At 36.8% G+C, this 288,358-nt stretch overlaps 4 protein-coding genes across 18 annotated transcripts; 3 read left to right on the plus strand and 1 right to left on the minus strand.

Moving 5' to 3' along the window:
- Positions 1 to 21,160: 21,160 nt before the first annotated feature.
- VPS50 (VPS50 subunit of EARP/GARPII complex) lies at positions 21,161 to 149,037 on the minus strand. Of its 3 annotated transcripts, none has more exons than XM_024249845.3 (28): positions 148,849 to 149,037; positions 142,970 to 143,038; positions 130,183 to 130,305; positions 129,027 to 129,098; positions 126,389 to 126,442; positions 125,483 to 125,553; positions 124,671 to 124,788; positions 124,554 to 124,589; positions 123,314 to 123,396; positions 108,940 to 108,982; positions 107,482 to 107,580; positions 103,921 to 104,061; positions 82,050 to 82,182; positions 79,247 to 79,338; positions 77,041 to 77,135; positions 76,630 to 76,728; positions 70,348 to 70,438; positions 67,896 to 68,072; positions 64,955 to 65,073; positions 62,607 to 62,713; positions 49,014 to 49,135; positions 40,152 to 40,232; positions 32,817 to 32,965; positions 31,629 to 31,725; positions 30,403 to 30,561; positions 26,668 to 26,789; positions 24,366 to 24,555; positions 21,161 to 22,118 (listed from the first exon to the last, which is right to left on the minus strand). In XM_024249845.3, the coding sequence occupies exons 1-28, from the start codon at positions 148,879 to 148,881 to the stop codon at positions 21,999 to 22,001; spliced, it is 2,895 nt and encodes a 964-aa protein (XP_024105613.2). In that variant the 5' UTR covers positions 148,882 to 149,037; the 3' UTR covers positions 21,161 to 21,998. The 3 variants fall into 3 exon arrangements, with proteins under 3 accessions (XP_024105613.2, XP_054415453.1, XP_063582151.1); XM_054559478.2 differs by lacking the exon at positions 148,849 to 149,037 and adding an exon at positions 136,843 to 136,870 and having other exon boundaries at positions 142,970 to 143,006; XM_063726081.1 differs by lacking the exon at positions 148,849 to 149,037 and having other exon boundaries at positions 142,954 to 142,974.
- On the plus strand, positions 149,030 to 192,231 carry HEPACAM2 (HEPACAM family member 2). 6 transcript variants are annotated; one of them, XM_054559480.1, is made up of 10 exons: positions 149,030 to 149,136; positions 161,944 to 162,294; positions 164,976 to 165,260; positions 171,773 to 172,069; positions 183,102 to 183,227; positions 183,316 to 183,340; positions 183,435 to 183,472; positions 184,824 to 184,897; positions 188,375 to 188,484; positions 191,475 to 192,231. In XM_054559480.1, exons 2-10 carry the CDS (start codon positions 162,090 to 162,092, stop codon positions 191,476 to 191,478), a joined length of 1,164 nt encoding a protein of 387 aa, XP_054415455.1. In that variant the 5' UTR covers positions 149,030 to 149,136; positions 161,944 to 162,089; the 3' UTR covers positions 191,479 to 192,231. The 6 variants fall into 6 exon arrangements, with proteins under 6 accessions (XP_054415455.1, XP_024105615.1, XP_009241288.1 ...); XM_024249847.2 differs by having other exon boundaries at positions 149,100 to 149,239; XM_009243013.3 differs by lacking the exons at positions 149,030 to 149,136; positions 191,475 to 192,231 and adding exons at positions 154,803 to 155,028; positions 155,441 to 155,507 and having other exon boundaries at positions 161,942 to 162,294; positions 188,375 to 188,488.
- A 40,077-nt stretch (positions 192,232 to 232,308) lies between these two features.
- On the plus strand, positions 232,309 to 249,757 carry SAMD9L (sterile alpha motif domain containing 9 like). 7 transcript variants are annotated; one of them, XM_024250186.3, is made up of 6 exons: positions 232,309 to 232,526; positions 233,579 to 233,842; positions 234,694 to 234,825; positions 235,203 to 235,350; positions 235,903 to 236,004; positions 244,669 to 249,757. In XM_024250186.3, the coding sequence occupies exon 6, from the start codon at positions 244,689 to 244,691 to the stop codon at positions 249,441 to 249,443; it is 4,755 nt and encodes a 1,584-aa protein (XP_024105954.2). In that variant the 5' UTR covers positions 232,309 to 232,526; positions 233,579 to 233,842; positions 234,694 to 234,825; positions 235,203 to 235,350; positions 235,903 to 236,004; positions 244,669 to 244,688; the 3' UTR covers positions 249,444 to 249,757. The 7 variants fall into 7 exon arrangements, with proteins under 7 accessions (XP_024105954.2, XP_054415456.1, XP_024105957.2 ...); XM_054559481.2 differs by having other exon boundaries at positions 232,312 to 232,526; positions 234,694 to 234,954; XM_024250189.3 differs by having other exon boundaries at positions 232,312 to 232,526; positions 233,579 to 233,677.
- A 12,876-nt stretch (positions 249,758 to 262,633) lies between these two features.
- SAMD9 (sterile alpha motif domain containing 9) lies at positions 262,634 to 281,124 on the plus strand. 2 transcript variants are annotated; one of them, XM_002818211.6, is made up of 2 exons: positions 262,634 to 262,777; positions 274,537 to 281,124. In XM_002818211.6, exon 2 carries the CDS (start codon positions 274,545 to 274,547, stop codon positions 279,213 to 279,215), a length of 4,671 nt encoding a protein of 1,556 aa, XP_002818257.3. In that variant the 5' UTR covers positions 262,634 to 262,777; positions 274,537 to 274,544; the 3' UTR covers positions 279,216 to 281,124. The 2 variants fall into 2 exon arrangements, with proteins under 2 accessions (XP_002818257.3, XP_054415458.1); XM_054559483.2 differs by lacking the exon at positions 262,634 to 262,777 and adding an exon at positions 265,720 to 265,837.
- Positions 281,125 to 288,358: the final 7,234 nt, after the last annotated feature.

The following is a 288,358-nucleotide window of genomic DNA, read 5'->3' on the forward strand; positions in this document are numbered from 1 at the left end:
TCATGGTTCATAGTCCTAGTTTATTATGTTGCTTTTTTCTCTTGTAGGTGGTAGTGATTCAAAGAATAAGATAAAATATAAATGTGACTTTCCTCCCTTTTAGATTCTTACTAGTAAAGGAGAAAAACTATTCCAGATTTTTAAAAGGCTGAATCATTTGAAAACTTTGTAAATATTTAGGATTCAGTAAAACTTAATTTGAGTCTATATACTTATCTTTGTAAGTTTTGACATTGCACTTCCCTTTTTTTATTTTTGTAAGTTTATTTGCTTTTTAATTGACACAATTATTGTACATATTTTTGAGGTAAAATGTGTTGTTGCCATACATGTATACATTGTATAATGACCAAATAAGGTTATTTAGTATATCTGTCACATGATTTATCATCTCTTTGTGGTAAGAACTTTCAGAATCCTCTCTTCTAGTTATTCTAGTTATAACAGTATTGTCAACCCTACTGTGCTATAGAACAGCAGAAATTATTTCCCCTATCTAACTGTAATTTTGTACCTATTGTGTAATCCATCCCTATCCTCCTTCCCACTACCGTCCCCAGCCTCTGGTAACTACTTTTCCACTTCTGTAATATCTTTTTAAGATTCCACAAATGAATGACATCATGTGATATGGTTTGGCTCTGTGTTCCCATCCAAATCTCTTCTTGAATTATACTCTCATAATTCCCACATATTGTGGGACGGACCCAGTGGGAGATAATTGAATCATGGGGGCAGTTTCCCCCATACTCTTCTCATGGTAATGAATAAGTCTCACTAGATCTGATGGTTTTATCAGGGGTTTCCACTTTTGTATCTTCCCCATTCTTTTTGCCTGCTGTCAACCATGTAAGATGTGACTTTCTCCTCCTCGCTTTCTGCCATGGTTGTGAGGCTTCCCCAGCCATATGGAACTGTAAAGTCCATTATAAACCTCTTTCTTTTATAAATTGCCCAGTCTCAGGTATGTCTTTATCAGCAGTGTGAAAATGGACTAATACAGTAAATTGGTACCAGTAGAGTGGGTTGTTGCTGAAAAGATACCTGAAAATGTGGAAACGACTTTGGAACTGGGTAACAGGCAGAGGTTGGAACAGTTTAGAGGGCTCAGAAGAATACAGGAAAATGTGGGAAAGTGTGGAACTCCCTAGAGACTTGTTGAATGGCTTTGCCCAAAATGCTGATAATGATATGGACAATGAAATCCAGGCTGAGGTGGTCTCAGATGGAGATGGGGAACTTATTGGGAACTGGAGTAAATGTGAATCTTGTTATGTTTTAGCAAAGAGACAGGTGGCATTTTGCCCCTGACCTAGAGATTTATGGAACTTTGAACTTGAGAGAGATGATTTAGGGTATCTGGTGGAAGAAATTTCGAAGCAGCAAAACATTCAGGAGGTGACTCAAGTACTGTTAAAGGCATTCAGTTTTAAAATGAAAATAGTGCATAAAAGTTGGAAAAATTTGCAGCCTGACAATGCAATAGAAAAGAAAATCTCATTTTCTGAGAAGAAATTCAAGCTGGCTGCAGAAATTTGCATAAGTAATAAGGAGCTGAATGTTAATCCCCAAGACAATAGGGAAAATGTCTCCAGGGTATGTCAGAGGTCTTTGTGGCAGCCCCTCCCATCTCAGGCCTGGAGGCCTAGGAGGAAAAAGTGGTTTCATGGGCTGGCCCCAGGGTCCCTGAGCTGTGTGCAGCCTAGGGACTTTGTGCTTTGTGTCCCAGCCGCTCTAGCCATGGCTGAAAGGAGCCAACATAGAGCTCAGGCCGTGGCTTCAGATGGTGCAAGCCCCAAGCCTTGGCAGCTTCCACATAGTGTTGAGCCTGTGGGTGCACAAAAGTCAAGAACTGAGGTTTGGGAACCTCCACCTAGATTTTAGATGTGTGGAAATGCCTGGATGCCCAGGCAGAAGTTTACTGCAGCAGCAGGGATCTCATGGAGAACCTCTGCTAGGGCAGTGCAGAAGGGAAATGTGAGGTCAGAGCCCCTACACAGAGTCCCTACTGGGGCACCACCTGGTGGAGCTGTGAGAAGAGGGCCACCATCTCCCAGACCCCAGAACAGTAGATCCACCAACAGCTCGCATCGTGCACCTGAAAAAGCGGCAGACACTCAACACCAGCCCATGAAAGCAGCCAGGAGGGAGGCTGTACCCTGCAGAGCCACAGGGGTGGAGCTGCCCAAGACCATGGGAACCTACCTCTTGCATCAGCATGACCTGGATGTGAGACACAGAGTCAAAGGAGATCATCTTGGAGCTTTAAGATTTGACCACCCCACTGGATTTCAGACTTGCATGGGCCCTGTGGCCCCTTTGTTTTCTCAAATTTCTCTCATTTGTAATGGTTGTATCTACCCAATATCTGTATCCCCATTGTATCTAGGAAATAATTAGCTTGCTTTTGATTTTTTAATAGGCTTATAGGCAGAAGGGACTTGCCTTGTCTCAGATGAGACTTTGGACTGTGGACTATTGAGTTAATGCTGGAATGAGTTAAGACTTTTGGGGGAACTGTTGGGAAGGCATGGTTGGTGTTGAAATGTGAAAACATGAGATTTCACAGAGGCCAGGGGTGGAATGACATGGTTTGGCTGTGCCCCCACCCAAATCTCATCTTGAATTGTACTCCCATAATTCCCATGTGTTGTGGGAGGTACCTGATTGGAGATATTTGAATCATGGAGGTGGTTGCCCCCATATGTTCTAATAGTAGTGAATAAGTCTCACAAGATCTGATGGTTTTTTTTAGGGGTTTCCACTTTTGTGTCTTCCTCATTCTCTTTCTTTTTTTTTATTTTATTATTATTATACTTTAAATTTTAGGGTACATGTGCACAATGTGCAGGTTAGTTACATATGTATACATGTGCCATGTTGGTGTGCTGCACCCATTAACTCGTCATTTAGCATTAGGTATATCTCCTAATGCTATCCCTCCCCCCTCCCCCCACCCCACAACCGTCCCCAGAGTGTGATGTTCCCCTTCCTGTGTCCATGTGTTCTCATTGTTCAGTTCCCACCTATGAGTGACAACATGCAGTGTTTGGTTTATTATCCTTGTGAGAGTTTACTGAGAATGATGATTTCCAATTTCATCCATGTCCCTACAAAGGACATGAACTCATCATTTTTTATGGCTGCATAGTATTCCATGGTGTATATGTGCCACATTTTCTTAATCCAATCTGTCATTGTTGGACATTTGGGTTGGTTCCAAGTCTTTGCTATTGTGAATAGTGCCACAATAAACATACATGTGCATGTGTCTTTATAGCAGCATGATTTATAGTCCTTTGGGTATATACCCAGTAATGGGATGGCTGGGTCAAATGGTATTTCTAGTTCTAGATCCCTGAGGAATCGCCACACTGTCTTCCACAAAGGTTGAACTAGTTTACAGTCCCACCAAGTGTAAAAGTGTTCCTATTTCTCCACATCCTCTCCAGCACCTGTTGTTTCCTGACTTTTTAATGATTGCCATTCTAACTGGTGTGAGATGGTATCTCATTGTGGTTTTGATTTGCATTTCTCTGATGGCCAGTGATGGTGAGCATTTTTTCATGTGTTTCTTGGCTGCATAAATGTCTTCTTTTGAGAAGTGTCTGTTCATGTCCTTTGCCTACTTTTTGATGGGGTTGTTTGTTTTTTTCTTGTAAATTTGTTGGGGTTCATTGTAGATTCTGGATATTAGCCTTTTGTCAGATGAGTAGGTTGCGAAAATTTTCTCCCATTTTGTAGGTTGCCTGTTCACTCTGATGGTAGTTTCCTTTGCTGTGCAGAAGCACAACTAGTTTAATTAGATCCCATTTGTCAATTTTGGCTTTTGTTGCCATTGCTTTTGGTGTTTTAGACATGAAGTCCTTGCCCATGCATGTCCGGAATGGTAATGCCTAGGTTTTCTTCTAGGGTTTTTATGGTTTTAGGTCTAATGTTTAAGTCTTTAATCCATCTTGAATTAATTTTTGTATAAGGTATAAGGAAGGGGTCCAGTTTCAGCTTTCTATATATGGCTAGCCAGTTTTCCCAGCACCATTTATTACATAGGGAATCCTTTCCCCATTTCTTGTTTTTCTCAGGTTTGTCAAAGATCAGATAGTTGTAGATATGCAGCGTTATTTCTGAGGGCTCTGTTCTGTTCCATTGTTCTATATCTGTTTTGGTACCAGTACCATGCTGTTCTGGTTACTGTAGCCTTGTAGTATAGTTTGAAGTCAGGTAGTGTGATGCCTCCAGCTTTGTTCTTTTGGCTTAGGATTGACTTGGCGATGTGGGCTCTTTTTTGGTTCCATATGAACTTTAAAGTAATTTTTTCCAATTCTGTGAAGAAAGTCATTGGTAGCTTGATGGGGATGGCGTTGAGTCTATAAATTACCTTGGGCAATATGGCCATTTTCACAATATTGATTCTTCCTACCCATGAGCATGGAATGTTCTTCCATTTGTTTGTATCCTCTTTTATTTCATTGAGCAGTGGTTTGTACTTCTCCTTGAAGAGTTCCTTCACATCCCTTGTAAGTTGGATTCCTAGGTATTTTATTCTCTTTGAAGCAATTGTGAATGGGAGTTCACTCATGATTTGGCTCCCTGTTTGTTATTGGTGTATAAGAATGCTTGTGATTTTTGTACATTGATTTTGTATCCTGAGACTTTGCTGAAGTTGCTTATCAGCTAAAGGAGATTTTGGGCTGAGACAATGGGGTTTTCTAGACATACAATCATGTCATCTGCAGTGTCTTCCTCATTCTCTTTTTGCCTGTTGCCATCCATGTAAGACATGACCTGCTCCTCCTTGCCTTCCACCATGATTGTGAGGCTTCCCCAGCCACGTGGAATGGTAAGTCCATTATAAGTCTCTTTCATTTGTAAATTGCCCAGTCTCAGGTATTTCTTTAACAGCAGCATGAAAATAGACTAATGCATCATGTAATATTTATCTTTCTGTGCCTGGCTTATTCAACCTAACATAATGTCCTCTAGGTCCATCTATGTTGCTGCAAATGATAGGATTTCATTCTTTTTAAATGGCTGAATAGTATTCCATTGTGTATATAAACCACATTTTATTTATTCATTGATCTGCTGATGGGCACTTAGTTTGATTCTCTATGTTGGCTATTGTGAATAGTGCTGCAATAATAATGGGAGTGCAAATATCTCTTCAACATACTGATTTTGTTGTCTTTAGATAAATATAGGCATACCCCAGAGATATTGTGGGTGCAATTTCATAACATCACAATAAAGCAAATATTGCAATAAAGTGAGTCACAAAAATGTTTTGGATTCCCAGTGCATATAAAGGTTATATTTACACTGCACTGTAGTCTTTTAAATGTGTAATAGCATTATGTCTAAAAAATGTACATGCCTTAATTTAAAATACTTTATTGCTGGAAAATACTAATGATGATCCAAGCCTTAAGCAAGTCATAATCTTTTTGCTGGTGAAGGGTCTTGGCTTGATGTTGATGGCTGCTGACTAATCAGAATAGTGATTGCTGAAGGTTGGGTTGCCTTTTATAGCATGTACATTTTTATATACCATTTCTTAAAATAAGACAACAATAAAAGTGTGCCACATCACACTTTCACAAAAGATTTCTCTGTAGAAATGCGATGCTATTTGGTAGCATTTTACCACAGTGGAACTTCTTTCAAGACTGGAGTCAATCTTCTCAAATGCTGATGCCACTTTATCAAGTTAGTTGATGTAATATTCTAAGTCCTTTGCTGTCATTTTAACAATGTTCAAAGCATCTTCCCCAGCGTTAGATTTCATCTCAATAAACCATTTTCTTTGCTCATCCATAAGAAGCAACTCTTCATCTGTTCAAGTTTTATTGTGAGATTGCAGCAACTCAGTCACGTTTTTAGGCATCACTTCTAATTCTAGTTCTCTTGCTGTTTTCACCATCTCTGCAGTGACTTCCTCCACTGAAGTCTTGAACACCTCAAAGTCATCCCTGATGGTTGAAATCAACTTCTTCTATACTCTTGTCAATTATATTTTCAACTTCTTTCATGATTCATGAATGTTTTAATGGCATCTACAAATGGTAGAATCCTTTTTAGAAGGTTTTCAATTTACTTTGCTCAGCCCTAAGAGAAATCATTATCTGTGGCAGCTATAGCCTTATGAAATTTTTTCTTTCACTTATAATGGAAATAGGTCTATTTGGCTTACAGTTCTACAGACTGTTAAAAAAAAAAAAAAAGAAAGAAAAAAAAAGCATGGTGCCAGCATCTGTTTCTGGTGAGGGCCTCAATAAGCTTCCACTCATGGCAGAAGGCAAAGGGGGAGCAGCTATATCACATGGTAAGAAAGTGGGCAAGAGAGAGGTGGGAGTGCCAGGCTTCTTAAAAAAAAAAAAACCAAATCACATGTGAACTCATTACCATGGGCAGGGCACCAAGCCATTCATGGGGGATCTGCCCCCATGACCCAAAACTTCTCACCAGGCCCCACGTCCAACATTGAGGATTACCTTTCAACATGAGATTTTGAGGGAACAAACATCCAAACTGTATTATTCCACTCCTGGATCCCAAAAACTCATGCTCTTCTCACATTGCAAAATACAATTGTACCTTCCCAATAGTCTCCCAGTTTTAACCATCTCCAAGATGGTTTAAAAAGTGTTTAAACCAGTTTCCAACAAGTGAGCTTTTAAAGACAAAGTACTTACCAAGTTATCAAGCACTGACAAATCTCAGTCCCTGGTTGTGCACTAATTATAATTTGACTTAGAATTTTATTATTGAAACACACTTAACTCTCAGGGACAAAACTGCAGTTAGTTTGCTTGCAACAAGACTTGTCTCAAAGATTAATGACTCAGCAGTGGTAACTGCTGGACCTCAGCTCAAATAGATTTTAAAATAACCATCCCATTATCTAAAGAAATACATACCAGGCAGTAGATTTGTTTAGTCAGTGATGTTAGGGCAAGAGAAAATGTGTGTGTGTGTTTGTGTGTGTGCATGCATGCACGCATGTGTGGACATATGAGCTTAGAGATGAAAATATTAGGTTTTTGTATTTATAAATATCCAAACTACAAAGAATTCTTCTAAAAGAAATGAGAGTACTCTCCCAACAATCTTATTAATAAGATATTGATCAATGGCAGGGTTATTTCCCTATTAATGCCTCTGTTGTTTTTCTGAGTATTTCTGTCTTCTTTGCATCTCAGTAGCATTCAAGTGTCACTTTTGCTCCTTCAACCCTCAAACAAGCTGAAAAGGAGTCTAAGAAACTGCTGATCTAAGCGTAAACTAAAACGTGCCCACTTGCAGATCACTTCCTGTATGGGTAAAGGAATGGAGTAGAAGGGACTCAGTGCTGGGCTGCCTTGAGTGTGGATGTTTGTAATACCTGTGGGCTCCCTACCTTTCAGCAATTCCAAACTTAAGCCCCCTGAACACAGGATGGGAGAGCTGTATACCTTGTATGGGGAGAAGAATAAAGGGAAAACTTTCCCCACAACTGAAGTAGAAGTGAACATAACAGTTGGAATTTCCTTAGGAGCTTGTGTGGTAGCACAAACAGTACCATTGTCCCATGAATTTCTTAGAAGTCAGAAGAGTGTCTCTTAGGTGGTTTATCAAAAGAATGCATGAAGAGGCTTTAAAGCATTCACCTATACATGGAATAACCATTGATTCTTACTTCTCTAAAGCAGATCACATTACTCACTACTAGCAATAGGCCCTGATTTGAAATCTGCAGGCACTAAAAATTGAAGGAGTCCCACTTAAGACCGGCATACATTCCGCAGTATGCTAACTAACCCTTTGGGAAGGAGTGAAATACACAGCCACGGAATTGATAGTGGGATGCAATTCTGGCAGACTAGTGACATGAAGAAATGTGATGAGGTCCATCAGTGGCCATACCTGGATCACATGGCTGCTGGAAGCAGTGACGGGAAGAGCACTGGATTCAAGATCTGGTTCTACCCCTTGCACTGTGGTTTTGGGAAAATTGCCTAATACTCTTGAGCCCCAGTCACCTCCTCCACAAATCAAGGTTAATAATAATGACTACCATTTACTGAACTATATACAAAACACTGTTCTGAGAATTTTTTCATTCTTTTATTCTTACAACAGCCCTAGGAAGTAGATACTATGATTATTCCCATCTTGGAGAAAAGGAAATGGCACAGAAGGGTAACTGGAGACTAGGCAAGGAAACAAATGAACTCAATAGAGCCCCAGCCATCAACTCATGTCAGGCTTGTGGTAAGTCTGACATGGAAACAAACAGGAGAGGAATGTTACATTAACTCTATCTAGAATAAGACATGTCTTTCCTAAATTAAACAGAAATTATTTGCTTCGGAATACTTCTAGGGTAATAGATAAATGCACAGGCTATGGAATCATGGTAGATTGTTGGCTGAGTCAAATCCACCTCCTTCACTTACTAACACTGAGTTACACGGAAATTAAATGGATTATATAATTTCCTCATTTGTAGAGAGTAGGAGTAATAATAATGCTAGCTACCATACAGATTTGTTAGAATTAAATGTATAAAGGTAAATCATTTAAGGCATGCTTGGTGAATGTTATACACTAAGTTCATTGTGACTAATTGTTCAGTGCTGACTTGAGTGTTGTGGGAGACACATAAATGTGGTGGATAGCCCCTTGCACAGGAGACAAGCCAAGGTAACATATCCAAGATAACATAGCATGAAGAGCTTGGAATTTGGTATAAGTGGTAGGCTGGGGAATTGATGCTGCTGGCAGTAAGCCATCACTGAGAAGATTCCTGGGTGAATGTGGGTAGAGAAACGGAGGCCATTAAAGAGGTAGTGGCAGCAAAGGACTGCTGGGAGGAGCCGGCAGATGGCATCCATACAGAGGGGACAGGTCATGGGAGCAAGCTTGCTTTGTAGGCAGTAAATTGGACACATATTCTTTTGAGAAAGGATAGATCTTTGAAAGTTCTTAGAAAGTGTAGTTCTTAGAATTTGCTTTATAAGGAACATACAAAAAAAAATTGTGCCTTGTGCCTGTTTTTAAGTCACTTTTCCAACCATCTCCTCCCCCAGTAATTCTGACTGCTGAATTCAATCATCCTGATGTATTCTATTAGGAAAAGAATTATAATAGCCTTTTTTGTGTTCAGCTTTGTGGAAATTTCAGAATAACTTCGCTTAATAACTCCATTTTTTCATTTTAAAAGCTAAAAGAGATGTTCTTGAACACCTCCTGTTCAGAGTCCAGCTGTGGCTTTGTAATAGAAACAGGTGCCTCTACAAATCCTTCCATATTTGCAAAGACAAAGTTGCACATTAACCAATTCTGTCATATGTTTTAGCACTTCTTAGATTTGGGGGACTCTCAGCAAAGTGAAATTTTACAAGCTGATTCACATACAATAGCCATCTGGATGGCTAGCTTCCCTTACCAAATCATGAACTGGCTTCTCTCTCCACCTGATTCAATTAACTGCTAAGAAAATCAAAGACCAAATCACTGTAAGATACATTGCATTATTCTTGCAGTTCCACTTGTCTCACTGCTCATGAATCATGCACCAATTAAAAATCTCCTGGGAGAATCTTTGTTAATCGACTCAAGTCAGTGTGAAGGAGATGCAACATGCTTGCTGGCCTGTTCAAACACCAGTCACTCAGAGGCTCCTACAGGAAAGGTAATAATGCTCTGTGTCTAAGATTTATCTTGAAGAATAGTAACAATTATTAAGTGGATAAAAGATAAATAATTTTCTAAAACCTAAAACAAGGACTTCTCATCAGTCTGTTTGGAATAGCTACACTGTAGTTTTTATTAATTAGGGGAAAGTTACAGGTGAACTTCTCTGGATCACTTTCATTCTGTGTGTGTGTGTGTGTGTGTGTGTGTGAACAAGTAAGTGCAAGGCAATGGTTCCCAAACTTTAGTGTGCATCATTGCTTGTTTAAATGCCCATCACTGAGCTTCATCCCAAGTTTCTGATTCTGCATGTCTAGGGGCAGCGTGGGGTGACCCGAGAATCTGCCTGTCTGACAAGTTCCCAGGTAATGAATGCTGAGGCTACTGGGAACCACATTTTTAGAACCAGGGGTCTAGGGCAGTCTAATACAACAAGGCAAGTGTCAACTTACACAGCCTGCAAATGTTAAAAAAAAAAAAAAAGAAAAGAAAACAAGGAATTGAGGTAAGTTTTACTTCTTTTTTTTTTTTTTTGCTCAACTTTAAACTTTATTTTTATTATTATTATTATACTTTAGGTTTTATGGTACATGTGCACAATGTGCAGGTTAGTTACATACGTATACATGTGCCATGCTGGTGCGCTGCACCCACCAACTCGTGATCTAGCATTAGGTATATCTCCCAATGCTATCCCTCCCCCCTCCCCCCACCCCACAACAGTCCCCAGAGTGTTCCCCTTCCTGTGTCCACGTGTTCTCATTGTTCAGTTCCCACCTATGAGTGAGAATATGCGGTGTTTGGTTTTTTGTTCTTGTGATAGTTTACTGAGAATGATGATTTCCAATTTCATCCATGTCCCTACAAAGGACATGAACTCATCATTTTTTATGGCTGCATAGTATTCCATGGTGTATATGGGCCACATTTTCTTAATCCAGTCTATCATTGTTGGACATTTGGGTTGGTTCCAAGTCTTTGCTATTGTGAATAATGCCACAATAAACATAGGTGTGCATATGTCTTTATAGCACCATGATTTATAGTCCTTTGGATATATACCCAGTAATAGGATGGCTGGGTCAAATGGAATTTCTAGTTCTAGATCCCTGAGGAATCGCCACACTGTCTTCCACAAGGGTTGAACTAGTTTACAGTCCTACCAACAGTGTAAAAGTGTTCATATTTCTCCACATCCTCTCCAGCACCTGTTGTTTCCTGACTTTTTAATGATTGCCATTCTAACTGGTGTGAGATGGTATCTCATTGTGGTTTTAATTTGCATTTCTCTAATGGCCAGTGATGGTGAGCATTTTTCCATGTGTTTTTTGGCTGCATAAATGTCTTCTTTTGAGAAGTGTCTGTTCATATCCTTTGCCCACTTTTTGATGGGGTTGTTTGTTTTTTTCTTGTAAATTTGTTTGAGTTCATTGTAGATTCTGGATATTAGCCCTCTGTCAGATGAGTAGGTTGTGAAAATTTTCTCCCATTTTGTAGGTTGCCTGTTCACTCTGATGGTAGTTTCTTTTGCTGTGCAGAAGCTCTTTAGTTTAATTAGATCCCATTTGTCAATTTTGGCTTTTGTTGCCATTGCTTTTGGTGTTTTAGACATGAAGTCCTTGCCCATGCCTATGTCCTGAATGGTAATGCCTAGGTTTTCTTCTAGGGTTTTTATGGTTTTAGGTCTAACGTTTAAGTCTTTAATCCATCTTGAATTAATTTTTGTATAAGGTGTAAGGAAGGGATCCAGTTTCAGCTTTCTCCACATGGCTAGCCAGTTTTCCCAGCACCATTTATTACATAGGGAATCCTTTCCCCATTGCTTGTTTTTCTCAGGTTTGTCAAAGATCAGATAGTTGTAGATATGTGGCGTTATTTCTGAGGGCTCTGTTCTGTTCCATTGATCTATATCTCTGTTTTGGTACCAGTACCATGCTATTTTGGTTACTGTAGCCTTGTAGTATAGTTTGAAGTCAGGTAGTGTGATGCCTCCAGCTTTGTTCTTTTGGCTTAGGATTGACTTGGTGATGCGGGCTCTTTTTTGGTTCCATATGAACTTTAAAGTAGTTTTTTCCAATTCTGTGAAGAAAGTCCTTGGTAGCTTGATGGGGATGGCATTAAATCTGTAAATTACCTTGGGCAGTATGGCCATTTTCACCATATTGATTCTTCCTACCCATGAGCATGGAATGTTCTTCCATTTGTTTGTATCCTCTTTTATTTCATTGAGCAGTGGTTTGTACTTCTCCTTGAAGAGGTCCTTCACATCCCTTGTAAGTTGGATTCCTAGGTATTTTATTCTCTTTGAAGCAATTGTGAATGGGAGTTCACTCATGATTTGGCTGTTTGTCTGTTATTGGTGTATAAGAATGCTTCTGATTTTTGTACATTGATTTTGTATCCTGAGACTTTGCTGAAGTTGCTTATCCGCTTAAGGAGATTTTGGGCTGAGACAATGGGGTTTTCTAGATATACTATCATGTCGTCTGCAAACAGGGACAATTTGACTTCCTCTTTTCCTACTTGAATACCCTTGATTTCCTTCTCCTGCCTAATTGCCCTGGCCAGAACTTCCAACACTATGTTGAATAGAAGTGGTGAGAGAGGGCATCCCTGTCTTGTGCCAGTTTTCAAAGGGAATGCTTCCAGTTTTTGCCCATTCAGTATGATATTGGCTGTGGGTTTGTCATAAATAGCTCTTATTATTTTGAGATACATCCCATCAATACCTAATTTATTGAGAGTTTTTAGCATGAAGGGTTGTTGAATTTTGTCAAAGGCCTTTTCTGCATCTATTGAGATAATCATGTGGTTTTTGTCTTTGGTTCTGTTTATATGATGGATTACATTTATTGATTTGCGTATATTGAACCAGCCTTGCATCCCAGGGATGAAGCCCACTTGATCATGGTGGATAAGCTTTTTGATGTGCTGCTGGATTCTGTTTGCCAGTATTTTATTGAGGATTTTTGCATCAATGTTCATCAAGGATATTGGTCTAAAATTTTTTTTTGGTTGTGTCTCTGCCCAGCTTTGGTATCAGGATGATGCTGGCCTCATAAAATGAGTTAGGGAGGATTCCCTCTTTTTCTATTGATTTGGAATAGTTTCAGAAGGAATGGTACCAGTTCCTCCTTGTACCTCTGGTAGAATTTGGCTGTGAACCCACCTGGTCCTGGACTTTTTTTGGTTGGTAAGCTACTGATTATTGCCACAATTTCAGTTCCTGTTATTGGTCTATTCAGAGATTCAACTTCTTCCTGGTTTAGTCTTGGGAGGGTGTATGTGTCGAGGAATTTATCCATTTCTTCTAGATTTTCTAGTTTATTCGTGTAGAGGTATTTGTAGTATTTTCTGATGGTAGTTTGTATTTCTGTGGGATCGGTGGTGATATCCCCTTTATCATTTTTTATTGCATCTATTTGATTCTTCTCTCTTTTTTTCTTTATTAATCTTGCTAGCGGTCTATCAATTTTGTTGATCCTTTCAAAAAACCAGCTCCTGGATTCATTAATTTTTTGAAGGGTTTTTTGTGTCTCTATTTCCTTCAGTTCTGCTCTGATTTTAGTTATTTCTTGCCTTCTGCTAGCTTTTGAATGTGTTTGTCTTGCTTTTCTAGTTCTTTTAATTGTGATGTTAGGGTGTCAATTTTGGATCTTTGCTGCTTTCTCTTGTGGGCATTTAGTGCTATAAATTTCCCTCTACACACTGCTTTGAATGCATCCCAGAGATTCTGGTATGTTGTGTCTTGGTTCTCGTTGGTTTCAAAGAACAACTTTATTTCTGCCTTCATTTCGTTATGTACCCAGTAGTCATTCAGGAGCAGGTTGTTCAGTTTCCATGTAGTTGAGCGGTTTTGAGTGAGATTCTTAATCCTGAGTTCTAGCTTGATTGCACTGTGATCTGAGAGATAGTTTGTTATAATTTCTGTTCTTTTACATTTACTGAGGAGAGCTTTACTTCCAAGTATGTGGTCAATTTTGGAATAGTTGTGGTGTGGTGCTGAAAAAAATGCATATTCTGTTGATTCTGGGTGGAGAGTTCTGTAGATGTCTATTAGGTCCGCTTGGTGCAGAGCTGAGTTCAATTCCTGGGTATCCTTGTTGACTTTCTGTCTCGTTGATCTGTCTAATGTTGACAGTGGGGTGTTAAAGTCTCCCATTATTAATGTGTGGGAGTCTAAGTCTCTTTGTAGGTCACTCAGGACTTGCTTTATGAATCTGGGTGCTCCTGTATTGGGTGCATATATATTTAGGATAGTTAGCTCTTCTTGTTGAATTAATCCCTTTACCATTATGTAACGGCCTTCTTTGTCTCTTTTGATCTTTGTTGGTTTAAAGTCTGTTTTATCAGAGACTAGGATTGCAACTCCTGCCTTTTTTTTGTTTTCCATTTGCTTGGTAGATCTTCCTCCATCCTTTTATTTTGAGCCTATGTGTGTCTCTGCACGTGAGATGGGTTTCCTGACTACAGCACACTGATGGGTCTTGAGTCTTTATCCAATTTGCCAGTCTGTGTCTTTTAATTGGAGCATTTAGTCCATTTACATTTAAAGTTAATATTGTTATGTGTGAATTTGATCCTGTCATTATGATGTTAGCTAGTTATTTTGCTCGTTAGTTGATGCAGTCTCTTCCTAGTCTCGATGGTCTTTACATTTTGGCATGATTTTGCAGCGGCTGGTACCGGTCGTGCCTTTCCATGTTTAGCACTTCCTTCAGGAGCTCTTTTAGGGCAGGCCTGGTGGTGACAAAATCTCTCAGCATTTGCTTGTCTGTAAAGTATTTTATTTCTCCTTCACTTATGAAGCTTAGTTTGGCTGGATATGAAATTCTGGGTTGAAAATTCTTTTCTTTAAGAATGTCGAATATTGGCCCCCACTCTCTTCTGGCTTGTAGGGTTTCTGCCGAGAGATCTGCTGTTAGTCTGATGGGCCTCCCTTTGAGGGTAACCCGACCTTTCTCTCTGGCTGCCCTTAACATTTTTTCCTTCATTTCAACTTTGGTGAATCTGACAATTATGTGTCTTGGAGTTGCTCTTCTCGAGGAGTATCTTTGTGGCGTTCTCTGTATTTCCTGAATCTGAATGTTGGCCTGCCCTGCTACATTGGGGAAGTTCTCCTGGATAATATCCTGCAGAGTGTTTTCCAACTTGTTTCCATTCTCCCCGTCACTTTCAGGTACACCAATCAGACGTAGATTTGGTCTTTTCACATAGTCCCACATTTCTTGGAGGCTTTGCTCGTTTCTTTTTATTCTTTTTTCTCTAAACTTCCCTTCTCACTTCATTTCATTCATTTCATCTTCCATGGCTGATACCCTTTCTTCCATTTGATCGCATTGGCTCCTGAGGCTTATGCATTCTTCATGTAGTTCTCGAGCCTTGGTTTTCAGCTCCATCAGCTCCTTTAAGCACTTCTCTGTATTGGTTATTCTAGTTATACATTCTTCTAAATTTTTTTCAAAGTTTTCAACTTCTTTGCCTTTGGTTTGAATATCCTCCCATAGCTCGGAGTAATTTGATCGTCTGAAGCCTTCTTCTCTCAGCTCGTCAAAGTCATTCTCCGTCCAGGTTTGTTCTGTTGCTGGTGAGGAACTGCGTTCCTTTGGAGGAGGAGAGGTGCTCTGCTTTTTAGAGTTTCCAGTTTTTCTGCTCTGTTTTTTCCCCATCTTTGTGGTTTTATCTACTTTTGGTCTTTGATGATGGTGATGTACAGATGGGTTTTTGGTGTGGATGTCCTTTCTGTTAGTTTTCCTTCTAACAGACAGGACCCTCAGCTGCAGGTCTGTTGGAGTACCCGGCCAGCCGTGTGAGGTGTCAGTCTGCCCCTGCTGGGGGGTGCCTCCCAGTTAGGCTGCTCGGGGGTCAGGGGGTCAGGGACCCACTTGAGGAGGCAGTCTGCCGGTTCTCAGATCTCCAGCTGCATGCTGGGAGAACCACTGCTCTCTTCAAAGCTGTCAGACAGGGATGTTTAAGTCTGCAGAGGTTACTGCTGTCTTTTTGTTTGTCTGTGCCCTGCCCCCAGAGGTGAAGCTTACAGAGGCAGGCAGGCCTCCTTGAGCTGTGGTGGGCTCCACCCAGTTCAAGCTTCCAGGCTGCTTTGTTTACCTAAGTGAGCCTGGGCAATGGCAGGCACCCCTCCCCCAGCCTCGCTGCCACCTTGCTGTTTGATCTCAGACTGCTGTGCTAGCAATCAGCAAGACTCTGTGGGCGTAGGAGCCTCTGAGCCAGGTGCGGGCTATAATCTCCTGGTGCACCGTTTCCTAAGCCCGTCGGAAAAGCACAGTATTCGGGTGGGAGTGGCCCGATTTTCCAGGTGCCGTCTGTCACCCCTGGAAAGGGAACTCCCTGACCCCTTGTGCTTCCCGAATGAGGCAATGCCTTGCCCCTGCTTTGGCTGGCGCAGGGTGCGCTCACCCACTGACCTGCGCCCACTGTCTGGCATTCCCTAGTGAGATGAACACGGTTCCTCAGATGGAAATGCAGAAATCACCCGTTTTCTGCGTCGCTCATGCTGGGAGCTGTAGACCAGAGCTGTTCCTATTCTGCCATCTTGGCTCCTCCCCCAGTTTTGCTTCTTTATAAACTAATATTTTAGCTTCAAATGCCAATGCACATCTCTCTTCAACAATCACTGAGTAATTAATCTTTCAACAATATTGAAAAGTCAATATTATATGTTTGATCCAGGACAGAGAGCTTTGGAGTGTAAGGAGTGTATATGTGACAGTGCTGCCCCAAAGGAACTCACCAACTCTTTCAGTTTAGGCAAAATTCTAGTTCAAAGGGCCTGAGTACTTGCATTTCATCCATCTTAGCTGAGATTCTGTGCCAGGTGCTGTCAAGAATGCACAGCAGAACACACAGATGAAGTTCTGGGTCTCTCTTCTCTACAGACTCTCTTCTTCCCCTCAACTAATAGGCCAGCAAGAGTGATTAGTTCATTTGGATGCAGTTTAAAATTATAATTCAAGTACTTGTAGGTACAGCCTGGCCCACACTGTCCACTTCTCAAAATGTTGGTCACTTGTTATTGAATAACATTTGCTGCTTTACTTGCGTGTTTCCTGCTTGAAGACGTCTACGTTTGCAGCTCCTCCTCTGCCTCTTGTGCCTCTTTCTCCCTCCCTTTTATAGGCCAAACATGCTACCCTTTCTGATCCTCAAACATGCTCTTCCCTCAGCCTCCTCACTCAACTCCTACTCATCCTGTCTCCATTTGAATGTCTTCCTCGTGGGAGTCTTTCTTGAACCCTACCCCAGCATTTTCCTTTGGAATACTCACCAATATGTAATGAAATGTTTGTCTTACATCTATTTATTCTGCTAGATTTCAGCTCCTTGAGGGCACACGTCACTGTCCTGTCCACTAAAGCATTCTTAATGCCCAGCCAGTGCCTGGTGGAGGAAGACACTCCAGGACAACATGACCCTGGAACTCACTCAGTCCCCCAGATGACAAGTTGCATCAGAGTGTATCTTCTGACAAGAGTGATGGCTTCCCAATTAAAGGAGTTACAATGTCCAAAGGTCCCGGTAGCTCCCTAGGTGGCAAGATGTTCTCATATTTGCTCTAGAAAACTGTCCCTCCAGCACAGTATCCTGATCCTGTCTCATCTTTCATGGAAACAATGGCAAGGGGATGGGGGAGTAGTGCCTTTTTAAATTTTTTTACTGTCCCATGCTTTTAAGTTTTCTGCCTCCTAAAGAAATCTTGGTTTTACGTTATATTCTGATGACTCCCACATTGACATCTATAGCTCTGACCTCTTCTCTGAACTTGACTTGCATGCAGCTACCCTCTTCTACACGTCCAACAATTTATCTCCAAGTATCTCAAACTTCCCTGTCCAAAACTGTTTTCTTGATCTTGTTCACAAACCCAGTCTTCCCAAAGACGACTTCTTCCTCCAGAAAGTCTTTAAGCACACTCTTTTCTCAAATATCAATCATTTTGTTTCTACCTTCAACATATGTCGAGCGTCTGACCACCCCTCACCATATCCCACAATGCTACTGCAATCCTAGCCTCACATGGTTTACCGAATTTGTTTACTACCTTGTTTCCTTTGCTTTTTGTCCCTCTCTAGCCCTTTCTCAAATATACAGAGTGGTTTTGGTAAACCCTAAGTCACAAATCAGGTCATCACTTGGTTCACAGCCCTTCAAATGCTTCCATCTGAAGGTGAAATCCAAAATCCTTCCCTGTATGTGTCCCCTCCTGCCACGTCCTCTCTGCTTTTACTTTCTTCTGCTTACTATGACATCCACACTGCCTTCCTCACTGTTCTCTGACAGCGGCCTCCACCCTGGGGCCTTTGTACTTGACATTCTCTCAGCCTGCAACACTCACTCAGACATCTGCATGGCAAGCCTCTTCCCTTCCTCCCAAGGGAGGCCTTCTGTCACCATCCTTGTTAAAGTTACACTACCATCGTGACCACCACTACTCCCTATCGATTTTTCTCCACAACATCTCTCCTTGGGAAGGATAAGTTTCATGGAAAGGATAGCATTTTGCGTGGGTGCTTAAAGGTGGGATTGTGATTAGGAAAGCAGGGATAACAGAAGTAAGGGAAGGCAGATAGCCGGTAGCCAACAAAAATGGTCTCCCAGTGGTTACCTGATGGTGTCACTACACTTTAGTGTAGGTTCTAGTACTGAGTGGTGTCAAAATGGAAACCCTGACTGCAAAGTCTTTTCTTTTTGGGTGAAGATTAGCATGCTTGTTATTTGGTGTAGCTGGATTAAAATGCCCACATTGTGGAAATGCCTTTTCTTTAAAGCAGAAATCCTTTTGGTACCTAGGATTGGGAAGGAACAGAGTAAAACAAAAACTACTGATGAAGAAAATCCCTTTCCTGGATGGAAAGGCAAAGCTTGGTGTGAAAAAATACCTACAGGGCAAATTTGGAAATCCTCAGCAGGGCCAAGTCTTCTCAGTCTTGGGATCAAAAAGTGATGTCTAAATTAACTTATAAAAATGGTTCTTTATCAAAAACAGACCAAAAAGAGTTCTATATTAATCATATCAATAAAGTACTGAAATTCCAGAGGGATCCTTCTAATTGAAGGAGAATATTTAGCTGTGGTTTTGTTTTCATATTGAAAAAATGATCTAAGTATACTTAGCAATATTCAAAAAGGATATGTCAATCAAGAAAAGCACATCAAAGCAAATGAATTATTTTTCTCCATTCATTTTGAAACAGCTAACAGTTCTCTTGTATAAATCTGACAGTTTTGTCCTTGTGAGAGCTGTGCTGCTTAAACTTTTTCATGGCCTTTACAAATCTGTGGATGATAGGAATTGAGCAAATATTTTCCACAGTAAGAAAAAATCTGTAGAAAGCTGCACCAGTCTTAACATTTACAAAGATTACACCAGACTATTAATAATTCTCTTGTCATTAATCATTGTCAGAAGCTAAATATCATTTTGTTAACCACTAATCCGAATCAAAATTATTCCAAAGAGAAATATATATATATTTTATATATATATATACATGTATATATGGAAATCCCCCCCCACCCTGTACTTCTATGTGCTTTGAGCACAACTTGTATTCATCAATTCATCTTCAGATCCATTTTTTTATTACAAAAGACAACTATGCTTACAAGGTGAATTGAATTACAAGCCTTTTACTACTTTTCGGTGAGTTAAGAAAAAGCTATTTAATCTAACAAAGTTTCACTTTAGCACTCAGCTAAATAGAAATTTCGAAAAGAAATTTTATTTAAAGATATGATAAAATACCATATGGCCCTGGTTTCAAGAGAAATTCATTTAATAAGTTGTGTAAATGAGTTTATTAGTTAAAGTGAACTTACAAGATCTCTGTTGGTTTTATAAACCAAAGCAAACTAGTTCATTTGAATTGCTATGTGCCCCCCTAGCATTTTTAAATGCAAGACAATGTATTTGTAGAAATAATCATTCTTTCTCAGGGAATGCTAATTTACCATGCTCCCATGGTAAATTCTACAGGAAACTTTCATGGAAAATGTCAAAGTTAAGGAAAGTTTAGACTCAAAAATAATAAATTTTTGGTAATGATAGTTTTTGCAACATGTATAATTCCATTTACATTCTCAGCTTTTCAATTCTATTTATCTTAAAATTAGTTTCATAAAATGTTACATGGTTATAATTTAATATTACTGTATAAAGTATTTGAGAAATGTCTGGTAACTCTCTTGTGATGAGGTAATTTCATGACTCAAATCTGCTACTGTTTTGATGCTAGCTAGCACTTACTAAGCTACCTTTTAATGCAAAAAAAAAAAAAGAAAAACAAAACCAAAAACCAAAGAAACCTTTTTCAAAAAGCATTAAAAAGATCCACCATTTCATTTTGAAGATGCAGAAAGCAACATAAGGGTAGGTTAAAAGGTCTGTCAGATTGCATGGTGGAGTCTCTAACAAGATAGATAAGTAATTCTTTTGTATCAATTCCTATTACCTTGAAAACACTGGGCTCTCCCAGGCAGGTAATTCCTGTTCATATTATCTAGGGCCAACTAAAGAAGAAATTGAAGGAAACCAACTATAAAATCCATGTAGAAGAGAAAAATAAGCAGCTCTTCATCAACTGAAAATTAAAAGATTGATTAGCTCTTTATGTGCCCAGCTAAATATGCCATTTTAAACTCAAGGACCAAGCTTATCTCATGTTTGTTTTCTTCAAGTGGCTGCATATAAATAATGGCTACAGGCAGAATCTACTTCACAAGTGTATAATCTAGCCACAACCAAATCATAATGGCACCAAACTCATACCTTTTTACAAGAGGAAAGTTTTAAATTGACAGTAAATGAACTGTGACGTGAGAGGATGAAAAGAAAACACTCAGCATACAGACACACACAAACATATTCTGAAAGTGCTTCACATTACACTGTGCATTTACAGACATCGCAGGGACTGATGGACACAGAGTAGCAATTGTTTCCTTATCACCTCCATGCTTGATCACATGCCATCCTGTGCCATCCATTATATCACCTTAGGTCCCAGAAGACTCACAAGACCCAAGGCCTGTTTCTCACATGATTCCTTAGGATTCCGTGAGCTGCTGATGTTACAGGTCATGCATGGCAATCATTGGACCAATGCCACACAAGCTTAGATGTCCTCCACTCTCCAGTCAGAAAGAACACACACAAAATTCCTTATCAGACAGTTGGCAAGAGTACATGGAAAATGGATTTTCATGTCACATACATTAGGAGAAGATCCCTGCCTTCAGGGCAAAGTTTAGAGGAACAGCACATACTTACTGAAGACTAAGTGGATTCCAGAGTTGATCATTGGCTAGACTGATACTATTTTACATTTGTGTTACAAAAGGTGGATATTTAAGAAGAGTGAACATATGACCGTACATTTATGAGTGACTAGCAGACAACTGTTTCCTGAGTCACTCAACCTGGGTTTTACTGTCCTAAGACAAAATCTGAATTTAAAGAGACCAAAACTTTCAACAAAAAACCCACATATTTTTATAAAGAAAGATAAAGTCTCATAATCATGATTCTGTATGCTACTCAGGCATTGAAAAGGTACAGTCAATGAAATTACTTTTCACCATTGGTTTCAGGATACAAAACAATTAAAATTAGAACACGCTAAAAGCTGCACTATAGTTCATGACATCTGCATGCCACACAAAAAATCAAAATGTAGTATCACATAGGCTGATCATACTAGAGTATATTTATTAAATTCATCATTTATGATCACTTTGTTATAACTAAATTAACCCTGACATAAACTTTGACATTTTAAAAACAGAGAACATACTGATTTTTCAACTATTTTACTTACATGTGTTTTTTAATTCTCATGCAGTGCTCATAATTAGGAGATACTACATATTCACCCTCACATTATGCTTATTAAGAACCAAGCTCAGAGGGTAGAAAAATGCCAACTTCATTTTCCATAAACTTCCCATACATATATTAAGCCACTGTTCTTCTAATTATATACTTATGGTACATTCTTCCGTAAAATGTATAACTGTAGTCACATTCTTCCGTAAAATGTATAACTGTAGTCACATAACCATTGTTATGACAAGGCAACAATATCATTTCAGATTACAACAAATGAGACCAAAAGTTGAAGAGACCACAGCATATAAAAGTCATGAGAACACCATACACATTTCAATATGTTCCACTTTCCAGTCAAAAAAAAACATGCACAAAGTTTTCTTAGCAGATAGTTGTCAGAAGTGCATTAAAAAACTGGCTTTCAGGTCATATATGTTGAGTGAGGATCAATGCCATTGAGGAAAAAGAGCTGTGTTCATTATCTTTTAGGTCTGTCTATATCATCTATAGCTGCTAGAAGTTTTTGTCTTGCTTTCTTATTGATATGGGATCCCAGGCAAACATTCACCAGATTGGTCAGCTGCTTCGTTGAATATTCCTGCTCAAAGAAGAAAGGTCCAAATTTAGTACCCTAAAAGGAATGCATCTGATCAGTGCAACGAAAGAACAGGTGGATATTCAGGTGCAATGGATAGTTACTGAGCATTATAAATCAGTGAAAAACAGTGGAAATTACAGTTGGGACATGGAAGGCAGTTTGTTTACTGAGCTGTAATAGGAGGGAATAAGAATACTATAGTACACATTTGAAACAGTAAGCACTAGAATCTGTTTTAATATGGCAAAGCAATCTGACATGCGTATGCTTCTTACCGCTTTGATGATCACACACTTTACACTTGTTTCTGTAATAGTCTTTGTTATTGAGTCATCAAAATATACTGACATTTCAAATTTTTTAAATGCTACTGATGAAGTATTTTTCTGGCCCTCTACATTTTGTAAACACTTTAGTTAAAAAAAAAAAATCTCCAACAACAGAACAACAACTCTTCTAAGATACAACAAATGAATAAGGTAACAAGGATCACAAAGTCAGGGAGCTGCACATAAAATTAAGACTACAAGTATCTTTTGCAATCCAAATCCATCTGGTTCCTGAATTTTAGATACGGAATTGGTAGGATGAGAATAAACAGGGATTCATCAGAAATTTCTGCAGACTGACTTGGTACTGGAGGTTGAATAGCAAGAGTTCAGATAGGGAAAGACAGCTGTGTACTATTATCTAATAAGAAAAGAAAATGTGTCTTTATTGAAGGTAACCACTAAATATAGTACAATTTCAAAATAGGAGAAAGAATTGATTTTAAAAACTTGGCAAACTGCTCAGCTTGTGTATCTGATCTCTGAGAGCACTTGTCCCCACCTGGTAAGTAATCTCATTTAACCACTCAGCACTCAGTGAGGATCCATTGTCAGTGATCACTGGACTCATCATTGTGGGAAGTTTCCGTCAAAGACAGAAAAGAGTCCCTGCTGCTGCTGGGGAAATGTCACTGAATTACAAATATCAATCAGTTAAAGTTCTTTCAAAGTACTAAGCTAAAAAAAAAAATCAGTCCACTATATTAAAAGAGGAAATCCAAAAAATGGGCATCATTCTTGCATCAAATAACGTATATTTAGAGCTGTGCCTTTCCTCCTCGGCTACTTTGTACTCTTTCCCAAAACCCTTTCCTCAGTACCAACCCAGAAGTGTTTACAGCTTACTTTACTAAATGGATTCTAGCAATATTAAGCAGTCTATCTGCATCTAGGTTTAACATTTTGGTTATCAAATGTCCGTGGAGCTAAACGTGGTGAAGTTTTTCTCAATCTGGCTTTCCTGGCCAAACTCATTAAAAATAACACATACATTCCTACTTTGCTTCTAAAGATCCGACACTGACTAAGAGTGGGGACGTTCACACAAGATTCACACCAATGTGAATGTTCTAGGCTAATGCATTTTATCTCTTTACAGTGTTAAGGCCAGAAAGGATGAGTCTGAGCAGGTATATACAAATAATTCTTTATTTTCTTACCCAAATACTTGACTTAGCTTTTACCCATGACATTCATAGGTTAAGAAAATGTAAATCCTAGAGTTATTAAAGCAATGAGGATGTGGTGATGATTTTAACACATGCCATATACAGAAAAGCTTCCCATACCAACCTCACTGAGTTGAACTGTGTCAAAAATTCGGCGTCCTACGTAACAATAGTATTTTTCTTTATCTATATAGTCATACAAAAGAAAGATAATCAAATCTATATTAAAGGTAAAATCTAATGTAAGATGCAAGTTAAGTTTAGCCATTTAAATATTAATGTCTTCAATCATCACTAATACGTGTCAGTGTGTAGGATGTTACCATTTCATCGTTGAGGAGTACAAGAAGGTTTGTATGAGAAGGTTTAAGTTACATAATCGATTATGGCTTATGAATCATTTCATTGTTTCTGTATTCAATCTGTCTCAGTATTTATCAACTTCAGCCTTTTCCTATAACACAGTTGCAGGAAAAACACAGCTAATGTCTTGGCTTTGGCTGTATTTCTAGATCATTACAGTAACAGTTCACAAAGGGCTGAAAAAGATTTGATGAGTCAAAGGGCACTGCTTAGATACAGTGCCCTTAGTCTGAATATGGCAAAGAATTGACCTAAGTAGTTTGTATTAAAAAAGCAAATGTTTCTTTATATTTCACTCTCATGATTTTGAGTTAAATAACACACCCAACAAGAACAGCACAAAGAAAAAGGAATAAAAACTTAATTAACTATTTTCCAGCTCTCACCCTGTGCTCTTTGATCCAGCGTTCCATGTCATTCTCAGTTAAGTAATAAGCTTTAATATAAGTTTCCACAAATTCTTTATCAGGAATGGGTCTAATATCTGTTAGTTTTTCAAGTTTCATTAAAAACTGTTGAAAATCCAATTGCATCAGGGCACGACCCTCATTACTGCACTTCTTGACATTGGCATATCTAAGATGCAAAACAATAAAAAAAATACATTATAGGATAATTAGAAACAAAAAACTGTCAGGTATTTGAAGTTTTCTCTAACCTATATTTGGACAGATTCCCCAGAAACGAGAGGGTTATAGGAAATAGAGAACATAAGCCTTGAGTCAGAAAGACTGGGTTGTGTTTGTGCCCTGTCATTTTACCTATGCGGGCCTCAGTTTTCTCATTTGCAAAGAGATCCAATGAGTTCAAGGCTCTTTGTTGTGCTACAGACCACGGATCTCTGTATTCAATCAACATAATTGTCTGTAAGAAAGTTAAACTGGTATTCCAGTTAATCTGGCTGCCAAGAGTTACTTTATAAAACTAAGCTTTGAATACTTCAAAGTAATCCTAGTTTTATAAAACTGTTCAATATTCAATGTAATGCAAAAGAAACAAATGAATTCTCCCACAAACATTCTGAAAACATAAAGAAATGTGTAAGCATGTAAGCATAGAAAGTATATACATATTTTTCATGATAAAAAGTTTATAGACCTATTCTGACATTCTACACTACTGAAACAGTGTGTTTTAAGGTGGACTAGTAATAAAGACAAATATACTAACCCTAACAATACAACACTTTATTACTCATTAAGTCAATGTTTCATTTCTTCAATCAATCATACAGAATATGGAAAATCCAACTGTGGGAATGAGGTACTTAACCTTAAGGAAAGTTGCAAGAAAATAAAAGCTTATTTTATTTAAAGTGACCAAGCTTTTTTTTTTTTTTTTAAAAAAAGAGTATTTTATACAGAAGTATTACATATATTATTCACATTTCTACTTAATTAAACAAATTTATTTAAAATACTCTTCATTCGTGATTTTTGACACAGCCTTTTTATAATTTATAGCACTGCTGGTTTCAATACAGAATGCCACGACTGTTGTCAGCTTGTCACTGTCATCTTCCCACTTTCTAATACATTCTTTTGTATGACAAATGAGAACAAAAGAAAAATCAGACAAATGATAGTGTGAAAATTCAACTGATGTGCAATTCTAGAGCACTGTACAGGGTCTTTGAAATAGCTGTTTGCTTCTCAGGGATATTTCAGATGTATTACTGATCCTTATTTGTATCCTAGATGTTATGGGCAGAGTAAGCATGGTCTCTGAGTAAGTGGGAAAATTACTATTAATAGATCCATAACTTCAACACATTAAAGATTTATAGAGTTTACAATGATATGATGGTGATTATTATTAATGATGATATAAGGGTTATGAGGGCTGATTTTACCATCAGAAATCAGGAGTACAACCAGGCACGGTGGCTCACGCCTGTAATCCCAGTACTTTGGGAGGCTGAGGTGGGTGGATTAACTTGAGGCCAGGAGATCAAGAACAGCTTGGCCAACATGGTGAAACCCCATCTCTACTAAAAATACAAAAAGTTAGCGGGCATGGTGGCACACACCTGTAGTTTCAGCTGCTCAGGAGGCTGAGGCACAAGAATTGCTTGAGCCCAGGAGGCGGAGGCTGCAGTGAGCCCAGATTGCACCACTGCACTCCAGCCTGGGCAACAAAACAAGACTCTCTCAAATAAAACAAAAAAAAGAAGAAAAGAAAAAAAGAAATCAGGGGTACATACGCCTTTAAAAACTGTGTGAACTTAGATAAGTTACCTAACCTCTTTAAGCCTCGGTTTTCTGAGACTAGGTTTTCTCATTGATAAAATAGAATCATACTACCTACCAAAGAGAGTTTATTTCAGGTTTGGCGATATAATCCTGTGAAATGTTTGGTTCAGTAAATAACACATAGTTAATGCTCAAAAAATGTTAGGTATAACAATCATCATCATAATTTTATTATTAAGTAATGTTAGTTTAACTTTCAGATAACCATTAGATTCTGCATTCCTCAGTCATCTACTAGCTGGTTCTATGCCACTAGCAACAAAAGAAAGCAGAGACAGAGACAGACACAGGGGGGTCTAAGGTTTCTTCTCTAATTATATCCCAAACTTGTCTGCTAGTTATTATTTCTACTTATTCTCTCCAACCATTAATACCGTATGTTATTCATATATTACAATTTGTCATTAAAGAAACAATGCTTTCATGAAAAACTTACCCTTCTACGATAGTTCGATTAGCCAATCGTATACAATGTTCCCAAAGTATATTAGACACAGGCAAGGGTATGCGAACTCTCTTAGAAACTTCATTTAGCCTCCTGTTAAACTGCTCAAATTCCTAAGAAGACAAATAGTAGCCGTTTGTGAATATCATTAAAATGCCACAATGCTTTCCCATAAAAATGGTTTAAATAAAAAAGATTTAGAAAGACTCAGAATCAAACCAAGTAAAATCAAAAAAGATAATGCCAAAGATAATTTGGACTTAGTATGAAGGCCTTAAAAACATATATGCACTAGTTTGAATAGATTATGTTATAGTACAGAGTACACTACATTTTATCGCAAAAGGAGTAAGTGTCATTAACTGATTAAACAATGTTAACAATGTCCAATGTCTCAAAATTTTCTATGGTTGTCAGTACGGATTAATAGAGCTGAACGACCTAATTTGGCTTTAAAAATATCTTCAAGAAACCCAGTTTTAAAAACATGGTTTGACATGCGTTCAGTTCAGAACTATTTGTGATTTGTATCTATACTCTTCAGAGTGCAATCTAATAAATTATCATTTTTCCTAAACACTTTTTAAAAGTAAATAATTATATGGGTTGTGGATGCCTTATCTAAAATGCTTGGGGCCAGAAGCATTTTTGGACTCTAGATTTTTTCCAGTTTTGGAATATTTGCATTATACCTACTGGTTGAGAATCCCAAATCTGAAAATCTCAAACCAGAATTCTGAAATGCTCCATAATGTACCAGTTCCTTTGAGTGTCATGCTGGCACTCAAGAAGTTTTAGATTCTGGATTATTTCAAATATTGGATTTTTGAATTTGGGATGTTCAACCTGTATACCAAATGATTAAAAAATCATACTCTAGCTGCAAATTTTTAGTACAACGGAAACAATAAAATATAGTTTCTATTACCTATAGAAAAACTGAATATTTTTATTGTCTTTCATGACATGATCATACTAAAAATATAAATACATATACCTGATTTAGACAACTCCAATAATTAGACGGAAACAGCAGAAGGTTTAGCCTTCAATGGATGTGTTTTTGGTCTCTTTGGACTATTACTATTTAAATATACTCGTTTACAGAAGTAAATGCTGTTGACTGTTCCCTGGCAATATATTTCAAATATAAGAAGACTTAAAATGACATTTTTCTTTAGTTACCTGAATAGAGAAGCTACACAATGTTTAACAAGACTGACATGTGTTCAACTTTTCTAATAACACACAGGAGAAAAAAAAATCTAATCTGATCACCACTCAGGCTATCATATAATGACAACTGTGTTATCCTCTGCTCTTTTGCTACTTCCTAAATCACAATTTTTCTTGCTATTTTTAACAATTCATTGCTTTTAATTATTAAAAAGAAATGGATTGTCAATTCACAAAATTTACCTTTGAAAATCAAAACTATATAAATAATTGCTCTTTATCTGTTGTTTCATTTCATGGATCTAGGAGAGTAGTAGTATTTGTTACTGTATTTATTTATGCATTTCTTAAACTGCTTTGGATTTCAAGATTCATAATTCAATATTTTTCATCAATATTTTATTTAAAAGATAAAGCTATATGTATAAAATGCTTTCTGTACAAAATAACATTCTACTTATTGCTAAATTAAATGCTCAAAAATACTTGTTATAAAATGAATCATACAAACATTTCATTTTGCTTATGATTCTTTTGGGGCAACATAAGCAGACTGTTTAGATTTAGATGCTTAGACTTAAAAAAGTAATAGAAAGAACAAAACTTATCACAGATAATTAACCTTTATGCTTAAAGAAGGCCTTAAGCTGCTAAAAATTGGGCTCAGGTTAATAATCTGAGTAACACGAGTTCTTTCTTATAACTGGAATAACAAATAACTGAAACAAGCAGCCTCCTCATAGCATGTGTATTTGTTGAGCACAGAAGTCTTTTTTTCTTGCACCCCTATAAGGATCATGGTTAGTATGTTCTATGGTCTGAATGTTGTATCCTCCTTAAATTCATATGTTGAAATCCTAATCCCAGGGTAATGGTGTTGGGAGGTGGGGCTTTTTAAAAGTGATTAGGTCATGAGGGCCAAGCTCTCACCAAGGGAATTAACACACTTATAAAAGAGCCCCAGAGAGCTGCCTTGCCTTTTTTACCATGTTAGGGTACAGCAAGGTGACATCTGTGAGAAATCAAACCTTCACTAGACACCAAATCTGCCTGAGCCTTGATCTTGATCTTGAACTTCTCAGCCTCCAGAACTGTGAGAAATAACTGCTCTGCTTATAAGCCACCTAGTCTGTGGAACTTTGTTGTAGTATCCTAAAGGACTAAGACAGCATGTCATAAAAAATAGAACCATTTTTTCAAAAACAGAATTGTTAAAAAAAAAAAAAAAAGGTATCATTATTTATAAATTACATTCATCTTTTACATTACAAATGAAAATACGCAACTGAAATCTCCGGGGTGCTCTAGAAACCAAGTTATTTCTTTGATTATCTTTCAAGGTCAATGGTCTCTGAATTCCAGAGTGGCAAATATAGAGCACCCTTGGTGTCATTCCCCGCTAAGATCTCTATGGAAACTCCTAGCAATTGCTTACTGATGTTGGCACAATTAGTCCCGGAGTCTGGAAACAGCCTCACAGTCTTCAACCTAGGCCTCCAAAGGGGACTATAAATTGCTGAGAGTTGGGTGACTGAAGGAACTCCATTACCATCTCCATTTTAAATCTATGGCTCTGTTCATTGGTTCTCAGCTGTCCTAGGCTCTTATTTATTGACTTGGTCTAAGCAGGTAAGAATGATTGTGTAAATGAGATTGAAATAAGGAGGTTAAGAAGGGACAATTTTCTTTTCATTTACAAAAATGAAAACAAATTTTTCCTGAAAGTTACTTTCATTTTCTCAGATGCTCTTTCCACACCTTATTTCCTTACTTTCCTCAGCCCTCATCTCCAGTCTCACCTTATCAGGGTCCTTCTCTGAGCATGACAAATACATGGTCTTCCTCTTCCACCCACATCCTGTCATTCTCTCTCTCTTCAGATGATTTTGGGTTTTTTTTTCACAGCATTATTCATCATCTGACATTATATCTCAATTTATCTGTTTACTGCTATCTCTGCCCTGGCATGTAAATTCCTTGAGGGCACATAAGTTCCTGAATTCACAGCTATACTGCCAGCACTTCTATCAGCGTGTGACACATGTCAGGTGATCTACAGAGATCTATTCATGCATCAATGAAAAAAAACCACAATTCTTTCCAGGAGACGTATAAACACAGGTCATTGGCTCCAAAGAGGTGTTTGTATGACACACTGCAAAAGTAGTGTGATTTTTACCCCGAATAATCAGAGGCATGGTCTCTTGCTAATGAATATTATGCTAAACTACAGAAATAATTTCTAATTAAACAGAAATATCTTCGTATCATTATAGTGATGGCTACTGAGATTACATAATATGAAACTCAGCCACGACATACAACAACTCAAAATGGGAAATTAGTGAACAAAGCTAAAAAAATCTATGACGTATTCTTAGAGCTAATAGAAGACAAATTCAGAAAGTAAGCCTATTTCAATTCAGGGGCTTTAATACCACAATGCTAGAAATGTAATAACTATAATCTTACTATTTTAGGCCACTGCAATAAAGGAACACTTCTCTTAGTAGATTGATCTTTAGCAAAGGTGCTTCCCAGAACACTTGCCTTTAATAGTGCATCTACATATATATTGTGCTGTGACATAATTTCTTTTACATCCCATTTCACATTAGCCATGAGGAGCAGCATCTGTTCATAATCAAGGGCTTTACCAGCTACAATCCAGTATATTGGTTTGCGTAGTTCACTGGCGGTTGAGACTGTCTGAAATAAATTTCACAGAAATGAAAACAATTATTTTCTAAAAGTATCATATTGATAAACAATACTTGCCCCTGTTTCCAGTATATATCATATCTGAAAATAAAACATTATATATTTGGAGATTTAAATTATGAAAATAATTTGAATATTTGAGTGAAGGCAAATGCCTTCACTCAAAACATAATTTTGAGACATTCAATAAACTTGAAGCCATTGACACTGCAACTGTAAAAGAACTAGAGATCTTCATGGAGCCTAGCAATTACTTCTCAAATTCTTCCACTTCTGTCCATTTCCACTCCCACTACATGATGTCAGGATTCCACCATCTCTCCCCTGTAATACTGCAGCAGCCTTCAAATTAGTTTCCCTGTCTCTAGGACTGCCGTCTACAGTCCTTTCTCCACAATGCCCCCAGAAAACTCTAAAACACAAACCCAACCATGCCACTCACCTGTTTCAAACCCTCCAGGAGCTTCCATGCCCTCCAAATAAAGTCCAACTCCTGAAGCAGGGTGCTTTACATGCCGGTGGCTCCTGCTGATTGCCCCAGCCATCTTTCTCATCCCCAGACTTCCTCCCTACTCCAATGAGCTTTCCTCAGCTGTTTGCATGCACCATGCTCTTTCTCACCTGCAGGTCTTCACACATGCCATTCCCTTTGTCTAGAATCCATCCCTCATTCACCCTCTCTACCCTGCTGGTCCAGTTTAAACATTACTTCCTCTAGATAGCCTTTCTAGATGACCTTCTCCCACCCAGAGCCTCTCCCCTTCTCCAGTCTGGGTTAAACACCCTCATGGCACTTTCCCCTTACCACAGTACTTACCATGCTTTATTTTAACGGTTTTCACTGATGCTCTCTCTCTCTCACTAGTCTAAGAGTTACATGAGGTGCTCAATAGTATGTATGTAATGTAGGAATTCATGAGTGAATAAATGAATATTTTATCTGGCTCTCCTGGGGTTTCAAGACTGACTTCCAGTTAAAAAAACAAACAATCTAAATAATCTGTGACAGTCCTATTTTCCTCACAGTTGAAATGACATACAAGACCATGTCTGACCTGAGAATAGAACTGCTGAAGAAAGGGCTTTTTGACTGCAGGCATCACAGCATCCAGATGTGGCTGAAGGAACTCAAACTGTTCAGCCAAGAATACCCTAAAGGGAATAAACAACCCACTGTGTAAACAAATTGTGTAGGATTTAGAGCCTGTCATGCTTTCGTATAAGTATTTTTTAACATTTCTGAGCAAAACTTTAACAATAAAAATTACTTTCCACTTTAGTGGACGACCCTGTACTACCACTTGACATGTTCATTTATAATCTACACAATAAATAATGCTGAGTTTATGACTGAATGGAAGTTGAGGTGAAAGAAGAACAACTTCAAAGGAGCCAAGCAGCTTACAATGAGGTGTAGAGTCATGTGCTTCAAATGTAAGATGTGAGCCCAGAGTAGCAGGTTGAAAAAAGAACACAAGGGTATTTTTTTAAAGGATTTCTTTTAAAGATCTCATTCAGTTATATACAACAGACTCTTGAAATCTCAGATTCAATATCTGACACTTTTCAGAAGTAACCCCAACATTCCTAATAGGCAGCAGACTGTAACTTGGCTGAGTATCACAGATGAATGACTGACAGGTGCCAGAGGCTGGGTACAGGAATGGGAGTCAGTGGGCTGGTGAAGGAGCCTGGACTACTGCCTGCAGATGCACTGCATCCAGGCACTGTCTTTTTCTGCTTTTTCTTACTAATGCAAAAACTCTTACGTTATATTGGACTACATTTTATAGAAATGCCAAAGAAGTTATATGCATTAATTGTATTACTAACTTTGGGGATTTATAAAGCTCAGGAAGCATTCTTATTGATGTCAAGGGTCACCTATACTTAACACTAAATTGACAATGCAACTACAGCTTCCCCTAGGATCATAAGTCATCAATAGGAAAATATTAAGCATAGTATAATGCTTTTTAAAGTTGTACTTAAAACATGGATCATGTTGTTAAAGACTGAAAATTAAAAAATTTCCTTCTTTCCATTTCTATAACTGAAAAACCAACCATGCAGTTTAAAAAAATCAATTGGTAATCTGTGTTAGAATATACTTCTCAGAAACATATAAGTGATATTTAGAAGTGGCAGATGTATGCAGCTAACTAGAAGTCTAATTAAACAATGCTTCTTTTATAAACTTGCTTAAATATTTAATGGCAACGCAACTGTTTTGAACAACTTACAAGGATTCCGTGGCTACCACTCTTTCTGCCAACCCATACAACGTATCCCCAGATGTCAAAACCACTAGGTGACTGAGGTGTGGACTTGGCACCTTCTCTTTTCTTTCTTCTGCTGCTGTGAGTGTGGCAGTAGGATCAGCTGAAACTTCCTGAAAATACAATACATACACAACCTGGAATAACAAATCTAACAGTAATAAACCACGTGATTTTGAAAAAACTAGAATTAAAATACTCTTGGGGCATATGTTAATTACATTTAGGTTCAGTTCTTTTTATCCTGCTTTCATGTTTGTAACTATTGGAACCTTCTTTTTAATCCTAAGTGAGAATAAGCCTACATGATATCATCCAACTCTACATGCTGCCATCTGTGCATGACCTAAAGTCTGTCAACACAAGGACTCTTTATGAATTGACAGATGTTTCATAGTGACAACAGTGAGATGGCCCTCAAGAACTTGTAAATGAGAGAAATATGATTACCCCTTGAGAACCACACTGATAAATCCAAAATTATGGTTTGATTAACCATCTCACACCCAAATTTTAATGAAGGTTACCTTGGTATATAATCTCAAGAAGGCAGGACTAGAATGAAGTTATAAACTAGAACAGAGCCAACTGTATTGTATATGTCTGGGGACAGACTACTGATAAGAAGGAAGATGGTCAATGTGAACAAAGGAAAGGGATACCCAGGAAGCAGGGTGTGCCGGGCTCTTCAGCACTGTTCAGGAGAGAACCACTGATTCAGTTACACAGCCGTCTAGTCAACAGGAGTGATGCAGTCTAATTTGTGGTCGGGAAAACTTCATCAGACTTCAAATTTCTCAGTTTTACTTTCATCTGATGATATACTCACTAGAAATCTTCTCATTACTAATTTACCTTTCTAGGTATTCTGATGCCAGGCAAGGAATGCCTTGGATATGAGTTATGTACATTCTTGGACTTCATATAAACATATCCTATATTATAAACAAACAGGTTGGCAAAGGAAGAGTTTCAAAGATACACTTACTCAACTTCTCCTCAATACATAGCAAGGGACTCATTTTTTACTAAGCTCTTAGCAAACAGTTAAAAAAACAAAAACACATTTCAACTCACAGGCACACTGGCCACCTTTTTTTGCCAGGAGGGTGGGAATATCTTGAGATCATGGGTAAAGATGCACAAGGCTGGCTACTTGGAGTAGCTGACAGAGTACCAGAAGACTGCCAGCTCAAGAGTTACCAATCACTCCAAATATTTCAATATTTAACTTAATATAAACTTATTTTGGTGAATAAGTTTCCCTTTGTACAGCGAACATGAAAGAAGGCTGTTTAGAATACTGGCATCATCATAACAGTTATTTGAATAGTTGCTGCATTACACCTCAGAGAAAGAGACTTTTAATTATTGTTTTCTGGGGCACGAAGGAGAGAGGTCAAGGTAGTGACACTGCAGGAATCTTAACATCACTGATGACAGTATAAACCAGAGTCACTTCACTGTGAAGGCCATTAAGAACTTTTATAACCAAATATATTTCTAATAACAATGAGCTTGAATTACAAATGGTCATTATACTTTAAGTATAGAGTTTTGCAGTACTGACATGGCAATGAATTCCATTCATTACATTTTTAAAAAAATTCCATAAGATAAATTTACAACAAGAAAAAAAAATAGAATAAAAGCTATGTAAGGTAAGCAATAGCTCATAGTACAAAAATGCTAATATGTTTTTTAAAGTTAACCTGAATACAAGTTAACCCCTGCCCCCACTCAAAGTTTTAAAATGTTGATTGAATCATAGAATGACAGAGTTAGAAGAGACGCTAAACATTATATAATACAACCCCTGCAGTTTATGTACTACTTTCAGTATGGAAAACACTCCATGGTTATCTCTATTATGGAGTTTCAAGGTGAGAACATATGAGTAGGCAGATAGCAAAACTAAATGTTTAAATGCAAATAAAATAGCTTTAAAAAACCCCCAAAGAAAATTTAGCACCAAAATTGGATGTAAACGCATCTAATAGTGTACAAAATATAAAGCTAGATTACTTTTTAAAGCAACTTGATAGTAACAAATCTCCAATTATTTTCCATATGAATAAATGAGACATCAAATGCATATGTATAATTTACTCCTATAAATTTAGCAAAATGCAAATAAAAATTATAAAACTTTTCAAGTTAGAAAGTGGTGTAATTCTTTAGTTCTGTTTTTTTTTTTTTTTTTATTTCCTACCTTCTCCTAAAGACAGTGTCTCTTTTCAATCTCTAATTACTCAATTAGCATTTAAAAGTTAGTTTGGGAATAACTGTGCTTCCTCTAGGGAGAAGCAGGATCATGGATCCATGCAAGTTAGTTAATGTCATATCTCCATCATTCATTTCCCTCTAAAAAGGAAATAACCCTACTCCAGCAGAAAAAAAAAAAGAATAAAAATTCACAAAATTAAATACTGTTTGGCACCAATTGGTTGTCTATGCTATTTAATTCTAGTAGTTATTGATAAGAAACAAGTAAGGAACCTTACAGTCATTCATGACTCCCCTTCTTCCTCACCTTCCACATCCAATCAATCACTAAAACATGCCTAAACAGACACCTCTCTTGTTTGTTCCTTCCCGACGTTACTATTTAAACAGGTCACAGGCTCCTTAGCAGTCTTGACTGGACTATTCTAAAAGCCCATGAATAGAGAGCTCTGTCTCTAGCTTCTCCTATTTCTATGCCAGTTTCCACACAGTTAACTGAATGATTTTTCTACAATACTGATGTCAACTTTTCTCAAATAGAGATGTGATCATAACACTCCCTGGTTTTAAAGCCTCAATCCAACCCTTCCAGGAAAAAGTCTAAACATGTTACCATGCTATTATCTGTTTACAACTGACTCTAGCCTAAAACATTGTTCCCCAAAATATCTTCCCCCTACTAGAAAATAAACTCTACATATGGGTAGGGAGTTTCGTCTGGCTTCCCCACCTTCCCCTACAATTGTATCCTTAATTCCTAGAACAGTGCTTGGCACCATATATACTGTTCAATAGACAGATACTAAATACACATTTGTTCAATATGGGTGGCTCACTCTCCTATTTCCTTTAGGGATCTTCTTCAATATTCCTTTCCAGAGGGATCTTCTCTAACTGCCCAAATAAAATTACACCCTTTCTCTCTCTGTCCTTCTCACCTAAGTTCTTCATTGTTCGCAACACAATCTGATGTTAAATTAGATCTTCATTTATTCCTTAACTGCCTCCCCCACTCCAGGGACCATCAGTCTACCACAAAGTACCTAGGCATGCAATATGTATTGTTGAATGAATTAGTAATAAAGATAGCTATCCAACTATCTTGTATCTCATCCTGTACCCTCATCACATAGCTCGTTTTCTGTCTGCTTCCAATACCTCTTAGAGTGCTCTCAATTTTCTTCTTAGTTCGGAGTTGTAAATACCTATTTCAGAACAAGTCAAAGAATGGTGAGGAGACCTAAAACTCTGAAACATGAAAAACGAATAAAGGAACTGGGAGAAGAAATGACTCACTTGGGCAAAATGGGTGGCTACTCAAAGTGGTCCAAAAGAGGCAGAAATAGAAATAACAGAAAATAGTTCAAGAGAGAAGCATATATGGTTACATCACAACAAAGCACATTCTATCAGGCAGACTTAAGGCAAGCAGGGCTGCTTTAGGTGGTTATGAGTTCCCAAAAAAAACATCCCTGGAGATGTTCAAGCAGAAGCTGACAGTTACTAGGTATGTATGAATGCTGTACAGGTTAAATGAGCACAGATAAGTTTCCTTTTATGAGTAAAAACTTGGAAGATTATACACCAATAGTATAACAAAACTCTTTCTAAGCATCAAACACTTCTGCTTTTAAAATATTGTATAATTAAGCTAAATCTGATATGAATTTTCTGACAATATTGTACAATCTCAAACTCAAAATAGCTAGCTCAAGGATCCCCACGAATACCACACACTTATAATAGCAGTTACTTTTAAATTTCATTCTTTCGGATTAGATATCATATACACAATATAAAACTAAAAGTTTCTTTGAATTTAGGTACTAACTAGTTAATTAGGGATAGAACAGGGAGGTGGCTCTAGAAAATAATGGAAGGCAAGGAGAGGGTATATCTATAGTCCGAGAGAATACAGTTATCTTTCATATGACAAGAGGAGCCAAAAGCATTTACCTAACTACCTCCTTAGTGCCTCCAACACAAATGCACTGAGTTCCCTTCTACTCAGGGAGCTCTTTCACAAAAGCATTCTTTAGAAGATCACTGGAATTGTTGCCCCCACTTCAAAAGGCTTTCATTAAAATACCTTCCTTTGTTCCCAGTTGTATGCCTGGCATTTGAGGCATAAAATTTATGATAATTATTTGCTTAAAGACTAAAGTTCTGTGTTTATATTTAGGAAAATACGCTTGAAGAGAGCAAGAGAGTCACGAAAATGTCAAGCTGACATAAATAAATGGTACGTGCTTACTGCACACTTAAATAAAAAGCTCCTAAACTGGCTGTTTCAGTTTACAGAAGTACAATAAGTAAAGGATATAACCCTTTAAAGACTGAAAAATGAAACCTTAACCACCTTTATTTTCACAGTGAGAGTCATATTTTTTAGCCTTTCCTACCACCAATGTACTGCTACAAAGAGAATTCATATTTATGATTTTTTCTGGACAAATTTAAAATACTTTTTATTATCAAAGATTTAAAGTTGGCTAAAGGCCCGGGTGCAGTGGCTCATGCCTGTAATCCCCGCACTTTGGGAGGCTGAGGCAAGAGGATCACCTGAGGTCAGGAGTTCAAGACCAGCCTGGCCAACATGGCGAACCCGTCTCTACTAAAAATACAAAAACTAGCCAGGCGTGGTGGTGACAGCCTGTAATTCCAGCTACTCGGGAGGCTGAGGCAGGAGCATTGCTTGAACCTGGGAGGTGGAGGTTGCAGTGAGACAAGATCTTACCACTGCACTCCAGCCTGGGTGACAGAGTGAGACTGTCTCATAAGCAAATAAATAAATAAGTTGGCTAAAGGTCTTAAAGCAAACAATTTAGTTAGCATAACCAAATGGATAACTAAAAATTCAACTTTCTGCTGTCACTATCGCGTATACCAGCTTCCTTTCTTACTTTTCCTATTAGACAACTTTTCTTAAACTTTTATTTGATGTGACAGATTTTCTTAGTTTACATTGAATTTACATGATAAATTATTTCAGGTGGCACTTTTAAGACCACAATGATTCTATTTTGCCTTTTACAGCTTAAAGAGAAGTAAAACTTAGAATATCTATATGGAGAAAATAAAATTACCAAAAAAGTATTTATTAAGATTTTAACTGACATGCAAGAGAAATATAAGGAAAAATATTACTTCCATCTAGTTGGTTTCAGATTGATTAAGCTATAAATTATTTTAGTAGCCAAAGAATGTATTGAGCAGCAAGAGATCAATTAATGTACTCTGCCAATGTAAATGCAAATTAATGAAGGGAAGAAAATACATACCAGCTTAAAAAATCCTGAGATCAAGCAAGTTCTAGTAAATGACAAATATATTTTCTAAAATAACAAACCAATGTTTATCAGTATGAGTAATAATTCATTATACACTATGCGGTAAAAGCTGAGGCAGAAATCCATATCTTAAGGGTCAAATCTAGAACTGGAGTTTGATGATCACAAGACAGTAGCTAGCAGGGATGACACAGAAATGCCAGGGTGAATGGCCCTAGTGGTAAAATTTGGCCCATCAATCTTGGGACTTTCAGTAAGAACTAAGAAAAACTTTAGCTGTGGACTAAGAACTTGAGAATAAGATTTGATGCTCAAGGTTATACTTAAGTATCAAGAAGAATCAAAATTGAAACACAGAAAACTGCAAGTGGGGCTGAGACCAATGGATTTTACAAAACAAAGACTAAAAAAAGAAAAGAGAGAAACAAAAAGGGGGGTCAAATAAGGAGCCTTGACTCTGAAATTGAAGATCAAGGATTAAACAAGTATCAAAACCAAAAAAACAAGCTAAGTTATGCCAAGAAACAAGAAACTCAGGGACTGGAGTATATTCATCTACTCTATGAACATTTACTGAAGCAATGCTATGTGCCAAGGTAAGTGATATGACTATATTTTTAAAAATGAAGGATCTCCAAATGTTAAGAGAGAAGGATATCAGTTATTTCTTCTGCCCAAACAGCGCTCACCTGAGATATCAGTACATGCCTCACTCACATTATTTACATCTCTGCTCAAGATCCCCATCTTATCACTGCTTCAGTTTCATCTTAGTACTCACGAGTATCTGACACTATGTTACACATTTGTTTGTCTCTCTGCTCCAAAAAAATACAAGTTCGAAGAGAGGAATTATCTCTTCTGTGGACTGATGAATTCCCAGCTCTATAACAATGCTATAACAATTGTTGCAACAGTATTTCTTAAAAGAATTAATAATCATGGCTTTATAAAAAGCTTCAATAACAGAGGTATGCACATAATATAGAGCTTATGAAAAAGGAGGAAAATGATTGCTTGTTTGTGTTAGGTTGAAGGAATAAAGGAAAAGTCAGAGAAGCCTGGGGTTAAAGTAGATGTGGACAAACGTCTGAACAACATAAATTTCTGGCTACAGTGACCAACCACAAGAAAAAAAGTTTTTCTCATTTTAAATGCTTACGTTAGCTGAAACAGTACAGGAGGTCAACCCTGTGTTGCTATCTAACCTATCTTCTTAAAACATGTATTTCATCCTGTGACAACAGTCAAGAACCAGGCTCCCTACTACACAGCAAACTAAACCCAAACTTTCTCCTTGAATTTCAAAGCCGTTTATAAAGTGTCCCAAACACTCTCTGCAACCTAACTCTGCAGCATATACCAGTGTCCCAATCATAAGATCTGTCAAACTTCGGGCTGCACCCACCTCAAGGCCCTTGCTCACCCTGTGTACCTTAATTCAGAGACTTTTCTCTTTCCCATTAATCCTATGCCTGGTCTTTGAAGCCTAGCACAAGTGTCACTTCTTCCTTTAGTCCTCCTCTGATATTAGTTTTTCACATAAACCTTTCTCTTCTTTGAACTTGTGCTAGACATATGCTCAATATCATATTCTTTTATGTATACTAGTTTCTCTCTGATCAGACTATAAGCAACCTCTGTTTTACTTCCTATATGCACTCATTTAATTCTGAAGACTCAGCTACTCAATACATACAGACACACATTTATATGAAATTGATTGAATAGCTAATTTCCATTTTATATAATCCAAAAGAATTTATTCCAATTGGTTACTTACTAGATCAATAAGGCTTTCTTGTATTCTGTTTAGAGTTGTTCTTAGTCTGCTACTACTAAGGCCGAGTCCTGTTGATTCCAACTGAAAAAGAAAAAGGCTTGTTATATCATTCTAAAGATCATCTTGCAAATGTTACATCTTCAAATTAACCAAGGTATTTGATGAGTTTTCACTCAGATACTTAGCCTTCAGAGGGTTTCCAAATTGCATTCACAAATTCTAGCACATCAAGCAAAGGAGTCAAATCTCAAGGGAACCAAAGAAACATTTACCTGTGTGCATTTACAGGACACACTAACATCTGTCAATCTTAAGAATTATCAGGAGAGAGTTCTCCAGAACTTCTTTCTCACGAGTCATTATTTTTAGTTGCAAAACTTGATATTTTAGATAAACATATTACACTCTGTTGTATGTAAGGTATGCTGTGCTGTGTTCATGTGGCAGCATAACAACATAAAGTTATTTATATTTTTTTCTTATTTATACAAATTGGCGATAGCTTAACTCCTCATTCAAAAATCAATACAATTTTCTATTAGGCATGGTAAACATTTCACAGTATAGATAGAAATCTATTCACTACAACAAAGCCAAAGCATTTATAAAAACCTTCACACAAGAGCATAAATGAGAAGGGTAAGAATAAGACATGAAAAGCCAGTTAGTCAGCTCCTTGTGTGATGATTCCATTGATGAAAATAAATTTAATTTAGAGGTAATCATACATAATTAAAGGCATTTGGAAAAATGTTACAATGTTCTCTATGAGCCAATAAATTTAAAACATTATTAAGAGTAAGCTATAAAATGTATGTCATTAACACAGTCATAGAAATTATGTATGTATGACTATGTGACTATACACACACACAAGCATACATGAACATTTATTATTCCTCTTCCTCTCCCATTTGAGATACAAGAATGAGAAATTATTTACACGTGTCAGAGTCTTAATGTGAAAATAGTTGTGCCATAACACTGTGCAATAAAACATGAACTTTTATATGCTAATTTTATAATATTTAATACATTTTATTTTCTCCAGGTTTTATAAACTTCATTAATCCATTTTTCTTCTATTTTCATTAAGGTATTATTTATGTATAAATTACATTCAGTCCTTTTAAGTATACAGTTTGATGAATTTGGTAATAGCATACAATCTCACAACCAGCACCATAATAAAGATAGAGTTCCCTCCCCCTTAAAAATGTCCTCATACCCTTTGCCCTTATCCGCTTATCCCCTTATCCCCTTCCCTCACCCTTAACCCCTGACCTGCTTTCTCTCACTGTAGTTTTTGCCTTTTCTAAAATTTCATATAAATGGAATCACATAGTACATAATCTTTTGTGTTTGATGTGTTTTACTCAGAATGCTTTTGAGATTCATCCGTGTTGAGTCTGGTGGTATTTTGTAGTGTTTTATTGCTTTACTGTATTTAGTAGTATGGATACAGTACAATGTCTTTACTTGTTCAGTTTACTGATTCGGTCAATTAACATTTGGGTTCCAGTTTCGGGCTATTTAAATAATGTCACCATGAACATTCATGTGTGTGTCCTTGTCTGGACATATATTATTTTCACTTCTCTTGGGTAAATAACTAGAAATCGATTTTCTAATTCATATACTAAATATGTTTTTAACCTTATAAGGTACTTCCACATTGTTTTCTAAAGTAGCTGTACTGTTTTCATTTCTACACACAATGTATGTGAATTCTATTTGTTCCATGTCATGGACTAAATGTGTTTTCCCTCAAAATGCATGTTGACACCCTAACCCCTAATGTGATAGCATTTGGAGATGGGGCTTTTGGGCGATAAAATCAGCTTTAGCTGAGGTCATGAGGGTGGGTCCCTGGTATGATGGGATTAGTGCCATTATAAGAAGAGACACTAGAGAGCTTACTATCTCCTTCCACATGATCAAAGGAAAGGCCATGTGAAGACACAGGCAGAAAGCAACCATCTGCTAGCCAGAAAGGGTGCCCCCATCAGAAAATGAATTGGCCACCACCTTGATCTTGGACTTTCTAGCCTCCAGAACTGTGAGAAATAAATTTCTGTTCTTTAGCAGCCGAGTCTACGCTATTTTGCTATGGAAGTTCGAGCAGACTAAAAGACTCCACAAACTTGCCAATTCTTAATACTGTCAGTCCTTTTAACTAGCCATTCTAGTGGTTGCACAGAAGTATTGCAATGTGCTTTTAACATGCACTTGTCTGATGACAGTGATGTCAAACATCTTCTCATGTGCTAATTAGCCATTCTCATACCTTCTTTTGCAGTGCAGATACCTGATAAAATCTCTTCCCATTTTTTAAGTGGGTTGTTTTCTTATTGAGGAGTTGTAAGAGTTGTTTACACTTTGTGTAAACATGCCCTTTTTCAGTATGGTTTGCAAAATTTTCTCCTGGTCTGACTTGCCTTTTCGTATTTCTGCCTCTTTAGCAAATGTTGTTAACCATGAGGAAGCCCATTTTATCAATATTTTCTTTTATGCTTCATGCTTCTTGTGTCTTTTCAAAGAAGCATATGCCTAACCCAAATGTCACAAAGATTTTCTCCCAGTTTTTTCTAGAAGTTTCATAGTTTTGGAACTTCTTTAGGTCTTACAAACAATGGTTATTTATATTCTTGTGTATGGTATGAAGGGGTTGAGGCTTTTTTTTTCTTTTCATACTTATAGCCAAGTGTGCCCACACCACTTGCTAAAAAAACTATTTTCTCTAATGAACTGCCTTAGTGGTCTTTTCAAAAATCAATTGATCATGTAAGTGTGTCTATTTCTGTTGCACTGATCTACCGTTAGGCCAGTACTACACTTTATCAATTACTGTAGCTCTGGAGTAAGCCTTCGTGAAATCAGGTATAAAAATCCTCTAACTCTGGTCTTCAAAAATGTTTTGGCCATTATGAATCTTTTGCTTTTTGTATCAATTTTAAAATAAACTTCTAAATTTCTTCAAAAAAAAAAAAACGTTGTTACAGTTTTGATTGGGATTGTACTGAACCTATAGATTTGGGGAAGACTGCCACCTTTACAATATTGAGTTTTCTAATATATGCACATGGTGTATCTCATTATTTATTTACATGGTCTTTAATTCCATTTATAATGCTTTAATATTTTCAGTGTACAAACCTATCAAGTTATCTGTTACATTTCTAAAAAATTTTGATGTTATTGTAAGTAAAGCTTTTAAAAATTTTTATTTTCAAACTGTATACTGACTTTATATTCTAGGAGTTTGCTAAATGTACTTGTTAGTTCTAGAAGCTTATTTGTGGATTCCTTAGGGTTTGCCATGTCATCTGCAATTAAGGACAACCTAACTTCTTTTCCAATCCATATGCCTTATATTTCTTTTTTTTTTTTCTTTTCTTTTATTATTATTATTATTATACTTTAGGTTTTATGGTACATGTGCGCAATGTGCAGGTAAGTTACATATGTATACATGTGCCATGCTGGTGCGCTGCACCCACCAACTCGTCATCTAGCATTAGGTATATCTCCCAATGCTATCCCTCCCCCCTCCCCCCACCCCACAACAGTCCCCGAAGTGTGATGTTCCCCTTCCTGTGTCCTTGTGTTCTCATTGTTCAATTCCCACCTATGAGTGAGAATATGCGGTGTTTGGTTTTTTGTTCTTGCGATAGTTTACTGAGAATGATGATTTCCAATTTCATCCATGTCCCTACAAAGGACATGAACTCATCATTTTTTATGGCTGCATAGTATTCCATGGTGTATATGTGCCACATTTTCTTAATCCAGTCTATCATTGTTGGACATTTGGGTTGGTTCCAAGTCTTTGCTATTGTGAATAATGCGGCAATAAACATACGTGTGCATGTGTCTTTATAGCAGCATGATTTATAGTCCTTTGGGTATATACCCAGTAATGGGATGGCTGGGTCGAATGGAATTTCTAGTTCTGGATCCCTGAGGAATCGCCACACTGACTTCCACAAGGGTTGAACTAGTTTACAGTCCCACCAACAGTGTAAAAGTGTTCCTATTTCTCCACATCCTCTCCAGCACCTGTTGTTTCCTGACTTTTTAATGATTGCCATTCTAACTGGTGTGAGATGGTATCTCATTGTGGTTTTGATTTGCATTTCTCTGATGTATGCCTTATATTTCTTATGACAAAGGCTAGGATCTCCAGCACAATTGTTTGGGTTTTTTTTTTTTTTTTTTTTTTTTTTGAGACAGGGTCTCGCTCTGTTGCCCAGTTGCCCAGCTGCCCAGGCTGGAGTGCAGTGGCGCAATCACAGCTCACTGCAGCCTCGACCTCCAGGGCTCAAGCGACCCTCCTGCCTCAGAATCCCGAGTAACTGGGACTACAGGAACAAGCCACCATACTTGGCTAATTTTTGTATTTTTAGTAGAGACTGGGTTTCACCATATTTTCCAGTCTGGTCTCAAACTTCTGGGCTCAAGCGACCCTTCCACCTCAGCCTCCCAAAGTGCTGGGATTACAAGTCTGAACCATCATGCCCAGGCTATTTTTTGGATTTAAAGTATGTCTTTTTGTTTTTTAGTGTGACTTTGTTTTTAATCCATTCTGACAATATCTGCCATTTGAGAGTTTAGTCCATTCTCATCTAATGTAATGATTAGTTGAGTTTGCACCTACTGTTATATTTTATCTCTGTTTTCCCTCCTTGGTTCTTCCTTTCCTGCCTTTTGTAATTATATATTTTTAGATTTCTACTTTAATATTCCTGTTGGCTAAAAGTTAAAGTTATTTGTATTATGTTTCATGGTTGTCCTATGGATTACAATACTCATCACTGCTTTACTAATATACAGAAATCTTGCAATCTTATACATCCATAACCCCCCACATACTTTGTTACAGTTTTATTATGTAATACATCTACATATATTATGAACTCCAGGAAGACTATGCTATGATTTCAGTGTTAAACAGCTCTATGGTTTATAAAGAAAGTGGAAAAAGAAAAAAATTATCTTTTGAATTTCCACAGGTAGATTCCATTACCAACACTGTTTACTCTTTTCTGAGGATCTAGGTTTTCATGTGTTATCATTCCCCTTCAGTTTGAATAACTTCCTTTAGGAATTCTTGTATGTCCCTTGTGACAAATTCTCTTAGTATTTTTGTTCTTTTTACCTAAAAGTATCTTAATTTCACTTTCATTCTCGAATGACGTTTTTACTGGATATAAAATTCTGATTAGACATTATTTATTTTTCCTTTGTACCTTCAAGGTGTTAACTCTCTTCTCGCCCCCACAGCTCTTTAATGGGAAGTCAGCTGTTAATCAGATTATTGGTCCCTTTTATATAATACATCTACTATGGTTTTCAAGAAAAAGTTTCATCATAGGTACTCTGCTGTACATTTCTTTATGCTTCCTCTTCTTGCTGTTCATCTAGCATCTTGTGTCTGCAAAATTTTGGCCAATGTTTTTTCAAATATTTTTTCTGACCCATTCTCTCTCTCTTCTTCTCCATCTATTATTCCAATTACATGTATGTTTTACCATGTGATATAATCAAACATGTTTGTGAGACTTTTTTCCTTTTAATCCTTTTTTACGCTCTTCACTTTGTATAATTTTGATTTATCTTTAAGTTCACATATTCTTTCTTCTGTCATGTCCATTTGGCTATTAAGTATATTGAGTAAATTTTTCGTTGTTTTTTTGAAATTGTATTTTTCATTTCTAGGATTTCCCTTTGGTTTTTTATTACTGTCACTACCAGAATTTACTATTTCTCTGCTGAGATGTTCATGCATTTAAAATATATTTTGTTTTAATTCATTGAAGACAGGGATAAAAGCCCATTTAAAATCCTTATCCCTTGGTTCCAATATCTTAGAGTTAAACTAGATTGATTTGGTGCTGTGTCTGTTAGGTAAAGTTGGATTACATCACCGATTTCATTCTGGAGATTCTGGATACTAGTCATTTTTCTCCCATAAATACCATTTCCTTTGTTTTCAGTACGTAAGTTTCTTGGCTGGGCTTTAACTATAAACTGTCTCTTGTGCAGCAGCTTTGGTCTCCATTTATATTTTTTTTCTTTCACTGGGCTGCAGTCAGTTTGTTCCATATAATCATGGATCATGGAATCACATATCTCACACTCCGAGATATAGGTGGACTGAATTTGGAAATCCCCTCTCTGGATTTTTTTCTTCTGAGCTTCCTCCACTATTTTCAGTGTTTCCAGTTTTCTAGCTCCACTTTTCTGATTCTCCAGTCCATAAAAACTTCACATTTTCCTGTGCTTGTCCCCCGCCGTGGGCCGCATGGACTGCACTTAGAACTAAACTAAAAGCCACAGGGATAAAGTTTATTTTCATAGCTCCCCTTTCTCCCATCTGCAGACTAGCATGGACCCCCCACCAGAGTCTATTTGCTGCTTCTGTTTACTCTCCAGTGTCTTCAAATAGTTGCCTTTTCTATAGTATTCAGATTTTATAGTTGTTTTCTGCAGGAAATCTTATCTAGAAAGGTTTTAGTCTGTCATACCTGGAATTGGAAGTTAATTCATTTTTTAAATATATAGATACCTATTTATAGGCTCTCTACAAAGAAACCATTTTACTAATGAAAGGTAACCTTAAATGAGGCTTAAATGACAAACTGTTGTCAAGTAAGAACCTTCATAAGATTTACTGGGATGGCAAATAATTAGATCAATCCATACGCCATGAGTGTCTGCTATGTGTTTACTACTGTTTTAAGTAAGTTACAGAATGGTCTTCACAAAAAAATGTGAACCAGAAAGACCAAAGAAAACATAATTTAAGAGGTAAACAATGGAAAGCTGGGGACAAGGCAAGATAAAGCAATACTATGAGTAACATTATTATAATAGAATCCAATGGATCAGATATAAAATAGAGCATGAGGTAGTAGGTTATAACCAGTTCAGTAAATAGCAGGAGTTTATGGAGGAAATAGTATTCATAGGAGGAATCCTTTGAACTAATGTATATGCTGTGTCCCCAACCAATGATTTCTAGAAGCCAGAACCCCTGAGAAAAAGATGCTTATTTTTCCACAAGAAGCATCCATCTAAATTCTCTCACACAAGTCCCTTTCTTCTGACAGAGAAGCAGATACCACCACATAACCTGTTCTTCCCATTCTACACATTACCTGATTCCCCCTCCCCGGTACCACTAACATTCAACAGCTAATGGGGTAAATTTGGAGTATTTATTTATTTTTATGAGTATGAAAAGTTCTATGATTTCTAATGGGCCTGAAAAGCTTAGTCTCTTCGGAAATTAAAAACTACCACTTCAATATTATACACATGCATGTGCTTATTTGTGCTATTTATTTATAGATTTCCTTTGTTTCAGTATAATTAAATAGCTCTTACTGAGTCTTACAGAATTGAAAATGGTTTAAATATAAAATATCAGATTAGTATGTTCATAACAAACCTTAAATCATATATGCAATATATTTTACAATAGGTACCTAACTATACTTTGCTAAATTTCTGGGGTACTAGTAAATGCCATTCTGAAAAAATTCTGTGTCAGTATATAATCAGCTGGGAAATCATGCCCAAAACCATTTGGTTCCCTAAAGTTTCAGAAAGATCTTATTTTAACATATCTTATCAATAATGTGGTCTGGAACTGTTCTGTCCCATATGATAGTAGTCACATGTGGCTATTTATATTTAAAGATAAATTAACTAAAATTGGATACAATTAAGAATACAGTTCCTAAGTCATTAGTCATACATATATATTCCAAGCGCTCAACAGCCATGTGTGGCTAGTGGTTACCATACCAGACATTGCTAATACAGAACGTTTCCACTATTGTGAAATTTCTTAGACAGGATTGGTCTAGAGTCATGGCCCAAAAGACAAAGTAAGGTTCACCTACAAGACTAAAATATTCTGACAATTAGCTAAAACTCTACAATGTCTTCCTCAATTAATATTTATTTAGTGAGTTTCCAAATTCAGGGTGATGAATTAATACATACTTTATAGTATATAAATTCTGCAGCAACATTTTGTCACTGGTCATATTAGCATTCTTTCTAAGAAATATTTTTCAGAATTAAGAACCCAGGAAATTCAGGTCCTATATAAAATGATTATGTCCTTTGACATACTTGTGATCACAGCAAGGATGTAAATATTTATATAATGAATGTAGTTATACATTGAAATTTACATTTTTAAAAAGATATGAAACATAAGTAGTATTATAATATATTCATAGGACTCAATGGAATGTTTTTACACAGAAAACTGTCAAATGTCTATGCAAACCACATAATTAATTTTAAAGTATCAAATTAGTTACCTGCCTAATATTGTGTTATTTTCTGTGAGCAGCAGAAAAAAATATACTCAATAAGAGCTTTGGAAACACAAAAAGGAGGTGCAGAAAAACATTAATTCTATGGCAGGTAGATGGCTCAGTTGAGATTTTCAATTATTTTAATATTTTTCTATATCTTTTAAATGTACTAGTGACTGCTAAGGTTGTTAGCCAACATTTAAAATGTCTCATTTACTGTTTTGTATTTTACATGGAGCCAGATTTAAATAAAGCAACCTGTACATTTTTCATTGCCAAAATATGTCAAGGTTAGAAACAGATGTTGCACTTTTTCTGCCAAAAATTTGAATGTGTTTATCATACCAAAGCTTAAAATTAATATAAAAGTAAGGCAATAAGGCAGACAGAAGGCTGATATCAATAATTTTGTTTTTGATGCATAATCCCCAAAATGTTATTTGTGTATCTTCTACAGAGAGAATGAAAAACATTTATAAAATAAATTTTAAAAGAAAGATTTTTTCCCCTCTAAAGGTGGACTTACTGAATCATTCCGACCAAAAAAGGTATATATTGCATACAAGTAATAATCAAATAGTTGAGACATGAAATGAATAACATCAAAGGCAATTGGCTTAAGAATGTTCATCATCTGCATATATTTTCCTGAAAAGAAAAAAGAATCAAAAATTAAGTAGAACAAAATTAACATCTGTTAGTCTATAATTAAAAAAAGACAATAAAATTACTAAAATATTTAAATATAATGAAATATTGCACTCCTTCACAGTAGCCATGTCTCAAGTACTCATTAGTTTCATGTGGCTAATGGCTATTGTATGGGACAGCACAGATTATGAACAGTTCTATCATATTGGAAAGTCATACTGGAGAGTACTAATATGAATAATACAATGATATTTTCCTCTTACTACATTTTACTGTTTCCCAAATTTTTATGGAACTCTTACACTCTTCTACAACTGACACTGTACAAACAAACAACATCGGTTCTCTTTTCTAGGAGTCTCCATTTAAAATAATTTCTTTGAAAATGTGTAAGTTTAATAGAGTAAAATACAATATATTTAAGAAAATATTTATTTTTCATAAGCTTATACATATATAGCAAAAGTAGAAAAGCAAGAGGAAAAATGATACATGCAAGATACTGCCCATTCCCCTGAATCCTAGCCCTGTGAAATCTTGGGTCAGAGGCCAAGAACATTTCTTTATCACTGTATCATTCAAGAGCTCAATATCCACAGGGTGAAAAGAACATATCTTTCTCATTCTTTCTTTTGGAAGATGCCAAAATCCCATTCCTTTTCCTCTAAATATATAATCAGATATACTCACAGAAAAAAAAAAAAAAAAACCACAATGAATTAAACTTCCGCATTTACAAACTTCCTAATGTATTGGAAGGGTTCAAGAGAGATGGGAAGAATCAAATAACAAATAACTACAAGTTCCCAGTTCCGTTTCTCTTTTATGGGAAATAATAGGAAAAGAAGCATATCTATTAAAAATGCTCTATACTTTCTTCTGCAGAAGATCTTAAAACAGGCCATTTGCTTAATTTCCAAATAAGCCAATAATTCAGGTGCTGGCTCTATTTCACGTTAACTGCTATAATTTTAAATTGGTACTATTAAAGACATCATGATCAAGAGAAAACACATTTACTGCAGTACAAGAAATGACAAATGTACTCCAATGGAAATGTCTACTATCAAAACCATTTCTTTAAGAACTCAGTACGTCTTTCTTAATTTACGTGAGAATGATTTTAAATAATAGACGGTCAAGAAGAGAAACACAAATACAAATATACATCAAAACACAGTAAAAACTACTCAACTCAGACTTTATTCTTATTCCTATTTTAAAATTCTTCTGTTTCACAATCATCCTTTGCAATTATTTCCGGACTTTTTTTGAAAAATCACATTTGAAAAATATTTTAAGTATACTGCTCCTAAAACACTCTGGATCATTATGCAGGTATTTCCTCAGCTACAAAACACACAGTTACTTAAGCGACAAATTGTTAACATATAAAATAATGCAACACTGTGAAGAAAAAATAATACATTACTCAGTTAAAAAAAACAAAGATGAATAAGTAGAATGAGGTAGAATGCAAATAAGTAGGCTGGCATGCATCTAGAACACGAGGTCCTCTCCATTCCCGATAAGATTAACCATTGTTTATATACCTAATCTTGAAAAAGGATATAAAAATGAATTATTAATAGGTAAAGGCGATTTTAAATGTGTATTCAGAAGAAAAAAATAGCTGTTCCTCACCACCATGAAAAGAAAATTCAAACATAAGGATATTAATTTATTCATTCAACAAACACGTTTTGAAGGCTTACTGTATTCTTGGCCTTGTATTAAGGAACAAGGACTTACACAGAATTCCGGCTGTTGGACCTTAAAAGTCATACATGGAAGACAATAATCAATAATCAGATCATCAGTATATTACAGAGTATAAGAATGAGGACTCTGTCTTTCCATTTCAAGAGGACAGAACAGGCAGTCAGCAGACATTTGGAGGCTTGAGGAGGCTTATATGCCTCCTCAGATCTTACTGAATTAAAAGAGAACATTACAATGAATTAATTCCTTATCTATGAAGAGAAGAGGGTGAGAAGGCGAGGCTGGTAGGTTTGAGCACAAGAAAATGAAAAATGTCAAAACATTTCCAGACCACAGGTTGGCAAACTTTTCCTGTAAAGGACCCAAGAGTAGATAGTTTAGGCTTTGCATACCGCACAGTCTCTGTGGCAACTATTCGGCTCTGCTGTCTTTTGTTTCAACTGCTCAACTATGCCACTGTAGCACAAAAGCAGCTACAGACAGACAATATGTAAACAAATGAGCATGAGTGTGCCAATAAAACTTTACTTACAAAAAACAAGCAGCCAGCAGCTCAAAACATTTGACATCTCAAAACGTCTGTTCTAGATGACTGACAGTAGATGGGAACAGGTTGATGGAAAAACATAAAGAAGCCAATAAAACCATAAGAGGGCCAAAAACGAGGTGGAAGCTATTCACTTGGACAGTAACTACTTAGAATCAAGCTGGAGCAGCAGGAGTGAGAAACGGGGCTGAAAAAGGATCAAGCTACAGGTTCACATATGGGACAAACTGTATCAGTCTGCATTCCCCACCACCACCACTATTCCCCTCTCCTCTCCAGCAGTTAGAGGTGTAGGCTGCTAGAATTTACCCATAAAACAAAATAGAAACCCTTAGGGTTCCTCTCTAAAAGAAATGATAAGCTGGGAGTGGTGGTTCATGCCTGTAATCCCAGCACTTTGGGAGGCCGAGGCGGGCGGATCACGAGGTCAGGAGATAGAGACCATCCTCGCTAACACGGTGAAACCCCGTCTCTACTAAAAATAAATATAAAAAATTAGCCGGGCGTGGTGGCGGGCGCCTGTAGTCCCAGCTATGTGGGAGGCTGAGGCAGGAGAATGGTGTGAACCCGGGAGGCGAAGCTTGCAGTGAGCGGAGATGTGCCACTGTACTCCAGCCTAGGCGACGGAGCGAGACTCCGTCTAAAAAAAAAAAGAAAAGAAATGATAAACTGAAAAAAAAAGACGGGGAGGCAAACGAACTTAAAAAAAAAAAAATTGAAAAACTAAGGCTTCTACCTTATTCTGGGATTTAGAGGATCTGTCCCCATAAAGACTGCCAGTAAATCTACCCAAGCCCTTTCCTATTTCACACAAAGTTCCGAGTCCGAATTTCCACTGAAGAGAAAGAGCCAGCTCGAACATAGTTCTAATTACTCACAAGAAACCCACAAAGAACAAAGCTGGAGGCATCACACTACCTGACTTCAAACTATACTACAAGGCTACAGTAACCAAAACAGCATGGTACTGGTACCAAAACAGAGATATAGATCAATGGAACAGAACAGAGCCGTCAGAAATAATGCCACATATCTACAACTATCTGATCTTTGACAAACCTGACAAAAACAAGAAATGGGGAAAGGATTCCCTATTTAATAAGTGGTGCTGGGAAAACTGGCTAGCCATATGCAGAAAGCTGAAACTGGATCCCTTCCTTACATCTTACACAAAAATCAATTCAAGATGGATTAAAGACTTAAATTTTAGACCTAAAACCATAAAAACCCTAGAAGAAAACCTAGGCATTACCATTCAGGACATAGGCATGGGCAAGGACTTCATGTCTAAAACACCAAAAGCAATGGCAACAAAAGCCAAAATTGACAAATGGGATCTCATTAAACTAAAGAGCTTCTGCACAGCAAAGGAAACTACCATCAGAGTGAACAGGCAACCTACAAAATGGGAGAAAATTTTTGCAACCTACTCATCTGACAAAGGGCTAATATCCAGAATCTACAATGAACTCCAACAAATTTACAAGAAAAAAACAAACAACCCCATCAAAAAGTGGGCAAAGGACATGAACAGACACTTCTCAAAAGAAGACATTTATGCAGCCAAAAAACACATGAAAAAATGCTCACCATCACTGGCCATCAGAGAAATGCAAATCAAAACCACAATGAGATACCATCTCACACCAGTTAGAATGGCAATCATTAAAAAGTCAGGAAACAACAGGTGCTGGAGAGGATGTGGAGAAATAGGAACACTTTTACACTGTTGGTGGGACTGTAAACTAGTTCAACCCTTGTGGAAGTCAGTGTGGCGATTCCTCAGGGATCTAGAACTAGAAATTCCATTTGACCCAGCCATCCCATTACTGGGTATATACCCAAAGGACTATAAATCATGCTGCTATAAAGACACATGCACACGTATGTTTATTGCAGCATTATTCACAATAGCAAAGACTTGGAACCAACCCAAATGTCCAACAATGATAGACTGGATTAACAAAATGTGGCACATATACACCATGGAATACTATGCAGCCATAAAAAATGAGTTCATGTCCTTTGTAGGGACATGGATGAAATTGGAAATCATCATTCTCAGTAAACTATCGCAAGAACAAAAAACCAAACACCGCATATTCTCACTCATAGGTGGGAATTGAACAATGAGAACACAAGGACACAGGAAGGGGAACATCACACTTCGGGGACTGTTGTGGGGTGGGGGGAGGGGGGAGGGATAGCATTGGGAGATATACCTAATGCTAGATGACGAGTTGGTGGGTGCAGCACACCAGCATGGCACATGTATACATATGTAACTTACCTGCACGTTGCGCACATGTACCATAGAGCCTAAAGTATAATAATAATAATAATAATAAAAGAAAAAAAAAAAAAGAAACCCACAATGGCTTGTAAGCCTTCTATTTTAAATCTAAATAGATAATCAAAAATCACCAGGCACACAGAGAAAACTCAGAGTGTGAAAATGAAAAGTTGATCCCAAAGGAAACAGATAATTCAAGCTAAAAAGAGAAATATAATAATTATGTGGAACTCAATAATAAAAGATTATCCAAAAAAGAGAATATAAAAGACTTCTTAAAGGTAAAAATATAATATTTAAAATAAAAAGTTAAATTAAGTCTCCTAAAAGGTACAGCAAAAGACAATACTGTGGGAAATATTTGAGAAAATAGATATAAAGGACCAATTTGAGTAAGGGAGGAAATTGTTTTAAAAAGAGAGAACAGAGAAAATACAGAGGTGGAAATTATCAAAGAAATACTAGTGTCAGTAATAGCTGAGGAACACAGGAGCCTTCAGATCAAAAGAGTCCACACACTAACAAACACACTGAAAAAGAAATCATACCTAGACACATCAACATAAAATTCTGGATCAAGGAAAAAAATATTAAAAGCTTTCAAAGAGAGAGAGAGAAATTCATCTGCAACAGAATAGAATGCTAGAAGTTCCAGTTCTGAAGAAAATAATTTTTAATCTACAAGTCTATTCATAGCTAAATTGTCATTCAAGTGAAAGAGGAAAAAAAAAAGACATTTTCAGACTGACACGAATTCAAACATTTACTTCTCATCAGCCTTTTCTGGGGAATCACTAGACCATAGGGAAGAGATACACAGAGGGACTGGCAAAGAAACCAAGTAGCAGCATGGACAAGAACTAGAAACAAGGGAATGAACAGTGGGCCTGCCTTAGCCAACTCATCAGTGGGAGACACAGAGAGAAGTGTGGTTACCACACTTGAACACTTCAAATACATTGGCAAGTTTGTAAATGCAGAAGTTTAATTTATTGTGTTTTTTTTTTTCTGTGACTATATCTGATTGTATATTCAGAGGAAAAGGAATAGGATATTGGCATCTTCCAAAAAAAGGAATGAGAAAGATACGTTCTTTGCACCTTGTGGATATTGAGCTCTTGAATGATATAGTGATAAAGAAATGTTCTTGGCCTCTGACCCAAGATTTCACAGGGCTAGGATTCAGGGGAATGGGCAGTACCTTGTGTGTATCATTTTTCCTCTTGCTTTTCTACTTTTGCTATATATGTATAAGCTTATAAAAATAAATATTTTCTTAAATATATTGTATTTTACTCTATTAAACTTACACATTTTCAAAGAAATTATTTTAAATGGAAACTCCTAGAAAAGAGAACCGATGTTCGTTTGTTTGTACAGCGTCATTTGTAAAAGAGTGTAGGAGTTCCATAAAACTGCTGGAAACATGGGGGAGAAATTTTTCCCATTGTGGATATGACAAGAGAGAAAATGGGTTTCTCCTATATTGAAGATTTTAAAAATTAAGGTTTGTCAGTCCAACATCTATTGGGTTCCTACAAAAGTAAAAAGCACTTGGCCAGGTGCCACATATAGATGCTACAAAAATGATTTAAGGCTCTCTTCTATAGGGGTTTATAATCTGATAGGACACAAGCAGGAATAGATTCTGAGTTGGAAGAATATTCATTATTCTTATTTCAGTACACTAATTTGAGAAACCATCAATGAATATAAATGGCATATAAAGCCATAATAGCACATAAGACAAACTGGAAAAGCTATAAAAGAGGCATAAAGGAAAGGAAAGTTGGTTCAGCTTGGGCAATTCAGAAAAAGGTACCGAATAATGAAGTGAAGACCACAGTAAAAAATTAACAAGTCCATTACCTAAGTGCCTGGCTACCAGGTTTATTTTTTAAATATTATATCTCAGCCCCTCAAATCTCCAATGTTGTTTTCTTGTGACATGTACTGAGGGATGGTGCTTTTAGGATTATCCTCTCAAAAGATCAGGCTGTACATAAAGCTAGCAACTCAGAAAATATTTTTAAATGTCAAAAATGTAAATTCATGTAAATAATATCTAAATATATGTTATAGTATTATCTTATCCTACTAGTATATAGATAACATATAGAATGTATTATATAATAATTATATCATTATTATATGATTATAAACAGAAATACTAGAATGTAGTTTAAATTAAAGTGAATGACAAACTTTCTTTCCTTAAACATTACATATGAAAATATTGTTTTCTTAAACGATAACTTAATCATAAAACATGGTTTTAAAATTTTAAAACACATAAAAAAGTATTGTGATACTTCTGTAAGACTGCACTTATGACTTCAATGAACTCTATAACTTTATCCAAATATCTGAAACAAGGATACTTTAAAAACAACTTATTCAAAAAAACAAAAGAAGCTACCATTTTAATGATCTGTTATGTAATCAAGAATTTTCCTGTTAAATACACATTGTTTTACATTTCAATTAGGAAAATAACAGAAAGGAACCAATGGTTCTCAAAGTGTGGTCCCTAGACAAGCTGCATCAACATTACCTGGAAACTTGTTAAAGGTGCCCATTTTCAGGTTATACCCTAGACCTACTGAATCAGATACTGTGGGAGTGGGGGACAGCAATCTGTGTTTTGTTTGTTTATTTGAGACAGAGTCTTGCCCTGTCACCCAGGCTGGAATGCAGTGGTGCGATCTCAGCTTGCTGCAACCTTGGCTCGCTGCAACCTCTGCCTCTTGGGTTCAAGCCATTCTCATGCCTCAGCCTCCCAAGTAGCTGGGATTACAGGAGTGCCCCACCACATCTGGCTAACTTTTGTATTTTTAGTACAGACAGGGTTTTGCCATGTTGGCCAGGCTGCTCTTGAACTCCTGACCTTAAGTGATCCATCTGTCTTGGCCTCCCAAAGTGCTGGGATTACAGGTATGAGCCACCAGACCCGGCCAGCAATATGTGTTTTAACAAGCCCTCTAGGTGATTCTGATGCATGCCAACATTTAAAAATCAAAGGCTAGATCACCACAAAAGATGAATAAAGCAATAAAAGCACAGTCCTTCTTTCTTCTTGACAGGCCCTCATGCCTTAGTTTTCAAGACCTCTGCTTCACCTCCTAATTTTTCTCCTGCCTTTCTGCTGTTGATTCATGACCTCCTTCACTGACTGATCTTGCTGTTTGCCCTTCCAATGTATCCATATCCACTGCTGTTTCCTAGGTTTCCACACTCAGCTATCTTGTGTTGTATGTTTTTGTGTGTACTAAGTGGGTAGGAAGGATAGTAGAGCTTCTGTCTGGTTTTCTATGAACTCAAATGGTTAAGAGACTCTGACAAGATAAACTTATCCACTAACCTTTTGAGTTCATGGAAAATCAGACAGAAGCTCTACTACCCTTCCTAGTCATTTTATAACAATGACTCAAATTATGTATCCTGATCATGTTTTTTCTCCTGACCTCCACATCCATCTATGTAACTACCTATAGACTATTTCTACTTAAATGTCCCAGAGGTACCTCTATATGTCCAAAGTCTACCCTACCATCAGCTCTGCAAACTTGGTCTTCCTCTCATCTTCCCTTTTTCATTTCTGGCATTATAACTGGTTAATCACACAAACCTAAAATTTGAGTGATCGCTCATCACTGATTCACCAATCCTGTCCGTTGTATTTCTAAAATCTCTCTAATCTGTCTTCTTCTATTAAATGGCCACTGCCATCCATATCCAGGCTTATGTCCTCATCATCCCTTGCCTGGGAGACTTCAATAGTCTGCCATCCAGTCTTTGACCTTCTCCAGTTTCCCCTTAGCCAAAGTCAATCCCTTATTTACACTTTTTTTAAAAACAACAAATCTGCTGGGGTCTCTCCCCTGTTAGAAATCCCTTAAGGAGCTTATGTCCAAGCTGCATAGGACAGTCTTTGAGGCCTTCTGATATCCTGTTCTTGCCCATCTTTCTCATCACATCTCCTCTGCTTCTGCCTCCAGCCCCTATCATGTTTCCTACATTCCAGCAAACTAGACAACTGGGGTCTCTGAATACACCATGTCTTGCACATGTTCTTTCTGTCCAAAATGCCTTTACCAACTTCTTCATCTATAAGAACCTATTCATCTTTCAAACTCAATTAGGGTGTCAGCTCCCACAGTGAGTCAGTCCTTTCACTTCCTACCCAAAAAGGAAAATTAATCATCATTCTTTCTCTTGCCTCTTTTCTGTTTATTTATGCTTATAACAACATACTGTACATTTTTTTTATTTTGTATTTCCCTTGTTGGGCTCCTTAAGTACAAAGTACAAAGTACAAAGACTATGGTTTCTTCATGACTGTATCACCAACAGCTAGCCAGAAACAAAGTAGTGACTCAAAAAAAAAAATCTGGTGGACTAAAACTAATGAATGCAATATACATGGCAAAAAAAGAACTGATTTCCTTAATGTTGAAATTAAAACATATAATTTCCTTATTATATAAAAACGAGCAGTGGATATGAATTAGTTCAGAAGTAAATAGAAATGTCTTTTAAGCATATGAAAAGATGCTTCAATTCACTCATAATTAAATACATTTTTGAATGAGATGCCATTTTTAACCAATCAGACTAGCAAGTACCCAAAGCTGGAGGATACACAGTGTTGCTGAGACTAAGAAAAGAGCTACCCTCAAATACTGTTCATGAACGAGTAATTTAACAGAACTCTTTTAGTAAGTTCATTAGTAACCTCATTGGTAAATTGAGAATGTCCATCAAAACTGGAAATGTATATACTCTTTGATCCAGCTAGACGAAGTATTCATAGGAATTTGTTCTATAGCTGTATCTGTATATACACAAAGATATTTCTTCAAGGATACTTGCTGTGGCAGTTTGTAGTATGAAATGACTTAACCTATATGTTGAAAAGTAGAAGACGTATAAATTGTGGCACTTATAATATTACATCTATACAATAGCAAAAAAGAATGAAATCCACATATGATAAGATAGGTAATACATTAAGATATTTTAAGTGTAACCTTAAGATATTTTAAGTAAAAAATCCAGATAAAAAACAGTATAAATAGTGTAATCCAATTTTCGAAACAAACAAAACAACAACAACAACAAAAAACAGGAGAGAGGAGATATACATATTAAGCATATTTGTACTAACACTAATATTTCCAGAAGAAAACAGGAGAAACTGAGTCGTTTTGTCTGAGGAAGGAGACTTGCAGCTCAGGGGCTCTGCTTATACCTTGGGGTATTTTAATTTTTAACCATTTTTATGCATTACCTTTCAATTTAAAATGCTCAATGATAAAGGGTATGCCAGCAAACTAAACTGCTGAGAAATTTCAACAGTCTGTCATCTAGTATTTGACCTTCCCCCAATGAAAAGAATGTCTCAATGAAGGAGTGGATCTCTTGTCTCCCATGCCTGTGTTCTCTCCACCACATAAGCTGTATCTCAGGCACGTTATACCTAAATATCCCTTAGATGCACATATCCTAGTTTCATTTTAATTACTGATGCGTGTGCTAGGGTGCTAGGGTATATTTTTTCTAGCTACTAAAGTGGTAATTTTGTTGTTGTCGGCAGTTGTTATAAGCACGGACTTCGGTAATCTAGCTCCTGCTCCTCAGACCTATCACTCCTGCTCACAAGCTGCTTCCAGGAGAGAGAACCGTGAATACCAAGGCTATTTCACTGATGAGACACATTTCCTAAAATTTCTCTTTCGCTGTCTGCAAGAAACCATCAGGATGACAGAATTTTCTCTTTATATAACACAAGCAACTGTTCTGATCAGTCCTCTCCACTAGTGCAAAGCCTCCCTGAGCCTTTCTAATAAATTTAGTTACCACCTGGGGTAAGGAAGCCCCATTAACACTCTTTCGTTTACTCTCTGCTAATTATCTGCCAAGTAAACACTACTTGAAAAGGACATTTTAAATATGCCTTTAATGTTCTAATATGTGTTTCCCAAATACTCAATAATTAGTTCCTTCATCTTCTCAAGCACCAAAAATTAATGTCTTATTTACACAACCGTACTTCTCCCTTTGTAGGAAGAGGCATGACCTTTGCCAGTTTATAATCTTCAGGCACTTCTATGCAATAACAACAGCGGATGGAATAGTGCATTTGCTAGTCAGAGGCCTCTGAGACAGTGGCTTCCTTAAAGTTCTGTTTTGTATATATCTAAAAACTGAAGATAAAAACATCCCAGAGAGAAAATGATAGGCATAAAAGTCTACTGGGGATCCCAACTGGGGTGATAATGGCAGCACCTAATCCCAGTCCTAAATGAGAAGGTATAAAAGTTAAACTGTCATACTCGGCATTGTTTCCTAATTGCAAGTTCAGTAAAAGATATGGTAGTGGAGAAAGCTGAAATTGCAATAGTCAAATTCTCTTCACAGAGTAAGGCTTTATTCAGGACTGTGCCATAATTTAAAGGGTCTCGAATGTGGCTTTTCTCAGTTCCTATAAACCCACTGTTCAAAAACAAGGCCCGCTATGTGATCAGTAATCCTCATACAAAAATTTGTTGTTACTAACATCTGAATTCAGCACCAGGAGCATATTTCTACCATTATGATAAAGGCCTGTATCTTTTTCTCAGATAATGAGGATAGCGGAATATATTGTTTCTTCAATTCCCTTATGCCTAACAAGAAGTTAAGCATTGTATTTCACGTCTGCGTTAAATATGATATGATAAAGCATGATGTGCTCACTCTTCAACTTTGTCTTAGCCTTTTATTTTATTTAATTTGATTATAATGAAAATATGCCTTCAGAGTAAACAGCAACATGACTACCTCCAGCCCCTTTTGAACTAGGTAAGGTAAAAAAATATAAACAACTGCTTAGATGTGTTTGATTATATTATTTTTCCCAATTCCCTGTAAGAGCAATATACAGCCCTGCCCACTTCCCTTGACTTGCAGTGCTTCCTGCGGCAGAAGCATACTTCTCCCTCCCTTTGCCAAGCCTGACTTGCTTTGGCCATGACATGTCAGAGGAAGTCAAGGGTGACACATGGAAGCAGAAGCTTCAGGAGTCATAATATAGTTTGCTCTTGCTCTTCTCTCCATGTTCCAGATTGGTTGGTACTATTCTTTCAACCTACATCTTAGAATGAAGAGACACACGGAGCAGAGCTACATATAATCAGGAGACAATGCGTATCACGAGTGAAAAATAAAACTTTGTGGTTGAAAGTCATTGATGCACCAAGAGTTGCTTGTTACTTCAACATACTCTAGCAAAAGCTGACTACATCTCAAGTAATGTGTTCAGACATTGAAAACTGCTGAGTCTAGAAGGGTAAGGAGGATGACAATGATTCTGAAAGGTCTGAATTTCTATCAGTGAGGACGAGATAAAGGAACTGAGCCCATGGAGCCTGAAAAATGGATTGTGGGGTGGTCGGTATGAGAAAAGGAAGCACGATAACTACCACCACATATCTGAAAAGTGATCACATGGAAGAATAAAACAGAAATAGAAGATAGAAGAAATAGAAGAATAGAAGAAACAGAAATAGAAGAACAAATGCACAAACTTATTCTTCTTGCTTCTAAGGGCAGAACTTTTAGACCAAAAGGACAAACCAAAAGCTAGAATCACAGAGAGACAGGTTTTGGTTTACCTTAGGGAGGAGACTTCTACTAATGAGATCAGTCTAATGATAGAATGAGTAGTCTTGCAAACCACTGTGTTTCCAATGACTGGGAGTCATGAAACAGAAGCTAGACGGCTACCACATATGAGAGACATTACAGAAAGACAACCGACTTCATGGGAACTTACACCAATGACCACTCAGCACTCCCCCAATTCTGAGTCTACAAATTCTCGAGAGTTATTTCTGACACTATGTTCAGTCAGTTCTCTTGGAAGAAGAAGAAAAGCTTAGCTCCCTGGCAATAATTAGCCACAGAATAGCTTTTTAGAATCTATCCTTTTTTTCTGAGCATCATGAAAATGTATACCTTTCTTTTCTTCTCAATTCAGCAATATTTTTTGCTCTTTCTAGAGAAACGATGACTCCTAAAAAGCATTCTGTACATTTTATCCTATTCATTAATTAAATTTAAGAATTATCTTAAAGAACACAGACTATTTCAACAGAGCTAAGGTTAATCAAACTAGGCAATAGGTAAATACCATCTCCATAGATAGAACATAGAGATTTTTATGGAAAACCACTAAAATTCCTGATTGGAACAATGAAGTTTAATAGGAGAAGACATCTCTATAACTTATTTATCAAATATATAGACTTATTTGTGCGATACAAAGGCTAAAAGCATATAAGATGTTGAAATACTGATTTTAAAAAAATCCACATCATCCTAAAACCTGAATATTTAAAATGTCATTTCTTCATATTGTTTGCCTTCTACAAAAGCATCAATAAAGGTCTTATCTGTTACAAAAACAACATTTCCTATAATCTGAACATTTAGCTTGTAAATCCCTTGTGTCTGAAAATGCCAGAAAGTCACTATTCACTCTGCCTGACAGAAGATGGTAAAGACCTATGAAACAACTAAGTACAAAAATATTGTATAAATGTGAAACTGGTACTATCTTATCTTACATGTACCTCTAACCTACCTAGAGAATTTTTCATCGCATTTCAATTAACTGAAATATTTTAGAAAAACTGTAAGATACAAAGACTTAATAAACAGGTAACTGAAAAAGAAAAACTGGCATTACTATTAGTATTATAGTATTTGGAACATTTAAAATGAGAAGCATTGACATATGATAACCTTAAATCCCTTATTGCAGAGAGCACTGGAGTATACCAGACAATGAAAACCACAAGTAAAAGTCATTCAGTAACAAACTAATTTAACTGTTATAATTTTTTTAAAGGTGTACTACTTACCAACAAGTCTTATTACATTCAACGTTGTATTTGTTAAGATAGGTGCATTCACTTTATTTAGACTGTAATCTGATTTCTTCCTGCTTTTTAGAGTTTCCCGAGAAACACTTGATATGGAAAAACAAAACAGAATTGCTAGAGTTGTCAAGTAATAAACCAATAAGTTAGTCAGATTAGTCCCTAGCCTTTATTAACTAATTATTTAATGAAAATCTTACTATGCATTAGGTAAAGATATAGAAATTAACTTCTTATCCTTATAAAATTTACAATCCATAAGGGAAATAAGTAAGCAAAAAAATAAAGTACCATAATGCATTTCTTTGATTATAAAACATTATCAACCACTAAAAAAGCTACATCGCTTTAAAAAACAGATTTTCCAGGATAATAATACATCTAGGTGCAAATGTACTGTTTCTTGATTTCAGAAACTTATAAACATTAAAAAATACCCTCCTAAGAATCTGAATTAAGTACAGAATATTGATGGCAGTATTTGGGGTTAAGGGGCAGCATTAGATTCAAAAGAAAAGTAGAAGTTATATGGTCAGCACAGAAAAAAGGGCCGGCATAAAATAGGGTCAGAGATAAGAGAGAACAGAGTGCGCTCAGAAAAGTACAAGGAGTTCACCACGTTCACATGTAGAAGAAGTGAACAGAGGGAAAAGTGACAAGAAAGGAGGCAAGTAAAGGCCAGATATCCCTGAAAGCAATCAAACCTGAGGGATATGAACTTTATCTTGAATACAGTGGTGAGTCACTAAAAGCTAACCACAAAAACAGCATGATTAAATTTGTAACTACGGAAAAAAAAAAAAAAAACCCTAAATTTAGATCTAAGAGTTGTTTGGAATGGGGCAAGCCTAGAGACAAAGAATCCAAGGTAAAGGAGTTGATTTAATAATCTGGCACAGAGATAATTTTGGCATAAACTAGAATGGTAGTGGTAAAATACAAGAAAAATTGGTCAATTCAAGAGACACAAGTTAGAATTGATAATATCTATTAATTTATTGGCTTCACTTACTAATTTGTTCAATTCAAACTTCTTAGGGGTAAAAAGTTTAGGAGGCTCCAGTAACCCTACCAAAAATGGAGGTATATACACATGTACTGGCAGACACTATCTTACTTGTACATTTCAATTCAAATAGATCTTTCCTTTTGGCCAAAATATGCCCAAAACATATCTAATAAAGAATTCCAACAAAATAGTTCTATTCAGTTCACAGTAGATCATACTGACAATATCATACATATGCAAAAACCAATAGAACAAATTTTTTCAATTAAAATAGCTACAACTACATGAATTGCTCACTTTTGAAAACAGAATTATTTCAGTCGGGATTTCAAGTTAAACAGTATTAAATAGGTAGCTTAGGGTTAAACGATAAGAGTATACTTATCATTAAGAATCTATCATTAAGAAATCTATCATTAAGAAAAAAGTATATCTATAGTCACTAAATGTATGATAGTCATGAAATCAAGTCATTTCAACATTCCAGAATCAGGCCCATTTAACTGGCAAAAGGTAAGAAAAAATTCTCTTATAATTATCATAGTTTTGAAGAGGTCAGTTTATCATGAAACAAAACTCAACCACTAATAGGACACCTCGATAGAAGGTTCAAATAGTGAACAAAAATGACATGGGGAAATAAGTGGTGACTTTCTGTGTTTACAAGATTGAAGCAAGAACTCCACATACAAAACAAATGACCATTTTCTCCTTGAAGTTTTTAATTTATCTATGTAAAGCATAAATGGCCACCAAAGGCAGGATTGATTTTACAAATCTAAAGGCTTTTTCCTCTGCAAAAACTAATCTCTTCGATTATGCCCAATATTTTCAACAAGATAATAAAATAATTTTAACAGATTTAAAAAAATGACTAACTTTGTGATACCATAAAAAAGGAACTAGAATCTTGCTACAAAAAGCAATGTCAAACAAACTGTATAACTCAAAGGAAAGCTACATTAACACTAGCCCCATTTAAAAGTTTTTAAATGGCTAAATCAGTTTCTTTTTTGACACATTAACAATCCAGTTCACAGTTAAATGAACTGATTTGTGAGATACCAGCAAAGGTTTTGCGAGGCAGAACTTTTCATATAACTATTTTAGTTTTCTTGAAATTCAGTTATGAAATGTTAAGAGGAAAAACACATTTTTAGCCTTCCAGGAATTATTTTCTAAAACACACTAACTTCTGTCAGGTGACATTATAAGTACCAAAAAAATAATAATTTTTGTTTCTTCTTAACCTTAAAGGAAATTCTATATGTTAAGAGCACAAGATAAAATGCTAAATACCACACAATTTAAGAACAATCACCTTTTCACAGGAACATCTCCTGTCTGCTCATCCACATAGTCTCGTTTGAGTTCCTCAGGAACATCACTGTCACTGTCATACTCTTGATAGGCACTCTTTTCTTGTTCATCGGATTCATACTGAAGAAAAAACAGGGTATTAAAAAATGAGTATAAAGGGCCTCTTTTCGTGGGGTGTCTCAACACAGGGAAAGTACTCAATTTTATAAGAAACCACTAAATACAAGAAAATTCTTAATTTAGCTTTAATGTTGTCACCAAGAATCTAATTATTCTTCCATTGTCTTCATCATTCTATCTCAATCAGCACAAAAGAAAAATATTACACCTATAAAAGCTTGAAAATGTGCAACAAAATCAAATCACCATAAACCAAAACCTAACAAACATACCACTAGGCCTAAAAAGAGAAGAAGAGTATACATTTGCTTTTTTTTTTTTTTTTTTACTTAAAGTCTCTCAGAAGTTTCACCATACTTATTTCCAATTTGCTAATAAAACTCATTAAAAAGAGGTTCAGTATCCAATTCTGGCATTCTGGAAGTATTACTTCAGCTTAATAAACATGTGCAACACACATGCTGATGTTCTAATTCACTATAAAATTTAATTCCAAGGGCAGCCTAGAAAATTAAGCTTAGAACACAGGGACCTGCTAAGAATGAGGACAAAAATGGTGGATTTACTCTTGAGATGAAGGGTGTCTTCCTAACATTTTCATCATCTTTATGGCACCATGGCCCAATGCTAGCATGGGAAAGGACAGTGTAATTCATGAACAGCAAAGGAAGCAGTGACAGCACTTTCATCATCATCATCATCATCATCATCTATTAATGTCATAGATTAATATGATTAAATAGCTAACATTAATATGATTAAATAATAGCTAACATTGAGTTTTTAACCAAGTATTATGCTAAGTGCTTTCATGAATTATCTCATTTAATCATACAGACACTTCTATGAGGAAGTTTTATCTCCACATGACAGTTGAGGAAACCGGTATGATAACAACATGGAAAGAATTTAGTCCCCTAATTCAGCAACTATTTTTTGAGAGTCTGTTAATAAAAAGCACTACGAAAGGTCGTATTTAGATGTGGACCCTGATTCTCAAGGACATAAGTTGCACCTGGAAAGATTAGATCACACATTAATAACTGCAAACAAGCCTTACAGGTACTCCTTTATACTTATACACAATGTGATCCTGATGCTATGCAGAAAGGTATTCTACATAAACTAGGATGTCCTGATTACAACAACAGAGCTTTGTGACCACACCATAGCATAGATACTCATTAGTTGAGGATTCAATGTTTGCAAATTTGCCTACTCACTGAAATTTGTAACCCTAAAGTCAATACTTATGATATTTTTGGAGTCAGTCATAAATGTGCAGAACAGTGAAAACTTTGAGTCATCCAACATGCATGTTCCCAGCTGAATACAAACAAGGCATGCTCTGCCTTCTTGCTTAGGCTCTCATACTATAAACAAGTTTCCTTTTCTTGACCTATTTAGTGCCAAGTGCTTTGTATTTTTGTGCTTTTTTTGGTGATTTAACTGTTTAGAATGCCACTGCAAGTGTTGCGCTGAAGTGCCGTCTAGTGTTTCTAAGTACAAGAAGGCTGCGATGTGCCTTAGAAACAAAATATGTGTGTCTGATAAGCTTCATTTAGGCAGGAGTTACGGTGCTGTTGCCTATGAATTCAGATTATGTACTGATGGGCTGATAAACATGTTGTAACCGGAGGCTCACAGGAACCTAATCCTATATTTGCTCTGGGAGTAATGGTTCAGTATTTGCTAATTCAGTATTCACAGCAACTTTATAGAACACACTGCTGCAAATAATGAGAATCAAATGCTATGTAAGTTTTAATTAATGTATCACTTTTATAGAGAGATATATTATTCCAAAATAATTGGAATGACTTTAAATTCCTCTCGGTTTAGCCAACTTCACAGAGGCAAAATGTCACAAAGAATCACTGAATCATAATTTTAAATATGGCTTACTATGAAACAATTTAAACTTAATGAATTTTATCTTCACCAAATGAAAAATAAATTCTAAAACTAACATAAAATATAAAGACAAATCCTTCAACATATTTTTGTCACATCTGAATGGTTTTCACTTTAGCTTCATCAAATCAAAAATAAAAATCATATTGGATCATTATGGAAATTATGAAGATCAGAAGAAACCATCAATCAAAATATTAAGTCAAGTAAAATACTGTGAAAACACCATGCAGGTAACTGTGAAGCAAGCATTCCTCTCACTGTAAATATGGAGAAACTGAGGGTCACAAAGTTAAAATAATTTGCCAAGGGCCACACAGCTGATAAATAATAAAGACGATATTCATTATCTGCCTTCAAATCCTTTCCACTAACTCACACTATGTCTAGTTAATATTGTTTTTGAGGTCCTCAAAGTGTTGTTAAAACATTGTACTTCTAAATCTCAAAAAATATCTCTGCCAGGCAACTAAGCAAGACATTACCACTTTCTCTTAGATAAAGGGACATGGAACAAAATGAATCAGTGACCCATAAAGGGTGTTGAGAAAAAGGGTAGATGGTATCTATTCCCTCATCTCACAATATATCACATAATATTCACATAATATATCACATAAATATTCAGTGAAGAAATTACACTACTACTTGATTAGCAACCTGATAAGAACATCATGTAATAAGAACATAAAGCAAACATAAAGGGAAAATTTACTATTCAAGAGGACAAGGTCAACAAAGCATAATGTAAAGTCATCATCTATAAATGTAATATCATAGGTACATTAAGTATATAGGCAGGCAGGGTGGTAGTAAATGGATACGTAAATGTAGTAAATTGCCTTGCTCATTGAGTAGAACAGTTTTAAATAAAAAAAACTCACTTATGTTTCACATACACCACATACCCCATTAGAAGCTAAGACATCTTCTGTTTCTTCATCTTTGTGGTTGGCCTGAATTTCAAATGGATTCCCACCACTACAGTACTGCTCAAACAAGGTCACTGTTTTTGAAGAAGTTGAGACTGGCTGTTTACTAGGTGAAACTGATGGGGAGCGAGACTGTTCCATGAATTTAAATTCCTAGATGTTAAAAAAGGAGCCAGATACCCTTTAGCAACAATAAAATTCTAGTACATAAACCGAATCCCTCAATATACATGTAGAGTTAGTAGAAAAACATCTTGATCTTCCGGTTATTGACTTTTAAATCTTTCAAGTTATCTAAAAGCACAAACTTGGAAATACATGTCTAAAGGTTTTCCTAAAAACAACTCAGTGAATGGTATCACTTAAAACAGTATCATCTGCATCAAGCTACTTTTGGCTTCCTTTAAGAAACTGCAGAGATCATTTTTTAAAATAGCTTAAGATATCTGAATGATGTCTTCTAAAAATTTTAACAGAACAGCAAAAATCCTAATCAATAAAGTCATTTATGAAAACTAATTGTTAAAGTAAAACACTTCGCTTTTTCATATGCTTGCACCACTTAAGATATTCTACACAAATACATCAGAAACAAAGTATGAAGTACATATCTAAGTTACATTGATGCCTACAAACTTTCATTTACTTTTTGCTGTATACCAAGAAACAGACAACACGAACATATATGCCAAAGTCATATGATGTGTCTTCTACTCCTAGCTAAGCTAAAGAGTTGTAAGACCCAGTCTACGTCATGCATTAACCACATGAGGAAACTGAGGCAGTCTGAAGGGATTCAGTGCAAAGTTCAACATCACACAGCTAATTAGAGGAAAAGCTGGAATAATCTCTAAAGTTCCTCTGAATTACAAAAACCTTGATTTAATGATTTATCACAAAATTTAACAAACATTTTTCTTTTATCTAAACGGAATAATCCCAAATTTAAATTTGTTTATTTTCAATGATATTCTTAAAAGGTATTCTTAAAATTCTTGAAAGGTACATTGGCTTGTTGTATTAAATGATATATGTGTTTCTTTTCCTTTTACATTTCAACTATACATTTAATCATATACATTATAATGCCTAAGAATCATACCATTATTTTTATAATTCTAAACAAGGAGTGAATATACACCAATGAGACTAATTTTTAGAAAATCAAATCCACAGGAATGCATGTCAGGTGAACACTAAGCTGTGAATAGTTTTCAAGGTAACTACTTTAAAGGAGATAATGTTCACCTAGATGGGAATGCTTCAACATGCCTTTTTTAAAAAACACGTCTTACAATTATACTGTTTGACAATGTGACAACACACACACACAGTCTGATGGTTAAAAAGGAGTTCAAATAAAATTATTTAATAGATATTCTAAAATTTATGTTAAACTTAGAATTCTAAATAATGTTAAGGAATTACCTTAAATCTTTGAGAATTCTTAAATCCTATGTTAATTTAATGTTAATGCTTATGTTAATACTAATTAACATTGACATTAATTTTGCTGTCTTTAAAGCATTTATTAATCGCTATGTTCCAGGGTTTTTAATATTTCTATAATAGGAAAACAATATAATAAAACTGGATAAGAAGCTATTATACAATATGAGCATAAAGACAATCCTATCAAAAAAAACCTTCCAATTATGTATTCTTTACATTTATCCAGAATAAGAAAATTGCTTTCTAGAAAGCCATTCCTTCCAAAGGCAGAAACTAAACACACCATACTTTCTGAACAAGGATCTAACTATACGCACTGCATTTTGACACTTGATATTTACAGAACACAATCTTTCACACAAGAATAGTTATCTACAATGTGTTTCAACCAAGGGAAAAATCAAACCAATTAAAGACTTTTTCAAAGATTGCTTATTCTGTAAGTATTCGAGGAATTGATTAACTAATACAGATTAGTTAAGAGTATTTTTTATAAGTGCCTCTTTTATTTCTGAGGCATTTTTTCATTACAGGCAAATTTAAGAATTGCAGCACAAATTAGGAACCTACTAGTCCCTTTAAGAAATGAAAAATATTCTACAAATATAAATAAGCATTTGTATTAAACTATGCCAAAATATAGCTAATTGATTATCTGCAAAATTTAAATACAGTAGTCACCCTTTTCTGAATTCGAAACAAACAAAAAATATCATTTTAACTGTAACTCTTTTTAGGCAAAAGAGATTTCCTAAAGTATGTAAACTGAATTTTGTAAGACTGATTTTTCACAACCATAAAAGGATCATTCCTGTAAAAGAGGCTGGCTACTAATGACTTTCAAGGAAGGAAGATAAGAAACTGCTCCTTAATTGATTTTATAAATGTTTTCATATATTTCCGGATATTTTTTTCAAAAAAAAGGGTAAAATAGATGACTAAAAGACAGATTTCTTTGTTCTTAAGAAACACTTACATGAAGTTGCAAGATGCTGAAATTTGATTTAACAGGACAAAGTTCCCAAGTCTCATTCTCTAAGAACATTCTCAGTTCATCGAGCCGTGTTCTTAAAAAAAGAAAATGAACACTCCAAAAAGTGAGAAAAAAAGTACACCGCACACAAGAATTGAGGAAATAATGTACAATACAAATAATTATAGGATTATTGTCATGATCATAATCAACTTTGAGAACCCATTCTGATTAACACAGTAAACAGAAATGTTTACTTTTATTAGTTAATATCTTATCATCCTTGAGAGAAAAACTCTCTCAAATGTTTACTAAACTAAGTATTTTTACTATATTACAAAAGTAATGCATAGGAAATGACAATTTTATTAGGGGACTAAATTAAAAGCTTGTCTCCAACTCACATACTTAAAATATCCTTAGCTGATTATATATCGATGCTAAAACATCAAGAAAAAATTTACAGATTATATGAGATCATAAATACTAATATATTACGTTAAACAACACAGATCTGAACCATACCTAGTGAAGCCACAATAGCAAGATAATTATCACTTTCTGAAAATGTTTAGCTCAGTGCCTGTCTCTAGACAGCATTTACAAATTAAATTAGCAGCTAAGACACGTATATACTTGACATTACACTAATCACTTATGCCATACTGATCTCTTTTCTTTCTTTAATGCTATTATTTTTACTGTCTATCCTGAGTAATCAGCATGTGATATAGGCAGTCCCAGAAAAACAGACCCTTATTTTCAGTTGACAAAAGGGCCAGTGCCTACCCTGTTCTTCCTCTTTCTACCACAAGTTGTTACTACCATGCTAAAAACAAAATCTAGATTTTTTAAAATCCACAGGTTCAAAATAAAGAGACAATAAATACATGAATCCGTAAAAATCAGGAATTGCTCCAAATACTAGAGTTAACAGACAAGGACTTTAAGATAATTATTATAAGTTAAATAAAATAGAAAAAAAAATGTATAAAATGGATAGAAAAGAGAATTTCAAATAACTGCAATAAGAAAAACAATAAAAGAATCAAATAGACATTCGAGAACTGAAAAATATACTTCAAATTAAAAAATGACTGGATAAGTAAAACAGCAGTCTAGAGGTGACTGAAGACAGCATTCATGAACTCAAAGACAGATCAACGGAAAATATCTAACCTGAAGCAAAAATTTGAAAAAAAAAGGAAGAAACAGAAAAGATCATAAGAGAGATGTGAGATAGTCAAAACATTTATTATGCAGGCAATTGGATGGAAAGGACAGAGAATAAGCAAAAGCAATATTTGAAGACATAATGGCCAAGAATTCCCAAAAGTGATTGTGCTCATAAGCTCATACCACATACAAAAATTACCTCAAGTGGATCACAGTCCTCAGGTAAGAACTAAAAGTAGAAAACTTGACAACTCAACAACAGAAAACAAATAACCCAATTCAAAATGGACAAAAGCTTTGAACAAACATTTCTGTAAAGAAGAAACACAAAAGGCCAATGAGCACCTTAAAAGATGCTAAACATCATTAGTCATCAAGGAAATGCAAACCCAAAACATAATAAGATACCACTTCATGCCTACTAGGACAGCCATAATCAGAGACAGAAACAACAGGTGTTGACAAGGTTTTGGAGAAACTGGAACCCTCATACACTATTAGTAGGAATGTAAAATGTATCATGACTTTGGAAAAAAGTGTGACAGTTCCTTCAAAATGTTAAACAGAGAGCGTTACCATAGGATCCAGTAATTCTACTCTATATTAGTTTCCTGTGGCTGCTATAACAAATTACCACAAACTAGGTGACTTAAACAAGCAGAAATTTATTCTCTCACAGTTCTAGAGGCCAGAGCCTGAAAATCAGTATCAGTGGGTTGAAATCAAGGTGTTAGCAGAGCTCCACTCTCTGGAGGCCCTAGGGGATAATCTGCTTCCTATCTCTTCCAGACAGGTTTGTGGTATTTATTACACAGTAATTTAAAACTAATACAGTGATAAAAGGTACCAGATTAAAGAAGCACAGTCAACCCTAGGCATAAACAATGTATAGAAAATAATATATGAAGTAAAAGTATATGACAAAACACCAAAAAGGTAAGAGAAGGTAAATGCAGTTACAAAGTTGGTTCCTGCATTATTCTGGAAGTATACTACCTAAGGTAGACTACAGTAGAACATTAAGTGCATATTGAAATGTTGGTGGTAACCATTACAACAATGTACTTCTTTTTTTTTTTTTTCAAGACAAGAGTCTCACTCTGTCACTCAGGCTGGAGTGCCGTGGCACGATCTTGGCTCACTGCAACCTCTGCCGCACAGGTTCATGTAATTCTCCTGCCTCGGCCTCCTGAGTAGCTGGGATTACAGGCTCCCGCCACCACGCCTGGGTCATTTTTTTGTATTTCTAGTAGAGACCGAGTTTCACCATCTTGGCCAGGCTGGTCTTGAACTCTTGACCTCGTGATCCACTCACCTTGGCCTCCCAAAGTGCTGGGATTACAGGCGTGAACCACTGCGCCCGGCCCCTAATGTTGTTTTAAAATCTTATCTGACAATTTTTATGTTTTGATAGAACTGTTTTTCCATTTACATTTAATGTATTTATTGGCATAATTATTAATAGGTTTAAACCCATCATATTGCTGTTTGATATCTAAAAATGTTAAATATTTTAAAGAAATTTTCTCTTTCTGCATTTTTTTATCAATCATATATATTTTTACTTTTTATATTATATATATTTTTCTCAGTTAGTAAAACAACATCAACAACAACAAAACGAGACCAAACTTGATAAGCTGTTAACAAAGGGCACACTTTAAATACAAGAACATAATTAGAAAGAAAGTTAAAATTACACAAAAACACAATTTCTCAAAATCATGAACTGGGGTAGAATTTTTATCAAAATTATTTTCTGTATTAAAATAATAACTATGATATTTTCCTGTATTCTGTCAATTGGTAAATTAAATTTCTTAATTTTTCTTAATGTTTAGCCAACTCTGGCTCTCCTATAATAAATCCTACCCGTTCATAGCATATTATCCTTTTTAGGTATCACTGAATTAAATTTGCCAATATTTTGTGTAGGATTTTGCATCTATGTTCTTGAGAAAATGACTAGTCTGTCATTTTCCTTTTATAATGTCCTCTTGTTATGTTTTGGTATCAATGCTATGCTGGCCTCATAAAATAAGTTATAAAACATTCCCTGTTTCTCTATTCTATGAAAGAGTTGTATTGGTATTGTTTTCTCCTTAAATGTTTGGTAGAATTTACCAGTGACATCAGCAGGCCTGGAGATTTCTTTATGGAAATGTTTTGAAGCCCAAATATAACTTCTTCAAAAGACATGGGACTATTCACATTTTCTATATTTTGTTTTGTCAGCTCATTAAGTTTGGCTTTATAAGGAATTTGTTTATTTCATCTAATTTGTTGTATTTTCTTCTAAAAAGATAGGTGACTTCTCTCTTCTAACACCAGTCAATGCAACTTTAAGATCCTTGAAAACATTTTATAAGCTTTGATTACTAGAGCAATTACAAAATAAAATGTACTTATTAAACAGAATACTTTGACAATTACACATTGCTCTCTAATTTTTATGTCATTATTGTTTAAATTAGAATATTTGCGCTTTTAGAAGTTCTCCAGCATCTGACAGAACAATGTTCTTTGCGTGTATATAAACTTAGTACCTGAATATTTAAAAAAATGGGGGGGAATAAAACTTATACTTTTGAGAAGTAGAAACAATCAATAATAGAGGCTGTGTTCCCTCATGTGTTCATACAGTTTTATCCTAGAAAAAGAGACTGCAATGCAAACTTTTATACAACTACCACAACTAACATTAATACATTTCATAAGTAGATGTTCCACCAAAATAAACTGCTCCTATTTTTACCTTTTTATTGTCCCTATAAATTCAAACCAATAGCTTAAATGGATTGAAAGTCAGAATAATTTGGTTCAAGAATTTCTTCATTCTCAAGAGCTGTATTTGGCAGGAGAGGACCATGAAACAAACTGTATGCACATTTAAACACTTCTATTAGCAAAATAAGAACACACTTGACCTATATTTCACCATGTTTCATACAGTTTTTCAGTATTTATGTAGTATGACTGGCAAAGGGGATATTAAATTGGGATTTTGCAGATTTAGATTCATCACTGGCTAATGTAATGACTTCAGTCAATTCAACGTATGGACACTAGCATCATTTCTAAAGTTTCTGTTCAAGTTTATCTTGTTTTGTAAAGAAACAAATGTACCTTAGAACACATTGATGGTTTGCACCAACTTTACCAAATGACTTCCACTATAATTTTCCTGATGGCAACTGTCAGATCGAAAATGACCACAGACAGGATAGAAACTAGAGTACCTTAAACTTTTGTTTAAATACTAGGGAAAAAGAAGAATACTAAGTAATAATTAAACCTTTGCTGTTTAACCTGCCCCAATTTTTACAATATACAATACTGCAAAAAAAACGGGTCAAGATGTCTAGGCAACACTTATGGAGACCTTTTAATCTGGCCACTTCATTTTACAATTCATAAAATCACAGGCCAGACAGGTTAAATGATTTGCCAATACCAGACAGTTGGTAAGCAGCAAAAAATGTGACAAGAACCCAAGTCTACTATTACTCAACCCAGCTTTCCTTCTAATAATATAGCACAGCCACATCAATGAGAAATAAGTTTCACAAATGTTTCTAAGAGAAGTTCTTTAAAATGTTGAGTGTTTGAGGAAGATTTAAGTCATTTATTTCTGTATTTTCTAATTTTATTAATGTGAACTCTGTGAGGAATTTCCATCATGGTCAAAATGCCCCTAGCTAGTTGCTACAGACACCTTTTGACAATAAGTAAAACAGAATGCAGAATGGAAGCTACTAAATAAATCAGTGTCTCCATATTGTACACACATCCTAGACACTAGGAACACCAAAAGTTCTCCCAGTTGTCATGTTGGATACGAAGCAATCTCTGGGAAGAGAGACATTTGGCATGCCTTCATACTGCAGGGAAAGTGAGGCTTCTGGCTCCTTTGTGCTTCCATTTTATTTCCCCATCCATAATTAACAGGCCCCTCCCACTTCTATACAGGAATGTTTATAGGGCCAGCCTTTTGTTTTAATCAGGGCTTAAGTTTTAGCAGACAAGGAAGTTATAAATAAAGGCAGTGTTAGGGCTTCCTGTCGGTCCCTTCCCACTGTTTCCCTGAGGTTTATTCAATTAAATTTTTAAAAAATTTTTAAACATTCTCAGTCATGAAACTCAAAGGCTCTGCTTTAGTATAGTTCAATTTAAATCTTTTTCAAACAATTTGCTTCATTGTTTACAATTAACACAGACAACTTGTATTGAAATATATTTAATAATTAATTAATCAATGGTTTGGTGTTCAGTCATCTCTCTTTTGATATGGCATATATCACTGTGAGCAGGTGTTGACTATGAACAAGGAGAAAAAGCAGAATTTCAAATCATGACTCTCTCTGGGACCAAATAACAAGGACATCAAAACTTAAATTCAATTGTAAAAAGTAAAAGTTCAGAATAAAAAGTAAGATGAAACTCAACTCAAAGGACAAAAGGGATACAACTTGAGGTCTAGCTTATATCAAGAGAAATCTAATGTTAGCTCTCCCCTCAGTTTATTGCTGCTGTAAGCATATAATCACACTGCTATTATAAACATTCTTTCCCACCTTCCTCCACTACCCAAACCATTCCTAGTCACTCTTTTAAATATTAGCAGTGGTTGTTTTGCAAAGCAATGCAGTATACAAATTTGGCTTTATAGGGAAATTCTGAATATCACAGCCTCTCCTCTAGAATCCTTCTTACTTCTAAAAGATAGATACTCTCAAGCACCCCCTCACTGAGCACTGCCTCTACTGATTTAACTTCCTTATAAGCACACCCATATGTATGCAGGTATGGAACAGTGGCCAAATTCTTTCTGTGAACCTTGATATAATAATCGTGTTTTACTCATAAAAAAATCAGTTCAATATTTTAAGCCCCTCAAGACAAAAATATATTAAAATCTACAATGAATATGTAATGAGAACATTTCATCATATTTTGGTTAAAAAAATCCTTAACCATCTTAAAAAAGCTACAACACATTCAAATTCAAAAGTAATTGTTTAAAATCAATTAATGCCATAAGATTAAGTATTAGACAAAAGTATTCTCATTACCTAAATAAGTTCATTCATATTTTATTAGAGTTCTTACCTATGGTAATTCTTGAAATAATTGACACTTTGTTTTCTAATAGATTCCTGTAAAACTTCAGACTTGCTACCACAAAATTCTTCTCCAACTTGCATCAACCTAGTTGGATAAAAAGGTTTCAGTAAATTTCAGCAGCATCCTTATAAAGAAAAAGAAGTGTGGTTTCTCTTTCTTCAAAGATAAAAAAAATCACCAAAATTTGGACATGTGAAAAAATTCTAAAGATCACAAATCCATAAAGGTTTATAAACATCCAAAGGGCAGAAATATTTAAATACGCTCACAAACTTAGCAGCAAAAATTATCTTCATTTCCATAAAGAAGTTATAGATGATAACTCACTAGTTCATGATTTCTTTATCATGGTTGAATGACTCAAACTAGAGAATAAGACAAGATCTTAAACACTACCTGCTGATTATATCCAAAACAAAGATGAAATCATCATATTTGAATATAGACAAATCAGTTCCAAGCAAGTAGGTTTTTACTTTTAGCTGAACATCCTGTAAGGCAAAGAAGAAGAAAATCAAGCAAACCCAAAATATAGAAAATAAGTTATCAGAAGCATTTACTCTATAGTTCCAGATTAAAATGAGACAGGAATATATTCCTAATTTGTTAACGAATATCTATTTAGGCCAGTAGCCAACATCCTTAAGGGATGTAATAGAGACAATCCCATTTCCTACACCAGGAATGCCATCAGGTTGCCAAACTGAGTGGAAAGTAGCTACATAAAGTGCTAAGTCAGTAATTTCAAAGTACACTGAATTACCAGAAATTCTATCATAGATTGTAAAATTTTACCTAAGTACAATTAAGGCCTATTGGGAGACTAAGTCAGAAACAAATCATATCTGATCCTGGGTGTATATTCAATAACTATAAGATTTTCCTTTCTTTTTATGCATAATACTCAGAAAAAAGTCAGCCTAAATCCATAATTAATGATAAATTAAATATTTATTTAATTTTAATAAATGTTTAATATGGTTATGAGTTTAATATAGTCAAATGAGAAAATATGTCAAACCTCTTACAACCACAAAAATAAATTTTAAATACTAAAGCATAAAATCAAATAGCATATCCAATACAAAATTATCAAAAATTAGAAGAGCACTAAATTATAAATATTAACTGATTCATGAAGAAATTCATGTTTTCAAAATATATTTTCCTAAACAATTTTTTTCAAAACACATCCTATAAAAGATGGTCAAGCTGGGCATGGTGGCTCACGCCTATAATCCCAGCACTTTGGGAGGCCAAGGCAGGAATATACTTGGGCCCAGGAGTTCAAGACCAGTCTGGGCAACATAGCAAGACCCCATATCCACTAATAATAATTTAAGAAAATTAGGCATGGTGGTGCACATCTGTGGTCCCACCTACTCAGGAGGCTGAGGCAGAAGAATCACCTGAGCCCAAGAGGTTGAGGCTGCACTGGGCCATGACTCTGCCACCATACTCCAGCCTGGGTGACAGAGTGAGACCCTGTCTCAATCAATCAATCAATCAATCAATCAATAAAAAGAAAGAAAAAAAGAGATGGTCAAAATAAAGATCAGCCTCATTAGAAAAATCAAAAATACATTTTAAAAGACCATAACATGGCCAAAGGGTCTATAGTCTTCCAAGGTTCAAAGAAGTCCAAAAAGAGTAAGTTATCTTCAAAGAAATTACACTGTGATCTAAGAAGTAACAAATTATCTGATTACAACAACTAAGCTACTAAATTGTAAAGAAAAACTTAATAAGATACTACTATGGTCTGAATCTTTGTGTCTACCCAAAATTCCGATGCTGAAATTCTAACCTCCAGGGTGATAATATATTAGAAGGTAGGGCCTTTATGAGGTGATTAAATCATGAAGGTAGAGCCCTCATTAATTGATTAGTTCCCCTATAGAAGGGACCCCAGAGAGCTCCTTCATCCCTTCCACTATTTGAGGATACAGCAAGACAATGTCTATGAACCAGGAAGCAGGCCCTCCCTCCCAACAATGCTGGCACCCTGATCTCTGACTTCCAGCCTTTAGAATTCTGAGAAATAAACTTCTCTGTTTATAAACTATGCAGTCTAGAATATTTTGTTATAGGAGCCCAAATGGACCAAAACCAGATATATTCAGCCAATAAGCATGTAAGATTCCCTCAAGGTACAAAGATCATTGACTGAGAAAAAAAAATTGTTCATTCTAAACTATAATCTGACCTAAGAATGCTATCTACTTAGTTACTCCTTTTCTAAAATTAACAGAAAAAAAATTAAGAAAACACAGATAAATGAAATAATAAACAGAACATCTCACTGAGAAAGCAGACATTTCTCTATGATAGTGGAAATTTGCTAGGCCTCTAAAACAAAAAATGTACTCAAGGCATATATGAATATTTCCAGTGGAGATTTTCAAATTAAAAAACTTTTTTTCTGCCACTTATAGTCCAAATACATTACAGAAATTAAATGATAGTCTAATTCCAAACAGAAACATATGATTAAATCTGCAAAGAATACACATATAGAAAACTTAAAACTGAATTTCTAAAACAGCTTTGACATGAGATTTCTATTGCTTCTGTGAAAAAAATAATTTTAAAAAAACCAAACCTGCCATATTCGTGTAAGTCCATGTTCTAATTTCTTTTTTATGTAGCCACGATCAAAATTAGTTTCTTCAGTACCTATCATATTACTCCCTTCTGAAAATAAAAAACAATATATATTTTTAGATTTAATCCAATTTGTGTTTGTTTTCCAAATAATTTCTATTTGGCCTCTCATACATTGTAAGTCTATGTAAGATACAGTAAATATGTTTGATATTTATACAATCAAAACAATGTCAAACAATAGGTATTAGACTTAAACCCATTTGGTGAGATAAATAAACGTAGACTATGAAATGCTAAATATACCTAAGACCACTGAGATCATATGTGACTGAGCTGGGATTCTACCTGAGTCAGTGTGGTCCCAGAGACCAGGTTCTCAATACTGCCTACTGCAAGACCATGTAAAAGGCTGTGAGAAGGGCATTACAGGGCCAATTAACTGAATTATCAATTAATACGCATGCTAAGAGGACAGTCTACATTAACAGCTCATGCGTGAGGTGATAATGCATATATTTTATATTTTTCATGATAAATAATAGTTTTATCCACTCCAGATAAATAATTTAACAATGTCTAGTTTAATAGATAAGATCAGTGATCTGCCTCCAATCTCCCCCCTAAAGACAAGTGAAAAATACACATACACATTTATATTAAAAAGATGAAACTTTTGTGTGAATATCCTATGAAGAACACCTAAGTGAGTATGTTATCATCTTGTCTTAGGTTGGGAAGGTGTCCACTGATAACCAGTAAAAGGCCCTTGGAAATGCCAGCCCTCAGATACATAGATGCATGACTAGTTTGCCTCTGAGTACTCCTAAAACGTAAGCCTTATTATTACACGCATGGTATGGCTGTTAGGGATCCAGCAGCCTAAGGCAGTGCACCTGAACTATAGCTTTAGAGCTTTACCTTAGAATGTTAAAGTATTAGGTTACCAAACAGTATCAAATATTATCCCTAAAGAGATACAGCAGATAAAGTCTAGAGTCCTCTTCAGTTTTATGAAGTTCCATAAAAGTAATTTTCAATTTACTAATTTCTACAATTTTATTCCTGAATATAAAAGGATTAATTTCAGGTGAACAAGTAACTTTTTACAGTCCTAGATACTATCAGCTGACAGCTTGAGCACCTGAATATCCATAAAATATACAGATTAGGCAAAGAGGGTTGAGTAATAAGGATCAGATAGAGTTTTAACTTTGACTCAGTACTCCAATGAATGTAAACTATTGGCCTAAAGCAAAAAGCAAGCTTTACCATGATGAATATATACATAACTGTCACCTAAATTCTGATATCTAAAATATATGTTAATTCTATTCCAAACTTTTTCTTTGGTTTCTCCTTAATGTACTAGAAAAGCAAATACGTCTTAACAGTCTCCAGGTATTTCACTATTATTATATTATCTCTTGATCCATTTCATTTCATCATATTAACCACCACCAATATAAGTACCTTACATGCTGTCCAAACTTTACAACGACCCTGCAGGGTAGATGCGTTACTACTCTAAGGGTTTGGTTTGGTTTTGCTTTGCTTTTTAACTGACCATTTTTAGGAGCAAACTGAAGAGTGGAAAAAATAAGCAGTGTCTTCAAGTTCTCACCTTTGGTAAATGAAGTGAAAACTTGAAGCCAGGCCTCTCAGATTGCACAGCTCATGGTCCCAGGGGTAGTACAGGGTAAAAGTATAAGTTTTGGGTAGAAATAGTCTGACCTAGAATCCTGGCTGTGTGCCCATCCTTCTCTCTGCCTTTCTCTCCCTTCCTTTACTCTCCCCAACAATACTTCGAAATGGATAAAAACCCATTCATGGAATTTTCCTCTTATTTTGTTTTCTATATTTACAAGCTTCTTGTAAGTCAAGACAAAGATTAAACTTATGGCTTGTAAACTACCAAAAAATTTAATCAAACAGTGAGATTTGGGTGTGTTGTCCACTCACCTAACAACAGAAAATAAGCACCTCAGAAACTGGAAGTTACTAAAGTAACTTGATTGAATAGCTACAATAAATTGTATATAATACAAAAAAAAAAAAAAAGATGTGCAGTATAATTTATTTTATCCATATTAAACAAAATGCTGATAAAATCATTTACTGTTTTTATAAATATTCTGAATATTCAATCTCAGCTACTGTTCAAGGATAATCAGTTAAGATATATAATTATACAAATGAAACAATTTAAATAGAATGATTAATAAATACAACAATTTTTCAAAGACGTGTTCTTTATTATTTAGCTGACTGTACCATAGTCATTTAAAGTTATATTTTCCATTCAAAGATGAATATTTTAAAACATCATTTTAAAAATGAAATTCTAGTCTTGCTTCATTTTTCAGGAAGGAAAGTATTGATATAATTAATTCTTAGAACCTAGCTTTATTACTGTAACTTGAAATTTGGCTAAATAGATTAATATTGACCATCTAACATTAATTTCACAGTAAATTTAGACAGACCAATGTCTTATCTAGTTTGCAACTAATAATATTAACAACAACAAAAATTTATAAATTCAGTCCTAAAGCCATCAGCACACACTTCTGGAAACTGGTACTATGTGCCACTTAAAAAGTCCTTTGGCCCAGTTACTCTCTAAAGGTAACAGAACATTTGAAGTAGCTGAATCACTTTCTTTGCTCAATATTTAGCCTATGGTCACTGGTAATCCTTGAAATCCCAAAGGCATTCCTGCCCCTTTCCTTTCTTCTTACTCCAGTAATGTGGGATATTTATAGTTCAATTTTTAAAATAAAATAAAAATATTTTCCTACCAGAAGCTGAAGCAGTATCCTCATTGTCATGCTTTTCATGCCATTCCATAGTCCTATAATAGCTGAGCATAACTTCCCACAGTGCTTTGCACAGGTCTGCAAGGCATGGAATATAGCTGTCTGGTGTAACATGCTAAAGAAAATGAGAAGAGACAACTTTCAAATTATTATGTTTACTCTAACACAGTTATAATAAAATATGTTATTAATCAAATATATTCAAAAATTACAAATAACTAAGAAAATTTCTTCAACTGACATATCTAAAGAGAAAATTCAATGGTGAGAAAAAAAAAATTTAAATAATTCCAATCTCAACATGGCTTCTTCGTACACATTAAGAATATCAGCCCATATGCTGTGAATCAATCTGTAGTTACAGAACCATAAAGAAATTACTGAATTAGCAACTGGTCCCATAAATAGCAGTGTAAACATCCCCAAATGCATTTTTTGAAAGACATGATCCTAAACATGCAAATACAGCTTTACATAGCCTGGACCTCAGTCACAACTTGCAAAAAGGAGGTTGGATTTACAATTCTATCATTTCATTGTGTAAATTAAGTAAACATCTTTGACAATCTCTAAATTTTTAAAATCATATGGAATAGATATTCAATATCTGACAATAACATTTTAAAACAACTTCTAACATAAACAAGGCTATGAAACAATATATGAACTCAACTACTCTCCTTAATGGAAGTGCATGAATTTTGTTTCCCTTTGTAAAAACAACCAATTTGCCATTCTGCCCTTTTATTTTATTCTATTTTGCAGGCTTCCCATTTGTCATAATGCAGTAATTGCTCCATCATTTGAGATTTTCTAGCATTTCTTTAGTTTGTGATCAATCGACTACAACTTATGCTGATGAAATATTGAAAGTTGAAGACTCTGGTGTAAGTAAACTCCCCAAGATAAACAGCTAGTAGAAATAAGCTATGGCAAGTATTGCCATGGTGTGTGGTTGATGCTCCTGATGTCACAGTTAGTAGTGGTCCTTGCTCTTTCAAAAGGCTTTTTCTTCCCATAATGATCTCTCCCTCTAAGCTCATTCACCAAAACATTCATTTGGCAAGTAATAAAAATACTAGCTTACGTGATTTACTACACTTCCATGTCAGTATATCAAATCTTTGAAACTAAACTAGGAAGTACTAAAATAAAAAAGTTAAACTCTGGAGTCAGACTGTGGGGTTTATGCCAAGAATGCTAGAATGGCTTAATCTTACAAAATCTATTAATATAATTTGCTCTATTAATAGGTCTAAGGAGAAAAATCAAATGATTATCTCAATAGATGCTGATTTAAAAAACAATTTCTCAAAGTGGGCTTTAAGAAAATTCAAAACCCACTCCTAACAAAATCATATAAGGAAATAAGAATGGATAGGTATTTCCTTAATATGAGAAAACTCTAAGGCACAACCCCTATGGTCACAAAAAAAAGATGCCCATTACCTCCACTACTGTTTAACTGTTTACACTGCTATTTATGAGAACACCTGCTAATTCAATAATTTCTTTGTTTGATTCACAGCATATGGGCTGGTATTTAACAATGATTCAGAAGTACAAGCTAATGCAATTAGATTACAGAAAACAGAGGCAAAAGAATAGGACAAGAAAAAATAAAACTATTTATATCTGCTAATGACACAAAAATATGCCCAGAAATTCCTAGAGAACCAATAATAAAACTAATTCAAACAATAAAAGAATTCAGCAAAGTAGCAAGTTATAAAATGTACATGCCCAAACCAATGGCATTTGTATACAAATAAACATTTAGAAGAGACACTGAATGAGAAACCCTCATTTATAATAACAAGAGAGAATTTTTAGGAATTTAATAAGAAATGATTGAAAACCAAGAAGAAAACCATGAAACACTCTCAAGAGACATAAAAATAGACTTGAACAAATGGAAAGAAATCCCTTATTCTTGGCGAGGATGTCTCAACATCATCAAGATGTCTATTCTCCCTAAGTTAATTTATAAATTTACTGAGATAGCAATAAAAAAGTACAGAAAAAGATCTGGTCTCATATAAAAATCTGGTATATGATAAAGATGGCATCGCACATCACTTAGATGAAGATAGTGTTTTCTTCACAAATAGTGTTGGGAAAATTGTATAGTTAGCTGGAAAAAGATAAAATTAGACATATTCCTCCAGAATACGTAAGAATAAACTCCAAATGAATAAGAGATTTAAATGTCAAAAATAAAACTATACTAGAAGAAAACATGAATCAATTTCTCTCTAACATTGATATAGGAAAAGACTTTCTAATTACAACACAAAATTTACAAGTAATAAAAGTAACATTTGATATTATTATATAAAAACATAAGTAAATTTGTATAGCAAAAAAACACCATATGTGAGGTCAAAAGACAAATGACAACTCTGTAAAATATTCACAACATATATTCACAATAAAGAGCTGATGTTCCACATTTATATAGAATTCTTAAAAGTTTGGGGAAAAAAAGACTAAAACTCCTATCAAAAAAATGAGAAAAAATGGGAGGAGCCAAGATGGCCAAATAGGAACAGCTCCGGTCTACAGCTCCCAGCGTGAGCGACTCAGAAGACAAGTGATTTCTGCATTTCCATCTGAGGTACCAGGTTCATCTCACTAGGGAGTGCCAGAGAGTGGGCGCAGGGCAGTGGGTACGCACACCGTGCACGAGCCGAAGAAGGGCAAGGCATTGCCTCACTCGAGAAGTGCAAGGGGTCAAGGAGTTCCCTTTCCTAGTCAAAGCAAGGGGTGACAGACGGCACCTGGAAAATCGGGTCACTCCCACCCGAATACTGTGCTTTTCCGACGGGCTTAAAAAACAGGGCACCAGGAGATTATATCCCGCACCTGGCTCAGAGGGTCCTATGCCCACGGAGTCTTGCTGATTGCTAGCACAGCAGTCTGAGATCAAACTGCAAGGCGGCAGCAAGGCTGGGAGAGGGGCGCCCACCATTGCCCAGGCTCGCTTAGGTAAACAAAGCAGCCAGGAAGCTCAAACTGGGTGGAGCCCACCACAGTTCAAGGAGGCCTGCCTGCCTCTGTAGGCTCCACCTCTGGGGGCAGGGCACAGACAAACAAAAAAGACAGCAGTAACCTCTGCAGACTTAAACGTCCCTGTCTGACAGCTTTGAAGAGAGCAGTGGTTCTCCCAGCACGCAGCTGGAGATCTGAGAACCGGCAGACTGCCTCCTCAAGTGGGTCCCTGACCCCTGACCCCCGAGCAGCCTAACTGGGAGGCACCACCCAGCAGGGGCAGACTGACACCTCACATGGCCGGCCGGGTACTCCAACAGACCTGCAGCTGAGGGTCCTGTCTCTTAAAAGGAAAACTAACAGAAAGAACATCCACACCAAAAACCCATTGGTACATCACCATCATCAAAGACCAAAAGTAGATAAAACCACAAAGATGGGGAAAAAACAGAGCAGAAAAACTGGAAACTCTAAAAAGCAGAGCGCCTCTCCTCCTCCAAAGGAACGCAGTTCCTCACCAGCAACGGAACAAAGCTGGACGGAGAATGACTTTGACGAGCTGAGAGAAGAAGGCTTCAGACGATCAAATTACTCCGAGCTACGGGAGGATATTCAAACCAAAGGCAAAGAAGTTGAAAACTTTGAAAAAAATTTAGAAGAATGCATAACTAGAATAACCAATACAGAGAAGTGCTTAAAGGAGCCGATGGAGCTGAAAACCAAGGCTCGAGAACTACGTGAAGAATGCAGAAGCCTCAGGAGCCGATGCGATCAAATGGAAGAAAGGGTATCAGTGATGGAAGACGAAATAAATGAAATGAAGCAAGACGGGAAGTTTAGAGAAAAAAGAATAAAAAGAAACGAGCAAAGCCTCCAAGAAATATGGGACTATGTGAAAAGGCCAAATGTACGTCTCATTGGTGTACCTGAAAGTGACAGGGAGAATGGAACCAAGTTGGAAAACACTCTGCAGGATATTATCCAGGAGAACTTCCCCAATCTAGCAAGGCAGGCCAACATTCAGATTCAGGAAATACAGAGAATGCCACAAAGAAACTCCTCGAGAAGAGCAACTCCAAGACACATAATTGTCAGATTCACCAAAGTTGAAATGAAGGAAAAAATGTTAAGGGCAGCCAGAGAGAAAGGTCAGGTTACCCTCAAAGGGAGGCCCATCAGACTAACAGCGGATCTCTCGGCAGAAACTCTACAAGCCAGAAGAGAGTGGGGGCCAATATTCGACATTCTTAAAGAAAAGAATTTTCAACCCAGAATTTCATATCCAGCCAAACTAAGCTTCATAAGTGAAGGAGAAATAAAATACTTTACAGACAAGCAAATGCTGAGAGATTTTGTCACCACCAGGCCTCCCCTAAAACAGCTCCTGAAGGAAGCGCTAAACATGGAAAGGCACAACCGGTACCAGCTGCTGCAAAATCATGCCAAAATGTAAAGACCATCGAGACTAGGAAGAGACTGCATCAACTAACAAGCAAAATAACCAGCTAACATCATAATGACAGGATCAAATTCACACATAACAATATTAGCTTTAAATGTAAACGGACTAAATGCTCCAATTAAAAGACACAGACTGGCAAATTGCATAAAGAGTCAAGACCCATCAGTGTGCTGTATTCAGGAAACCCATCTCACGTGCAGAGCTGTATTCACGAAACCCATCTCACGTGCAGAGACACACATAGGCTCAAAATAAAAGGATGGAGGAAGATCTACCAAGCAAATGGAAAACAAAAAAACACAGGGGTTGTAATCCTAGTCTCTGATAAAACAGACTTTAAACCAACAAAGATCAAAAGAGACAAAGAAGGCCGTTACATAATGGTAAAGGGATCAATTCAACAAGAAGAGCTAACTATCCTAAATATATATGCACCCAATACAGGAGCACCCAGATTCATAAAGCAAGTCCTGAGTGACCTACAAAGAGACTTAGACTCCCACACATTAATAATGGGAGACTTTAACACCCCACTGTCAACATTAGACAGATCAACGAGACAGAAAGTCAACAAGGATACCCAGGAATTGAACTCAGCTCTGCACCAAGCAGACCTAATAGACATCTACAGAACTCTCCACCCAGAATCAACAGAATATACATTTTTTTTTCAGCACCACACCACACCTATTCCAAAATTGACCACATACTTGGAAGTAAAGCTCTCCTCAGTAAATGTAAAAGAACAGAAATTATAACAAACTATCTCTCAGATCACAGTGCAATCAAGCTAGAACTCAGGATTAAGAATCTCACTCAAAACCGCTCAACTACATGGAAACTGAACAACCTGCTCCTGAATGACTACTGGGTACATAACGAAATGAAGGCAGAAATAAAGATGTTCTTTGAAACCAACGAGAACCAAGACACAACATACCAGAATCTCTGGGATGCATTCAAAGCAGTGTGTAGAGGGAAATTTATAGCACTAAATGCCCACAAGAGAAAGCAGGAAAGATCCAATATTGACACCCTAACATCACAATTAAAAGAACTAGAAAAGCAAGAGCAAACACATTCAAAAGCTAGCAGAAGGCAAGAAATAACTAAAATCAGAGCAGAACTGAAGGAAATAGAGACACAAAAAACCCTTCAAAAAATTAATGAATCCAGGAGCTAGTTTTTTGAAAGGATCAACAAAATTGATAGACCGCTAGCAAGATTAATAAAGAAAAAAAGAGAGAAGAATCAAATAGATGCAATAAAAAATGATAAAGGGGATATCACCACCGATCCCACAGAAATACAGACTACCATCAGAGAATACTACAAACACCTCTATGCAAATAAACTAGAAAATCTAGAAGAAATGGATAAATTCCTCGACACATACACCCTCCCAAGACTAAACCAGGAAGAAGTTGAATCTCTGAATAGACCAATAACAGGAGCTGAAATTGTGGCAATAATCAATAGCTTACCAACCAAAAAGAGTCCAGGACCATATGGATTCACAGCCGAATTCTACCAGAGGTACAAGGAGGAACTGGTACCATTCCTTCTGAAACTATTCCAATCAATAGAAAAAGAGGGAATCCTCCCTAACTCATTTTATGAGGCCAGCATCATCCTGATACCAAAGCCGGGCAGAGACACAACCAAAAAAGAGAATTTTAGACCAATATCCTTGATGAACACTGATGCAAAAATCCTCAATAAAATACTGGCAAACCGAATCCAGCAGCACATCAAAAAGCTTATCCACCATGATCAAGTGTACTTCATCCCTGGGATGCAAGGCTGGTTCAATACACGCAAATCAATAAATGTAATCCAGCATATAAACAGAACCAAAGACAAAAACCACATGATTATCTCAATAGATGCAGAAAAGGCCTTTGACAAAATTCAACAACCTTCATGCTAAAAACTCTCAATAAATTAGGTATTGATGGGACATATCTCAAAATAATAAGAGCTATCTATGACAAACCCACAGCCAATATCATACTGAATGGGCAAAAACTGGAAGCATTCCCTTTGAAAACTGGCACAAGACAGGGATGCCCGCTCTCACCACTCCTATTCAACATAGTGTTGGAAGTTCTGGCCAGTGCAATTATGCAGGAGAAGGAAATAAAGGGTATTCAATTAGGAAAAGAGGAAGTCAAATTGTCCCTGTTTGCAGACGACATGATTGTATATCTAGAAAATCCCATCGTCTCAGCCCAAAATCTCCTTAAGCGGATAAGCAACTTCAGCAAAGTCTCAGGATACAAAATCAATGTACAAAAATCACAAGCATTCTTATACACCAATAACAGACAAACAGAGAGCCAAATCATGAGTGAACTCCCATTCACAATTGCTTCAAAGAGAATAAAATACCTAGGAATCCAACTTACAAGGGATGTGAAGGACCTCTTCAAGGAGAAGTACAAACCACTGCTCAAGGAAATAAAAGAGGATACAAACAAATCGAAGAACATTCCATGCTCATGGGTAGGAAGAATCAATATCATGAAAATGGCCATACTGCCCAAGGTAATTTACAGATTCAATGCCATCCCCATCAAGCTACCAAGGACTTTCCTCACAGAATTGGAAAAAACTACTTTAAAGTTCATATGGAACCAAAAAAGAGCCCACATCGCCAAGTCAATCCTAAGCCAAAAGAACAAAGCTGGAGGCATCACACTACCTGACTTCAAACTATACTACAAGGCTACAGTAACCAAAACAGCATGCTACTGGTACCAAACAGAGACATAGATCAATGGAACATAACAAAGCCCTCAGAAATAATGCCGCATATCTACAACTATCTGATCTTTGACAAACCTGAGAAAAACAAGCAATGGGGAAAGGATTCCCTATTTAATAAATGGTGCTGGGAAAACTGGCTAGCCATATGGAGAAAGCTGAAACTGGATCCCTTCCTTACACCTTATACAAAAATCAATTCAAGATGGATTAAAGACTTAAACGTTAGACCTAAAACCATAAAAACCCTAGAAGAAAACCTAGGCATTACCATTCAGGACATAGGCATGGGCAAGGACTTCATGTCTAAAACACCAAAAGCAATGGCAACAAAAGCCAAAATTGACAAATGGGATCTAATTAAACTAAAGAGCTTCTGCACAGCAAAGGAAACTACCATCAGAGTGAACAGGCAACCTACAAAATGGGAGAAAATTTTCACAACCTACTCATCTGACAAAGGGCTAATATCCAGAATCTACAATGAACTCAAACAAATTTACAAGGAAAAAAACAAACGACCCCATCAAAAAGTGGGCAAAGGACATGAACAGACACTTCTCAAAAGAAGACATTTATGCAGCCAAAAAACACATGAAAACATGCTCACCATCACTGGCCATCAGAGAAATGCAAATCAAAACCACAATGAGATACCATCTCACACCAGTTAGAATGGCAATCATTAAAAAGTCAGGAAACAACAGGTGCTGGAGAGGATGTGGAGAAATAGGAACACTTTTACACTGTTGGTGGGACTGTAAACTAGTTCAACCCTTGTGGAAGACAGTGTGGCGATTCCTCAGGGATCTAGAACTAGAAATTCCATTTGACCCAGCCATCTCATTACTGGGTATATACCCAAAGGACTATAAATCATGCTGCTATAAAGACACATGCACACGTATGTTTATTGCGGCATTATTCACAATAGCAAAGACTTGGAACCAACCCAAATGTCCAACAATGATAGACTGGATTAACAAAATGTGGCACATATACACCATGGAATACTATGCAGCCATAAAAAATGATGAGTTCATGTCCTTTGTAGGGACATGGATGAAATTGGAAATCATCATTCTCAGTAAACTATCGCAAGAACAAGAAACCAAACACCGCATATTCTCACTCATAGGTGGGAATTGAACAATGAGAACACATGGACACAGGAAGGGGAACATCACACTCTGGGGACTGTTGTGGGGTGGGGAGAAGGGGGAGGGATAGCATTGGGAGATATACCTAATGCTAGATGACGAGTTAGTGGGTGCAGCACACCAGCACGGCACATGTATACATATGTAACTAACCTGCACATTTCGCACATGTACCCTAAAACCTAAAGTAGAATAATAATTAATTAATTAATTAATAAAAGAAAGCATATAAAAAAATAAAAACTCAGAATACTCTCAAAAAAAAAAAGAAAAGATCAACAAAATTGACAGACTGCTAGCAAGACTAATGAAGAAGAAAAGAGAAGAATCAAATAAAAAAATTAAAAAAAATGAGAAAAAATGCACAGGAACACACTTCATAAACAGAGATACAAAAATGGCCCTTCAACACAGAAAAGCATGTTCAGTTTTACTTGTAATAGGACAAATATAAGTTAAAACTACAATAAGATGCAAATTCACACCAATCTCAAAGATTCTCACCAATCTCAATCTTAAAGTTGACCACTGACAAAGATTCTCTCCTTAACCAAACTCTAGTCAGGCTCCTCTGAGCTATCTTCTTAACCATGGCCTAAAAAAACTTGGACAAAACACCCAATAGAGTTTCTAATGGCTCAAGCCACACCCCTAGGAGGACTTCAGACCCGCCTTAAAGTGCTGGCGTGAAAAAACTCAAGGCTGCCAATGTACTTGAAAAAAAATGTACTGTTTGTTCCAACATCTGAAGATAGGGCCCCTGTCCCCTAGTCTCTGTGAGAGGGTAGGAGCCTAACCTCCATAAACATCAGTTAGCAAACACAAATGGGTTTCATGTGGACCAACTCCCTTCTCACTTGTGAATGTTCACTTTTCTGACTCCACTAAGCCCCTGCTCAACCCCTTCCCTCATTTTCCCTTTATAAAATGCCCAGTCACCATTGTATAAATCAAAGTTGAATCAGTTCACACTGGACTCTTTTCCCTATTACAATAATATCTTCTGATTAAAACCTGTCCTCAACACTTTAACTAGTATCTGGCTTTATCTTTGACATCATATATGCTCTGTTGGCAAGGCTGTGATGCAACAGGCACTCTCATACATTGCTGATGCAAAATAGTACAATCCCAAGGAGAGGAATTTGTCACGATCTAGCAAAACCTACGTGTGTATTTTTTCTTCAACCTAGCAATTCTACTTCTAGGAATTTATACTGAAGGTATACCTCAAACAATGTGAAAATACATATGCACCATGTTATTTATTAAAGGATTATTTGTAATTGGAAAACACTGAAATATATTTAAATGTCCAAACACAGGAGATTGGTAGAACATTATTCATACATACAAAAGAGTACTTTGCAGCTGTGAAAAACAATTTTGGGTAATTTCTCACATTTACTTTTATAATCGCTACCCTTACAATGAGCCAGTCTTAATGTTTTCCCTTGGTGATATGGTTTGGTTGTGTCTGTCCCCACCCAAATCTCACCTTGAATTGTAATAATCCCTATGTGTCAAGGGCGGGGAGGTTTTCCCCATACTGTTCTTGTGAGAGTGACTAAGTCTCATGAGATCTGATGGCTTTATAAGTGAGAGTTCCTCTGCACAAGCCCTCTTGCCAGCACCAGGTAAGATGAGACTTTACTCCTCATTTGCCTCCCGCCATGACTGTAAGGCCTCCCCAGTCATGTGGAACTGTGAGTCAATTAAACCTCTTTCATTTATAAATGACCCAGTCTTGGATGTGCCTTTATTAGCAGTGTGAGAACAGACTATACACTTAGTTTATTTTTAGCACATAATTATACCTGACATACCTCTTATACCATACACATATGACGAAAGCCAATACTAATGCACAGGGTCAGGAAAAGACTAAAAACCTTTTCCAAGAACAAGGCAAAGCAAAAATCCCAAAAAGTTCTGGGCTGCAACTCAGCAATCATACACCCGAATAAAGGTACTCCTCTACAAGTCAGTAGTTCTAACTTTTATTAGCCCAACTTTGCATAAATGTACATATTATGCAAACAAATTTAATCTAAGTATAGTTCAACATTCTTTCTGGTAGATAAGAGAAAGGCAGTGTTAGTCATATTATTTTCCCAAAGAAAAATTATGACTGTACAAATAATTGTGTTATAATTAATTTCTATTATACTTGTCACAGTTTAACAAACCAGAAAATTAAAACTTAGACCTACTATCTTCTATTCTCCACCCAACCACTGTCCAGCTCATTATATGCCTATTTATTTGAAAAAAAAAAAAAAAGAGGTCCTTCATTACGTTACCTCTTGAGGATTTGCTGAAATTTAATGGGTTTGGATGAGATATACACACACAGATGTTTATGTGAATCTTTTTTTCATAAAAAGTTAAAGTTACTTAGTGAAGCTATAGCAAGCCTTTCTTCTCACTGAACTGATTCAAGTGTAAATAATCCAGAGATCTAGCTAAACCACTGCACATACGTAAACGTCTCCCAAAAGAACCCAAATTTATTATCTTCAAATATATTCACGTGTACAAACATAAGACTATGACATACGCAGCACCAGCAAACAAGATGATTCTTGCCTAAGTTCATATTCTAAAACAGGAACAAATGTAAAGACCATTTTATTAAATACATATACAATAAATAGTTTAAGGAAAAAAGGTAAGGTGGGGTAGATTTAAAAAAAAAACAACAACAACAATGTTTTCAATAAATTTAAGCCCAGCTATGTTAATCTCTGAAGGTTATACTGGCAATAAGTTAAAAGTTACTTCATTTTAAAATTGAGCCCCTTTCCATTATGCCATGCAACCAACTGGTGTCAATTCTCACAGTGACAAATGCTTCTCATCCTTTTAACATCATTTAACTAAAATCATTTGCAACTAGTATTTTCTACTTTATAAAAATCACCTCCAAATTTCAAATAGAGAATTTTATTACAAAGACATGAATGAATCATAACCAAAGAGACTCAATGAAGCCAGAGAATAAGCAAATAATTACACAGGTAATCAAAAAATAAAAGGCAGGCTAAGAAGACGAACCTGAGTGTTCCACCCAAACATCAATTCTTCACATCTGCAGGGCATAATGGAAAGAGACCTAAATTAAGAATTGGAATCCCTGGATTCCAGCTGACACTAGTTCCACAATTTACCAGTCACATGCCTTAGATAATAAACCACTCTGGTTCTCAGTTTCACCTTTCATAAATGTGTTAGAGATACCTGTATCTTCCTATTTCATCACTGGTTGAAGTCATTCATTTATTACTAAATACCTAACACTGAAACTCAGTTCAGGTTAAGGGAAGACTCATTTGGCATAATACTAGGAATATCATAGCAGAGGAGCACCATATTATAATCCCAGTTCTATGTTCACATCACATATGGAAAACAGCAATGAAAGTATTGATTGAATCAATTTACAAAATATTCACATAGTAAGACACCCCCCCAAGAGCTAAGTAACATACCTTGAAATTTTTTTTAAGAATAGATAAGAAATCGAAATTTAATTACCAAATCTTTCTCTGTGTTCCAAAACTATTTTCCACAGATACTCTTCAACTGAAAGCTAGTAGCTTCAATTTATTTAGCAAAGATTGTAAAGTGAGGGGAAAAGATAAAATAGGCATATAATCTTTGGGAAATATCCCAAGAAATACACAGAAAAAAAAGGAAATTTTAAGCATCCTAATTTTTAAAAAAATCCATAAACTCTATAACAGAGACAACATACATGTCTAATAAATTTGGCGATCATAAAAGGTAAACAAATATCCTAGGAGGAAGGATTTGGAGAAGATGAACAAACTGGATGTTCCATGCAAGAAGCTCACAGCATTTCCACTATGCTTCACATTCAAACACCACAATTCACTCCTTAATCCAATTTTGATTAACACTTTCACAAAATCCACAAATCTGATTTCCCATCTCTTATCACTGTCAGTTCAGAGTAACACTTGGCACCTTCCATTTCTTCTATTAACCATCTCAACAAACCTGCCTGGTTAAAATAAAAATGATGAAACTAGCTTATCAAAACCAGCAACATCTCTGTCTTCATTATAAAATATAAGTTGAGGCCATTTTCAAAGAACAGTGTATATCCAGAAATTAATATAAGCAGCCTTTATAAGTTTGAAGGACACAATAAAAGAATGTCATCTTCTGAAAGTTATTTAAATGCAAAGTAAAGTAGTAAATATGGGAGGAAAAGCTGCTAGTTAGTCTTTTGCTTTTTACTCTATAATTTACTTTAATACTCATAAGAAATCTCTATTACTAAATCCCTACAAAAATTTCAAAGTAATGCTTTTTATATTAGAGCATCAAAATGAAAAATCTTAGGGATGGTTGTAATGAATTATTTTGTTCTTTTTCCACGTTTTGATTTAGCACTCTTATCACATCCTAACAAACATAAAGGGAACAGATGTTTTGGCATCCTCACAGAGATCCAAAATTCCCAGTGCCTCCACCCCCCAAAACACACACACAGTGATAGATGGATTTCAAAAAACAACAAAGCGTTGGTTATCAGTATCTTTAGATGAATGCTGTTGGTACTATGAGCTCACATCATCAGAAGCTGCTGGGGAGAATCCTGCTTATCTGAGTGGCTTCTGAAAATATGCTGCTGGTCAAAACAGCACCAGGCCCAGGGAGTTGAAAACATCTTTGGGGGTAACTCTGGACCTGAGGAAGTGTCTGAGCCAGTACCTAATATTTAATTACTCCAATATCTAATTACTTCTGTGAGGGCCTAGCTGTATGAAATATGATTATCTTAAGAAGTTTCCAACCACTGGAAACCAGAGAGGTAGTACTGCATAGTGGAAAGAGCACTGAACTAGATGAAACATGTTTGGGCTTGGAGCCCAACTTCGCAACTTACTTGATCATGACTCCTGCATAGCAATTCATGTATCTAAACCCCAAGGGTTAAAGCAAATCTCCTAGAGTCCCTCTGAAGCTTTAAAAGCTATGAGTCTCCATAGACAAAAATATGCATATGCTTTTAGCAAAACTTTCCTTGCAACTCACTGGATTCATTCATGATTTAAAAACAAATATAATCGGGGAGAAAAACACTCATTCTCATCTACCAGGCATTTTATCATTAAAGCTAAATATGTATATACACATAAGACATGTAATATGTATGATATAAATAATCCCAACTTGGAATTAAGTAACTAGCACCCGTTAAATTGTGAAATAAAAAGTTCTTTAGTTGGCAGGTTATTCTAATTGCTGTTAAATGGCCTTAATCAAATAGACAGCTCAATATTAGAAAACAAGCAAAGCATGTATAATCAGAATATATAATTATCTTTCAAAGTTTCAAGTGATAAGATGCTATTAACCCTCACGCTGCCTGAGATCCCACAAAAAAAGGCAGTATTTAAATATAAAAACACTATCAAATAATCAGGTGTTTGGGAGGTTTCAAATATGGTTTCCTGTTGGGCAAGGTGGCGCAAAAATGGTTTCCTACTAGTAAATTATTTTTTCTTTCTGCTGGAAGCTGTGTGCCACCATATAAAGATAGGTTGGCTCTTTTTTATCTCCAATCCAATCCCCCTCCCTAAAAAAATCACCCAGCAGTCTAAATTACATTGATAATGTTAAGAGTTCTTAGACATGAACAATATAGAGGCCTTGCCAGACCTGGAACACCCCTCCACTTCCAGCCAAGACAGTAACACTAGTTATTCAGATAAATGGTTACCCAAAGCATGTGCTCCATAGGCACTCATTATTCCCTGGGTGCATTAGAAACAACCAAACCACCATACTGAAAAATCTGGTTAAACCAAGCCAGACAATCTACTGTTCCTTTCACCTGCCCTGTGCTTTCCCTACTCTCATCGCATTGCTCATGATATTTCCTTTCCATTACTGGACACACACTGTTCCTGTTGTGCCTGTTGAAATCTAAGACCCAACTTTTTCCTCCCTTGCAAACCTTAAAGAGATATTTTGACCCCTTGGATACTTTATGCCATTTGACCTTTTCTTACTCTACCTCTGATCATAATTAATGTGACCTTAACTAGATTATCACTTTAAAGTCTTATTTGTCCTTGCTGATCTGAACTGATGACTGATTAAGAAAACTGACGATTGAGTAAGAAAAGCTCAGTAGGCCAGGCGCGGTGGCTCACACCTATAATCCCAGCACTTTGGGAGGCCAAGGCGGGTGGATCACCTGAAGTCAGGATTTCGAGACCAGCCTGACCAACATGGTGAAACCCCGTCTCTACTCAAAATACAAAAATTAGCCGGGTGTGGTGGTGGGAGCCTGTAATCCCAACTACTTGGGAGGCTGAGGCAGGAGGATCACTTGAACCTGTTGAACCCAGGAGGCAGAGGTTGCAATGAGCCAAGATCACGCCATTGCACTCCAGCCCAGGCAACAGAGGGAAACTCTGCCTCAAAAAAAAAAACAAAAAAAAAAAAAAAACAAAGAAAAAAGAAAAGCTCAGTAATGACAAGGGAACTGATTTACACTTAACAAGTTATAGTGCTAAGAATATGAAGTCTGTGTCTTCTACCAGCATCCAGGAAATAGTAACAGGCTAGCTTACTAATTTGCAAGTAGAATAAAATTTCAGACTCTTCACAATTTTTGATGATCCAGAGAGAAAATGGCAGGAAAAAAAGGAAGAAACAAATAAACTTTCCTTACCTACGTTTTGGTCATTAAGTTTTAATTTTAAAAATTATCAAAACCTACTTAATTTAGAAATCATTACATAAAACTGTGTACTACAAAATTAGCTAGGCACTCCATATATGTGATAAGAATAAATCTGACAGCTGAATTCTTAGTTCATTCTGAAACTGACCTGAGCAAACCAAGTAAATGATATATTCTTTGAAGTGAAAAGGTTTCTCTCTTCAACCAAATATTCAAATTTGTAGCATTCAGCAAGAAAGGTCTACTCACCTATCCAACCACATCAAGCAAATTAACCTCAACAATCAATGAAATGTCGTTTAACCTCCTTACCATCCGAAACATGCCTGAGTGATATGCAACACAAATTATTTTTGATATGCTACCTCTGGCATCTGATAATTATGGTATTAAATAAAAGATAATCAGCATTCATGTGCTCAGGGAAAGGGATAAATGCAGACTCTGCTGATCAGGAGTGTAAATTGAAATACCATTTTTTATAGGGCAATTTAGGAAAGACAAACCAAAAGCCTTTAAAATGTAAAGCTTTGACAGACAATGCAATTTCATTTCTCATGATTTATCCTAAAGAAATAAAGATGTACACAAAGATTTAGCTTTAAGAATATTTACTACAGTGCTGTTCATAATGACAAAAGCTGGAAATATCCAAGAACAGGAAAGCAGTTAATTAATCCACAGCATCTCTTACAGTGAAATACCGTTTGGTCATTAAAAATTATGCAAGTAGCATATTTACTGAAATGGAAAATTTTTTTTTTTTTTTTTTTTTTTTGAGACGGAGTCTTGCTCTGTCCCCCAGGCTGGAGTGCAGTGATGCAATCTCGGCTCACGGCAAGCTCCGCCTCCCGGGTTCATGCCATTCTCCTGCCTAAGCCTCCCCAGTAGCTGGGACTACAGGTGCCCGCCACCACGCCCAGCTAATTTTTTGTATTTTTAGTAGAGACAGGGTTTCACCATGTTAGCCAGGATGGTCTCGATCTCCTGACCTCGTGATCCGCCCGCCTCGGCCTCCCAAAGTGCTGGGATTACAGGCATGAGCCACCGCGCCTGGCCGGAAAAATTGTTTATAATGTAGAAAGTGGGAAAAAAGTTATAAAACAGTTTGTGCGGCTACTTTTAAAAGCTATCAGCTTATATACACATTAAAAGAACCAGCTCTGCATGCAGACATATGCAATTTTTACTTTCTTCTCTTTGCTTGTGTCTTTTCCTACAATTAATGTTTTAGTTGTATAATTTAAAATATGCATATTTTTAAGAGAATGTACATTAATGATTGCTTAATTTGAGCCACCATTTATATAACTTATATTATGTCTAGCCCTATAAAGACTGTGAGTAACATAAAGACATACAAATAACATACCAGTTTAAGAAGTCGGAAAACAGAAAAGGGATAAGGAGGCAGCAGTTAATTCTATAGAGAACCCAAAACAAAATGGGTACTAAACATGAACATTAACTTTAGCATTAACTTCCTGCAGCTTATCATCCATAGTAAAGAGAGTCAATACACTCTCACAGTATCCGATGACAGAAAATATTAATTCTTCACAAAAATCCTGAGGATTTAGGAACAGAAACATGTTTTCACTCAAAAGAAGAATCTGTCTTTGGGGTTTTATACTAATAACAAAATAAACTGTTATCTTCTACAGGGACCTTACTAAAGATATTGGTTGACTCCCAAAAAATTGACATGATTATAATTCGTATCAAAAAATATTATTTTTAAGAATGAAACTTTAAAAGCCTATAAGAACGAAACATTAGATCAATATTATAGTTTGTCTATGATGTACTAATATAAAGCACCTGTAAAAGTACATGGCTCAGAGAAGGTGCTCAGTGTTGGTTTTCTTTCCCTCTCACTTAACCTAAACAGACTCCAATTGTGTCAACACCACACCAATTGGAGACAAATATGGCAATCCAATTACTAAGGAAACACCTCCAATGTGCCAGACACTATGAAAACACATAATGAAATAATTTCAAAAGTTTTTCTAACAGAAACATTTTCCCCCAAATAATATATGAGTGTGTATGTATATATGTATACATATAGAGAGAGAGTATATTTTTACATAGCATATATTTTTACCACATTATGAAATTCATCATAAAAACAGAACTCAAAGCTCATTAAGATCATTTGGAAATGAACAATTTTAAAAATAGTTGAGAAAACTTCAGGCAGCCTAGCCAACTCTATTATCCTAAAATTAATCAATAACATCCTAATTAGCATCTTGAAATAAGCTCCCCAGGAAAACCCATCAGCCTGCCAAAGTAATGTTATTTTTGAAAAGGAAAAAAAAAATCCTTATGAATACTTCATAAACTTTCAAATAAACCACAAAGGGTTTCTCTACAAAGGTGCTACATTAAAAGCTTCCAAATGTTGTCTATAAATCTCTCCGCAAATTGGTGTAAATATGTAGGGTACATCAAAATGTAAATGCAATCACAAACAAGGCTTAATTTTTTAAGTAAATAAGAGTACTACTATGAGCCCTTTATACTTTCCCTTTCCAGAAATGAAGTATGATGAATTTTCATTTGGAAATCTTGCTGCTAAGTTTTAGCAATTTATTTGGGTTTCAAAATAATGTATCCACTTTTTAAAAAAAAGAACCTAAACAGCTAGTGTAAAAGCAGTAAACCAATACATCAAGAAAAGCAGAGAAAACAGACTGAAAGACAACCAATAAAAACTATGCATCTAATTAAACCACTCTAAAAACATGTTTAGTAAAGAAAAAAAAGTACATTCAACTGCAAAATGATTTCAAAAAGCTCAAAACCAACTAAACTTTTAAACTCAGAGCAATGGTGAATAGAAACAAATGGCAGAAAATTGATTGGGAAAGGATACTGCTGGCCTTAAGAACTTGAGGTTCTGTATATCAGAGTAAATAAAAATGGAACGCTAATTTCATCTCAGATTTCCAAGAGGTTTTTTTTTTCTTTTTTTTTAATTAGTTCAATTTCACTGTAGCTCATTTAGGCTGATATCTAAGAATGGTTTAATATGATACTGTGCATAAAGCAAGCAGATGATTATCTCTTTTCATTTCCACTCTCTTTCCATTTAAAGGAAGCACAATTATTCCCTGTTCACAGGAACTCAATCTCCCTCTTACTCTGTACCATTCATCTTAATTTTCAATGTTATTTTTAAGCTCTATGTATGATTAAACACATCCTTCAAAACATTGCTACTGTACAGAGGATATAAACTGCCAAAATGCCTAGACTCTTTCTTCTCATTTCATGTCAGTCAACACCCTGCACATGTTTTAAGGACTCTCCTGCTTCTTGCTCACCTGATGCCCCACTGCCACATTTGCTCTCACACAAGTATATCTTCGATAATTATTATCAGTTATTTTTAATCAGAGGCTAAAATGATCCCCCACTGCCACACATTGAAAAATAAGCAGCTTACATTCTAATACAAGGTTCCTTCATGAATTATCTCTCTTGCCTGAGTTATGCCAGAGCCTTGTTATTTTTTCTCACCAGGAAAATGTACTTAGATTTCCTTTCATCAGCTTCTTTATTCAGCTCCTCTATCTTTCCTCTCCTTAGCTAACCACTATATTTTACAGAACTCAGTTACTAAAAGTTAACAACTTTTCATCAAACTAAGTAATAAATAAGCAGAACTAGAAACAATTTCTTCCAAATCTTACCTGATTTAACCATCAAATATGACTCAATATTATAAAATAAATTAACAGGTTACAAAAAGGTTTCTGCACTCATATCTGCCTGTAGCAGCACTGACCAGGAGCCTTGGGGGTAATTTCTAGGAGGCCTGGGATGATTTCTAAACTTCTTTAATTTTTTTATTGAGAATAGCCAAAGAAAATGGGTTACCTTGATATGCATCACAATCTTCACCTTATTATGTTAACTCCTCTCTTAAAAAGAAATTCCTCCATGAAGCCATCGCTAATATTTGCTATTATTCTCACCAATTCGAACCAAAGCTACTTCAACTAATGTTTTAAGCACAGCTTGAATACATACCAAAAATGTACAACTGTGTTAGATGAATAATAATATATGTGCCTGCTGTTATGTTTTCTATGACTACACTTCGAAATATTAATAAATGATTGGTTTCCTTAATTTAATTATAGATATACATATATGTGTGTGTGTATATATATGTACATACATATGTACATATATGTGTGTATATATGTGTGTATATATGTGTGTATATATATGTGTATATATATGTACATATATATATATCACCTACTATCACACATATATGGATAATTTTATAATAAAGTACCAGAAGTTTCTTCGGGATAATTTTAACAAGTATTTACTAAAGATGAAATTAAGGATAAGCTATTTATTATCTTATAATTTAAATATATACACAACTACTTCAAAAGATTATTTTACACTCAGCTTTTTTTTTTTTTTTTTTTTTGAGACAGAGTCTGTCGCCCAGGCTGGAGTGCAGTGGCGTGATCTCAGCCCACTGCAACCTCCACCTCCCTGGTTCAAGCAATTCTCCTGCTTCAGCCTTCCCAGTAGCAGGGATTACAGGCATGCGCCACTACACCCAGCTAATTTTTTTTTTTTGTATTTTTAGTAGATGCAGGGTTTTGCCATGTTGTCCAGGCTGGTCTTGAACCCCTGGCCTCGGCCTCCCGAAGTGCCGGGATTAAAGGCATGAGCCACCATGCCCGGCCTACAGTCAGCTTCTTAAAAAAGTGAAAGAAACTCAGAAGAAACATAATGATAAACACCTTGAGCATAAATTTTTGTTCATAAAAATTTGTAAGCCAAGTATACCTTTCAGCTTTTTGTTATATAAATGCACAGAGGGGATTTCTCAAGAAGCATGAGCACAATTTATGTCTTTGACTTTTTTAAAAGCATATAAAAATGGTCAATAAAAGAAAGCAAAATATATACACACAAACACACACAACAGATTTAACCAAATTTAAAAAGATGAAAAGACAAAACTCTAATTTGTTTAAAATGTTTGGTTTAATTTTTAAGAGTTCTTTTCTGCTTTAACAAGAAAAAATTGCTAACATAATAAATTGCTTTACCATCTATTAGTGATAGCAACATTACAATAAAAAAATTAATAAAACTTATTAGAATAAAAAAGGTGATTGGGTAATTTTATAATACATACTATCAAAGTAAGAACATATATGAATACGAAAAATAACAATAAATAAAACATTTCAAAATTATTAATATTTACCAAATGATAGCTATACCTAAAACTGAACATTTAAAGACAAAATTATGCAACTACATCACACTTAAAGTTAGTAATAATCATAAAATCTGTAAAATAGTCCTCATGGTTTCTACAATCAGTTTAAAAAGATATTTTTAGCCGTATTAACATACATCCACTGTCGTTATTAACTTAATCTCTGATACATCATATATAATCACACCCTTCCAGGATACTTATTGTAGCTCAGGTAAGAAAATTTCTGTAGTACCCAACAGACATATAACCAGCAGGTTTGACAAAGAAATTCATTGAAGGATGAAGATTACTTATTTTTACACTAATTCCTGGACACAATTACAAAACAGAATAGATATCTACTTACTAGAAGTGTTATAATTTCCTGACTTGACATTAGAGAAAACTCAAGGATGTCTCCAGTGAGAGACATAGTGCATTCTTAGGCTAAAGAAAGAAATCATGGTAAACAATACCTCCACACGGTTAAATCAAGTGGTCAATCCTGTAATATCACCATATTCAGACTCTCAGCAGCATCTGACACAGGTTCCATTCTTCTTGAAATGCTTCCTTCTTCATGCTGTTGTAACACCACCATCTCCTAGTTTTGCTCCTACCCAGCTAGTTGCTCTAAGACTCTACTAGTCTCACTCCTCTATCTAACCCCTGAATGTCACAAGATCCAGGGCCCTCATGTCTTCTTTATTTATACCCTTTCACCTCAATCTTCTTACATGGTATTAGGGCTTTAAATACAAGTAGATGTTGATGACTCCTAAATTTACAAACTCAGCCCTGATCACTCTAGGTTCTTCTATGCAACTGCGTCCTCAACAAGTCCACTTGAATGTTTAATAGATACCAAACAGAGCTCATGATTTTTCACCAAAGTCCTGTTCCTTCCCAGTCTTCCGTATAAAAGCAAATGGCACTACCATTCTCCCAATTATTCATCATTCTCTTTTCCTCACAGTCTACATCAACTCCTCAGCAGGACTTACTTCTAAAACAGAACCCAAGTCAGTCCACTTCTCACCTGTTAGGTTATATTACCTAAAGACCTATGTTTCTTTAAAAAGAAAAAGAAAAAAAACAGTTACAGATGCTGACAAAGGCAGCATTCGTACACATGAAAAAACTGGTTGAAAATCTGTACAGAAAACCAGCAATGATGGTTGCTTAGAAGCCTACTGGATGCATTCATAAGAGATAATTCGGAGCCTGAGAGAGATGGGTAAAAGAAGCTATGAAATGGTAAAGAGTTGATTGAGAAGCAATCATGCTCCAATCTCAGTAACCTTTACCATTTGTGTGACTGAGTCCTCCAATTTCTCTATGAGGAAAAGAACAACTTGGGAGAAAAAAAAATTTTGGCAAAGATTTATTTTTATTTTAGTAGCATTTTCAAATAGGTAGGTACCAAGATAAAGGAAATATAAATTTAAAATCTAAAGGAGAGATATATGAATAGTAATTAAGTCACTACATACTGTACAGAGATCCTTATATTGCAGCTTTTGGAATTTTGTGTCTGTGTTTCCTGCACATAGTTCCACATAACCAAGAACAACTTGAAACACGGTGTTGTGAATGGCTTGGGTGAAGTGCATATGAAGTTGATCCATTGCTGTCTGTGGAAAGAAAAAACGCACAACATAATTTCACATTATTAAAACAAATAAATATCAACAAATTGAAAAAACCCAGGGAAACATCTTTTCAAATAATAATTACAACACAAAGATAATATTTTTCCCAGAATTATACCTGTAGAGTATATTATTTGCAAATAACCCTTCACATAACCAGATTATCAGAGCACTCAAAATAAATGTGACTCGTAAACACTGCTCTGTTGTTCTTTATTTATAACTGGTACTCATCTTGCTCTTTCTTAAATACGTTGTACACAACCATATCTCTAATTACCCTCTGCATCATTCTGCATGTATTCCTTCTTTTATATCATTCAGTACACTTCTCAATGGTAATCTTCTCAGGGAACCTTCCATGACTAGCCTATATGAATCAGTACTTTCTATCTCTGCATCCACATACTCTGATTTATATTTCTTTGTAACATTTGTTACTATCTGACATCATATTCATTTACAGGCATACCTCAAAAAGCAAATTTTTTTATTTCCCAGTGCATATAAAAGTTACATTTACACTGTACTATAGTCTATTTAAAGTGTGTAATAGCATTATGTCTTTAAAAAACAACATATAAAGCTTAATTTTAAAAAATTGCTAAAATTTAAAAAAATGCTAATAATCATCTGGGCCTTCAGTGATTCGATCTTTTTTCGGGTCGAGGGTCTTGCCTCAATGTTGACGGCTGCTGACTGATCAGGGTGCTGGTTGCTAAAGGCTGAAGTGGCTATGGCAATTTCTGAAAAGACAACAGTGAAGTTTCCTGCATTAGTTGACTCTTCTTTTCACAAAATATTTCTCTGTAGCATGCAATGCTGTTTGATAGCATTTTATCCACAGTAGAACTTCTTTCAAAACTACAGTCAATCCTCTCAGACCCTCCTGCTGCTTTATCAACTAAGTTTATGTAATATCCCAAATTATTTCTTGTTATTTCAACAATGTTCATGGCATCTTCACTAGTAGATTCTATCTCAAGAAACCACTGTCTTTGCTCATCCATAAGAAGCAACTCTTACATCCATTCAAGTTTTATCATAAGATTATAGCAATTCAGTCACATCTTCAGGCTCCACTTCTAATTCTACTTCTGTTGCTGTTTCTACCACATCTGCAGTGATTTCTTCCACTGAAGTTTTGAACCCCTCAAAGTCATCATGAAGGCTGGAATCAACTTCTTCCAAACTCCTGCTAATGTTGCTATTTTGCCCTCCTCTCATGAATCACGAATGTTCTTAATGGCACCTAGAATGGTGAATCCTTTATGGGAGGTTTTCAGTTGACTTTCCTGAGATCCAGCAGAGGAATCACAAATGTTCTTAATGGCATATGGTAAATCCAGAAGGTTTTCAATTTACTCTCCCCAGATCCATCAGAATAATCACTATCTATGGTACCTATAGCCTTATAAAATGTATTTCTTAAGTAGCATGACTTGAAAGCCAAAATTATTCCTTGATCCATGTGATGCAGAATGACTGTTATCAGGCATGAAAACAACATTCATCTTCTTGTATAACTCCATCAAAGTCATGGGGGACTAGGTACATTGTCAATGGACAGTGATATTTTGAAAGGGACATTTTTTTTCTGAGCAGGTGGTCTCAACAGTGGGCTTAACACATTCAGTAGGCCATGCTGTAATCGATGTGCTATCATCCAGGCTTTGCTACTCCACTTATAGAGCACAGGCAGAGTAGATTTAGCATAATTCTAAAGTGTCCTAGGATTTTCAGAATCATAAATGAGCACTGGCTACAACTTAAAGTCTCCACATGCCTTAGCCCCTAATAAGAGAGTCAACCTGTCCTTTGATGCTTTGAAGCCAGGCATTGACTTATTCTCTGTGCCTCTGAAAATCCTAGGTGCCATCTTCTTCTAATAGAAGGCTGTTCTGTGTACACTGAAAATCTGTCCTTTAGCATAGCCATCTTCACTAAGCTTAATAATTTCTAGCTTTTGATTTAAAGTGAGAGACATGAAGCCACTGTAGGTTTATTAATTGGCCTATTTTCAATACTGCTGTGTCTCAGAGAATAGAAACGTCCAAAAAGAGGGAGAGAAGGGGGAATGGCCAGTTGGTACAGTGGTCAGAACACACATATTTGTGAATTAAGTTCACCATTTTATATGGGCACAGTCCATGGATCACAAAACAATTACAATACTAACATGAAGCTCACTAAACACAGATCACCATCCCACATATAATAATGATGAAAAAGTTGGAAATACTGCAAGAATCATGAAAATCTGACACACAGATATGAAGTGCATGCATACTGTTGGAAAAATGACACTGACAGACTTGCTTGATGCAGGTTTGTCATAAACCTTTAATTTGTAAATAACACAGTATCTGAAAAGCACAATAAAGTGAAGTGTAATAAAAAGATGTATGCCAGTATCCCTCACTAAAAGGTAAGATACATAAAAGCCTATATCCAGACACCTGAAGCAATGCGCGTGGGAGGTACCAAAAATATTTATGGAATTTAAGACTTAATCTTATGAGGGAAATGAGAAGTTATAATCCTATTTTCAAAGATGTTTAAACATATCCCTCAAAATTGCTAAGTTCGTTCTTCTTAGATTTTTTTCTTGGGTATAGCTTAAGACAAGAAAATTAAATTACAATAAACAGTAAAATTTCTTTATTCAGATTTCAAAATGTAGAGTTTAAATTGTTTAGCAAAATCTTAAACTTCCTTCTAAAAGAGGGGACCATTTAAGGGAAGAAAACATTTACATCTATCACATTAAATGTTGTATAGGTAAACATATAATCCTATACAAACAAAAGATACAATTAACTTTCAAAACCACGGCACCTGTTTCAAGTTTTTCAAGGAAGCCCTTGAACAGTAAGAGTATGAAAAGCCACATATTATGAGAGAAGTTATGACATTTTGGGGATAAAAGGACCCTCTGAAATATCTGATAAATAAAATGGACTTGTTTTACAGATAAATGTACAAAATGTACAATGCTGACATATCATTTTGAGGGAGTCATGCTGGCCTGTCTAACAACACGTGAAGCTGCAAGTTAGGAAGTGCTGTTTCAGAACCAAGAGCTGAGTTAAAAGAGACTACATGTTGTCTCCCACTGAATTATCTTATAATATACTTATTGGAAAATCTACATAAAATTGTGAAAACATTAAACCTGACAAGTACTTCATAGTTCAAAACAAACTACTGTAATGTTTTAACCACATTACATACCCTCTGAGTCTACAAGAACAACCATTTTATCACTGTTAATTCAGAATAAAAATGTACTTCGTTAAATAAAACTTTTTAAGGACATGAGATTAACAATATTCAGACTTAATCATGAAGGACAACAAATTCCTGATTAAGGAAAAATCCAAACATCCTTTTGAAACAAACCTGTGTTTTTCCAAGAAGTCGATAAGCTTGTTGAACCTTGGTATAATGGTTAATGTCAAAATTCTTGCAGATTTTGGAAAGAGCTACGTCCAGCTGTTCCTATGTAAGTAAAAGAAGAAGCAACACATGGGTAAGGAATTCTGTTTTCAAGGCAATGAGAAGAAAACATTAAGACTAATTTCTCACTTTTAGTTAACATTTAAATACATTTACTATCATATCAGATTTAGAAGTCAAAAACAAATTTAAATAAAGTTATAAATTGCAATTGTAAATTTATTAGCAACTATAATCAAGTTTACCAAGATATTAACATGTGAATTTCTATGCCTTAAAACCCATGCCTAGTGTTTTACAGGAAACAAAATAATAGTTTAGTAATGAATCTTACTACTACTTAATGTTTCCTCAAGCATCTGCTAAAATCTTATATAAACTGAATTTGTGGGACTATTGGAGAACAATAAAACAATCTTTCTCTAATCAACGAAAAGGAATTCTCAACAAAACTATATTGAATTTAAAAGTATATTCCTCAAGGTTTAAGCTCTTATATCTAAATTACTATGCTTTATGGATTTCTATTTCAAGATTTTACTTTGAAATAAGAGTTTTTAATATAAATACAGAATAATATCTATTAAGAGTGAAGAAATACTGGGCTCTCAAAAGAAAGCCTTCATTAAAATATTCAGGGAATTGTTAACTTAAGCCACTCAAAGCAGTTGTTTCTGTGACTATCAAATAAACTGTCATTCTCACAATTATTTAATAGCAAATAATTGCATTTGTGGTCAAAAATTACTTTCTCAAAAGGTAATTTGAAAGTCCAATCTCAATTTTTATAAATACTCTTATCAGGAAAACAATAAAAGACTAGAAGAAACCAAATAATTCTTATTTATTAAAATGAACACCCTCCTTTGCAAAGATTGTCAAGGAAAGCGATGAATTTTGAATATATGTAACAGGCAAAACACGCTTCATGCTCACAATTACATATCTCTTCCTTTTTAGTTTCTACATTTTTGATGAACTATATGAGTATCATTATGAGGTTTAGGAATTTTGGAGGGTTTTCATCAGCCAATAATTACTTACAAGTAAATTAACTCACTATACTAAACAATAAAGTAACTGATAATTAAAATATAATTAATACATAGAAAGTATTTTGGCTATTATATAATTTATATGAGAACACACCTATGGCTAATAGTTCGGAAATTTTTCTTGGAAATGGCAATATTTTCAAATGCTGTTTTGAGATTCCATAATTTACAAGTAAATTTTTACACTAACTTGACCATAAATAGATATTCCAAATGAAAATCAAGAAATACAGTGATCTAGAGACATTGGTAATAACATAAAAGCCAAAACACAATGTTGCACCTAGGCTATTCAAAAACTTCTGAAAAGAAAAAGTCATTAAGGTTAGGATATAATCCTTCTTACCTCAATCTGTTCCAAAGTATCTTGCAGCTTTGAATTCAGTTCACTATTAAAAAAAAAACAGAGTTTTTTCCTATTTCTGAGACAAACTAAGTGCTAAATAAATACATACTAACTGAATAATTAATCCGTAAATTCAAAGATTAAGAGTATAGACCGTAAGACATGCTGCTGAATTCTACATATAGACAATGCAATAAGAAAAAGTACTAGAAGGGAGTAAGAGTCATTACCAGCAGCCAACAGGATTGTGTGAGTAGAAAGAAACAATCTATAGACAAAAATAAAAAAACTGAAGAATTAAAATTGATAACTTTTACATAAACAGTGTCTATATAAACAATGTTTGTGTGTTTAACAGCCAATTGAATATCCTCTTTCTCAGTGATCTGAAGACTTTTACCCTTTATTTTTATTCTATCTGTCTCAAGTGTATTGGTCATTCAGGAAATGCAAATTAATACTATAAAAACACTGTTACAAATGAAAAGAATGGCTAAAAATATTTTTAAAAAATTAAAAATGACACCACCAAATGTTGGCAAGGACGTTGAGAAAACAGAACCACTCATTTGATGCTAGAGGAAGGGGAAACTGATATAACCTCTCGGAAAACCCTAATATCTACTGAAACAACACACACTCTACCTCCCAGCAGGTCTAGTCCTGGATACATACCGAACAGAAAAGCACACAGAATCCTTGTAGCATTATTTTTAATAGGCAAAAACCTGAGGCAACACAATTGTCTAGAATAATTAGATAAGCAAAATGTGATAAATTCATACAATAAAATCCTACAGCAATTAAAATTTATGTGAACCCCAAAAACATGTTTGGCAAAAGAAGTCAGTAAAAAATAGTATATACTGTATGCTTCCATTTATTTAAAGTTCTAAACAAGCAAAACTAATTTTGGTGACAGAAGCCAGAACAGTGCTTACCTTAGAAGAATGACTGGGATAAGACATGCGAAAAGTTTGTGGGGTGTCAGAAATACTCTGTTTCTACTTCTAGGTGGTAATTACATAACTATGTTTACTTTATAAAAGCTTACTGAATTATACTCATACACTTAGGACATGTGATTGAATCTAGATTTTTTCCCCTTTTAATTCTTACGAGGTCAGTAAAAAAAAAATCAACAGAATTAACATTATTTGAATTATTATATCTCACTACTAAAAAGGATATGATATCTAACAAAATAAATGCAATCACAGAGAACATATTTTAACAAGAAAGAATAAAACCTAATTGTTCTTAAAATAGTACAAACAAGTGAAAGACGTTTAGCACACCAAAATCAAAGGTTTTTAAAATTGCTATCTACTGATAATAAACTTGACTCTCAAATTCCTAGCAGCCAAAGCAAATAGGGAGGGCCATAGTACTTAATCCAGTGTCTATAACAGAAGAACATACCAGTAGCTCAAAGGGGAAAAATAAATCAAAACAAAAATATAAAAATCACTTTTGCTTGCATTAAGTTCCGAGAGAAAATTTTGCCAGTGTCTTGATCTCCAAAGGCACAACACCCTTGACAATATCCTTACAATACATACAATAATGGGTTCCTTGCATTTGCTTCTTATAGACCCTTTCAAGGCAAGCTACAGAGATAATACCAGAGTGAGATATAGATAGATATAGATAGCAATCTGTCAGAAAAGTAAAACCAATGTAATACAAGCACACAGTTTTTGATGCTCTCAATGATAAATGTCCAAACATCTAGAGGAATTAGATCATTTTCTGCAAATAGTATTTATCATAAGCATACTTTGAATTGAAGTTGAGGACTGGAGAGTATATTCTCTAGTAAAAACTGGAAGTGAGCAAAACTATATCCTTTGACAATTAACAGTGTACGACTGATACCTTATTAGAAAAATTAAGATCTCTAACCAGGATTTGTGCCTGAAATATAGCCAAATCCTCAGACATAGATTAAGGGAATACTTGCAGGTAGGACTGAAATTTCCTTAAAAAAATAATTCTAGGACAATTCCTGCCAAAAAAATAATGAATGGATAAATAAGTGAATGAAGAATGAAAACTATTGTCCCCAAAATAATTCCCCCAAAAGGATAGCTATGGTAGTGTCTTAACACTTTCAAAGAATTAAATAAATCCTCACCCAACCCCAAGAAAAGCAAAACAAAACAAATCAGTATCTTCTCTCCCTCAGAGCTGTTCCTTCTCCCATGTTCTCTGTCTCGATTCACAGCATCACCACCTACTCAAACAAAGCTGAAAATCTCAGCGTCATCTTGCATTCTTCCCTCTCTATACGTAATTGGTAATCAAATCCTGATGATTCTACCATTTCATTTCAGTATTTCCCATATCCACCTGTGCTTATCTTTTCTCAATTCTATGTCCTAATTCAAGCATTATCACCTTTTGCTTAGGGAATATAAATCATTCTGTTATAAAGATACATGCACGTGTATGCTCACTGCAGCACTATTCAAGATAACAAAGACATGTGAATAGCAAAGACATGTGAATAGCAAAGAAATGGAGTCAACCCAAATGCCCATCAGTGACAGACTGGATAAAGAAAATGTGGTACATATACACCATGGGATACTATGCAGTCATAAAAAGGAATCAGATCATGTCCTTTGCGGGGACATGGATGAAGCTGGAAGCCATTATCTCCAGCAAACTAACACAGGAATAGAAAACCAAACACCACATGTTCTGACTTATAAGTGGGAGCTGAACAATGAGAACACATGGACACAGGGAGGGGAACAACACAGTGGGGCCTATCAGGGGACGGGTGGGAAGAAGAGCATCAGGAAAAATAGCTAATGCATGCCAGATTTAATACCTAGATGATGGGTTGATAGGTGCAGCAAACCACCATGGCACTCATTTACCTATGTAACAGACATGCACATTCTGCACATGTACCCGGAACTTAAAATAATGAAAAAAAAAATAGCTTCCTAACGAATCTGCACATGCAACACACCTATTTTAATCAATCTATCCATTTATTTGACAAACACCATCAACCAAACATTGTACAACATCCTTCAAAAAGCTGTCAGAAATAGCTCTGAGCAGGGGTCTAACTTCACATTGGATTTGGTCAATATTCTATATGATTTGGCAGACACAGTGTTGTCAAAAGGCTTTATGCAAGGCAAGTGCTACCTAGTCCTGTGGGCTCTACCATTTCCTGTGGTCTTACATCTGGCAGCCTCACATTTATATGACCTGCCTGGTCCCTAAAGACATCTGAGTGCAGCTCTTAAGTAAAGCAAAAATAAAACATTAATCTCCTGCTTTAAATCTTTTGGTGGCTCCGTATTAAACTAACAAGAAAAGCCCCAAATTAGTACGGCATGTAAGACCTTTAACAATCTGACATGAAAAAAATAACTTCGCATTGACTTCTCAATGCCTATATTTTAGACATATGTACTGTGCACAGCACCTAAACCAAACTCCAGACTTTCACACCCTCAGTTCTTGTACATAGTGCTCACAATAACTTGAATATCCCTTCTTCCTTTCTCTCTCACAAACATCCATCTATCTTTCCAGGCTTAATTCAAATACCATATTCTCTGGGAAGTCCTTCCCTGCTAAGTAACTACCCCCACAACCTTCATAATACTCTGTTTACAGCATCCTGTATTACAGTAAGGAATACCTGTGGCTGTGTCTCCAAGGCACAAGTGTTTAAGGCACTGTGGCTTACTCACCAGTGACTCTCCAGAAATAAATTTACTACCTCAGAGCAGATAATAAATATTCTAAGTCAAATATGTAATTCAAAGAAAAATGGTAAAATTTTGCCATCATTCCATTAGCCCCTATTCTCTACCTCAATAAATAAAACTACAGAGATAGAAGGAAAGGGAAAATAATGTTTTAGAAGAAAAAGAATCACACTGAACTCTGGGTCTGCAGGAGACTTAGCAACAAAAGAGAGATGAGTAAGAGTTAAAGACAGTTACACTATCATATGGAGTTCAAAATTTCACCCAAGGCTGATCCTAGAGTAACAGAAACAGAGAGGCAAGGACAAGTGGAATAATGAGTAATTCAGAACTGGTAAACATATTCCTTTAGGGAATATTTTGAGTCTGGAGGAAAAAGAAATATATCTGAATTGATTCACAAATGAAAGCAATGATTTCTTCGGCTTCTCTATCAAAACAAATGGGCTTTAGTGTTGGTTTATGAAATTATAATAAACCTAGATGTTTTTATGGCTGTTATTAAAGGTAAATAATTCTATATCCTATTTATTAAGATTTAATGCAAATGTGGTAAGGTAAACAGCATATGGAAGATTACAAACATAAAAATCTATAAATCAAAAATTTGGTTTCACTAAAAATGCTTTCAAAATGTACAACTGCAATTTGACAACAATTTACTAATTAAAAATACATATATAAAAGTTATGTGATTAAATAGTGGACATTAACGTACAGCTTTTAAAGAAGCTCTTAGCCATCATTTAGAAACATGAATTCAATCTATTTTGATCAATTAATCAAAGTATGTTAAAAGGATCTATTCATAAACATTTTGATAAATAAATGCAGCATTATGGTCAAAAAATTACCAGTTCTAAGATGGAAGGCTAAAAGCCTTTAAAAGCGATCTGCAAGCTGAATGGAATGAATCAAACAATTCTGAAAAGGGTTTTTACCATCACTACAGGAAATATTAGGAATAATTTATCCACAAAGAACCAATTAATAGTGTTCTTTAAAAAACTAATCTAGGACACACATACACTCACAAGAATGAGTCCTAGAAAGGTCGCATATAAATCAAGATTTTGAACAAATCTGACTATACAGAAAGACAAGATGGCACAGCGATAATATCTTAATGATCTTTCCCTGGTCTGTTATTAATGAACCATATGATTTAAGTCAAGTCCTTTAATATCTCTGGGCATCAGTTTCCTATATAAAGGTGGGCTAGATAGAAAGGGTTGCTTCCAGCTCTAATGTTTCACGATTCTGTTATATGCTGAAGACAAGTTACTCAACTGCCCAGTTTGTACATGGTTCAGTAAAGTTCTAAAACTTTTAGAATGAGCTTAAGTAAATGTACTTCCAAGTTTATACTGTATCTCCATGGCCCTAAGACATTGACGTTCCAGTCTGTTTAAATCACAGCCTAGTCCAGTGGTTTTCAATCTACTTACAGGAAGCAGAGAATTTATCAGCAGACCTCAGAGAAACTGATTTTTCAACATTCTAAAGCTAAACCAACAACTCTTAAGTACCACGAGTGTCTTTGTGATCCTTCAAACCGTATATAACCAGGCTATAACAGAATTCCTAAGATCACTTTGGATCTAACTAGATCTCTGTCTTCACTTAACTTCACTTAACTCTGTTAATAAATCCCTGACCTTGCCCAGGTGCAGTGGCTCACGCTTGTAATCCCAGCACTTTGGAAGGCTGAGGCACGTGGATCATCTGAGGTCAGGAGTTCGAGACCAGCCTGGCTAACATGATGAAACCCCACCTCTACTAAAAATAGAAAAAAAATAGCGGGGCAGGGTGGCGCACGCCTCTAGTTCCAGCTACTCAGGAGGCTGGGGCAGGAGAATCACTTGAACCAGGGAGGCAGAGGTTGCAGTGAGCCGAGATTGTACCACTGCACTCCAGCCTGGGTGACACAGCGAGACTCTGTCTCCAAAAACAGAAAGAAAGAAATCCCTGACCTAATCTATCACCACAAAGCTCAGAGTCCAATACTAATATGTTCAAAACATCTCCAACTTTATTAACTGTAATTCTAGATCAGAGATCAGAACCCACAGGCCAAATCCACCTGGCAGTCTGTGTTTCTAAATAAAGTTTTACTAGAACATAGCCACATCCCTTTGCTTTTTGTCTACAGCTACTTTCAGACTACAAAGGCAGAGCTGAATAGTTGCAACAGAGACATATGGCATGTAAAACCTAGAATATTTACTATCGGGCCCTTTAAAGACAGTTTGCCAAGCCCATGCCAGAGTGCAGCAGAACTTTTACTTGGTGAACTGATAAAAGTTAAAACAGGAAGAAGTTGAATCTCTGAATAGACCAAGAACAGGAGCTGAAATTGTGGCAATAATCAATAGCTTACCAGCCAAACAGAGTCCAGGACCAGATGGATTCACAGCCGAATTCCACCAGAGGTACAAGGAGGAACTGGTACCATTCCTTCTGAAACTATTCCAACCAATAGAAAAAGAGGGAATCCTCCCTAACTCATTTTATGAGGCCAGCATCATCCTGATACCAAAGCCGGGCAGAGACACAACCAAAAAAGAGAATTTTAGACCAATATCCTTGATGAACAGTGATGCAAAAATCCTGAATAAAATACTGGCAAACCGAATCCAGCAGCACATCAAAAAGTTTATCCACCATGATCAAGTGGGCTTCATCCCTGGGATGCAAAGCTGGTTCAATATACGCAAATCAATAAATGTAATCCAGCATATAAACAGAACCAAAGACAAACACCATATGATTATCTCAATAGATGCAGAAAAGGCCTTTGACAAAATTCAACAATCCTTCATGCTAAAAACTCTCAATAAATTAGGTATTGATGGGACATATCTCAAAATAATAAGAGCTATCTATGACAAACCCACAGCCAATATCATACTGAATGGGCAAAAACTGGAAGCATTCCCTTTGAAAACTGGCACAAGACAGGGATGCCCTCTCTCACCACTCCTATTCAACATAGTGTTGGAAGTTCTGGCCAGGGCAATTAGGCAGGAGAAGGAAATAAAGGGTATTCAATTAGGAAAAGAGGAAGTCAAATTGTCCCTGTTTGCAGACGACATGATTGTACATCTAGAAAACCCCATTGTCTCAGCCCAAAATCTCCTTAAGCTGATAAGCAACTTCAGCAAAGTCTCAGGATACAAAATCAATGTACAAAAATCACAAGCATTCTTATACACCAATAACAGACAAACAGAGAGCCAAATCATGAGTGAACTCCCATTCACAGTTGCTTCAAAGAGAATAAAATACTAAGGAACCCAACTTACAAGGGACATGAAGGACCTCTTCAAGGAGAACTACAAACCACTGCTCAAGGAAATAAAAGAGGATACAAACAAATGGAAGAACATTCCATGCTCATGGGTAGGAAGAATCAATATCGTGAAAATGGCCATACTACCCAAGGTAATTTATAGATTCAATGCCATCCCCATCAAGCTACCAAGGACTTTCTTCACAGAATTGGAAAAAACTACTTTAAAGTTTATATGGAACCAAAAAAGAGCCCACATCGCCAAGTCAATCCTAAGCCAAAAGAACAAAGCTGGAGGCATCACGCTACCTGACTTCAAACTATACTACAAGTCTACAGTAACCAAAACAGCATGCTACTGGTACCAAAACAGAGATATAGATCAATGGAACAGAACAGAGCCCTCAGAAATAACGCTGCATATCTACAACTATCTGATCTTTGACAAACCTGACAAACACAAGCAATGGGGAAACGATTCCCTATGTAATAAATGGTGCTGGGAAAACTGGCTAGCCATATGGAGAAAGCTGAAACTGGATCCCTTCCTTACACCTTATACAAAGATTAATTCAAGATGGATTCAAGACTTAAATGTTAGACCTAAAACCATAAAAACCCTAGAAGAAAACCTAGGCATTACCATTCAGGACATAGGCATGGGCAAGGACTTCATGTCTAAAACACCAAAAGCAATGGCAACAAAAGCCAAAATTGACAAATGGGATCTAATTAAACTAAAGAGCTTCTGCACAGCAAAAGAAACTACCATCAGAGTGAACAGGCAACCTACAAAATGGGAGAAAATTTTTGCAACCTACTCATCTGACAAAGGGCTAATATACAGAATCTACAATGAACTCAAACAAATTTACAAGAAAAAAACAAACAACCCCATCAAAAAGTGGGCAAAGGATATGAACAGACACTTCTCAAAAGAAGACATTTATGCAGCCAAAAGACACATGAAAAAATGCTCATCATCACTGGCCATCAGAGAAATGCAAATCAAAACCACAATGAGATACCATCTCACACCAGTTAGAATGGCAATCACTAAAAAGTCAGGAAACAACAGGTGCTGGAGAGGATGTGGAGAAATAGGAACACTTTTACACTGTTGGTGGGACTGTAAACTAGTTCGACCACTGTGGAAGTCAGTGTGGCAATTCCTCAGGGATCTAGAACTAGAAATACCATTTGACCCAGCCATCCCATTACTGGGTATATACCCAAAGGACTATAAATCATGCTGCTATAAAGACACATGCACACGTATGTTTATTGTGGCACTATTCACAATAGCAAAGACTTGGAACCAATCCAAATGTCCAACAATGATAGACTGGATTAAGAAAATGTGGCCCATATACACCATGGAATACTATGCAGCCATAAAAAATGATGAGTTCATGTCCTTTGTAGGGACATGGATGAAACTGGAAATCATCATTCTCAGTAAACTATCGCAAGGACAAAAAACTAAACACCACATGTTCTCACTCATAGATGGGAATTGAACAATGAGAACACATGGACACAGGAAGGGGAACATCACACTCTGGGGACTGTTGTGGGGTGGGGAGAAGGGGGAGGGATAGCATTAGGAGATATACCTAATGCTAAATGACAAGTTAATGGGTGCAGCACACCAGCATGGCACATGTATACATATGTAACTAACCTGCACATTGTGCACATGCACCCTAAAACCTAAAGTATAATTAAAAAAAAAAAAAAGAAAAAAATGTTAAAACAGGAAAGAGATATATGTGTGTATATGTGGCTGTATATATATATTATGTATATATATTTTTAATTATTTTTAAAAAATTAGTAAGCTGTAAAAGTGGTTTACTCCAGGGATTAGGAAAGGGAAGGGTGAATAGGGCAGAAAGAAAACTGTTTGCTTTTTATTTAAAACCCTCTTGTTTATTAGGATTTTTGCCATGTGAAACTATTATTTTACATTATTTAAAAAAGCACAGCATGGCAGAGGGAGGCAGAGAAAAACAAGTTAAAATAGAAGATAAGGAGTGCAGGTGTTATCAAAACTTGGTCCAAGCTGACCAACCAACAAGCACTCAGGATCTAGACAATTGATCAAGCTAGAAGGCCTGGCAACCTAGCAGAAACAATCAATGTTCAAACATTAGTCAAGGCAGGGCTCCTTATGTCCCTGACCTTAGAGGAAGAAAGCAGGCACATCTTGCTATAAAGAAATTAAATGCAATAGGGCAAGAAAAGTTCCCAGTATTGCTATATTTGTAAGCTGTGTTCATTTGCCATATGACGTAAAGACATTCTACAACCTACAATTTTCACTAAACTACCAAGATCACATTCTGAGAAAAAATGAAGGAATTCTTGAAAGATTATGAGACATTTAATACATCTGTTTATGTTAAAGTACAGTACTCAACAAACTAGTTCAGTAGTATGCAAACTTTACAGTGCATAATACAAAAGCTATCAGGCTCCCTCAAGTAGTTTCTTTCAAATGAAATACAATAATAAAGCAGTTTTGACTTTTAAAAATAACTTTCCTTGAAACAAATTGAGACAAATTTCAAGTGAAAAAGAAATTAGGTACTTCATTCACAGATGCACTTTAGCATAAACACATTCTGATTCTTATTCTTAATAAATCCCAACTATATGACTCTCTGTCAATCAACTCAGGAAATATCAAACAATGTAAAAATGTTCTCTCAGTTATAAAAGTGAACAAAACTGGGATTACTGTTATCTTTTATTAAAGATGCTGAAACATGGCACATCTCAAGGAAGACACAAGGTGCAGAGGAAGTGCCAGTTCTCTTTCATTTTTCAACCAACTAGGTGCATCATTATATGACAGTCATTCCTCAGTCTATGTGGCGGATTATTCTGAGACCCTCCATAGACATCAAAATCCATGGTTGCTCAAGTTCTTTATATAAAATGGCGCAGTACTTGCATATAACCTATCCGCATCCTCCTTATACTTTAAATCATCTTGATTCCTTATAATGTCTAATACAATGCAAATGTATGTAAACAGTTATATTGTATTATTTTTTATTTTTATTATTTTTGTGATTGCATTGTGATTTTTGTGTTGTATTGTTATTTTTGTTGCTGTTTTTTCTTTCCAAATATTTTCCATTTTCGGCTGGTTGAATCCAGAGATACAGAACACATGGATACAGAGAGCTGATTATACTTGGCATTTCATGTATTAAACTACCTAGTCATATAATCTGAGACTTACAAGATATAGACTCAGTATTTCTTTATGCAGAAGCAAATATGTAAATTCTGTTTTTCCTATTTTCAGAATCATAAGAGTCAACCCTAAGTTTTTCCATCTCAGCTATTCCAAGTAACTCTCCTTAGAGAGTTTGCGCTCTACCAAAAACAAAAACCTTATTTCCAATAAAGGAATGATGTGACTAGGAAAGAAAAGAGGAACACATAATCTGCCAAGAAAAAATTAACAAGTAGACAAGTAGGTATACTGTGCGTATAAACTTGCTTAAAATATTTTTTAAAAATTACATCAGGGGCCGGGCGCGGTGGCTCACGCCTGTAATCCCAGCACTTTGGGAGGCCGAGGCCGGCGGATCACGAGGTCAGGAGATCGAGACCATCCTGGCGAGCACAGTGAAACCCCGTCTCTACTAAAAATACAAAAAATTAGCCAGGCACGGTGGCGGGCACCTGCAGTTCCAGCTACTGGGGAGGCTGAGGCAGGAGAATGGCGTGAACCCAGGAGGCGGCGCTTGCAGTGAGCCGAGATAGCGCCACTGCACTCTGGCCTGGGCGAAAGAGCAAGACTCCATCTCAAAAAAAAAAAAAAAAATCACATCAGAATTCAGAAATGTTCTATATCATGGGGTGATTCTCTCAAAAATCATTTCTAAAAGGAAAATATTTATGATTCTCTAGTCATCAACAAGAATTACGATATAAATGTTTTTAAAACTGATAATATATAAATTCAGTTGGAAGTTAACTACTGTTCCTAAGATTACTAGAATGTAAAATGCTTATTCACTCTAATTCACTCATGTCCAAGCAAAGATTAAATCTTGCCTTTGGCTAAGTTCCACAAGCCCAAGTCAATTAAATACATTTTTAAAGTGTGGATGAATCCTGTATGAGTAGGCCCAACTAGAGAGCTCAAGAACAGGTGCAACACTGTACTGGGAAGACCAGAGGAAACAGAGCAAAAGAAAGAAAAACACACAGAAAAAAAAAAAAAAAAAAAAAAAAAAAAGAGGTCTATCTAATTTATAAAGACGAAAATAAAAGAATGTTAGAATAACAATGTCTTTTATCTTTGTGGACTCAACGTGACCCACATGTCAATTAACTCTACCCTTATATCCCACATTATATCATCTACAAAAGAAGTGAACAAACTTATTATGTTCTCCCATATAAACAAAAGAGTGAAACAACAGGTGAAGGGAAAGAGGGAATGGTGTTAGGCAGGTGAATGGTGGCTGGCAAAGGATAATGTGCTGGTATGGGGTGGAAAAGAAATGCTAACGGAGGGGCTATCATTACCACCAGACAGCTCCAACTGATAGCCCTGCTCTCTGAGTCACCCTGACACTGTCACTAAATCACCAAGCTAAAAACATAACTTTATCTAAGTTTTCCTAAGATACCTAAAGTAAAACCCCATTACAAAGAATTTCTTGGGATATCTGAATGTATATGTGACGTATTTTTACCTATTTGCAGAGAATAAGACCAATTTTTCTTATCACATGCATGACTAACATATCTAAACATAGCATGCTTCTTATACACTGTATTACCTAAAATAACTATTAATTTAAATCTTTTCCATTTCAACCTTTTAACCTCATTCGATAACTGTAGCCACACCTCCTCCACATATCAGTATATCCATTAATTTAAAAAGTGCTCAGAAGCCACTTGATATCAATTTTTAAAAGCCCAAATAAGAATTTCTTTCAAAGACATTTTTTACAGTTAACACTCATCATGTAAGGCATTTACTTTAGCATAGCTAAAATAGATTTTTAATTATATAAAAGTTTCAACACATCACCTGCTCCCTCAATTTCCTGCCACCCAATTCCACGCTCATTCTTTCCTATTATAATAGACAGTGACCTTTTCAAAGTCAATCTCTGCTATAATCCCTGCAAAGCCTTAGTATATTATTATGCTATTTTATTTTCAGCTTCTCACTCTCTCCTACCGATTTTCAAATATTGAGGTTTCCTCTTCTTAATTCTACATCTGTCCTCATCACAAAATTTCCTCACCTTACACTTGATAGTTCAACCAACTCCCACCAAATCTGTCCCCAAAAGGTCAACTATGACTTCTTTGTTGCTATAAATCCAACAGATACATATTTTCAGTCTTCATTTTGCTTGGTAACTCCGCAACAAAGATATCATTTCTGGTGTAGACAGTTTCCTATTCACAACCCTCATATCCTGGCCTACCTCAAGTCTTCCTGCTCCTCCTTCAGGTCCTCCTTAGTCTTGATCCCCGAAGGGGAGTTAGATCCGAATGCTTCCACTGTATGCACAACTTCCCTCTCTCTACAGCCTAATTCTATGGGTGCCTACTTTACTATAAGTCCTTCCTGATAGATTATGATGTTCTTTATGAAACCAGAGATTATACTGATCACACTGTATGTGGTTTATCACCATACTGACAATTTCAAAGCAAAGTACCTGGCATAAACACTCTGTAAACTGCCTGAATTATTTTCACCCAATAAACAAGCTGTTACTATATAACAGATTTATCACTACAAAATGAACTAAATGGATGCTTTGGTTCAAACAGATTTGCTTTTTCAGGACCCAGAATGGCTTGCTGGAAATCTCTAAAACATTCAACACACTAAAACTAATTCTCTATTTACTTAACCTAATAAGCATAAATGATATCGTCAAGTTTCTACTAATGACAGTTAATCACTCTCAAAATGGACAAAATGAAAGTATCACTGGTACTACTCAATTTATATCCTAACCAAATAAAAAATGTGTTAACTTCAAGCTGGGCGCGGTGGAGTCAGAGACCAGCCTGGCTGACATGGCAAAACCCCATCTCTACTAAAAATACAAAAATCAGCCAGGCATGGTGGCGTGCACCTGTAATCCCAGCTATTCAGGAGAATGAGGCAGGAGAATCGCTTGAACCCAGGAGGCAGAGGTTGTAGTGAGCCAAGATCATGCCACTGCACTCCAGCCTGGGAGACAGAGTGAGACTCCATCTTTAAAATAAAAAACAAAACAAACAAACAAACAAAAAAAAATGTGTAACTTCAATCTGCACATTTTAAAGAAAAAAAAATACCATAGAGACTTAAATAGCATTTCTGGGAGGAAAATATCTAGCCCTTAGCCTATAGCCAGCAAAGACTTGTAATATGAGATAATTTTTTTTAAATTAATTCAAACTTATATTAATGTTTTGCTCTATTATAATTCTTTTAGTTTTCAGGTACTAGCAATCAACATCTACAACAACAGTGAGTCATGCTCACTGAATGCCAGAATTTCCATACAGGAGAGACAAAGGGGATGCAATCTGGGATGGGTATGAATTTAATTTGAAACTGGATTTGTTTGGCAAGCACACTATTTTACTTAGATTGTACATTTATTTGTGATGGCTCTAGAGGAATGCTGGAAATTACACCTAGGGATCAGAGCTTCCCCAAGACTGTCACAAGCAATGCAAATTTTTCATTTTAAGCAAACCAAAATGCTATTAATAAAGTTAGAGATAATAGCAAAATATACAGTGGCTATTTTTCTGTTGTATATTTAATAATAAACAAAAGATACAACACACTGAATATATAATCACTTAACTATTACAAACATGATTATTATATAAATTGAAATCATACTTAAATTTTCCAAAAGACTTTTTATCATGATGAGCCAAACACTCGAACCATCTGGATCTTAAAAACAAGCTGCAATAATATCCTCAATATTTATAAGCTGGGCAAAGTTAAGGAAGAATTCCCAAGAGATGCATTGGAGATATGAACAGATAATTTATTCTTGTCTACAACTCTATAAAAATAGAATCAGTTGGATTGGAAAGAATATGAAAAATTAGTTTCAATGAGGTGACAAGAAAAAGCAGGAATGAAAAGTATCTGATCTTTCACACTTTAAAGACTATTATTTATAATTTTATTGTACTGCCCATATATAAATATGAATGTTAAACTAGAACACAGCACTTTATACTAATTTTCAATGTTTATTAACATTTTTACACAGCTGCTACATAAGAAGCTGACAACAGAATCTGCTTTAAAACTTTTACATGACCTTACCTTATACAACTGTAATGTTTAAAAGTGCTGGCAGCTTTTTGACATTCAAGGCACAACTGAATAGCTCCTGGATAATCTTCCTCCTTAAGGTAACAACAACAGGAGTCATTAGAATAGAAACATTTTTTCTTAAAGCCCCTGATAAAAAAAAATCTCTGTTCATATTCTAACCAAAAGTTACAGAATCAAAAAACTTTAATTCCTCTTAGAATATCAATGATAGATAAGTGACAAAATACAAGAGGCAACTAGTTCCAGGCCTAAAATATATACATAGAAGAAATATTTAAAATATTCTATTCCTTCAAAGTAACAGCCCCCTGAGACCATGACTTATGGATAAATCCTACATTAAATCATTAGCTGCTTCACAGGAAAGGTTTTCTTTAACTGTTAACACATCTTCTTTCAGTAATGCCTACATAAAATGTTTCAAAATAGTATGCATTCTATTTGTAATTGATAGTCAACAATTTACCACCAAGAAATCAATAAATAATTCTAAAGAAATAAATTTAGAAAAGAAAACACTAATTAATAAACTCAGAGTATTTTTATCACCTAACAGTAATTTAATGCCCAACGAATTTTTCATATGGGTTTCTGAAACCCTAGTTAGCAGTAATAGTTGAGAAGTAATAAAACAATTATACAGAAAACCACAAAAACTTTTCCCTATGCTCAATTCTAAATTCAACAGATGCAATTCAAACCACTGGTGATGCTGATAATGACAAAGTACCTACCCCAAGGAGCTCAAGTATTATGAGGAAACACACACATTACATTATGCTTTGGAGAACCTTATGACAGAAGTAGACAGAAAATGCTAAGAATGCATCAAAGAAAAAACAGATGGCTCACTCAGAAAAGCAATTAATACATGATACTGAACAAAAGTAAGTATCACACATTCCTTAAATTACTACTATATGTTAGATGAAAAAGATGTTAATTTTTATTGCTATTTGGATGCAATACAATCAAACAAGTTAACATTCCAATGTTATCAGAAGCTAAATGTTTTCCCAAATACATTTGCTTTTCTAAATGAAGTAATATCATGTCAATAGAAAAAGACTCCAGAACAAGAATCTTTGACATGTCTAAAAATCTTACAAGTCTAAAAATATTCTTTATATCATAAACCCATTTGAGAAAAATGCACTTCTGAATTTTGTCTGCTTTAATGTTTCTATGTATCAGTAGGACCCTAAATTTCCAAAACTTGTTAACTTACCTCCAGCATTTCACTTAACCGTACATCTGTTCTTTGCTGAAAAAACAAAAATCAAAGGTAAAATCTGTTTCAACCACAAAATTCAGTTTTAATTTTTTTTAAATGACCCATATATACCAATGTTTTTATAGTTCTCAGAGATTTCAGAAGTCCAATCAGCAACTGACGTTTCCTTTGATTTGCAAGAAGGCCTAAACTAGCTTGAGTAAAACCTTCCTTTGCAATATTCAAGTGTCTGCAAAAGTGAATAATAAATAGTTAAAAGTTTTTTATTATAATAAGAATACTATCCACACAGAACAATTAGGTAACTAATGAAGGAGTGAAATGGATTACTATAAAAACCAAGGATTTAAACTACTATTTGACAAATGTAATCAATGGCCAGTCTAAACCAGCATTACTCAGAACACCACGAGAAGATTGGTGCCAATTCACAACCTGCTAGTGGTCTATAACAAAAAATTACAGAAACTGAGAATAAGCGCTTAAAAACACAGTGCAAAAACTGACAGAATAATTATTCTTTGTGACTCTAATAATTAAAAAAATTAAGACTGTATTATGTCTTTCCTTCTTTATTTCATTTGCCTAGTAATTTGTTTTTATTGCATTTTTAAAAAATCACAGCCTGTAACAGATTGGAAATTTTAGAAAGAAAAAAGTAGGTGCTTTACGACAAACAATCTGTGAAGCACTAGTCTAAATAATATAAAAATAGTAATTTTTTAAAACCCATAAGTACACTTAGAGATATTTCCCACAAACCCTCTTAGTGTAGTCTTTAGATCATAATATATGCTCGCTTAAGGAATGATATTCTAGAAACCACAGCCATAATAAAAAAAATCAATTATAAATTATAGATTCCATAGTTATTCTTGAAATATTGTCCAGCTTAAAAAACAAAATATCATCAAAAGCAATACCTTCTCCCATTTGTACAGATAACAGCAGCTAATTGAAGACCTGTCTGCAATGAGGTAACTCTTTCAAGTTCCTATGGAAAGATTAGGTACAGGTTATTGTTGGAGATATTTTATTTTTCTTTCTTATTTATATAGTACTCTAACAAAAACTCTAGTCAGATTCAAAGAAAACCTGCTTGAAAAACAAAGTAGCAACAAAAATACCTGAACTTGAAAACTATTAGTATATTTTTCACAAAATTATTTAAAATGACTACTTGTAACTGATTTTTACAATGACAGATGACAAAATATTTAGTCAGTATTGCTTGTAAGGAAATCTAGACCCAACTTGTTGTAGACAGGAATAAACAAATACCAGTAATATATCTGTTTAAATTTCTACCCAAGAGAACTTCACAAGGTAATTAAAGGATATGACAAATATGATTTCTGTTTACTAAGATGCTTTGACAATGAAAGTCTTCATTTGAACACTGGTAGACATTTCAATGGATTTTGAAGGCTCTGATTTTCCGATGAAAACACAGATTCAGTTAGACAGTACCAATTTTATCATATTTTAAAGCCAGATTGTTATATTGCCAATGAGTGGTCAATATTGGTGAATCTATTTGTTTAAATGTTAATGGGAGCAATTTTCACTGGCTCTTCTAAAGTTTGAAAAACCCAAGAGATCACTTTAGAATCATATATAAAAACCCTTTGCTTCTTCAGTTTGGTAAATTACCCCAAAAGAAAAAGAAAAATATAGATACATACCTACATATACACAAACACACCCAAAGACAGTCAATATGCTGCTACAGAATTATTGACAAAAAATACAATATTTTAACAGTTTCAAGTGTAAATCACTCAAACATTTAAAAATTCTACTACAAAAAATAACAAATATTATCCTACCTTTACATAAGCAGGCTGTTTTTCAAGGATTAAATCTGCCACTTTTTTAGATACCTATAAGAAGACGTAATCAAACAAAGGAAATAAAAGAACAAGCTTCATGCTTTCTATGATATTTTATATTTGAATTTTTAAAAGAATATTCCATAGATCTCCCCAATAACTTTGGGAGCAGATATTGGCATACTATGGCCATACACATTTCCCTGGGCTATGAAATTAGTAAAAGAGGTAATATAATAAAGCACATAGCACAGGTCCTGGTCCTTAACAGAAACTCAATAAATGGTCATTATTATTGTTAATAATAGTGTATCATTATCTGATTTAAGTAACATTAACCAAAAAGTGTAACCATCTTTAAGGGAATAGGATTTGATTGAAAAAGATGACATTGTTAAGCAGATTTTTAATCAACTGAATTTATGGAGACAATATCTGGGAAAAAGAACTTGCTCGTATCCTTTAGATCCTTTATGCTGCCTAAGACAAGCAAGTAGTTTGGTCCTCCACTTCTGAAAAGCTGAAAACATGTTTTTTGGAACGCTATGAAGATATCTAAGGTTGTATGTATTGTTCTACGAATAATATTAATGTATGCAAGTTAGAAGTATAATGATTTTGAACATGAGGCTCTAATTCCACCATTTCAGGGTCCCTGCCAACTTCACTAACAGAAATAGCACATGAGGCATGAAGCAGGACACACAGAAGGTATTTAGGGAGTTTGCTCCAGAAACACAACTGGCTCCCCTTCCCCAGGCCAACTAAGAACAAAACATTGAACACCCACTACACTACTGCATTAATCCTTTCACATTTTCTTAATCTGCTTCAAGCATCTTTGAAATTACGTAAATTAATTTTTAGATACACTCATTGTTTTTGTCTAGAAAGAGGGATTCCATTAAGGTTAAGAAAATCAAATTTTAAATGGCTTTTAGACTTCAATTAATGAAGAAATATCAATGTTAATCCTAAATATCATTTTAAGAATTCCAAAGGCTCCACAGGATTGTCTAGTAATAGGGAGTACTGGTCCATGGCCTGTGGGGAACCGGGCTACACATCAGGAAGTGAGTCGCAGGTGAGCAAGCGAAGCTTCATCTGTATTTACGGCCGCTCGCCATCACTTGCATTACAGCCTGAGCTCCACCTCCCCATCAGATCAGCGGTGGCATTAGATTCTCATAAGAGCTCTAACTCCATCCCTACTGTAAACTGCACATGTGAGGAATCTAGGTTGTGCGCTCCTTATGAGACTCTAATGCCTGATGATCTGTCACTGTCTCCCATCAGATGGGACCGTCTAACTGCAGGAAAACAAGCTCAGGGATTCCACTGATTCTACATTATGCTGAGTTGTATAATTATTTCATTATATATTATGATGTAACCATAATAGAAATAAAATACACAATAAATGAAATGCACTTGAATCATTCTGAAACCATCCCTACCCCACCCCTGCCAGTCCATAGAAAAATTGTCTTCCAAAAAACTGGTCCCGAGTGCCAAAAGAATTGGCAACCACTGCTCTAGAGCTCAAATCCCTTCTCCTGCCCAAGACTGCCCTATACCACCACTGCTACCTCCAAGCAGACCCTAGCACCCACTGAGACTTCTAAGTGTAATAGAAAAGTATACCTTCCTTTGTTTGCCAGTTGCATTATTAAAAATCATATCTTAAATTCAAACAGATAAACTTATTACTACTGGTCCTTTTGTTGAAAAAAATTAATATACATGCTACCATTAATTAATCCCTACAGTAGAGTTTGAATTTCATAAAGTGGGTTTAGCCTAACATAAAGAAATTATAGAATCAGAGAATTTTACCGCATTAAAGAAAATGCAAGCCTAACCTATCACTTTACTGATAAACAAAACGGAGTCACTGAGGTTAAATGATTTACTCAACATCATAATTAAATAATGACTACAACTCAGACTTTCTGAATCTCAGGGGGACGTTTATTCTGAGAGAGTACTCCATTATAGGGCCAGGCAAAGTGGCTTGCGGCTGTAATTCCAGTGCTTTGGGAGGCTGAGACAGGAGAATCGCTTGAGCCCCAGAGTTCGAGACCAGCCTGGGCAACAGTGAGATGTCATCTGTACAAAACATTTAAAAAATAGCCAGACTAGTGGCACGTGCCTGTAATCCCAACTACTCAGGAGACTGAGGTGACAGGATTATTTGAGTCCAGGCGGGAGAGGCTACAGTGAGCCATGATCGTGAAACCAGACTCTAGCCTGGGCAACAGAGCAAGACCCTGTCTCAAAAAACAAAAAGGAATACTCAGTTACAAAACTATGGGTGGGGAAATCATACGTCTATGACAAGGAGCCTAAAGATACTTACTAATCTAAAACAAAGTTCAAAGTTCTTTGATCACATTAAGGATTCCAGAGAGAAAATTCCAAGTTCTAGAAGCAAATCTATCAAGGTAACATAAGGAAAACCATACGCATTAAATTTTTAATATAAATACATCATTTGAATCAGTCATGTTAAAAAACAAGATTTGTTTCTATCTTAATTGTTAGTTAAAACCATAAATCTGCAAACATTATACCTCTCTGTTGTGTTTCATCTAGAGTTTTGTCAGAAAGAAATGTGGTTTTTTTTTCTACTTACTGCAGCTTGCTGTTGTTTCAATTTGTCTCTATACGCCTCTAATTCTTGCAAATTGAGAACAGGTGGAAGCTTCTACAGAAAAAAATTCATGAATGAAAAGGAAAAAATAAATTGTTTAATTTGGTTTCATTTACCTGGACCCTTCTGACTAGCGAACTACAAACTGTGCATACAAAACAGTGTCACATCCCACTGCCCTCCATGCTGCCTGTCCTCCCAACCTCCCTCCTAGGTTCCAACCACAAAAGCCTATACATCTTTAGTACACAGCCCTCTGGTTCCACCCTTCATTCAGCCTTGTTACCTCCAGTGCTGCTGCTCTGCCTTCTGAGAAACCCCACTACCACTGGGGACTCTGGACCCTAGGCCGACAGACACTGCTGCCACGGCCTGTGACAGGAGAACGTGAGACAGTAACTAACCTAACCCCAACTCTACCATCCACAGATATATCTCTACTTGTTTATGATAGAACTCAAAACAGATTTCTCCTCTGGAATATTACAAACCATAAGTACTACTGTGTGATAGTTGTTGGACTACATTCTGGATTACATCAGCTTTCAGAGGACAGTATGGGAAACTAACCAAAAAATGCATACCGTATACAGGGAAACACTCTCAGTCAACTGATTGATGAAACTTCAAACTGAGTTGGGGACTGACTGTGAATAATGCATATAAAGTATATGTGCATACAGCATTTGGTTGTATCTAAGACTAAATTTCACTATTCTGACTTTTGTTAAAGTTCTTATAAATTTAAAATGTCAGTATTATAAACACTATGGCATAAGAATTTTTATCATCACTAAACAATTACGTAAATACATATTTCGTAATTAAAAGTCTGAGCTTCTCTAAACATAGATAATATAACATAGGATACAAACAGCATACTAACACATTAAATACTAACAATTGAAAACCAAAAATACAGAAATGTTTCCCTGAACGGTTGTATTTAAAGTTACATTTAAAAAATAATAATTTCATCGCCAAACAATGCTGACAGTTGATTTAATCACAATGTGGTAATCACAGACCTATTCTGGTACCAAAAATACATAAATGCCTCAAAAAAGTATTCAAATCTCACAAATCCAATCACTGAACAAAATAGGCGTTAGTTACGTTTTAATGAAATTCTGTTTACCTCCAGCTCATATTTAACAATATCAAATGAATCCGCAGAAAAATATACTTGTTCAATACTATTAATAAGCTCTTGTTCAGCTTGAGGGTCACTTGGCTGTTCTCGAAGTTCCCTGAATTCTTCCTTTAAGAAAAAAAAAATCACAATTATAGTAATTGTAGCTGTTAAAATTATATCTGCATGGAAATAAATGATCATTTGTCTTAACAGTCACATCTACCTGGAACGATTCTGACCAAGGATACAAACCAACAGAAACCAGAAAAGTTCACAGGAAATTAGGAACTAGCCGACCATTAACACTAACAACTACAGAAGAAAACTAGCCAGTTTGAATATTTAGATTTTATTCTCAATTCCTTGCATGTCAACAAGGTTGATAAAAATTTTAATGTTCAACAAAAGAAAAAAAAGTGACTACCTAAACCTATCATACATACATATCACAGATATATACATTTTACTATTTAATAATATTCTAAAATCTGTCTCACCACAGATAATAAGGGAAGAACACCTCAATAACTTCTGCGTCACAATCAACTTTGGAGTCCTGCGTAGAAGACATCAACTCTGCTAAAAAAAATCTCAGTACTCAGCTAAGAAACAGTGGCTCCAGAAAAGGTTCACAAATTTAGTTCTGTAATACTATGAGGCTTCCTTCAAAGTGGGTTGCTGTTACAATTAATGATCATTATCTGATTATGAACCTAAACTTCTCTATATGATAAAATGCTTTCTTTCTAATGATACAGAATGGAGGTTCTGTGGATTTGAAAAAGAGCATGACAGACAAATCCCTAAACCCAATGTCAGCATCCTTATCCTACGCAATTTCACTGCATAATCAGATAAAGCTTCAGTTAACTAGCAAATTTTTACAATTCAGATACCCACTCCCCTGCCACACTAGTTAATCAAGACATTATTATAGACATATAACAAGTTAGCCACTTGATTTTTAATTCAAATTAATCTCAAATACATTTATATACACAAAAAGGAACTATTGTTTTAAATCATTTTCAGTAATTAAAATAACACAATAAAAATACTAAGGAAATGCACAAAAATTATCTGGTCAGTTAAAGAACAGTGTATTTTTCTTTTTTCACTTTTTATTATACTTTGAGTTATCGGGTACATGTGCAGAATGTGCAGGTTTGTTACATAGGTATACACGTGCCATCGTGGTTTGCTGCACCCATCAACTCATCATCTACATTAGGTATTTCTCCTAATGCTATCCCTCCCCTAGCCCCCCACCCTCCAATGAGCCCCAGTGTATGACGTTCCCCTCCATGTGTTCTCATTGTTCAACTCCCACTTATAAGTGAGAACATGCGGTGTTTGGTTTTCTATTCTTGTGTTAGTTTGCTGTGAATGATGCTTTCCAGCTTCATCCATGTACTTGCAAAGGACATGAACTCATCCTTTTTTATGGCTACATATATTCCACGGTATATATGTGCCACATTTTCTTTATACAGTCTATCCTTGATGGGCATTTGGGTTGCTTCCAAGTCTTTGCTATTGTGAATAGTGCCGCAATAAACATGCGTGTGCATGTATCTGTATAGAATGATTTATAATCGTTTGGGTATATACCCAGTAATGAGATTGCTGGGTCAAATAGTATTTCTAGCTCTAGATCCTTGAGGAATTGCCACACTGTCTTCCATAATGGTTGAACTAATTTACACTCCCACCAACAGTGTAAAGCATTCTTATTTCTCCACATCCTCTCCAGCATCTGTTGTTTCCTGACTTTTTAATGATCACCATTCTAACTGGCGTGAAATGGTATCTCATTGTGGTTTTGATTTGGATTTCTCTAATGACCAGTGATGATGAGCTTTTTTTCATACGTTTGTTGGCTTCTTTTGAGAAGTGTCTGTTTATATGCTTCAACCACTTTTTGATGGGGTTGTTTTTTTCTTGTAAATTTGTTTAATTTCTTTGTAGATTCTGGATATTAGCTCTTTGTCAGATGGATAGATTGCAAAAATTTTCTCCCATTCTGTAGGTTGCCTTTTCACTCTGATGATAGTTTCTTTTGCTGTGCAGAAGCTCTTTAGTTTAATCAGATCCCATTTGTCTATTTTGGTTTTTGTTGCCATTGCTTTTGGTGTCTTAATCATGAAGTCTTTGCCCATGCCTATGTCCTGAATGGTATTGCCTAGGTTTTCTTCTAGGGTTTTTATAGTTTTAGGTCTCACGTTTAAGTCTTTAATCCATCTTGGGTTAATTTTTGTATAAGGTGTAAAGAAGAGACCCAGCTTTCTGCATATGGCTAGCCAATTTTCCCAACACCATTTATTAAATAGGGAATCCTTTCCCTATTGCTTGTTTTTGTCAGGTTTGTGAAAGATCAAAGAACAGTATATTTTTCAAATAGAGACATTCTAGATTATTTTATTGCAGGGTATATTTTTTATTTGTAAAAAGAGCCTTGCTCAGATATCTTTTAGAGTTTAACTTATACTTTGTATTTGTAAAACTAACTATAAAATTATTCCCTATTAGTAATTTCAAGCTAAAAAAATAGAACAAATCTAAAACTCAAGAAAATGTTGACTGTTTAAATGTAAAATTCCAATAAACTTAAAAGAGAAGGCAAACTCATAAATATCAAACTTGAATAATCAAATATGCTTGGAAAAGAAAATCCCTCTTCTGTGCTAACTCATAAAATACACCGAGAAAAAAAGGTCAATGACATAGCTATCACTGAGCCAGCGTGCAATCAGTTACTATGAGTGCAGTAAGAAATCCAGGGTCCCAACAGTGGGAGCTACATTCCTGAAGGGGTTTATCTACAACACATGAATCCATTTAGCACCCTGGACAGTGGTGCTGCTGCGCAGACTTGGTTAAAACTCACACGTGTGGAAGGGAAGGTTACCAACTAGCCTATCAACAGGCAGCCTCCATGCATCCAATTGAAATATGAAATGAGAGTCAGAAATGAAATGGAAGAGGAGGTCTGAACTTCCTGGCAATCTCCTTCCCTAAAAGTCCACAGGTATTTGAAATATCAGCTTCCTATACTGTAAGCTGAGGGAGGGGAGGAAATGAGGCCCAAGTGAGGACACGGCAACACTGCCTCCCTAGGAATTCTGCAGTCTGCAGTAACATGAGCAAATAAATGCAGTTGATACCATTCAAGACAAAATATTTGAAGATTACAAAAACTGCTACAATTTTTTAAAATCAGAAAGAGAGCCAAGCCAGAAATTCAAATAGACTGCAACGATTGAGTACTTTCATCTTAAAAGCATAAATGTCAATGACATATAACACCATGCTGAGGTTCTCCATATAGTACCTAATTGATTGATAAGAAGGTAAAGATACTTGGATTTTCAGCTGCAATTCCATCATTAACCCTCGGCAACTTAGTCTCTTCATGCCTAGTTTTTTTTTCACCTGTAAAGGGCAAACATGCATTCTCTCTCTCTCTTTGTTTCTCTCTCTCTCTCTCTCTCTCTGTCTCTCTCAAAATGACAGTGAAACAAATTATCCAAAGTTATTAAGAATGCCAAAGAAAAAACATAATTTATAAGTATCTCACAAGTATACATTTCAAAAACATGATGAATTCTGTAAAAGGAGTACAATCTGTATATTTATGTCAAATGCTATTCTTTCCTAAAGAACTAAGCAATTAGTATCACAGAGAGCATACAACCCCATATAATTTCAAAGAACTGACATGGAACACCTGACACTCTGAAGTGTAAGAAACCTGGACTAAGGAAAGGAATAAAACCTAGAAAATCAGAAAAAGAAATGTAGCATACAAAATAGAATTGAATCTAAAACAAATGCCCCTATGTAATATTATTTCCCTATAAAATATCCTCTCCTTTAAAACAATTTCATAACTTCTATGTGAAAATATACATCTGAACTGGAACTTATTCAAACCCCCTTCTGATTAGAATCCCGATCACCGTGTTCTTTTTAGTCCCACTGAACTAGCAGTCTGTAAAGCTCTGCTTCAACCTAATCATTGTCTAAATGTTTCATCGCTGTTAGGGCTGCCTGCTCAATCAGACTGTACACTTCTTGAGAACTGAGATTTCTCTTCATTCTCCATCATGCTGCTCCACAGTGCCAAGGCACACCGTAGATAATCACTGATGAAACTAAAATTAATTTACAGTTAATTGCAAAAAAATTAACATGAGACAAAAGGAAAGGAAAAGACAATATGTTCTTGTTTCAATAGTCAAAATTTTCCACAAACTCTTAGTAAAACATTTCTTTCTTTTAATTACAGATAACAATGTGAACTGATTTAGAAATACTTTACACATGTAAATTAGAAAAATAAACAGAAGCAACCAGATTGCATATTCTTAACACAATTCCTACATAATTTAATAGAAACTGATTCCCTAGGGTGGGAGATGTACAAAAATATGTAATTCTTCACCTAAAACAGAACCAATACATAGGTGTGAGCCCAAATTTTACATAAACAAAATGAACAAAAGGTTTCCTATAAAAAAATTACAAGGCAAAATTGGGGGAAATGAATACCAAATGAAACTTCTTACACCATATTTAAACATGTGATTTAAGAAAAAAATTATAATAATATTAGATATTCAAACTAAGTCTAGCATAAAATATTTCAGCCTTAAAAATGTTTAAAACATTTTTATAATAAATTTTATGTCACATAATAATTAATAAATACATAGTATCATTAACAGTGATATAAATGCTCTCTAAAACTTGAAAATCCAAAAATAACTTGTCAACAACTACAGGCTACCAAATGTGCTGCCACACAACTTGCTGTCAATGGTAAACTAAGCAAAAAGTATATCAGCATTACCCCAGAATTAAAGCTGGAGAAAAAAACTACAATTAAAGTAATGAATTGGAATAACAAAGAGGAGAAAACAAAAGCATAAAGGCAAAAAACGAACAAATCAAATCTCTCTCTCATACTATCATTAGAAACTAACCTGCCTACTTTCAAAGCTCTATAACCTTATCTTCCCCCAAAAAACAAATTTCATTTAACAATTTTTTAAATTCCCACTATGTAAAAATTTCCCATAGTAGGTCATACAGGAACAAAAATGAGTAAAATATAGCTCTTCCCTCAAACAGTTGTTAAAATAATAGGAGGGGTCAGATGAATAAGTAAGCAATGACAATACACGGCAGAACATGAGGGTGATGCAAACAGAATGAAGGCATCAGACGGTGGGTTCACATCTGATGGAAGCGGTGGCATTTGGAAAATATGAGAGAATAGGTAGAATTTCAGATTTAGAAATTGGGGGAATAGGGTTACAAATATAAAGCAAAGCAAAAGTAAAAATATTGAATCGACAAAGTGCACAACAGATTAAAGCAATAAAGTGTGGCTTCCGCAGGATAGAAAAATGTCACAAGGGAGAGTCTGCATGTATGCCAAAAGACAAATGCAACAACTGAGATTTGTTTAAATTCAATATATTTTTTATATATTAGAACCATATTTTCTTCACTAAAAATAAAACATCTTAACACATATCACTGCCTCAGGTTAGGCTATATCAAAAACAGGCATAAATATTCAATATTTTCTTAATGTAATAAACCAAGCAGAATTCAACGTTTTAGAGGCTGTGTTTTTCCAGCAGTCACAACATGCAATAAGGTTGCATATAATACCACCTAGTCTATTTTTCTATTTTGATCATGTCTGAGATAAAGCTACATGAACATGCACATAAATGTACATCAGAAATGTAACTTTATGAAAAATGAAGAAAAACAATCATATTAGAGATTTAAGTCAACATCTTTGATTTAGCCAAGCTACTTTTCCTCTCAACAAAAAAGGTTTTATGGGAATTGGGGATTCAGCTATGTAAAACAATTTGAGCCCTCAAATGTAAGGTATTATAATACATTCCCAGTATGTTTATGGTTTCTAAGGAACTAGGCTGTAACTTTACCAAAAAATTTTCCACTTAAGAGTTCATCACTCAAGGGAATATATTCAAGTTTAGGAGGAAAAAAAGAGAGACTACTAATTTTGTATTTAATCACTACTTTTAAATTATCTAAAATACCACACTAATTAAAAATACTAATCCAAATTCAGGGCTCTTAATTCTATTCACTTGTATAAAAAGTTATGACAGCTTAACAGTTTTCCTTACCATTATTAAACTCAATATTTTCTGCAATTTTGAAAAGTAATTTAACCTAATTTCTAAACCCACATAACAGCTTGGAATCTCATAATCTTCAGTACTAGTTTTTATTCAAACAAAAATATGACTGCAAATCTTCACTTCACAGGTCAGATTTCAAAACTCTGCAAAAAATATATAGAATAAAAAATGAAATGCACACCAACTCCTCTTTCTGTACTTAGCTCATTAGACCACAGTTCACATTATACACCTGATTATATAACTCAGTGGCAGAACATAGTGCTTATATAGCTGATTATATAACTCAATGGCAGAATGCAGTGTTTGTGTATGTGTGTGTTGAGAAGGAAAGAGGAGAAATTTTACAAGCATGATTTGTGGTTTGCCACAGCAAATCTTATCAAGGACTTTTTTTTACTGTTTGCATTTCTTCATTCGTCAACATAAAAAATCTATTCTGTTATAGGGAAAACAGAAGCTATAATCTTACCAAAGTTAACATCACGTTAGGGCTCTAACTGAAAGCAAAAAAAAAAAAAGAAGCGTTTAGTCACCAAAATCTAAACAGAGCTAGAAGTAAGAACAAAACATGAAGTTTTCAATATTCAGTCAGTATTACAAAAGTCATAAATCACTGAACAGAAATAGATTTTATCACTTTCCAAATGAAACAGGATTCAAAACTTATTTCAAGATCACAGATACCCTAAAACCATATGCCACGTAAGTTTATAATGAATTGCTAGATGTCTGATTACGTGAGGAAATGGCACATTCTCCTAAAATCCCACTAGAACAACAATAATAATCCATCAAAGATAGCCGGTTCATCAGTTTCTGTGTGCATTTTAAATAAACTTATCTTGTAAAGCCTACCCTGTTTTTCTTCAGGCTTTTAGTGCCATCTAGTGGAATACTGTTGAAGTTACAATTTAAAAAGAGGTTTTGGGCAAAATGATTTATAGAACATTTTAATAAAAGGTTACTGGATCACATTTTAATCCAGCTTTATAACACAATCAAGTGATTAAGATGACATATTTTAATATGTGTCACATGCCTGTCCTTTCTGGGGCTAACACTGAAGAAAAGACACATCATAAATCAAGATATACAGAGAAAAATCGAGTATGTACATCTTAATTTTGTTTTTCTTTTGTTTTCGAACATGTCATCACTTTCTCTAAAAGAAAATAATACTGTCTATTCTGAGAAAAGACAACATCACAGCACCTTCAATCCCAGTGCCTTTCACAGGTTCTTCCACCTTCCAAATCCAATAAAATCATCAATCTTAAATTCTGCTTTTTAAATGTCCTTCCAATGTAACCCCTCTCCATTTCCTATACCTTATGTTCCTGTTTTCTTCTTAATCAGTATCCTTCTCCCCAACCTCTACTCAACAACTCACCCCATAAAACTGTAATCTTTCTTAAAAAAATTAATTGCCAACTCTAAAAGATCCTGAATACATTTCTACCTACTCCACATCCTCTCCTAGCTGAACTCTATTGTGCCTCTACTCCTCTGCAATTATCTATTTTTGCTTGTCTCCCCCACTCAGGTTGAGTTAGGAACAGTCTTGTACCTCTTTGCATCTTCAATGATTAGTAACTGTCTGGTTCCATAAGTGTTTGCCAAATGGACTGTATGAACGAACTTATATGATTTGCTTCTCAAAGCATCTGAAGCTATGAGAAGCATAATTTCATTAATGGTTAAAAAGAACACAACTAAATACTGTTAGCCATGAGCACCTAAGAAAAACTCTTAAATGATTTTGCAGATCCATAGTTAGAGTCTCCCTTAGTACCACCTGCAGAAGACACCTGTCCTAAATGATACATAATCCTAAATTGAAAGTCTTTATCACAATCACTAAATAAATTCACCTAGTCATAAACCTCAATACTAATCCTCTCTAATACAGACACCAATATGCAAATCTTCTAACAAAAACTGCTCAAAAAATTTAGAATGTATATTTCTTGTATCATATTTCTCCTACAAAAATTACAATATAGAAAGTATAAAGCATTCGAGCAAAAAGGACTCCAAAAAAGTCATCTAGTTCAATAGCATCTTTTCACAAATGAAGAAACTGAGGCACAAAGCATTAAAATGACTTCCTTTCAACAAGCTGAATGTTTAAGTCAATACTTCAACCTATGTCTCTTGACTGTGATTCAAGCACACTTTCCACAAATCTTGGTGAAACTGTAAACCAAGCTCTGCAGTTAGCATGGGGTTTTAGGATTCTTTTAATGGATTTTAAGAAGTCAAGTCAAATCGGTTTATCTGATTTCACAGAAGTACTAGAAACTCTAGAAAACATTCTGCTCAAATTCCTAGAATTTATATAAGTAGAAATGCTTCAGAGTAGGCAGGTACTCAATAAATATTTGTTGAATGGATGAAGCATAAAAAATTATTTCTTATACAATTATATTCTCAAATGTTGACTGCAACAGACATTTATTTTGTCTCCTCATCCTATATTTTTCTTTCATGAAAAAAAAAATCAACAGTAAACCAATCATGTAACAGTAAAGACAGCTGAATCCCATTACTATTTATGAGTTAATTAAATTGAGGCCAAAAAAAACCCCTTATCATTAAAGAATACTATGAGGAGGCAATGCTTCAGTAAAAATTCATAAAACAATATTAGTGTCAATACTCTTTTTCAGGTTCATATTGTGCCACTGTGGAAGTACTATGAAAAGTGTATATTAATAAAGGCTGGATGCAGATTTATAAGGTTCTGAATACTGGTATTTTTACTTTTTAATCAGGGTTCAACAAATACTCTCAAAAACAGTCCAAATAAGTTCTGTAACTAATAACGTTGTGGCTCTACTATTATATATTATAACAAATACTAGTTTTATTCTTAATTCTTGTAACCAATTAAGTAAAATATCTTTCATGTTTAAATGGATTAACAAACTTAGAAAATACTACCTAATTTCTTATATCTTTACCTCTGCATGAAAATCCCACTAATTTGAAATATAACAGAATCCATTTCGAAGAATGAAATTTTAGGTCATTCTATCTTATTCTACAAAAATTCTCAGTAAAACTTCCAAACGATTTTTTAGAACAGTTCCTCTATTTCCTGTTGCTCCATTCTTGAGATAATATTCTCATCTTGGCCATTGGTTCCCAAACCCGGCTCTACACTGGAATTACCGGGGAATCTCTAAATATTACTGACACTTGCCTCCATCCAAAAACGGTGATTTAATTGGAATTGGCCATGGCCTGGGGACTGCTGATTCTAAATGTACAGCAAAGCTTGGGCACCACTGATCTTGGCACTGAGCTATTTAAGCTAAAATTTCTGAAATCTGTCTAAAAGTTTCCTTTCCTCTAGCAAGTTCTGAAAAGAACCTTAAATGTTTTCTACTTTTCTATACTATTTTATCCACCCAAATTCCAAATTTCCAGTATAAAGATTACCATTTGACTTGCATCTGCTCTTAAAATGGGGCACAGGATCAGATTGTCTATAAAATGCAGAAATTGTGCCAGATGGTTTATACAGTTTCTTCCCACTTTGAATTTATACAGTTCTAAAATAAATAAATAAATAATACCATCTGGCTTATCAAGCACACCTAGTGCCCTTCAATTCTCCTTCACTACCCTCCTTTTTCTAGCAAGTTGAAGCACATACAATTTGCCAATATTTGACCATTTTAAACTTAAACAGCCATCATTTATCCTAATACTTTTCTCCTACTTATCCTTATACTAGAACCTTTTCATGTAACAGAACCCAAACTAACCTATTTCTTTCTTGAAAGTGCCACTGAAATCTCTCAATTCCCTGTCCTAACTTAGAAAGATACTATGAAAAGAAAGGAGCCGATTCCTGAAGACCAGGCATATGTTTTTTAAAACTTGTACCTACACTTATGAGTGAGGCAGAGCTATTAAATGAAGTTAATGTTTATAAGTTTTCCATATAAGAATTAACAGTGACTACTTAAATAGCACAAATTGTTAAGTTCAAAGAGTACTCCCCTAAGCAAAACTAATGGGTACCTTGCTTTTTAAACCTAGAATATACTGTGAGAATTTTCTATGTAATATATATATATCACTAAGTTAAAAACCCAAGCTTCCAAATAATTTCTAGAGTATGATACCATTTTTAAAAGGTTGTATAACTTATAATACCATAAAAAGCTATACTGACTACTTCCTGTAAAATAACTGCCAATTTCAAAGAGTTTATCTCATCGCCCTGTTTCCTTCACAGTATTATAATTTGTAATCGCCTTACCCCCGCTTGAATGTAAGCTCACTGTCTGACAACAGGGAAGTTTTGACTTTTGGAGAGAACTTTGTCTTTTCACTGCTATACTGCCAATCCCTAGAAAATATCTCTAGCACATAGAAACTCAATAAATTTGTTGAATATGCATAGGGAAAAGACCAGTAGGCAATGTTAACCTTGACAGTGTTGGTGATGTTTGTGATTTTTTTTTTAGATACCTTTTTCTGTTTATCATGTTTTCTGTTTAGAGTACACATTAATTTTATATTTAAAGCAAAAGTTATTTTAAAATAATCATTTGAATTAACATTTTCCATTTTGTTAAAACGCTTTTAATCTTAATTTTAAAAGATCTTAAATAAAGATCTTTTTCAATTACATCAAATTTCAGGTCATCAAGAACTAGCAACAACATTAATTTCAAAGCAATTATATAAAAATAAATCATTAAAATATATATGTTATGATCTAAGTATAAAGTCTTATCTAAATTGCGAAAAATACTGAACATTAAAGTTACATCAAGCTATGCTGTGTAAGGAATTTCTGAATATGAGTCTTCTTAACTCTTGATCTCAGTACTGACTTCAAACCTCATCCAAAGACTCAGTTTACTGACTGGAGCTTTGCCACTCTCTGGACCCAGCAACTCTCATGTTCTCAGAACCACCCAGAAAGAAGGCAGAAGCTCTGCTCACCCTCCATCATTTGTTATGCTATAGGAGAACACAGAAAAAACAAACAGGCAGATGAAGCTTGTAGGGATTTCTTAGTGTAAGGTTAAATGTAAGCTTACAGCATCAATACCTTTTTTACTATTAACTGTTTTATTATTTAACTAACTTAGCTTCTTAGTATGTGCTAAACAGACCAGTGCTTTAGGCTTACTCTTCACCTGAACCATTTATATTTGCTGACCTTGTGATCCCAGACTGGCCACTCCACCCAAGGCCAGTTATCCTAAAAGTACAGACTGCACTGGTCACTGATGGAGCTAGGGGTGTACAGTCAATAAGAAGACTGTGTAATGAGATCACCATAAATTCACTACCAACCACTACTGGGAAACCATCATGGCTCATGGTGGAGACACAACAGAAAGTTCTTGTTAAGACAGTAATGTATTTTTTTAAAGAGGCTCACTCATCAATTTGACATTGATTCTGCAAAAAGTAATACAATCTAATTCAAGGTATGTTCATAATGCATGATAATCTTTTTCTTAAGTCAAAGAAATAAAGAGAATTATTGTCAATTAATTAGGATTTATGGCTATCTCTTGTTTCCCAACATTTTCATAGTCAATAATTTTCAATAACATAAAACTATACGGAATGCTTTTTTTAAGTTTTTGTCTGAACCATTTCATGCAAAAGGGTTGGTTATAATTTTATTGCATTTGGAGAATATGTTTCAGTCTAACCCAAAATAAAAACAATGCAGTAAATACAACATTCACTTTAGCAGGTAAGGCACCTGAAAGAAATGGAAATCATCCTCCTAAGGAGCTGACACCGAGGTGTAAGGAGAGGCCTTAAACTGCTGATCAAGAGAAGCACACCCTGTGTATTCAAACGCCTGATGCAGAAAACAAACAGTATTTTCACGTATCACTCTCAAATTAAAAAATACTTCAACAGACATTCAAAAGTGCCAGCTTAATCTGTGATGGAGCAGCTATTCACATGGGCAGCTCCAAGCAGCAACACTCCAGAAAAACAGCAGGGATTTAACAATACTTAATAATTCCAAGGGGAATCCAGCTAGCTTTCAAATAACCTACATAAAATTTGTAAACTGAGAAATTCACATGAATATCAGAGGATTAAAATCTAAAATACCTACAATCTAGGAGATAAGTTATACAATTCAGTATACACAATGGTTTAGATGCTTATTCAAAAACCTCTGCTCCACAACAAAAATATAATCATGATTTTTGGCACAGAATGTTAAGAGCATAAAAAGTCAGTAGTCAACTATTTCATTTTATTTCTACAAATTACAGCAGATAAATCAATAAGTGTGTGTGTGTGTGTGTGTGTGCATACACATATACATAACTGCTTTCAGGCTAAGAATTTAATATAATAAATTCCAAATTTATCAAGTTTGCATTTTTTGCTTTGCTATAATGAATCATACATACTGCATCCCAATGTGTAATGAAATAAGCCCTACACCTACTATACAATAAAAATTTACCTAGCTTATCTTAACAACCATCTGCCTGTAGGAAAGAAAAGCTTCTGTGAATCAATTACTATCCAGAGGCAATCATATTTTCTTAAGGAAGTAAAAAGTCACGCTCACACGTGTAGCTCAATACCTTTCCAGGGACCCGGAGACTCTCTATGGCACCAAGATCACTGAGGCTTTCTTGAGGGCTTTTCAGACCCTTAAAAAAATAAGACGAGGAAAATTTTAATCATGCTGAAGAATTATAAAAGGATAGAATACACCTACTGAAAAAGAAATGACCACTTTAAAAATAGAAATTTTCCTGCTTCAAAATATGGAAGATATATTCTAAAAGCAATCATCATTTAATATACATAGTACTATTATTAAATCAGAGAAGGGTGTACTTTTGGTATTTTAAAATAAAAGAGTATTATATGGCAACTTTACAACTAATGGTGGAAGTCCAACCCATCTATGATTTGAAAACAGCCAAAAGTAAAGAAGCTTACATAACAAAAAGCATTCTATAAAAGCCACTTATACATACAATAATAATTACTAAATCCATCAGGAAAAAAGTCCAAGCAATAGTATTATGATTCACAGATACAATATACTAACCAACTAAGCTAACATATAAGTAATCCCTTCATTTTACTTGATTATTTCCCACCAATGTATCCAATTCATGCTGCACAAATTAAGATTGAAGTCTCATATCTCACTGTCTTTTACCTGTCCTTTAGTTCTTTGGTGCCCTGTACTTTCTATATTCACATCAACTGAGGGATTCTGAAAGCTTTATTTGTACCAGGGGAAATTATTAAAATAGAAAGAAATCAGCAATTTACATTTTCTTTAAAATCCTCTTTTTAAAAATAGGCTATTCGAAGCAGACATTTAATGTCCCTGCAATATTAGTTTTTAGGCAAAATTAGCTATTATTAATTTGAGGAGAGATTTATGATACAAATTGTCCTTTAGGTGCCCTATATTGGGGATCCTTAGTAACCAAAATATATGGTATGCTTATGTTGACTATTTGAGACTCAGAGCAGAACTTGCTTATCTTTAAACTATAGAGATGTGTATTTTCTCTTCCCTGTTGTTAAATACCACTAGTCATATCTAAAATTTTTTATTACAAAGTGCTCTGCCTCAACCCCAAGTCTTCCATTACCCTCAGAATATCTAACCTTACCCACCCTTCTCTCCCCCTCTCCCTCTCTCAGGCACACTTACCACTCCAGGAAATGAGAAAGCAATACATCACTTTCAGAATTATCTCCTCTACAAAGTCTTCCTAAATCCCTATGCTCCAAAGAACACAGTATTTCTCAGTATAACCCTTGGATCATATCCATCAACATCACCCAGGGAACTTGTTAAAAGTAAGATTCCTAGGCCCTAAAATAAACCTAATGAATAGGTTTTTCTAGATTTGGGCCAGGAATGTGCGTTTTCCAAAACAATACCTCAGCAAGACATCTTCCAAGACAATACCTCAGCCAAAGTAGTAAAGTTTTAATTTTAAATATATGTTTCTCTTCCAAACTTTAAGTCCTAAGGAAAGGGAGAGACAAAGTCCTATTTGCCTCTGCAGCCCAGTGGCTAGCAAAGTTCCAGAAACAGAGTAAACAACAAAGAAATGAGTAAATTATTAGGTAAAAGTCATTGGTCAGGCTCCAATCTCCAACAAATTAGCACACTGTTCCCATGGGAACATGTAATTGACTGCAAAAAAAATTTCTAGGAATGCTCGCTGGAAAAAAAAAAAAAAAAAAAAGCCTAAGGAGATTTAATATGCCTTTCAATGAGTGAGGGAGAAAAATAGTATGTTACTAGTCTTGGGCGGTTTGTTCTTCCCTGTCTTGAATTCTCACCAACAGTCATGAGGGAATAGCATCAAAAGTGGTAAAGAAGGCAAGGCTGAGTTACCAAACTACACTTCTATATACATTATACATGCACACATGAAAGTAAAACTTCCCAATTTGATTCAAAATCATGACCACCCCTAAAATCCATTTTTAAAATGTAATTGCCATGTCTTTTAAACATTTTTCAAAGTACACATGCTCCTCGACTTACAATTGGGTTATGTTCCAATAAACCCATCATATGAGAACATATGGAAACATACAGAAGAAAACAGACACTGAGACTGCCTGAGGGTGGAGGGTAGGAGGAGAGAGAGGATCAGGAAAATAACTATTGGGTACTAGGCTTAATACTTGGGTGACAAAATAATCTCTACAACAAACCCCTGTGACACGAGTTTACCTATAGAACAAACTCGCATAGGTACCCTTGAACCAAAAATAAAAAAATTTTTTAAACCCAACATAAGTGGAAAATACATTTAATAATCTCAATAAAACCATCATAAACTCAAAAATTCATTAAGTGAAACCATAGTAAATCGGGGACCATCTGTACAGATTTGCTTAACTAATCTAACAGAAATCTCTGCAGAAATATATCATATTTAATTTCTCTTTCCCCAGAGCTAGTCCGTAAAGAAACCAATGCCTGAAATGTAAACGTGATATATACCAATATCTAGAAAAAGTAGTCACCACACAACAATTCAATACCAATACACGGCACATTTCTGCCAAATGTACAAAATAAAAGTAACACAAATTGAAAACCCGTGTACATGTTAGGAGGATGTAGAGTGAAGTGATTATAGCAATGGGCTCTGGAGCAGACCACTGGAGTTTGTATCCTGAGTTTCTTGCTGTGGTTTTGAACAACTTATCTATCCTTTCTGTGCACTATATTCTACGATCATTCATAGGCTATTATAAGAAGTAAAACAGGCCGGGCGTGGTGGCTCACGCCTGTAATCCCAGCACTTTGGGAGGCCGAGGCGGGTGGATCACGAGGTCAGGAGATGGAGACAATCCTGGGTAACACAGTGAAACCCCGTCTCTACTAAAAATACAAAAAAAAAAATTAGCCGGGCGTGGTGGCCGGCGTCTGTAGTCCCAGCTACTCGGGGGGCTGAGGCAGGAGAATGGCATGAACCCGGGAGGCGGAGCTTGCAGTGAGCCGAGATCGCGCCACTGCACTCCAGCCTGGGCGACAGAGTCAGACTCTGTCTGAAAAAAAAAAAAAAAAAAAAAAGAAGTAGAAGAGGTCATGTATGTGAGAAGGCAAAAATACTGTCTCATATATCTCAAGCATTCTGTGATGATTAACCATAAGGTACTACATGATCTAGCTTCCTGCCTGCAGTCATCTAACCTTATCCTGACCTCATCTCCCACTACTCTTCTCCTCACTCACTTCACCCACACAGGCCACTTGCAATTTCTCAAACAAGCTCCTGCCTCAGGGCCTCTGCATTTGCCTTTCCTTCCACTGGAAATGCTCCTTCCCAAATATCTACATCACAGAGTTCACTTCCTCACCCCCTTCAGGTTTTTTTATATTACCTTCTCTGCAAGTCCTTCCATGGCCATCCTATCTAAAATTATAAGTGACCTCAAATCACCAACAATTCCCAGGACTTTCTATCCTCTTTTCCTCTACAGTGTTTATCACCATGTCTGCCTTAACACTTGTCTATTTTTTTTTTTTTTTTTTTACTTAGAATAGTGCCTGGCACAAATTGCTCAATAAACATTTGTTGAATGGACTCAAAGAACAGAGGTGAGCATAATGGAGAAAGATGAAGAACAGATCTCGTCTAAATAAAGAGAGCTAACAAAGCCTTCCTTCCTCCCATTATTTTGCAAACAAAGATCCCAGGACAGCTGAAATGTCCCAAAACTTAAATTTCACAGACCTTAATTTCCTATCTCTCCATATTAACTCAATATATATTATTAGCACATTCTATAGGTTCAAAAAAAGAAATACTTTCATGTATACTTGCTTGTAATCCTATTAAATTTAACCCAATAATAAACTGTACTAATTCAAACCCTCAATGTAAATAGGAGGCACACTAATTTCATACCTCATAGATTCAGGAACTGTGCATCAGTATCAAATATGTGAAAGTCAAGCCATAACATATATAATTAGGATAACTTTAAAAATGTGTACAAAACTCCTAATTTTACCTCACTTTGTACACAGCATGGTTCCAGCTTTTTGTATGTGTTCTTTAATGTATTTTTTTCCATTTCAATTAAACACAGGTTTGACCTGCTGAAATTCAATAAGCAACTGACTAAGGCTTAAGTGTTACCATTTTCAGCACAATTGCATTACATTTAGGAGACATACACTTATCACTGCTATCTGAAATTTTTTTCTCTCCTCAGTTTTACAAAATGAGGTCAAAAAAACTAAACCAACCACAGCTACCATACAATTATGACAATGTTAACTACACTGAACGGCATGGCAGGCAACAAACTTGACAGAGCATCAAACAGCTGATGCACAAAAGTCCAATTCAGCATTCTAAAGGCAGTTTAGAGGTATTAGTGGTATAATGTACAAAAGTATATATTGATTTAAAAATCAAACAGGTACCGAAGTCAGCATCAACTTATCTATTGCTTGAATTACTGCAACAGCCTGCTTCCAGTTTTCCTGCTTCCCACCATCAACGTAGCCAATGTAACCAACGGTCTCTTTGTTCAAGTATTTCCTTGATAATGCCCAAGAACTCCATTAACGCCTTAATCTCTTTAACTTCATTATATCATGTAAACACCACTATCAGGCTAACTCCATAAGGTAAACATTATTCCTATTTTAAAGATGTGGAAACAGATCCTTAAAAACGTTACGTAACTTGCCGAAAGTCACACAGCTGCCACAGGATACAGCAGGACCCAAACTCATCGTCAAGTAAGAAGTAGTAGGACGCGCAACACCAGTACTCAACACGTGAGGAATTAACAAATGTTACTAGCCACTTACTTAAATATCTTTATTATTCACAGAACATTTTGATTATATTTTCATAACATTAACAAAATGATCTGACATAACTAAAATAATCATATAAGGGTCATTTGTGTATTGTGCAAGAGAAATACACAATTTGTATCCTGTTTATATATCTCTCAAATTGTGAATTCTCAAATAAGAATGTGGAATTTGAGTCATTTTTGTAATCAACAAGAAAAAAACTCACAAATATACCTTTCACTAAACGATTACCTTCCACATTCTCCAGACTTCTAAAAGCCAAGTTGATTTAAAACTCTAATCCTAACTATCTTTCATATTAAAATAATAAAATGACGAATTCTAGTGAAATATTAAAGCTGAAGTAAATAAAGGTAGCTAAAACAAAGTCATAATAAGTACATAAAACAAAATTTCTGCACTTCTTAAATGAAGCTGAGGCATTATTACGAGGTCCCTAACATTTATGAGACAGGTTACAAAATAGCCAAAGCTCTTATTCATGAATTTCCATTCTGGGAAAAAAAGAAAAGATCAGTATTTTTCCATGACAAAAATAATTTTTTTAAAGCAGAATTTCACAAAGAGTTTTCACATATATTAGCTTATTGATGACCCTCATAACAGAACTGTGAAATAAAATGAACAAAAATAATTATTTTCACATCCAGAAACGTAAGCTACAAAGTTTGGGGACTTGCCCCAAATCCAAAAGCTACTAATTCTGTCTTCAAATCATCCGTTTTCAGTCTTTCCAGGTCACCTCTACTGCACAGACCACACCACCCTACCCAGGCTATCAGCTTGCATATGACAGACAGCCTGGATGCGGAAGACCTTGCAAGGAAGCTGGGACTGTTCTGGAAAGATGGCAAAAAGAGGAGGAGGGGAGACAAAGATATCCTGATTCCTTCAATGACTTCTTTTTAAACAAATGTTTCTGGGAGGCTGGTACCCGCTGGAGCAGTGCTCCAATCCAGGCGGCCCAGGTGAGTTTTCTAGGGTATGCCCCGGCTTCCCAGTCCCCCTGACACCTGCCACCACCCATAACTTAGATCTCCACCCGCCACTGGTTGGGGACAGAACATCTCGGCTCCTCTCACTTCCGAGATGAAGGAAGCCTTTGCTTCAGCCGCCGCGACTTACCTGTCGGGTCATGAGAGATTTGATTTTTTGCATGTCGAAATCCTGAGGAGGGTACCCTGCCTCAAAGAGCTAACAAATCACACCGAGCCACTACACAGCTGGTCCTGACACTGGGAAGCCATAGTGGGTGGTCACGTGGAGGCGCCTACCCAGGCTAGCCTGTCTTTCCCTGGGCATGCTGGGAACTGTAGTCTTCTGGGCGCCGGCGGTAGCAACAATGAACTAAAGCGGCCAACCCAGGGACTACATCTCCCAGCAAGCAAAAGAGCGGGTGCTTCAGTTAAGCCGGTAAATATTACTGCTCAGAGCGACCACTGCGATCGCCGGTCTTACGAAGGTGCTTGCACTAGGTAGTAGCTACTCTTCGGCGAGACGGAAACCTAAGTCACAGGTGACTAGGCGTTGAGCGAAAGATCAAACTCAGAGGAGACAATATATAAGCCAGACTGACGCGATGTCCCCTCGGATTGTGAGGGAGGAAACCTCACCTGGTCTAGAGGGGCGGGGTGGGAGAACGAGAGACTGACGCGAAGGAGAAGGAACTCAAGAAAGGGCTGTCACTGAGGGGTGACCTGAGAACTCGAGACTACCCCGGGCGCGCTGGGTTTGGCCTGAGGAAAGGTGTGCTCTAGGTTGCCCAATAGGCGGCCCTCCAGGTTTAGGGCTGTTCTACCTCAGTCTTGGTATCCCCTGCAAAAGCTCTAAAATCGAAGGATTTTGACACCCACCTATTATTTTACCTCCGTACTCTAAAGCAGTGATGACGGGAAATACGACAATAACGAGTATACGTGTCACTTTAAAGTCCTCTTTTCAACTTTTGGCAGTTTAGTTAAATTGGGGAAAGTAACAGGAGTGTCTTTGGGGACACAATTTTAAAAGGACTTTACAATTATAAGAATATGAGAAGAAGAAGAAGAAAAAGCGGCCCTAAAGCTAACAATAATAGGTAACACTTATCGAAAGCTGAGTACCTGTCAGGAACTGCTAATAGCTTTAAATATATGATTTCATTTATCCCCACAAGAATCCTGTGGGTTCCCATTTTAAAGATGACGAAGCAGGTATGGCGAAATTAAGGAACTTGCCTAAGATTACTGCAGATGTGCAAGCAGAAACTGAAGGATTGGTCATCAGATGCGTTAAGATTTTCACGTATTGTGCTGAAGAAAGTTCTAAAGCATGGCACCAATTTTTTTAAGTTTATTTTATTATAATGTTAACTTTTAAAAGTATGACACAGACCCATAATTTCAAAAATATTTCTTAGAATAAAAAAAGTTCAAGTGTGTCAACCTAATAAAAAATATTAGGTAAACAATAGTATGGGTGGTAGTCAGATATGGCAAAACTAATAAAGGTGATTTACAAATGACTGAAGTTTAGGGGACACTAACAGAGGTTATTTCTCATTCTGAAATTCTATTTTCTCACCCCTCAGAGCCTCGTTTTATTAATTTTTACAAATGAGGTTGTAATATTTTATATAGGGCTTTGTAAGGATAAATGAGATGATGTAGGTGAATGAAATGTATAAATTGTAAAGAACTATGCAATTATGAGGTATTAGTGGTTTTGATTCTGCCCAGTTCTCTACTCCAACAGAACCACCTTGTGCATACTTGTGTCATCACTGCGTTCAGCAATTCCTTTGAAATTATATGCTTACCTATATGCTTCTCTGACTCTGTTATTTCAAACCCCTTAAAGAAATTCTGGCCACATTTAGGGTAAGTCTAGTTTAGTTTATTCTTTACCTTCTCTAATCTTAATTGTCAGACTGTTCTTTGTATGTGAAAATCTGCAATATTTAGAAGTCCCTGAAAGCATCAAAAGAAACAAAAACTGCCAGCCATATTAGCCTATAAAATAAAACCCAAGTCAATAAACATTTCTTGATTGTTGAGCTCAAGGCAACACTAAAGTAAGCACTTTAGATTAATAATCTATGGTTGTGGTAACAAGGAGTTCACAATTTCGTTTAAAAGCATATCTTAGGGGTGATCCGAGTTCAGTAGATCTCAAACGTGACTGTTCAGATTCACCTGAGGTGTGTGCTGTTATTATTGTTGTTTTCTTTGGGGATGTTTGTTTGTTTAAAATCTTCAGTGATTCTTAAAGGCAGTCCAGCTCTAGCATGTCAAATGCACGCTGTAAAGATGAGAAAATGTATCTGTATAAGGGTTCGAGACCACGTAATTCATGAGAGCTTGATCTAGGACTAGAACCCAGATTCAACCCCGGAATTTTCTCCCTCACATACTCAGATACACAAAGTTAAAGATGATCCCCCCCAAAAAGTTTTTTTTTTTATCTAATGTGTGTATTTCTATTGGCCAAATTCAGAAAAATGCGTGTATCCCTATCTATTTGACACTGAAAAAGCAAGAAAGTATTGAAACTTTGTTTTACTCCAAAACTCTACATTTTAGTTTATTTCCTATAAACTGGAGAAATGGATAAAAATGGATACAGTCTTCTAAATGTTCGAAGGCTATAACTATAATATTGAAAGCTTGTAGAGTAAATCAGCGCTGGTGTCTAAATAAACTATATTTTCTAATTCAGCATACCTTAACACTATATGAAATAATTGAACCTTACGTTATTCATTTCTGTCTGTCTACGCTCAAAAAAACAAAAAACTTGGCATCCTAACAAACACTTTTTAAAAGGTTTGACATGCTATTTCCTTTCCAATTTTCAAAAAGGTATTTATTTTTAAGATTTATTCAGGACTTTCACATTTACCTGAGCACTGTTGTTAGTGATAGTCCAGTGCAAAATAATGGAAAGTTTAGATGGTCTGCCAACAAATCTTGGGGAAGGTTTGCTGGATACCAATTCCTTGGTAAAGGAGTGCAGAGCCAAGAGTTAAGTAAATTGATCTGATTCAGGGCAATAGGATTAGTAGTAAAGTAGGATAAGGGCATATTTCTAATGGCCCAAAACAGGAGGAATGTCTGGAAGCTTAAATAAAAGCTGAGATCCTGGTTTGATTAGAAAGATAAAATTTCTTACCACTCCACAAATACCAAAGCAGTGGAGAGATGCAGCGCCTCCAAGATGATATCACTACACTTCTTGAGCAGGCCATAACAGAAAACAGAACACTTGCCGAAGGTAAAGTAGTGACCTAAAGAGGTGCCCAGGAAGAAAAACATTATTGCTTAGTATTTAGCAGCCATATAAGATAGATCAAGGCTTCCGCGAGGCAGCTTTGTAGACTTTACAGAAGTGAACACTAGCACAGGCATAGGCATATGTGATAGCCTCCTCTGGCAGCTAACTCTCCCTGTAAACTGGAGAGAATCCACTAATTACAACAATAAAAAACATTTCTTTCCCCAGTTCTTATTCCCCACTGTTCTACATCTACATTGACCTTGGCATTTCACCACCTCTCCTTAATTGTTTCTGCCACTGCAAAACATGCATGTGCTAGCTACTTGTGATTAAAAATGTGGATGTTTGAAATTCATGCAGCAGACATTTACTGTATGAAGTAATACCAGTCTACAATTTAAATAAACTAGACTGTAAACTGTGTAGTGTGATTTGAGAGGTAATAAAAAGCCCTGCCCCCAACAAACACACACACACACACACACACCACTGCACAGGAGTATATGTGTCCATATCCCATTGTAAATGCATGTGCACACACACACGCATACTCTATCCCAGTGGCTCCTTGCATTGCTTGCAGTTTAATCACCATGGATATAGATTGTTTTAGGTTAATCAGTCTTCTCATTTTAAATGCAAATATAACTAAGATTGGTAAACAGTAACACTACAGACCCATTTTTCCTGACTGGAATGATACAGCAGAACTTCCCAGTGGGTTACAGGTGTGATGTGAGATATGGATGGTAGGAAAATTCTTCTAATTATAAAACACTTCAAACTATTTTTAAGAATCATGTAAAAATTAACAATTGTTGAAGTTAAGCTTGAGCACTCTTTTTCTCACTTCCTGTATAAACATGTTGAAATCAGAAGTTACTCCAGCAGGTAAGAGTTTATATCTACAGTTTACCACTAGAGGGTGCTTTGTCATGATTATCCCAGTAGCCCTTTCCCTAGATGTGCCGTATTATATTTCGATATGTGCCATGAAATAAAAAGATTACAAGTAAGATTCATATTGGCATTTATTTTTTAATGTAGCATCTACTATCACCTTATGTCATGAAATGGAATATTTTCAAATACAACAAAGAAAATCTCAGAATATTTTCTGAATGATGATTACAATGGAAAACTATTAGATAATCAAAAAAAAAAAAAAAAATCTCAGAATAAAAAACTCCTTTATATTGAGTATATTTAACACTAGGGAAAAAACACAGTACATTGTCTTTATTTCTCTTTTTGCCAGGGACCCAACAAACTTCATTATAATCCAGCACTAGATTGAAAAACACTGAAAATAGCTAATTTAATAAAGTCAATTGGAGATTAATATCAATCTAAAAGATGTTGGGGGAGCCTATGTGATATCTGTAGAACTTCCATATTACTTTCCAAATTGTATTTTGTGCAATCCAATATTAAAATTTATTTGTATTTCTTACGCATCAACTGAGAATCGTAAGACGGGCCAAGGAGCATTTAGAGTTTTGTTTTCTGGAGAAACAACTTAACAAAAATACTGGTTAAGCATTATGCTACGTGCCCAAGATCCATGAATGAATAAGATTATTCTCTGTATTCGAGAGCTCAGAGGGAAAATAAACATCCAATAAAATAAATTAAGATTAAGGAGATAAGTGCTGCAATAGATGTATGTGCCAGATTTAGAGACAGTGCAGAGAAAGTTGTGGCATTGTTATTATTTTGCAGGGAGGTGGGGGAAGCATGAGGAGCTCTTGCCATTTTTCTGAAGCATGGAGGGATCTGAAAGTGACTGATCTCTGAAGAGGACTTCATTTTCCCAATAGTCACTTACTTTCTTTGCTTATAGAAGTCCTTCTAGAAGAGTTCAGAGCCTTAATGCAAAGAGTGTTTCCAAACTTGGATTCCAAAGTTACTATCATTCCTTTTTTACTTTAATTATGCTTGAGGTATAGTCTTCCTTCCCCTCTTGTCATTGAACTTCTTCAGTGGGCCTTTACTGTTAAAACTGATGTATGCAAGGAATTTTACTTGATTTGATGATTTCGTGCAGATTTGGATATATCCTTAACATTTTATATAACAAGGCTAGAACCAGAGCCTTCTTGCAAATAGGGGTTAACTAATAACTTAGTAAATTAAGCGGACATGCTTAGACTATCTGCTGCCACGACAATGAAGAGACCAGGTTGAAACACTGTAACCTGGACACTGCAGTAGAGGTAAGATCTTTTCTAGATCATTGGTTCACTTCCTCTATGCATCAGCTGTGAAAATGTGGCCTCAGATACTATCTCTTGGCATGCGCTTTTCATTATAATTATGCATGGTCCATGCCTCAGTCCCAGTTGGAAACACACCTGTGATTTGCTTTTAAAAATAAGATGAATTCAAAGATTAAATGAAATCAGTCATTGTAATAGGAAACACTGCATAGAAAAAATACGTTTTAAATATATTCTGGATCTCTCTTTTGATTCATTGGTAGAATTTTTACATGTTAGTGACTTCATGAAGATTTATAACTGTTTAGCAGATACATGAGCTACTTCAATTTTCATATAATTTTTTTTAATTTTAAAATAATAATGGCATAGTTTTGCATGATAGAAAACTAGCTTTTGTTTTTAAGGAAATCTCACAATATTCTTTCATTATGAAAACATGCCATTTTTCAGTAAAGTCACTCAAAAGGATGTTTTCCTTCATGTGATTTTTTAATAACTAAGTATAATTTATGAAATATATAGACAATTACTGGTAGTTGCTAAGAAACTCTTCTGAAAGCCATAAGCCTGTATTCTTGCAAAGCACATAACAGGTGTTCCCACTCCCTGTGTCCTTTGTATACACATTCATTCTGTATTCAAATCACAGAAGCAAGAGGCAAGATAGGGACTGTTACCTCACTGCTAATTTCCCTAGCAAATAAACCAGCAGCTGCTGGTCCAAGTTACCACCGAGAACAGGGCACTGCATGCATGGGACAGGATGCTTTCATGGAGCCCTTCGGTGACACACTTGGGGTCTTTCAATGCAAAATATACCTCCTTCTCTTCGGTAAGGCCCTGTGTGAATTGTGTTTTAGCTGTTTGTTAGGTTTTTTTTTAAATAGTGGACATAAGGTAAATATTTGCTTTAGGCTGTAGATGCATTCAGATAATTGAAGAGCAGGTCAGAACCTTTTAACAAAAACACACTGTTACAGCAAAGAAGCAGGAACATTTAAGAGAAATGAGTTTCAATAAATAGATTGTTATTGTTTTCTTGGAACAACAATTATTGTCATAGCACTCATTAAGAGAATTAAGATATTTTTTAAATATAATGAATTTCTTTTTAGAGTTTACATATAGGTTCAATAGTCTTTAATGCATTTATTTCAGCAAATATTCTAATAGGCCATGAAATTGTGACCACTTAGAGTGAAACTACAAATAATTTATGAAAATTGTTTTCTTTTTAATTAAAGATATTGTTGCAAACTGTTTACTGCTTCATTTTAAGTTATCTGTCTCATCTTATGAAATATGGAAGAAAGATAAGATTCCAAACTAACAAAAAAATTTCCTACACAAAAGGGAGAATGTGTTTGAAAAGATTGTTACTCCAAAATGCCTTTAGCTTTTCTCTTTGCCCAATGGCTAGTCCTATTAAAATTTTTTTTCTACCTTAATATTTTCCCTCATTCTCCTCTTTATCCTTAGAGTTTAAAGGAGTCTCTTTCCAGCATTCTGACTGCTGTCTGTCAACATTATTTTCACCAGATGTTCTCATTTCCATTCTTCCTATTTATCAGTTTTAAAAGTCAAATCAATTTCTTGTTTTGTTTATATTCAACAGATAGGAGTTCAAAAAAGGCTACATTTTAAAAAAATTAAGAACAGCTTAGCAAAATAAGCAATTTAACTTTTAGGCTTCTTCAGCTATTTAGAGCTTTACTTTGACTCCTATATTTTGTTAAAGTTTGCATTGTAAATGTTATTATTCAAATTCCTACCTAATGTTGTACCTATCATCTCAGACATTTGAAATGTACAGTTTGTAAATTTTTTTAAGTCTTTGAGTTTCCCAGAGTTGTGATTGTTCCAGTTATTACAGTATTTATGTTATCAAATTTAAGCCTATAATAGAGTTTTGTTTTCTAAAATTTTTTTGTAAAAGTAAATAATTATTATAACTGTCTTTGCCTTTATGCATTTTTCTTCCTTTTGAAAGTATCCTGGGTCATCGTCTCACTTATTTTTATATTTAAAACAGTAGGACTACTATCATTTTATAAGTGTTGTTTTTGAAACTGGCGTTAAGAAGAACTTAGAGACAATTTAGTTAAGGAATTCAACTAAAATAAAACAAATGTACCTTAGGAAAATAGCATGTTCATAAATAGCTAAAGCAGTTTTTATACCTTAAGACCTTCTCTCTTCTGCAAATTTGCTTTTCTCCATAGGCAGTGTGTTATAAAGACCGCAGATGATTTGGCAATCTTTGCTTTTAGGAATATTGAAGTTTTGTTTGCTTCTTCTTTTTAAAAAATTTTTAAAAATTTGAAGCCTAAAATGTACAGTTTGTACAGTTTATTCAAAACACATCATAATTTCTATTTTCTCTAAAGATGCAAGATTTTATTTTCAGTCAACAATACTTGTGTTATGCTTGTTAATACCACGCATGGTAACAGGGAAGTAAATGCCAGCTATTTTGAGCTACAGCAGAGGTCACTTTGTGAAATCTGATGTTTATATTCAATACAATGAAACCGGTCTAGGGAGTCCTTTGTTGCTGGAATATAGATAAATTCTACAGTAGGACTTCAAGTGTACCTTAACACTGGATACTTTTTTATAGTGCTATTGTCATACAGTATAAGAGGGTCTGTAAAGGAGGGATCATTGCTGCAATTTTGTATGTCAGATTATGATTAGTATTATAAATGTTTCTCCAGATTTGTGTAATGCCTTATATGCAAAAAGTCAAGACATTTTTTAACAGAACTATAATTTATAAGAGTTTTTGTTTGTTATACTCAGAAAATAATAGTGAATACAATAATAAAATTGAGTTTAAATTTCCATTTAAGTCCAAATATTTGGACTACTAAAATAAATTTAAATTTCATCAATTTATATATTATTTATTATTTTTGTTTTTGTATTTTTTCAAATAGAGACAGGGGTCTCGCTGTGTTGCCCAAGCTGGTCTTAAACTCCTGGGCTCAAGCAATCTGCCACCTCAGTCCCCTAAAGTGCTGGGATTACAGGCATGAGCCACCACAACTGGCCTTTTTATATTATTTATTTTCTTGAAGTTTATCTGTTCATGCAGAGGATGATTTTCTAAAATCAATAGTTTTAGTCCTTTGGGTTTTCTCATACAACTAGAAAAGAGCACTTGAAAATTTCTCAAAATGAAGCTAAGTTTTCTCACATTAGTAAACTACTGTGTTTGACAGCATGAATTCATCACATCTGTAGTGGGTGACACATCAATGATAAGAGAGTATGTGTTCCTAGAACGTGGAGGAAGCATTCAATTATCTGTTTATTCCCAAATTTCACTACAAGCAAAGATTGTATCATATTGATAGGTTCATGTCCAATGAAGAGATTTTACGTGGCTGAGATAAGATACTGTATAAAGAAAATTTCATTCCCTGCTGACATTCTTATAACTTGCTACCTATAATTTATCCGATAAAAAATTGTATAGGCAATCTCTAAGCAAATAGTTACTGTAACAGCTGTGCTATTTCTCACTGTCACAAAAACATTTGAAAAAGCATACATGTTTGAAAAAAACTTTTCATTTAATAAGAAAGCACTGAACCTATTCAGAGATATTGATGGCAATATATTATTTAAGGTATTATTACATGATGCAGTCTAAAATAGACCCCAAAACTAATTTTCCCCCAAATAATGATCATAAATGCTATATAAAATATCTTCTTCTACTAATGTAGTTTTACTTTTTCTCAGAGCTTCAATATTTGTATTGTATTTAATATTTCATTAAATAAAATTTTCCATCTATAATTTTAGTCATGGACTCTCTAACCGGTCTTTTCATATTTAAGATTTAACATTCTGGGTCAAGATCCAAAAGTCATCAACATTTCTATTCCAGCGATATTGTCACCCCATAGTAATATAGTGCCTCCCAACCATTTCCAGAATATTAAATAAATCTCAATCAATCTTTTCAAATATAACTACAAAGGAAGTCGATTACAAAAAAAGCAGAGAAGGACTTTTGCAATGGCTTTCCCAAATGACTAGCACAAATTGGTCAGAATCCATTCAGACCTTCTCAGCCTAGTGGTGGTTTCTAGGCTGAGTTGTGAAATGTCCTAAGTGAACCAATACATCCATGACAAAACTGCTCCCTATTAGCAGCCATGCAGCTTTTTCCAGTGCATTCCTAAGGCAATTATACAGACTTCCATCATTTCCCTTGATTTCTTTGTAAAAAACACAGAATTGCTGTTTTATTAAAGGATATCCAAGGATTGACAACTTAATAAATGAACCAAAAACTGGGACTCAATTCTTCAAAATTATTTAGGCCCTCTCTCAATTTGGGTCCTCTCAAAACTCTCTGGGCCCTTCACCTTCAAGGATAGGTAGCTGCTACCCTTAGAAAAGCACCTCAGGATGTCAATAACATAAAATTAAGAGAGTCGAGAAAGGCCTTACACCTTATCCGATATTACCTCCTATTCACACATGAGAAAACTGAGTCTGAAAATTAAAATGACTTATTTAAGGTCATATAACTGACCAATCACCATTTTACCCCAAGTATGTGTCCTTTACTAGGACTTCATATTTCAGTAGATCTTTAACTTTATTAAAGTCACAAGCACAGTAATCTTCAAGTTAAGAGAATAGGTGCTTGAAAATCATTATTTTAGGGCTATTTGCAAGTGATAAATTTAAGACTCAATGGCGGACATAGAACATAGGAATCCAAGATCAGGAGTGAGCCATGAAACACTTATAAATATTTTCATATTTACACAAGTAAAAAAAAAAGGAGGGAGCAACACACTTAATACAGTGAAAGTCCCAATTTATATATCTTAAGTTAGTAATAACAGGTACTAAGCCTATTTTTTTTTATTGTTGCTTACCGAGAACTTGTCAGGAACTGCCTATCTTCAACTTCAATGAAAGACATATAAATGCATTTTGTTTTGTGCAGAAAACAGATAGACAAAGAGGAATCTTTTCCTGTGCTGATCTCCCATCCAAAGGCCCAATGTCTTACTAAATCTATGACTTTAAGAGTTTCACCCCTACTGCCAGGCTCTGCTTCACATATCTTAGACATCACTAATTTTGAGACATAGATTTCTCTCTCCCATCTTTCTTTCTCTCTCCTACTGTTTCCTTGCGAAAACCACTACTTCTTTTCTGCAATCCACTTTATCTCCTCTTTAGAATTCCCAGCATTCAATTTTCTCTTTTTCTAATCACTCAAATTAGGAAAAATTCCAGATTTAATAGTCTTACACTTGGCAGAAAAGAATACAGAAGGGAATTCTCATCTTTGTAACTGCTTTGTTATGGACCGATCACCAAAGTGTGCAAGTAGGTCCTTTATCAGAAGAAAAAAAATTCTTAGACGTTAATCACAAAAACACACAGAGGCCAAGGAGACAATAAGACATGTCTTTATGTTTCTCTTACAGTCATTTGCTTTTCAGTCCGTATGGTAAGTTTCAGTTGCAAGTCTAGGAGTCTCTTCTCCCTCTAACCAACTATCTTCCTCTTTGGTGTTTTCTCCTCTTGGATTCTTTGCTTTAACTTCTCTGCCAACCCCAGAGTCTCACTCTCTACTAATAGCTAGCCAAAGGCCCAAACTGTGGGAATCTTTGCTTCTACCTCCACTCTGGGAAGGAAGGAGATAAATTTACTGTTGGTAGAACTGGATTCCTCATAGGAGCAGGCCTACATCTTTGAGTTTTTCCAAGGAAATAATAACAAAAGGCAAACAGACCTTTCTACCTTTCCCTTTTTAAAATTGATGGCCTTTCATGACGTGACTTGGATGAAGCTTAAAGACTCCCTTTCTAGTAGAATGAAATGAAAAAAATGTAGAAAAAAATGAAAAAGTGGAAGCGATCAAAGAGGATAAACATTTTGTATTTGAGAAATTTAAAATTGTAAAATGCTTCTATTTATAGCTAATTTCCATCTCTTCTCACCTGCTTAAGGATTTTATTCCATTCACCCATCTCTATTCTGCCTCATCAACATTTCCCTTTCCAGTGAAACATTCCCAATAGCAAAAAAAACTCTCTTTATTTCACATTTTTGATCCTTCTCCAGCTTCTGTCCCATCTCTCTGCTCCTCTTCACAGCAAAACTCCCCAAAATTGTTGTCTATACTCATTGTCTACAGTTTCTTTTCTATTGTCTATTTTTTCTCTCATCATTCAAAATGTTCCACATTTAAATTTCTCTCACTCTCTCCTCTACTACACAAATGTTCCTTTGATGTAGGTATCATATTGCCCCTTTTAATATCAGGATTTTGAAGCAAAGAGCTTCCAGCATCATGGTAACCTGAGCTAAGGAAGATTCTCTTCCCCCTGCAAATACATAGAAATGCTAAATAAAATAAAATTATATATCATGGCTTAACGTAAGATGGGGAAATCTCCAGTTGCCAGAAACTGGGAAGAAACCTGAAGATACAGCAGTGAATGCATGGGCCCAAAAATCCCCAGCACTGCCCAGGGCTATCCACTGGGCAGAGCTCCATGCCCCAAGGCCCTCCAGGCCTCTCATTCTCTCTTAAATTCACATTAATCAAGATTTCACAACACTGCCTCTTAGATATCTAATGGGCATCTCAAAATGAACGCTCCCAAAACTGAATCCTCATCTTCCCCACAAAAACTATTCTCCCCACAGTCTTCCCCAGGATTAATTTATTTACTGCAATTCCTTTCTTCCAGTTGGTCCAAGTCAAGAAGCTTGGCATCCTCTTTGTTTCTGACACCCTCAAAGTGTCAGCAAATCCTTTTGTCACAATCAGCCTTTTTCCAAAACGTCTTTTACTAACACCCTAGTTTCCAGCACAGTTGTCTCTGGCCTATTACATTGCAGTCACCTCCTAACTAAGTGTTCTCCCTGTTCCTGCTCTAGCCCTATTCCTGTGTATTCTCACAGCAGCTAGACTAGGCCTAATAAAACATAAAAAAAATCATAGCCCTTTTCTGTTCATGAAACTCCTATTGCATCCCCATCTTAGAGTAAAATTGCCAGTTTTTCCCGTGATCCTAAGGTCCTGCCAGTCTGTCCCAGCCACCTCACTGACCTCATATCTTATCATGCTCCTCCTCCTCCACTGTGCTCCATCTGTACCTGCCTCTTGCTGTTTCTCAAATACACCAACCAGATGCCTGTTCTGGGTGGAAATAACTGGTCATGACTGATAATGGTTTAATACCACTCTCCTTGGGATATTTGTACTTGGCAAGCATTTGGCTAAAAGGAAGAACTTCCAATAATGGAATATTCAGTCATTTCAGACGGCTTTAAGGGAAAATGTTAGGAGGAAATAACCTCCAGTATTTCTCAAATCACATAGTTAGATTATGATATGATATGACAGACATTAATATAGTCATAATTCCAAATGTTTTAATGGTTTCGTTGGACTTTAGAAGTGGTAAACTTTCTTAGTTCTCCTTTTCCCATTATTCTGTAGCAATCATAGAAAATAACTTCTGCTTTTCGTTTTTATCTTGTGCAATCAGCAGTCTTTGGGTGGAGTTTTTTAAGTGCAGAAGGATTCAGGGACAAATATTTACCTCTATATGTAACCAGTACTAGAATAGTCAGTACCTAGAAGCCAATCTTCTTTGAAAAGGATTATCACCTGATCAGGTTCTCTCTGCATTTGCCCCTTTAGATTGTGAAATGTGGCTCGAGGTCTTCACAACTTTCCTTTCCTTTGCAACAGGTGCTTGCTCGGGGCTGAAGGTGACAGTGCCATCACACACTGTCCATGGCGTCAGAGGTCAGGCCCTCTACCTACCCGTCCACTATGGCTTCCACACTCCGGCATCAGACATCCAGATCATATGGCTATTTGAGAGACCCCACACGATGCCCAAATACTTACTGGGCTCTGTGAATAAGTCTGTGGTTCCCGACTTGGAATACCAACACAAGTTCACCATGATGCCACCCAATGCATCTCTGCTTATCAACCCACTGCAGTTCCCTGATGAAGGCAATTACATCGTGAAGGTCAACATTCAGGGAAATGGAACTGTATCCGCCAGTCAGAAGATACAAGTCACGGTTGATGGTGAGTCCCCTGTGAGTGTACGTGGGCAGCAGTCTAGTATGGTAGTTAGCAAAGGCTCAGGAGACTAAACTACCTCGGCTTTAGATCTTGGCTTCACAACTTTGCACAAATCAATTAATCCTCAAAGCCTCGATGTCTCATGGCACTAATGACATTATCTACCTCACAAGGCTTTCTGAAGATTAAATAAGATATGCACATAAGAGATATACCTAATGCAATAGGTAATCAAGCACTAAGTATAATTTATTGTTTGTTTGCCTGGGAACTATCAAGTATAATGTTGCTAATTTGATGAGATGGAGAAAATCTTATTTTCTCAACAATAGACTGTACCCTGGGAAGAGCCCTATTTTTGTCATGAAGATTCTTGTTTCAGTACACTGTTTGGAAGAGGATGAGACTTGTGCAAGAATGATATTTAAGGACAATGGACATGCCTGGAAATGTCCTCTGAGGGGGAGTGGGGTCAGCTAACTTTCAGACACTTATTTTCCTTATTGAAATAAGTGACATATGTAAAACATACTATGTCCAAAGCCCAACTTCTGATTTTTTATCTCTACACCTGTTTATTTGACAGTATTCCCCATTTTAATAAATACAAATTCCATTCTATCAATTGCTCCAGCCAAAACCTTGCAGTCACCGTTGACCTCCTCTTTTTCTCACATCCCACATCCAGTCCACAAGAAAGCCTATTGGCTTTACCTTGAAAATATAGACAAAATCCAACCCCTTACCACCCCCAGTACTGCCCCACTCAATACCACAATCAGCCGTGGAGTAAAGATGCAGAAGGTAGAAGCAAATGCCTACAGAGCAACTGTGGGGAAAAAGAAAAGAGAGATCTAAAGGGAATTTCCATGAAGATTTCCTATATGGTGTCCTGTCTCCCTCCTAATAGAATCCTTTCTTGTTAATCAGTAGTAAAGTTGAATCTGCTTAGGAAAATGCAACCAAAAACTTAGTAAAGCCTCAATAGGGTTTTAGGCCCCGTGCCAAAATTCTTCTCAGAAGAAAAACTTCTTCATCTGAGTTATACTGTTTTAAGCAAATGTGTGATCACAATACCATTGACTATTCTAATGATTGGTTCTTCTCATACAAAACTGTTGATGTGTTACCTATTTATCTCATACCGCTTACAGTTCCACACACAGGTGCATTTGAAATGTAAGCTTTTTCTGCATATTAAATGTACACAATTTATTTTTCTTTTAAAATCATAATATCATAAACATAAAGCCTTTCCCAATCTTTTGTTCTTGCCAGGGAAGATGAAGGATTAAATTAAATAGATGAGCCAGTTGATTACACCCTTCTTGAAAAGTGCTACAGGCTTCAGAATTACTCGGCTCCCCTATAGGTTACCTTTCGACCTCCTTTCTCTTGTCTTTCACTTTCTTCTATCTTCTCTGGGATGGAGAATTTGGTCAGTTTGTGCCCTAATGCACATTTTCCAGTGTACAAAAATATGAGCACAAGTCAAAATAAATCTACCTCAGGAAGATGCATCGACTCTAATTAAAAGCTTGAAAGGAAATTGAAGTCTAAACATTGGACACAATCATCTCTCACTTATGTATCATCCTACTCTCTCTGTGTCATGTAGTCATACATAGAAGGAGATTATTAAATACACCTCTCTCCAAAATGCGGAAGAGAAACATTGCCAGATGTGAAGCCCTCTTCATTTTGCCACTGACTGCTGTGTAACTCTGGGCAAGCCACTGTTTTTATCAATTAAGTCAAGAACTTCAATGATTAAAGAAAATTGCCAGAAATGGTTGCGGATTCTTATATAATTCTACCATGCTTATATAATCCATCAACTTTACAGTTAAAATTCAGAGAGCAAATATTTACTCATTTTTGGAAATTTTCTTTGACAAATATTATTAACAGCCTACTATGTGGCAGACGATGAAATAAGACTATTTTCCTGTGACTCGACTTTCCAACAGGAATTTCTATTGGATTTGTATTTTCTTCTCTAATTTGATAAAAGCCCAAGAATATATTTTATCCTATTTTCAGACTGAGTCAGTGTTGAAATGTAGGCTTTGGTTTGTTAAAGTGACTAACATAATGTTACAACACAAATGCAAAGCAATTAAAGTTTATAATTTCTTCATGACATACATAGAAAGAATAGTTTTACATATGTGATTCACTAAAATTATCCCTCAGTTTCCCAAAAGTATAGTATATATATTAGCTGTATATTTTGCAGATGATAGAAATTTGAGTTCACCACATCCATCCCAATCAGCTGCCATTGGGACATTAGGACAAATCAATAGAGGGGAATAACCATATAAATTTTGCCTGTGAAAGTGTACCTTTATGGTGTTGGTGAAAGCACAATGAACAGGAAATAAGGAAGCTGGCATTCTCAGCCACCTATAAAGTAAAGGGCTTCATTAGACCATCCTTGAAAAGTAAGTTCTGGAATTTGATTATCTCTGACTGTGAATGATATTCTCATATTTTGTCATTTTGCATTTTCCCTGGCTTTTTATTCTCTTCTCTTCTTTAGTTATTACATGAGCTGTCTACATTTACAGTGTAAAATGCTGGAATAATTTCTCCAGGAGTTCATATTTGAAAGACCTCATAGGGTTTTATTATAATTCCATAAAAAGAAAAAAGCATTCCTATCTCTCTTAATATTGCAGATCCTGTCACAAAGCCAGTGGTGCAGATTCATCCTCCCTCTGGGGCTGTGGAGTATGTGGGGAACATGACCCTGACATGCCAGGTGGAAGGGGGCACTCGGCTAGCTTACCAATGGCTAAAAAATGGGAGACCTGTCCACACCAGCTCCACCTACTCCTTTTCTCCCCAAAACAATACCCTTCATATTGCTCCAGTGACCAAGGAAGACATTGGGAATTACAGCTGCCTGGTGAGGAACCCTGTCAGTGAAATGGAAAGTGATATCATTATGCCCATCATATATTGTAAGTTTATTTTTTTTTAACTCATGAGTTGTTTTTTGTTGTTTTCTGAGAATATCTCCCAGGATAGTCACAGAGAATATTAAGTACCAGATGTCATTTGGCTTTTACCATTATTGTAGTTCAGTAGTTCTAATCACACCTCCTAGGCACTGTCTGGTATGAAATATGTCTACTAGCACAATCCTATTTCTTAAAGATCAAGTTGAAATACTGGCCAGGGGCCATTCAGGTTGTATTTCGTGATTCAGTCTATTGTGCGACCTCATTTCCAGTGGAAAGCAAGATTCTCAATTTCAAGAACCCAGAACAATGCAGAGGCTGCAATGAAAAAACCGAAAGAATATCTTGAGAAGAACTTTTTTCCTCTCCAAATATTACCACTCCTGAATTTAACATACTTTATTTTTCTCTTGTAAAATATTTTCTTTAATCATTTCTTTCTTCTAGCTCTTTATCTGTATGTCTTTCCATCCCTACCTGCCTATCTTTAAACTCTAGCCATAGGTTTAAATGAAAAAGTCCTGGGGAAATTTACTTAAGCAATTATAGGCACATGCAAATATCATTTTTGAAATATACTTTTGTTTTGCTATACAGTTCATATTAATCTGTCAAAATGAAAATAACGTCTTTCTTTCAACATGTGCAAGTCTATGTACCAATCTCATTATTATCACAGAATATGCTGTGATACACAGTGTGGAAAATATAAAAATGGGAGAGAAAACCATAATCAAACCTGCAAATGTTAAATATTATGCTTTAGGCTCCTAAGCCTTCTTTCCTTCACAATGTTATTTGAAAGAATGAGAATACCCCAATTTGAGTAAGTTCACACTTTACAGAATCTATCTTTTGCTGACAGACTGAACTTTCTTCTTTACATTATTTTAAACATTACCTATGAAAATCTCACAGAGAAACATCTATCACATGCAAAGACTAACGACAGATAATAGAAAGAAGAACATTTAGACAACTTACAAGTGTGGGTTCCATTTACACATTGTAAAGATGAATTATCTACATGGCTTAAGAAAGATTTTGACTCATTAATTGGTAATTGTGAACATTGCATTACTAATTTTTGTCTTCACTATTTTTACGTTCAAATGCAGAATCCTTCACTTGGTCAACATCTCATCTTATTGATATTCATTCATTCACTTATTTATTCATTTATGGACTCATTCACTTATAGATTATTTGATTTTAAAAAATCAAACATCAGGGTCTTGTTTGTGCTAAACAATTACTACCTACCATATAACATGTACAAACACAACCCAGACCCATTAATTTAATAATTTTTCTTGCTATCACTATTTTAGCCCTGTTTTTGTTCTGGTTGGTTGGTTTTGTTGCTTTTGAGTAACAAAAATTAAATAAAATATATACTGTAATCTGAAGATTGGTCGTATATCCTGTCTGTTGATGTGGCATCCAAATGTTTACAATCTTTATCATTCCCTGCAAGCTGGGAATGTGTGCCTTGGTTGGTGTTATTCACACTTCTCTTTCTTCATCTGGTTACCTTCTTGCCTCATGACATCATCATCCTCTCCAGAAAGGTTTACCTGCCTCCACTTGTCTCACCTCCTCAGTGTCACTAACAGGTTCATTGTGCTCCTTCAGCATCCTAGGCACTCTCATTCCTGGTCCTCACTGCATTATATTTTCCTTGACTCTCGTGAATACCCCAAACCCAAACCAGAATTCTGCATTCTTCATCTTTGTATCCATAGGGAAATAGCTGACAGAGATTTAGAAATCAATAAAGTTTCTTGAACTTAACTAAAATGGAACAGATTATCTTTCTTCATATCTCTTTTAGATTCCAGTGTTACTTGACAATGCTGTAAAACGGCTAAATTCTCATTATAAGGTGACAGCTTCTTCATTATAGTGCTTTGGCACTTTTTTCCTGATCTTTAGCAAAATCAACTATTCTGTTTTCTAAAGGCACTGTTTCTGTGAAGGGTCTTTTCATGAAAGTAGGAACTATTTTTTATTTTGGCAGAAAAAGTACAATAAAATCTATTAAGACTGACTATATACTTATGAGGTTGTGATGTCATAATCTGGTATTGGCCTTGGTGGACTACAATGTCAAGCCAATAACTCAGACAAGTATCTACTTGCAGTTCATGATATGCCTTCAAGCTCCAGTTGTAAATAATAACCCAGTAACCACTGCATTTTGTGTGCAACATATGGCAATGCTGCAGTGGAGAGCTCTAAGTGATAAAAATTAAAGGGGAAAAAAAGGTCATTCATGGTAAATACTTACCATCTGCTCCCAAGCAGGGCGGCAAACAGCATCATGATGTAAATTTAGGTACTGTTCCCACAGAGCCATAAATTGTTAAAGAGAACAGATGATATGTGATTTTACAAGTCATTTAGTAAACAGCCATCCCCAAGGCAAAGGGTTCATTTCTATTGGGAGCTCTCTGCCAAAGGCAAGAAAGTAAACCATAATCCAAAGTCAAAATGGAATTATCTTTCTGCTTTCATCTTCAGTATCAGAGGTCACTCTAGTTGAATCACTCCAAATATCTCCAATTGGATTGCCCATTCACTTGAATAATGTACTAGGCTTTCCCCTCCAAGTAGAGGGATGGTCAGCCTGGAGTTCTAATAATAAAGGAAATAACATCATAGCAGAGTCAGAAGAAAGTATATTGTAAGCAACATGTAGAGTGTGAGATGTAGTTAAATTTGTGTGCATGTGTGATAAAGAGAGAGAGAAAAAGATGCATTAAAGAAAGACTTGAAAATCATCCACTGTAATGTGGATATTGGTTCTCTGAGCAATAAAATTACAAATGACTTTCTTTTCATCTTTGTGCTTCTCTGAATTTTAGGATTTTCTGCAAAAAAAAACCACACATTTCTTAAATAAACAGATAAACTATGTTACTTTTTAAGAAACATATCAGAAGCAAGGAACTGAAATACTTCAAAGTGTTAGGTTCCAAGAGTCGGAAGAGGTGTTGAGGTGGGGGCAAGGAAGTTTGAGGGATGTGAGGCTGCTTCTGAAGAGCCAGATATAGCATATAAATAAAACAGACAGAAGAGAAAAAATTATGCCAATCGTGAAACCCAATAAATGGGGAAATAACAAAATCAAAATAAACATGATTAAGGAAGATAAGATAATCAGATTACTTTCTTTAAAGATATTTTTATTTTAAACCAGAATGATCTTATTAAATTAGGTAATTGACCTTATTTACTAGCCTTGGCTCTAAATGACTATGGGCTTCCTCTACAAATTAAACCTACCCTCTGAAATTGAAATTGAAGAATTACTGCTTGTGAGAATACTCCATTATGCTGCAGGGTCCTAGGGCAACTCCAAATGAGGAGTTCCCCAAAACGTTTTGAGCAATGTCAGCATGCTTGAAAAGGAGTAACACTCATTTTTATGTGTACTAAATTACTAGACAGTTTGTTTTTATAGCCTCATTCTCTATACACTGAAAACCAGGGGGAAGATGAAGACCTAAATTGAGTGGCTGTATTTTTGTGACCACATTTTTCTTTATCAAGTCTGCCTTGCTCTACTCTCAGAAAGACCCTCAGACTTTAGTTTTTGTACAGACTCAGGTCTCTTTCTCTCCCAAACTATGGTAAATTCCTCCTGCTGGTTTCCTTCGGTGTGAACCATAACCGTGCCTGCTGCTTGGTGATCTTTCCTTCCCTAATGTTCTGTCAATGCTGACAACATGAAGGGTCCCTTCTGAACCACAGGGCCTGGGATAATAGCCATACATAGTATGTGGTCAACATCTCAGATGTCTTCACTATGCCTAGACTCATACCATGTGCAACGTAATCTCAATATTGATTTCGGTTGAGTGAGCAAAAACAAATTTTTGTTCCCATTACACTACTTACTGTTTAGTGGAATTCAGAATAAAAGAGTTCCATTTGACAGCACACTGTTCTAAACCTTTTATCACAGTGGTTTCACCTGAGACTGTGTCACAGCCTGAAATGAGAGAACAGGCTGCTTATACAGTAACAGGAAAGGGGCAGAAATTTCTCCTTATTTTAATCTTGTACCTTCAGTTCCTGATTACTTTAAATTGAAAATACTAACTTCTGTTTGCTTTCTGAAAGCAGGCTTATCTCATGCAGGTATATTAATAAAAACCCATATGGTTCCTTCACATTTCTCCATATGTCTTTTTCTCTAGAAAGAAAACATAGATTAGTCTGTTTTCTAGCTGAAGATAATCTATTGTTTTGTATATTCGTTTTCTGTTATAGCTTAGAAAATTTGTCTCCTCTGTGGCAGATTTGTCAGAAAATGCTGACATGATAGAGAACCACTCTGGGAATTTGCAAACTTGGGATTGGTTTGCCAATATCCAAAATGGTTTTACTAGGTTGGTGCAAAAGTAATTGCAGTTTTTGCCATTACTTTTAATGGCATGGCAAGAATCCTGGTGTTTTGAAGGGGTTAGAAAGAATCTTGGCAATCAGTCCTCTAACTTGTCTTTTTATATTAAAAGGTGAGGAAAATGAGACCCAAAAAATTCAAATGACTTCTAAAGAGTGCCTAGCTAGTGCTTGAAAAAATTAGTTACCCTAATGTTTAGTTACTACATTCTATTATTCTATATGTTGAGAGATAAATAGCTTATACTTTTAAAAAAATCAAGACCTTTAAGATTAGGCCATTACTGAGCAAACCATCCATAGCCATATCCAGTTTGTAAATTCCTAAGAATATGATTGTCTTATACCTCTATCTCCCGTATATTAAATATATTATCTCATACTTGGCATCATCTCTCAAATAAATATTTGATTTATTACTTGATTGGATGATTACAGAATTAATATTAATATATGATTAGTAATTGATTGTAGAACTAGTACTATAGTTAGACAACAACAAACTATTATGATATAGAAAGTTATACCACTTATACTTTATTTCTTTTTAGAGAAGTAATGTGAATGATTAAGTGCATATGTTTTAGAATCCCAGCTCTGCTATTTAATAGCTATATGACCATGGGCAAATAAATTGTTTAAATATCTCTTTCCTCATCTTAAAATTAGAATAATAACATCTACCTCATGGTGGTTGCTTTAAATATTAAATGTTGTTATCTGCATAAGCACTTAAAGTGCCTTCTCATGGCAGATATCCAATAAATGTTGGTAACGATCAGCTGAAAGGTGAACATAAGCACTAAAACTCAAAGATTTTTAGACTATAAGCCAGGATTTAGACTGAATGAGAAAACCTATCTAGAAGAATTTTTTTAAATTTTCCTTATTCTCTGAAGAAAGCAATGGGAAATGTGTCTTCACCTACTGGCAACCTAACACCATAGAAATGGTAAAATGCTACAGGAGTACTGCAATGTGGAAAAAAACACCAGGGGTTAAGTAGTTAATGATAAAGAAGATGTAATTTTTTTTTTCAAACGGAATCCAAATCTTAGCTGGGGTGTGGGTGGGAGGATTTTAAACATTCTTTAACTGTTAAAATGTTGTAAAAATACCAAACACCCCATGTCTATTTGCACAGTGTCCCATGTGAAACAATGTCTTTTATAAATATTTACATGGCCTACCCTAGCACTGAGAAGAAAAATAGATAATACTGAAAGTATGGTTGTTAAAGAGAAAATAGTGGCCATAATCTCTTGTAAAAATATTTTCAAATACAATGACTATTTCAGAAATATTAATGTGTAGAAGCTAAAAAGTTGATCTAATAGACATAGAGAGTAGAATAGTAGTTACTAGAGATGGGGAAGGGTGGGGTGGTGGGGGGTAGCCAAAAGTTGGTTAATAGACACCAAAATAGTTAATGGACAGCTAGATACGAGGAATAAGTTCTTGTGTTCTATAGCACTATAGGGTGACTATAATTAACAGCAATTTATGGCATATTTTCAAACAGCAACAATGGTAGACTTTGAACGTACCCAACAAAAGGAAATAATAAATGTTTGAGGTGATGGAGATACTAATTAGACTGATTTAATCATTATACACTGTATACATGTATCAAAACATGTGATCAAAACATCACACTGTACCTCATAAATATATACGATTATCATGTCTCAATTAAAAATAAAAATAAATCAGCATATAAAAATAAGCTAGTCACACAAAAACAGCAAGATTGAATTTGTCTACAAGATTGCAGATTTATCAATACATTACTCAAAACCTTAGCATCACAATTATGATGACAGTATTTGTAAAATTATATATGAAGTTTCAGGCTTTTACTATTTCAGATTAGTTCAAATCACTATTTCAAATCAAATCTCAAATAATTTTCACTTTCATGGATATCAAAATAAAACATATTTAGGTTCTCATCATTTATTGGGAGTCTAAGCAAGGACCTGCTCGTCCAATTCTAAGATGAAAACTTTCAAAAACAGTAAAATACTACTAAGCTCTCCCAAACTCAAAACCTATGTTGTGATTACTTGTGTTACTTATCTATTTTTTTTATATTGATGCAGATGGACCTTATGGACTTCAAGTGAATTCTGATAAAGGGCTAAAAGTAGGGGAAGTGTTTACTGTTGACCTTGGAGAGGCCATCCTATTTGATTGTTCTGCTGATTCTTATCCCCCTAACACCTACTCCTGGATTAGGAGGACTGACAATACTACATATATCATTAAGCATGGGCCTCGCTTAGAAGTTGCATCTGAGAAAGTAGCCCAGAAGACAATGGACTATGTGTGCTGTGCTTACAACAACATAACCGGCAGGCAAGATGAAACTCATTTCACAGTTATCATCACTTCCGTAGGTATGTGTGACATATAAGGGAGGGATCCTAATAAAACGTGAATGCATGCTGGCCTTGCACTTCCCCTATCTTATACCTAGGTAGAAAAGAAAATCATTGTGGGATTATTCACATACTCTAAAAATCTCTCTTTCCAAAGTTAACTAAGCCATGGTTTCTATGACTCAAAGAAAAAAATTCAAAATGAAATAGGGAAGAAATTCAATTCAATTGTGAAGGGCTATGAAGAAAAAGGGAATTCCATAAATTACTTCTAAATGTGCACTCTTGCTTTCCTAGTCTTATGAACAAAAATATAAGAGAAACAGGCTGCTCATTTAGAGGGTTTATATCTACCACTGCATTAGGACAGATGAATAAGTCTCCATGAGTTGGGAATCTGGTTTTGCTACTTCTATTTGATTCCCCTTCTCACTGTCTTTCATGGGCTCCCCTTCCTCTTTCACCATTTAAACAGCTGAAATCTATGGAAGTTCACAAGGGGAGTCTCAACACCTTGGAAATCACAAAATTCTGTAAGTCTGTAAAATTTGGCTTTCTCTAGAAATCATCTGATTTTCAGAAATGTCATCAACCCACAAAGGTTAAGAATTATGGCCTAAAATATTGATGTCCACCAAATTCTCATCCTTCTATACCTTCTCTTCTCTCTCTACAGAATGGTTTTATTCTCCTGTATGATTTTCTGTATGATTTCATTCATTTCCATGGCTTCATGTAACACTGGTACATCCCAAATCTATATCTTTAAAGCTCTAAAACTACACCCAGCTGCCTCTGGATGTCTCTGCTTGGAAGTGCCAGAAGCACCATACAAGTCCAACATATCAAAACTAAACCATCTTCTTTCCCCCAAAATTGCTATTCTGTCTGTATTGCCTATTTAAGTGAATGGCCCTACTAACTACCAACCTAAGACAGAAAGCTAAATGTCATCTCAGACTCATTCCTCTTGCCTATTTCCTGGTCCCAAATTCAGTCACCGAGTTGTGTCCATTTCCTTCCTTCCTATTTCTCAGATACATTTTCTTCTCTCCTTCTTCCTTCTTTTTTCTTTCTTTACTTATTTCTTTGTATTCTCTTCTCCTTCTCCCTCTCCCTTTCCTTTTCCCTCCCTACTCCTCCTTCTCCTTTTCCTTATTCTTCTTCCTCTTCTATGACTACTTCTACTACTGATAAGTCCTTCTCAGACTCTCCTTTGCACACAAGTCAAATGCCACTTGGGCAAAATCTGGGGGCAGGTTTGGACAGGACATGGTGGTTAAGGTACCTATGACTGGTGGAAGAACAAGTTTATAAAAGCTACTACTCATTAATATCTTTTCTATTCATGCCTTCTCCTTCTTCACCTTTATAGCACTGGTACCTAGAAAAAGACCCATAATACAGAGAAACTCAATATGTTTTGTTGAATAAGTGATGCAACAATATAATTTCTTGTAATCCTTAGGCTCAGTTTTTCAGTATGTTGCCCTTGGGCCATCTGCATCAAGATCACCTAGGGAGGTCACTAAAAATGTAGTTTCATTAAGACACCTCAGACCTATTGGATCAGGATCTTTCAGGTAGCACTTGAGAATCTGAATACTCAGCACATACAAGTGTGACAACCACTTGTTTAGTACATTTTATCTCTAGAGCGTTTTGAATTTACTAAAAAGTTCCTAAAGAGCCATGAAGAATTATAAGACTATCGCAAACCTACAGGTTGATAAAGAAATGTATAGTGAATGGGTTTCTCATAGGTACTCCTTGGTACTAGGAGGAAAAATCACCTAGGTATTTTGGGATGTATATATTGTCATGGTGGGGTTTTTTTCATCTGAAGAAAATGCACTGTTCATTATGATAGCCACTAACCTCATTTGGCTTTTGAGCACTTAACACATTGAGCACTTAACACAATGTGCTTAACACAACTGAGAAACTGAATTTTTAATTTTATTTCATCTTTATTAATTTTAATGTAAATAGCCACGTGTTTAGTGGTTACCATGTCAGACAATGCAGCTCTAGAATTTTTACCTGAATTGCTTTATTTGGGCAGTAGATAATAATATATATTTCTTGTAGACCCAAAAAGCATATGTGTTTTAGGGTGTTATAAATTAAGCACCCATTCATTCATTTTTTAGCACTCGCTATGGGCCAAATATTGGAGTAGGCACTAAGCATAACATATGAGAAATGTAATTCCTCCTAATAAGAATTCCTGCTCACAATCTAACATGAGTGGCAAACACATAAACAGCTGAGGTACATCCTTTGCTTTCTATTTTGTTAAATTTTTTATAGGCTTAACCAGCTTTTCACCCCAGTAGCAAACCAAGACATAATTGTACAGCAAGCCATAATTAAGCACATAAAATAGTAGCAATCCAGGTGTCATCTTCAGCTTGTTTCTCATGCTCACTGCAAGTGAAAACATGGCTGTAATGTGTAGAAGTGTACTACAGTAAGGCTTTCCCACTGCCTAAACTTTCTACATTAATATTTAGCCAAGATATTCTCATAATATCAGAAGCCCCCAATATTTGATTAAGATCTTATTACCCAGGTCTAAAGACAGCTACAGTCTTAACGTCAGATAATTGCCTTTTGCAAAATCTAAAAAACCTGTTTGACCTGTACAAAGACCAAGCATTTGTTATTATAGTAAATAAGAAGAGCAGGTGCTTATTTTTCAGAGGGATTCAGAGCTGTCAATATTAGTGACCTCTTTGTGGCTTTTAGAGCTATTTTCTAACCCCCAAATGTCCACAGAGCTTTAACTCAAACAGCAACAAAATGGCAAAGAAAATGAATAGTATTGATGTGTTTTGTTAAATATTTGTTTTTTCTAAGTTTCAAAGTCAATGAACCTCGGCAGTACAGATTAAGTATACATCAACCTACAGTTATAAATGACCATTACTTGCAACTATCAATTGAGCCTACTGTCCATCCACTCTGAGGAGTAAACTCTTGAGATCTGTGGAGAATTTGAAATCATTTAAAAGGTTAAAATACCTGCTTTTGAGATGTTTCCAGAACCGAATTGGTGTTTGGTGTCGCCAGTGAAGCTGTAAGTAAGAGATTAACCTCTTACTTCTTAATAAGGCAAAACATTTGGCTGACCAAAAAGTTTTAGCAATAAAACATGGAAGCCAAAGGAAAACGGAGCCAGAGATGACTCCAAGTTCACAGATACAGAAAGAAAATGACAAGGTCAGGAAATAATCAAGTTTTATTGGGGATTTTCAGTGGGGAGAGGAAGGCTGGAGAGAACAATTAGTTCTGTGTTTTTCTGCCTTTCTAAGACTACAGCAAACGGTGACTTTCACCTCTTTGGACTATGATTCACATCTAATTTGAGATATTAATTGACCATTTTATATCTCCATGGAAACATCCTAAAGAAAACAGAGACAACAGGCAAGTTCACACAGCTAGTAAGTGATAAATAATATCTGAATTCAAAGCCTTTTTTTTTTTTTTTGAGATGAAGTTTCACTGTTATTGCTCAGGCCAAAGTGCAGTGGCACGATCTCAGCTCACTGCAACCTCTGCCTCCTGGGTTCAAGTGATCCTCTTGCCTCAGTCCCCCAAGTAGCTGGGATTAAAGGCATGTGCCACCATGCCTGGCTAATTTTTGTATTTTTAGTAGAGACGGGGTTTCACCATGTTGGCCAGGCTGGTCTCAAACTCCTGATCTCAGTTGATCCGCCCATCTCGGCCTCCCAAAGTGCAGGGATTACAGGCGTTAGCCACCACACCTGACCCAAAGCCCTTGTTTTTAACCACTATACAAACTGTCTCCTTTGATATAACTGAGAATGTTGATGAAACCATATGGTCTTTCTAAAAGGTAGGTATAGGGTCACTTTCTCATCACCTATCCAGTTTAATGCTATGTACGTGTACTTTCTCATCACCTATCTAATTTAATGCTATGTACATAGAGATACTCTGGTTTGTCTACAATGTGTATAATTTCATATTAATGCAAAGTTAGGAAATACTTGTAACTGAAAATAATGTCTATGATACGTTTCAAGAAAAGAATAGCTATTAAAATAATAAATTAGCTTTGTGTTTGCAAAACAAGATTACCTTAATTATGGACTTCCTTGAATGCAGATGTCCCTACTTTAAAGTTTTAACTGAGCCAAAATTGCTATTGTGACATGCAATGTATAGACAGACAGACAGATAGATAGATGATAGATAGACAGATAGATAGATAGATAGATAGATAGATAGATAGATGTTAGATAGATAGATAGAGAATGTTCATGGAAATGTAATCATCTGATCAGTATTCAAATATTCACATTTAATGAAGGCATTGAATTGTATAAATAGAATTCCCTAAGGCCATGTGGGCATAGTTTGAGATTTATCCGTAATAGAAATGTTTTCAATTTGTACGTGATCCTGAGAAAGCTACCATTTTTTACATTTATTTATATTTCTCATCTTTTACATTTATTTATATTCCCTATCTTTTCTTAAAGAAGAAAACAGGAAAAAGACTCAAGGCAGGAAAATGAATTTACTAATTTTTTCTATCTGGAAATTTCTCAAGTCAAGGCCTCTAGGAAATGTATTTCACTTTGGGCCTTTGGAAATGACAATTAAGATAGAACTACAAATCTGACATTCAGACCCTGAGACCTAAGGTGATGTCTCCATGAGCATCCAGCATTGAACAACTGTGTCTCTCGGTGGGCCTATGATGGAGTGTGGAAATGGCACACTCCTCAACGTCGCACCTTCATCTCCGGAGGGACATGAGTCAGCTGCCATAATCAGTGAACAGATTGGATGAGAGAGATCTCAAGACTTCATTTTGATCTAGAAATAGATACACAGACTGGTAGCATATGGCTGTCCTGCCATTGAGTGCAGTCTCAAACAGCAGGGTTGCGATACCATGGATACCACACCTCTTGCCCATATTTGCACTTAACATGTTATTCCATTTTATTTGTTTGCCTAAGGAGGAGGCAAATAGCATTTGCACTATGGCTTTGGCACATGAGTCCATCATGTTTAAATAATGGGGAAAATGGCATGCTATGTGCTAAAGAATAGTATAAACTCTCTGAAAGGAGAAAGAAGGAAGCTCCTGCAGGTGTCCAGAACTGCAGAAGCGATCCCTATACATTCTCTATGGCAATAGGGTCAGAATTTCCTGCTGTCTTATTTTCAAGTTCAGGTTCTGGAAGTTCATCTTTGCAAAAACACTTGCCTGCGGCTGAGACCACAACAACTGTGCCCCTTGATTTGATCCTTTACGTATTTGGCACTTTTTCTGTGTGTGAAAGGAACAAATTTCAAATACTGGACCTAGTAAATCTTGTGTGTTCTGGGATAGAGGAGCAGTATTGAGAGCAGAGAGCCAGAATGCTCTAGAGAAGAGAACTAACAGGAAAGATCATTTCTTCCGAGAAAAGGATTGTCCCTATTCCTCATTCTCCATGGGGAAGACTCTTGGCCTTTGCCACAGCCGTGGTTTTGGGCTGACAGGCATTGGTCACTACAGGAAAGCTCTCTGATGTAGGGCAAACACAGGCCAAGGGAAGAGGCAAGAGGGCAATAAGGAAGGAGCCTAAAGAAATCAGGAAGTAAGGGAGGAGGGAAACAGTGGGATCCTCTGTAGGAGAGAATGTGTGCAAATTAGGTCATTTTAGTAAATACATATCAAAAGGGACAAAAAGTTAAAAATGAAGGAGAAGGGAACATATGTATCTTATCTAGTCTAAGACATCCAGTCATTGTATATTAAGCCTACTGCCCGACTGGAGAATCACAGAAGTATCTGGCAGACAGCTGATGCCGGCCAGAGTGAAGCTTCACTATTAGAACAGGAACTGCTTGGAAATAGTAATTATTAGCATATGTTCAAGTTTAAGAGGGAAAAAACAGCCGAGACTACTCAAGTGTTTTTCTGCAGTTTTGCTGATGGTAAAGCACATTGCAAAAACTTGAATAGAATAAATTAGCATTGAATTCTTTTTTGAGGAGTCTTCAGGGGTTATAGAATTTTGGTGATGGCAGTCTGGCTATTCAGAAGTGAAAGATTTGAAGCACATGAAGTCTGATGTCAGAAAAAGTTAGAGGAAAAACTGATATGTAAGAGCCTACCTACTAATTGGAAAAACCAATCTTTGACCACAGATTAACAGAAAAAAAGTTGAACTTGCAGTCAGAAAAAAACCTGTCTACTTTCAATTCTAGGACTTACTGACTATGGCAAATATTTTAGTTTCTCTGAGACTCTTTCTTTATCTGTAACTGTAAATGGTGGTATGAATTTTCTTTTGTAAATGGAAAACAAATTGTACATTTGATTTTGTGTATATATAATATTTAATATATATTTAATTGTGCATTATCTGAAAGTTCCCTTAGCTAGTTTTGATTTTATTGTCAGATCTAAAATGATGAAATAGAGAATTCACTGCTAAAAGTGGTGCCCAAATCATATGATATATGTTAAATCTTGCCACTCTATTATTTGATATTTTTTATCAATTCTTTCTTTTTTATTATTTATTTCTTACCAGTTTTTCTGGTTTTGGTTTTTGTTTGTTTGTTTTTTTGGGGATTTTTTTTTGCTTTTTTTTATCACTGTCACTGTCTCAGAGAGCATTCTATTTGCCTTTATCTTATTGAGAACCACAGTGAAGTATGGGTCCTTCTAAATTAATGTCTTAGAAATGAAATTAACTAAATTTTGTTGGGCTTCCAAAAGTGCACCTCTAGGATGGTAGAGAATCTGGAATCCAGTTATGTAAAGAACAACAAAATGATCTGGGGATGCTGAATCTGAAGAAGAGGATTCTCAGGGGGAGATGTGAGAGTTTCACCAAACAATTAAGATGACATCATATACAGAGAGGATTTGATTTATTTGTCGTTGCTTCAATTGGTAGAACTGAGTAGATTTGGGCTTCATTTGGGAGAAGGATTTTGTTTCTTCTATAATGATTAGGTAAGAGTGGTGGAAAGAGCATGGAATTGTTGTTAGACATTGCCAAATTCAAATTTGAGTCCTGGAGTCTTAGATTTCCCAACTGTAATATGAAACTAATTATTGTATTGTAGAAGCAGTAAGTGGTAAAACTGTTGATTAGAATTCTTAATCCCTAAAGTCTAAAAGACAAATAAAAATGTATAACTAACAAGGAAATAGAGAAGAAAAGATAAATAAAATTTTGATTAATCTAAATTAGGACAAGAAAGGAGAGAGAAAAGAAATAAAAAGGTAGGAAATATAGAAAAAATAATAAGATTGCACATCAAACTGAAATATATTACTAATCATACTAGGTCTTAGTGTGCTAAATATTCCAAGTAAAAAACAAATGTCAAACTGGATACACACCTTATGTATGAAGATACTGAAAGGTTGAAATTAAATAGATGAACAGATAAACCATACAAAAAAGAAAGCTAGCGTAGCTATATAGCAGGTCTTCTAATAATGTTATTTCATTTCAACATCATTTCATTATAATATTGATGAGAAAAAATATCAATTCCCACTGGGGCCACAGTGTGTGCAGTTTGCACTTTCTCCCCCTACCTACATGGGTTTTCTCCCGGTATTCCAGCTTCCTCCCACATCCCAAAGATGTGCACATTCGGTGAACTGTCATATCTGCATAGTCAGTGTCTGAGTTAGTGTGGGTATGTGTGTGAGTGTGCCCTGAAATGGGATGGTACCCTGTCCAGGGCTAGTTCCGGCCTTGTGTCCTGGGCTTCCAGGATAGGATTCTAGCCACCTGCAAGCCTGAACTAGAATAAGCAGGTTGGAGAATGAATGAATGAATACGAATGACTGTCAAATAAAAATTTATAAAGACTAGGATAATCATATAAATGCATGACAATAAATGATGTGATATGAAAGTGCTCCGCAAGACTACCAGATTTGTGATGTTAGTTTTTGAACTGCATGATGCTAGGAGGTGCTTTTTACAATTTTCACTTTGTAAACATTTATTCCTTGATTTAACCCATTACCACTACCACTGCCATCATTCACGGATTCACCAAAAATGGAGTAAATAACGATCTTACTTGTTTTATTAGTCTTTATTCAATGTATGTATTCATTCAATTTATTTCAGTGTTTGATATTAGAAGTGTTTGGGATCTTTGTGTAGAACTCTGATATTTTTCTGACCAGAAATATGTTGTAGAGACTTAGCTCTTGTTTATATCAATTAGCCAATGGTTAAATTGGTTTCATTATATGTTGTTTTGCTCAGTCACAGTTTCCAAGAATCAGCTGATGTTAAGTGAGGACTTACTGTACTGGTATAAGATAATGTACATAAAAATTAGATGAATTAGATAAATTCTTCAAGACAAGAAGCATTAGGAAGTGCACCTAATAAATAGCAAAAATTGACTGAAAAAAATCACAAAGTGGGAGATTTTAACATATTTATTTCAGTAACTAATAAAACAGACAAAAACTCAGTAGGAATAGAGAAAACCTGCCTCACCTAGTTGAAATAATATAAATACTACATACAACAACTGCAGAATACACCCTTTTCATATGACTATTTGTATAGTCATTAAAAAAATTCAACAAACTTCAAAGGATTGCCCTCTAACAAGAATGAAATTAAACTAAAAATCAATAATAGAAACACCACTAGAAAACTCCCAAACTTAAGAAAATTAAGCAACAGACTTCTAAACCCATAGGTCAAATAAGAAATTGCAGTGAAAATTAGAAAACATTTTGGACTTAATGATAATGAAATTACTATGTTTTAAAACTCAGAAAAATGTTGCTCTATAATTACATTGCCTGCACTTGAGGAAATGAGGGGAAAAAATAATGGAAATTAAACTTAAAAGTGTATTGTGTGTGTTTATAAGGTGTGTTAAAATAACATATATATGTGCAATTTTTTGAAGACTTTGTTACTAGCATGCCACAGATATAGGGTCCTATTTACATAACTTCATGTAAACTTCTCTGGCTCCCCCAAGTCATAGTGTATCAGAGCAAGAAGAGAACTTAAATGCCAGTCACTCTTGCCTCCTCATTATACGAATGTGAAAATCAAAACCCTGAGAGTCAAGGGGCTCACCCAAAGTTACACAGCTCTTTAGAGAGAACAATCCCACAAGAGAATAATATCTGAGAAAAGGCTAAGTTCTCACAAAGAGACTACCCAAGTGCAAAGTGGTTCCAAACTAAAAAGTCAACCTTCTAACAGTGGGAGAATATAAATTATTCTACAACTTTTTATGAGGTAAAAATAATCTAATAAGCTTCATGATGTTCTAGTCTATATCTAGGATCAATAAATTGCCATTCTAGTTCATTTGAAGCTGCCTTGCATTTATTTCTTCTAGCCAAGGTTTGAAAGAGTTTAATTTAAAATCTGTTTAAAGGCAATAAGCAGGACACAGATGTAATAATCCCATAGAAGAACATTTTAAGAATGCAATTCTCTGAATGCATGTCAGAAATTTATAAACTCCCCATCAGAAATGGTGAAGATTTTTGATGATGAAAAACAACCTTGTCGAACTCTTTAGGACTTAAGGGAAATATGTGAATGGTGCTGTATTGGGAAATTAGAAGAGATAACCGATTTCCATGATGTGTTTACTCGATTTTTGCACATATGATCTACACTACATTATTAAAAGATTCCTGTAAGATTAAGAGATGAAAGTATTCTAGGTGGAAAAGCCAAGAGAGTTAATGTAGGTTCATACTGAGAGAAGGAAAAAATTAAGGCTTCCTCCCTTATTTTGGCTGTTGGAGATCTCAGCAGAGATTTTATGATGAAAGATGACACAGTGCAGGCTGGATATTTATTGCAGAGCTGTGTAGCCACCATGGTCTTTACCACACCCAGATTTTCCAGGCTGTTCACCATTGCTGAATGGAAATGGCATCACATGACTTTCACTCCCACATTAATCTGGACAGAGACAAGCAACTGCCATGATTTATTTCCACACCCATATCTGATTCACATGGTAATATGGAAGACATCTGTTACTTTCATTTGTTGGAGGTTAAAACTACTTCCTATTATATAGATTAATTATATAACTAAACATATTATAGCCTGAAGCTGGTGTTAACATAGCCACAGTTAATAAGTTGTGTTAAAATTATATTAAAGGGAGGCATCATTAAGTGTTAAGAGTCTGGGGTAACATCTGGACTCTACCACTTATAACCCAAGTGACCTTGGGCATGACTCAGCTTCCTCATCTATTGGAAGGGATGATAAAATAATCTCTCCCTTATAGGATTGTTGTAAAGATTCAGTGAGTTAATATGTATCATGCACCCTTAGAACAGAGCCTGACATATTGTAAGCACTCAGCAGATGTTATTAGCACCGTATTTTATATAGTGATATTAATAAAGGGAATGACTTATAAAACAGTGAATTCTAGTCAAAAGGTGGGACTTTAAATTCTTTTTGAAAAATCACACATACATCCTATTTTAAGAATTGACGTTTCTTTTTTCTTTTTAATTTTTTTCATCATTTACGGTAAGAGACATTTCTTTATTGGCCAAAAATTACTAAAGTGTGTTTGAAATGAACACCTCCCCTCTTGCACCTTTAATCACATACCATCTCCCTAGAAAATTCACATACTTGAATTATGCTAAAAAAGCAAAATGGAAGGAAAATGAGAGAACAACTTAGCATTTAGGGATGTAGAGACGATGAGATGAAACAGATCTAAGTTAAGGTGGCAAACATAACTGAGAAGTATGACGTGAGATATTGGCTACACCTAGTACAACACAATCAGTTTTAACTTGGGCAGTGTACCACGTTTCCAATCACAGGTATCCCTAGGGAGTTTAGTGTGTGTTCTAAAATAAGTGCATTCCTTCCATTTGGTCTCTCTCTCTGTGTGTCTCTAATATACATGTTTATATTTTTTTTTCAATAGCGTCTCATTTAAAATAAGGCATTTAAAAAGTCAAGTTATATACTGTAGCAATTTATTGCTAAAATATATTTATCTTTTTATTTAGGACTGGAGAAGCTTGCACAGAAAGGAAAATCATTGTCACCTTTAGCAAGTATAACTGGAATATCACTATTTTTGATTATATCCATGTGTCTTCTCTTCCTATGGAAAAAATATCAACCCTACAAAGGTAGGTTAAAATGACAAAAAACAAATTTGAAGCTGTATATATGTGTACTAAAAAAAACCTTACCATTTTTCTTCTCTCTTGATTTTAGTTATAAAACAGAAACTAGAAGGCAGGTAATGCATCTGTTTCTATGAAAATAGTTGTTTTCCTTAGATGCTTTTTCCTCAATTATTATCCCTGACAAAAATACCTATTTTGTCTTTTCAGGCCAGAAACAGAATACAGGAAAGCTCAAACATTTTCAGGTAATGGCCAGGCTGAAAAGGGCTATTATCAGTTTTAATGTATGTTAATTAGTTGTGTTAATATTATTATAAATTATTAATGTAATATAATTAATATGAGCTAAAATTAATATAACAGTCTCTTACCTTTGAGTTAGTGCCTTCACTTTACAAAGTGCTGTCTTCTGTATTGGTTTTATATAAGTCACACAAGTCTATAATATCAGGCCTGGAAGGCACTCTTAACTCCATTTTACAGCCAGGAGAACTAATGATCAAGGAGATTAAGTCACTTGTCCACAGTCAGTAGGATCAAAGAAATTAGTTCTGCTAATTCATTGATCCTATTATTATTTCAAAATGCCAAAGGGTTCTATCACTTTGTTCATTCCTAAGGTAGGTTTCATGCTGGCAGCTCCATCCCAAAGAGAAGAGGAAAAGAAGGTTTGGCAGGGGCCAGGATTGCTTCTTTGTCCCCACTGTAACCCTCATTATCATCAATATTGACTGTACTGAGTTATTATAAGTTAACAAAGTTTTTGCTCAGGCCACAAAATCACAGGGAGCCAAGTTTCAGTTTTATATATGCCACTTTCCCCTCATGTCACCTTAGGAAAATTATTTTTCTTAACCACAACTTCCTCTTCTATATAATAGGGATAAAAACTTCCCCCTTAAGGTTGCTATGAGAATTAAATAAAATGATATAGGTGGAGTGCCTGATATGATGCCTTGATGTGTAATAAATGTGGGCCTTCTTCCTCTTTTCTAGCCCTTCCTGACTTATAAGTGACAGAATGTCAGAGCTGGCAAGGGCCCCAGAGGATATCTGGTTCCTCCTAACCACCTCCCCTGCCATCATTCTATAGATGATGGTTTATGTGGATTGATATTGTAATGTATTTTACTTTTTATGTATGGGAAGCTTCAGTTAGCTATTTACTTTTTTTAGTTCTGATGATCTGTTACATCTGTTAGATCTGTTAGATCTAACGGGGTGCAGTCGATATTACGGGTGGATCAAGAACTGGTGTGACCTTCAGGCCGAAGCCCTGGGTGACCATGAGTCTCTGGTAACTGTGAGTTACAAAGGCCGAGGTTGCCCACCTGTGTGTATTTAAAGATATATCAGGCTATTTTCACGTCTGGCTTTAAGAATAATTGTTCCAATTCAGTTTCGATTCTCAGCTTCAGAAAGAGTGATTTCCAACACTGCTTAATGGCAATACGACTATAGGAATTAGGAAATGTTAAATTCGTTTTGTACCTATACCATTTAAAGCAGACAATAAAGATAAGTTTTACAAAGGTTTAAAAAACAACAGCAAATCAAGGCATTTGGTTTGTAAGCAGTATTTGTTTTACATTTCAGGCCATGAAGATGCTCTGGATGACTTCGGAATATATGAATTTGTTGCTTTTCCAGATGCTTCTGGTGTTTCCAGGGTTGGTTTTCCTAGTGGCTGATTAACCGAGAAGTAGAATTCTGCTTCACCAGAGGTGTAAACAGCATTTGTTTAAGCACTGGGCAGTGTGGTCAAATGGCTGCATTACCCATTACTGCATTAAGCAGTGTTGACTTACTCCGTAATGAATGGCATTGCCAGATTTGGGAAGCTAAAGCATCTTACTTCGCCTTTATAAGTAAATCTAACACAAATAAGGAAGTTATGCTAATTCATAAATAGTCTTTACCTGGTAATCTCAGTGAAGAGAGAACTAACTAGGTTGAAAGTCAAGAGAACTGAATAAACAGGCTGGGCGTGGTGGCTCACATCTGTATTCCTAGGGCTTTGGGAGGCCGAGATGGAAAGATCACTTGAGCCCAGGAGTTTGAGATCAGCCTGGGCAAAGATCCCATCCCAACAAATATTTAAAAATTAGCCAAGCATGGTTGTGCATGCCTCTGATCCCAGCTTCGTGGGAGACTGAGGCAGGAGGATCATTGAGCCCAGGAGTTCAAGGCTACAGTGAGCCGTGAACACACTACCGCACTCCAGCCTGGGCAGCAGAGTAAGACTCTGTCTCAAATAAATAAACACAGAATAAACAGAGGATCAGAAGACCCTGATTTAAGTCATTCTGCATCACTTGGGTGACTGCAACCCATCACTTTACTAAACTCTCTCTGTTCCTCAGTTTTCCCTTTATTGCCCCCTCATATCTTTTGACAACATTGCAAAGACAATTGATCACACCCTTGAAGATACCTCATGCTTCAGAAGGAAGTTACCATATAGGCCCAAAGTATGCAAGTATACATCTTTATTATTGCCCTAAAGGTGCATGAGATGGCAAGGGAGCTTTCAGATAGTTGAAGTGATTTCAGTCCGGAAAAAAAAAAAAAAAAAAAAAAAAAAGATCTTTTAAAGTAATCAGTTTTGCTTAACAGACATGCAGAATGTTTCTCTGAGCGAATCAGATTATTAACACTTTTATAGATTTGTGTAGAACCAAGTTTTCCTCTGCTTCCTTATTCCGCTATGAGAGTCCATTTGAGGAAGGGCACCATAAAAACAGATTACTTGCTTCCAGGCATTCTCATTTCCATTTGTTAAAAAGACTATTTGCCATTAGGGAATGGTGACTTCTCTTGTTCAGAGGATTCTATCAGCGTATAAGGTTTATCTAGTAAGCTTCCTCGCCACAAACTTTATTTGAGAAATGTCATGTGAGTAATGGAGAAGGACTGATTGGATTTCATCCTCCTTAAGGGTGAGTCAGTAACAGTCACAGATGAAGCAAAGAACTACTGTGCAAAGGCTTTGCAATACCCTATTCAGTCTCAGGCAGAACTGGCTCATCTTCACTTCCACAACCAAAAGACAAAAACAAATATTTGACGGATCAGTTATTTCAAACAGCTTCTCACGATGGCAGAAAGCACCACTCTGAGGTGTGGCTTCAAATTGGAGAGCAGGAAACTGAAGAGCTAAGACTTATAATTGAATTTTTGAATAAGAAGTTTCAGTTTTTTAATTTAAAATAATGCAAACATTTATTCCTAGGAATTCACTGGAAAGGAGTGAGATTTGTGTGAGAAATTTTAAATCTTACCATGTGATTAATCACTACTCAATTTTGGAATTTTACTGGGAGGACCTCAATTGGCTCAAAATATTACAGCCCTGAAGAACTTGAAGCAGAGAAATAGGGGCTTTAATTACATAGCAGAAGCCCTGCTTATTTCTGTCAGAAACAGAATAACTTGATTTGGAGCCATGTCCATCTTCAAAGCTGCAAGCTCCTGAGGAATCTGCTGAGGTTCTTAATTGGCCATGGCAGGTGCTTTGGGGAAGAAGTGAGAAATCAAGACCAACAACCAAAGGAGGAGAATGAGGACAGGGACATGAGGAGGAGGATCTGCATGAGAAGCCAGAATGGCAGCTATGTATATGTAGCTATGTAATGGAAGATTAGCAGCCAAATGCAATGGCCTTTAGAAGAAAAGGAAAGGTGATAATAAAACCAAGATCTCAAAACTGAAGTTGAGAAGGGAAATAAATTAAATTATTAACTTTTTGAGATTTTTAAAATCAAAATAAGCTAGGTGCCACGGTGTGCACCTGTAGTCCCAGCTGTTCGGGAAGCTGAGATAGGAGGATCACTTGAACTCAGGAGTTCAAGACCAACCTGAGTAACATAGCGAGACCCTGACTCAAAAAAAAGATAATCAAAATAATCTCTTGGCATATTGTGTGGTATATATACAAATGGATTACTTCTGTCTCTACCCATTGTACATTTCATTGTCCATTTAGCACCTCTTTCAGGAGTTAGACAGAAAGCAATTGCATTAACTGAGCAAGCTTATTATTTAACAGCTCTAATATTAGGTTAGGTGAGTAAGTTGGTGATCATCAATAGATTGCTTTTACCGTAGCTCCTGAATACCTTCATACAACAAACATCAAGAGCTGATCTCAAGGATAGATTTTAAACCAAAATTTCCTTGACACAAAAATGACAGAACAAATCACATATACTAAGGTTTCATGTTAGACCTATAGCAAGTGGAATGGAAATTAGTGGTTTCTAGAAAAACAAAAAGCTAAGATGTTCCACTAAAACCTAGCAGGTCAGATTAACATGAGATAGTGAACTCTTCAGAGTTATCAACAGCAAAGACCCCTCGAGGTGAAGGTGTATAAATATGAAGGACTGAAAGTGGACAGAAGTAGGATTAAAATAGGAAGCACTTGGGATGGGGAGGAAAACTAGACTTCAGCTAAATAATTGGGAGGGAGTGTTTATAGGAAGAAGGAAGTTATGAAATATAAGGAATGGGAATTAATAAAACACAAATACCACTTTTAATAAAAATACCTGTTGGTTTTTACCAGCCATAAATACACTATTCTTTGCACATTCACCCAAGCATTTAGTTTTTACAGTCCATTACTACATTTAAACCAAAACATTTTCCTTTGAGTGTTCCACATTCCTTGGTACTGTCTTTACTTATTTGCAATATGATGAGGGATTGGGGCTGTATATTGTTCTTTCTTTTAAGCCACACTTGTGCACATAATTGGCAAATAGTGTCAAAAGGGTAACTGAGGTATAGAATAGATAATGATATATGCTATCTGATTCTAAGATGTCCTGATATCTTCGCTTTTGCTATTTTTTCTTTCTATAATATTTCCTTTACAGTACTGCCAGCTTTCTTCTTAAATGAAGAAAAAAGCCATAGCTTTGTCAAGCTATCCTTCTTCTGACCTTATAGCTATGCTGCTGCACAAACTGCCATAGGGTAAGTGCAGAAAAGTGTAGCAAGGAGGAAGTCAACTTTCTAGGGAAGATAAATAGTTCTAATTCTCTAATCACCACTACTGCCAGTTGTTTTCAACTATGCAACATAGTGGAAAAACTATTTACTAGTCTTGAGATAATTTATTTTTAATGTGTCACATTTTCTAGATTCCAAGCAGGTCTGTTCCAGCCTCTGATTGTGTATCAGGGCAAGATTTGCACAGTACAGTATATGAAGTTATTCAGCACATCCCTGCCCAGCAGCAAGACCATCCAGAGTAAGTATGAATCTGCATTTGATGGTGCTATGGAGAGGCTAAGCATTTAGCTTTTGCTTTCCCCAGAATTGATTAAAAGGCACAGAAGAAAAATACCAAAACAAGAAATTATAGCTTCTGTACATTTGAACATACTTCCCCACCTGAACATAATTTTGAGAAACAAAACAGGCAAACACATAAATATCTTCGAGGGCCATGCACTTGGGCCAGCAGACTAGATACAAAACTCTAGAATCAACTTTCTCTTGTGTACATTACTTTCTCACAATATTTCCCCAAGGGATCCACATCTGGGTATGAAAAGAATGTTCAGGCTAATTCTGTAGCCATCTTAATGATTACTTAATGATTTTCCAGTGGCTATGGAAGTTTTAGAGCCATGATGATTTGTCACTAAAAATAGGACCAGTAAAATAAAAGCCTACAGAGGATCCACAGCACAGTCAGCACCAATGCCAATCCTGTTATTCAAAGTAGCCTATTCTCAGTTGAGTGGAACCCCATTGAGGACTGGCCTCTCACCAAAATAGGACAAAACCTGTGCTGAGGACAAAGCTGGGAACCTATTTATACAGTTAAGCTCAAGGCTGTCACTAAGAAGTCTCCCTTTCCTCCATGCCATGGAGAAATAAAGCCTACGATCTTTTGAAATAATAAAATGAACTTCTCTTTTTTGTGGGCTATAGCTGCCTGCAGTCATAACTGCCACAGATCATGTTCCATCATTTCTTTGTCACTTATTGACTTTGAAAAGAACATCAATAACCACATACAGAAACTTCCCCTCTGGCAAAATAAACTGTTCCAGCAAAGTAATTCTTGCACACTTCTGGGTAAATACCAAAAATAACAGCTGGGAGTGAACAAATCCAAGGAAAATCATCTTATGGGGAGGAAACCTAGTCCTGGGGGGACTGTGCGTCATTTAAGGACTAAATAAGTGGCAATATACTTCAGAGAACCTCATCAGAGAAAATTTACCTAGAGTCACATAAATAAGGAACAGACTCTGATGGAGCTAGGAACTTCTAGTTTGAAAAAAAAATGTTGTAAAGCATTGCATTATCAATCTAGTAGAACACAAGAGTAGGATATTATTACATGATATTTTAAGAATAAAAACTCTAAAATGATACCTAATTCTCTTTACTGTCTATAATAGAAAACTAGGAGAAGTTTGTTTGCTGTTAAATATAAGGCATTGAAAGAATTTTGAGATTATGTCTCCTTTCTGAGATTTAATCTAATTTGTATCCTATTTAAGTTCATTTGTTTTTCTATGTATCCTTTCTTCTAACTATCAATTTTTCATATTAGAATGTAAACAAACCAAATGACAACTTGGGGTTTATCTTTTAAGATTATTAAGAATGAAATAAATTTTAAGTCAAAATTGTGAATATGGCAGCTACAATTTCAGAACACAAAATAAACTGATTGGGTCGTTTTGCATGTCAAAAAACTGATTCTTAAAAAAAAAAAAAAACACCCTTTGAAACTAGATGACTTTTAGACACTAGCAAAATCTTTTGACTTTCTTAAGAATATAAAAGTTTATTTCATAAATAAGATTTGAGAATTGAAAACAAAGCAGAAATGTTCTTTTTCAGGCATTCAAAACTGCTATTTAAAAAGTATTCAAAACTGCTATTAGGACATGCTCCTCCAAAAGGCAGTCACCCTCAAGACCCCAGCTCATGCTACCAGCCCAAACTGAGTGACATCTCCACCTCCCACAGCCTCTCTCTTCTCACCTTCTTCTTCTGTCTTCTCAATCTTTTTTGTGTTTGTCAGTTCATCTATGTACATCTTTGTCTTCCAGTGGCTCTCTTCTTTTACCTTCATCCTTTGAATCCCTCGTTTACTGAGTCTACCCTTCTCTTTTCCTCTCTTTCTCCATAACTGTCTCCCTTATCCGTAATATCCTTCTTAAAATTTTCCTCCTCTGTCTGTCTGCCAGCTTTATCTAAATGGGGAGCCAATATTTTCTAAAGTGTTATTTTATTTGAATTCAGATTTATGTTACTAATTCTAAATTTTTTTAATAAATAAGTGAAATGCTCCCTTTTTCTTTATCAGAAACTATTTTGCACTTATTTTACTTATAATCAATTCACAAACATTTCCAGGACATTTACTATGCGCTAGAGCAAGACATTAAATAAGACTCGATCTTTTAAAGATTTCATAGTTTAGTGGGCTGCTGTTTACTTATTTTAACTAAAGATCAGTGATTCTTAGTAAAATAAATATTTCTCAGTAGAATAAATGCCACCTATAGATGCAGAGAGCATTTTTCTTTCCTGATTATCTATGGTTTTATTCTCCTCTAGGTCCAATTAAATTCAAAGATCAACTTCATGAGTAATGCATTATTATAGGTGGTTGGTGAATCTCTCCCATCTCTTATTCCCAACTTGAATGTGCCAGCTCTGGGGAAAGAATCCTAACTTCACTGCTTTCTTTTATTTGGCAGTCACTTCTGAGTAGGAAAGACAGCCAAACAATTTTATTCTTTGGCTCTTAGACTGTTGTAAAATAACAGTGTTATTTTCTTTACTTCATGTGTCTATTACCTAATTGGACTGCTGTTTAACAAATTGGTAAATTGGTTTGTGTTCATATTCTAGTACTCAGCCCAATTATTTATTTAGTGAACTTATGGCTGGATGTATTTCAATGTTGTCTATTGACCTCATTAAATGCTCTTGGTAGGGTTTATATTGAACCCAAGACTGATGTTAGTATATTGAAAACAGGACATTCAAGTTAAGTAAACCTTTAGTTTCAAAAGTAAATTATCTACAAAATTTAATAATTGCTTACTCTTATATTTATTTGTTGATAAATGTAATTTTCTTGAGCTAGCTCCAAACATTCATCTAATTTGTAGCCCTGGAAAGCAATAAAAGAATTTAAGGTTCTTTTACCTGCAGACCTGAAAAATCTATAGAACTGTTTACATATTTTGTGTATCTCTTCACTAGGTGAACTTTCATGGGCTAACCGGTACATTCGAGTGAAATTTTGAAGAAACATTTTAAGGAAAAACAGTGGAAAAGTATATTAATCTGGAATCAGTGAAGAAACCAAGACCAACACCTCTTACTCATTACTCCTTTACATGCAGAACATAGGCATTTATGCAAATTGAACTGCAGGTTTTTCAGCATATACACAATGTTTTGTGCAACAGGAAAACATGTTGGGGAAATATTTCTCAGTGGACAGTCTTTCTCATGCTGACGGGGTTTCCTCATAACTTTTGTATGAAATATCTCTACAAACCTCAATTAGTTCTACTGTACACTTTCACTATCATCCACACTGAGACTATCCTGTCTCACCTACAAATGTGGAAACTTTACATTGTTAGATTTTTTCAGCAGACTTTGTTTCATTAAATTTTTATTAGTGTTAAGAATGGTAAATTTATGTTTCAATTTTATTTCCAAATTTCTATCTTGTTATTTGTACAACAAAGTAATAAGGATGGTTGTCACAAAAACAAAACTATGCCTTCTCTTTTTTTTCAATCACCAGTAGTATTTTTGGGAAGACTTGTAAACACTTAAGGAAATGACTATTAAAGTCTTATTTTTATTTTTTTCAAGGAAAGATGGATTCAAATAAATTATTCTGTTTTTGCTTTTATGTGGTCTTAATTCTTTGTCTTGTAGAGTAAAAATATTACATAAAAATCGGATTGTAGACATTGGTTTTTTAATCCTTATTTCCCAATATGCAATCAAGTCTAGATTATAGGGAATTATAAAAATAAAGATCTTGCTCTCTCATGGCCTATTATTTTAAATAGAAGAAAAGAAATCTTAAAAATAGAATTTCTTTTTTAAAAGTTTCAAGCAAGCCACTGTAGGTACATTGCCCCTCCTGCATTTTCACAGAAGCACATGGTGAAAAGAAAATTAAGACTTTAGTCCCATGACTCCTTTCTGGTCCTCTCTCTCTACTACCCTTATATATTGTTCTGTTGGAAAAGTCCATCAGTTCTACCACAAGTATTTTCTTCTACATTTAGCAAAAAAAACTACTGTATCTGATTAGAAAAGAAATTCATGCCCCTTGTAAAAATATATGTGTACTTGGAAATGCAGAAGATTCACCATAAAACAATTAAAATCACTTATAATCTTACTCCTCTGTTAGCATTTCCCCAGATTAGTTATGTACATATTTATTCATGCTCCTTCCAATTCCAGAAAAGATTCATGGTAGCTCATATAAATGCATAATATCACAAGATAAAATATGCCCAAAAAATAAAGTTGATAAGGAAAACAGGATGAAGGAACAACGAGAGGCAAAGCAAAAGCAGAAAGAAATTAAGAACCAGTATGATGAAGTCCCCTTCATCTGTGAGTATTGTTTCATGCGGCCAAGATCATGTGCCATATACAGGTATATATCTAAAGAGTGGTTTCTAAGCTGAATGCAATTTGTAAGTAGCAGTGCCAAAAAAAAGGTTGCAATCCAATTGCAGGGCCAGAAGAAAGTAAGTCAGTAAGTAAACCATCCACTCCAGCTCCATCCACCTCTCCCTTTCTTTGTCAGTCTTGTGCCCCCCTCCTTCCTTGGGGGTGTTCTCTTTGCTAATGCAGCTCTTATTTGGAGGCCAGACGCTAACGACTAACTACAATGAACTGCAGCTACATCTCTGTCTTCCCCTTCCTAAACCCAACTCTGAAACACTTTAATCCACAGACAATCTTCAACAGCCCTTTCTGAAAAGATAATAATACGTTCACATGGTTCACAAATCAAAACTCTATTTTAAAAAAACATGCACTGAGGTAACTGTGTGTGTTAGTTTTGGGGTTTGGTTTGGCTATTTTGTGTATACCTCCAGAGTTTCTCACCATAAACCAAAGAAAATACAAATATATATTTTTATTTTCTCAAACTCATTTTTCAATTACTTGTAATTCCTCTCATTTCTCTATCTCTCTCGCACACACAAAAATACACGGACTCCCTTAGCGCGTGGTTCCACTCAAAGTGGCAAGGAATTGCTGAAAGCAGAAATGTGAAAGGATTAGAATCCAATTAACTTTTGCTGTCATTGGTGTGTAACACCGGATGACTCAATGCTTTTTTAGTAAATGAGGATGAAAGTTTCATAAATTAATCAAGGTTTCCAAGGGAAGTGATGAACCAAAACCCAGATGTTCACCTAATTAACAAATTAATCTTTAAAAGCCAGCCTAAAGTTCTTTTCTCATTACTAAACAGAATCATAGCTAGTGTTAGTTTTTTAACTTTACATTACCACTTCTAACTTGGAACAGAATCAAATTCTTGACACTTATTATTTTTAAAGAGTATATTCTACTGATAGACTTTTATGCAAAAAATTAAAATACCTACTACTAAAATATAGTTTTCCTTGGTTTTCTGATGTGTACTTCTATGTTAATAAGACAATTTCAGTTAAACTGCAATATAGTCTGAGACATCAAGGTCCATATGATCCTTCAATTGCACTAGAGCATGTACATGAAAAGGTGTTCTCAAAATAATAAAAATTGAGTGACAACACATTACTTAGCATATAGGTGGCTATTTCCCTATATTTTACTTAAACTTATTTTCTAAAAGTTCTTATTTTCTGCTTCTACATTACTATATATAAGCATGTATATTCCTATATCATTCTTACATAGTCCTCTAAAGTTCATGTTCAAATATACATTAATATAGATCTTTTAGTTTCACAAAGCAATAGGAAAGCAAAACTATCTTCCTCATCGACACAGAAATCAGACACAGCATTTGGATTTAACAGTGTTACTCTCCTTCCTTCTCATCTCCTAGATACACTGTTTATTGTGATTACCATATTAAGCTTGAAGTTTATTCAACTTTCACATCCATGACTTCTTTTGATCTTCACAAGAACCCTGTGAGCTAGAAGCAGTATACCCACTTTACAGATGGAGAAACCAAAACTCTGGGAGTTGAACGACTTTCCTAAAGTCACCAAACCAATGAATGGCAGAGCTGATTCTTGAATTACATCTCTAGCTCCAAGTCCAAGGTCTATTCCAATGCACCAATGATTTCTCTGGGCATGGCATCCTGGAATGGAGCAAACACAACTGTGTCTTGTCAGCCTTACCTTGGGAACTTCATTAGTTTCAAGTATTATTGAGCTCCCAGCAGAGTTTATTTACTTGTTTGTTGTTTCTTGGCCAAGAATTTTCTCATTTGAATATGCTCTTGGGGAAGATGACAGCTCAACTGCTTGCCATCAATAGGGCATAAAGTGGGAGGATGTTTTCACACTTGGGAAAATCTCCAGCAGAATCCCACCTTAGGTTTATGACAGAGGCTCTCTGAGCCTCTGAGTCTTTGGGGATCAATGAGCCTCATCGCATTCATCCCAGCACACACACTTTAGAACACAGACAATACACAGTTTTTGAATTGTACTGAGCTGAATTGCCTGCCCTCTTTATATTCAATAAAGACACCATCTATAGGAGGCAAATAAATTACTGTATTTTCAATAACCAAGTTTCTTTTATCTCCCAGAGACACTTAAATAACTCTGGGAGCTATTTTTCCTTGCATTTCACTGAAACTCTACCAAAATGCTTTGTCCTTCAGAAACTAGAGAGTCACAGGGTGGGATTACATAAAATTTGATTCTCATTATATGTAAAATAATTCATATTTTCTGACTCACAGTTCACAGATAACTAGACATTTTACAGAGGAGGAAACTGACTCAGACTTTCAGGCCCTCAGTTTCCCCATCAAAACATGAAGAGGCTGAACTAGGCAACCTTCGCCCTGCTTTGATTTTCTCAAAAGTGACATTCTCCAAGCAGGTCAGGTCCTCTGCAATGCTCTCATTACACCTGTATCAAAACCCTTATCATGCTACTATAATTATACTGTGAACCAAGCATGTAAAGAGCTAATTATAATACTGTGTTCTAAATGCAATAGTAGAAGTGTGTAAAAATGCAGAGACACCACAGAAGAAGGAGTGATTAATTCCTTTTGGCAGCATCCAATAGATTTCTTACAGCATATTGGGTTTTGGTGGGCAAAAGGAACACGTCAACTTTAGAGGAAAGGGCATTCCAGGAGCTAACATTAAGTAAGATTTGTAATATATGAGGAACTAGTATGACAAGTATAGTCATGCAAAAAAAAACAAAAAACATGTGAATGATCCCGGAGGGTATACTTAGTAAAATTATAAAACGTGCCCAGTCCTTGAGAAATTTAAATCTCATTAGAAATTTCAGTTATGTTTAATAAACTTTTGTTAACTATATTTCATGTGCCATAAGATAGAGAAGAACTAAATATGACTCAGTCTTTATATTCTAAGAGCTTGCAGTCTAGTCAAAGAAAGAGATACAATAAATTAAATAATAATACTAGTAGATAGTAAATCCAACATGGTACACCATTAAGAAAGAACACAAAGCATACTATGGAAGCTTAGATGAGGGCATCAAATTGAGTCTAGGGTATTCAAAGAAGTCTTCCTGGAGGAAGCTGAGCTGAATCTCAAAGGACAAGAAGGAGTTAGCCAAGTGAAGAAATGTGAGGAAAGCATTTCAGGCAGAGAGAACTACTTGGGCAAAGGCATAGAGGCAAGAAACAGCCTGGTCTATGTAAAGAACTGTAAGCAGTGCAGTAATAATAAGAGAATAAGAGAGGGAATGGCCAAGGCAAGTACTGATGAGAGAAGAAGCTAGTATACTGTACTTCCCCATTACACTCATCACGAGGGTAATCATTTGCTTAGTGTCTATCTTCCTTGCTAGACTGTAAGCTCCCAAAGTCAGGGAAGGCAGGGAACAACATCTGCCTATATTCCCAATGACTATCATATCTCAGCAATCAAGAAATATTTGAGGATAAAATGAATGAATGAGAGTACATGGATAAGGGTCAGATCATGCATGAACCTGAGTGTTCAGTTAAGAAAATTGGATTTATTCTGTAAGTAATGAGACTCAGACCAGGTGAACAATCACAACAGATTTCTGTTTTGGCTGGATCACTCTACATAAACTTGGAAATGGATTTTATAGGACAAAGCTGAGACTAGCTAAATAATTAGGGAAGATATTACTATTATCAAGATGAGGATGAAGCGCTGGATGGACTATAGGGTGGAAGTCTTAGAGATAAAACTTATAGGGACCCAGTTATTGAATGTGGGACACCAAATACAGGTAAGAGTCATAAATAATGCCTGTGTTTCTGTCTTGAGAGCTTGATGATGCCATCACACAAGATGGGAGGTGCATGTGTAGCAACAGGTTTAAAAGGGGGGAATGATGAGTTCAGAACTAGGTAAGGTTAGGATTAGTTTAGGATTCCAAACAGAAATGTCCAATACACAGTTTTATATCCAAGAGGGACATTCAAGGAGAGTGCTGGGTTTAAGAAGTAAATTTGGACCATATATCACCATGCCTTTGAAAGAGAATAACAAAAAACTCAGATTAAATGGACTTAAAGAATAATTCATTATCTCAAATGACAGGAAGTTCAAAAGCCAGGTAAATTCCCAGGATTGGTTAATTTAATGACTCAACAATGTCATCAAGAACTCAAGTTCTTTCTCATCTTCTACTCTTCCCTCATGGTTACAGGATGGATGTAGCAATTCCAGAAGTCATATAAACATGCCGCACCATCCAGAAAGTGGAAAAAGCCAGTTTGTGTGCTACTTCCTTGGGTGTGAGGAAACCTTTCCCAGAAGCCTCTACTAGAATTCCAGTAGAGTTTCCTTGGCCATACATGTTACATGCCCTTCCCTAAAGGAATTATTAGCAAGAGGAGTGGGATTACCTTGATTAAAACAATACTCAGACTTTACGTCCGTGGATATGGTAGGGAAGACAACACCTTCAGAAGCATGTGAGTGGGTAGAAAAACAATGAATATCTGATTAAAATTGAGTTTTGTATGGAAATGAGGAACAGGTGGAAATGGATGTCAAAAAGATGAGATAGAAAGCAAATAAAGGGGGAAACGCCCTTGGAAACACCAACTTCAGGAGATGCCATCACCATTATGGAGACGCCAGGAAAGGTTAAGAAACAGCAGTTAAGGAAGCAAAAAGTGAACTTGGAAATCAACTTTAAAGAGAAAAATTGAACATGAATTTTATCGCTGTATGTCCATAAATATCTTTTAAAAAGGATGGGTGACCCTCTATATTCTGGTCCAGATCAGGAAGATTCTTGTGTTTACAATGACCACCTAAAACCATTTCTTAGATAGTTCTATTTTAGTGAAATTTTATTAGGTTAATTAACATATATTTACTGAAATAATTCAATGAAATTTAATTTTTAACTATATGATTTTGCATATTAAGAAATCTACCAATTGCAAGTCCTAATTCTTAATTTCAAACCAACACTTAGTAGTAGAGGCTGACCTGCCAGGCAGTCATAATTAGATGCTAATAGATAAATACATTTGCTTGATTTCATTTGTGTCTAACAACTTCTGACCTTGACCTAGTTTCTCATGCCATCAAGGAAAATCCCCACTGTTCCAACACACACACTTAAAATACATCTATTTCAAACCTTCTGCTTTCAAAAGTGTCCCAGCTTAAACAATGGATTATATCATGACCATACATGGAAAGCTCTAATTTGCCTCCTTGTCCATCTGGAATATTCCTGTTTGCTCTTCAAGACTATCCGTGCTGATGTCATATCTACTGTGCAGCCTCCCCAGAAGCGCCCAAGATTCTTTCATGATCCTGTAATGCTGCCTACAAAACCCTGCTGGAGCCCTGGACACACATCTACTTTCCCCTATTAGATGAGGAAGATAAAACAATTTAAAATAAGTGAGATATCATTTAGTAACTAGGTTACACACATAGAAACGATATTAGCAAACTAGTACTGTGTATGTAGTGTTGATGCAGTAGTGCTGACGTAAAACCAAACACTATCTGTGCCCAGTCCCAGTTGTCTAATCTGTAGTATGAGAGAGAAGGACCAAATAAACTCTAGGATTCCTTTCAGTTTTATGGCCCATGCTTTTATTAATTTACCATAAATATCTATATCTTCTTGGCAGACAGATATTATAAAGTCCAAATCTTTTCACCAAGCTGTTGCCTTTGCTTAAATAACTGAACCAAGAAGTAGACATAAAAGAAAATTTCTTTCCTCATTTGAGAACTCAGCATGGCATCTCACTTGTACTCTTATCATTTTTATGCAGCACCACTTAGTGTAGGCTCTATCAAGTAATTACACAGAGTGTAATAGTTGCCAAATATCTATAATGTCAATAAAATGTCCAAACTTTTTCCAGTAGTGTTTTTAGGTTTTCTTGTTTTCAAATGATCTGTTCAAAGAAAAGGAACAAGAAATCAGAGTACCTATCAGCAGGGGGCCAGTTAAATACTAGTAAAACTAACAGTTAAGACATTGTAGCATTAAAAAGAATGAGATAAATCTAAATGTAATAACATGGAGAAAAGTTCTGCATATCTTATTGGATGAAAAACAATATGTCACAGGTCATTTTTTGGTATGATTCATATGTGATATAATCATATGAATCAATACTAATTCTATGTATTAGTGTATACACAGAAAATATTTAGTAGCAATCTCTGAGAAGAAGAAAGGAATAGCGGGTGGAAAGGCTTAATTTTTTTTCTTTTTTACTTTACAGATATTTGTACTGCTTCATAGATTTTTTACAATAATAAAATAAAGCACAAAAAACTACTTAAGGAGAACTTAACATTCTAAATCACACATTTTAATTGAAATTCCATTTGTGCAAAATTGTTCTGTAATTACTCAGGTATGTAGACCACTTATCTCTTCCCTTTCATTTACCCTCAGTTTCTTTCTTTCAATTTTTCTTGGCCCTTTCTTCCTGATTTTCCTTTTTTTGTTCTGATTTCATTTCTCCTTGTTGTATTCCATATTTTCCTGTCTTTAATTTCCTTTCTCCTTTCCCCTAAACTGAATCCCTGAAAGGTAAAAATCTGGAAGTGTAAATAGGTGATTTTCATGTTGGGTGGTGACTCTAATCATGGCCCAGGGCTCTCCAAATACAGGAATCTGAACTGTGTGCTCTGACCGCCTGAGAGGAACTGTGGCCAAGACGGAAGGACATCAAGATTCAGAGACCGACTGTAGATATTTAAAACAAAATTATATCACTAAAATCCAGAATTTACTTTTTCATGAAAATGTATAACAATTTGGCTTTAATGTTGTGGCCATTTCACCTGCTGTCCATCAGGAAAAAGAGTGAATCCTGGAATAAAGGAGCCTCCATAACTAAGAGAGGACTGGGCTAATGTTACCATGGCAACTGCCAGGTTAATCAGAACAGTTGGTGAAAGATACGAAGTATTTGGCGGGTCTTGCTTCTTGTGGCTAAAAGTCTACGTCATTGGATTGAATTGAGATTGAATTGAATTGAAACACATTGAATTGGAAAGCAAAAGACTACCCTGAGGCAGAGGCTTTTCAAAGATTCACTTAATTAATTTATTGTTGCAATTTGGTGTGCAATATATGTCAAACTCTGTCAGATGCCTAAAATATATTCTACCTTAGCCTTCAGAATAATGCTATGATGCATTTTCCCTACTTTGTTGATGAAGAAACTGATGTTGAGAGATGTTAGAAAACCCCTCCAATGTCATTAACTAATGAGTAAATGTCTGTATCACTCTCTGCTTTCTCCCAGACAACTTCAGCAAGGGCTGCTTTGTGGAATCACACTGGAGTCTTCATGAAGCTGTGTGTTTACATATGAAGTTCCTAGGTAAAGCTTCCAAGCTCTCTAGAGTTGCAGAACATCAGCTATTCAATTGTTCAGTGTTCAGGTGGCTTCCACTTTGCATAAGAATGCTAGGAAAATAATTCCATTTTTTCAGAATTAATAAGCTAGAATCAAAATGAGTATCTCTCTCTTAATACATATTTAATGTATATTCATATATATTTATTTATATGTAGAAACATCTACATACATATTTATATATTATCAGGCAATGTTTATATTGCAGTAAGGTCGACTGCAAACTACTTTCATCTGCAGAGAGAGAAAGATGAGGTGGTATTCTTTACATTTCTAGAATGGGGTACCTATAATTTCACTTCCTATCTCTAATACCATGCTGCTCCACAGCAGTGAGACCTTTATTTATACGGAAACAAAAAGGCCTAGATCAAGGAGGGGTGTGTGTTTGTGTGTGTGTGTGTGTGTGTGTGTGTGTGTGTGTGTGTGTATTGTGGCTCTGAAAGGTTTCTGAAGCAATGGCTACTTGTTTTAACTAAAGTAAACCGGTTTTAACAGGTAGATTCAATTCTCATGTCCTCTGCATCTAATGCATTTTTATTGTGAGTGGCAAGCTGTAAACATTAGCATTTTAAATCTATCTTTGAAAAGGCACAAACATGAATGCTCCCATTGCTTCCCTCCCCTTCCTGTCTCCCAGCCGTAGATCATGACTGAACACATGTTCTACTGTCATCGCTGAAGGAGGTTACAGAGGGAAAGCTAAGTTAAGACAGGTAGTTCTTAATGTAAGTTTCATCTACACCAGCAGGGGCCATTTGGTCTTCCAAGAAAAGTTGGCTCCCTGCAAGCCTGGTTGCTTCTCAGTCATTGGACTATTGAAATCTAGAAATGTTGGGTAAGAAGTCACCAAAGCAACTCCTAAGGACTGATGGTAAAAACAGTGGACAGTGGTGACATTCAAAACCATCCCTACAAGGACACATCAGCCTGACATTTAAATAGTTTGTTTAAAATACAATTTTCACACTGCAAAGCTAGAAAGTCACTGTACAACTTAGCAAGTTAAGTATGTCACATAAATTCATATCCAGAGTTTCACAGTGCTAAGTTTTATGATCAGATCACGAGAGTTCTTTGCCTTTCTGCCTTATGACCTATATGTTTCCTTCTTTAAAAAAAGAAAGTTTTAGAAGCAGAAGAATGAAAGGTGGCAAGGTTTAGTGTAAGACAACTGGTATTGCAAGGAATTTGCAAATGACATGGTGAAGTATACTCCACAGCCTAGAACAGGGGTTCCCAAACCCTGGGCCACGGACCAGTGTGATAGGAACCGGGCTGCACAGCAGGAGGTGAGCAGCAGGCCAGTGAGTAAAGCTTCATCTGTATTTACAGCTGCTCCCCATTACTGGCATTACCATCTGAGCTCTGCCTCCTGTCATATCATTGGCAGCATTAGCTTCTCATAGGAGCAGGAACCCTATTGTGAACTGCGCATGCAAGGGATCTAGGTTGCACATGCCTTATGAGAATCTAATGCCTGATGACCTGTCACTGTCTCTCATCACTCGCAGATGGGACCATGTAGTTGCAGGAAAGCAAGATCAGGGGTCCTACTGATTCTACATTATGAGTTGTAGAATAATTTCATTATATATTACAACATAATGATAATAGAAATAAAATGCACAATAAATGTAATGCACTTGAATCATCCTGAAATTACCCCCCCCCACCTTGCCACCCCCCACTCCCCAGTTTGTGGAAAAATTGTCTTCCATGAAACCGGTCCCTGGTGCCAAAAAGGTTGGGGACCACTGACATAGAGGATGAGATAAATTCAATAAGCTTACATTGTTACAGAATTACAAGTACAACAGACCATTAAGACTAAAAGTATAAGTTTAGAATGGGTGACCAGTTTGATTTACATATAAGGTTAAAGACAGAAAGAACTGTTTTTCTAGAACTGTTTATAGTTTATCTGCTATGAAAGAGGATGGCTGGGATGTCCATTCAAGATCCCTTCCAACAGAGAATTACAAACCTGGTTACATTCCTTAATCCTTTAGTGCCATCTATGGTCCCAATTTAGAAAGTGTCAGTTTAAAACAAATTCTAGATACTGTGACGTCTCCTAGTTTAAAATTAGCTTATTAATCTCTCAATTATATTTCTTTTGGGTTTGACTAAATGAACTGGATATCTTTCTGAAGGACAATTTGGCAATATGTATTATGAGATTTAAAAATGTTTAAACTCCTTAACTCAGTGACTCCATGTCTAGGAAATATCAAGAGAGAAAGATACATGTATAAGTATATTCATTATAGTATTATTTTTAAAAACAATGTGCAAATGATTATAATACATCTATATGATAGAATATGATGCATCCATTTTTCAAAATGTGTCAAAAGAAAAAAAATCACCTTCAGTTGCAATCTCTATAATTTTTCTCCTTATAGAAAGATTTCAAGTCTTTCATAAACTGTCAAAAATCTGAAGAGATCTATAATGCTACAGCATGCTACATCACACCAAAATACAATCCATAACCTACAAAACTAAACAACTAGCTATGTGCCTAGCAAATACAATTTACAAATATGCTAGAAGAGAGTGTTAAATTGTGCATACACACCATTCAAGATAAATGATATAAAATCTTTACTTTGCAGAAAAAACAGAAGTTACCAGATTGAAACTCCTTCATCTTTTTGAAATAAAACATACCTACCTCCCTATCTATCCTGGTCTGCATCTCTCTGACTACCAGAGAGGGGAATAATCTCTCCACCTCTGCTCTGGATTTTACCCCATTACCCACTTCAAGAACTTTACACCATTCATCATCTCTTTTCTTCTCCATGTGTATTCAAACTTTTCTCTCTGTTGAATGTTTTACACCAACTTTAAAACATACTGAAGTGAATGTTATTTAAAACAAAAAATGAAAAGAATTTCTCACTCAAATCCATGTCCTCCACCTCCTCACTTCTAGCAACTGTAGTACTATTTCTATCACTGACTTCACAGTCATTCTTGATTTTCTTTTTGTGCTATTGCAATTTGCACACCTCCTGCTCAATCCTAAACCCACTTCAGTCTGGCAGATAACCCCATTACAGAGTGAAATAGCCCTCTGTAAAGTCACTAATGACTTCTCTGTTGCTAAATTCATGGATTTTTTTCAGTAGTCATCGTACTGTTTCAGCAGTAGTCAACATTCTTGATCAATGCCTCCTTCCTGAAACACGCACTACCCTTGGTCTTCACCTCTTCTTCAGCTACTTCTGAGTCTCCTTTGTTGCTCATTCTCCTCTTCTTGGCCATTAAATGCCACGGCACAGTTTTTGGCATCCTTCTCACTCTATAATCTCCCCTTAGGCAATTTCTTCGTAGTTATGGTTTCAATCACCACTTACAAGCAAATAATTTACAAACTAATTTCTAGCCCTATGCTTTTCTCTGAATTCCAGGAACACACACACACACACACACACACACACATGCACACACGCACACAAGCAAAAAGTGGCCAAGTGACATCACTTCTCTAAGGCATCTCAATCTCTACTTGACCAAAGCATAATTTATAGTTTTTTCTTCCAAATTTACTCTCTTTCGGTGCTCTCTTTAAGTTCTATAAATGGCCCTACAACCTTTCTAGTTACGCAAACCAAATCCTGAAAGTTATCCTGGGTACCTCCCTCTCTACCATGTATGTGTAATCCATTCCCAGGCTCTGTGGATTTGATTTCTTACCTCTTCAATCCATCTCTCCATCTCCACCATTATATTGATCCAGGTCACCATTATCTCTTGTCTGATGCAACAGTCTTATTAGTTTTAATAGTCTTAATGCTTTTATTTCTTCTTCCTCAATCTTATTTATTTGCTTTCTTTTCTAAATGTACTAGCTAGAACTTCTAGCACAATTTTGAGTAGGAGTAAAGAAGGAGAACATCTTTGCCTTGTTCCTTATCTTAAGGCAAAAGCATTCATTTTCTCACTATTAAATATGATGTTAGCTGTAGTTTTTTTGTAGGTGCTCTTCACCAAACAGAGAAATTTCTCCTCTATTCCTAGTTTGCTAAAAGTTTTTTTATTATAAATGGGTGTAGGATTTTGCCAAATGCTTTTACTGTATCAATCAATAGGATTATATAATATTTCTTCTTAAGCCTGTTGATAGAATGGATTGCAATAATTAATTTTCAAATGCTGAAACTGCCTTTCATATTCAGAATAAATCCCAGTTGGTTATTGTGTTAGTCTGTTCTCACACTGCTATAAAGAAATACCCAAGACTGGATAATTTATGAAGGGAAGAGATTTAATTAAGTCATAGTTCCACATGGCTGAGGAGGCCTCAAGCAACTTACAATCATGGCAGAAGGCAAAGGGGAAGCAAGGACCTTCTTCACATGGTGGCAGGAGAGAGAAGTGCTAACAAGAGCAGGGAAAACTGCCTTATAAAACCATCAGATCTCATAAGAATTCACTCATTATCATAAGAACAGTATAGGGGAAATCGCCCCCATGATCCAATCACTTGCCACCAGGTCTCTCCCTAAACACCCGGGGATTACAATTCAAGATGAGATTTGGGTGGGGACACAAAACCTAACCATATAATTCCACCCCAGTTCCTCCCAAATCTTGTGTCCTTATATTTCAAAACCGATCATGCCTTTCTAGCAGTCCCCTAAAGTCTTAACTCATTTCAGCATTAACTCAAAAGTCGAAGACCAAAGTCTCATTTGAGACAAAGCAAATCCCTTCTGCCTGGGATCCTTTAAAATCAAAAGCAAGTTAGTTACTTCCAAGATACAATGAGGGTACAGGCATTGGATAAATGCTCTCATTCCAAATGGAAGAAATTGGCCAAAACAAAGGGGCTACATACAGGTCCCATGCAAGTCAGAAATCCAACAAGGCAGTCATTAAATCTTAAAGCTCCAAAATGATCTCCTTTGATTTCATATCTCATATCCAGGTCATGCTGACACAAGAGGTAGGATCCCACAGCCTTGGGCAGCTCCAGCCTTGTGGTTTTGCATGGTATAGCACCCCCTGGCTGCTTTTTCAGGCACATGGCGCAAATTGTTGGTGGATCTACCATTCTGGGGTCTGGAGAATGGTGGCCCTCTTCTCACAGCTCCACTAGGCAGCGCACCAGTGGGGACTCTGTGTGGCAGCTCCAACCCCACATTTCTCTCCCACACTGCCTTAGCAGAGGTTATCCATGAAGTCCCCACCCCTGCAGAAGACTTCTGCCTATACATCCAGAGGTTTCCATACATTCTCTGACATCTAGGCAGAGGTTCCCAAACCTTAATTCTTCTGTTCTGCACACCTGCAGGCCCAACACCACATGGAAGCTGCCAAGGTATGGGGTTTGCACTGCCTGAAACAATGGTCTGGGCTGTATGTTGGTCTCCTTTAGCCATGGGTGGGATGCAGGACACCATGTGCTGAGGCTGCCCAGAGCAGCAGCAGGGCCCTGGGCCCAGCCTAGAGAACCATTTTTCTCTCTCTCCTAGGCCTCCAGGCCTATGATGGGAGAGGTTGCCATGAAGACCTTTGACATGCCCTGGAGACATTTTCTCCATTGTCTTGGTGATTAACTCCTCATTACTTATGTAAATTTCTGCAGCAAGCTTGAAAATGGATTTTTCTTTTCTTATCTTTTCTTTTTTTTTTTTTTTAGATGGAGTCTCTCTCTGTCACCCAGGCTGGAGTGCAATGGCATGATCTCAGATCACTGCAACTTCTGCCTCCTGGGTTCAAGCAATTCTCCTGCCTCAGCCTCCCAAGTAGCTGGGACTACAGGTGCCTGCCACCATTCCAAGCTAATTTTTGTATTTTTAGTAAAGATAGGGTTTCACCTTGTTGGCCAGGCTGGTCTCGAACTCCTGACCTTAAGTGATCCATCCACAGCAGCCTCCCAAAGTGCTGGGATTACAGCCATGAGCCACCGCACACAGTGGGTTTTTCTATTCTATTACATCATCAGGCTGCAAACTATCCAAACTTTTTTTCTTTTTTGAGACTGAGTTTTACTCTCGTTGCCCAGGCTGGAGTGCAATGATGCGATCTCGGCTCACCACAACTTCCACCTCCCAGGTTCAAGTGATTCTCCTGCCTCAGCCTCCCAAGTAGTTGGGATTACAGGCAGGCACCACCATGCCTGGCTAATTTTGTATTTTTGGTAGAGATGGGGTTTCTCCATATTGGTCAGGTTGGTCTCAAACTCCTGACCTCAGGTAATCTGCCTGCCTCAGCCTCCCAAAGTGCTGGGATTACAGCCATGAGCCACCACACCCAGAAAAATTGTCCAAATTTTTATGCTCTGCTTCCCTTTTAAGTTCCAATTTCAGATCATCTCTCTCAAGTTCAAAGTTTCACAGATGTCTAGGGCAAGGATAAAATGCTGCCAGTCTCTTTGCTAAAGCACAGCAAGAGTACTCTTTGTTCCAGTTCCCAGTAAGTTCCTCATCTCTATCTGAGACCACCTCAGCCTGGACTTCATTGTTTACATCACTATCAGCATTTTGGTTAAAACCATTCAACAAGTCTCTAGGAAGCTTCAAATGTTCCCACATCTTCCTATCTTCTTCTGAGCCCTCCAAACTGCTCCAATCTCTGCCTGTTACCCAGTTCCAAAGTTGCTTCCACATTTTGGGGTATCTTCATAACAGTGCCCCATTCCCAGTACCAATTCACTATATTAGTCCATTCTCACACTGCTATAAGGAAATACCCAAGACTGGGTAATTTATAAAGGAAAGAGGCTTAATTGACTCACAGTTTCACATGGTTGAGGAAGCTTCAGGAAACTTGCAATCATGACAAAAGGCAAAGGGGAAGCAAGGACCTTCTTCACATGGTGGCAGGAGAGAGAAGCTCTAACAAGAGCAGGGAAAACTGCCTTATAACATAATCAGATCTCATGAAAATTAACTCTCTATCATGAGAATAGCATGAAGGAAACTACTTCCATAATCCAATCACTTCCCATCAGCTCTCTTCCTAAACACCTGAGGATTACAATTCAAAGTGAGATTTGGGTGGGGACACAAATCTAACCATATCAGTCACAATATATAACTCTTCTTAAACATTTTTGCATTCAATTTGCCAATATCTTGTTGGGATTTTTCCATCTATATTCATGAGAGATAGTAGTCTACAGTTTTCCTTTTCTTATTAAGCATTTTTCTTGTTTTGGTATTAGGGTGATACTGACCTCATAGAATAGGTTAGAATGTGTTCCTTCAGCTTCTATTTTTGGGAAGAGACTATATGTAATTACATCTTTTTTTTCTTTAAATGTTTGGTAGAATTCACTAGTATGACCAACTGAGCCTGGTGCTTTCTTTTTTGAAAGATTATTAACTGTTGATTTAATATCTTTAATAGACATAGATCTATTGAGATTATCTATTTCTACTTGTGTGAGTTTGGATAGTTTGTGTTTTTCAAGAAATTGATTAATTTCATCTAAGCATCCAAATTTGTGGACATAGAGCTGTTCATGGTATTTATTTATTTATTTATTTATTTATTTATTTATTTATTTTAGTGTCAGTGGGAACAGTAGTGATGATTTCTCTTTCATTTCTGATATTATCAGTTTGTATCTTCTTTTTTGTTTTTGTTATTATGTGTTATGTGTTGAATTGTGTGTCTCCCCTCCCAAACTCATATGTCAAAGTACTAACCGACAGTACCTAAGAAAGTTACCTTATTTGGAAATAGAGTCATTGCAGATAAAATTTGTTAGGTTAAATTGAGTCATACTAGCATACGGTGGGCCCCAATCCAATATGACTAGGAGACAGAGACACATACAGTGAAGTGAAAATACAAGGCAAACACTATGTACAAATCAAAGAATGCCTTAGGCTACCAGAAGCTAGGTGGGAGGCAAGAAACATGAAACTGCCTTTGCAAAGACATGACAACAAGAGAAGATTAGCATGGCTGACTCTATCTTGCTTCTAGCGTCCCAGGCTGGCTGTCCTCACTCATTCCTGAACATTGGCCAAGCTAACCATGGGAGTAATTTTGTTTATAGCTTAATGACCCCCTCCTTGTTCAGAGACTGAAACTCCCTTTGTAAGATGAATGAAAGACCATAAGATTAGGATTATGAGAGGAGCCTGAATTCTGCTAAGATGTAGGCATAGTTAAATAACAACCAGCTATTTTTTCCTAGCTTTTTTCTTACTCCTCTGGAGTCATGTGGCCAGATCACAAGATTTTGACTTCCCCAATTGCTCCTATAGATAACATACCTAAGATTGGTCTTTTGAGATGTTTTTCAGCCTTTTGCATTCTGGCAATCGACTGACTCTCCCAGACCCATGACTCATGACTCAACCAGTCTTGTGGCCCCACCCAGAGGCTGACTCAGCATTAGGATCATTTTTCTCACCCCTGTAATTGTATATCCCCAACCAATTAACAGCACCCATTCCCTAGTCCCCTGCCTGCCAATTTATCCATAAAAACCCTAGCCTCTGAGTTCTCAGGGAGGCTGATTTGAGTAATAAATTCTTGTCTTTAATTTGACTACCCCTAAATTAATTAAACAATTTCTCTACTGGAATACCACTGTCTCAGTGAATTGGCTTTATCTGCGAAGTGGGCAAGAAGAATCTGTCAGGTGATTCCAAACAGTCTCCTTTACACAAGGAACCAACCTTAATTCACCTTCATTTCAGACTTATAGCATTCAGAATGGTGAGACAATAATTTCCATTTCTTAAGCCACCCAGTGTGCAGTACTTTGTGATAGCAGATCCAGCTAACTAATATACCAGGCTCTGGGAATACATGAGCTATAGTTTTCAGTGGCTTTAAATTCCTCTAGCATTTTTGTTTATTTCAACCTTCTTAAATAAAGCCCAGATTTTGAAGTTAGTTTAGCTAAATTCACTTGATTATACTGGACCCCTGTTGATGTGGTGTTAAGATATGGGGCAAGGGAAACATTTGATAATCCCATGAGAAAATCTCAGTCTTTTAGCAGGCCTGTGTCTCTGTGCTGTGACCTTCATAATTGTTTCTTATATTTTCTCCATTAGGTGAGACAGAAAGCGTAAAGTGAGCTAAATTTGGGTGAATGCCCTTCCTCACAGGTGGGACAAGGCTCTGACAAAGACTTTTCTCCTGGAGAGTAGGCTTTTTGTTATGGAGAGTATTTGGGGCGTATTTCAAAACGATTACTTTTTTTTTTTCTGCCCACTGACAGAGCTGTGAAGCAAAGCTTTTTTGATTCTTCACCATGGGTTTCCTGGAGGTAAAATCCATGCAGGTATGGAGGCCCTCCTAAGACTGAAAGTTTCTCAGTCTCATGAGTTCACACAGCCTCCAAAAATGCATCTGAGGAAGAAAAATAGCTCAGAGCAGTCTGAGGAATGTGAGGTATGCGAACTTATCAGGTCCAGAGAGACATGGGTATGAGACTTTAGTTAGGTGCCATCCAAAACACTTCAGTTAGGTGCCATCCACAACCCCACCACCACCACCACACCCATGCCCAGGGGCAATTGTTTAAAGCATTTTTTAGATGACCGAATAGGAACAGCTCCAGTCTGCAGCTCCCAGCAAGATGGATGCAGAAGGTGGGTGATTTCTGCATTTCCAACTGAGGTACCTGATTCATCTCACTGGGACTGGTTGGACAGTGGGTGCAGCACACAGAGGACGAGCCGAAGCAGGGTGGGGTATCATCTCACCTGAGAAGTGCAAGGGGTTGGGGAATTCTCTCCCCTACCCAAGGGAAGTCATGAGAGACTGTGCCTAAGGAATGGTGCACTCCAGCAGAGATATAGCGCTTTTCCCACAGTCTTCACAACTCACAGACCGGGAGATTATCTCTGGTGCCTACACCACCAGGGCCCTGGGTTTCAAGCACAAAACTGGGCAGCTGTTCAGGCAGACACCAAGCTAGCTGCAGGAGTTTTTTTTTCCATACCCCAGTGGCAGCTGGAATGCCAGCAAGACAGAACCATTCACTCCCCTAGAAAGAGGGCTGAAGCCAGGGAACCAAGTTGTCCAGCTTGGCAGGTCCCACCACCACGGAGCCCAGCAAGCTAAAATCCACTGGTTTGAAATTCTCTCTGCCAGCACAACAGTCTGAGGTCAAACTGGGATGCTCAGGCTTCATTGGGGGAAGGGCATACACCACTGCTGAGGCTTGAGTAGGCAGTTTTACCCTCACAGGGTATACAAAGCTGCTGGGAAGTTCAAACTGGGCAGAGCCCACCACAGCTCAGCAAGGCCTCTGTGGACAGACTGCCTCTCTAGATTCCTCCTCTCTGGTTAGAGCATCTCTGAAAAAAGGCAACAGCCCCAGTCAGGGACTTATAGATAAAACCCCAATCTTCCAGGGACAGTGCATCTCAGGGAAGGGGCAGCTGTGGGCACAGCTTCAACAGACTTAAACGACCCTGCCTGATGGCTCTGAAGAGAACAGCGGATCTCCCAGCACAGTGTTCGAGCCCTACTAAGGGTCACACTGCCTCCTCAAGTGGGTCCCTGACCCCCGTGTGTCCTGACTGGGAGACATCTCCCAGTAGCGGCCGACACATCACGTACAGGAGAGCTCTGGGTGGCATCTGGCAGGTTCCTCTCTGTGATGAATCTTCCAGAGGAAAGAACAGGCAGCAATCTTAGCTGTTCTGCAGCCTCCGCTGGTGCTACCCAGGCAAACAGGGTCTGGAGTGGAACTCCAGGAAACTCCAACAGACCTGCAGCAGAGGGGCCTGACTGTTAGAAGGAAAACTAACAAATAGAAAGGAATAGCATGTCCACTCAGAGACACCATCTGAAGGTCACCAACATCAAAGACCAATGGTAGATAAATCCATGAAGATGGCGAGAAACCAGCACAAAAATGCTGGAAATCCCAAAAACAAGAACACTTCTCCTCCAAAGGATCACAGCTCCTCGACAGCAAGGGAAGAAAACTGGAAGGAGAATGAGTTTGATGAATTGACAGAAGTAAGCTTCAGCAGGTGGATAATAACAAATTCCTCTGAGCTAAAGGAGCATGCAAGGAACCTAAGAACCTTGAAAAAGGTTAGTTGAATTGCTGACTAGAATAACCAGTTTACAAAAGAACATAAATGACCTGATGGAGCTGAAAAACACAGCACAAGAACTTCATGAAGCATACACAAGTGTCAATAGCCAAATCGAGCAAGCAGAAGAAAGGCTACCAGAGATTGAAGATCAACTTAATGAAATAAAGCATGAAGACAATATTAGAGAAAAAAAGAATGAAAAGAAACAAGCAAAGCCTCAAAGAAATATGGAACTATGTGAAAAGACCAAATCTATGTTTGATTGGTGTACCAGAAAGTGATTATGAGAATGGAACCAAGTTGGAAAACACTCTGCAGGATATTATCCAGGAGAAATTCCCCAACCTAGCAAGAAAGGCCAACATTCGAATGCACAAAATACACAGAACACCACAAAGATACTCCTTGAGAAGAGCAACTCCGAGACACATAATCATCAGATTCACCAAGGTTGAAATGAAGGAAAAAATGTTAAGGACAGCCAGAGAGAACGGTCGGGTTACCCACAAAAGGAAGCCCATCAAACTAACAGTGAATCTGTCTGCAGAAACCCTACAAGTCAGAAGAGAATGGGGGCCAATATTCAACATTCTCAAAGAAAAGAATTTTCAACCCAGAATTTCATATCTAGTCAAACTAAGCTTCATAAGCAAAGGAGAAATAAAATCCTTTACAGACAAGCAAATGCTGAGAGATATTGTCACCACTAGACCCACCTTACAAGAGCTCCTGAAGGAAGCACTAAACATGGAAAGGAACAACTGGTACCAGCCACTGCAAAAACATACCAAATTGTAAAGACCATCAACACTATGAAGAAACTGCATTAATTAACAGGCAAAATAACCAAATAGCATCATTGCTAGTTGAATTAACAGGATCAAATTCACACATAACAATATTAACCTTAAATGTAAATGGGCTAAATGCTCCAATTAAAAGACACAGACTGGCAAATTGGATAAAGGGTCAAGACCCATCAGTGTGCTGTGTTCAGGAGACCCATCTCATGTGCAGAGACACACACAGGCTCAAAATAAAGGGATGGAGGAAGATCTACCAAGCAAATGGAAAACAAAAAAAAGCAGGGGTTGCAATCCTAGTCTCTGATAAAACAGACTTTAAATCAACAAGGATCAAAAGAGACAAAGAAGGCCATTACATAATGGTAAAGGGATCAATTCAACAAGAAGAGTTAACTATCCTAAATATATATGCACCCAATACAGGAGCACCAAGATTCATAAAGCAAGTCCTTAGAGACCTACAAAGAGACTTAGACTCCCACACAATAATAATGGGAGACTTTAACACCCTACTGTCAACATTAGACAGATCAACGAGACAGAAAGTTAACAACGATATCCGGGATTTGAACTCAGCTCTGCACCAAGTGGACCTAATAGACATCTACAGAACTCACCTTCCCAAATCAATAGAATATACATTCTTCTCAGCACCTCATCGCAATTATTCTAAATTTGACCACATAATTGGAAGTAAAACACTCCTCAGCAAATGCAAAAGAATGGAAATCATAACAGTCTCTCAGACCACAGTGCAATCAAATTAGAAATCAAGATTAAGAAACTCACTCAAAACCACACAACTACATGGAAACTGAACAATCTGCTCCTGAAAGACTACTGGATAAATGACAAAATTAAGGCAGAAATAAAGATGTTCTTTGAAACCAATGAGAACAAAGACACAACGTACCAGAATCTCTGGGACACATTTAAAGCAGAGTATAGCGGGAAATTTATAGCACTAAATGTCCACAAGAGAAAGCAGGGAAGATCTAAAATCGACACCCTAACATCAAAATTAAAAGAACTAGAGAAGCAAGAGCAAACAAATTCAAAAGCTAGCAGAAGACAAGAAATAACTAAGATCGGAGCAAAACTGAAGGAGATAGAGACATTAAAAACCCTTAAAAAAATCAATGAATCCAGGAGCTAGTTTTTAAAAAAGATCAACGAAATAGATAGACCACTAGCCAGGCTAATAAAGAAGAAAAGAGAAAAGAATCAAACAGATGCAATAAAAAATGATACAGGGGATATTACCACTGATCCCACAGAAACACAAACTACCATCAGAGAATACTATAAACACCTTTATGCAAATAAACTAGAAAATCTAGAAGAAATGGATAAATTCCTGGACACATACACCCTCCCACATCTAAACCAGGAAGAAGTCGAAACCCTAAATAGACCAATAACAATTTCTGAAATTGAGGCAGTAATTAATAGCCTACCAACCAAAAAAAAAGTCCAGGACCAGACAAATTCACAGCTGAATTCTACCAGAGGTACAAAGAGGAGCTGGTACCATTCTTTCTGAAACTATTCCCAACATTAGAAAAAGAGGGAATCCTCCCTAACCTATTTTATGAGGCCAGCATCATCCTGATTCCAAAACACAACAAAAAAAAGAAAATTTCAGGCCAATATCCCTGATGAATATCCATGCAAAAGTCCTCAATAAAATACTGGCAAACCGAATCCAGCAGCACATCAAAAAGCTTATCCACCACTATCAAGTTGGCTTTATACCTGGGATGCAAGGCTGGTTCAACATATGCAAATCAATAAATGTAATCCATCACATAAACAGAAGCAATGACAAAAACCACGATTTTCTTAATAGATGCAGAAAAGGCCTTTAACAAATTCAACAGCCTTCATGCTTAAAACTCTCAATAAACTAGGTATTGATGAAACATATCTCAAAATAAGTTACCACAAGTTGCACAATGTGACCTTCAGCCATTATCTTCATGGTCCTGGAATTTGTGATACAAAAAACAATGTATAGCCAACCACTAATCAATGTATTTTTTCTATAAACCATTGAGAATTCCTGATGAGCAACTTTGTATAATCCCATTCCTGTCCCCCTTTTCACCTTTAGAAACCTGCTTGTAACAAAGGCCAAATGGGGAGCTCATATCCAAATTTACTGAGGTCTGAGTTTTCTGGGCAACTGTTCTTATCTTGGCTTAAGTAAACTCTTTAAAATTATACTTTGTTCCTCAGCTTCTTCCTTTAGGTCAGCATGTCAAAATTACCATTTAAGTGTCATTATCAGTTTATTGTTCCTGTGGATTCTGGTCCAGGTAAGCTGATCTCAGCTATGATTCTCTGTATTTGCTGGTGTCTCCAGATTTCAGGATGACAGTTTATTTTCTGACCTCAATTTTCTGAAGGGTTCAAGAAAAGCAATTGATTTTTCATTTTGTTCAAGATTTTTTTTGTAAAGATGGAAGTGAATATTTCCAAGCCCTCTATGTGTCAGAGCTGAAAGCAGAAGTTGAATTTATTTTTTAATTTTATTATTTATTTTCTTTCCTGCTCCCATACTACAAGGAGAATTTATTTTTTAAAAAACAAAACTTAGCATCTAAAATTCCTTCTTTGCCATATATTTATGTAATTGTAACCAAAACTTACATACTAAAATTTCAATGAGTTTTTTGAACATTTAACAATTCATGAATTACAAGCAGTTTAGCACTTTAGAAAGTATGAGTGCAAAACTTTTATAAGGTGCTCATGGAAGCAAGACAAAGAAAATATTTGATTCATTAAAGTGGAAAGTCCCTAGTTAGGGGTTAGTTGGCAGTCTCTGATCAGTTAAGCTGAAGGTTTCATTTCGCTATTTACGATGAGTTGGGTTTCAGTTTGCTTATATAGTTGGAAGTTTCTGACTGGTTAAGCTAAAAGTTTCATTTCACTATTTACAATGAGTTGGGTTTCAGTTTGCTTATGTAGGACCTAAGGCCTAAACCCATCTCAGCCTAATGGGCTCTCATTAATTTTCTAACACAAGTTTTTAAATCCAAAATACCTACGTTACACATATGTATATATTATGTGTATATATGTACATACAATTTATTTATCTTTCCTTCAACTGTTGGATTTGAACTTTTTCTTGCTCTTCATTAGAACAATAAATATTCTTTTTTATGAACTTGTGTGAATTTCTTTATGGCATAAACCTAGAAACTGAAAATCTTGATTAGAGACATGAGTATCAACTTCTCTAGATACTAATTACTTTAACAACTTGTATTTCCAACAAGAATCTGAGAATTCTGTTTAACCTACTTTTCATAATACTTTTCCTACATAATGAATGTGAAATATTACCTTTTCATAATTTTGACAAGTATTCCCCTGATTACTAGTGAGGTTGAGATATTTTCTTATATTTATTGGCCATTCAGTTTCTCTCCTCTATAAATTGATTTTTTACATATTTTAACCATTTTTCTGTCAGGCTGTCATTTTGTATTGATTTGTGGGAACTCTTTCTATGCTGAATATTAATTCTTTGTTGATTTTATAAGCCTGTGTTGATTATGTGACTTACTTTTTCTCCCTTATATGGTATCTTCTGATACAAAAATTTTTTTAATGTATAAAAATGTATTGGTATTTTCCTTTATGGTTTGTATTTTTGTGTCTTGTGGCAAAATTATTTTTCAATTCTCATGTTTTTAATGTTTTCTTCTGAAATTTTTCCATTTCTTATTTAGGTTTTTAATTCAACTAAATTGTTTTGTCAATTTCACCATGTAATTCAGTTTTCACTTCATATATTTCAAGGCTATGTTGTTACACACTCACAAATTCATTGTTATTATATTCTCTTGGTAGAATGTTTTCTATCCCTATCAAAGTTTTCAGTCTTACATTTTATTTTATTTTAATATTGATATACCCTTTGTCTGGTTATTATTTGCCTAGTATATTTTTCAATACTTTCTTTCAAATCTCTGTGTAGTTTTTGTTTTAGTTGGATCTTTTATAAACAACATATAGTCAACATGATAGACTGTACATCAATAAGTGAATTAAACTTATTTACATTCACTGTGATAACTATATATTTATATTCTTTTTCCTTCATAATTCATATTTTCTGTTTACCATCTTTCTTCCCCATTTCTTTTTTATTTCTGTTCCTCCCTTCTGGTAGATTAATAAAGTTTTCTACATTTCTTTAATCTCCTACTCTCATGGAAACTCTAGACTATATTTTTCTTCCCTTAGTTGGCATCCTATATTTTTAATACATATATAGTTTTATTTTAAAATCTGGAATTAATCCATATCTTATAGTCCTCCTAGAACACTACAATGCTTTAACATCCCTTCATCAAAGCACACACATTCAACACTTTAATCAATTCGTGTGCCTCCATTTTTCTTAATGTTGTGTGTGACTCCAATTTTTCAAGTCATTTGTCATCCCTCTAAGTCTACTTCTTTTCCTATTAAAGTACATCAAGTAATCAGTTCTCATTGAAAATCAATTAGTGGTAAATTCTAAAGAAATGTGTATGTCTGAAATGTCTTAATTTTGACCTTGGAATTGTGGTTTACCTGAGTGTAAGTTTCCAGGCTGATGAATATTTTCTCTCAAAATATTGAATATATTACTTCCTTGTCTTTTTTCATCAGTTGTTTCTGATGAAAGTTCTGTACTCAGTCTTGTATAGATTATTTGGGAATTTTTTCCTTTGAGAGTTTGAAATTTTTCCTTTTCATACTAAATGTTTTTCAGTTGCATTATGCTATGTCCAGCTATGGATTCATTTTTATTTTTATTTTATTTGTAATTTTTAAAATCTCCAGGCTAAAAGTTCATGTCTCTCTTCAATTCTGGGAAATAGCAGAAGTAACGTCTGTTACTTTGCCATTATTTTCCTTCTTCACTTTTTCTGAAACAACATTCAGACATTTGTTGAAGTCTCTCAAACTCTTCATCATATATTTTAATCGTCCGTTCACATATTTTTATTTCTTTTTTCTCTGTGCTTCATTTGGGTAAATTCCTCAGAAACATCTTTCAATACACAAATTTTATTTTTTTTACTATAACTGGAATTTATCAAACCTATTGAATATACACATATATGCATAAAATACATATAAGATGTATGAATATCATATATAAAGTACATATATAACATTATGCATGTATTATATATAATACATATGTAATGTAGATACACAATTTATATATATAATTTCCAAGATTTTCAATTAACTTTTTCTTATCTATCTTCAATTTCAACTTTTTAAAATAATGTCTTGTTCTGTTTTTATTAATATCCCTACATTTATTTCTTTGACAATCCTAAACATGCTTATTAAAATGTAAATTTATTTTTATTTGGAATGAATTCATAGTTAATTTTGTCTGTCCTTTTTGATCTTAGCTGCTTTGTGTGTTTTTGAATTTTGTTTGTGAACGCAAGTGGATTCTCTGTCTTTTTTTTTTTTTTTCAATCTCTCTTTCTTTCTTTGCCAGTTTACCAGTCCCAATTTGGTAAGATTTGCAGTTGCCTCCACCTGGCATCCAAGATGTTCATTGTGGTGATATTGAAGTTATCACTGATGGAGTCTCTGGTGTGTTGGTTCAGTTCCTGGTTGGTTCCTGATTATGAAATGATGTCAGTGTTCTCACGACTTCCTGAAGAGGCCCAACTTCACATAAAGACTGATGCCATCCCTACCTACTGTGCTGTGGCTATCCAGTGATTACCTTGTGGCCTGTTGTCTCTGTACGGATAATTCTCTATGTTGCCTTTGTGATCCCTCCAAGCTCCCTGATGAGCATGGTCCTGAAGTGTAACGGCAATGCCTTCCTTGCTCTCAGTGGGCACTATAAGCCCATTATGCAGTACCATTTCTTGTTTACCAAGTCACCTCTTGGTACTGGCATGGTGGGACTCTTGGCCAATTCACTTCCATGACTGTTGAAATCATTATCTGTGGTTTCTAAAGGACTTTTTTTACACATAGCCTTGGCTTATATGATCTTAATAGGACTCCTGTCATCCTCATCTGAATAGATGGAGAAACTGAGATAAAGAGCGGTTAAATGTCTTGGCCAAGATCACAAGACTAGTATTTATATTGATGAGTCAGGACTTTCCAGTCCTTCTCATAGGGAAAGGAGGCAGGGAAATTTTGGGCAGAAGAGAGTGGGTCCCCAGTGAGGACCCCACCCTCAAGCCTGGAACTGTGGCCCAAAGTAAGAACTTGCATTCCTGTTTTCCCACTCAAATATTGCCTTTTCCAAAACTACCCATGGCCTGCTGCCCCCATCCTGTGCCCATAAAAACCCCAGGCTCAGCCAACAGGAGGAAGAGAAGCAATTGGACATCAGAAATTACAGTGGGATGTCAGAGAGAAGTGGCTTGAGTTCAGAAGGACAGCTTGATGGCATAGCTACAGAGAGGAGTCTGGCCGGGGATGGCTAGACTTCAGGGGAAGATTACCTTTCCTCTCTGTCCACTTTTCAGCTTCCTTTCCCTCTGAAAGCCACCTTCATTGGTAATAAAATCCCCTGCATTTACTATCTTCAAGTCGTTTGTGCCACCTCATTCCTCTTGGATGCTGGAAAAGAACTCAAATGTAGATGCAAAAGGCTATCACACTGACCCTCCACTGAGCTGTTAACACTTAAGCCATCCATGGATGGCAAAGCTAAAAGGGCACTGTAACACTTCCTTTGGGGCTTTGGGGGTTTTGGACACCCTCCCCTAGATGCTGCTGTGGGGCTAGTATGGAGTTTGCTCTTGCTGGTGCCCAAAAGTGCTCACCCTGGCTCCAGCACCTGCTCACCTGCTCACCTTCTCTCCCCCTCCCATAAGGGGTGAAGCAGCTAGTGAGTGGAGTTTTCCCTCGACAGTGCCTGTGTACTCTAGTTCCCGCCAGCAAAGGAGTCAGGGAGATATCTTGCTTCACTTCCAGGATAATAAATCTTTCTTTATCTTGAAATGGATCTGATGCATTTTTGTGTGGAATGCCATATCAGTAAATCACACATTCTGTAATCACTCAGATGGTATGAACTCTGGAGGTACTCAAGGCAGGGAAGACAAACACATATGCAGAGAGAGTATCGATTGTAGTAAGGATAAATTAGTCGAGGGTGGAAGAGGTCTGATATAATCAACCTACAGTTAAGTGCCTGGCTGTTATCCCTGAAAGATGGTGTCATATGCAGGCTCAGCTCTGGTCTATGCTATGCAGGTGGGCCAATAAACAGTGGCAGTGGCAGGGCCAATAAGCCAATTTTGTGAGACAGAGTCCCTGATATTGGGCACATAAATAACCTCCAAATCTATTATCATGACCATCCATTCCAAGGCTCATTGTGCAGACACTGCAGTAGCTAAAGAGAGAAGCTGTTAACATCTGTGTGATGAGTTTTTTTTTGTGGTTGTCTGGTGTCTTCTCTTCAGTAGATGCTCTCTGGTGCACATAACATAAGACAAAAGGATCCCCAAAGTGTGTAATCACTTCCAAAGGTCCATTCATATGCCTCTTCCCGAGACTTACTTGTTTCCAATATTACATTTTGCTCCCTCCATGCCTCTTCTGCTCAAGGTTTTATTTATATCCATACTTCAGATTATTTCCCCCTCCATAAAAATCATGACCAACTGCACTGCTTGTAGCTCTGCCTGCTGGAAGGCTTGCCCTTCACCATTTGTTGTCAGGGTATCTGATGAGTGTGACTGTGATATGGCAACTGTCCATTTTTTTTGTTAGCACCAACATATTGAACTGACCTATCTGTGAACCAAGACTTTAGTTTCTACTTCTCTCAGTTAGTCATGAGGAATTCCTATTACACCACAAATATAATTTGAAGGAGAGGCAATAGTAAAACTGAGATAAGTGATGTGGAGTTCTGTGTCACCTCTTTATGTATTACTTGTGACCCCTGGACCTGCTCAGATATGATCTGAATGTGTCATTCCACCATTTGACAGATGGCTGTTGCATTTGCTTGACATCATGGCTTCCATGATCTGATAATATCCAACTCATGTTGGAAAACTCTAGTCACATAATCACTTGTGTTAGTTTGTTCTCACACTGCTAATAAAGACATACCAGAGACTGGGTAATTTATAAAGGAAAGAGGTTTAATTGACTCAAAGTTCAGCATGGCAGAGGAGACCTCAGAAAATTTACAATCATGGTGGGAGGGGGAGCAAACACGTCCTTCTTCTCATGGTGGCAGGAAGGTGAAGTGCTGAGCAAAAGGGGGAAAAGCCCCTCATAAAACCATCAGCTCTCATGAGAACTCACTCACTATCACAAGAACAGCATGAGGGTAACTGCCCCCATGATTAAATTACCTTCCACCAGGTCCCTCCCACAACACATGGGGATTATGAGAACTACAATCCAAGATGAGATTTGGGTAGGGACACAGCCAAACCATATCACTTGTTATCTTGTGGTCAGGCACTCCATCTCTTTTACAGCTCTTTTTCAAACATCAACTTGTTTTCTGCACAAAAGTCCTGCCATTACTCCAGAATCCTGGAGAATCTGCAATGTATTTCTCATATTAGGCCTTCCAAGGGACTCTGAATGCATTTTAATCCACAATAAATACTTTGAGCATTATGGGATCTGCTGGGCCACATGGCCTGAATAGCAGAGCAGCTTACGTCACACTTTGAATCTTCTACAAACCTCTTTATTTTTCTGGACTCCACAGACCATAAGATCCCTAAAAACTTCATTGCTGTGATAAATTCCCAGACTTGTTTGTTACATCTTCTAACCCTTTCGCATGTGTTTATCTTACTAAAGAATTCCGAGTACTTGCCACTTCCTGTCCTCTAGTCCAGTTAGCATAATGTCATCAATATAGAGGACAGATAGGATGTTCAGTGGAATATCAACATGATCAAGGTCCTTGCAACTATATTAACAGACTTAATGTAGCCATGGATTGCCCATATGAATATAGACTGCTCTCTTTCCAATGTAGATGCAAACTGTTTTTGATTGTCATTACTGATAGAGATTAAAATAAGTCCATTAACTACATCAATAGCTACATAATTAAGTGATTGCATTGATCTATTGCAGTGAAGACACCAAATCTGGCAGAGCATCTATGATTGGGACTACCACTTGGTTAAGTATGTGGTAGCCCACTGCCAATATGTTTGATTCATCTACTTTTGTTGGGGGAATACAGATTATTTGAATGGAGATTTATTAAAAGGGCCATTACTTTTTGCTTCTTTAGCTTTTTGATAGTAATTCTCATTTCTAAAATTCTCAGGATGAAGCATTGCATCTAATTTACTGTCTTGACAGGAGGATATGGGGGCAATTCAGGAACTTCTACTTGGCCCTTTCTACTGTAATGGCTCTCATTCTGTACATCATGGAATCAGTGTGAGAGTTGGCAAGCTGATAAGAATTTCACAATCATGTACTCGAGGACTAGAGGAATAACCGTTGTGAGTTTGCAAATGCATTGGACCCACTTATGAGATGGACTTGTGTTAGAATTCTATTTATCTTCTTCCTCTAACCACACCACTACTCTAACCAGAGGACTACGGTGGTGTTTTAGATCTTAGTAATCAGAGTCAGCTTGTAACCTATATATAACAGCCCACAAAAGGTATAGGTAATCCTGTACTTTTGCACACTGAGGCAAATAAGTGCATGTCCCTGTGGGGACAGATTGGGAAATTATTTATTATATTTACTTGCTGTGACATTGCAGAGGACTTCCTCAAGAGAAAGCTCTCTTCAATCAATGGACTCTAGATCTATAAACAGGTTGAGATCTTCAAAATGACTGCAGTATCATAATTTTCTAATATGTTGGCTGAAATCTGCTCTCCAGCTCTTTGTCTTTTTGATTATGCAAGTTTGGCTATACTTGTCATACTGTTTTGGCTGCCTGTGCATCTTATTCCTAGAAACGAACTGTGACCTCTTAAACATAACCACAGACCCCTGGTCACCATTCTGGTCTTGCTGCTCACTATTATTGTTTCCATCTCGATTCTTTATTTAAATGCTTCCCTTGGGACATTGCATTTCCAGAATGCATTCTCTAATGCAAATATCCATTTGTATGGAGCCCAGTTCTTGTGTGTATCTCCTACTCTCTTTTTTATTTTATTATTTCTAATGTTTTTAGCAATATGGTCTCGCTATGTTGTCCAGGCTTATCTCAAACTCTTGGCCTCAAGAAATCCTCCTGCCTCAGCCTCCCAAAGTGTTGGGATTACAGGCATGAGCTATTGCATCCAGCCATACCTCCTACTCTCAACCCTGGCCCTCAGCAGATAGCCAGCACTGAGCTTGTCAAAGAGTCCAGGACCCTCTGCATCAGTACATTCCATATAGCCTTAAAGAAAGGAGTGCCCTCTGATCCTTAAAATAAGGAGTGTTTTATTTCTGGGAAAAATACAGAAATAGTGGGTTATCTGGGATCATGTAATAAATTTATTCTAAATTACTCTCTTTCCTGAGCTCTGTGACATTCTTCCAAGGCAGTTCCAGCATTTATTTTATTTTAAGATATTATATCTGGGCCAGGATATTAAATCCAGTCATGAAAAAGTGTCCACTTAGCAATAAATTTCCCTATTCATATATTCTACCCATTTTCACATCACTATCCAGTATTACATATGTTACCCTGGTTTCTGATGGTAAATATATAACAGGTCTTGCACTTTGTGGGGTATGTTTTCTCAAGCTCTATTTTCCTGCTGAATCTATCCTGAAAGCTGGCCCCAGTTATTGGTCTGAAGGCAACGAGAGAAGATTGAGGCAAATCTCACAAAAAAATAAGTATTGTCTTGTTCCAAGTGAAATCTCTACCAGTTCCCTTTGCAAGGAGAGGCCGCTATCCTCTGATATGGGAAGAAGCTGATTCTACCAGCCCATAGGATTCAGGGGAGTACAGGTATTCCAGATTCAGACCTTCCTACCCAGGTTCTAGGGTTCCACTGTTTTCCTATCACAGCCCTGATTGACATCAAATACTTATAAAGGTGTTACACTCATATAAAGTTGACTATGTAGCTCTTCTACCATTAAAATTAGATTCTGTGCTTGATTTTCAGTACAGTCTTGTCCAGGAGCTTCAGAAAATATTTCTTTTTATTTTAAAATACTACCATGTAGGACTTCTGATTTCAGAGACAGTCTTGAGTTTATAGTTAGCTAATATAAACCTGTCATTTGCTTTTTCAAGGCTGCTATAATCCAGTCCAATTTGGAATTCTTACACTGCTTTTTTAACACCATCTAAGTGCTGAAACTACAGCATAAGCCAATGTTTCACTTTCCTTCTGTGCCTCATCCTGATTGCATGTCAGGAATTTTCATCACCAAATTTACCATCACTAATATAGTCCATATCACTTCCTGACCAGTTCCAGAATCCCATGCTGTGAATCTGCTTTCTGGGCCCATTTTGGTGCCAACTGTATTAGCCTCAGTTTCCTCCCCACCCCCACCGTACACTCCAGGAAACAGAGCTTGTATGCAGATGGTTTATTTTGGATTTGAGCCCAAGGAAAAGTAGTGGGGCCCTGGGGAAAGTGAAACAGGGAAGGGTGGAAAACCAATACAAGAAATGTGTTATTGCTCTGGGCTCAATCTTGCCAGAACCTACTGAGGAAGTGGACAGAATGCAACTAAGAATTTTTCTGAGCTGTGAAAAGGAGAAAAATTTTCCACCCACCAGCTTCTGTCCTCTATTAGTCAACTGTTGGTTATCCCTGTGACTTTTTATGCTCCTCACATTTCCCAGATGCTCATACATGAATACCACAGGGTTCCAGCAGTTGTCACCTATCGTTCCTGGTGCCCAAGAAGCCTGGAACATAAAGTGAGATGTACGTAGTCACTGAAGTAAGGTACTGTCAGGTCACATTTGCACTAAACTGGTTGTCACAGCAATGTTTATGATAAAAGATAAACCAAAAGAAGGTAAAGTGGGGCATAAAATGTCTTTGATACATATAATGTGCATATTGAGAAATGTTTTTGCATACCTGGTCCTTCACCTGAATATTCAATGTCTTTCTGACTGTGGTTTATATTAGTTGCTGATTTCTGCCACACACAACCCGTATTTCCAACATGGTCCCAAGACAATAAATTGGATGCTTGCATTGGAAGCTCTAAGTAATCTATACTTTTGTTTACTCAGCTAGCTAATGACACATTTTTAAAATTTCTGGCCAGGCACGGTGGCTCACACCTGTAAACCCAGCACTATGGGAGGCCGAGGTGGGCAGATCACCTGAGGTCAGCACCACACCAGCCTGGCCAACATGGTAAAACCCCATCTTTACTAAAAATACAAAAATTAGCCAGGCCTGGTGGCACACACCTGTAATCCCAGCTACTCGGGAGGCTGAGGCAAGAGAATCGCTTGAACCTGGGAAGCAGAGGTTGCTGTGAGTCCAGATCATGCCATAGAACTCCAGCCTGGGCAAGAAAGCGATACTCTGTCTCAAGAAGTAAAATAAAATAATACAATTTCCTAGTGTTACTGTATTATTTGGTGTGAGTTTGGTCCATGATAATATCAAACTTAAAGATATTCTGTCTAAACTTCCCTCTTCGCAGAAGTCATCAGCATATTTACTTTCCTATATTTTCCCATATTTTAAGAAGTTTCATTGTATAAGTCTCAATTTCTTCAGCGTCACTTTCTCCTCCTTTCTCTTCTTGCTTTTACTATGCCAGAAAAGTATATTGAGCCAGAAAACTTTAAGACATTAAGAAGTTAATTTTCAGATTCCAATTTCACTTAAGAGAATCTATGCTTTTTAGGAGTCCTTGAATTGCAAATAGACATCTGTAGAAGAAATGGCTAATTGTCTCCCAGTTTCTGTTCTCCTATGATATACAGCCATAAAATATTTAGCTGCACTGCTATATGTAACTGTGTGACTCCCAAATTTTTTGTGTCAATTTGAGTGGGCCATACAGTGTCCACATTAAACATTGTTTCTAGGTGTGTCTGTGATGGTATTTTAGCATCCAGAACTGGTGGACTAAATAAAGTTGATTGCCCTCCCCAAAAGCGTTGGATATCATCCAGCCTGTTGAGATAATGAATAGAACTAAAAGGAGCAGAAAGAGGAATTCACACCTTTTTTCCTTCCTCACTGTGGGTCTCTGGTTCTCAAGCCTTCAGACTTGCACTGAATTACACCACTAGCTTTCCTGGGTCTCCAGCTTACAGACAGCAGACTGCGGGATTTCTCAGCCTTCATAATCACATGAGCCAATATAATAAATCTCCTTATAGATAGATAATAGATAGAAAAAATATATATCTAAGATCTCATATATAGATATATACAATATAGCTAGATATAGATGTAGATATAGATACATCCTATTGGTTCTGTTTCTCTGGAGAACCTGAAGTAATACAGATTTCGTATTGAGAGTGGTTCTAGAGGAATAGAATTTTAAGGATAAGTTTTCTGAATTGGTTCTTGGGTTTTAGGACTGAATTGTGTGAAAATGGAAGAGAAGTTTGGAAAAGAAAGAGAAAAAGTCATTCATTTTATTCCAGACATTCTTGCCCTGGTTGTACACTAGAACTACTCAAGGAGCTTTTAAAGGTTATTGATGCTTGGCCCTATCCCTAGAGATAATTAATTGTCCAATAGAGTTCCTGAGCATCTGCTTTTTTGAGAGCTCCCCAGAGGTCAATGCGCAATGTGGTTTAAGAATCACTGCTCTATTGTGGGGAAAAAATGAGATTATAGAGGTGCAGATTAGGAATCACTGCTCTATTGTGGGAAAAAATGAGTTTGAGGATCTTGAGAATGGAGCATGTGAGAAAACCCATCTGATGGCTTCCATTTTGTCCATTACATAGGAAGACATGTCATCACATGAGAGTGATGGAGGTCAAAATTGACAGGGGATGAGCAGTTGAGAATCTCTGAAATATGCTTGTTGAGAGAGAAAGACACAGCTAAATAAAACCTAGATTACTGGGCATTGTACATTGCGTATTTGAAGTTATATGCTTTCCGGCCTGGGAAATTTCTCAAATATTAAATTTATATATTTTTAAATACATATAAAAAAAAGAAAGGCAGTAAACAACAGGAAATAGATATTGTATTTGGATAACATAGGTTTTCTCCCTTCTTTGTATATTCCATATTTTTTAAGTTTGAAAATAAACTTTTATTATAGTCACAATTGAAGAAATAATTGTATTTAGCTTTACTGAGGTATAATTGATTCAGAAAAACATTGTACACATTTAATATATACATCCTGATATCTATAACCTCCAAAAAAAGTTTTAGTTTAGAAAAGAAAATGAAATCAATGGTGAATCAGCAAGCAGAAATTTAATGACACTGTATTAATTTGCCAAGGCTGCCATAACAAAGTACCACAGACTGAGTAGCTTAAGCCACAGAAGATTAAGTGAAGATTAGTAAGTGTTCAATTTAAGAAAGCATTGAGTGAGCTTGTCTTGCATTCCTACACAAAAAGTACAACTGCAATATATTCCACAACAGCAAAGCAAAATAAGTAAAATCATTCCAAGTAAACTAAACAGGGAAGCTTTCCAAGAACTGGGAAGTTGTTGGAACTAAGTCGATATAGGGTCGACTGATAGCACATCGATGGCAGAGATGTGAGTGTCTAAAGCTTTCATAGGCTAGGTAATCGTCTGGAACATAATAAAGTCCCCCACAAACTTAAGCTGGCCGATTGAATATGTCAGAGCAACCCAGAAGTGGAGGAAAGTGGCAATTCTTCACATACCCAACAGTTTGACTGATTATGTAGAGGCTAAAGTCTGTGCCCACTCAGTAAATAAGTTACTTTCTGCATGATTCCAACTTATACCCAAAAGTAGATTGTCAATCTATATTTTTCTGTAACTCATCCCTTTCATTTCTTCCAAACAGGAGTCAGAGGTCACTGATTCACTCACAGGAATAAACAGGATCAGTCTCTTGTGTTCCACAGGTCTGTGGGACTTCGTAAGAGACAGGTTTAATTGGAGGTAAGTGGACCCAGCTGTTTATTCCCAGGAGTTTAGCTGCAGTTGGGGTACTAAGGAATTCATAGGGCTGAAGATATGTTTTGGGTAATTGTTGCTGTGAAAGATGGGCCATTATCATTCTGTAAGCTCTTAGGCAGCACAAATCTAGGAATTATTTCCTTTAGTAGGAGCTTAGAAACCTCAATTGCCTTTTCAGACGAGGTAGAAAAAGCCTCAATTCAACCAGTAAAGGTGTCAACGCATACTAATAAGTAGTTAAACCCTTTACATTGGACTATCTGAGTACAGTCTTTTTGCCAATCTTCACCAAGGTACATTCCTCTATGCTGAACAGGCCTTACTAGAGGAGGAGGTAAAGATTGGTTATTTGGGTTATTCTGGACACATAGTTCACAGGCCTGAGTTACCTGCTTTGCTGTTTTAAGTAAGTCTTTTCCTACAAAAACCTGCAACATTGATTGAAACAGGGAATCTCTTCCCAAATGAGTAGAGTCATGCAAATACTTAACTATTTTCCAGTGATTAGCACCTGGTATCAACAGTTTGCTGTCATTGATAAGCCAGCCAGAATGATCTTCAATTAAACCCTGTCCTTCAATGGACCTTCAGTCCATTCTTCTTCCTCTTTAATATATCTTGGTTCTGTTATTATCATGGCTGGGGGCTCCTTTAATGCTGCGGCCTTAGCAGCTGTATCTGCAAAGGAGTTTCCTTTAGTCACACTAAGGGAAGAGCCTCTTTTCTCAGCTCACTGCAACCTCCACCTGCCAAGCTTAAGCAATTCTTCTGCCTCAGCCCCCTGAGGAGCTGGGATTACAGGCACCTGCCACCATGCCTGGCTAATTTTTTTTGTATTTTTAGTAGAGACGGGGTTTCACCATGTTGGCCAGGCTGGTCTCGAACTCCTGACCTCAAGTGATCCACCACCCCCGCCCCCCAACTCCTAAGCCTCCCAAAGTGCTGGGATTACAGGCGTGAGCCACCATGCCTGGCCCAGAATTTCTAAGTGATGTTTTATAGGGGAACCCTTAGCAGTTAGGAGTCCCTATTCCTTCCAGATAGCAGCATGAGCATGAAGTATCAGAAAGGCATACTTAGAATCAGTGTAAATGTTAATTCTTAAGTCCTTTCCCAATTGCAGTGCTCTAATAAGAGCTATTAATTCTGCCTTTTGAGCTGAGGTAGAAGCTGGTAAGGCCTGAGATTCGATTACCTCATGCTGACTGTCAACGGCATACCCAGGATTCCCATTTCCCTGGTGCACAAAGCTACTTCCATCTGTAAACCCTACTACCTCCAGATTATCTAGAGGTTCATCCTTTAAATCTGGACAGCTGGAGTAAACTTGCTGCATAACTTGTATACAAGAATAATGTAGGATACCTGTGGGTTCAGGCAAATAGGTAGCTGGATTCAACATATGGCATACTTTAAGTGTTATATCAGGGTGTTTAGCAACAAAGCCTGATATTACTCACAGAAGAAGGAGCAATTTCAGTCTGCCTTATGATTTCCAAAAGATAGTACTCTTCGCAGCTGAGTTAACAATCCATTCCCAACAAGGGGTGGGGCATTCAGGAGAAAAGCAAGGTCCCTGAAGAGCAGCTTAAAGGATAGGTAAAATGGCATCTATGGGCTTGTTCATCTATCCCCATGACCATACAGTTCTGGGGTGACAGAGACCCATTATAATGGGTCAAAACAGAATAAGCAATCCAGAAGGAAGTTAATGTTCTTACCTGCCATGTCAAGGGTTACCCAAGGCTTCTCCAGAGATAACAGCTAGTTGTCTGATGGGAGCTGTGGTGGAAGGTCTCAGACCCCATCACTCTGGGGCTTGCCTGGCTATTTCCGCCATCATTCGTTCAGGTGCCAATGGCTCCCTTCAGAGCGCTGGGCAATCCCTCTTCCAAAGGCCAGTTTTCTTACGTTGTGCACACTGATTAATGCCCAAGGCACGGTGACTCTGACTTCCCACCTTTCAGCTTCCCTTGTTCAGGCCAAGAACCAGGAGGGCAACCCCATGTGGGAAGTAAGCTTAAGGCTGCAGCCAAGAGCTGCACCTTATGGGAGGTCCTTCTTGCTCTTTCTGCTTCCTCTGCTTTGTCCCTTTTATTAAAAACTAAAAATACCATATCCAAAAACTGTTCCATATGGGAGTTTGGGGGCCCATAGCTGCTTTTTCTAGTTTCCTATGGATATCAGGGGCAGACTGTGTTATAAAATGTACTCTCAAAAGGGTTTGTCCTTCCCTTGAAGCAGGATCAGTGTTAGTATGTTTCCTAATTGCCTCAACTAAATGCCCTTGAAACAAAGCTGGATTCTCATCTTTGTCCTGAGAAACTTCCTTAACTTTTTCATAGTTAACAGGCTTTTTCATACATTTATTTATCCCATCCAACAAACAAGTGACCATATGATCTCTCCTCCCCAAGCTGTCACTGCCCTTTTGATAGTTCCACTCTGGATCTTGATCTGGAACTGCTCTACCTCCTGCCTGATATGTATTATGGTTTGGGTTGTGAGCCAATGCCTCATCTGCATGGGCCCTAGCTGTCCCCAAAATGCATTGTTTCTCTTCCACTGTACAACACAGAGACAACAAAACATGCAGATCCTGCCAAGTTAACTATAGGTCAGAATTAATTTCTCAAACTCATCTTTGAATCTTCCTGGGTCTTCAGAGAAATCACCAAACTTCTCTTTACATAGAGTCAAATCAGACAAAAACAAAAGGGAACATGTACTCTCACAGTGCCTTCTTCCCTGTTTGCCACCTCTCTAAATGGACAAAAGTTTCCCTTTGGAGATTGATAGGAGGCTCCACTAGGGGTAGTACTCACCAGGCTACGTTCCTCAGGGAGCGGTGAGTATAGAGTGGGGTTAGACGGGTAAGGAGGAGGGGACAAAGGGTTCTCCAGGGGGATAGAGGGAGAAAGGACAGACACATCTGAACCTTCAGAGCTGACAGAAGGAGGTTCTGCTCCATCCAAAACTGCCTGCTGAACCAAGGGTGCTTGCATTAAAGGATCATCTAGTATGTCTAGCTTTTTTTCCTCTTTTCCTCTCATCAGACATGATTCACATTATCCAAATAACATAAGTGAGCTGAGTCATGAATCTTAGATAAACCACAACATGGACTTTGACAAAAATGTTGAATAAGGCAAGGGAAATGAAGAGGATTTACATGGGAGTGACCAGAGCAAGCAGGTTCTGGGCAATAGAGACAGTGTGGATTGAACAAGCAAAGCCGGTTTGCCTGAATGCAAGAAAGGAAAGAAGTGTTTTTAGTGTGCAAAATGAAACAAAACATCAAGGAGAAGAGTTCCCTGATTTCCATCCTAGTGCTTCTCGATCACACCTAGTCGGCACAGCAGCAACAAAACATAACCTAATTTTATTGCTCATAGCTGTTGAATACCAAACCTCAATCAGCAATTTTAAAGACAGAGCCGTCAATGCTTTTTGTTCCCAATGTTTCAAGAGTAGACACATGGAAATCAGGAGGCACATAGGAAAAGAGTAAGTTAAAATCCCTAAGACCATTTAGATAAAGTCTCCTGAAAATGACAGTGAAACACAGATAGCAACCAAGAAATTGATTTATGCAGCAAGGAGGACAAGGCAGATTAATACAAAGAGCATAGCCTGCAGTGCCAAACCCGGTTTTAGCAGAGAGGGACTTTACTGAGAGAGGCCTCTAATCCCCTAAATCTTAGAAGGAACTCTGACCCTTTTAAGTTGGTCCTCTAACCCGAGGTCAGTCAAGCATCTTTGCCTTTTATTAAGAGGGGTCTCTAACTCACCCTGTCTTCAGAGAGACTCTAATTCCCCTAAGTTGGGCCTCTAACCCAATCCCATTCTTTACCCGGGTACCCCACCACTTACCCAAAGTCATCCAATCAGTGCTGTAGTCCATTTCCTTTGGGTTGGTGGGGAGGTTCTTCAGTATCGGTCCCTCATGGTTGCCAGAAATGTTACAGGACCAAGGTCCCAATCCAGACCCCTAGAGAGGGTTCTTGAAGCTCACGCAAGAAAGAATTCAGGGCGAGTCCACAGTGCAAAGTGAAAGCAAGTTTATTAAGAAAGTACAGTGGTAAAAGGACAGCTACTCCACAGACAGAGTAGGATGTTCCCGAAAGTAAGAGGAGGAATACATCCACCCTAGGTACAATGCTTGTATATATGGGGAGATGTGTTTTGCTACAAGGGTTTCTGATAAAGAATTAATTTTCTTAATTAGTGTATTTTGCAAGAATCAATATTATTTTCTTTAAAGCAAAATTAAGAATGCCTTTGTTCTCCAGATATTGGGATATCTGGACACTCCCAAGTCAGGGTCTGTTTAGTAAATATTATTAATTTGCTCCCTTAATCATAAACATCTAGAGGCTAGGAATGCCTACCTTTCTGAGAAGGCAGCCCAGCAAGTCTCAGCCTCATTTTCGTAGCCCTCATTCAAAATGGAGTCACTCTGGTTCGAGTGTCTCTGACATCATCAGGGTTGGTTTCTTCTGATGTCTCTCTCCTTGGCTTGTAGATGGCCATCTTTTCTTTGTGTCTTTACATGGTCTTCCCTCTGTATGTGTCTGTGTCCCAATCTCATCTTCTTACAAGGACACAGTCAGATTGAATTACAGTCACTCTAATGACCTCATTTTAACTTAATTACCTCCTGAAAGACCTTATCTCCAAATACAGTTACATTCGGAGGTAGTGAGGATTAGGACTTTAACATATGAATGTTTGGGGGACACAATTCAACCAGTAACAGGAACTTAGATTGCACTGACATATTAATTTTCTCCCTGGTATTTCCATTATCTTTGTCCTGTAGGTAGTTTTTTGGGTCATTGGGTTTTTTTGTTTGTTTGTTTGTTGTTTCCTTATTTCTTAACTCTTATAACTTAAAAATCTGCCTGGTAAACAGTTTCTAAGCAGTGGTTCAAATTTATTGATATTTTTGGTAATGTTATTGATTAAAAAACATTTTAGATCCTTCTAAACCCAAGAAAAAGGAATGTTCTAAAGCAAAACTGAAACTCTCTATATTTCAACTTCCTCCTGCTTCTGAACTGGCACTCTGACACACCCTCAGAAAGTCAGAGCACCGGCAGAACAGAAGACTTCACAATTTAATGCTTTAGTTTTTAAAAAAGGATCCTTACACTCATGTCTCCTAGCCATCAGACGAGGAATGAGACAGCAAAAGTTCAAATGGCCTGTTTCAAGTTTCTGATATAAAACGATGACATTTTCAGGAAAATCCTGGTAAGTAAACTGAATCATTAAACCTTTATTTGTTATGCTTTTGAGGCGACAGCTATTTTTTAAAACTTCAGCTGTACTTTTTATATAAATATATAAATATATGTTTGTACATAAACCATTACTTATAAAAATACTAGAGTAATTAGAAAAATCAATGGATTAAATACATGTCAGTATACTTAACTGATAATAATTTTATAAGTGCTCTTCTAAAAAGAAACGTACCATTAAGTGTAATTAGGATGGTGGTAGGGTTTCTGATTGTGGGCAGGCTTTGGAAAGGAGGATAGAGAAACGATGCAAACAGGGTCAGGAATTTAAGCACTGAAGATTCTAAAGGCACCTGTGATCTTGTGTAATTACACAAAATTCTGTCTTCATAACGTAAGATGTTATTAAAACTTTTACATTTTATGAAAGGTAATACTCTGCAGAGGCTAAATATTATTCTATTAAAGTATTTCATTCACATACATCTTATTCAGCAATCTGGTTGAAAACTAAGAAAAAAAATACAAAGTGTTCTTCAGGAAAACGAAACTAACTTGCTTGTGTGGCTTCTGCCTGCCAGACTATGCGAGGAGGGTGTGGGTAGCTCTCCTGGGCTACAGCCAGATTCTGAAGTGTTTTTCCCCTACATCAGTTCTAAGAATCCTGCAGAGCAGAACACCTCCCTAGGGCATGGATATCGGCGGTGTTGCTGAGGGTCTCTCAAAGATGGGGTGGGCTTGTCCCTGAGAGTTTGCTGACTTGGTAATTCTTGCTGAACATCAAAGAGAGAAAACTGGAGTGTTGAGGATGGCAACCTGCAATTCCTTTGTCAATAACCAACATTGCTAAAGATAAGATTTGTGTTCACAATTGTTTCAAAACAGGACACTGAGGGCCCCTAGAAAGCCAAGACTTATGTCAAGGAAATCATAAAATTTGTCCATACTAATCATGGTCATTTTGATTGTTACTTAGTTCCAACAGCATACATCCAGATGCTCTTAAAATTGTACTGGCTAAAACAAAAGAAAAAATCTGGAGTCTGTTTTTTCCATCTTTAGCATTTCCAGAGAGAGACTGGCTGGTTAAATTTCTGAAAGAGGACACTGGCTAAAAGAAGGTATTGCATCTCACCTGAGCAGATTGTGTCTGTGGAAAGTGTAAGTCCCTTGCCAGAAGAGCAGCTTCCCAGCAAAGGCAGAGGGTGAAAACAGCAAAGGTCTTAGGACACTGGGGACCTAGAGTCAAAAGAGACCTCCTCCAGGGAAAACACTGTGTGAGAAATGGCCTCATTCGGTGACTGTGAATGACACAGCAGAAAGTTGGTAAGGTGTATTCTGTAACTAGGGTATCTACAAAAACTGCAGGAGAAAATATATTCATTCATTTTGCTTTCCTTTTGAAAAAAAACTTCCTTTTCATTATTTGTGACCAGATGATAGAAGCTGGAGTTAGTTCTGGCCTAACGGGTAGCACAGTAAAGAGATTTCCCCAGATTTCTATCTGGAGTTCCAGCCAAGTGAAATAATTTCCCTAGGAAAATGAGGAAGTCCTTTGACCCACAGACACTGGTAGCTCAAGGCCTTTCAAATATTCATTACTTTTAACTACTCTAAGAAAATGTGTTACTCATTTAACAGATTTTTGTTAAGAAGCTATTATGTGCTAGGCAATGCCAGATAATGAACAAAATGTAAAGAAATTTGTCCTTATGGAGTGCATAGAATAATGGGTGGGACAGAAAATAAACAAAGTAAATAGGTTAAAATATATAAAATATTTGCTGCTTGTAAGTCCTAAGTAGATAAAAAATGAAGCCAGAAGAGGAATAGGAAATGTTGGGAGGTGGGATAAAGTTTTCAGTAGGCTGGCCAAACAGTGCCTTGCTGAGAAGGTGGCATTTGACAAAAGATCTCAACAAAGTGAGAGAGTGAGCCTGCTGGTATCCAAGGACATTCCAGGAAGGGAAAGCAGGTGTAGTGGCTGGAAACAGGGGCAGGTGCTTCCTTCAGGAAGCAACGAGGAGTTCAGGGGACTGGGCCTGATTTAGAGGGAAAAATAAAGACCTAATATCAGAGGATTAGCACGGTACCAGACTGTGTGAGGCCTTGTCAGATGGAAAGCCACAGACAGGGTTGGACACAACATTGATATGATGTTATTTACATTTTAACAGGGTCATTCTGGCTGCTTTTTTGAGAAGTCCCTGAAGAGATCAATAACAGCAAGAGGGAACCTGGCAAGGAAGCTATTCCTATAATCCAGGAGAGAGAAGAGGAAGGCTTGGACCAGGTGGTAGCGGTGTCAGGTAGTCAAATGCTGGGTATATTTTGAAGATACACCCCATAGGATTTGCTCTACATTGAATGTGGAATGCTGGAAGAGAGATAAAGTGTACCTGCCACATACTTTTTAAGGTTCATTTATTTTCTTAGAAGTAAGTATACAAAGAGATGCTACCCAGGAGAAGGGTATTCTTCTCACTATTCTTTCAAATTTTCTGTATGTTTGAACATTTTCATAGTAGAAAGTTAGGAGGGAAAATCTGTTTCATAAACATTTCCTAAGCAGCAGTCCAGTCTATTGCATTTTAATTGGTTGTGATATCATTGTTTTATGCAATACGTTCTCAATAAGTATATCCTCTGGCAAACTGAACAAGGACCAAGTCTGTTCTGCCTACAGCTCTGCTTCCTCATAGCTGCTTTCCAGAACGTGACTCTTGCAAATTATCAAGAAAAGAGAACTAATCTAAGGGATCCAGATCAAACAGCCTCATGAAGACTTATTTCATGTTTCTAATATAAAGATAGAAGTTTTCAGGAAGGCCCTGGTAAGTTTCTAATCATTAAAGTCTTGTTTAATCAACTCTCTTTAAAAGCTGTCTTTAAAAACTAATTATAAAAAGTAAAACAGAACTTTGAAAATGAACATACTTGAAAGTGTGCATAAGCTATTTCTTATGAAACCATTTTAAAAGGAATGAGAAATATCACTATTTTTATATGAGAATCAATTGATGTAACGTGTGCTGATTGCAGAATTTTTAAAAAAGAAATTTTCCAGCAAGCATGGCGAGGGTGCAGCATATTTCTAGAGGTGGAAAGCTCTGGGGGTGAGGCTAAAAAACCTGGGTAAAACGTAGACCAGGAGATCAGGAATCCAAGCATACAAAACCGTGTAGAAAATTGTAGCCATGTGCAGCTATGCCATACTCTGTCCTATAAGTTACATTTAATTAAAGAATAAAATCCTCCAAGGTTTAGCCATCATTTTATGTAAGACTTTTATGCACAACTAGCTTGTATAGAGACTATGGGAAGAAATACCTAACTTGAAATTGCACTTCAAGAAAATAAAACTAACTTTTGCTTTGTGGTTTCAGCTACACAGAGCATCAGAGCAGGGGTGGGCCTGCTGGGCTGCAGCTGGGATTCTGAGCATCCTTTCCTGGAGGCACGGAAAGTGAGTGAGTGAGCCCAGTGAGGTGAGTGAGCCCAGTGAGGCCCAGCCTCCTAAACATGAGGGTGAGCACCAGAGCTTGCCAAGGGCAGGCCAGTTTGATCCTTCCTGCTTAGTCCCTAAAGAGAGAAAAATAATAGTCCTTAGGCAGTAGATCCTAAAATTTATTATCTGTAGGGGATCCATTCCAGGACCTGCGCAGATACCAAAACCTGTACATGCTCAAATCCCTAATGTGAAATGGCAAGGTATTTGCATATAACCTATACACATCCTCCCGTGTACTTTGAGTCATCTCTAGATTACTTATAATGCCTAGTGCAATGTAATATTATATAGTTGTTATACTGTATTTATTGTTTAGGGAATAGTGACAATGAAAACAAGTCTGTACATTTTCAGTACAGATGCAATTTTTTTTTCAAATATTTTCAATCTGTGGTTGGTTGAATCCACAGATGTGGTACCCACTGATAGGGAGGGCCCAGTGTACAACTAAAGAGAACTCTGTGTTTCAAAATTATCCCAGAACAGAATAGAGTTAAGGTGAAGGTCTTCTGCCCAGCTCCAACCAGAGCAGCTACACCTTTATCCATGTTAGATATTGCAGTTTCAGGTGCATTTATTTGAAGAAGCAGAACAAAAACAAGCAACAGCTAAGACAACACTAGTTCTGGTCCAATTTTCCTGTATTATAAGCGGGAAAACAGGCTCACTGAGAGGAGACATAATTTAATCATGACATCGTTTTTCTGATCACAACTCCTCCACCTTTATACACACTATGTAGCTTCTTGCTAAACATGAAAGCCCTCATGTTTAAAACTATGCCTGCAGTCTAGGGTGTAAGGCTTAAGTCACAGAAAGAGCTGAAGAGTTATGTCAAAGCATTATTAAAGCCTTTTGCCCAAATCATTGTCACCTGAATTAAATAACAGCTCCAACTACCTATGGATTATAGATCATATAAGATGCTTATAATTAACAGAGGGCAAAATTCACATGAAAGTAATATTGGATACATAATAGCTTCAAGTTTTTAAATATCTTCTCAGCTACCAACATAGGGGTGGGAAATGGTGGAATTCTGGCTGAGAAATATTTTTATGTTATATGTTATCATACTAACACATGATGTAGTAACAGAAGAAAAGTGAAGAAGCATGTCGGTGGGTAGATGTGGTTTCAGGAGTTTGGAGAAGCTCTCTTTGGATTCCTTCAGTTCTGCTGGTTTAAACAGGAAGCAAGGTGACCGTGGTGAGGAGGCATTGTAGTTTTGATAAGAGAGGAGAAACGATGAAATGATCATTTAGGAGAATAAAAGAGTGACTAAAGCAGAGAAATAGAGCATGGTAGCTGAGAGCATTAAGGTGGGACCAGTTATGGTATGGAGGGCCATTGTCCAGCCATGTTCCAGTCAGGGTGTGAAGGGCCATTGTCCAGTATACTCCAGTCAGGGTGTAGAGGGCCATTGTCCAGCCATGTTCCAGTCAGGGTGTGGAGTCTTCATCTTTGAACCATTGGGAAACCTCTAAGACAAGGTAAAGATAAAAAGACTCGAGGCTTGAGGAGCACAGATGCCAGTCGCCCTATTTGAGAAGGGTGTTTCTATCTCCATGGTAGTTCCTGACAGAAGTCAATCAATAAAGAAGAAAGTGAGGGAAAGCTGTCATGCTGTCAGGTAACACAAAGACACAAAGACAAGCCCTCTGCTATCCCCCACGCCACCACCCAGCACACACAGTGTCTCTGGGCATGTAATGGTTGCTAAGCAGGAAATTCCTAAAACGCTGCTTCTTGTAGAGTGCTGGGGTCTATAAGAATTACTGTAGTCACAGAAGAGAAAAATCTAGAGTTCTTCCTTACAGTATTTGGGGTGACCCAAAGAAAGGATGGGTAGCTTGAATTACTGAGAGAGGACACTGGCTAGGAGAAAATACTGCCTCACACCTAAACAGAGCCAGTCTATGGTGCACAGTAAGAGCATCTCCAGAGGAGAGTTTGTTGCCTAAAGCAGCAACAGCAGTTAAAACAGTGGAGGGTGACCCTGAAGCCCTGGGGTTCCAGCTCACTGAGGACCTAGGGTAGAAAGAGATCTCCTCCAGGGAAAACCCTATCTGAGAAAAATGCTCACTCAGGGACTGTGAGACACCAAAACCTGAGGAGAAGTGTTAGAAAACTGGAGCTTACAATAGGACATCAAGTCTCTGTAATTTGCCTGTTAGATGAAGAATAAAATGTTTACTGACTTTTCTTTCTGAAAAGTAAACTCTTTTCTTACTAATTATGACCAGCTAACCCAGATGCTGGAGTTGGTTTTGGTCTCATAGATGACAACATGAAGATATTTCCCAAATACAATTCAATTGTTTCACTAATCTAAAAATGTTAATTTCCTCATTCAACAAATATTTATTGAGTGTTTATTTTATGTCAGGCCCTGGTGATTCATGCATGAATGACAGGCAAAAATGCCTGTTCTCATGGAGGTTATATTCCAGTTGCTGACACACAATGAGAAATATAATTAAGTAAAATGTATAGTACATAAATCTAAAGTGAAAACTTGAAGCAGGGAAGAGCAATGGGAAGTGCTGGAGAAAGGACTGAAATTTTAAGAAAGATGAGCAAGAAAAGCCTTACTGAATTTGAGTAAAGAGCTAAAAAGGTGAGGGTGTGAGCTGTGTTGGCATCTGGAGGAAAATCATTCCAAGCAGAGGGAACAGGTAGTGCAAAGGCCTCGTGTGGCTGCACGGCTGGCATGTTTGAGGAACAGTAAGACAACTGGGCAGCTGGAGGGAAGTGACAGGAAGTAATGAGGTCAAAAAGACAGTGGGGTGGACACATCATGTCAGACCTTATTTAAGGACTTTGGCTTTTACTCCATGCGAGATGAGAAGTCAGATAAAAGTTTTGAGCAGAGGACACTGACTAAGAGTCAGTGACATGATCACACTTACACTTTTGAACAGGATCAGGTGGGCTGTTGTGTTGAAAATAGAGTGAATGGCATGGCGGTAGGGCAAAGCCAGAGTCAGAGAGACCAGGTAACAAAAATAATCCAGGAAAGAGATGATGGCCTAGAACAGGGTGGTAGCAGTAGGGATAGTGGGAAAGGGTGGAATTCTGGATATACTGTGAAGGTGTGATTGAAAGTATTTGCTAATACAATGAGTGAAAAAAAAAGCAGTCAAAAATGCTGCCAAGGTTTTTGCCTTGAACAATTGACAAATTCCATTAACTGATAAGACTGTAGGAGGAGCAAGTTTGGAGTGGGAGGGGCAGATATCAGGAGATCAATTTTGGCCATGTTCGTTTTAGGACTGTCGTATATCTAGGTGAACATAAAGAAGGCAGATATATGGACATCATGGCAGAAGCCAGGGCCGATCATGTTAATTTGGAAGTCACAGGCATACAGATTGCGTTTAAATGCAAGATAGATGAGATTCATAGGGAGAAACTCTAGATAGAACTCTAGATAGAAAAGAGGCTAGGTCTGAGAGGCACTTCAACATTTAGAGGTGGAGAGTTAAGGAAGAACCAGCAGAGGAAACTGAGAAGGACTAGCCAGAAATGGAGGAGGAAAAATCAGGAAAGGTAGTGTCCCAAAAGCCTGCAAGGAGAGTAATCCAAGGAAAAGAGAGCAATCACTTGTTTCAAGTGCTGCTGCTCTGTCAAGAACTGTCTGTAGCAATACCAAGTGCAATTTTAGTGGAGGAGTGAGGCCAAAGCCTGATTGGCGTGACTTCTAAAGTGAGTGGAAGAAGAGAAACACGAAACGGAAAGTGTAGACAGATCTACTGTGAAGAAAAGCAGAAATGTGGGGAAGAGTAGTTTCCAAAGAGTCTTGCTTAACATGAAAAAAATAAACATGCGTGATTGCTGAAGGAGATCTAGTAGATGAGGAAAGACTGAAGAAGCCAAATAGAGAGGGGACACTTTCTGGAGCAACTTCCTGAATAGGTGAGAGGGATGCAAGGACTACTGCAAGTGGAGAGGTTGACCTCACTAGGCATGTGGGCAGAACATGCAGAGAACACAAACTAACATATGATGTAGTAACAGAAGAAAAGTGAAGAAGCAGGTTGATGGGTAGATGTGGTTTCAGGAGTTTGGAGAAGCTCTCTTTGGATTTCTTCAATTCTGCCGGTTTAAACGGGAAACAAGGTGACCGTGGTGAGGAGGTGTTGTAAGTTTGATGAGAGAGGAGAGACAGCGAAATGATCGTTTAGGAGAATAAGAGAGTGACTACTGCAAGTGGAGAGGTTGACTAAAGCAGAGAAATAAAGCATGGTAGCTGACAGCATTAAGGTGAGACCAGTCACGGTATGAAGGGCCATTGTCCAGCCATGTTCCAGTCAGGGTGTGGAGGGCCATTGTCCAGCATTCTCCAGTCAGGGTGTGGAGGGCCATTGTCCAGCATGCTCCAGTCAGAGTATGAAGGGCCATTGTCCAGCATGCTCCAGTCAGTGTGGAGGCCCATTGTCCAACCATGTTCCAGTGAGGGTGTGGAGGGCCATTGTCCAGCATGCTCCAGTCAGGGTGCAGAGGGCCATTGTCCAGCCATTTTCCAGCCAGGGTATGGAGGGCCATTCTCCAGCCATGCTCTGACAAGCTGTTGGGGACTGAGTGGGGACTGAGTGGTGGATGTAACTAGCATTGTAGTTTAACTATAAGAGTGTACCAGAGAGGAGAAAAATAAGTCATGATAATGAATAATCAAAAAAATTAAGTCAGTAAAAGACGAAAAGTGAAACATGAATGGAGTGAGGAAAAGTGACACAGTAGTAGAATCCATAGATCGAAGGTGTTGGTGTTAAAGAAATACTTACTAGTGTTTGAGCACTAAAGGCAGTGGGCCTGAGGGGCAGGAGATGGTGGGGACACGGAAGTGTTTGAAACAGAGAGGACGGAGGGCTTGTAGTTCTCGGTAACTGTATTTGTTGGCTAGAGCTGCCATAACAAAGTAGCACAGAGTCACTTCAACAACAGAAATGTATTATCTCAGAACTCTTGTGACTAGAAGTCCAAGATCAAGCTATTGGCAGGGTGGGTTCCTTCTGAGGGCTACAAGGGAGAATTTCTTCCATGCCTCTCACAGTAGCATGCTGGCAATCTTTGGTGATTCTTGGCTTGTAGAAACATCACGCTGACCTCTGCCTTCGTCTTCACATACTGTTCTCCCAGTGTGTAAGCAAGCCCAAGTTTCCCCTTTTTACAAAAACCTCAGTCATGTTGGATTAGGGTCCACTATAACTTCATGTCAACTAATTACATCTACAACAATCCTGTCTCCAAATAAAGTCACATTCTAAGGTGCTGGAGGTTAGGACTTCAGCGCCTGAATTTTGGTGCGATATAATTCAATCCATAAAATAGTAATGATAAGGTCAAGGATATGACCATGGGAATAGAGGTGGGTTGATGTCAAGATAAAAGTCGATTGGGTGAGAGGCCATTGTATTGGAAGGATCAATGACATGTCTATTGAGCCACCAATAATTATGACAGAAATGGTATCTGAGGACACAAGTGTCCTCTTCCCTTCAGCTTCCTACATTTTAATACAAAATGTATTTAATACAAAATGTGTTAAAATGCCTAAAAACTGTATAAAATATATAAAAAGTAAGTATTCAGCAAATTTTCAAAGTATGAAATATCTTAAGACTAAGATTTAAAATACTATGGTAGTTATCTCACATGTAATGACTTCAAAAAAAGTTTTCATTAAGGATATGTTTATTAATAACTGCTTATACTATTGGTTTTATATAATGCTTGTAAACAGATGAGGCGGGGCCCCTCTCTCAGTCTTACCTGAGATGACACTTAGGGCCTCGGCAGGGGAGATGGGAAGATCAGGGATGAGCCTACCAGGCTCCCAAGCTCCATCTGCCCCGGAGTACTCTACGGCAGGACCAGTGCCCTGGCTCTGGGTGCAGGAGTAGGAACTGCCCACTGCTGGAACAGCACTATGTCATACCCCTTAGACCCATTAAAGGGGCCTTTGGCAGGTCCACCAAGTAGACTATTTCTTATTCCCTAACTCTATCCCCCAGGCTTTCTCCCTCAATTGCCTCCCACGTGACTCCAGCAGTTCCCTTAACTTCACCTACCCAATGTTCCCACTCTCTTCTTCCTCATATATCCCAGGCCTAGACTCCTTGTGTCTGACAAAAAGCACTACCACACTTTGTCAGTATAAACTTTTTTGAGTGTGTGTGTGTGTGTGTGTGTGTGTGTGACTTATTTCATTTTTTTATCTTCTCCAATGGACAATAAATATCATGAAAGAGCTTCACATCTGTTTTGATTATCACTGTTTTTCCTGAGCATGATGCCTGGTACATAATAGGTGCTCATTAAATATGTGTTGAATGAATGAACAGATGACACTATTTAAGATAAATAACACATCGCTAGTTACAATATATGGGCTAATTTTTGTGGGACCCCCTAAGACCCACAAGTGACTTCTGTCTATGCTACAGATGAACTGAATTGATCATCTAAAATACATTTATAGCGTTCATTGTGCCAGTTGCTCATGGTTCTGCTAATTGGCCCAGGACTAGTTGTGATCTGCAGACTGAAGCCAGAGTAAGTAAGAGAATTCAAGACATTAAGACAACCAGGAACAGTTTTACCAAGGCAAGTGGAAGCTGCTAGGCTCAGTGGTTGCATGCCTGTAGATGGGGTAAATCATCCCGGTGCAAATATGGTATTCACACCATAAATGTGTAGTGCAAGTTTCCTCCGTGGCCAATCACAGGGCTGCAAGCTGAAGCCCCAGTTAGCTTATTCTCCATACATAACTTCAAGGGGACTTTCTGGTGAACTTTTCCAAGAAGCTCCAAGCACAGATGGTTCAAATTTGCAGTTTGGCTAGACTTTGTGACTGGCTGTACATTAAATTTTTTTAAAAAACTTAGGTTCCTTAAACCTAAGGAAACTAAAAATTACAAATCATTTAAAACAGCAGTCCCCAACCTTTTTGGAACCAGGGACCGGCTTCATGGGAGACAATTTTTCCACAGGGTAGTGGGGGATGTTTTTGAGTTTATTCAAGGGCATTACATTTTGTGTGCACTTTATTTCTATTATTATTACATTGTAAAATATAATGAAATTATTATACAACTCACCATAATGTAGACTCAGTGGGAGCCCTGAGCTTGTTTTCCTGCAGCTAGATGGTCCCATTTGGGGTGATGGGACAGAGTGACTGATCATCAGGGATGAGATTCTCATAAGGAGTGTGCAGCCTGGATCCCTCATATGCACAGTTCACAACAGGGTTTTCACTCCTATGAGAAACTAATGCCGCCACTGATCTGGCGGGATGTGGAGCTCAGGCAGTAATGCAAGATATGGTGAGAGGCTGTAAATACAGATGAAGCTTTGCCAGCTCACCCACCAGCCAGTCACCTCTTGCTGTGCAGCCCAGTTTCTAACAGGCTAGAGACTGGTACTGGTCCAGATCCCCAGATTTGGGGACCCCTAGTTTAAAATGCTTGCATTTTCTCTTTTTATAGTTTAGTCTAGTGTTTTTGTTTCATTTGATCTTTAATGTTTTTTTGTCTGTCCTTAAAATATTCTCACTTTCTGATTTTCTGTTTACTTAAACCAATTAATTGATTTATCTTTTAAATTCTGATTCAGTAGGTCTAAGTGGGGGCCTGAGAATTTACATTTCTAGCCAGCTTCTAAGTGATGCTGATGCTGCTGGTTTGGAGACCACACCTTGAGAACCACTGCTCTTGGTCTTGTCCGCACAATAGATGCACCAAGGCAAATGTTTAAAAGTACTAATGCCTGACAACACCACCCTCACTCCCTCAACCAACTAATGCAGTCTCAGGTGTGGAATGCCAAGTGATTCTAATGTTTAACCAAGGTTGAGAACCCCTGTTCTAGGAGTCCAAAATAGGCAGCTCTTGCCATTCATCAAAGTACATAGTTGTAGGATCTTCATTAGCCTCATATCAATAATTTAGGTGAAAATGGCTCTAACAAAATTAAAAACTCATACTATTTTCCCTATCTAGTTTCAGGGAGCCCAGCTTGAATTATAGCTAGTCTCTTTTGGTACCTCCTGAGAGCACAAGAATTAGCCAATCAAATCAATTATCCTGACATTTTGCTACCAAGTTCCCCCAAACCCTAGCCTTGTGGCCTAACAGCTTGAGTTCCAAAAGAAAACAGAAGATTATTTAACCAACTGCTCTGTTACTATGTAACAAAGATAGCCAGCTGTAGATTCCTGTTCCTCAACCCACTTCTACCTATCCAGTTTCATTACTTTAAAGTTTATTTGCAATATTCCTATATGCTATGGAAACCAATTTCTATATTACTTAAGATTCTGGTTTTAAGTTACAACAACCCAACTTTCACCAAGTTAAGCTAAAAGGGAGAATTATTGTAAGGCTAAAAGGTGTGTCACCAGCTAGCAGCTACAGCTTATTTCATAATTACAATTAGAGTTACCTAAGAAACAAGGGTATGAATTAGGATGGTAAAACAGCTAAAGTAAGTATCAAGCAGTTTTAAGAATCAGCCTTGAGCAATATTATACATCTATATATATGTATCTTCTGTATGATAATGTATACATAATTGTCTATGTGATTTCAATAATAAAGTATAATTCTAAAATAGTTATTATATTGCTTTTTCTCAGGAAGAAGTTGAAGCTTTGATATGAGTAAACAAGTATCTTTACCTGAAATGATCGAAGACTGGACCAAAGAGCATGTGAAAAAATGGGTAACTGAAGACCTTAAGATTAATGAGCAATATGGGCAAATTCTGCTCAGTGAAGAAGTAACAGGATTAGTCCTGCAGGAATTAACTGAGAAGGACCTTATAGAAATGGGGCTACCACGGGGTCCAGCACTTTTGATAAAACGTTCATATAACAAATTTTATAGTAAGTCCCCTGAAAGTGACAATCACGATCCGGGACAATTAGATAATTCAAAACCGTCCAAAACAGAACACCAAAAAAATCCAAAACAAACCAAAAAGGAAGAAGAAAATTCAATGTCATCTAATATTGATTATGATCCCAGAGAGATCAGAGATATCAAAGAACAAGAATCAATTCTTATGAAAGAAAATGTGTTAGATGAAGTAGCAAATGCTAAAGACAAGAAAAAGGGTAAGCTAAAACCTGAACAATTGACTTGTATGCCATATCCTTTTGATCAGTTCCATGACAGCCATCGCTACATAGAACATTATACTCTACAACCTGAAACAGGAGCACTCAATCTCATTGATCCAATACATGAGTTCAAAGCTCTCACAAACACAGAAACAGCCACAGAAGCGGACATTAACATGAAATTCAGCAATGAAGTCTTCCGATTTGCATCAGCTTGTATGAATTCACGCACCAATGGCACCATCCATTTTGGAGTCAAGGACAAACCCCATGGAGAAATTGTTGGTGTGAAAATCACCAATAAGGCTTCCTTCATTGACCACTTCAATGTAATGATCAGAAAGTATTTTGAAGAAAGTGAGATCAATGAAGCCAAGAAGTGTATTCGGGAGCCAAGGTTTGTGGAAGTCCTTCTGCAGAACAATACACCATCTGACAGATTTGTCATTGAAGTCGATATTATTCCAAAACACTCTATATGTAAAGATAAATATTTCTACATTCAGATGCAAATTTGTAAAGATAAAACATGGAAACAAAACCAAAATCTTTCACTGTTTGTAAGAGAAGGGGCTAGCTCTAGGGATATCCTGGCCAATTCCAAGCAACGGGATGTAGATTTCAAAGCATTTTTACAAAATTTAAAGTCACTGGTAGCATCTAGAAAAGAGGCTGAAGAAGAGTATGGAATGAAGGCAATCAAGAAGGAGAGTGAAGGACTGAAGCTGGTTAAACTTCTCATAGGAAACCGAGACTCACTGGATAATTCATACTATGACTGGTATATTCTTGTAACAAATAAATGCCATCCAAACCAAATAAAGCACTTAGATTTTTTAAAAGAAATTAAATGGTTTGCTGTGTTGGAGTTTGATCCTGAATCTATGATCAATGGAGTGGTCAAAGCTTACAAAGAAAGTCGGGTGGCAAACCTTCACTTTCCAAATCAATATGAAGACAAGACAACTAACATGAGGGAGAAGATTTCTACTCTTAATCTTTACCAACAGCCCAGCTGGATTTTCTGCAATGGCAGATCAGACCTGAAAAGCGAGACACATAAACCTCTAGAACCACATTTATGGCAGAGAGAAAGAGCTTCAGAAGTCAGGAAACTTATTTTATTTCTCACAGATGAAAATATAATGACAAGAGGAAAATTTTTGGTAGTGTTTCTATTACTCTCTTCAGTGGAAAGCCCAGGAGATCCACTCATTGAAACTTTCTGGGCTTTCTATCAGGCTCTCAAAGGAATGGAAAATATGTTGTGTATCTCTGTAAACTCACATATTTATCAACGATGGAAAGATCTACTACAAACAAGAATGAAGATGGAAGATGAATTAACAAACCACAGTATTTCCACTTTAAATATAGAACTAGTAAACAGCACCATCCTTAAACTAAAATCGGTGACTCAGTCATCAAGAAGGTTTTTGCCTGCCCATGGATCTTCTTCAGTTATCCTAGAGAAAAAGAAAGAGGATGTCTTGACTGCACTGGAAATCCTCTGTGAAAATGAGTGTAAAGACACAGACATCGAGAAAGACGAATCTAAATTCCTGGAGTTTAAGAAATCAAAAGAAGAACACTTTTATCGAGGTGGCAAAGTATGCTGGTGGAACTTCTATTTTTCTTCTGAAAATTATTCTTCAGATTTTGTTAAAAGGGACAGTTATGAAAAGCTTAAAGATTTAATACGCTGCTGGGCAGAGTCTCCTAAACCAATATTTGCAAAAATCATCAATCTTTATCATCATCCAGGCTGTGGGGGTACCACACTGGCTATGCATGTTCTCTGGGACTTAAAGAAAAACTTCAGATGTGCTGTGTTAAAAAACAAGACAACTGATTTTGCAGAAATTGCAGAGCAAGTGATCAATCTGGTCACCTATAGGGCAAAGAGCCATCAGGATTACATTCCTGTGCTTCTCCTTGTGGATGATTTTGAAGAACAAGAAAATGTCTACTTTCTACAAAATGCCATCCATTCTCTTTTAGCAGAAAAGGATTTGCGATATGAAAAAACATTGGTAATTATCTTAAACTGCATGAGATCCCGGAATCCAGATGAAAGTGCAAAATTGGCAGACAGTATTGCACTAAATTACCAACTTTCTTCCAAGGAACAAAGAGCTTTTGGGGCCAAACTGAAGGAAATTGAAAAGCAGCACAAGAACTGTGAAAATTTTTATTCCTTCATGATCATGAAAAGCAATTTTGATGAAACATATATAGAAAATGTAGTCAGGAATATCCTAAAAGGACAGGATGTTGACAGAAAGGAAGCACAACTCATTTCCTTCCTGGCTTTACTCAATTCTTATGTTACTGATTCTACAATTTCAGTTTCACAGTGTGAAATATTTTTGGGAATCATATACACTAGTACACCCTGGGAACCTGAAAGCTTAGAAGACAAGATGGGAACTTATTCTACGCTTCTAATAAAAACAGAAGTTGCAGAATATGGGAGATACACAGGTGTGCGTATCATTCACCCTCTGATTGCTGTGTACTGTCTAAAAGAACTGGAAAGAAGCTATCACTTGGACAAATGTCAAATTGCATTGAATATATTAGAAGAGAATTTATTCTATGATTCTGGAATAGGAAGAGACAAATTTCAACATGATGTTCAAACTCTTCTGCTTACAAGACAGCGCAAGGAGTATGGAGATGAAACAGACACTTTGTTTTCCCCATTAATGGAAGCTTTACAGAATAAAGACATTGAAAAGGTCTTGAGTGCAGGAAGTAGACGATTCCCACAAAATGCATTCATTTGTCAAGCCTTAGCAAGACATTTCTACATTAAAGAGAAGGACTTTAACACGGCTCTGGACTGGGCACGTCAGGCCAAAATGAAAGCACCTAAAAATTCCTATATTTCAGATACACTTGGTCAAGTCTACAAAAGTGAAATCAAATGGTGGTTGGATGGGAACAAAAACTGTAGGAGCATTACTGTTAATGACCTAACACATCTCCTAGAAGCTGCCGAAAAAGCCTCAAGAGCTTTCAAAGAATCCCAAAGGCAAACTGATAGTAAAAACTATGAAACCGAGAACTGGTCACCACAGAAGTACCAAAGACGATATGACATGTATAATACAGCTTGTTTCTTGGGTGAAATAGAAGTTGGTCTTTACACCATCCAGATTCTTCAGCTCACTCCATTTTTCCACAAAGAAAATGAATTATCCAAAAAACATATGGTGCAATTTTTATCAGGAAAGTGGACCATTCCTCCTGATCCCAGAAATGAATGTTATTTGGCTCTTAGCAAGTTCACATCCCACCTAAAAAATTTACAATCAGATCTGAAAAGGTGCTTTGACTTTTTTATTGATTATATGGTTCTTCTGAAAATGAGGTATACCCAAAAAGAAATCGCGGAAATCACGTTAGGCAAGAAAGTCAGTCGTTGTTTCAGGAAATACACAGAACTTTTCTGTCATTTGGATCCATGTCTATTACAAAGTAAAGAGAGTCAATTACTCCAGGAGGAGAATTGCAGGAAAAAGCTAGAAGCTCTGAGAGCAGATAGGTTTGCTGGACTCTTGGAATATCTTAATCCAAACTACAAAGATGCTGCCACCATGGAAAGTATAGTGAATGAATATACCTTCCTACTGCAGCAAAACTCAAAAAAGCACATGACAAATGAGAAACAAAATTCCATTTTGGCCAACATTATTCTCAGTTGTCTAAAGCCCAACTCCAAGTTTATTCAACCACTTACCACGCTAAAAAAACAACTCCGAGAGGTCTTGCAATTTGTAGGACCAAGTCATCAATATCCAGGCCCTTATTTCTTGGCCTGCCTCCTGTTCTGGCCAGAAAATCAAGAGCTAGATCAAGATTCCAAACTAATAGAAAAGTACGTTTCATCCTTAAATAGATCCTTCAGGGGACAGTACAAGCGCATGTGCAGGTCCAAGCAGGCAAGCACACTTTTCTATCTAGGCAAAAGGAAGGGTCTAAACAGTATTGTTCACAAGGCCAAAATAGAGCAGTACTTTGATAAAGCACAAAACACAAATTCCCTCTGGCACAGTGGGGATGTGTGGAAAAAAAATGAAGTCAAAGACCTCCTGCGTCGTCTAACTGGTCAGGCTGAAGGCAAGCTAATCTCTATAGAATATGGAACAGAGGAAAAAATAAAAATACCAGTAATATCTGTTTATTCAGGTCCACTCAGAAGTGGTAGGAACATAGAAAGAGTGTCTTTCTACCTAGGATTTTCCATTGAAGGCCCTCTGGCATATGATATAGAAGTAATTTAAGATAATACATCACCTGTAGTTCAAATATGTTTATTTATATCTTTATGATTTTATTCCCTCTCTCTATTCTCATGGCACTTTCATAACATTATGGCTAACCTCTAATTACAGATTTTGCTTTTGCCTCCCTGAATGAATTATAAGCCTTTTTAAGATATGAAATATGCCTACCCGCAGAGCTTGGCACAAAGTAGAGTCAATCGTTTAATGTTTTAAATATGCATTTTCAGACTCAAATAATTAAGAAGTTTCATTGATATCCACTGGTCACATCATAACTGTTTATAGGGCAATAAAATCTGTGTTAAATTCAATTGCTTTTGTAAGTTTTCTAAATTATTTCTTCACTGTGACAGCAAAGATTTAAATAAGATGAATGTAAAAGAGAAAGCTTATTGGACTCAAACCCACAGATCCACACCAGAGTTCTACTTACCTCATCTTGGTATCAATAAAAACTTATATGGAAGGTAAATATGTTGTTCTCCATCCTCCACATAACACTCTCCCCAACACACACACACACACACACTCCTTGTACCTCTTGCCCTTCTCCCAGATCATTGCTCCAGGAGAGAGAAGAGTTAAAAAAATAAAGTAATCGTAAACTTGAACTCTCTCCATTCTCTTGTTCCCATTTACAGGTGAATCTCTTCCTTTAAGCCATTTTTTGTCTCCTGTGAATACAGCCTTATCTCCACCTGTTCCTTAGATCCCATCTCCCCTGGCTTATTTTTTCCATTCATTACCCTCTTTGTTCCCTTTACTTCTCAATCTGTGCTATATACATGCTGTTCTCTCTGTTGAGATTGCCTTATTTCCATCTAACATTCTCTCTCCTGCTATTCTGATTTGTCATTCACAACTGAGTTCAAGAGTCACCTTCACCAGGAAGTCTTCCATGACCACAATCATTCCTGCCTGATTAGAGGGCTTCCTCATGGTAATATGTGTTCTCAAGTTTTCAGTGTTAAGGAATGCCATCCCAGAAGCTCATTCTCAGACGCACAACAGCCAGAACAGTCTCAAGCAGCATTCTAGAGCTTGGAATTTAAGAACTATGCATTGCCTATAAAGTGAAACATAGGCTAATATAGATTAAATAGAATATTGAAATAACAAATATGTTTATTTATCCACATCTTTTTATCTCTTTGTAATGTAACTTAGATATTCTGGACTCCAAACCCAATTCTTCTTGTCATCAAGAAGTCTATGCTCTATCAGGGTTCTTCTGGCCTATATTTCTATGAATCTGGGCAATGCTCACACGGTCCAGAACGTGTCCCTCTTTCTGAAAGCTGTGTCTGCTGCTGATTCTGCTCCAAAAAGTTGCCTCCCTCTTCTGCAGTCCACCAGTCCATACAGTAACAGGATCTCCCAAGTGGCTATACTCCCCAAGCTGTTCATAGGCCTGTGGACATAGGCCTGATCCTTATTTCTTTTAAACTCCCCTACTGGATTATAACATTTAATAAGATATAACTAAAGTCTTGATGTAGAGAAAAAAGTTATAATGAAAGGAGGAAAAACTACTAAATATTCCTGCTAACCATAACTATCTTTAGAGTTAATAATTCTGGCCCCACCACCAGGTATCTTAGCTTCCTTCTCCTTAGCCCCCATTTCAACAGCCATGCTATAGAGTGATCTTTTCTCATTCTCCTGAATGAAACAACCCCTAAACATGAATGCTTGACTCAGAGAGTAGGATGCAAACCCTTTGACGCCCCCAGAAATAATTATGTTCTTCCTGAAAAGAAATATAGTGTAATATGCAAAATGTCACCCCATCCTCAATGAGGAGAAGGTCTTACATTACTCTGCAGAGAAGCTTATGAACCTCAAAAATCTGAGACAGGTCTCAGTTAATTTAGAAAGTTTATTTTGCCAAGGTTGAGGATGTATACCCATGACACAGCCTCAGAAGGTCCTGATAACATGTTCCCAAGGTGCACAGCTTGGTTTTATATATTTTAGGGAGACATGAGACATCAATCAATGTATGTAAGATGTACATTGGTTCCGTCCAAAAAAGAGGGACAACTCAAGAAGGGAGGGAGCTTCCAGGTCACAGGTAGGTGAGAGAGAACAGTTGCATTCTTTTCAGTTTGTGATTAACCTTTCCAAAGAAGGCAATGAGATATGCATTTTCCTCAGTGAGCAGAGGGATGACTTTGAATAGAATGGGAAGCAGGTTTGCCCTAAGCAATTCCCAGCTTGACTTTTCCCTTTAGGTTAGTGATTTTGGGGGGCCCAAGATTTTCAAGATTTACTTTCCTTTCACATTTTCCCCCTTTTCTTTTTTAAAATCTTTGGAGAAAGCATTTTAGAAGAAAATGAGTCTCTGGTCTCAGGTTTCATCTAGCCTCTCATGGCTAAAATGGTTTATTCCTAGACAGTTAAGTCCCAAGTTATTAGGAAAGCTCATTTTTAGCAAGTTGAGAAGTCTTATGTCCTATGCAGAGAAAACAGGGGGAGAGAGAAAAACTACAAGATATAAAAGAACAATCCTGGTAAATCAATATAGGTCACACTACTCTGAAGCCCATGTATCAGTAGGCAGGTTTGAAAGTGGCTTATGTATGTAAATAGGCTGCTGTTATTTTTTTCTGAAGTTTAAGTTATCTAGCATCAGGTCATAGGGCTTTTAAAAGCACAACTTAGTTTTCAGTGACTCCAAATGAGGAAAAATGGGGGGAAAAAGAAGGGAAAAAAATGAAAACATTATTTTGAAAACTTGCACCCAAGAAACATTAGAATTCAGCCCAAACTGTAGAAAATAATAAAAACTGAAAAATATTAGGCAAGACTAGAATCCAACAACAGATGTACTATAGTTTTTGAAACATAATTTTTCTCTCTCCAGTTTCCCATTGTTACTAAAGACACATCATGGTAGGACCGATTTGCTTTATTGTACTTAGCCAGATTATTTGTATAAAGTGCAGCAGGAATAATTATTTTTCACATAGGCTTTTTAAATTGGCTTTGATGGAACTTTGTTCCATAGAAGGCATCTCAGATCAGCCTTCGTTTTTTGTTTTTTGGGTTTTTTTTTTTTTTTGAGATGGAGTCTCGCTCTGTCACCCAGGCTGGAGTGCAATGGTGCAATCTCAGCTCATTGTAACCTCTGCCTCCTGGGTTCAAGTGATTCTCCTGCCTCAAGCTGCCCAGCCATGTTTTGTACCATCAAATACCTATGAGTTGGGTGAATTCTTCTCCCCTTGAGGTCCCAAGATAACTTGGGGCCCTGGGCCTGTCATAAAGTGACATTCTTTATTTACCACAGGTCAGGAACCCTGTGCAGGGACTGTGTAGACAAGGTATAAGGCCAGTTTTCCCAAAAATCTTTTATTGGCTCTATAGGGCAAGTTTGATTCTTTAAAGGAAAGCACGTCATTCCAGTCACCGCCTTGGTAAAATAACCAGTTTCTCCAATTGTGTCCTGTTACGAATGAAAACAAATTCTTATTGCATTTACATAAATAACTATACTGCCATAAATTAAGAATACTCAGAAATAGTTTCCAAATTCTGGAGAAATAAGGTAGAGAGAAACAAATATGCTCCAAATTTTGTTCATAGGAGTATACTTATTTGTAAAAAGCTGTCAATAGCTCAAAAGAAAAGTTTCCCTGACTCTGAAAAACAAAACAAAGGATCAGCAACATTTTTTTAAATTTTTTCTTTTTTTATTTATAATACTTTAAGTTCTGGATACATGTGCAGAATGTGCAGGTTTGTTGCATAGGTATACACATGCCATGGTGGTTTGCTACACTCATCAACCCATCATCCACATTAGGTATTTCTCCTAATGCTATCCCTCCCCTAGCCTTCCACCCCTCAACAGGCCCCGGTGTGTGGTGTTCCCTTCCCTGTGTCCATATGTTCTCATTGTTCAATTCCCACTTACTAGTGAGAACATGCAGTATTTGGTTTTCTGTTCCTTTGTTAGTTTGCTGAGAATGATGGTTTCCAGCTTCATCCATGTCCCTGCAAAGGACATGAACTCATCCTTTTTTATGGCTGCATAGTATTCCATGGTGTGTATGTGCCACATTTTTTTAATCCAGTCTATCATTGATGGGCATTGGGGTTGATTCCAAGTCTTTGCTATTGTGAACAGTGCTGCAATAAACATATGTGTGCATGTGTCTTTATAGTAGAATGATTTATAATTCTTTGGGTATATACCCAGTGATGGGATTGCAGGGTCAAATGGTATTTCTGCTTCTAGATCCTTGAGGAATCACCATACTGTCTTCCACAATGATTGAACTAGTTTACACTCCACCAACAGTGTAAAAGTGTTCCTATTTCTCCACATCCTCTCCAGCATCTGTTGTTTCCTGTCTTTTTAATGATCGCCATTCTAACTGGTGTGAGCTGGTATCTCATTGTGGTTTTGATTTGCATTTCTCTAATGACCAGTGATTATGAGCTTTTATTCATATGTTTGTTGGCCACATAAATGTCTTCTTTTGAGAAACGTCTGTTCATATACTTCACCCACTTTTTGATTGGGTTGTTTGTTTTTTTCTTGCAAATTTGTTTAAGTTCCTTGTAGATTGTGGATATTAGCCCTTTGTCAGACGGTTAGATTGCAAAACTTTTCTCCCATTCTGTAGGTTGCCTGTTCGCTCTGATGATAGTTTCTTTTGCTGTGCAAAGCTCTTTACTTTAATTAGATCCCATTTGTCAATTTTGGTTTTGTTGCCATTGCTTTTGGTGTTTTAGACATGGAAATCTTTGCCCATGCCTCTGCCCTGAATGCTATTGCCTAGTTTTCTTCTAGGGTTTTTATGATTTTAGGTCTTATGTTTAAGTCTTTAATCCATCTTCAGTTAATTTTTGTACAAGGCATAAGGAAGGGGTCCAGTTTCAGTTTTCTGCATATAGCTAGCAAGTTTTCCCAACACCATTTATTACATAGGGAATCCTTTCCTCATTGCTTGTTTTTGTCAGGTTTGTCAAAGATCAGATGGTTTTAGATGTGTGGCATTATTTCTGAGGCCTCTGTTCTGTTCCATTGATCTATATATCTGTTTTGGTACCAGTACCATGCTGTTTTGGTTACTGTAGCCTACACTGTAGTATAGTTTGAAGTCAGGTAGTGTGATGCCTCCAGCTTTGTTCTTTTTGCTTAGGATTGTCTTGGCTATACAGGCCCTTTTTTGGTTCCATGTGAAATTTAATGTAGTTTTTAGTAATTCTGTGAAGAAAGTCAATGGCAACTTGATGGGGATAGCATTGAATCTATAAATTACTTTGGGCAGTATGGCCATTTTCACGATACTGATTCTTCCTATCCATGAGCATGGAATGCTTTTCCATTTGTTTGTGTCCTCTCTTATTTCCTTGAGCAGTGGTTTGTAGTTCTCCTTGAAGAGGTCCTTCACATCCCTTGTAAGTTGGATTCCTAGGTATTTTATTCTCTTTGTAGCAATTGTGAATGGGAGTTCACTCATGATTTGGCTCTCTGTTTGTCTATTATTGGTGTATAGGAATGCTTGTGATTTTTGCACATTGATTTTGTATACTGAGACTTTGCTAAAGTTGCTTATCAGTTTAAGGAGACTTTGGGCTGAGACAATGGGGTTTTCTAAATATACAATCATGTCATCTGCAAACAGAGACAATTTGACTTCCTCTATTCCTATTTGAACATCCTTTCTTTCTTTCTCTTTCCTGACTGCCCTGGCCAGAACTTCCAATACTATGTTGAATAGGAGTGGTGAGAAAGGGCATCCTTGTCTTGTGCCAGTTTTCAAAGCAAATGCTTCCAGCTTTCGCCTATTCAGTATGATATTGGCTGTGGGTTTGTCATAAATAGCTCTTATTATTTTGAGATACATTCCATCAATACCTAGCTTACGGGGCGTTTTTAGTATGAATGGGTGTTGAATTTTATCAAAGGCCTTTTCTGTATCTATTGAGATAATCATGTGGTTTTTGTCATTGCTTCTGTTTATGTGATGGATTACATTTATTGATTTGCATATATTGAACTAGCCTTGAATCTCAGGGATGAAGTTGACTTGATTATGGTGGATAAGCTTTTTGATGTGCTGCTGGATTTGGTTTGCATTTTATCAAGGATTTTCGCATCAATGTTCATCAGGGATATTGAACTGAAATTTTCTTTTTTTGTTGTGTCTCTGCCAGGTTTTGGTATCAGGATGATGCTGGCCTCATAAAATGAGTCAGGAAGGATTCCCTCTTTTTCTATTGATTGGAATAGTTACCAAAGGAATGGTACCAGCTCCTCTTTGTACCTCTGGTAGAATTTGGCTGTGAATCTGTCTGGTCCTGGGCTTTTGTTGGTTGGTAGGCTATTAATTACTGCCTCAATTTCAGAAATTGTTATTGGTCTATTAAGGGATTCAACTTCTTTCTGGTTTAGTCTTGGGAGGGTGTTTCTGTCCAGGAATTCATCCAATTCTTCTAGATTTTCTATTTTATTTGCATAGAGGTGTTTATAGTATTCTCTGATAGTAGTTTGTATTTCTGTGGGATCAGTGGTGGTATCCCCTTTATCTCTTTTTTATTGTGTCTATTTGATTCTTCTCTGTTTTCTTTGTTTTAGTCTGGCTAGTGGTCTATTTTGTTAATCTTTTCAAAAAAACAGGTCCTGGATTCATTGATTCTTTAAAGGGCTTTTTGTGTCTCTATCTCCTTCAGTTCTGCTCTGTTCTTAATTATTTCTTGTCTTCTGCTAGCTTTTGAATTTGTTTGCTCTTGCTTCTCTAGTTCTTTGAATTGTTATGTTCAGTGTCAATTTTAGATCTTTCCCACTTTCCCCAGTGGGCATTTAGTGCTATAAATTTCCTTTTAAACGCTGCTTTAGCTGTGTCTCAGAGTTTCTGGTATGTTGTGTCTTTGTTCTCATTGGTTTCAGAGAAGTTATTTATTTTGGCCTTAATTTTGTTATTCACCCAGTAGTCATTCAGAAGCAGGTTGTTTAGTTTCCATGTAGTTGTGTGGTTTTGAGTCAATTTCTTAATCTTGAGTTCTAATTTGATTGCACTCTTGTCTGAGAGACTTTTTGTTATGATTTCCGTTCTTTTGCATTTGCTGAGGAGTGTTTTACTTCAATTATGTGGTCAATTTTAGAAAAAGTGTGATGTGGTACTGAGAAAAATGGCTGTTGATTTGGGTTAGAGAGTTCTGTAGATGTCTATTAGGTCTGCTTGGTTCAGAGCTGAGTTCAAGCCCTGAATTTCCTTGTTAATTTCCTGATTCATTGATCTGTCTAATATTGAGAGTGGGGTGTTTAAGTCTCCCATTATTATTGTGTGGGAGTCTAAGTCTCTTTGTAGGTCTCTAAAAACTTGCTTTATGAATCTGAGTGCCCCTGTATTGGGTGCATATGTAGTTAGGATAGTTAGCTCTTCTTGTTGCATTGATCCCTTTACCATTACGTAATGCCCTTCTTTGTCTTTCTTGATCTTTGTTGGTTTAAAGTTGTTTTATCAGAGACTGGGATTGCAACACATGCTTTTTTGTTTCTTTCCATTTGTGTGGTAAATATTCCTCCAATCCTTTATTTTGAACCTATGTGTGTCTTTGCATGTGAGATGGGTCTCCTGAATACAGCACACCTGTATGTCTTGACTCTTTATCCAATTTGCCAGTCTGTGTCTTCTAACTGGGGCATTTAGTCCATTTACATTTAAGGCTAATATTGTTATGTGTAAATTTGATATTGTCATTATAATGCTAGATGGTTATTTTGCCTTTTAGTTGATACAGTTTCTTTTTACTGTCAATGGTCTTTACAATTTGGTATGTTTTTGCAGTGACTGGTACCAGTTTTTCCTTTCCATATTTAGTGCTTCCTTCAGGAACTCTTGTAAAGCAGGCCTGGTGTTGACAAAATCTCTCAGCATTTGCTTGTATGTAAAGGATTGTATTTCTCCTTCACCTATGAAGCTTAGCTTGGCTGGATGTGAAATTCTGGATTGAAAATTCTTTTCTTTAAGAATGTTGAATATTGGCCCCCACTCTCTTCTGGCTTGTAGGGATTCTGCAGAGAGTTCTGCTTTTAGTCTAATTGGCTTCCCTTTGTGGGTAACCTGACCTTTCTCTCTGGCTGCCCTTAACATTTTTTCCTTCATTTCAACCTTGGTGAATCTGATGTATGTGTCTTGGAGTTGCTCTTCTCAAGGAGTATCTTTGTGATGTTCTCTGTATTTCCTGAATTTGAATGTTGGCCTGTCTTGCTAGTTTGGGGAAGTTCAGATAATATCCTGAAAAGTGTTTTCCAACTTTGTTCCATTCCCCCTGTCACTTTTAGGTACACCAATAAAATGTAGATTTTGGTGTTTTCACATAATCCCATATTTCTTGGAGGCTTTGTTACTTCCTTTTCATTCTTTTTTTCTCTAATCTTGTCTTCATGCTTTATTTCATTAAGGTGATCTTCAATCTGTGATATCCCTTCTTCCACTGGATTGATTCAGCTATTGATACTTGTGTGTGCTTCACGAAGTTCTCATGGTCTGTTTTTCAATTCCACCAGGTCATTTGTGTTCTTCTCTGCACTGCTTATTCTAGTTAGCCATTCCTCTAACCTTTTTTCAAGGTTCTTAGCTTCCTTGTATTGGATTAGGACATGCCCCTTTAGCTCAGAGGAGTTTGTTATTACCCACCTTCTGAAATCTACTTCTGTCAATTCATCAAACTCATTCTCCCTCTCGTTTTCTTCCCTTGCTGTCAAGGACTTGTGATCCTTTGGAGGAGAAGAGGCATTCTGGTTTTTGGAGTTTTCAGCATTTTTGTACTGGTTTCTCCCCATCTTCATGGATTTATCTACATTTGGTCTTTGACATTGGTGACCTTCAGATGGGGTTTTTGTATGGACATCCTTTTTGTTGATGTTGATGCTATTCCTATCTGTTTGTTAGTTTTCCTTCTGACAGTCAGGCCCCTCTGCTGTAGGTTTGCTGGAATTTGCTGAAGGTCCTCTCCAGACCATGTTTGCCTGGATATCACCAGCAGAGGCTACAGAACAGCAAAGATTGCTGCCTTCTCCTTCCTCTGGAAGATTTGTCCCAGAAGGGCACCTGCCAGATGCCAGCTGGAGCTCTCCTGTGTGAGGTATCTGTCAACCACTGCTGGGAGGTGTCTCCCAGTCAGGAGGCACAGGGGTCAGGGACCCACTTGAGGAGGTAGTCTGCAGTCTGTCCCTTAACAGAGTTCTGGTGCTGTTCTGGGAGATCTGCTCCTCTCTTCAGAGATGGCAGGCAGGAATGCTTAAGTCTGCTGAAGCTGTGCCCCCAGGCACACTTTCCCCCAGGTGCTCTGTCCCAGGGAGATGGGAGTCTTATCTATAAGACCCTGACTGGGGCTGCTATCATTCTTTCAGAGATGCCCTGCCCAGAAAGGAGAAATCTAGAGAGGCAGTGTGGCTACAGCAACTTTGTTGAGCTGCAGTGGGCTCCATCCAATTTGAACTTCTTGGTGGCTTTGTTTACACTGTGAGGGGAAAACAGCCTACTCAAGCCTTAGTAATGGCAGACACTGCTCTCCCCACCAAGCTCTAGCATCACAGGTCGACTTCAGATTGCTGTGCTTGCAGCAAGAATTTCAAGCCAGTGGATCTTAGCTTGCTGGGTTCCATGGGTGTAGAAGATTGGTCAGAGTGGTGGGAGAAACAATAGGGAAAGGAGCAGAACTTCTGAAAGGTCAGAAGGCTCTGCAAAGCTCCAGGGGAGAATAGCTGAAGGCAGCTGTTCTATATTCCTGAGGCAGAGGGCAAGGAGTAGGTACAAGTGAGTGTAGGGGAATTTATCTTAAACAGGCTCGCTAACTTATATTGACCAGGAACTGACCTTTGATCATCCATGCGTATGACATTTCCTGAAAGGGGAACATTAAATGTTAGTCAACTTCAGGTTGTGTTTGCTCCAGGTTTTCGGCATTGTGCCAGCACTGAATAAAAGCAAGCAGCTCCAGCTTCTCAGGGCTGCTGCACTTTGGCCACTAAAGCCAGGCAGACCCCTAGCTGCTCTTACACTGCATAGCTGTGTCTGAGTACCCCTTACATCCATCGCTCGGCCAGGGTCTGCAGGACAGACCTGGCACGTGGGGGTGGGATCTGCTGAGCTAGACCACTTGGCTCCCTGGCTTCAGCCGCCTTTTCAGGGGAGTGAACAGTTCTGTCTTGCTGGTGTTCTAGGCACCACTAGGGTATTAAAAAAAAAAAAAAAAAAAAACTCCTGCAGCTAACTCGGTGTCTACCCAAACGGCCACCCAGTTTTGTGCCTGAAACCCTGGGCCCTTGTGGTGTAGGCCTCGAAGGGAATCTCCTGGTCTGCAGCTTGTGAAGACCATGGGAAAAGTGTAGTATGTGGGCCAGAATGCACCGTTCCTCATGGCACAGTACCTCACAGCTTCCCTTGACTACAGGAGGGAGTTCCCCAACCTCTTGTGTTTCCTGGGTGAGGAGATGCCCCACTCTGCTTCAGCTCACCCTCCATGGCTGCACCCACTGTCTAACCAGTCCCAATGAGATGAGCCAGGTACCTCAGTTGGAAATGCAGAAATCACCCGCCTTTTGCATTGATCTCACTTGGAGCTGCAGATCAGAGCTGTTCCTATTTGGCCATGTTGCCAAGCACCTCCAGTGCATTTGTTATTTCTCTAATTGTGTTCTTCATTTCCAGAAATTGTGATTGTTTTTTATGTATGCTATCTATTTCACTGAGGAATTTTCCTTTCATATCCTGTATCATGTTTGTTATTTCTTTAAGTTAGAATTCACCTTTCTCTAGTGCCTTTTTGATTAGCTTAATAATAAACCTTCTGAATTATTTTCCTGGCAATTCAGAGATTTTGTCTTGGTTTCGATCTATTGTTGGTGAGCTGGTGTGGTATTTTGGGGGTGTTGAAGAACCTTGTTTTTTTGTATTACCAGAATTGTTTTTCTGGTTCCTTCTCATTTGGGTGACTGTGTCAAAGGGAAGATCTGGGACTCAAGGGCTACTATTCAGATTCTTTTATCCCACAGGGTGCTCTCTTGATGTAGTGTTCTCCCACTTCCTCTAGGGATGAGGCTTCCTGAGAGCCAAACTGCAGTGATTGTTTTTCTCTTCTGGGCCTAGTCATCTAGCAGAGCTACTGGACTCCAGACTGGTACTGGGAAGTGTCGGCAAAGAGTCCTGTGATGTAATACATCTTCAGGTCTTTCAGCTGTGGATACCAACACCTGCTCCAGTGGAGGTAGCAGGGGAGTGAAGTGGACTCTGTAAGGGTCCTTGGTTATATTTTTGTTAAATGCTCTGGTTTTGTGTTGGTTGGCCTCCAGCCAGGAGGTGGCATTTTCAAGAGTGCATTAGCTGTGGTACTACAGGGAGGAAGCAAACTTGACCTAGGGTCGTCTAGTTATATATTCACGTTTCTGAGGCAGTGGGCAGAATACGTCCTTTGTCTTTGCAACCACGGCAGGTAAAGAAAGACCACCAGGTTGGGGCAGGGATAGGTGTGTCTGAGCTCAGACTCTTATTGGGTGGGGCTTGCTGCAGTTGCTGTGGGGGTCATGGGTGTGGTTCCCAGGCCAATGGAGTTATGTTCCCAGGGGGATTATGGCTGTCTCCACTGAGTGACACGGGACACCAGGGAAGTGGGGAAAAGCCAGCAGTCACAGGCCTCACCCCATTTCCACACAACCCACAGTCCTAAAGGCCAGTCTCACTCCCACTGTGCCCCTGCCAACAACATTGAGTCTATTTCCAGGCAGTCGGTGACCAGGGCTGAGAACTTGCCCCTGACTATCAGCCTCCCTGCTGAGAAAGCAAGCAGACTCATGGCTTTTTTTTTTGGCATCTCAGAGAACCTGCAGTGGCGATACAGTTCCTTCAAAGGGTCTGTGAATTCTTTTGGCTTTCCTGGTATGTTGCTGCAGTAATTCTTGAAGCAAAAGTTCACAATGTGAGTCTCCACATGCTGTCCTGTCTGTCCCAGCAGGAGCTGCAAGCTAGTCCTGCCTCCTCACCCTCACAGAACCACCAGAATAATGTTTGACCAAATATCTAGGTACTCTGTGGTCCAGTCAAGTCGACCCATAAAATTAACCATCACACTGGTCCCCATGCAAAGTGGAACCCAGGTTTTGGAGTTCAGGCCCGGGGTCCCCTTATGAGGAGGGTTCCTGAGGGTGATGAGTGTAATGGTCATATCTAGACTGTCCTTCATAGCCACTTTCTTTCTTCCTAAACCTCAGGATTTAAGAGCACTGGCCTGAAACCTGAATTCAAATCTCTGCCATGTATTAGTTATGCAAACTTTAGCCATATTATTTAATCTCTATGCCTCAGTTTCTTCACCTTTAAAATTGAGATAAAAATAATCTCTACCTCAGGAGATTGTTGTGAAGAGTAATTAAGTTAATATGAAACATTTAGAACAATGCCTGGTACATGGTAAGTGCCCAATAAATATTTTAAAATAAATGTCTTTAAATGCTTTCATCTAAAACCAGTGTGAATCAATTGTGGGATGTGGAAACCAAAAGCTAATTGAGCACACACAATAAATATCAGTACTTGCTGTTAGTTTTTAAAATATCAGCTATTTTCGTTGCTCTCACTCAGGCAGTTTTCTACCTGGCCCTGACACTGACCTTAGAAAAGATAAATCTCTACAATGTGACTATCAGGTCTGCTGCAGCCCTGGTCTGCTCTGCAATAAATGCATTTAGTATTTATTGGGGTGCTCAAAGAAGTCCTATCCCTGAAAGACATTCTTTACACTTTAGGAAAACAGAAATGGACAGTAACTCCACCCTTAAAGGCCAGTGAAATACTGACCTAGAGTATCTCCAACCTGACACTCTACAAGGCTGGGACTGCAATGTAAACTCATATTCCCAAGGGATCAATTAAGCCAGAATATCCCACAGTTTGTCTATAACAAGACAATGGGGCTTTCTGCAGCCCTCGAAACTCTCAAGTGAGGAAAAATTGTTAAGCCTTCAGATTTTAACCAAGCGGACCAGAAGGTGGTATATAGCCATAGCTTATTAAAAAGCATTTCAGATAGAAAAGGCCGTGCTGTAATTTCAGATCTGAGAAATGAAACTGAAACCACACCTACATTCTTCCTTCCCCAACCTCCCAGTTGTTAAACACGCCCTGCTGTTTCTGAGCCAATAAGAGCTTGCTGTGAGACAGAAGCAGAGAATACATAGACTTCCGTTAAAACCAGAGTGAGGAAAATACTTTTCTCTTGCATCGTAGGAGGAAGAAAACAAACACATCAGATATTTTCAGCACCAAAAGAGATGGTTTTCCCCACATATATGTAAAAGAAATTTGCAAGACTACTGGGTAAGTACAATATCTATTATTAATATTGTTCTTACTATCTATAGCAGCATTTTATTGAATAGAAAGAAATATACTTTTTAATTAGAAGCTTTAAATATACCTCAAAACAAAAAATAGTATTCTAAGCCTAGAAATGCTAGACTATTTGTTGCTCTGACAGCAGTCTGCTTTATATTAGTTGAAAAATTAGTCATAACATTTCATTAAAGATGCAATTGAAAACTATAGACACTTTTATTGATGAACTCTCCCAAGGCATAACAGCATCTTCAGAAAGAACAAAGAGGCCAGGTGTGGTAGCCTGTAATTTGAGCACTTTGGAAGGCAAGGACAGGAGAATTGTTTGAGGCCAGGAATTCAAAATTAGCTTGGGCAACATAGCAAGACCCTACCTAGCAAGATTCCTACCAAAAAAAAAAAAATAGCTGGATGTGGCGGCACGCAGCTGCAGTCCTAGCTACTTTGGAGGCTGAGGCAGAAGGATTGCTTGAGCCCAAGAATTTAAGGTTACAGTGAGTTGTAATTGCACCACTGCACTCCAGCATAGGCAACAGAGTGAGACCCTGTCTCAAAAAAAAAAAAAAAAAAAAAAAAAAAAAGGAAAGATAGATAAAGAACAGGCAATGAAAACTTAAAAGTACTTTACTTTAATCAAATACACCTTCCACCATCTACTCTAAGAAATGGGTAGCTTCCAGAAAACAAAACTCTCTGAGAGCTTCTCAGATACTGTTGTTGGATGACATATATAGGAAGACAGACAGACAGATAGACTACTATGGGAAGTCTTTGGAATTATGGCAGTTTTATGTTCCTGGCAAAAATACTAGGCTTATGTCTAATTTCTCCCTAAGGGAAACAGTAAGATAATGCAAGAAGGTTAGAGGATCACATTTCTGAATAAAGGCCTGACCTTCAACTCCCTTCTAGAAAAGTTAACAAACCCTACAGTTTAACACCAACCACAGTTAAAAAATGTATGCGGGTTCAGTCAGTAACAAATAGTGTTTCCTACTAAGATGCTCAGAACCAAATTTTCAGGTCAGTTTTTAAAGTATACGGAATCAAAACCAGTAATTTTAGGTATTAATTTTACTCCATGATTTCACCTTTTTTTCCCCCTACCCTTATTTAGCCTTCCCCGTGATTTCTTTACCTAAGGGTTTTAATATATGTGTGATCCTGTATTACTTTCTAAATTACCTAAAAAACATTTTGGAACAAGAGACAGTATAAAGAAATCATTAATATGTAAAATATCTATGAACAGTGGCATAAATACCTATGAATGGTGGCATACATTTTCTCCAAGAGTGACATCATCAACAATTTTTTTAAAATAATGTATTGAAAGGCACAGCTATCAATAATCTGACAAAAGCTTTAGGGGAAGAAGTGTGAAAGTGTAACCTGTTCAATGACATTTGAAATATTCATAATGTCTCTAGTAGAGAAAACAGTCAAAAGTCACTTCTTTATTATTTGCTTACTTTCCCAATCAAATGTTCAGGCCCAGTTCTCCATCCCTCACACTCTTATATGAGAACCTGAGTTTATGTTTTTCCATATAATGGTATGCAGTTCTTGCATAAATCAAATAATCCATCTAATTCACCAATCAGTCTCATAATCTAGTTTATGACGTATCACCCAGAGACTAAGGACTGTGTCTGTAAAACTGTGAAAGGTCCAAGTTGATGAAGGAAGTCAGGGAGACCCCAGGAAAAGGGTACTGGTAGGAAAAGGGTACTGGTGGGATGCGGTGAGATGGGGATGAAAGTCATGGGTATGAGGCCTCAGGAGCCACAGCACACTAGCAGCAGAATAACCGGGGATCCCTGCTTTATGTGTTAAATAGTGTGGGTGCAACAAAAGTGAGCATACTTTCATAGGGTGGAGTAGATGTGACTCAGTAAGTGGATACAAGAAAGTGACTTAGATAGAACGGTTACTAGACGAGGGTGTAGTCAGTTCTTAGACAACTCTAAAACCAGTATTGAATCAACACTGAGTGGGATGCAGAATCTGAGGCTGCAATAATAAACACCTAGTAAAACTTTAGGACCTCATATACCATTGAATTCACAATTACCCTTGATTCATAACACACCATCATCTTTTTTATGCAAGTATCTCTTTTATTTTATTCATCCGTTTATTTATTTTCTAATGTATTTTGGAGGCGTTATTGGCATTTTAAATACTGTATAACTTGTACACAATGAGCAAACTTAAGGGTAAGCCTCTATGAAATTTTAATATGTACTTATCTGTGCAACCACTAGCCATATCAAGATATAAAATATTTCCATCACCCCTTCCCAGAAAATATCCACCCCCCACATCAGTCTGATTACTTTTGCCTATTCTTAAACTATATAAGTAGAATTCTACAATATGTTTTCTGTTGTAACTGGCTTCTTTCACACAGTATGATGTGATATTCATTCATGTTGTTGCCTGTATCAGTACTTTAATCATTTTCATGAGAATTGCAGATCCAAAGGGTAGGTATATATTTAACTTCACAAAAACTGATAGTTTCTTGAAGTGGCTGAAACAATGTACATTCCCACAGGCAGTGTATGAGAGCTCCATTGACTCCACATCATCACCAACATTTGGCGTTACCAGTCTTTAATTTTAGCCATTCTGGTACGCATGTAGTATTACCTTGTTGTAATTTTACTTTGCATTTCCATTATAGTAGACATTTTGGAACACTTCTAATTGCACTTCATTAGACCCGCCCCTGTGACTATGAAAATCCCCACTGGTTTCTCCTCCTACCAGTAGGCCAAGTCTAATCCTTAAACCCAACCCCAAATCAACAAATGCCCCCAAATCTTATATAGACAGGGATCTTTCCTCTCTGGAATTTTAGTTCATCCAGTCCTTGTCATCTCGTCTATTGATGACTTTGTGATTACTTAAAAATATGAGTTTTGCAATTTTTCGGATTTTGTTCTCATTGTTGCGGTGGGTGAATAGGTGGCCTTTTGTGATCTCCTACATCACCCTGGAAGTGAGACTCCTTCAGTTTCTTCTAGAGTCAGTTTGGTAAGCTATATTTTTTAAGAATTTGCTCAATTAATCTCAGTTTTCAATTTATTCAGTTAAAGTTGGTTGGAATAACATCCAAACCCTTTCATTTTTAAAGTTTCTAATATTGCTTATTTGTGCCACCTCTCTTTTTTATTTTTTGGTTAATCATTCCATGGATGTGTCAATTTTATTACTTTTTATCTAAACAGCTCTTGGACTTTACTGAGTCTCTCTTGTCATTTTGTTTTCCATTTTATAAATTCCTGCTCTTATCTTTATTTTTCTCTTTCTTCTTATTTCAGGTTTATTCTGTTATTCTTCTTTCAATTTATTAAATTGGCGTTAGGTTCATGATTTTCAGTCATTCCTCCTTTTTTAAAAAATTATACTTTAAGTTCTAGGGTACATGTGCACAACGTGCAGCTTTGTTACATATGTATACACGTGCCACGTTGGTGTGCTGCACCCATTAACTTGTCATTTACATTAGGTATATCTCCTATTGCTATCCCTTCCCCCTCCCCCCACCCCACAACAGGCCCCGGTGTGTGATGTTCCCCAACCTGTGTCCAAGCATTCTCATTGTTCAGTTCCCACCTGTGAGTGAGAACATGTGGTGTTTGATTTTCTGTCCTTGCGATACTTTGCTCAGAATGATGATTTCCAGCTTCATCCATGTCTCTACAAAGGGTATGAACTCATCCTTTTTTATGGCTGCATAGTATTCCATGGTGTATATGTGCCACAGTTTCTTAATCCAGTCTATCATTGATGGACATTTGGGTTGATTCTAAGTCTTTGCTATTGTGAATAGTGCCGCAATAAACATACATGTGCATGTGTCTTTATAGCAGCATGATTTATAATCCTTTGGGTATATACCCAGTAATGGGATGGCTGGGTCAAATGGTATTTCTAGTTCTAGATCCTTGAGGAATTGCCACATTGTCTTCCACAATGGTTGAACTAGTTTATAGTCCCACCAACAGTGTAAAAGTGTTCCTATTTCTCCACATCCTCTCCAGCACCTATTGTTTCCTGACTTTATAATGATCGCCATTCTAACTGGTGTGAGATGGTATCTCATTGTGGTTTTGATTTGCACTTCTCTGATGGCCAGTGATGATGAACATTTTTTCATGTGTCTGTTGGCTGCATATATGTCTTCTTTTGAGAAGTGTCTGTTCATATCCTTCGCCCACTTTTTGATGGGGTTGTTTGATTTCTTTTTGTAAATTTGTTTCAGTTCTTTGTAGATTCCGGATATTAGCCCTTTGTCAAATGGGTAGATTGTAAAAATGTTCTCCCATTCTGTAGGTTGCCTGTTCACTCTGATGATAGTTTCTTTTGCTGTGCAGAAGTGCTTTAGTTTAACTAGATCCCATTTGTCAATTTTGGTTTTGTTGCCATTGCTTTTGGTGTTTTAGTCATGAAGTCCTTGCCCATGCCTATGTCCTGAATGGTATTGCTGAGGTTTTCTTCTAGGGTTTTTATGGTTTTAGTTCTACCATTTAAGTATTTAATCCATCTTGAATTAATTTTTGTATAAGGTGTAAGGAAGGGATGCAGTTTCAGCTTTCTACATATGGCTAGCCAGTTTTCCCAGCACCATTTATCAAATAGGGAATCCTTTCCCCATTTCTTGTTTTTGTCAAGTTTGTCAAAGATCAGATGGTTGTAGATGTGTGGTATTATTTCTGAGGGCTCTGTTCTGTTCCATTGGTCTATATCTCTGTTTTGATACAAGTACCATGCTGTTTTGGTTACTGTAGCCTTGTAGTATAGTTTGAAGTCAGGTAGTGTGATGCCTCCAACTTTGTTCTTTTGGCTTAGGATTGACTTGGCAATGCGGGCTCTTTTTTGGTTCCATATGAAGTTTAAAGTAGTTTTTTCAAATTCTGTGAAGAAAGTCATTGGTAGCTTTATGGGGATGGCATTGAATCTATAAATTACCTTGGGCAGTATGGCCATTTTCACGATATTGATTCTTCCTGTCCATGAGCATGAAATGTTCTCTCATTTGTTTGTGTCCTCTTTTATTTCATTGAGCAGTGGTTTGTAGTTCTCCTTGAAGAGGTCTTTCACATCCCTTATAAGTTGGATTCCTAGGTATTTTATTCTCTTTGAAGCAATTGTGAATGGGAGTTCACTCATGATTTGGCTCTCTGTTTGTCTGTTATTGTTGTATAGGAATGCTTGTGATTTTTGCACATTGATTTTGTACCCTGAGACTTTGCTGAAGTTACTTATCAGCTTAAGATTTTGGGCTGAGATGATGGGGTTTTCTAAATATACAATCATGTCATCTGCAAACAGGGACAATTTGACTTCCTCTTTTCCTAACTGAATACTCTTTATTTCTTTATCCTGCCTAATTGCCCTGGCCAGAACTTCCAACACTATGTTGAATAGGAGTGGTGAGAAAGGGCATCCCTGTCTTGTGCCAGTTTTCAAAGGGAATACTTGCAGTTTTTGCCCATTCAGTATGATATTGGCTGTGGGTGTGTCATAAATAGCTCTTATTATTTTGAGATATGTCCAATCAATACCTAATTTATTGAGAGTTTTTAGCATGAAAGGCTGTTGAATTTTTTCAAAGGCATTTTCTGCATCTATTGAGATAATCATGTGGTTTTTGTCTTTGGTTCTGTTTATATGATGGATTACATTTATTGATTTGTGTATGTTCAACCAGCCTTGAATCCCAGTGATGAAGCCCTCTTGATCATGGTGGATAAGTTTTTTGATGTGCTGCTGGATTCGGTTTGCCAGTATTTTATTGGGATTTTTGCATCAATGTTCATTGGGGATATTGGTCTAAAATTCTATTTTTTTGTTGTGTCTCTGCCACGCTTTGGTATCAGGATGATGCTGGCCTCATAAAATGAGTTAGGGAGGGTTCCCTCTTTTTTCTATTGATTGCAATAGTTTCAAAAGGAATGGTACCAGCTCCTCTTTGTGTCTCTGGTAGAATTCGGCTGTGAATCCAGCTGGTCCTGGACTTTTTTTGGTTGGTAGGCTATTAATTGTTGCCTCAATTTCAGAACCTGTTATTGGTCTATTCAGGGATTCAACTTCTTCCTGGTTTAGTCTTGGGAGGGTGTACTTGTCCAGGAATTTATCCATTTCTTCTAGATTTTCAAGTTTATTTGCATAGAGGTGTTTATAGTATTCTCTGATGGTAGTTTGTATTTCTGTGGGATCGGTGGTAATATCCCCTTTATCATTTTTTATTGCATCTATTTGATTCCTCTCTCTTTTCTTCTTTGTCAGTCTTGCTAGCAGTCTATCAATTTTGTTGATCTTTTCAAAAAACCAGCTCCTGGATTCATTGATTTTTTTGAAGGGTTTTTTATGTCTCTATCTCCTTCAGTTCTGCTCTGATCTTAGTTATTTCTTGCCTTCTGCTAGCTTTTGAATGTGTTTGCTCTTGCTTCTCTAGTTCTTTTAATTGTGATGTTAGGGTGTCAATTTTAGATCTTTCCTGCTATCTCCTGTGGGCATTTAGTGGTATAAATTCCCCTCTACACACTGCTTTAAATGTGTCCCAGAGATTCTGGTATGTTGTGTCTTTGTTCTCTTTGGTTTCAAAGAACATCTTTATTTCTGCCTTCGTTTCGTTATGTACCCAGTAGTCACTCATGAGCAGGTTTTTCAGTTTCCATGTAGTTGAGCGGTTTTGAGTGAGTTTCTTAATCCTGAGTTCTAGTTTGATTGCACTGTGGTTTGAGAGACAGTTTGTTATAATTTCTGTTCTTTTGCATTTTCTGAGGAGTGCTTTACTTCCAACTATGTGGTCAATTTTGAAATAAGTGCAATATGGTGCTGAGAAGAACGTATATTCTGTTGATTTGCGATGGAGAGTTCTGTAGATGTCTATTAGGTCCACTTGGTGCAGAACTGAGTTCAATTCCTGGATATCCTTGTTAACTTTCTGTCTCGTGGATCTGTCTAATGTTGACAGTGGGGTGTTAAAGTCTCCCATTATTATTGTGTGGGAGTCTAAGTCTCTTTGTAGGTCTCTAAGGACTTGCTTTATGAATCTGGGTGCTCCTGTATTGGGTGCATATATATTTAGGAGACTTAGCTCTTCTTGTTGAATTGATCCCTTTACCATTATATAATGGCTTTCTTTGTCTCTTTTGATCCTTGTTGGTTTAAAGTCTGTTTTATCACAGGCTAGGATTGCAACCTCTGCTTTTTTTGTTTTCCATTTGGTAGATCTTCCTCCATCCCTTTATTTTGAGCCTATGTGTGTCTCTGCACATGAGATGGGTCTCCTGAATACAGCACACTGATGGGTCTTGACTCTTTAACCAATTTGCCAGTCTGCGTCTTTTAATTGGAGCATTTAGCCCATTTACATTTAAGGTTAATATTGTTATGTGTGAATTTGATCCTGTCATTATGATGTTAGCTGGTTCTTTTGCTCGTTATTTGATGCAGTTTCTTCCTAGCATTGATGGTGTTTACAATTTGGCATGTTTGTGCAGCGGCTGGTACCGGTTGTTCCTTTCCATGTTTAGTGCTTCCTTCAGGAGCTCTTGTAAGGCAGGCCTGGTGGTAACAAAATCTCTCAGCATTTGCTTGTCTGTGAAGTATTTTATTTCTCCTTCACTTATGAAGCTTAGTTTGGCTGGATATGAAATTCTGGTTTGAAAATTCTTTTCTTTAAGAATGTTGAATATTGGCACCCACTCTCTTGTGGCTTGTAGAGTTTCTGCCAAGAGATCCGTTGTTAATCTGATGGGCTTCCCTTTGTGGGTAACCGGACCTTTCTCTCTGGCTGCCGTTAATATTTTTTCCTTCATTTCAACTTTGGTGAATCTGACAATTATGTGTTTCGGAGTTGCTCTTCCCGAGGAGTATCTTTGTGGCGTCCTCTGTATTTCCTGAATTTGAATGTTGACCTGCCTTGTTAGTTTGGGGAAGTTCTCCTGGATAATATCCTGAAGAGTGTTTTCCAACTTGGTTCCATTTGTCTCGTCACTTTCAGGTACACAAATCAAACGTAGATTTGGTCTTTTCATATAGCTCCTTATTTCTTGGAGGCTTTGTTTGTTTCTTTTTACTCTTTTTTCTCTAAACTTCTCTTCTGGCTTCATTTCATTAATTTGATCATCAATCACTGATACCCTTTCTTCCACTTGATAGAATCAGCTACTGAAGCTTGTGCATGTGTCACGTAGTTCTTGTGCCATGGTTTTCAGCTCCATCAGGTCATTTAAGGTCTTCTCTATGCTGTTTATTCTAGTTAGCCATTCATCTAATCTTTTTTCAAGGTTTTAACTTCTTTGCAATGGGTTCGAACATCCTCCTTTAGCTCAGAGAAGTTTGTTATTGCCAGTCATCTGAAGCCTTCTTCTCTCAACTCATAAAAGTCATACTCTGTCCAGCTTAGTTCCATTGCTGGCGAGGAACTGCATTCCTTTGGAGGAGAAGACGCGCTCTGATTTTTAGAATTTTCAGCTTTTCTGCTCTGGTTTCTCCCCATCTTTGTGGTTTTATCTACCTTTGGTCTTTGATGATGGTGACGTACAGATGGGGTTTTTGTGTGGATGTCCTTTCCGTTTGTTAGTTTTCCTTCTAACAGTCAGGACCCTCAACTGCAGGTCTGTTGGAGTTTGCTGGAGGTCCACTCCAGATGCTGTTTGACTGGATATCAGCAGTGGAAGTTGCAGAACAGCAAATATTGCAGAACATCACATTTTGCTGTGTGATCCTTCCTCTGGAAGCTTCATCTCAGATGGGCACCTGGCTGTATGAGGTGTTGGTCAGCCCCTAGTAGGAGGTGTCTCCCAGTTAGGCTACTCAGGGGTCAGGGACCCACTTGAGGCAGTCTGTCCATTCTCAGATCTCAAGCTCCATGCTGGGAGAACCATTGCTCCTTTCAAAGCTGTCAGACAGGGACGTTTAAGTCTGCAGAAGTTTCTGCTACCTTTTGTTCAGCTATGCCCTGCCCCACAGGTGAAGTCTACAGAGGCAGGCAAGCCTCCTTGAGCTGTTGTGGGCTCCACCCAGTTCAAGCTTCCTGGCCACTTTGTTTACCTATTCAAGCCTCAGCAATGGCAGACGCCCCTCCCCCAGCCTTGCTGCCGCCTTGCAGTTCAATCTCAGACTGCTGTGCTAGCAGTGAGCAAGGCTCTGTGAGCATGGGACCCTCTGAGCCAGGTGCAGAATATAATCTTCTGGTGTGCCGTTTGCTAAGACCATTGGAAAAGCACAGTATTAGGGTGGGAGTGTCCCAATTTTCCAAGTACCGTCTGCCACAGCTTCCCTTGGCTAGGAAAGGGAATTCCCCAACCCCTTGAGCTTCCCGTGGGATGCGATGCCCTGCCCTGCTTTGGCTCACACTCCTTGGACTGCACCCACTGTCCGACAAGCCCCAGTGAGATGAACTCGGTACCTCAGTTGGAAATGCAGAAACCACCTATCTTCTGTGTCCCTCACACTGGGAGCTGTAGACTGGAGCTGTTCCTATTCAGCCATCTTGGAACCCGGCCCCATGCTTTAGACTCGGCACCCTATGGCTTGAGGAGGTGACACTGTCCACATGCGTGTGAAGGGAGGATGGCTGAAGGTACATGCAGTCCCCCGGATGTCACAAACTTTGCAGACACAAGTCACACCCGTGCGCACACACAGCAGGAGCCTTAGCCACACAGGTGCACAGCAAGGCACGGCGGGCCACACCCATTCTTCCATTTTTATAAATACATCCAAGGCTATACACATTTCTCCAAGTACTGTAGACATTCTTCCTTATAACTCTTTATATGCAGCATTTTTATTACTGCTCGGTGCTAAATATGGACACCATTGCAGTTTTTTATTTTTTGAGTAAAATTTTATTTAAGATTGTTGTAGATTCATATGTAGTGGTAAGAAATAATTTGATATTCTGTGTACTCTTTACCTAGCTTCCCCAATAGTAAAATCTTATAAAATTATAGTACAAAATCGCAATGAAGATATTGCCTATCTTTGCCTATTTTGTATTGATATAGCTGTAAGGTACGTTGCTTATTCACTTTCTGTGTATTCTGTAGTTACATACATAAAAAATAATAGCTTAAACCTTGGACCATTGCTCTGGCATCTTCACGTCTTGAAAGAAAGGTAAATCCTAATCCTGAGTTTGTATCTGCCACTAGAAAGCAATATTTCTGTGTATTATTTCATGAACATGGGCCTATATAATAATTTATCTGCTGCCATTCCCCAGGCTGTCTCCATTATTTAGTTTGATGTCTCCCATGATAAATGAAAGTTTAGTTCATTAAAATGACTCACAATTTTGGATCATACTTAAAGCTGACTATTATTATTTGAATTTCATTTTTTCCAACCATTGCTGTATTTCTGTAGCCTAGATTGACATTAATTTTTCAGATAGTAGTCTGCAAATTTGCAAACTAAATTATTATGCCATGAGTTATTGCTCAGGAATCAGCTCTTATTAATTATTATGTGAAAAATTACTTTAATACAACAGTAGCCAACAAGTTCACTACTCAGCAAGCTATTCCAGATGACATGAACCAGAACAGCTCACAGACAAAATTAAGATGCTTGAAGGGCATATTTTTTAAAATCAATTAAAATAACACAACAAGGCCAGGCATGGTGGCTCGCGCCTGTAATCCCAGCACTTTGGGAGTCTGAGGCAGGAGGATCACTTGAACCCAGGGGGCAGAGGTTGCAATAAGCCGAGATTGTGCCATTGCACTCCACCCTGGGCAACAAGAGCAAAACTCCATCTCAAAAAAAAAAAAATTAAAATACCCAACAACACAACAAAGAGGTGGTCAACACATCTTGGATAAGGAACAAGAAGGGTAGAAGGATCTTATTACCTGAGTTGCACAAGTTAATATATCTTCTCTCTTCCTCTCTGATGTTTCAGCATTCTCCACTGATTGTACAATTTTGAGAACCAGAGTTGAGGTCTGTTTAAAGGGTCTCAGCAGATGGAAGAGGTCCTGGGTCAATGACATATACTTGCTGTAATCAGAGAAATGCAGAGGGATGAGTATGCCTGGCCACAGATACAGGTCATTAGCCTGATAAGCTACTATGGATTTTACTGATGTTTCTTCAATGGAGAACACAAATGATTAGAATGGGTGTCACCAAATAGGTAACCCAATTAAGACCTCAAAAATAGCAAATGCTTCATGTGTGTCTCATGAATATTTACTATTTGGTTCTTATATCCCTTTCTAACTATGCTTAATACACATATGCTCTATTTACTTTATCTACGTTTATCATGATGTATCTCACAAACTTGCTTCTGTACTTAGTTTCAAATATCCTTCTTTTTTCTCTTATTTTCTATAGCAGAATTGAATGTTCTTAAATAATACAGCAAATGCACATTATAGCAAACAATCATTAATAAGGATAAACTATCTCTATATATACTGACTGGAAGCATTCCCAAAATTTACTTAGTGAATGAAGCAAGAGAATTATGTATAGTATGCCACAATTTATGTGGGAAAAGGGTGTTCATGCGTTTGTATTTGGTATTCTTTCTCTGGAGGGATGCAGAAGAAACTGGCAATAGTCACATTCTCTCAAGAGATAATTCATTGGCATATCCTTTTGAACTTTCTAAATTTTGAAAATTATGTATATATTATCTACTAAAATTGTTTCAAAATTTTACCTTTAATAATACTAAATAATTTTTCTTTTTCTACATATAGGTATCAGAATGGCAAAGCAACTGAACCTTCCAGAAAATACAGATGATTGGACAAAAGAGGATGTAAATCAGTGGTTAGAAAGTCATAAGATTGACCAAAAACACAGGGAAATTTTGACCGGACAAGACGTGAATGGAGCAGTCGTGAAGTGGTTAAAAAAAGAACATCTTGTTGATATGGGCATCACACATGGACCAGCTATTCAAATAGAAGAACTATTCAAAGAATTGCGGAAAACAGCCATTGAAGATTCGATTCAGATGTCTAAGATGGGAAAGCCCAGTAAAAATGCTCCTAAAGACCAAACTGTGTCTCAAAAGGAACATAGAGAAACTTCAAAGCAAAAACAAAAGGATAAAGAGAACCCAGATATGGCTAATCCGTCTACAATTAGTACAATTGCTAAAAGTTCTAAGTCACTAAAAGTTGAGCTCATGGAAGATCAAATAGATTATACAAAGGAAAGGCAACCGTCCATAGACCTGAATTGTGTATCATACCCATTTGATGAATTCAGTAATCCATATCGTTACAAGTTGGATTTTATTCTACAGCCTGAAACAGGACCAGGCAATCTCATTGATCCAATACATGAATTCAAAGCCTTCACAAATACAGCAACAGCCACAGAAGAGGATGTCAAGATGAAATTTAGCAATGAGGTTTTCCGATTTGCTTCAGCTTGTATGAATTCACGTACCAATGGCACTATTCATTTTGGAGTCATAGACAAACCCCATGGGAAAATTGTTGGCATCAAAGTCACCAGTGATACCAAGGAAGCCCTCATTAACCATTTCAATCTGATGATAAACAAGTATTTTGAAGACCATCAGGTCCAACAAGCAAAGAAGTGCATTCGAGAGCCAAGATTTGTGGAAGTTTTACTGCCAAATAGTACTCTATCTGACAGATTTGTTATTGAAGTGGACATTATTCTACAGTTCTCTGAATGCCAATATGATTATTTCCAGATTAAAATGCAAAATTACAACAACAAAACATGGGAACAAAGTAAAAAATTCTCACTATTTGTGCGAGAGGGGACCAGCTCTAAGGACATTATGAAAAATAAAGTTGATTTCAGAACATTTAAAGCCGATTTTAAAACACTGGCAGAGTCCAGAAAAGCAGCAGAAGAAAAATTCAGAGCAAAAACAAATAAAAAAGAAAGGGAGGGACCAAAGTTGGTTAAATTATTGACAGGAAATCAAGATTTGTTAGATAATTCATACTATGAACAGTACATTCTTGTAACAAATAAATGCCACCCAGATCAAACAAAACACTTAGATTTCCTGAAGGAAATTAAATGGTTTGCTGTATTGGAGTTTGATCCTGAGTCTAACATCAATGGAGTGGTCAAAGCTTACAAAGAAAGCCGAGTAGCAAACCTTCATTTTCCAAGTGTATATGTAGAAGAGAAAACCACACCAAATGAGATGATTTCTACTCTAAATCTTTACCATCAACCCAGCTGGATTTTCTGCAATGGCAGGTTAGACCTTAACAGTGAAAAATATAAACCCTTTGATCCAAGTTCCTGGCAAAGAGAAAGAGCTTCTGATGTCAGGAAACTGATTTCATTTCTTACGCGTGAAGACATAATGCCAAGAGGGAAGTTTTTGGTGGTATTTCTTTTACTGTCCTCTGTGGATGACCCAAGAGATCCCCTCATTGAGACTTTCTGTGCTTTCTACCAGGATCTCAAAGGAATGGAAAATATACTGTGTATTTGTGTACACCCACACATATTTCAGGGATGGAAAGATCTACTTGAAGCAAGATTAATAAAACACCAAGATGAAATTTCAAGCCAATGTATTTCTGCTTTAAGCCTTGAAGAGATCAATGGCACTATTCTTAAACTAAAATCTGTGACTCAATCTTCAAAAAGACTTTTGCCATCTATTGGTTTATCGACTGTCCTTCTGAAAAAGGAAGAAGATATCATGACTGCCCTGGAAATTATCTGTGAAAATGAATGTGAGGGTACACTGTTAGAGAAGGACAAAAATAAATTCCTTGAATTCAAGGCATCAAAAGAGGAAGACTTCTATCGAGGTGGCAAAGTGTCATGGTGGAACTTCTACTTCTCTTCTGAAAGTTATTCTTCACCTTTTGTCAAAAGGGATAAATATGAAAGACTTGAAGCAATGATTCAAAACTGTGCAGATTCTTCTAAACCAACAAGTACCAAAATTATTCATCTGTATCATCATCCAGGCTATGGGGGAACTACCTTGGCTATGCACATTCTCTGGGAACTAAGGAAGAAATTCAGATGTGCTGTGCTGAAAAACAAGACAGTGGATTTTTCTGAAATTGGAGAACAGGTAACCAGTTTAATCACCTATGGGGCAATGAACCGTCAGGAATATGTACCTGTACTGCTCCTTGTTGATGATTTTGAAGAACAAGATAACGTCTATCTTCTGCAGTACTCTATTCAAACAGCTATAGCTAAAAAGTACGTTCGATATGAAAAACCTCTGGTGATTATCCTAAATTGTATGAGATCACAAAATCCTGAAAAAAGTGCAAGGATCCCAGACAGTATTGCCGTAATACAGCAACTCTCTCCCAAAGAACAGAGAGCTTTTGAGCTTAAATTGAAAGAAATCAAAGAACAGCATAAAAACTTTGAGGATTTTTATTCTTTTATGATCATGAAAACCAATTTTAATAAAGAATACATAGAAAATGTGGTCCGGAATATCCTGAAAGGGCAGAATATTTTCACCAAGGAAGCAAAGCTCTTTTCTTTTCTGACTCTTCTTAATTCATATGTGCCTGATACCACCATTTCACTATCACAGTGTGAAAAATTCTTAGGAATTGGAAACAAGAAGGCTTTCTGGGGGACAGAAAAATTTGAAGACAAGATGGGCACTTACTCTACAATTCTGATAAAAACAGAGGTCATCGAATGTGGGAACTACTGTGGAGTACGCATCATTCACTCTTTGATTGCAAAGTTCTCACTGGAAGAATTGAAGAAAAGCTATCACCTGAATAAAAGTCAAATTATGTTGGATATGCTAACTGAGAATTTGTTCTTCGATACTGGTATGGGAAAAAGTAAATTTTTGCAAGATATGCACACACTCCTACTCACAAGACACCGCGATGAACATGAAAGTGAAACAGGAAATTGGTTTTCCCCATTTATTGAAGCATTACATAAAGATGAAGGAAATGAAGCGGTTGAAGCTGTATTGCTTGAAGGTATCCGTCGGTTCAACCCAAATGCATTCATTTGCCAAGCGTTGGCAAGACATTTCTACATTAAAAAGAAGGACTTTGACAATGCTCTAAACTGGGCAAAAGAAGCAAAAATCATAGAACCTGACAATTCTTATATCTCAGATACACTGGGTCAAGTCTACAAAAGTAAAATAAGATGGTGGATAGAGGAAAACGGAGGAAACAGGAACATTTCAGTTGATGATCTAATTGCTCTTTTGAATTTAGCAGAACATGCCTCAAGTGCATTCAAAGAATCTCAACAACAAAGTGAAGATAGAGAGTATGAAGTGAAGGAAAGATTGTATCTGAAGTCAAAAAGGAGGTATGATACTTACAATATAGCTGGTTATCAAGGAGAGATAGAAGTTGGGCTTTACACAATGCAAATTCTCCAGCTCATTCCTTTTTTTGATAATAAAAATGAGCTATCTAAAAGAGATATGGTCAATTTTATATCAGGAAGTAGTGATATTCCAGGGGATCCAAACAATGAATATAAATTAGCCCTCAAAAACTATATTCCTTATTTAACTAAATTGAAATTTTCTTTGAAAAAGTCCTTTGATTTTTTTGATGAATACTTTGTCCTGCTAAAACCCAGGAACAATATTAAGCAAAATGAAGAGGCCAAAACTCGGAGAAAGGTGGCTGGATATTTTAAGAAATATGTAGATATATTTTGTCTCTTAGAAGAATCACGAAAAACAGATCCTGGATCAAAGTTCAGTGAGCCACTTCAAGTAGAGAGATGCAGGAGAAACCTAGTAGCTTTAAAAGCAGACAAGTTTTCTGGGCTCTTGGAATATCTTATCAAAAGTCAAGAGGATGCTATAAGCACTATGGAATGTATAGTGAAAGAATATACTTTTCTCTTAGAACGATGCGCTGTCAAAATCCAGTCAAAAGAAAAGCTAAATTTCATCTTGGCCAACATTATCCTCTCCTGTATCAAACCTACCTCCAGATTAGTAAAGCCAGTTGAAAAACTAAAAGATCAGCTTCGAGAAGTCTTGCAACCAATAGGACTGACTTATCGGTTTTCAGAACCGTATTTTCTAGCTTCCCTCTTATTCTGGCCAGAAAATCAACAACTAGATCAACATTCTAAACAAATGAAAGAGTATTCTCAAGCACTGGAAAATTCTTTCAAGGGGCAATATAAACATATGCATCGTACAAAGCAACCAATTGCATATTTCTTTCTTGGAAAAGGTGAAAGACTGAAAAGACTTGTTCACAAAGGAAAAATTGACCAGTGCTTTGAAAAGACACCAGATATTAATTCCTTGTGGCAGAGTGGAGATGTGTGGAAGGAGGAAAAAGTTCAAGAACTTTTGCTTCGTTTACAAGGTCGAGCTGAAAATAATTGTTTATATATAGAATATGGAATCAATGAAAAAATCACAATACCCATCACTCCTGCTTTTTAGGTCAACTTAGAAGTGGCAGAAGCATAGAGAAGGTATCTTTTTACCTGGGATTTTCCATTGGAGGCCCACTTGCTCATGACATTGAAATTGTTTAAGAGCCTGATATTCTTCCTCCAAGAATTTGATCTCAGTACCCACTTAATTTTTTTAGACTCAAGATCTATGCTTTAAACTGGCAAGGTTATAGATACAGCCTCTAGCTCTTCAGACCTGTACATGCAGTATTCAATTTCCTCTTAAACATGTTATGAGTCCTATAAAGACAATAGTGAAAAAGGAAGGAGTGAGATATATGAAAAGTAGCAAATATGTTCCTTGATTTGGTTAACATCATTGATGACAAAATAATAAGGAGCTATGACTGGAATCAGGAGAAGTTAGTGTAATAAGCTGGCTACACAGAACCCCACTACTTACCAGGCATGGATTGAAGAAGATTGTCTACTCAAATGGCATTTAGACATTAGAATGTCTGGGAAAATATTTCTCAAAGAGAGCAAAAACCTCTCAAACTGGGGAGCAACATTTATTCTTACTAAGCAGATCATCAATGTATCATGTGCTTGGCACTCAAGGATCTTCCAAAACAGAGGACCAACCAGTCTTCTGAAGGTCATGCCCACAGAAGTCATCAGACCTTAACAAAGTAGGCTGGAGAATTAGATTGCCTTTTCATGCAGTGAGAGTCAGTTAAGCAAAAATGAAATTTGTCTCTATAGCTAATTAGCCTATCAACTCCCCTCCAAACAAACAATTAAAAAAACACACACACACACTCAAATTCCACAAGCTAATGAACAAAAGGGACTCTTGTGAGAAGACTAATGAGTCCCTCATCCAGAAGATGCCAATGTACTGGCAGATTAACATATAACCTATGTTTTGAACAAAAACAACCAGAGATATGTAATCAAAATGTAATTTTCCCCTAATAAAATTATGGATATGGGCAGTCATCAATGGCTGCCAAAACCATTACGTGGAAAGCTGATTTTAAAAAAAAAACTTTATAATGGATTTATCAAACTGTCCCAAATCCTGATAAATATTAACATCACAGAGGAAGACCAGACATTATGGGCCTGGAAGTACTACAGGAGTGCACACATCACCCATGAGATGGTCTTGCCAAATAATTAAACCTGAATTTGATCAGGTCTCTGGATCTTATTTTCAATTCAAAAGAAATAAAAAAAAATTCTAATACCACCACAAATATGAAATCAGCAATAGCCAGAAAGTGGAAATTCACAGGACAAAAACCTGGTTTCTTCAACCAAAAAAGAAAGAAAGAAATTGCAAAGGACCAAAAAAGTGTTGGGGAATCTATACATTATAAGGGACTTAACAACTAAAGGGCAACACATAGACTTTAGATCCTAATTTGACCAAAATCTAAAATCAATTACTAGGCAATCAGAAAAACTTGAACACAGACTAGATATTTGAGGATATTAAGGTCCTATATTATTGAAGATTACATGGTTATGTTTTTTTAAAAGTTCGTGCCTTTTAGAGATACATACTAAAGTATTTGTAAATAAATGATATGATCTAGAATTAGTAATTTTGTGTTTGCGGTGTGGGGGTGGTGAAAGGGAAGTAGAACCGAAACAGTATTGGTTCTGAGTTAACAATGGCTGCATACTGAGTTAACAATGGCTGCATAATGGAATTCAGCACACTTTTCTCTCTCTTACTGATTATGCTTTTGAAATTTTCTCTTGTAAAACATTTAGAAAACAAAAACAAAAAAAATGTGATTTGTTTCTGTCTTCAAAATCTCATTAGAATTTTTTCACTGGAGGAAGATTTTCCCTTGCTTCTGCATAAAATTTTAACTCCATAACTTATGAGCTCACTCTTTATTGTTACTTTTTAATTGACAAATAAAAATTGTATATATTTATGGTGTTCAGCCTGATGTTTTGATATAGGTATATACTGTGAAATGACTAAATGAAGGTAATTAATATATCCATCACCTCTCAAGCCTGCTTGTGTGTGTGATGAGAACATTTAAAATCAACTCTCTTAACAATTTTCAAGTATACAATACATTATTATTAACTATAATCATCATGTTGTACAATAGATTTCCAAAATTTATTCCTCCTAACTGAAACTTTGTACCCTTTGACCAACATCGCATTTCCCACTACCTCCCTCGCTGCCCCTGCAATCCTGGAAACCACCATTCAAATTTCTGCTTCTGTGAGTTTAGCTTTTTTAGATTCCACATCCAATCTGAAATCATGCAGTATTGGTCTTTCTGTGCCTGGCTCATTTCACTTCAGCTCAATTTTTAAAACATAAAAGAAATCCTCTGGTCAAACGGAGTTTCAATTAGAATGTCCAGTCACGTTTTTCTCTGAAGCCACTTCCCAGTCTGCTCCAGGTTTCAGTTCACTCTGCACAGAATTGTCTCTTCTGGACTGCTGCCTTCTGGGGTGATTCTTTTGAACTCAAATTAAGCCAGTTTAGGCAGATGTTCTGTCCCCCATGACCTGCCTTGGGGGAACAAGAAACACTTACGGGTGTTTGTTCTGCCATTGGTAGGGAGTGAAGGTAATTTCCAATTTGGGGAACAACATGTGTTGTAAATTTGGAGGGACACAGGTAAAGCGCTTCAAGTGAACCTTTTGAAGGCCCCCTCTCTCAAGGCTTGAGAGAAGGTTCTCATAGGGGTATGACAGAACTTTCTCCAAAAGAACCTCTTCATAAGTCCTTATTTCCTCAATACCAGCACTGGGCAACCTACAGCCTCTGGGATAAATCAAGCCTACTGCTTGTCTTTGTAAATAAAGTGTTATTGAAACATAGCCCTGCTCATTTGTTGAAGTATTGTCTGTGGCTGCTTTCGCACTACAACAACAGAGGTGTGTAGCTGCCACAGAAACCCTATGGGCCACAAAGTCTGAAACATTTACGATCTGGCTCTTTACAAGAAAAGTTTGTTGACCCCTGCTCTATGCGGTTAACTCTTCTATTATGTCTTTATTATAGGTCAATTGTCAAATTGGTTCTTGAACACCCTACTTTGAAAATATGGATTTTGGTTCATCACCTCTTTTGGTATCTAATTTTTATCATTTTAGAGCCAAAGTTAAATTTTAACATTTTTTAACAGAAAAAAGTCAATTTTCATATTATAATAATTCAGACCCACTTTTCCAAAGAACACCAGTGTAATAAATGTGTGTGAGTTTTCATTCTGAAAATTTAAAAATTCCTGAATTGTGCAGGATCAATTTAACAGGCACCTTAATCTATCATAATTCTCTTTACCTATTTAGTTTTATATTTCCTTAGAACTATGAATTTGAGGGAGACACATTCAGACCATAGCATTCTACCTTTGACTCCCTAAATTTATATTCTTCTCATATTCAAAATACATTCATTCCATCCCAGTAGCCCCAAAAGTCTAACTTGTTCCAGTACCAGCTCCAATGTCTAAAGTCCAGAGTTTCATCTATATCAGTTATAGGTGAGACTTCAGGTATCACTCTTCATAAGGCAAATTCCTTTCCAGCTGTGAGCCTGTAAAATCAAACAAGTTATGTGCTTCCAACTACAATGGTGGGACAAGCATAGGATAAATATTCTTATTCCAAAAGGGAGAAATAGGAAAGAAGATCCCAAGTTCCAAGTAAATCCAAAACACAAAGCAAACAATATTAAATTTTGAGGCTTGGGAATAATCTTTTTTGATTCCATGCCGTGCCTTCTGCACACACTGGAGTGGAGGTTGGGCCCCCAATCCCTCAGACAGCACTGCCTTCATGGCTTTGCTGGGTGCAGCCCATGCAGCAGCTCTTAGGGGTTGAAGTTGAGTGCCTGAGGCTCTCTCAGGCTGGCACTGCACATTGCACACTGGTGGCTTAATAAGTCTTGGACCTCAGAGATCATCCTGCCTCCACAATTCCACTAAACATTGCCACAGTGGGGGCTTTCTGCGGTGACCCCAACCCCATAACTCTGTTGGGCATTGCCCTGGTGGGGCCTTTCTGCAGTGGCCCCACTCCTACTGCTCCAATAGAAATTGCCCTAGTAGGGGCTCTCTGTGTAGCCCCATCCCTTTGGCAGCTCCCTGAACGTTTTATGACTTAATCCCCTCCTGAAGGCTCCACCTCTTAATACTATCACAAGGGTGATTACATTTCAACATATAAATTTTGGGAAGACACATTCAGACCATAATAGAAGGTGAGATTAAAATATTAATGATTTTCTCTTTCACAGGCCAGCAGTTCTCAATTGAACAGAACTCCTGAAGGTCTTTTCAAGTTGCACATTCTATTTCCCAATACAGATACAACCTAGGGTGGAAAGACATCAGAATTTTTGTTAACTGTCCCTTTGGAAACCACTAATTAGGTCACTGTAATACACGATAGTTTCCAAACTCAGCGTTCAAAGAGAAAATGTTTATCAACAGTCCCAAAACAAATGGTAGCCTCAACAAAAGAAGTTTAGAAATTACAGCATGCCAAATTTTGCTTTTGGCTATTTAGGATGTGAAAAAAAAAAGAAAAAAAAAAGCTCTCAAAAAGTAATACCAAAGGGAAGATTATTTAACTTATTTCTCTAAGAACAATAGAATTATTTAATTCCTCATTATTTTTATATCCCTTGCTCCTCCAAAGGTCTCCCTGTTGCACAACTTAAAATGTGCTAAAAAAAAAAAAGAGTTCATATACACTGAAATAATTATAGACTTTTCACTTTCTCTATTGTCAAGAAGCTAATCTCCAATTAAAATGTGTATACTATTGTTCTCTGTTCTTTCATGTATTTTTAAAACTTAAATATGTATGTACACCACCATCATAGTATCATAGCCAAGTTTTAAATTCTATGGCATCCAATATGGCCTGAAAGTCATACCTCACCTCTGAGAACACTCAGGAAAGTCAAAAAGTGCATTTCCTTTCATTAGTGGAAGAAGGGAATTATTCAGTTTGAAATCCAGAAATCTACCCTTTAGTGATAAGCTATCACCATTTCTTCCTAGTTGAAGTAAATATAATTTAATCCCATATTTTAGTGATTCACTTAAGTTCATGCTCTTCAAGTGAAAATCCTGGCAAGAAACAGACGACACATTTAAAAGTAGTCCTTTGAGGAGAGTTTAATAAAAGAACTATGTTCGAAAGTGTGGATAGGGAGTAGGGAAGTCTCAAGGGATAAAGCAGTGCCCTGAGACTAGCTAGTAGCATGAGGAGCACCTACTATCCTTATTCCTGAAGGGCAAGAGAAGGGAACTGTTATCAGGATGGCGGTGGGAGTAAGGTGAGGGCACTTTCTGGAGAGAACTGCTCAATAAGAACGGTGACCTTCAGTAGAGGGATGCAGCCAGCCTGAAGTGCCCCACAAGGAGAAAGCCCAGGGGAATAAATATAATGTAATTTTACTCTTCTTCCTCCCTTTAATCTCATGCCTGTGCTTCCCATTGGTTCAAATTCAATGAGAAACTAAAGGGAGCCTACTGATATAGTTCATACAGATCAGCAAGGTACAGAAAAGAGGAGAGCGTATATGGAGGGACTAATAAGATATCCAGCATGGTATCCCTGAAACTCTTTAATTCCTACAACCATCTCCAATACCCCTTTAAGTTTGAAACTTAAATGGCATTGACACATGACCTTAAAAAGCAAATTTCTTTCACTATTCCAAGGTGATAACAGTGACATCTTAACTTGATTTTAGTCTTTGTCCATTCACCTAATCTTCTTCCTGTTTTTTAAGAAAGCCATTGAAGAGGACTTACAGGGAATTATTTAATGGGTACATGCTTGAGAACTGATTTAATTTTGTCTTCATTCTTAACTATTACTCCCAATACATATCTGCTTCAAATTTATGGAAGTTTTGTGTATGTTTCAGAAGAACTTTAAGCTCCACAACAGGAGCTATCCTTTCAATCATACCTTGAACCACGTGGCAGGTTTTCAAAGGTGTGTGAACATGGTATGTAAACTGACCAAGGTAGGCAGTGAGATAGAGAGTTCTATCCCTTGTATCTCAACTGTGTTTTCTTGCACTAATGCTTTTATTATTACTATTAATTGTTGTTGTTGTTGTTGTTGTTTTATGTTTGTAGATTATGTTTCTCATTCCCTTGGAAATGCTACAAAAAATTCTAAGGTTAACACTTTATCTCCCCTTTTCACCAGGTTTTTTTTCAATGTATTACTCCAAGTCCTTCAAGAAGTAGATACCAAGAAAGGATTAAATGTGTGAAGATTTTATTAGAAAGCAAGCCTAGGAGTAAAAATTGGGGATCTAGTAAGTCAAGGATGCTTCACTTCTCCTTCACTTGGGTCAGATTTTCATCCCAGTTTGATAGCTCTCTCAGTCTTACCAGAATCCAATCATGCTTTCTCTCTCTCTCTCTCTCGCTGTCTGTGTGTGTGTGTGTGTGTGTATTTGGGAGATATAACAGTCTGTGAGAGTGACTCATATGTATATATATATATATATCACATGTCATATATATTTCACTCTATATAAGACGTGTGTGTGTGTGTGTCTTAGCTAGGCACAGTGGCTTGCATCTGTAATCCCAATGTTTGAGGAGGCTGAGGCAGTAGGATTGCTTGAGGCCGTGAGTTTGAGACCAGCATGGGCAATCTAGTAAGACCCCTTCTCTACAAAAATTTCAAAAATTAGCTGGAGTGGTGGGAAACACCTGTGGTCCCAGCTACTTGGGAGGCTGGGGTGGGATTATAACTTGAGCCCAGAAGTTCAAGGTTGCAGGGAGCTATGATTGAACCACTGCATTCCAGCCTGGGTGACAGAGCTAGACCCTGTCTCTAAAATCATGCATACATACCTACATACATACATACATACATACATGCATACATACATACACACACACATACAAAAGGAAGAAGAAAGTAGACAAAACCAGTCTACCAGATTCCAAGACTTATTATTTAGCTATAGTGATCAAGGCTGTGTGGTATTGGCAGAGGGATAGACACAATGGGATAGAATAGAGATTCCATAAATAAACCCACACAATAAGCTCAATTGATTTTTGACAAATATATGAAAACAATTCAATGGGGAAAGGATAACCTTTTCAATAAGTGGTATGAAGCAATTAAATATCCATAGGCCAAACAATGAACCTCGACCTGAATCTCACATCTTTTTCAAAAATCAACTCTAAAAGAATCACAGACTTGAGATATATATAGATCTATATAGATACACACACACACACACACACACACACACATAGAGTCTGGCTCCATTGCCTAGGCTTGAGTATAGTGTCATGATCTCAGCTCATTGCAACCTCTGCCTTCTGGACTCAAGCAATCCTCCCACCTCAGCCTCCCGGGTAGCTGGGACTATAGGCACATGCCACTGTGCCCAGCTAATTTTTGTATGTTTTGTAGAGACAGAGTTTTGCCATGTTGTCCATGCTGGTCTCGAACTCCTGAGCTCAAGCAATTCATCTGCCTCAGCCTCCTAAAGTGCTGGGATTACAGGTGTGAGCCACCAGGCCTGGCCTCACAAACTTAATTATAGAATGTTTAAATTCTGTAATTTGGAGAAGGAGGAGGAGCAAGATGGCTGAATAGAACCCTCAGCAATCATCCCCCTGCAGGAACAGCAAATTGAACAACTGTTCATATAAAAATCCACCTTCATAAGAACATAAAATCAGATGAGTGATCTTAGTACCTGGTTTATATTGAGAAGGAAAGAGGCATTGAAGAAGGTAGGAAGGACAGTCTTACATTGCCTACACCACACCTCCGCGAACCCCAGCAGCACAATGTGGGGAGATAATCTGTGTGTTTGAAGGAGAAAGAGCAAAGCGAGTGTGAAACTTTGCATTTGAACTCAGTGCCACTCTGTCACAGTGGAACACAACACCAAGTAGAATTCTGCCAGTGTCCATGAAGGAAGCATTTAGACTAGCCCTGAATCAGAGAGAAATTCTCTGTCTCAGTGGGAGAAAGTTTAGTCCTGGCCAGCTTCACCACCAGCCAACTAAAGTGACCTGGTGATATGGTTTGGCTCTGTAGTGTAGAGAACCAAGGATAAACCTAGTCCTTGAAGGATTCACCACCTGCTGACTAAAGTGGCTGTGGGCCTTGAGTAAACATCAGTGGCCGCCAGGCAGTAGTGGCCATGGGCCTTGGGCAAGCACCAAAACTGTGCTGGTCTGGGAGACCATGGGCTTCAGGTACAACCCAGAGCAGTGCCTGCTGGGGTGGCCATAGGAGTGCCCATGTCACCCTTCCAACAATTCCAGAAGGCCCAGTGCAGAAAGAGAGACTTTTGCTTAAGGAAAAGAGAGGGAAGAGAGTAAGAGACTTTGTCTAGGAACGCAGGGAATTCTCCTTTATCTTCCCCAAGTCCACCAAGATTGTGTATCTAGGAGTCTGCAAGAGCTTCAGTGTTCCTGGGCTTAGGGCACTCCCTAGTGTTGAAATGACTGCAGTAACCGTAGGCTTAAGTAGCAATACTCAATACCCTTTGAAATGATGAAAAACCCTCTCAAGAAAGACTGGTATGAACAAGACAAGACTGTGAATACTGGAATAAACACCTAACTTTTCAATGCCCAGACATCAACAAACATCCACAAGCATCAGAAACATCCAAGAAAACATGACCTCATCAGAAAGACTGAATAAGCCACCAGTGATCAATCTTGGAGTGACAGAGATATGTGACCTCAGCCGGGGAATTCAAAATAGCTGTCTTGAGGAAGCATGATGAACTTCAAGATAATACAAAGAAGGAATACAGAATTTTCAATCAGAGAAAATTAACAAAAATTGAAAAAATTTAAAATTCAAACCGATTATGTTCCTTACATATCCAGAATATGTAAGGAACTCAAACAACTCAATAACAAAATAAAGAATCCGATTTTTAAATGGGCAAAAGATCTAAACAGACATTTCTCAAAAGAAGATACGCAAATGGCCAGCAAATGTGTGAATAATGCTCAACATTACTAAGCATCACATAAATGCAAATCAAAACCAAAACATGATATCATCTCACCCCAGTTAAAAGGACTTTTATCAGGCTGGGCATGGTGGCTCACACCTATAATCCCATCACTTTGGGAGGCTGAGGCAGGTGGATCACTTGAGACTAGG

Source organism: Pongo abelii, chromosome 6 (assembly GCF_028885655.2).
Source record: "Pongo abelii isolate AG06213 chromosome 6, NHGRI_mPonAbe1-v2.0_pri, whole genome shotgun sequence".
Classification (NCBI taxonomy): Eukaryota; Metazoa; Chordata; class Mammalia; order Primates; family Hominidae; genus Pongo; species Pongo abelii.

Excerpts from the sequence above, each read along its gene's own strand:
- HEPACAM2 (XM_009243013.3), top strand. The coding sequence starts at position 154,950 with ATGGGACAGGATGCTTTCATGGAGCCCTTCGGTGACACACTTGGGGTC. Across the intron at positions 183,228-183,315 it reads AAAATATCAACCCTACAAAG|TTATAAAACAGAAACTAGAA; the intron begins GTAGGTTAAAAT and ends TCTTGATTTTAG. Across the intron at positions 184,898-188,374 it reads ATGCTTCTGGTGTTTCCAGG|ATTCCAAGCAGGTCTGTTCC; the intron begins GTTGGTTTTCCT and ends CACATTTTCTAG.
- SAMD9L (XM_024250186.3), top strand. The coding sequence starts at position 244,689 with ATGAGTAAACAAGTATCTTTACCTGAAATGATCGAAGACTGGACCAAA.
- SAMD9 (XM_002818211.6), top strand. The coding sequence starts at position 274,545 with ATGGCAAAGCAACTGAACCTTCCAGAAAATACAGATGATTGGACAAAA.
- VPS50 (XM_024249845.3), bottom strand. The coding sequence starts at position 148,881 with ATGCAAAAAATCAAATCTCTCATGACCCGACAG. Across the intron at positions 77,136-79,246 it reads GACTTACACGAATATGGCAG|GATGTTCAGCTAAAAGTAAA; the intron begins GTTTGGTTTTTT and ends TTTGCCTTACAG. Across the intron at positions 26,790-30,402 it reads ATGTAGATGCACTATTAAAG|GAATTTGAGCAGTTTAACAG; the intron begins GCAAGTGTTCTG and ends TTGTCTTCTTAG.